The 288358-nt window shown below is 39.8% G+C and overlaps 1 pseudogene; it reads left to right on the plus strand.

Annotated features, from left to right (window-relative positions):
- Nucleotides 1-10315: 10315 nt before the first annotated feature.
- LOC123947722 lies at nt 10316-10436 on the plus strand (annotated as a pseudogene).
- The last annotated feature ends 277922 nt before the right edge of the window (nt 10437-288358 follow it).

Genomic DNA, 288358 nt, shown 5'->3' on the forward strand with positions numbered 1-288358 from the left:
CTAATGAGCATTTCAAAAAAGGTGGTTTCATTTGCATTTTTAAATTCCTGCTTCAGCAATGTATCATACTCTATCTAAAGCAATTGATATTTCCTAAAAGGGACTGATTATATGGTATGGCCATTTTGGGAATCAGATGAAAAAACTTTTTTACTATTAAAAATTTCAAACATACAGAAGACCACAAGGAGAGTGAGAATAACATTAGTGTGCTTTAGAATCACTGTGAGGGCTTGTTAAAACGGATTGCTGGGATCTACCCCCAGAGTTTCTGGTTCAGTAAGTCTTAGGTGGGATCTAAAATTTGCATTTTAACAAGTTTCCAGATGATGCGGACATGGATTGTCCAGGGACCACACTTTGAGAACCACTGGTATAATGAAGTCCCAAGTACTCATCCTCAGCTAATTATCAACACATGACCAACCTTGTTTCATTTATACTGCTCACTCATTCCCCTCCTCTCCAGTGGAAGGTTTAGAGTTTAGAGGCAAATTCCATCCATCATATACTTTCATCTATAAGCTCTTCTGAATGTATCTCTAAAACAGAGGTTGACAAAGTCCATTCTGTTGTCCGTTTTTATAAGTAAACTTTTATTGGAATACAGCACAACCATGTGTTATGTGTTGTTGATAGCAGTTCTCAGGCTACAATGACTTAGTTGAATCATTGCAACAGACTGCAGAAATACAAAGCCTAAAACACTTATCTGACCCTTTATAGACAAAAGTACTGACCTAAAAATTTAACACAATTGTCTTTTTAAAAAGGATTTATTTATTTTTAGAGAGAGAGAAAGCAGGAGTGGGAGGGACAGAGGGAGAGGGAGAAAGAATCCCAAGTAGACTCTGCGTTGAACGTGGAGCCCCACATGGGGCTCAGTCTGGGGCTCGATCTCACAACCCTGAGATCAGGACCTGAGCTGAAACAAAGAGTCCAATGCTTAACCGACTGTGCCACGCAGGCACCCCAGCACAAACATCAAGCAATATTTAGACTTCTTTGATTGTCTCATAGTTTTTTTCACTGTTGGCTCATTCCAATCAAAATGCAAATCAGGTCTACATATTGCATTGGCCGATAAGTCTTTTACAACTCATTTATAGATTACCTGTCCTTTATTTTCTCATAATTTACTTGTTGGAGAAAGGGAGTTGGTTATTTGTCTTGTAGACTTTCCTGCATTCTGGATTTTGCTGATTGCATCCTGAGAGTGTCCTTTATTTCCCATAAGTCTTTTATATTTCTTGTAAGTAAAAGTTAAGAGACTTGATCTTATTCAGATTGACATTTCTATGAGACTCCTTCATAGCAGGTGTTGGGTATTTCCATTTGCATCACATCTTTTTATGGTGTTAGGACCGACCAGTGGTAATTGCTGTTATCCACCTTATCTGTATAGTGTAGACCAACAGCCTTCTGCCTCATTGTTGGTCATTGATGTTCATTGCCTGTATCAATAGTCTCAATCTTGGTTGCTCATTAGAATCATGGGAAGAGATTTTAACTCTGCCCAGTGTCATTCCTAGGCCCCTCACCAGGTAAATTAAATCAGAATCTCTGGGGGTGGGATCCAGGCAACATTAGTATGTTTGAAGCTCCCAAAGGTGATTCCCAAGTGCAGTCAAGCTTAAGAACTGCTGGCTTAAATTCTTTATTGTGACATTCTGTTATTTTTACTATGTTTTAGCTGAGCTTTTATTTTTTTCCAGATTAACTGAGATACAATGGGCATATAACATTGCATAAGTTTGAAGTGTAAAAAAAAATTTGATATACATATCTATTGTGAAATGATTACCGAAATAAGGTTAGACACACCCATCACCTCACATAGCTACTGTTCTGTGTGTGGAAAGAGCTTTTAATATCTACCCTTTTAGCAACTTTCAAGTATATAGAACAGTATTGTTAAATATAGTTACCATACATCTCCAGAACATTTTCATCTTAGACTGGAAGTTTGACCCTTTGACCACTTTCTCCCATTCCGTCTGCCCCTTGCAACCCCAACCTGTTCTCTGTTTCTGAGTTCTTTTTTCCTTTCTTTTTTTAGATTCTATGTATATGGAGAGCATACAGTATTTGTCTTTCTCTGCCTGACTTATTTCACTTACTATAATACCCCAGTTTTTCATCTGTGTTGTTGCAAATGGCAGGATTTCTTTTTCTTCCCCACCAAGGCTGAAGACTATTCCACTGTGTGTGTGTGTGTGTGTGTGTGTGTGTGTGAGACATTCTAGTCATTCATCCACTGACAGATACTAGGTTGTTTCCACACCTTGGCTATTATGAATAATGTCGCTATGAACATAAGAGTACTGGTGTCTCTTTGAGATACTGATTTTTTTCCCTTTGGATTAATACCCAGAAATGGGATTACTGGATCATATGGTAGTTCTATTTCTAATTTCTTGAGGAATCTCCATGTTGTTTTCCATAGTGGGTGCACCAGTTAAATTCCCAGTAACACTTGTATGCAAATGTTCCCTTTTCTCCCATCTGAGTCAGCATTTGTTATCTCTTATTTTTTTGATGGTTGCCATTCTGACAGATGTGAGCTGATGCTTCATTGTGGTTTTGACTTGCCTTTCCCTGATGATAGTGTTGTTGAACAACTTTTCATGTACTTGTTAGCCCTTTATATATCTTCCTTTGAAAAATGTCAGGTCTTTTTCCCATTTGAAAAATTGGATTGCTCCTTATCTATATTTTGGGTATTAATCCCTTATCAGGTACATGATTTACAAATATTGTCTCCCATTTGGTAGGTTGCCTTTTCATTTTGTTGATGGTTTCTTCAGCTATACAGAAGCTTTTTAGTTTGATGTAGTCCCACCCATTTAGTTTTTCTTTGCTGCTTGTGCTTATGGTGTCATATCCAAAAAATCTTTGCCGAGACCAATTTCAAAGAGATTTTTCCTTGTTTTGTTTTAGGGGCTTTATGATTTCAGCCTTAAATTTCAGTCTTTATCCATTTCAAGTTAATTTTTGTAAGTGTTGTAAGAGAGGGGTCCAGTTTCATTCTTCTGTCTCTGGAAACCCATTTTTCCCAATACTGGGATTTTCTTATTAGACCTTTCATTGACAATTTGGCTACTTGCACATGGAGAGTAGGCAGGCAGAATAAATGCTTCATTATTTTTTTCTTTACCAATTTTCAGAATAACAAGTTTGGGGGACCATTATTTTTGTAGTAATGGTCGGGAGAGGGTCCACCTACTCCAAGAATCTCTTGACATGATATCTCTGGGAATTCTTTGATATGGACCTCATAATGACATGCATGCTGCACTGTCTATAGGTACAAATGAGGTCACCTAAATTCATCTTCACACTTTGATGATTCTTTGTGCCATCTCCATTTCTGTAGTACTCAGTTCCCCTGCAGGTTTTCCCCTCTAATTATTTCTAAAGTCTCCTGGTAGTATCTTGCATCCACCCATCTTTTCAACAGATATTTGTTGAATGCCTGCTATGTGCCAGGCACATGTACTCACGAACAATTCTAGTCCTTCTGGTAGTACTGTGGCTGCCTTGACAAGGAGCCTTACCATTGTCTCTCAGGTTGACGCATCTTGAAAATGCCAATGCATGTGCCAAGACTGCTATTGGCCAGTCCTTCCCACCCAGCAATCGTGGCTGTGTTAGCACAGTCCTGGGTTATGGACAGCAGTGGGGAGATTTCTCCTTCCTGTCTTGGTTTGTCATCTGAGTTCTGGAAATGTACTCCTTTGTGACCAGGTTCTCACTGAGCCTTTTAGGAAAAGCACTCCTTTATCTGTTGACATCATCATCATCATCATCATTATTTTTCTTCTGGGTCTTAGAACACCACATCATCCTTTGTCCTTGTCTCCTCCTTTCTCTCCAAACACCCATGGACTAAATCCCTTCTTCTTCTTCTTCTTTTTTTGTTTGTTTCAAGATTTTATTCAAATTCTAGTTAGCTAGCATGCAGTATAATATTAGTTTCAGGTTTAGTGATTCATCACATGCATAACAACACGCAGTGTTCATCACAAGTTCCCTTCTTCATACCCATCGCCCAACTAGCCCGTCCCCCCAACAACCTCCCCCCCAGCAACCCTCAGTTTGTTCTCTATAGTTAAGTTCTCTATAGTTAAGAATATGTTTTCTGGTTTGCCTTTTTTCTTTTCCTCCCCCATGTTCATCTGTTTCATTTCTTAATTTCCACATATGAGAGAAATCATATGATATTTGTCTTTTTCTGACTGACCTATTTCACTTAGCATAATACTCCCTAGCTCCATCCACATTGTTGCAAAAGGCAAGATTTCATTCTTTTGTGTGGCCAAGTAATAGTCCAATAGTCCAATATACCACATTTTCTTTATCCATTTATCAGTCAATAGACATTTGGGCTCCTTCTGTAACTGGCTATTGTTGATAATGCTTCCATAAACATCAGGATGCATGTGCCCTTTTGAATCAGTATTCTTGTATTCTTCAGGTAAATACCTGGCAGTGTAATTACTAGATTGTAGTGTAGTTCTATTTTTAACTTTTTGAGGACTTGTAAAACCCTTATTCTTTAACAAATTTAACAAATCAGAAACAAAACAAACAGAACAAACTTCCCATCCATTCTTCCATTTATTTATTTATTTATTGTTAGTCCATCCTTCCTATCACTTCATAAAAACAAGTCTCTGGAGGGATCACTAACTTGTCTGTTCCATAAACAGCAAGACCATTATTTCTTAAACTTGAATGAGTGAATTTATTACCCGACAGTAGCTTGCTAAAATGCAGATTCTGATGCAGCAGGACTGGGGTGGGGCAGAGGATGTCCCCGTCTTCCTTCCTTCCTTCCTTCTTTCTTTCTAGATTTTGTTTATTTATTTGACACAGAGAGAGAGATAGCCAGAGAGAGAGAGAGAGAGAGAGCATATAAGCAGGAGGAGCGGCAGGCAGAAGGAGAGGGAGAGGGAGAAGCAGGCTCCCCATGGAGCAAGGAACCCGATGTGGGGCTTGATTCCAGGACCCTGAGATCATGACCTGAGCTGAGGGCAGCTGCTTAACCGACTGAACCACCACGGACATCCCCGAGAATGTCCATTTCTAACAAGCTCCCAGGTGATGCCTTCGTTGCTGTTTTGAGTAGTGAGGAACTAGACTTTGCATTCCAGTTTTGGCCCAGCTGGATCCTCTACTAACCAATGACTGTACTATATATTACATGATACAAAAACTGGATTTTCCAATATGGGGCTATTACAGGTCGAGGAGGTAATGCAGGTTGCTCTGCCTTTGCTGTCCAGGTCCTGTTGCTCTTCATCTTTCAGGTGGATCTGCTCTGGGATGTTTCTGAAACCAGAGTTCTGATCTCTGGTGTCTGTTTATAAGGTTTCTCTCCATTGTAAGTCAGCGATTCCCAGTCCTGGCTGCACATCAGAATTCCTGGTGAAGTTGTTTTTTTTTTGTTGTTTTTTTTCTTTTTTAAAGAGTGCAAAATCTCTGGGGGTGGGACCCAAGCATTTATATTTAAAAACATCTCCCCAGGTGATGGATTCTCATGTGCAGCCAGAGTTGAGAATTAATGTTCTAAATACAAAATTTTTCATTTTGGTGTTGCTAAGATTTGTTTCCCCCAAAATGGCTCTGCAGAGAGCCCGCTGTAAATCCTTATGAACCTGAGAATTCTTACTTGGTTTGTGTAGCATTATAGTTCTGCCTTTCCTCAGTGCTGAGCTGCTGGAGGTTTGGTTATAGGTTCTGCTTTCTTTGTATACTTGCTGACCAAAGGAAGGACTGTTTATTTTCACCATCTTTCACGAGACGAACAACTTCTCTTTTTGTAGCCCGAGCTGAAAACAGGATTTTACTATTAGGCAGAAGCTTGGATACCAGGAAACATTCTGTGTTATTAAATGGCTGGTCATTTATCTTCAGATGGTTTGCATTGGGTGTTTTTCCTGATACAGGCAGTGGACAGAGTTTTTAGGCCCATCAGAACAGAGGCAGCAAAGTCTGTTGCAGGCATCAGCCAGAAGGAGGAAAAGGAGGAATGGAAAGGCCAGTTGCTATTTAGGATTTAAAAGGCTTTAAAAGGTTGCCAACTGAGAAATGAGTTGTGCTGCTGCCCAATTATCCATCCACCTTTTTTGGTCCACTGGCTCCCTGGTATCTGTGCGCTGAGAGAAAGAAATGATTCTAGGGCTGAGATTTGGAAACCAATCTTTAGAACTGTTGGCCAGATTCTAACATTAAATGTGCTCAGGTTTATCCCTTTTCAGTTTCTGGAGGCATCTCTCTGTGTACTGAGCGCTGGGTTTAAGTGTTTCTTTCTTTTTTTAAAGTGAAATAAATATATTCCTGTTTCCCCTCTTCCTCCTGGGCTGAACAAATGTATATTGCTTCCAAAACTTTTCCTTGCCAGGAGAAAAAAGGGAGAAGATATGGAGTCTGAAATTCTGCTCTATATAAACCATCAGCTTATAAAACTCTGTCAAGCAGGTCTCTGGAAGGAATAAATGTTAAAGTCATATTGGGTTTAAACCATGTGATTTGAATCCAGGCTTAATGGCTTCTGTGTTCCTGAAGAGGCGTTGTGAAGAAGACAGTTGGGATAAATCATATCGTTGTGGACCTGGACATGTAGCGCAGGCTGGGTGCCTGAGGATATTTTGCTCACATCAGGATCTAAGGGGGGTGGGACCTCGGAGGGAAGAGTGCTGGACAGCCCAGCTGAGCCAAACCTAGCCATTAGACCAGAGAGACAGAGCCATTTAGGTCTCCAAGGAGACAACACAATTTCTGGTGAGTTCCTTTGTGGGGAAATGACACACCTCTTGAAAATTCCTCACCTCATAGAATTTCCTGGTGGAAGCTTCTTTTATTTTCTTTTTCAAAACCACCAGGTTAAGAGAGGGGTGTGTGTGTGTGTGTGTGTGTGTGTGTGTGTGTGGACGCGCATGTATAGGGATATACTGGAGAAGGCTGAAGCATATAACAACTTGCAGAAGGAATTGACTTTGGGGCACTGAGGGAAGAAGGGACTGAGCATTTATTGAGCCTATCCTACATTTTGGTGCCTTGTAAGTCATTGTAGTAATCCTTATAATAACCTTTTAGCCTGTTATAGCTATGAATATTACACAGTTATTAATCATGAGGAATTTTAATTTGAAATTAAAATAGGAAGTGAACCTGATAGATGGAAAGTTTCTCTTTTTTGTTTTCTCCAGTTTCCCCTAAGGATGGCAGGAGAATGGCGATTTATTCTCTCATTTCTCTGATAAGAACCAGGTTCACTAATACAAAAACATGGGTAATTGCCTTCTTCAAAGAACAATGGAGAACCCAAGTTAGTTTTCTTAAATCATGGACTATCATAACAAATACAGTCCACAGACAAGATAACCCCTTGGTATGTGGGTGTTTGCAGGGGGTGTTTTCTCAGAGAGGTCTGAGAAAATATGGGAACATTCTGGCTTATAAAACCTCTGAATCAGGTGTGAACTGGAACATGACCTGACTCCTAATGTTGAACCTCATTCCTCCAGTAAAATCTAAGATTCTTCTTGACCAAGCATTCTTGTCTGTTTTTATTTTATTTATTTATTTTATTTTTAAAATATTTTATTTATTTATTTAGAGAGAGAGATCACAAGTAGGCAGAAAGGCAGGCACAGAGAGAGGAGGAAGCAGGTTCCCAGCTGAGCAGAAAGCCCAATGTGGGGCTTGATCCCAGGACCTGAGACCATGGCCTGAGCCAAAGGCAGAGGCTTTACCCACTGAGCCACCCAGGTGCCCCTCCTGTCTGTCTTTAAACCCCCAAAGACTCTGAGACCTAAAGGCAGGTCTAGATCCTGGGAACTATAAATACTTTTATTTCATAGAGGCAGAATTTGAGGCTCAGGAAGTGTATTAGTTTTGGGGGAATCAAAAGTTATACATGGATTTTTGAGTGTGTAAGGCCATTGGCATCTTTAACCCCCATATTTTTCAAGGGTCAACTGTACTTTGTTAGTGATTATTCTCCAAGGGAAGCAGTATGTTGTAGGTGAGAGTTGCAAGACCATTGTAGCTAGTGAAACTTAATTTCAATCTTGGCTCTGCTTTTTGCATGTTATAAAAGGGGGGCCTGGACAGAGATGCTGAATTGCAAATAATGCATCATTAAGGGAGAACTTCCAGGCATTGGGAAAGAAGACATTTCCAGGTTGAGTGTACCTTCCAGATGTATCTCAGATTCTTTTAATCATTTAATTCTCTTTGATAAGAAGGTAAGAACTCTTTGTAAAGTTTTCCCACAGAAAAGAAATCATATTTCCCTTCTGTATGTATTTAAAAAAAAAAGACTTTAAAATTTCTCCTTATGTAGAAGGCCGTCAGGTTACCTTTTTGCAAAAAGATTCAGAAGATGGAAAACAATACATCCCATAATTCCAGGGATTAAAGCAGAAAGGACAACATTTTTTTTCTTTTTTTGCACCAGAGTAAATATGTCAAGTATGGCCATATTTGCATATGTTGTATTTTAAAATCATGCTTAAAACTGCCTCATATATTCTGAATCTGGCAAGTGGAAGGCAAGGAGGTCACCTGTACAGCTGGTGTAAGTAATGGAATTCCCACTAGGCACATTTAGAAGCTCCAAAATAATGTGACAAACAGAGCACTCCATCTGTTGGTTGCCCATTGAGATGAGCACCAGATCTACAGACACTTTAGTATGGGCGGTGTATCTTGAGGGTAAACATTTATATTAAGTATCTTTAATTTTATTTGCCTTCCATCTAATTATTCTAGAAATAGTCACAATTATGAACTATACAGGAGTACACATGCTGGCGGACAAATATAATATTTCATTCTTAATTATACTACACAAAGAAAAAAATAGAAACATGTTTCAACACAAGTTGCTTTTTAAGTCTTGAATTATTAAAAACTATTTAATAAAAGCTGGGTGGCAGCCAATTCATGATATTCCAAGTGACCATGAGCAGCCACATGAAGAATATTTGAGATAAGAAAATGTAACAACCGGGGCGCCTAGGTGGCTCAGTGGGTTAAGCCGCTGCCTTCGGCTCAGGTCATGATCCCAGGGTCCTGGGATTGAGTCCCGCATCGGGCTCTCTGCTCAGCAGGGAGCCTGCTTCCCTCTCTCTCTCTGCCTGCCTCTCCATCTACTTGTGATCTCTCTCTGTCAAATAAATAAAATAAAATACTAAAAAAAAAAAAAAAGAAAATGTAACAACCATTTCTAAAACAGGTGTCCTTTTAAACACTTTGGATCATTGAAGAATAAACATAAGTAATGAAGTAAAGCTTTTTCTAGTGAATTACAAAATTTAACATATAACTGAATATAGATGATAAGATAGGTTGGATTGCTGCAAATTCTAATAGCTATCACTTCACATCAATATTTTTTGACTAATTCCAGGAGCCCTCACTAAGAGCAGCTGTTCTTAATTGATATATGTCTGTTGTGAGGTGTGTCACAAGTAATTCGTAGTTAGTAGTGGTGACCAAAGTTTTAAAATGAATTACTTACCAGAAATTAGAGGAAACTCTAAGTGATCTGTGTAATGAGGTCATCCAAGGACATGGGACTCAGGCATTTCTGTGAACCTTCAAGGATGAGACAGAGCTGGCGAAGGGGGAATTGTATATAATCTGCAACATATTTCTTCTGTGCCGAAGCCCTTATACGTAGTTCATCAGATATGATGTAGTGGGCATAATAAGGTTGGGACCTGCCAAATACTTAAGCAAAGGTTGCTTATGGTGCTAGGGACCCCTTGTGAGCTGGCATACTAGAATTACCTCTGCTTTTTGCTTAGCTTCTAATGGCTCTCCAAGATAAGATAGGATGCTTCAGGTTTAGAGAGGCCCTGTTTTTGCTATTTACCAAGTAAGCCTCCTACAACACTTGTAGAAGGATGCTCACCAAGGAGAGTGCCCAGCTTCCTAAGAATGTGTATTTTTAAAAAAAGATTTTATTTATTTATTATTTGACAGAGAAAGGGACAGCGAGAGAGGGAACACAAGCAGGGGGAGTGGGAGAGAGAGAAGCAGTCTTCCTGCTGAGCAGGGAGCCTGATACAGGGCTGGATCCTAGGACTCCGGGATCATGACCTGAGCCGAAGGCAGACACAGGAATGTATATTCTCCTGCACTATCAAATGAGAGTCCAAGAGAAGAAGTGGACATTGACAAAAGTGAAAAAAAAGGTAGGAAAAATTAAAAAAATCAAATAAAGTAGTGAAAAGTAATAATGGACTCCTTACTGAGCTCTTTACGTATTCATTAAGTGCTTTAAATATACATTAATCCTAGCTTTGCGCAGTGGCAGTATCGTAGCCAATGAGGTTTATCCGAGGCGCGATTATTGCTAATTAAATATACATTAATCCTGACCATATTCCTCTGAGGTATTATCTCCATTTTACAGATGGTGTAGTTAAGCCTCTCTGAGTGTAAGAACCTTGTTCAGGGTCCCAGCTAGTGGGTGACAGAGTCAGGTTCAAACCAGGTCTTTGTGATGCCAGTTGCCATAGTCATGTCTATTGTGTTCTATTGTTGCAATGTTAAGAGTTGCAACTCCATGGAGTTAACACTCCATGAATGCTGTTCAAAAGATATAATAAAAACTGTCATTTTCTACAAGAACAAACTTACATTTTCAAAGCCTATTACAGATTGCAAAACTTTTTACACATACTGGTTCAGTGACCACTAAAATAACTGGGGAATACCCTCTCTATGTGTAAGACTTGTGTGTTTGTGTATATGTGCTGAGAGGGAGTGAGAGGAAGGGAGAGAGTGATAGAACATCCTATTCTTGTTACTCAGTATGTGGAAACAACATAAAAAGTGTAAAAACTTGAAAGACCTTCATTTCGACTGACCTGAAGATAAATGGATAGTCTTTCCTAATAAAATAAGAAATAGTTGGGGCACCTGGGTGGCTCAGTGGATTAAGCCACTGCCTTCGGCTCAGGTCATGATCTCAGGGTCCTGGAATCGAGCCCCACATCGGGCTCTCTGCTCCGCAGGGAGCCTGCTTCCTCCTCTCTCTCTGCCTGCCTCTCTGCCTACTTGTGATCTCTCTCTCTGTCAAATAAATAAATAAAATCTTTAAAAAAAAATAAAATAAGAAATAGAACCCAACATTGACTCTTTAGGCTTGGCTCAATTCTTGGCTTTTTTCAATTCTTTTTTTTTTTTTTAAGATTTTAAAAATTTATTTAATTGACAGACAAAGAATGACAAGTAGACAGAGAGCCAGGCAGAGAGAGAGGGAGAAGCAGGATCCCTGTCAAGGAGAGAGCTCGATGTGGGTCTCTATCCCAGGACCCTGGGATCATGACCTGAGATGAAGGCAGAGGCTTAACCCACTGAGCCACCCAGGTGCCCCCACTTCTTTTCAATTCTTGATTGACTGTCCTTGGAAAGCCAGTTTGTGCTCCAATTGGTCTGAATCCAGCACCTGTGAACCTTAAGCCCCCCCCCCCCCCCCCAGGTTATATTACTCCTGACTTTTGGGTAGAAAGTGTCGATGGATTCTTCTATGTAAGGACCTGTGACCAAAGAGTCAGAAGAAATGTGAGGGGATGACAGTGAAAACTTGTTCAAAGTACCGGTTATATATTGTATGTTCACTATTTAAAAATATTAATTAGGCTTTTGTGCACTACACATTTTGGGGAACAAAAGATAAGTTACAAGCTTGACCTTCATTGGTCAAGTTGTAGAGGGATCAATTATGAAGTATTTACATGTGGAAATAACTTAAAACATTGGACCACAAGGTCAGCTTCCTTTCTTGGTGACTACCCACACTTGCATTAGCCAAGTCCAAAACTAATGACAACTTGTCATGGTTGAACGAAAATGACTGTGATCCCGGAACTGGTTCAACATCTTCTTGCTTAGAGGAGAAAATATAAAGCCATCTTGGAGAGGAGAAGGGACTTTTGTAGATAAGGCACAGTTTATGAAGTGTTCTATTAGGCTTCTGGTCCTTTCCCCTTTCTCCTTTTTGTGGGGGTATGAAGGGTCCTTTCCCTGCTCTCTCTGCATCTTTCACCAGCCTCAGGGGTCCCTGAGAGTGTCCCATTGGACTTGAAAGGCAGTTTTAGAACATGAAGCTGGTGCCTTCTTTAGGAATTCCCATGACGTTGTGGGACAGACAGATGTGTTTTACCACAACTAGGTATGAAAAAAACAGGGATGGCGAGTATCTGGGTCCTCACCACATGACGTGACAAGGATGCCTGAGTTTTCCTGTGTGCCCGGAACCCACCTGTAGAATTGAGTGGGGCAGCGGCTGGTTTGCAACCCTGCCCTTCCCCCAGGCTATAGAGTCAAAGGGAAGGAGTAGAAGGAAGCTGGGAAGAGATTTGGATGATGTTGACTGAGAGTAATTCATGAAGTGAATCAAAAGATGTTTCTGGGTTGGGCCAACTTTGGTGGATTGGACTAAATTTCATTTTTTTTTTAACTGTCAAACAAGAGTGGAAGCTTGTCAAAGAAAAGTGTGTGCAGATATAAGAATAAAGAGTTTCACATTTTCACATAGCTGATTTGTCATTGTCCAATTCATACCTTTTACAGTGGATTTGTTAAATCTACAGTGAGGCGGTTATTGAAAGCCAGGCTTTGTTGAAAAGAACATGCCTTTCGGAATTCCCAAAGCTTCCCTTTACTATTTATTTATTTATTTATTTATTTATTTATATTAACATATAATGTATTATTTGCCTGTGTACAGGTCTGTGAATCTCCAGGTTTACACACTTCACAGCACTCACCATAGCACATACCCTCCCCAATGTCCATAACACCACCGCCCTTTCCCTGTCCCCCTCCCCCTGGAAACCCTCAGTTTGTTACGTGACATTAAGAGTCTCTTATGGTTTGTCTCCCTCCTGATCCCATCTTGTTTCTTTTATTCCTTTCCTACCCCCCAAACCCTGACGTTACCTCTCAACTTCCTCATCAGGGAGATCATATGATAATTGTCTTTCTCTAATTGACATATTTTGCTAAGCATAATACCCTCTAGTTCTATCTACATTGTCACAAATGGCAAGATTTCATTTCTTTTGATGGCTGTATAGTATTCCACTATATATATATATCACATCTTCTTTATCCATTCTTCTGTTGATGGACATCTAGGTTCTTTCTATAGTCTGACTATTGTGGACATTGTTGCTATAAACATTTGGGTGCACATGACCCTCCAGATCACTACATTTGCATCTTTAGGAAAATACCCTGTAGTGTGATTGCTGGGTCGTAGGGTAGCCACAGCTTCCCTTTAAATAACAAAACTCTCAAATTTGGAGGCCTGAGCTTAGAGCTCAGGAAAAGCAGGGCATTGGGAGAGAACAAGGCAAAGGACTGGTCTGAGGGCCTTGATCCAACTTCTCCCATTACAGTTAAGAGTCTTTAGGGAATGGGGTTTAGAAGTAATCAAAGGTCTGTAGGGAAATCCTGAACAGGATTCTTGCACATCACTGGGAGTTAGGATCCAGAGGGAGTTGAGATCAGTCCCGGAAAAAAAAGATACTTTTTTTTGGTGTGTGTGTGTGTACATATTTGGGTCAGAGAGTGGTGAGACTGATCACTGCTTGCAAGCATGCAGAGGTCCTTCTGGTGAGAAGACTAGACATCCTTCACCTGGTGAACTTGGTGACTTGCTTTGGCAAATAAAATGTGAGCAGAAATGAAGGGTGTTTCTTCTAGGCAGAAATGCTAAGAAACATAACGGGACATGCTTAAAAACAAAACAAAACAAAACCCCAAACCAACAAACTACCTTTTACTATGGTGGATGCCTGTGTTGAGGTGGAGCTCATATTAGCCTGGACTCCTCAGCAGCTATGATAAGCAGATCCAGCCTGTCAATTTATGATGAGCAAGAAGTAAACGTTCTTCTAATTCAACTTTTGGTATATTTGTTACTGCAACATACCCTGCCTTTTCTGACCAATACACAGTGTGAAAATTTTATCCCCAAGACATAGTCTATACAACTCCATTTATCTGTAATTTGCTGAAGAGAGCAGCTGAATTAAATTCCAAAACAAAGGGGGACCATGTGGCCAAAGTTTCTGCAACAATTTAAGGGCCTACTTACTCCCTTTTTATGGCCCTATTATTTTCTCCTTGTATTATTGTGATTGGTGATGTATTTAACTCCTCTACTAGGCTGAAGATTCTTTGAGGACAAGAAGCAGGTCTCCTTCATTATTCCTTCCTCCTCCCCAACAAAAGTTTCACAAGTTATTTTTTAAAAAAGATTTATTTATTTATTAGAGAGAGTGAGAGGGAGAGTGCATACGTGTGTGAGTCGGGGGAGGGACAGAGGGAGATAATTTTTCAAGCGGACTCCTCTCTGAATGTGGAGCCCATCATGGGGCTCGACCCCATGACCCAATAGACCTGAGTGAAACCAAGAGTTGGTCGCTCACTCGACTGAGCCACCTGGGCACCCCAAAGTTTCACATAGTTATTAGTGAACCAACCTATTAGTACAGAAGCATAGAAACAGGAGAAAAATCAATTTCCCAGTAGAGCATGTCCAGTTGTTCAGATAGTAGTGATGTTTTCAGCATGATATGGTAAGACGTTGGTGACCTTGATACAGCAGACATATGTGTGGCATCTCATGTATAATTCCTTATAGACCCAGCTTCATTCTTTTCCAGTGTCTCCTTTCAGAGCTGTGCCTGATTTTATCACCAGTTTTATCTGAATTCATTGGGGGGAATGGGATGATTCTGCTTTTGTTTCTTGGCCAAGAATCACTTGATCCTGAAAGTCTGTGAGAAGACATGGTGAGGAACAGCATTAACAGCACACACCACAGTGGTCAAGAAAGGGAGAGAGAGGAAAGCTCATTCTTTAAAGGTCTTATAAATGAATGGTAGAAACTTGTTTAGTCTGAAACCATGAAAACAGAAGCACAGTTGATATTTTGGATGTCATGATTTCCTAAAATATAAAAAAATTCTTGTTGGATTACAGAGATACCTATCATGTAGAAAAGAGACTTTCTCTTCAGTGGTCTTGTTGAATGGAAGCTTTGACTGTACACTCTTCAGATTAGGGGAAAAATAACAAAAAATTATCATTAGCTAACATTTATTTATATTTACTACAGGCCAAATACTGTTCTATGCTCTTTACACTTATATCCTCAGAACAGCCCTAAGAATTAGGTACTATTATGATTCTTAATTCTGAGACTGGGGAAATTCAGCACGGAGAGGTTAAGTAGGTGGCTCAATGTCCCACAGTAAGGTAGTGAATTCAGAATTTAAATCTAGTTTCGCTCAGAAATTTTGCTTTTAATTCCTGTGCTATACTACTCACTATGCAGCAGAAATATTTTTGAGCCTTCTTCAGCTTTCAGCTGCCCTGAGAGCTGAAGAAGCTGGGTGCTACCTCCATCCATAGAGCATGTTAAGGAGTAGGACTCAGGTCTCCTTCAAGCTGTTTAGACTAGTGGTAGGCTGGTCAATGGTTTGCACAAGAGAATATTCGTTTTTTTTCCCCTCTAGAAAATGCAAGCCAAGAAACAGAATATGAAAAGAGTTAGGGTATGTGAAAGGCAAAAAATTACAAATTGACGATCTTTGAGCTGGACCTTTTTGTTTGGCTGAACCAAGAGTGAAAAATAAAAAAAAAAGCATGGGAAAGACAAGGGAAAAAGTCACAAAATATTGCCCATGAGAAAAAGTAGCATGTATAACGTTGCACTTAGGTATAATTACACTTGCTTGTGCGTAGGTATAAGGAGGCGCTGGTGCATAACAATATGGTCACCAAATGTTAGTGGTGGTCAGTACAGAGTAATGGCATTTCAGGTGATACATATTATTCCACATAGCTTTATGTGTCTCTTGACTATTTTAAAATGAGCACATATAATTAGGAAAAAAAACCTATTTTAATTTTAAACATTAGGATTTTATATAAATCTCTGTATTCCTAGCTACAGTTGAAATTTGAAACAGCCAGCATTGCTGGGTTTACATTTTCACATGGCAACAATGGCTGGTGCTGGGTCTCTACTCCTTTAAACATGGTGGATACTCTCTAACTTCCACGGCCTGCTGTTCTTTACACTTGACCTTATTTGCTTCTTGATATTCAGTGCTTATCGCCTGTTGGCATTTGAGGGGCTGTTCTTTAGAGAAGAGTCCCGCAGACTTGGGCTTAGCAGTCATGTTGGGTTATGGGCAATCTACAGAAGCCGTGTTAGAGGTAAATCACGCAAGCTCAGGATCTGGAGCAGCGCCATCTAACGGAACTTTCTGCGATGACAGAAACAAGTACTTGAAATGTGGCTAGGGCAACCAAGAAACTGAATTTTAAATTTTATTAATTTTAATTAAAATAGCTACATGTGGCTTGTGGCTATTGTATTGGACAGTATAGACTGAGAGAGAGAGAATGAGAGAGAGAGAGAGAGGGAGAGAGAAGCAGAGATGAGAAAATTTGCTGGAAGTGGAGATATTCTATGAGAGAGTATCTACATAGGATGTATTAATAAGTGGCCCAAAAGTCTTACGTAGCCCACCTTCAGACTGTTTTTTTTTTTTTTTTAAAGATTTCGTTTATTTATTTGAGAGAGAGATAGAGCACACAGGAGAGAGAGAGGGAGAGAGCACAAGTAGAGTGAGGGGTAGGGGAAGTCTCTCTGCTGAGCAGGGATCCCGATGCAGGGCTCGATCCTGGCATTCTGGGATCATGTTCTGAGCCAAAGGCAGACACTTTACAGACTGAGCCACCCAGGTGTCCCAGACTGTATATTAAAACAGAAGTGAGTGATGAGAAAAGGGATTGGTGCAAGAGAATCTCTTTAGAGAGAGCTGTCCACATTCTCCACATTTCTCCCCTTTTCCCCACCTGCTTCAAGTCAAGGAAAGGGGGATTCAGAAGGACTGCCCTGAGAAGTGACATGTTCTCTGAATTTGTGAGACTCAGAAATAGGTGCGTGGCTTTCTTTGGTAAATGTAAAAGGAGAAACTGGTTGGAGATGCCCCTGACCACAGAGCAAGGAGAAAGCGTTAAAATGGGAGCAGTCTGAGTTTGACAAGAGAGTATCTTTTGGGCTAGAGAGAACTCTATAGAAGATGGGGTCACTACCTAAGACGATGAGATACCTTCAATAGGGAGAGTCTTTGTGGGGCCTACTTCCAGAAACTGCTGTTGGAGCAGAGGGAGTGGAAGACCCCAAACATGCCTCCTAAAAGAAAGACACAGCAGTGTGTGCTACCCATCAGAGGGTACCAGCCTCCAAGGACAGGAACACCCATCATGTGGCCTTTTCTCCCCCTTTATCTGCCTTGTGTGCCCAGCCTGGTGAGGAGATGGAACAAGAGAGCAAAGGCAGACCTCATCTTCTCTCTCCACAAGAGATTTCCAATAGGAAAAATGGATTGCCTTTTACTTAGGTGGGGAATGCTAAGGGAAATGTTTTACTTTTGGAAGGGAGGAATCAGGAGTTCAGTTTGGGAAGGTGGGTAACAATTGGTCAGCCTAGTGGAGATGTTGAGGACACAGCTGTATAGCAATTTGGAGTTCAAGAGTGAGAGGCTACAGAAACTTGGGAGTTATCAGTATATAGATGGCATTGAGACCATGGAAATGGATGAGCTCACTTAAGGAGTGAGTCTAGATAGAGTAGAGGATGAGGGCTGAGTCCTGGAACATTCCAATGTTTAAATGCACGGAGATGGGTGGATTCAAGTAAAGTGCTTAGAATAGGGTTTGGCACATGCTGAGTGCTCAGTAACTGCTATTATCAGTCGAGAACAACTGATTTTCTAATGGAGATGGAGCTCTTGAGCTCTTAACATTGACCCGAGTCATTTGCTACAGCTACAAAGGGGGGGCCAATGTTCACCATAGGAAGACCAAGTGGCAAACTAGCTAATTAAGGTTCTTTATACATCCTTGTTTCCAAGGCTCATTACTGAAGGACTTGTCCTGTTCAAGTGTTGCATCTGGGGTGAGAGGAGATAAGGATGGCATCCAAGGAGGCCAGCTGGTCACCCAGACCCAGTCTGGGGAAGCAGAACCAGAGGGTATTCATCAACCAGGTGTGGAATCTATATTTTGGCATTGTAACCAGAGCCGAGCATGGAAACCCTGTGGCCAAAATAAGAAGAGACTGCTGGTTAAATTGAAACGCCACTTTAGTAATTTAGTAATTTATAAATTCATGAGGACTTGTCTGCATCCTAGTCACAGTGTGCACCTCTTGTCTGGATTTCCACAAGAGCTCCCAACTTGTTTCCCCACCACCACTTTCAGTCCTTTCTAGTTCTTGCTCTATAGGATGACTGGAGTGATCTTTAAGGAATATCATTTAGACCATGTCTCTCTCAATCTTGAAATCCTTCTGTGTCTGACTACTATCAGAATGAAGTCCAAATTCTAAGGAGACTGGCCCTGCCTGGTCTGAGGGTCTGAACCTTCCCTCCCACTCCAGCTTCGTCTTTGGCACCACGCCCCTCCATCCCCCTTCACCTTACTCACACTGGTGTTTTCTTGGTTGGAAATCCTCACACGCTCCAAGCCCTTCTTGCCTCCAGGTCCTCAGGCCTGTTGGTCCCTCTGTGGGTGCTGTTCCTACCCAACCCTTTGCCAGGTTACTGCACGTTTCAAATATCAATTAAACATCTCTTCTGCTCAGAAGGCCTTCCTGACCTTCTGATCAAATTATGTCCTTCTAGTTATTGTTTCTTATCCTTTCTTCATAACACTTAATAAAATGTATAATTTTATATTTTTGTTTTTTTAAAAGATTTTATTTATTTATTTATCAGAGACAGAGACAGAGGGCACAAGCACGGGGAGTAGCAGGCAGAGTCAGAGGGAGAAGCAGACTCCTTGCTGAGGAAGGAGCAGGATGCGGAGCTCGATCCCAGGACCCTGGGATCATGACCTGAGCTGAAAGCAGACGCTTAACCGACTGAGCCATTCAGCTGTCCCTATACATTTCTTTGTATGTTAATTTATTTAATATCTGCTCTCTGGCTAGACTTCTGGTCCACAGGGCAGTAGTTCACTACCATATCTCCCAGTTCTTCTTCTTCTTTTTTAAAAAATTTAATTTAATTAATTAATTTATTTGTTTATTTTTTTTAATTTTTAAATTTTTAAATAAACATATAATGTGTTTTTATCCCCAGGGGTACAGGTCTGTGAATCGCCAGGTTTACACACTTCACAGCACTCATCATAGCACATACCCTCCCCAATGTCCATATCCCCACTACTCTATCCCGTCCCCACTCCCCCCCATATCTCCCAGTTCTTGGCAGGATGTTTGGTACACAGAAGTTGCTCAATTACTGTTTGTTGAATAATGAATGCCAAGGGGACCGGAATGTTATCTCTATGGTTCAATAGTGTTTCTATTGAAAATTTACCTGGGAAGCCAAATTATACTCTGGAAGTGGTACCAGAATGGAATTGGAGCCCGGGATGTGGTTGGGTGATTCTGGCTTCTGATGTCTTTGAATCATGAGATCCTGATGCATCCATCTCCACTCTGAGGAAGTGTCTGTATGGGTCTGGTCCTTTGCTTTCTCTGAGCATCAGGCTCTTTCTTCCACTAATGTTTTCTTTCACCATGCAACTGATTGCGCTGCAAGTAGAATCGTAGTCTTCTGGTATATTTTTTGTATAAATAATTTTTTTTAAACTTTTAATTTATTTGCTTATTTATTTTTTTATTTGAAGTCTTTATCTTAATTCCAGTTAGTTAACATGCAGGGTCACATTATTTTCAGGTATATAATACAGTAATTTTAACAGTTCCCTGCTTCTGAAATTATGACTGGAATTTGGGTGTACTCACATTTCTCAGCCATTTGTTTCAGAATACTGATTAAGGTGGGTTATCTTTTCTGACAATTTATTTTAGTTATTGAACTTTTATTTTATTGGTTGATTGATTGCAATTTCATGTTCAGACTTACCTCAAAGTTTGGGGGAATCTCTTGTTGCCACGTATGCCAATGGCACAGTGGTAGAAGGCTTTAAAATACTTGCCAATTCTGGCTTCCTGATGTAAAATTCAGATTTTTTTTTTTGAATCTGTTAATAGATTCAATTAAGGCAGAAGGTCTTAACACATAAAAAGAGACCATAACAAACTTAGGAAACAAAAAGCTCAATAGAAACCTGATAATGCTTTCCTCAGTGTTTCTACCTTTCTGCTAATTACCTTTTCGGTCATATAAATAGTGTACAGCAAAAGAGCTAACTCTAATTAACGCAGAAATTAGATAGTCATTCTGGCATATGTCAAAATATAGAGCTTACAGTGTGTATTTGCTTAAAGTTGTTCCCTTTCAGGAAGTCATTGGAATACTATTCCATAGACACTGTGGAAAAAGTCTGGAAGGATCCAAACAAGAAAATGATCTTTAAAGAAAATCTTTTTTCTTCAAATTTTTATTTAAATTCTAGTTAGTCAACATGCAGTGCAATATTGGTTTCAGGAGTGGAATTCAGTGACTCGTCACTTACATACAACACCCAGTGCTCATCATAACAAGGGTCCTCTTTAATACCCATCCCCCATCTAGTGCATCCTCCACCCACTTCCCTCCATCAAACCTCAGTTTGTTCTCTATTTTTAAGAGTCTCTTATGGTTTGTTTCCTCCCCCCCTTTTTTCTTTTTTAAAAAGAAATTTAAAAAAAGGAAGTCTTAAAGCTATTGCTTCCATAATTTTATTAATGTTTTTATGGAGGACATGCGCCCCCACTAAGCCTTGCCAGACCAAGTCAGTAATGAACACTACATGGTTAAATCCTGCATGCTGCATTTGTCACGCTGAGTGAATTATGGGATGCAAAGTGACAATTGATGCAACTTTATGAAACATGCCAGAGAATTGTAGCATTTAAGCTAAGATATTTTAATGGCCCAATTTATTCAGACTGCTTGAGGATAAAAAGTGATTTCATAGGATTTGCTACTATTAATCACTGCAACCTTAGTATTTAGTAGATTGTTGGCAGGTGTTTTCAGGATTATACTAATAACAAAGGAAAACAAAAGACATGCTTTTAATAGTCAAATTATAATTAGAGACAATTAATGTAACATTTTAAATTAGAATAAAAGGGCAAGGTTAGCCTATTATAATATATTATAATTAATGTATTAAACGCAGACACAATAATCTTACTTCATTTTGCAGTTACTCATTCTGCTTACAATAAGTAATTTGGTAACTGATTCAGACTGAACTTGGGGGAAATGAAAGGCATCATGGCTTACCTGCTGGTGTCTAGGAAGAAGAGAGAATAAGCAATATTTTAAGAGACCTCTGCAAAAGGTTCATTTTAAAAAATGCCAACACTCAGGTTTATTATTATTCTCCTGGGGCACACACTTTGAAATGATATTTTCACACAAGGTGGAATCTGAAATTTGAATTCTGTCATAGCCACAAAATGCTGAAAGTCCAGGTCTCACAGGGAATAAAATTTAAATATTAAATGTCTATGTCCGAGGTGGAGATGACAAGAATAAGAACGATCCCATTTCAAGTGAAATCTCTGTCTTCTTTGTTTTTCAAACTGGGCTAAATTAGCATTTTTGTTCAGTTTGGCCTGAAAAAATACAAAGTAAATATGATAAGAAGCAAATAGTTTGGAACTATAAGATTCACATAGTCAAAATGATCCCGTTTCACTGAAGGCCTCCCTTTTCATGGAAACTTAGGGTTGTTATTTACAGTCTGTAGGGCCAAATGACTGGTCCATCAGTCAAACTGTGTGCTTAGCGCAGTGGAAAAAACTGAATTTTTTGCTTTGTAACGAATTGTTCTGGTGTCAGAGGAGTGGTCTTCTAGTCATCACCTTTTGGCCCCTTCCTTCATTTTTAGGACCTATATGTCCTATATGTCAGTCACATGTCAGTCACCAGTGCCCTGAGGAAGGCCAGCTTTAGGGGGCTACCCTTTCCTTAAATATTTCAATAAGGATAGCTAGAGCCCCCACATGTGTTAGACTATTTAGGAGCAGACAACAAATAGCCCCTTTCTTACTTAAGTTGTAAATTTGTGGAGAAAAAATAGAAGTGATTGTATATCATGTGTATATTTGGGTGGTTACAGAAATGGGTCAGAATATGATCCAGAAGAAGGGAATGCTCTGAAACAGGTCCAGTTTGCTGTAGAACGTGTTCTGCCATGTGACCCAGTAGATCCGATGCTACTTGAAGTGTCTGTGTAGACTGAGATGTATATGGAGCCTTGGCGGGCCCCGGCAGGTGAATTATATTGCATACCTCCTTTAGAATTTTGGAGCAAAGCGCTGCCATTCTTTGTAGATGGTTATTCTTCTTTTGAGAAATAGTTTTTGGCTTACTACTGGACCTTAGTTGAGACTCAACACTTGGCCATGGGCCACCAAGTGAACATGAGCTGCCTGTTATAAACCTGGTGTTGGCTGGCCCACCAAACCATAAAGTTGTCATTCGGAGTACCATGTACAGATCCTGACTGCTTAGAAAGTTGAAAGAGTAGGTGGCCCAGATATCTATGGACCTTTTCCTTGCTGTCTTGTTTCCTCTTTCCTGAATCATACATACAGCTTCCTGGGGTGTTCCCTATGACTAAGGTTGACAGAGGAAGAAAAAAATTCATGCCTTGTTTTTAGTCTGCATGATATGCTGGCCCATCCAGAAAGCAGATAGCTCACCACTACTGGCCCACTCTGAGGCAACTCTTAATTATAGTAATGAAGGGTATTGTACAGTAGTATTATACAGTACTTCAAAGAATACATCTAGTTATTCATTTTTCCTGGAAGAAGAGATGGCCCAAGATAGGGGTCTATATTAATTCATAAACAATGGCTAGTGGTTTGACTAGATGGCCAGTGACTGAAATATTCAGTGACTGAATATTTGGGTCTGTATGGTATGTGCTGGAAAACTTGTTTGTGCAAGCACACCCTGAATATCCCTGCTAATCACTCTCTCAAGAATGTAGAGATCCTGTCCTCCCTCTATATCCCCATCAGGCAGAACGTGTTGCTTGGGATTCAAGGTCAGGGGCTCTAGAGGTGGCCAACCTGGAGCATCTCCTTTGTAAGAAAGAGAGTCTGGATGGCAAGCCTTGATCTCCTTGGAATGCTGGCTGTGCAAGGAGGGAAAGGCTACAGATAGTTGCTAGGCTAAGTGGTTACACGTAATTTGCTGCACGTAGATCTCAGCAGCAGATGCTTTGTCTACTTGGCTGCTCCTGGACACCCTGTATGTAATTTCCCCCAGGAAACCTATGTCTTCATTATGGTCTTCGGGTTATTTTTTTGACCTCATTCAACCATCACCCACACTTGGTTTAGTGTCTGCTGTGTCTGTTGTGTAGACCCAGCTACACAGGGTCTACCCAAGGAGAAGAACAACTGGAAAACTGGTGACAAGTAGGTGTATGGATAGACTTTTCTGAAGGGACATAGGGCATAAAGATGTTTGTCTCATATGACTATTCATCAAAAAGCAACCCTAGTAGAGGAGGATCTTAATCATTAGATGGACAAGATGCCCTACTCTGTGGATGTCATTCAGGGTCTTTCCCCAGTCACCCCCTCCTTGCCCAGTGGGCTTGTGACAAAACGACCTTAGTGTCAGGGATGGAGGTTATAGATGGACTCATCAACATGGTCTTCTACTTATGAAGACTGATTTGTTGGCCTGCCAACAACAGAGGCCAACCCCGAACCCCTGATATGGCTTTATTTCCCAAAGGATGAGACAGCCACCTGGTGGCAGGTTGATTGCATTGGACCACATCCATCTTGGAAGAAGCAGGGCTTTGTTCTCACTAGAAGAGACACCCTAGATATGGATTTGTTTTCCTTGCCCTCAGCGCTTTTGCCAAAACGACCATCTGTGGACTTACATAATATGGTTTGCAGCAAGGTATCCCCACAGCATTGTTCCTGACCAAGGAACTCATTTAACAGCTGCTGAAGTATAGCAGTGAACTCGTACTGATGGAATTCATTGATCTTATTGTATTCCCCATCACCCTGAAATCTCTGGCTTGACAGAATGCTGGAAAAGCCTATTGAAGATTTAGTTTTCATGGCATCTGGATAGCAATACCTTGTAGAGTTATGGTAAAGCCCTCCAGGATGTGGTATATGCTCTAAATTGATGACTAATGTATGGTGCTATCTCTTGTATCACTAGGATCCATAGGTCCAGGAAAACCGTGAGAAAACGGGAGTGATTCTTTTCACTGTAGCCCATAGTGAGCCATTGTTTATTGAAGTTCTGCATGGGGTACGTGTCGTTCTCAGAGTTCAGGTGCATTTTTACTAATCTACTGGTTCATCTTGTTCCCTCAAAGCTGTAGCCAAACCCACAGCAACTCTGCTCCTGCTGGATCAACCCCTTCATCTTCTCCATGTCCTAGGCCAGATGGGTGCACAGCTCCGTGGTGAAGAGTGCCAACTCCTTCCGCAGGTCATCTGTGTTGTCTAGGTTGGAGGTGGTAAGAGAGAGATGAAGGCCTCATTTTGCCATTGTGGGTTCAGTTTGTCCTGCTTTCCCCCTTTCACGTCCAGTTTTTCTTCCAAATTGCTGGTCCTGAGGTTCTACAGAGACTTCCAGCCCACAGCTGACAAGGAGGCAATAGTCTTCCATAGAATGCCTCAACTACTCCCACAACTGTCTGAGGTGTAAGTCTTGTAGCCAATCCCATTTAGTGGTTCTGTTTGTCTGGCAAAGCCTAAGTGACAGCACCCTCTGGACATCTCTGAGGATTCCCAGGGGGAACACATCCTTTTAGTTGTTTATTGGTCTAATTTCCTGCTTCTGAGGATTTTCAGATTCACATCCTCTTCACTCCTGTATCTATTCCCTTGTCTATGCCCTGAGTCAAACAAAATATATACTACCATGTCTTCTCCTCATTTACCTCAGATACCACTCATGGAAGTAGGAAACTTCATAAAGATTTTATGGTAAAAATGGGAGCTGGGAGTTGCCCTGAAGCAGATCACTAAAAATAAAATATTAGTTTCCCCTGTTTTGAAAAGTTCGGCTCCCTGGTCTTCTGCCAACTGACATTTTTTTCTTTATTCTCTCACTTCTGTCTTTCTAATCTGCCATCCCCTCCTCGCTCCTGGCAACACAAAGCTCCTTCCATACAAAAATGTGGAACTATTCAGCTCTCTCATTGTCATGTCCTTGATCATCTATTGTGTGGGTTCCCTTTCATAACCAAAGAGACAATCAGAGAAAAGCCATTTTTCTCCTGGAGAGGAAGTTTGCTGCCAGTGAAAAAATAGGGCCCCCTGTCCTCCCTCCCCCATATCTTGAACTATCTGACATTAGATCTCACTGGAGAGGGACACCATATTCTCTGTCATCCTGTCTTGGATTTACTCTAAATCAATTTTATGAAACGAAAATCTTAAAAGAAAGATTGGCAAATGATTGTATTAGGTGATGTAGGTCCTGCTAAGAAACTGCTTTGAGAGAGCTTTGAATTACAGGCAGTTTTGGACAGCTGTGGGTTGCAACATTTTCCCTGGTGAGTTGTTCAGGGTGCCATTGTGTATAAATTTCAAGCTATACTCCTAGGAGCTTTCATTTAGGAAGTTGATATTACACTTCTTTAAGAGTAAACAGATAATCCCAGGCTGCGTCTTATGTGAAATTGTCAGCAAATTGTAGTATTGTCATTCTCCCCTTTGGAAATGTATATGTTTGCCAATTAAGAAAAAATTTTAAGGAAGCAAGAGAATAGTAGCAAGGTTGGTATTTAAGTTTGAGAAAGGGGGAAAACATAGGAGGGAGTTGAGAAAGGCAGAGGAGTTATTTTTTAATTTATCAAGAGATGATAATAAGGAACTTATTTTAGCAAAAGAATGACTTGTTTTAGCTACGCTGAGTTTATCATTATATCAAGAATCTTTATATGGTCCATAGATTTCCTGGGTATTTGAAAAAAGACTCTCCAGATTGAAAGACTAATAATATTTCATTGCCTCTTTGCTGTTTTTGTGTTATTGGTCTAGAGCCTTATGATAATTTTTAATTTAACAAACTTAAAAGAGAAGTGAAAGAAAACTGACTTAAACAATATTTATTTATTTATTTTAGAGAGAGAGACTGAGAGCGAGCTATGAGTGGGAGGGGCAGAGGGAGAGAGAGAGAGAGAATCTCACGTGGACCCCTGCTGAGCTGGGAGCCTGGCGCAGGGCTTGATCTGACAACCCTGAGATCATGACCTGAACCAAAATCAAGAATCAGATGTTTAATAAACTGGGCCATCCAGGCACCCCCAAATTGACTTCTTTTTGATTGGACATATCTAATCATAATTTTTACACTGTCAATGTGTAGATGTCTTGTCTACATCTTTCTTCCCTTACATGGAAAAGTAGGAAGAAGAGTTTAAGGGCGAGAAATCTGTGGACAACACCTTTCACAGTTGCCATGCAGGGGTACAAATGGGAGAAGCAGAGCTTGAAGGTTCAGTACCCATAACACTTTGGACATCCAGTGGACTTGATGTCTCCCATTGATAAGACAGGAGCCCCAGGATTCAACTGCTACCAGATTCTAACTTAGGAATTTGCTCATTAGAAGTTACTCTACAGCAGTGGTTTCTTAATCTTTTTTGGTTTCTGGAGGCTTTTGAGATTCTAATGAGGTTATAGATCCTTTCCAAAGATATATGTACATAAGTATATATGCAGAAAATTACAAACAATATCAGAAGATTTGTAGGCCATATGAACAGTTAAAAATCCTATTCTAAATCATTATCTTTCAGAGAATTGCAAAGGTCTTTCTATTTTTTGACACAGAGGTATCTTTTCAGGTTTGGTTCTAATATCATTCAGTTTTCCTGGGACTCAGGCAAAGAAAATGTAGATTCATACACATCACAGTTGTTTAACACAGGCTGAATGGGTTCTAAAAGGGGGGAAGCCAAAGAGAAGCCACATTTGTCTCTTACTACTGCTTCCCAGGTGCATAATGGGCACTCAGTAAGTAACTATTGAAAATTTTTGCTTTAGACTCTGATGCTATAGTAAAGTGAGGTAAGAGATCAAAGTGGGCAACGGTGTGCTTTTGGGGTTCCAGTGATGGCTAGGATATGAAACTAAGTCTCTGGTTTCTCAAAGATGCTGGACTATCCAAAAAACACGGGACTCTTTGCCTTCCTCTAGTCTTGTTGGTCATGGGACAAAACCTGGGATTGCATGGAAAATTTGAGCTGTGGGTAAGGCCGCTGGAGGACCAAAAAGACTGAAGGAGAGGTTGATACAGTGATGGTCCAAGTGTTGAGGAAGAAGGGCTAGTCCCTGGACAAGGGAGGCTTGGATGCTCCATGAAGGAGCAAAGTATCCCCAAAGTGGTTCTCATCCAGGTGGAGCCGTATGTGTCTCTAGGACTAAACTGGAAGAAAGAGATTATCTAGTTTTTAACCCTTTATGCTACTTCAGTAAAATAGGACCAGGTTAATGTTGGGTTTTCTGAGGGAGCCATTAATTTACAACCCATTTTCGGTGTCAAACTCTGAACCAAGAAATATATACAGGAGTCAGAAATTAACAAACAGCTTAAAAATTAAATTAACAAACAGTTTAAGACTTAAAACTCAGCTAGTGAAGGTGGCTTGAACCATACACCAAAATGGACTACTAAAAACTTGTCCCCCTTCCCCTCCCCACAACCCCATCCTTTCATCTCTAGGATGTGGGACCCACTTGGGGAGCATCAGAGCATCAGAACAGACAATCTGGCTTAGAATCCTAGCTTTGCCACTTACTAGCTTATTTGCTATGTGACCCTGGGCAAGTTATCTATATATAAAATGGGGATAACTGCATCTAACTCACCCAGTTATCACAAAGATCAAAATGCTTAGGACAGAGCCTGGCACAAAATAAGCTGTGATTACGATGATGACGGTTATGATTAGATGAACAAAGCAGGCACATGCCCAGCCGGGTGCATGGAAGACTGTGGCCTGCTTCAAGCCCAGACAGATAGGTCACAGGTGAGCAGTGATATGGACACATTAACCCTACCTAATGGGGTAATTTGAGCCAGGGCTTATTAGACTCTGGCTGCATATCATTGGTTAGGTTACGCTTCAGTGGAGAGGCCTGTGGGCATGGGAAATTCTGACTCTATGTGCAGAGACAGTTTACTCAGTGGTGAGCAGTGGCAGACACTTGCTCTGGGCCACTCGTGCACTGACACAGGAGGCTACAAACATTGAAATCCAATAGATGTGATTTGACAGCCTGTAGAATCCCTTGGTATAGGAAGATGGTCCACACGAGGGGCTGTGTCTGGACAGAGGACAGGTGGGAGCACGAGTAGCACTGCAGAGCGGGCGTGAGCAGGGGAGGGCACCTGTTGGTAGCACAGAGGTAATGGAAGTTCCTGTAGAAAACCAGTAAGTCAGGCAGAGCGATCTGGACCTGAGTGACAGGAATGTAGACCCTTGATACGCGCACATGTGTGCCTCAGAATCTTTGCAAATCCCCAAATTTACAAGGGCCATGATAGCATCCGATCCTTCCCCAAAAGATTTCTAGTCCATGTGCTAAAATCATCTTCCTGGATCTCTCCTGTGCCATTCCTGACTCTAAGGATTAACTGTCGTTTGGAAAAGAATTCCATTTTTAAAAAATACTGTTTTTCAGATATGAACAAATGGCATTGAGAGTGGATCCTGGGATGTTGGCTGGGTTCCTTCACCAGCGAAATAATTCAGTCCTGCATAGTAGCCTTAGAGTATGTATCATTCAAATTCAAATCTGGGTTTGGGTAATATTACAAACCACTGCAGTTCATGGGCCTTTGGGGACACTTGAGAATAGTTCAAATTGAGGACACTAAACTAGGGTTTTTTTTTTTTTGAGCTCATTCAGAGCTGTGAACCCTAGCCCCAGGTGGGGTGTCTACAGCTCAAACGTGACATTCTCAAACCACGCTCTACGTAGCTCTCTCCAAACATAGTGCCCTTCCTGTGACTCCTACTTGGATGCCTGAACTAAAACCGGAACTGCCATCCTGTACTTCTCCTTTCCAGGTTGTCTCTGTGAACTCTTTGTCATCCTCTACTGTTGTCTGGTGCCTCTGCTTTCCTTTAAAGAAAAACCTCTCTGAAGAGCTGTGTCTTCCCCACTTCTATGTTCTCGCCTCCCGTTCTCTCTTGAGCAGACTCCAGTCAGGCTGTTGTACCCATCCCTCTGGTGGAGGTCACCAAATCTTGCCCCTTGTAGCACTGACACACCCCACACCCCCTCCTTCTGAGAAACTTTCTTACTTGGCCTCCTCAACACGTCATTCTTCTAGTTCTCTCCTCCCTTCTTAGGCTCCTTTTCTCACTCTTCTGTTCTCCTTCTTGAATCTCCAAAATTTGGATGATGCCGGCCTCAGCTCTTGGTCCTCTCCTGTCTACCTTTTGCTCTCATTATGACTGATGATCAATCCAGCTATATTGTTTAAAATACTATCTCTGTCCTATATATATATATATATATATATATATACATATTTGTATATATATAAAATAAAATAAAATACCATCTACATCCCGATGACTCTAAAATTTTTCTCTCTCATTTTGATCTCTTCCCTACATTCCGGATTTGCTTTTCCAGCTGCTCATTTGACCATTTTACTTGGATATGGAATTGTCATCCTAAACTTCAGATGGCCAAAGAAAAATTCAATTTGTCCCCAGACATGCTCCTTGTCCAGTGTTTTCTGTCTCAGTAAATGACACCACCAATTCCTGCTCAGGAAAACTGTTTGGCATTTGTCATTGTGTTCCTTTATACTCTCACATCCCATTCATCAGCAGATCCTGTTTGTGCTGCATTTATTTTTTTTTATTTATTTATTTTTTTAAAGATTTTATTTATTTATTTGACAGAGAGAGATCACAAGTAGGCAGAGAGGCAGGCAGAGAGAGTGAGAGGGAAGCAGGCTCCCTTCAGAGCAGAGAGCCGGATGTGGGACTCGATCCCAGGACCCTGAGATCATGACCCGAGCCGAAGGCAGCGGCTTAAACCACTGAGCCACCCAGGCGCCCCTGTGCTGCATTTAAAATATACCCTGGAGGCTCCTGGGTGGCTCGGTTGGTTAAGCATCTGCCTTTGGCTCAGGTCATGATCTCGGGGTCCTGAGACTGAGCCCTATGTGGGACTCTCTGCTCAACGGGGAGTTGGCTTCTCCCTCTCTCTCTGCTCCTCCATCCTGCTCGTGCTCTCTCTCTCCTTCTCTCTAATATAAATCAATAAACTCTTAAAAAAATACATCATGAATATGAGCACCTCTCACATTCATGTCTTTTGCTTCATCCTGGTCGAAGCCAACACTACCTCCCTCCTAGACCACTCCTGGTATAGCCTGTAACTGACCTCCACTTTTCTTCCTATGGCTTATTCTACACACTGTAGCCAGGTCGAGCCCTTAAAATCGTAACTATGATCTTGTCATTCCCACATTTTGCTTATTGTCTACGTCCTGCACTAAATATATCCCAGCAACTAGAACGGCACACAGCACATAGTAGGGCTTTAATTAATTTGTCAAGTATAAGAAGGAAGAGCAAAATCAGGCAGTTGTCTTTATGTTCAGAGCCTCAAATATCCTGTAATGGGATTCTCTCTAATGTTATTTTCTTTCTCACTTGCATGAGGAAGGAGGTGCCCCACCTGTCCTGCCTGCCAAAGAGAATTCTGCATTCGTCTGTTTTGTTTCTTCTCTTTTGAGGAAGAAGAATCCTTGTTCCCAAGAGAAGGAAGGAGATTTAGGCAGTAAGGGAAAGAGGGAGCTGGAGGTGGAAGACAGGAGAAAAACCTCCGGATAGGTGTGTTAGGAGAGTGTGGAGAGAAGGACACTCAAGAAAACACACAATTGGGAATTTGCATTTCAGATGATTTCTTTGGGCAGATCCCCCCAAAGTGAAATTCCCATGTCAAATGAGCCCCTGTCCCAGAAACACAAGACGGTGCCCATGTGTTGTTGGTATCGTTGACATGTTACAGTTGAAGAAACAATATTTTGGAGAAGGTAAGTTGTCACACAACTGGCAAATACCTCTTCTGTCCAACTCTAAAGGAGGTGTTTTCCCTCACATGGTGCCAGGACTCAGTGTTGAGAAGTATAGAAAATGTGACAAGATCAGCCAGGGCTAGGTGTCCTAGGGATAGAGCTGGGGACTAAGTGAGGGGGCTGGATTCAGGCCTCAGGGACACGAGGAGGGCCGCAAATACCCTTCCTTCACAGGCTTGGGAACATCCAGACACTTTTCCGACCGCATTTCCCCAGGCTGTTTTCAGCTGACTTTCACGCTCTCAAATTTAACCTTGTCAGGCTTGATGATCAACAAGGTTGCAATGAGTATTCATAGAAATTGGTACAGAAGTTAATGTCCAGATCTGCATGAGACACAGGCAGAAATGAAGACAGTGACACTTACCAACCTTGACAGAAGGGACAAAAGCCTAAACTCTACAAGGAAGCGTTTGCAGTCCTCACCAGCGTGCTGCTGCTTATTTGTGGACCACACATGCACTTGAAAAACCACAGGGTCTCAGCACTGTGGAAATGACAATGACAACTTAAGGAGAGCAGTTGTCACTGTGGGAAGATGCTTAGAAACATGTCCTGCTCGTTGGCATCCTTAGGAAACCCCCAGTCCTTGGTTTTAGGTATTTTCTTCTTCTTAGATATTTTCTTTCTTTTCTTAGGTATTAGCTATTTTCTGTGTAAGTTTACAAGATATATTTCAAATTCTTCCTGGATATTTAGGGCCGATTGTTCATAAGTGGACAAATGAAAGGAGGAGAAGGAAGGCAAATTTTGCAAGCACTTTTTTCTTTTTCTGTACTTTCTGAAAAATAATAATATGGGACACACTCATAGAACCTCGAAGATGATTTCTATTTAAGGCACAGGGAAGAATAGTTAAAAAAAAAAAAGTCCTTAATGAATATTCAGTATTTCCTCACTAGAAAATTTCCAGTTTTCTGGTATTAGTTGGTTTTGGAGGCTTGGTTTTGTAGGTCATACATGGAGGGTGGTGTCTATCTGCTGTTTTGGGTTTCACCGGTGTAGGCCTGTGTGATCCCTGGATCCAATCCAGGACCACAAGGGTCCTTCTTAGGGCTTCTCCAGGTCCACCTGTAATCAGAATTGGGCTTCCACAAGAAAGGCAGCTTCTTGTGCTTTTATCTTATCTTTTGCCTGGAAATGGTTAGAAGACTATTACCCAAATTATAGGAAATACATCCGGAAAAGAGATTAGTACGGGAAAAACACTCTTCTTTTAGATTATTAGTATGGCCAATAAGAATACCTATTATTATCTATAAATGACCCTGAGCTTTGACCTTCAGGTGTGAAAACAATAGCTCAGTCTAGTTGAAATTTAATGGGAAAAATGCAGAGCAAGTATCAGGTAGGAAATGCATTTGGCTATGAGCAATTGAAAGATCTGACCAGAGTGCCTTTGTCAAATAGGTTTTATTATATTATATTGTATTATATTTATTTTATTTTATTTTATTTTATTTATTTTTCTTATAATAAGAAGCCTACAGGTGGGCAATCCCTGGCTGAGAAGCGTCCTCACACTGTATCAGAGTCCCAGCTCCTTTTATACTTCCATTTGGCCAGCCTCAGCCTCGGAATTTTTCTTCAGGCTCGGTGCCTAATGATTGTGAGCTGACTTTTCCGTCTCTGGCTGTATATACACATTGCATACTGGAAGAAGGAGGGCCCAACCTGTTTGGCTCGGAGTCTATCTTTTTGTTTGGAAAGGGATGTCCTCTTCAAAGCATTCTACATAAATTCACCAGAACTGAGTGAATTTATCACTCAGGGCCACCCTGGCTATAGGGGGGCCTTGGAAGGAGAATATTTTCAGCTAGGCCCTCTTTCATACTGAACAAACTAGGGTTATGTTAGAAAGAAAAAAAAAAAATAAGGGAATGGATGTTTGGTGAAAAAAATATATATAGTGTTGTTGTTTTGTTTTGTTTTTTTGGTTGGAGAGGTTGGGAATTAGAGTGTAAGTAAATGGTATAATGATTGAAAATCACTTAAGCCAAATACTCAGTGGGGATAAGCTGCAGAGGAGGGAAGTAGGACATTGTACGTGGGTGTTCTAATGAATGAGGAACTAACTGGGTCAGCCTGAGCAGGGGAACTTGCCCTGAAGAGCGGGTATAGCCAGTGGCTGGAATGATGGTGGAAGGCTATAGAAGCAAGGAGGGTCCCCATCAGGAAATGGCCAGGGAAGATCAGGGCAGAGAGATGATACCAGAGTTTATGGGAACACATTTTTAAGGCCAAGTCAAAAAGTCAAGGTGGCTCTGGAGGCCAGAATTTATCTTCCCAAGAGAGAGTATCTTGCCTGTCTTAAAGTGGCCACCAGTATAACTCAGATTATCTCAGGAACCTGGTCTGTTGCTCAGCAGAAATGCCCCACTGGTTGCCACTTTTTCTTTCTGGTGGTCACGTAGATTATTGCAGGAGCAATACGGCCATGGTGCTGGATTTTGAGCAAGATGACCACAATCATACAGTCCCCATCTCCTAGGAAGATTATGTTACATCTGCATTGCTTGCAGAACTTGCGTCTTGCTGGGGGGGGGGGGGGGTGGTGTTTGTCCAACTTCTAATCACTTTCACTTCTTCCCCTGTCTCCTGTGAAGAACACTAGGTCTTTGCAGTATTGCTGGCTAGTCACCAGGGGGTATACCTGTGGCCACCGAATGGCGAGGTTGCCTGGGGTCTTGGGCTGTAACTCCATTCTCCTTAGGCCCCTGTTCAGACCATCAGAGTTACAAAGAAGTACCCCAGAGTCCATTGCCATAGGAGTAGCTCGCCCTGGAGTGGGAGCTGAGGCCACAGGGATCCAGTCTGCTGATAGGCTGGCTGGGGTCTGTCCTACAGTAATGTATGGGAGCATCAGGCACTGTGCAAAGATGACCAGCAGCTCTGACTTCAAAGGCGAAGCCAGGAAGGAGAACTGAGGCACAGAGTCAGAGTTGAGGAGGAGAGTCCTGTTGTACCATATGCTTATCCTTAGGAATAAGCAGAGAAGAAGATCCAGTTTGTAGACGCCAAAGTCTAGGAAGGCCAGAGCCATGGGAGGCTGAAGCAAGGGATGTGTGCCAAGTCCCACAGTCCTGGGACAGAGTCAAGTGGCACAGATGTCAGTTTAGGTGGTGGTGGTAGTAGGTGGTGGGTCAGGAGGGAAGGTGTTGAAATGCAAAGAGCTGGTTTTTCTAATATAGAGACTTGTCTGTCTTACAATGTTGGTCTGATCCTGGCCACAGCATTGAGTGCGATGCCTGCCCATGGTCACAGGCACATGGTCAGAGGGGCTGTGCCCTTGGAATCTCTCTAAGGGAATGGTTGGAAGTTCTGTCATTAGAAAGTACTTTCTAATGTATTCAGAGTAAGGTGCTGTCCAACTTCTATAAGCGTCCCCTTTTCCGTTGTTTAAAATGGAGACATTTCCAACTTTGTGGCTCCTAGAAGAGATGTTATGAGTCTAAATGAGATTATGTAGTTCTTGGAATTCCACTGAGGAAATTGCTATGTAAATTCAATGTATTGTTATTCATGACGTGTGTGGTTGAGCTGAAAACTCTAGCTACTACCCAACCATGCAAACCTTACAATTAGGCTTCCTATACCGTGCATGGTAATTCTCATTCTTATAGTAGAAACCACAAACCAATTTTGCCTTACAGAAATGTGCTTTCATCCACAATTTCTAATACACATTTTAAAGACTGGCTGAGTTTTACTGTGAAGGTACATCTGAAAAAATTGATACCATCAAGGAAATGAATGTCGGATGTACAAGGCCATGCATGTTTTATATGCTTACCAGGAGCTGATTATGAAGATCATCAACCCAAACCATCTAACAATTTTCATTTTCACATTACTAGTTCAATTAAGAAATAATTTCCAATAATATGATTGCAAATTATTACATTCCTGAACTTACATACATCCGCTTTGTGGGCTTTATCTGATTTTTTGGAGTGGTCTTTAATTCTTTAACAGTGGCAATTTTTTCTTTGGAAATGCATTCTGGGTAATTTATGTTGTTTTGACAGTTGTTTCTTTGATATAATTTGCAATTCTGCACACAGAGTTGTAATATACTTCAGTTTAGATAAACGGCATGGAAATAGAGAGGTTATCTATGTAAAATGATTCATATTTCAAAATATGGACTTCTGTAAGTTGAAAAAAAGTGTTGCTATTAATCAAACTTTTTATGTTACTTTTTTCTTTGACTGAGATTTGTTGCATTTACTATTGTAACATATTTCCAAAACACATTAGTTAAATGGAGCTGAAAATCATGCATGCATATTTTATGGAAAAAACGTGCAGATATATTTTCAATTTTAAGCTATAAACTATGGCTTTTCTTGGATGATTGAAATATTCTGGCCCATTTAAAATGAGCTACATAATAAAAGGGATGTGCAATAATAATTTCACAATGCTTAATAATACAAAGTGCCTTATCTGAGAAATGCCTTTTAAAGGTTTTATGCATAATTCAAGCACTTCTGCTCTGTATAGAATATAAGTGAGTGATATGCAAGCAAATTCAGAAATTGAAAAATATTTAAAAAATAATTAAAAAGTCAGACTTGGAGATTTCTGCCCTGGTTTGCTCAAATTAAGAAGCATCTTTAAAGGCTTTATGCTGTTGGTGTCTAGGGGACGTAGGGCAGAATGACACAATAGAAAACATTAGGTCCAAACTTTCTCTAATGTAGGTTTTATGGCCTAAAAAAGAATTACAAAGGGTTATTGAAGTTTGTTAAATATGCTTCTTATTGTCAATTCATGTCACTGAAGAGAGTTTGCCCTTGCTTACACAGGAGAGGAGCTTTTAGATCTTCAACCAGACACCTGCCAGAAGTACCTTTAACATGCAAACTAGCCAAGGGAGTTTGCCTGCTTCTAGTCACCATCAAAGCAGAGAACCTGAAGAAAGATTACGCACATCCTCCCGGCACTGCCCCTGAGCTATCCCTAATGAAGAGGCAGGAAAACCAGGTTAGAGAATTGTACTGTGTTTACTAATGAAGGCTGGGCTATTGTTCATTTACAATCACCCAAAAGATTAAAATAATTTTGAAAGAAGCTTATGGTAGGAAAAGAGGTGTGGAAAATCAGCCCCAGGAGGAACAGATTAATTACTAATCCACAGTGGAAACCATGCTCCCTAAATATATTTTTTTTAAAACCCGATGACATGGTAAAATAATAATAGAGTTAAAAAAAAACATATTAACCAATGACTAGCTGGCCAAATGTAATAACATTCTGGAAGATCCTAATTGCTTCGGTATGAAAACTTAGTGTGCTGTCTGTAGGTTTTATCTGTCGAACATGGAATTCTGTTTGGGTGAATTTTTGTTTGTGCTTGGTGAAGGTCTTGGTTATCCTGTCTGGCTCATTCGGGTTGGACAACCTTAAGATCTTTGTTTCGACTCAGTCTCTCATGAGCAAATTTCTGAAAGGACGCAATTTATAAATTCGTTGCCTCTCAGAGATTGTTTTCTTAATAATGTAATAAAAAAAGGCATAAATAAAGCGTGAACATGGTCTAGATGCAAAGTTTTCTGAGGGCAGGTTTTTTTGGTATGTGTGAATTATTTCATTAGAGCCTTCCAGAATTTGGGCAGAACTTTGTAAACAGTGTCCTGAAGTCTTGTTTATAAGAAATGTTGGTTGCTCTGGTTGGTTGCTCTGAGGTCTATGGCCTCATTCCGTCCCTGATCTAAAATCTTTAATGGCACTCATGTCTTAATGGATCAAGCTTGAGCTTCCTACCCTGGTGATGGGGAGAAGAGATACAGACCAAAGGATAGAGAAAGGATGTATTGATTTGCATCTCTTTTCCTTCATGTTTTCTGGATATGGCCTTCTCCTTGGTCTTGACATCTTTGTTTCGAGGGGTCTACAATCATCGCTTCTTTGGAGCTGATTATGACATGCTCTATAGCTCTCAACACAAAATTGAGTAAAGAATGGAACTCAATAAACATTTGTTGATTGCTTTAACTTTAGAGAAAATGACATTGCCTCTTTTTAATATAACCTACATGGACAAAGGACTTTTCTTATATTGGAGTAATAGTTACAAAACATCTAATATGGCTTTAAGAGTCACGATTTATTAAACTTAAACTTAAAGAGTAAACATTATTTTAGCATAAGTTGTCTTTGGCCAATCATTACATAAATTAAAATGGAAGCATTTTAGCTGGAGATCATTTTATTCCTTTTACCCTGTATGGACTCACTTTTGAAATGACGAGACTTACTACACTCCTTAGCCAAGTTTAAATCAATTACTCTGAAAAAAACTCACTTGTTTAATATTGCCTTTTTGTCATGTGTTATCATCTATCTATTATCTATCTATCTATCTTTCTATCTATCTATCTATCTATCTATCTATCTATCTATCTATCTATCTCCTTAGGAGAGCATTGCATGATTAGAAATAATTGTTGGTTGATTGGTTATGAGCAGAGAGTTTGTGCTCTGAAGTTGGAGGTTAAATAAAGCCAATGCCGCAGTTCAACACAGAGTGTAGGAGAGGTTGATTTGATAGAGAGAACCCCATGCAGTGCAGTGAGGGCCAGGTGAGATGCCTGGAGGGCTTTGGACTACTCTTGGTTCCTAATCTACATAAATGACTTTGGAACTGACTGCAAACTAGTTAAATGGTTGGCTGGTGACAAAAAGATGAGGAAAATAATGTATGCATACTAGGCGGCACAAAAGATTTAGAGGGATTTGTATCAGCTTTGTAACCAGACTGACATGTGGGAAATAAAATTTATTGTTGCTAAACATTGAACATTACTCCTGAGAACTAAAGTAATGAACACAAGTGAAAATAAATAGCATTGAACTAACTAGAGCAGCAAGACTTTCAAAAGAGCACTCTGGAGAGAGGAAGGAAGGGTTTTTCTCTAACACCGTCTAGATCACACAAAGCCACAATTCACCTATGCAATAGCATTAGGCTAATTGTAACTGCCCAGATGGCAGGTCAAAGTGTTCAGTTTTACCCAATTCATTGACTCCTTGCTCCCAAATTCCGAAGAAAGCATCAGTATTTTTAAAAATAGACATATCAAGATTTCACATCCCCAAGCTTTTGAAAATACAGCAAAAATTATAATACAGTTTGGGTATTATTAGAACGGTTTCAACTCAGCATCTGTGTTGAGTGGCGAATAAATCCATTAGACCTTGAGATATTGCCTTGGCAAACATGAATGACAACAGAAAGTATTAGTTTAGGGAGTAGCCTCCCCAGGAAAGAGTAAAAAACTCTTTTATCACATGAGACATTAAAAATGGGCATAAAATCTACCAAACAAATTATTTTTCCCTCTGATGTAGTTCTGAGCATACATAGTGAAATACATTTATTTTTATATCGTCAATGTGTCCTCTCGCAGTTTACCATAAAACTACATTAAACTACACACGGATCAGTTTTGAACCTCATAGGAAAAAGAAATTCTTCAGTGTCTTCCCAACAGGCCCCCAATAGACAGATTAATTGTTTGGGACAATGTCAGTTTTGTTACTCCCCAGGGGCTGAGTCTCAAACTATCCCTCTCTTTAGGAATAAAATTGTTTGTTGTGTGTGTGTGGGGGCACTTCCAACTAAATGTATTTGTCTCTCTTCATTGAGGTCCATCCTGAACAGCTGTGATCAGTTTGTTGGTAAGCGAGCCCTGGAAAGGTGGTAGAGAGCTTTATGCGGGCCTCGTTGCCTCATCCCTTCCTGCAGTGAGGATTCCACTCTCAGCTCTGCCACGAAGTAGCTGTTGATCTGTGGGCCACCGATGAACATCATGAGGCCTCCCTTAGAACTTTGTTTAATTCTGGGCGCCCCGGGGGCTCAGCAGATCAGGTGTCTGCCTTCAGCTTGGGTGGGGTGATGATTCCGGGGTCTTGGTGATTGAGCCCCCCATCAGGCTCCTTGCTTGGGAGGAGCCTGCTTCTCCTTCTCCCTCTTCCTCTGCTACTCCCTTTGCCTGGGCTCTCTCTCTCTGTCAAATAAATAAACAAAATCTTAAAAAAAAAATAGAACTTTTCTGTAATTCATTCACCCACAAGCATTCCTTGATCCAAGAGATAAGAATGTAATGAGCAGTGGTGTCCCTAGAGGTTTATTTGTTGTCGACAGCAAGGACTGGAAAATTTTCCTTAAAGGGCCAGAGAATAAACACTTTAGATTTAGACTCTTGGAGACTCTTCCAAGAGACGAAATTGAGAGCATGATGTAGGCATTTAAATAATTGTTTAAAATGTAATTGTTAGAAAAAGTAAAAATCATTCCTAAGGCTGGCACAGAGGCAGATGCGTTGCCTACCCCGGGTCTAAAGGAGAAGCATAAACAGATGGTGATACCTCAGTGTGCAAGCTGTAGTGACAGAAATGTGAGGTAATAAATTCTCTGGAACTATTTTCATCCTTCAACCTACCAGACAATTTAGTTTCTGGTTGTGTGAGAGTCCTGTGCCCGATGGGGGAACAGGGAGAGCCATCACCCCCTTGCCTTTTCTTTTCATTCCCCTTCCACCATCTTCCTTTCTCTTTTTGTATCTTTGACTTCCAACTACCATTCCCATTTGCTTCCAGAGCTCTTTGATTGGATACAAGAAGAGGAGGCCTGGGGGGAGGGAGGAAGGGAAGGAGAAGTCCAACAAGAATTTTAATTTCCCTTGCGCCAACCTAATTACAGAGCAGATACAAATCCCTCCAAATCTTTTGTGCTGCTTTATATGCATTCATTATTTTCCTCATCTTTTTGTCACCAGCCAACCATTTAACTAGTTTACAGTCAGTTCCAGAGAAATTTATGGAGATTAGAAATCAGCGACCTAAACTGAAGTCCTAGAGACATCTTACCTGTTACCACCTTGGTAGGTGATGTGTTTTAATAAATTCACTCTATCAGAAACCTGGTGTCAGTGGCACAGCCTGTCTTATCACAAAGCTGTGAACTGCCCCAAGTATGGAGTATAGACAATCAGAATGCCTCATCTCGGTTTGTTCTGGAATCTTTTATCAGCCAGAGACCATCATTTTGGGAATCATTTAGATAGGGAGAAGGAAAATATTAAGAGCCTAAAAAAATTCATTCAGTTCTGTTGCATTTCCTTTTCTTTGATTGATTTCGTTTCCCTTGGGAAAAGATACTCTTTGAAGTTGTGCATGAATTTTTCTCTTGGAATTATTAACACATACCATTCCTGACAAGTAGTGTGCTCCCTATGGCAATTTTTGATTTTTCTCACAATTAAATGCAGTTAATATTGATGTTGTCATTATTAGTGTTTGTTGTTAATGTGACTTGAACACCAGCCATATTTTCTTTTTTGGAATATGTAGTCCTCGCATCAGATTTTTTTCTAATACATTCTGACCAGAGTTGTCTATGTATGAAAAATGGTGTGCTCATTGATTTGATGTCTGATTAGACCAGCTCTGCCAAGGCAAAAGAAAAGTGGGAGAATTGGGCTGGTGATCTGTGACTTGAGCCCAAACAATGATATAATATGCATATGTATGGCGAGCTCATCTCTCAAACTGGTAGACATTGCTGCAAGGAAGCCTTTTGATTACCATTAGATGAACTCTTATATTAAGAGAGAGATGCAGGCTTGATAAATGTTGACCCGTGACCAAAATCAAAACCAGAGTCATAGCGTGTGTGTGTGTGTGTGTGTGTGTGTGTGTGTGTGTGCGTGCGTGCGTGTGTGACAAAGGGGACCGATGTCTGCCACTTAGTCTTTCTTTCTTTCTTACTTTCTTTCTTTCTTTCTTTCTTTCTTCTTCTTCTTCTTCTTTTTTTTTTTTTTGAGAGAGAGAGAGGAAAGGGGGAAGGGTTGGGATGAGGGAGTCCAAGGGCAGAGGGATATGGAGAGAGAGAATCTTAAGGAGGCTCCTTGCCTAGCATGGAGATCATGAACTGAGTCCAAATCAAGAGTCCAGGTGCTTAACCAACTGAGCCACCCAGGGATTCCTGCCACTTAGTCTTGTCCCTGGCCAGTCCTTTATGGACTTATATCTGGGTCATAAAAGAAGAGAAGTCTTGGACTACATTTTCCATGAGAAGAAGGCAGTTCTGTGGTATTGGAATCTATGGTAGCCAATTGTGAGCAGTTCTTCCAACCCTTCTTTTTTTGCAACAAACAATCTTATTTTTTGGGAGTCTCAGCTATAGGGGCTAAAATCATGATTGATCTTAGTTATTGATGGTAATTTCACTCCTTTGGACAGAGTTTCCCTTCCCCAGTGCTCCCCAGAGCCAGTGGGACCCAATATGTGAGGAGTTCTGTTCGATGCTTTGCAAGGAGAAATCTGCAGATGGGTTTCTGAGGAAAACTCTCCAACCTTTTCCTCAGTTGATGTTGTGTGAGGAGTTGCTTGAATCCCTGGCAGTTATCTTGTGATCAGGGGTGACATGCCTAAGAATGAAAAGCTGACAGACAGGAATGGCAAAGCTTAGATGGAAAGAAATTAGATGTTTGATGGTGTTGTGGAGATGCTGCACCAAATCTGGGGCTCTAGTCTACCTCTAGACTTTTTGTCAAGTGACATAAGTAAATGCTTTTTATAGCTTAAGCCACCTCTAATCGTGTTTTCTCTTTCTTTCAGTTGCTTGAAGCCAAATGACTTTACTCCCCAAACGAGGAGGGATACTCTCATCCACTTCACCACAAAGCTTGGAGGAATTCTCTACTTCAAGGGCCCCAGCTGAAGAAGTAGCAGGGTTCACGGAGGGTGGTACTGTGGAGCCAGAGTGTGGGGGTGTGGGGGACAAAAGCTGCTGTGGGGAAAAAAGAAAGCATGGAGGAGAAAGGCCTCCTTCTTAAAAGCCTTGGTCTGGATGTGGCATACAGCACTTGTGTTGCCACTTCACAGTGAGAATGAGTTATGTGTCTGTACTCTTAAATTAATTGAACAAGGAGGCAGTTAGACTATGGTGGTTCTAATACTTGAACAGCTTACATACATACCCCAGAACCTAAGCCTGTAAACTCTTCAAGTTTAAGAGAGAAAAACCCAAGGATAACAAATCACAGAAACAGCTAACAAGGCTTTTCCAAAGAAGGAGAATGCTTCAGCTTTAGCCAATCAAATAATACCCTTGCTTTGCTTCCACCTTTTCTCTCTAAAAGTCTTTCCTCTCACTCTTGTTGGTGGAGTGCTCCTAACTGCTCTGTTCTTTGCACTGCCCTTTTGGAATCTATTTTTGCCCAAATAAACTTAAAAATTTCAAAAATTTGTCCTAGTTTATCTTTCAACACTACCTAACGGCCAAAGGAGAGAGAGATGGTTTTTCCCTGGGTGGGTAGCTGCTTCCTAGTTACAATTTTATATCTTGAAATGGGAGAATGGATTTTGATGGGCAGTCTCTGCCCCATCAAGAGCCTCCCAGAAGTACTCGTTTGGGCTGGGATTGGGATGGAGCAGATAATTTGCAGAACCCTGGTATTCTGAACTGGCTGGTGAGGTAAGCCAGTAACACTTAGGTTAACAAGACCAGCGATTTACCACTGATCTTCTAAATGTGAAAGTGGCATTTCTTCCTCTTCCTTGAAATTATATGCCTATGTGAAATTACTGAATAGTTTAGAAATAACCTTTTCTCCTGCCTATTTAGATTTGGAATGACCATCACATTGAATTTCTTTTATGATTTAACATACATCATATATCAATAGTCTAAAATGTTCATCATCATTAGCCATCAGAGAAATTAAAATCAAAACCACATTGAGATACCACCTTACACCAGTTAGAATGGCCAAAATTAACAAGACAGTAAACAACAAGTGTTGGAGAGGATGTGGAGAAAGGGGAACCCTCTTACACTGCTGGTGGGAATGCAAGTTGGTGCAGCCACTTTGGAAAACAGTGTGGAGATTCCTCAAAAAATTAAAAATAGAGCTATCCTATGACCCTGCCATTGCACTACTGGGTATTTACCCCAAGATACAGATGTAGTGAAAAGAAGGGCCATATGCACCCCAATGTTCATAGCAGCAATGGCCACAATTGCCAAACTGTGGAAAGAGCCAAGATGCCCTTCAACAGATGAATGGATAAAGAAGATATGGTTCATATATACAATGGGATATTATGCCTCCATCAGAAAGGATGAATACCAAACTTTTGTATCAACATGGGCAGGTCTGGAGGAGATTATGCCAAATGAAATAAGTCAAGTAGAGAAAGTAATTATCATGCGGTTTCACTTACTTGTAGAGCATAAGGAATAACATGGAGGATATTTGGAAAACGAAAGGAAAAGTGATTTGGGGGAAATCGGAGGGGGAGATGAAGCATGAGAGACTGTGGACTTTGAGAAACAAACAGGATTTTCGAGGGGAAGGGGGTGGGCAGATGGGTGAGCCTGATGGTGGGTATTAAGGAGGGAATGTATTGCATGGAGCACTAGGTGTGACGCATAAACAATGAATCTTGGAACACTGAAAAAATAAAACAAAATAAAAAAACAAACATTTAAATAAAAAAAAGAAATATTTAGTACTCCATGTGTTCCAGTGTTTTGGTTTATAACTAAATATATTTGTAAATAAATATATGTAAAAATAAAACCTCTCAAATACTCTTAAAAAAATAAACTGTAATACATACACCTGCCAAGTCCTTTTATTTAAGAACAAAGCATTTAAAAACATGTGGTAGTTTTTAAAAAAAATGATTTCTGATGGCATGGCTTATGACTACTTAGAAATGGAATTTTAAAATGAGCATCAGACTTAGGTTTCAAGTGCCTTGTCATAAATGCATTGCTACCCATGTAATAAAGTAATTTTCCCTTGTGTGATAAATATAGCACTAAAGAAGAACGAGCCTGATAAAATGGCTTTTATTAATTTCTGATAAAATGGCTTTTATTAATCTGCTAATGTTTTTTATTTTGTTCCAGAATTATGATTAGTTTCGAGAGTAGCTAACAGGTTATGATCAGGGTTGAATATTATTGCTATCCAGATATCTTTCGTTAATGCCTGCTGCTTATTTCAAAAACAAAATGCTTCCATTAAGAAAAATCAACGATAATGGCCAGACTTTATTATCAAGAAATTATACCTGTTATGTAAACCTTGCTAATTATCAGTGCTTGAATTCATTTGGGTGATATAACAGATAAAAGAAGCCATTTATTCGAAGAAATACTTAGTGTTTGTACCAGCCTAATAAAACAGAAATATTAAAAAAAAATTCAAGGAAGAAGAAATGTTAATGAGGAATGGAATGTGCCTAGGAATGAATTATACTGGGAGACAACATGGTGTGTGGGATTAACATCAAGTGTTTCATCTTGGAAACCTGTTGCCCTCAGCTTCCTTGGGCAGCCCATCCTCATCTTGTCCTCTTTACACCTTCCTTCTTACTTTTCCTGGATGACCTCATGCGTGCACCTGCTCTGGATTCTACTGACTTCTGAACTTCTTGTATCTTCAGCCCAGACCTCCTGCCCATGGTCCGGTCCACCCTCTGACTATCTCTGCTTAGATGTCCTAGAGGAAGCTGAGCTCTATGTGTCCAAACTAATTTTCTTATCTCTTGTGCTCTTCTTGAATGCTCCATCCTAATTTGAATATCCTACTGTCACCCTGACTCCTCCTTCACCTCATATCTAATCAACCATATCCTCTTGTTTCCAGTCAGAAATTTCTCTCAAATCTAGTTTCTACCGCTTATTTCCACTACCTTATGGTTAGTAGAAGTTGTTTTATTGACTATAACCTATGTATGTGTATATATGTTTTTTGATACCTTTCCCTCCCCACCTTCTTTCTTCTAGTCCATTTTTTACACCTCTGCATAGAATCCAGTGCTGCTCTGGCTCCCTAAGGATCTGTGTATTGGGATTGCTGTGGACACAGGCATTCCCATCTGTGTCTATTGGTCTGACTCCAAGAGTAAAGCTATTTCTGGCAACAGTGGAGGGAGACAAAAGAAGAGGAGGGATCACTTCAGTGAGTGATGTTGTCAGTCTTGATGTCTGTGTGTCAGCGTTGGTGAAGAGGCCATTCCCTCAGGGTGCAGCTTGACTGCATGAGGGCTCAGGGTGGTGCCAGAGTGTCAGGTGAGACCGCGGTCCCGAGTGTGATGTTCCCATGCAGGATGCTAGCAGCCAGGGTTGGCGGCTGGTGGTGGTCCAGGCAACTCCCTCAAGCGACTCTTTGATGGTGAACATTTGGAGCAGAAGAATGTGAAGAGACTTCTTTCTGAGTGTGACAATACTTGGAGATTCTCAGAATAGATGAGACTTTGGGGCTAGGAAGTTGGCTGTGGTTGTACAGCCCTGTGAATGGAAGTAGAGGCAATAAAATGGCAAAGATGTGGGCACTGTTGTTGCTGTGACTTTGCAGGCTGGTGAGTCCTGAGGGCATTTGGGTTACTCAGGGACAGAAATAAAGACAGCAAAAGACATATAAGCTGCAGAGGGAAACTTTTCTTTCCCCTATGGTTCTGTCATGCCCATAAGAGTGTAAAATTAATTCCTAAGTCATTCATCATATAGATGGTACATGTGTTGGGTAAACATATGTGACAATCTCTCTGTTTGGCCAGTTAGTTATCTTCAAAGCCTTTGAGACTATTACCTCTGGTTTTATTTTAATAGAAGTAAAGTATTTTGGGGGCACCTGGGTGGTTCAGTTGGTTATGCATCTGCCTTTGGCTCAGGTCATGATCTCAGGGTCTTGGGATGGAGCCCAGGTCTTGCTCCCTGCTCAGCAGAGAGCCGGCTTCTCTCTCTCCCTCTGCCTCTGCTCCTCCCCCTACTTGTGCTCTCTCTCAAATGAATAAATAAAATCTTAAAAAAAGAAGTAAAATATTTCTGTCTTCACTAACTGTATTACCTGCCTTTCCAATCATTATTTGCAAAATGTAGAAATCCTTACTATCTCAAAAATATTACTAATGGATTTCTTAAAAAATGTTTTTTTTATCAGAGACAAACTAAGCATACGTTGCAGGTTTTATTTCCCAAAGATGGCAGCAAAGAGCTCTCCAATGTCACATGCTCTTATATTATGGCTGTAACATTCTTCTCATTAAGTGGTGGGTTCTGTGTCCCCTCTTCTTGCAGCCCGGTGGACCTCGGTGACTGCTTTGACACATAGAGTATGGCAGAAATAATGCTGTGTGGCTTCCTAAGCCAGATCATAAAAATGTCATACATTTCTGCTTTACTCTATTGGGACATTTGTTCTTAGCACTCAGCCATTGCTCTATAAGGAAGCTCAATTAACCCACATGGAGAGACCACCCCAAGTGGCATATGTAGGTGTTCCAACCAACAGCCCAGCTGAGAGTCCAGCTGACTACTAGCATCAATCACCAGATGTGTGAATATAAATCCTTGCAGATGATTCCACTCCTCAGCTGTTGAGCAACTCTCCTCTTTGATGCCTCCTGGTTCAACGATGAGAGAGCAAAGACAAGCCTTCCCTGCTGTACTCTGTTCAAATTCCTGACCCACAGAATCTGTGAACATTATCAAATGACTGTTTCATGCCATTAATATTTGGGTTGTTTTGTATGCAGTAGTAGTAAAGGGGACACAATATATACTCTTTTCTGGTTTGTGGCCAACTCTGTGAGTTTTGATCTTTTTTATTTTTTATTTTTTATTTATTTACTTGACAGAAAGAGATCACAAGTAGGCAGAGAGGCAGGCAGAGAGAGAGAGAGAGAGGGAAGCAGGCCCCCTGTTGAGCAGAGAGCCGGATGTGGGACTCAATCCCAGGACCCTGAGATCATGACCCGAGCCGAAGGCAGCAGCTTAACCCACTGAGCCACCCAGGCGCCCCGAGTTTTGATCATTTTATGATGTTTTGTAAGTGAATCAATTTGAAGACATTTTCTTTACCCTCTATTGTTGAGGTCTTAATTTGAGAACTGTCTCTGTGAAATCCTTTAGTTCAACCATGCCTTAGTAGTCCGGAGAGACTGTGGGGGTAATTTCCCCAGTTGTCTTTGCACAAAGGGTCAATGAGCCTGGAGAGAAAGAACTCAACCTGAACAGAAGGACTCTTGCTTAGGAACTTGGTGCCAGGATAATAGTCTAGATTAACTTGGAGTAGAGTTAAGTATCATCACTTGATTTGCCTTCCAGCTTAGTCACTGCAGACCCAAGCTTGAATTCCAGGGAGGGAAAATCACAGTAACAAAAGCAAGGAAAAGGAGAGGAGCGACTTCAGTTGATTTTGTTTGTGCTCAGTGGGTTCCGTAGCACTGGTGGCAGCACTGTTGGCCACATAAGAAGACAACTGACCCTGACTGTTTGGCATTGAATGTCTCATTGTGGACTGTGATGGTGTTGACAGAAATCCAGGGCGAAGTGAGGGGCACATGGTGCTTGCTATGTGGAAGCTGGGAAGACTGAAGTTCATGCACTCATTCACTCATTTATTCATTCACTCACTGTGTGGTAGGAACATTTCACTGTGTATAAATTCTGTTCTCTTTTTCTATAATAACAAAATTACAGTTGGGCACATGGTTGCTAAAATATCCTACATTTATCAGCTTCCCTTGCAGTTAGGTGTTGCCATGTGGAATGTGAGAAGTGATGTGTGCCACTTGCAGCTCTGGGACTTTAGACACCTAGATATGCATCTCTAAGCTTTCTTTTTCCTTCCTAGAACCCATCGACTCAACCTCAATATACAGATGAAAACAACACTCTGGGTCTCTGAATGACTGTGGAGCAGAGTCATCACTGACATGGAATGTTCACCACTAATTTTTAGGTGAAAAATAAGATATTTTTTCAATCTTTAGATTATTGTTGAGTCTCTTTGTTTTAGCAGTGTAGTCTTGCCCTAACGATACACTCATTTATCCAACAAATATTATTTGTTATTAATTAATAAAATTATTAAGCTATATATTAGCTTCCATGATATATGATGAAATAAAATGATGAACTTAGAATTCATTGGACAAATTCATTAGACTAATTCATTAGACAAATGAAAATATAATAACAATTTGTGATATCTAAGGGCTCTAGAAGAGAGGTGCATGATGAAGTGAGAGTATGTAGCCACGGGAATTGACCTAGTTATGGAGATTAATTAAGGCCTCTCTGAGCATGTGTGCATGCGCGTGCATGCACGCACACACACAGACACACACACACACACACAGATTGAGTTGAGGTCTTTAGGAACAGTGAGAGTTTTGGGGGTAGGAATGGGAGGTAATTGGCAGAGACCATATTAGGCAGATGGGGAAGCATGTGCAAAGGCCCTGGGGTAGCAATTTGCATGATATATTTGAGGATCAGAAAGGAGACTGGTGTGGCTGACATGATGAGAAGGAGTATGGTGCAAGACTTGACTGCAGAGATAGAATGAGGTCTGGCCATCAGGGTCTTGTAGGCCAACATCTTGGTCTTTATCATAAGAGCAACTAAAGCTATTGAAGAAATACAGCAGAGGGATGACATCAGAATTGTACTTCAAAAATATTTATTTGGTAGCTCTGTGAGGAGCTGGGAGTCCAGTTAGGAGGCTACTGTAGTATAGTCCATTTTACGTGGGAACACATGTGCAACCCGTTGGGATGCCCAAGAATAATTTAGGGGTGATTTTGAGTTATGAATTACCAAACTTGTGGGTATACATGAGGCAAAGAAATTCTATCCTGTGTTTACAGCCCTTGTTTTGCCTGCAGGCTGGTAGGCCAGGGAAGCTCAGATCACAAAGACATAACTCCACTCGCTCTGTGTTGTGAGCCCCGAATTAAGATACACAGTATGACAATGGGGCAAATATTTTAGGTGCCAGGATCATCCAGGAAAATCTGGATTGTATGCTGGATAAACCTCAGTCAGATTTGGTGACTCATGTCCTTCTAGTTAAGGGGGGAATAGAAGCAACATTAGGTTATTTCGTACAACCCCAGGATAGAGCATGAACACCTCGATGGAGTGTGAAAGCTTAATGCATTATTAAGATGCTTGACCTACATGATGCCAAGCTGTTTCTGGGTACCAAGGCAACTGATACTCAGCAGGCTCTTTCATTTTTGCAGTAATATCACTGGTTGGGTCTTAGGACCTGTGCAGTTTAAGTAACGACCTTATGCCCTCAGTTTTTTGAAGCTTCACCATGCATGGCAGACTCTTGGGCTACTGCTGGAAGTTCTATTTGTCGGTGGTATTGTGCAGTGTGTTCTGTGTTCTACTGTGGTTCTTGTGCTTGCTCTTTAATGATACTTCTCAAGTTTCTTCCTTTAGGCAAGCTCATCAATGAAAAGTGTAATGATGGCAATGATTTAAATCTCAATTATAGAAGAAGAGAAATAGAAATTTACAACTATTTTCAACTCAGTCAATTAGGCACAGTTCTGAGGACCATGGGATAGTGACAAGTCCTATGATAGATGACATGAAATTATAATGTTAATGACTAGTATGGTTTATAGCTTACTTTCCCTAAAGTTATTTGTATTAGTCTCTGACTGATGTGATTAATGTGAAATAGGGAATATGAAAATTAAGATTAGAGTTGTTTGTTTTTCCTTATCTCTAATCTGCAGGGATACATAGAAGTATTATTTGGTTATTATGATTTAAAAAACCGTGTCAGTGTAATTCATGTTTTAAAAATCGCCTACTGGTAATAAGACTGGTAACTTATTGTTTTTTGAGTTTTTTTTTAGATTTTATTTTTTAAAAAATTTTTATTTTTTGTTAACATATAATGTATTATTAGCCCCAGGGGTACAGATCTGTGAATCGCCAGGTTTACACATTTCATAGCACTCACCATAGCACATACCTTCCCCAATATCTGGTAATTCATTGTTTTTAAATGTTGCATTTTTTGGATTGTAAGTGACAATGTCCATCACTAAGTCCTACTGAATTCACTTTTTATCTTTTGAACCCGTCCATTTCTCCTTAATTCTATCTTCATAATTTCTTGCTTGCACTGTTGAAGTAATCTCCTAACTTGTCTATCTATTTCCCACATACCTGAAGCTAGCTAAAATACGTTAAAGCAGAGTTCCCTGTAAGAATGCCCTCATTTCAGATACCAGCCTCAAAGTCAGAGGTCTCCAGAGCCACTTCTGACCAAGCTTTGCTGTTTTTATTGAGGCTTCATTACATAGGCAATGATTGAATGAATCATTGGGCATCATGATTGAACTCGATCTCTAGTTCCTGGAGCAGTTCCTGTGACTGAGGAATAAAACTTCATGATTGGTCCATTGGGAATCAGGTGCCCATCTCTTGGCACATGATGGAAACACCCATTAGAACCACATGGTCTGGGGTACCTAGGTGGCTTAGTTGGTTAAGCATCTGACTTTTGATTTTAACTTGAGTCATGATTCTGGGGTTGTGAGGTCGAGTCCTGTATCAGGCTCCACACTCAGCAGGGAGTCTGCTTCTCTGTCCTCCTCCTTCAGTCCCTCCCTCTGCTTAGGCTCTCTCTCTCAAATAAATAAATAAATAAATAAATAAATAAATAAATAAATCCTAAAAAAAAAAAAACCCATATGGTCTGAAAAGCATCTACCTGAATCTGCCATTTTTGGCACCTGTTTTAATAAATTTTCTTTAAAGTTCTCTATCCCTCTATTTCCTTATGTTTATGCATTTATGAAATGACACCAAGGAGACAGAGCCTCTGTTAGGTCCTCGTCTCTCTTTACCTTGTAGTTGCATCTGAATATTCTTAGCAAAGGTGAATTGCCAGTGTCTCTCACTTTTTCCCCCCCCATTTAATTGATTTTATTTTTTTTTCAGTGATCCATAATTCATTGTTTATGCACCACACCTAGTGCTCCATGCAATACGTGCCCTCCTTAATGCTCACCACCAGGCTCACCCAACACCCCATCCCCCTCCCCCAAAACCCTCAGTATGTTTCTCAGAGTCCACAGTCTCTCATGCTTCATCTCCTCCTCTGATTTCCCCCAACTCACTACTCCTCTCCATCTCCCAACATCCACTGTGTTATTCCTTATGCTCCGCAAGAAAGTGAAACCATATGATAATTGACTCTCTTTGCTTGGCTTATTTCACTTAGCATAATCTCTTCCAGTCCTGTCTATTTGATACAAAAGTTGGGTATTTATCCTTTCTGATGGAGGTGTAATACTCCATTGTATATATGGACCATATCTTCTTTATTCGTTTGTCTGTTGAAGGGCATCTTTCCTCTTTCTACAGTTTGGTAACTGGGGTCATTGCTCCTATGAACGTTGGGGTGCATATGGCCCTTCTTTTCACTACATCTGTATCTTGGGGTAACCCAATAGTGCAATGGCAGGGTCATAGGGTAGCTCTATTTTTAATTTTTTGAGGAATCTCCACACTGTTTTCCAAAGTGGCTGCACCAACTTGCATTCCCACCAGCAGTGTAAGAGGGTTCCCCTTTCTCCACATCCTCTCCAACACTTGTTGTTTACTGTCTTTTTAATTTTGGCCATTCTAACTGGTGTAAGGTGGCATCTCAATGTGGTTTTGATTAGAATTTCCCTGATGACTAGTGGTGATGAACATTTTTTCATGTGTCTATTAGCCATTTGTATGTCTTCTTTGGAAAAGTGTCTGTTCATGTCTTCTGCCCATTTTTTGATGTGATTATCTGTTTTGTGTGTGTTGAGTTTGAGGAGTTCTATATAGATCTTGGATATCAGCCCTTTGTCTGTGGTGTCATTTGTGAATATCTTCTCCCATTCCGTGGGTTGCCTCTTTGTTTTGTTGACTGTTTCCTTTGCTGTGCAGAAGCTTTTGATCTTGATGAAGTCCCAAGAGTTCCTTTTTGCTTTTATTGCCTTTGCCTTTGGAGACCATTGCTGTGGCCAATCTCGAAGAGGTTGCTGCCTATGTTCTCTGGGATTCTTTTTTTTTTTTTTTTTAAAGATTTTATTTATTTATTTGAGAGACCGAGATCACAAGTAGGCAGAGAGGCAGGCAGAGAGAGTGAGAGGGAAGCAGGCTCCCTGCAGAGCAGAGAGCCCGATGCGGGGCTCGATCCCAGAACCCTGAGATCATGACCCGAGCTGAAGGCAGCGGCTTAAACCACTGAGCCACACAGGCGCCCCATGTTCTCTGGGATTCTAATGGATTCCTGCCTCACGTTGAGGTCTTTTATACATTTCAATACACATTCAATACACATCATCTTTGTGTATGGTGTAAGAGAATGGTCGAGTTTCATTCTTCTACACATAGCTGTCCAATTTTCCCAGCACCATTTATTGAAGAGACTGTCTTTTTTCCACCATATATTTTTTCCTGCTTTGCTGAAGATTATTTGACCATAGAGTTGAGGGTCCATATCTGGGCTCTCTACTCTGTTCCACTGGTCTATGTGTCTGTTTTTGTGCTAGTACCATGCTTTCTTGGTGATCACAGCTTTGTAGTAAAGCTTGAAATCAGCAATGTGATGCACCCAGTTTTGTTTTACTTTCTCAACATTTCCTTAGCAATTCGGGGACTTTTCTGGTTTCATACAAATTTTAGGATTGTTTGTTCCTATATTTGAAAAATACTGGTGGAATTTTGATCGGGATGGCATTGAAACTGTAGTTTGCTCTAGGCAGTATAGACTTTTTAACAATGTTTATTCTTCTGATCCATGAGCATGGAATGCTCTTCCATCTTTTTGTGTCTTCTTCAATTTCTTTCATGATTATTCTGTAGTTCCTTGAGTACAGATCCTTTACCTCTTTGGTTATGCTTATTCCCAGGTATCTTGTGTTCTTGGTGCTATAGTAAATGGAATCAATTCTCTAATTTCCGTTTCTATAGTTTCATGTTAGTGTATAAGAAAGCAACTGATTTCTGTATATTGATTTTGTATCCTGCCACGTTACTGAATTGCTGTGTGAGTTCTAGTAGTTTGGGGGTGGAATCTTTTGGGTTTTCCATATAAAGTATCATGTCATCTGCAAAGAGTATTTGACTTATTCTTTGCCAATTTGAATACCTTTTATTTCTTTTTCTTGTTTGATTGCTATTGCTAGGACTTCACATTGATATGAATACATTAATAGTAGGGGATCTTAACATGCCACTCTCAGTAATAGATCATCCAAGCAGAAAATTAATAAAGAGACAAGGACATTAAATGACACATTGGACCAGATGGACTTCATAGATATATATAGAACATTCCACTCTAAAAAACCAGAACACTTATTCTTCTTGAGTGCACATGGAACTTTCTCCAGAATAGACTGCATACTGAGTCACAAATCAGGGCTCCACCGATACCAAAAGACTGAGATTATTCCCTGCATATTCTCAGACCACAATGCTTTGAAACTGGAACTCAACCACAAGAAAAAGATTGGAAGGAATTCAAACACTTGGAAGCTAAAGACCATCTTGCTTAAGAATATTTGGATTAAGGGAACCTGGGTGGCTCAGCGGGTTAAAGCCTCTGCCTTTGGCTTGGGTCATGGTCCCAGGGTCCTGGGATCGGATCCTGCATCAGGGGTCTCTGCTCAGCAGGGAGCCTGCTTTCCCCTCTCTCTCTGCCTGTTTCTCTGCCTGCCTCTCTGTGATCTCTGTCTGTCCAATAAATAAATAAAAATCTTTTTAAAAAAAGAATATTTGGATTAACCAGGAAATCAAGGAAGAATTTAAACAATTCATGGAAACCAATGAGAATGAAGACACATCAGTCCGAAAACCTATGGGATACAGCAAAGACAGTCCTAAGGGGAAAATACATAGCCATCTAAGCCTCACTCAAAAAAATTGAAAAATCCAGAATACACCAGCTCTATTTACACATTAAGAAACTAGGTAATCAACAACAAATTAGGCCAGCCCCATGCACAAGAAGGGAAATAATCAAGATTAGAGCAGAGATCAATGAGATAGAAACTAGAGATACAGAAGAACACATCAACAAATCTAGAGCTGGGTTTTTGAAAGAATCAATAAGATTGATAAACCACTGGCCAAACTAATCCAAAAGAAAAGAAAGAGGACCCAAATTAATAAAATTATGAATGAAGAGGGAGAGATCACGACTAACACCAAGGAAATAGAAACAACCATCAGAAATTATTATCAACAGTTATATGCCAATAAGTTAAGCAACCTAGATGAAATAGATGCATTCCTGGAAAACTATAAACTTCCAAAACGGAATCAGGAAGAAACTGACAACCTGAATAGACCAATATCTAGTAACGAGATTGAAGCAGTGATCAAAAACCTCCCCCAAAACAAGAGCCCAGGACCTGATGGATTCCCTGGGGAATTCTACCAAACATTTGAAGAAGAAATAATACCTATTCTCCTGAATTGGTTTCAAAAAATTGAAGCAGAAGGATAACTTCCAGATTCTTTATGAAGCCAGCATTACCCTTATCCCCAAACCAGGCAAAGACCGCACCAAAAGGTCAAATTTCAGATCAATATCCCTGATGAATATGGATGTTAAGATTCTCAACAAGATCCTAGCTAATAGGATCCAACAATACATTGAAAAGATTATCCACCATGACCAGGTGGGATTTATCCCTGGGTTGCAAGGGTGGTTCAACATTTGCAAATCAATCAATGTGATAGAACAAATCAATAAAAGATGAGAGAAGAACCACATGGTCCTCTCAATTGATGCAGAAAAAGCATTTGACAAGATATAGCATCCGTTCCTGATTAAAACGCTTCAAAGCGTAGGGATAGAGGGAACATTCCTCAACTTCATTAAATCTATCTATGAAAAACCCACAGCAAATATCATCCTCAATGGGGAAAAGCTGACAGCCTTCCCTTTGAGATCAGGAACATGACAAGGATGCCCACTCTCCCCACTGTTGTTCAACATAGTGCCAAGGTCTCTTTTAACAAGGAAGTGTCCTCAGGCCAGGATCCCCAGGAGCTCAGGGCTGGCTGGCACCTGGGAGCAGGACCCATGGAATGTGTGTTGATTGGCAGGACCCAGTAAATTTCAGAATAGAAATCTTGAGACTGATTTGGGAGGGGTTTCTGTATTTTTGGCCGTTAGTTGTTAAGAAACATATTTCTGTGTGCTGAAAACTATAGCACGGAAAGATTAGTCTTTGTATGAGGGAGAGAGGAAAGGAGAGAGAATAAGTGTGCCTATCGTACTTCTGACCCTTGTGCCCATAGCCTTCCTCTCTTTTTTGGCATGTCTCCTAACCCAGGGCTTGCCTGGGGACCTCCCAAGCCAGTTTTCTGCCCTACAAGGCAGGACACAATGCTTGTTAATTTTATTTTTTAGTCTCATATTTAATCAGCTTGGAAATTTAATCAGAAAAATGCCAGGTACACAGGATTATTAAAAAAAAAGTCTACTAATTAGGTACCCACAGGCTTGCCTCCTCAAGTTAGGTTTAAACCCTGAGGAGAAAATGACATACAGCTCTGTTCCATATGTCCAGGTATGGAAACCACCACCCATGATGAAAGCCTCTGTGAAGATACTGCTTTGGAGGGATTCAGACTGTAGAGAAGAAAAGAGGTTTTGAGAGCTCATTACTGGATCACTAAACTGGTAAGAATGATAAAGAGCTCCGTTTTCTTTTTGGTTTTATATGAGCATTGAATCCATTTTCCAGCTGTGACAAAATTACTTATAAAGGGCCAAACATTCACTCTGCTAATGACACGTGACATTTCTTGTCACCTGAGAAATAAGGATGCCTAATTTTAGGAGACGGGCGTAAAGATGGTAACAATCAGCCCACCGCATAGGCTCTTTGGGGAGCTAAACATTTAAACTGGACTCGGGTTCAAAAACTGGGAAACACATTTCAATTGTGCAATGAAGCCAGTTTGTCTGCAGTACTTCTCTTTATGCCCATGGCCTTTGGTTTATCCGTTCCCATCACAATTCAATCAAGGGTGGCCTCTTGTTTCAGGGATGGCCAGTCCATTGTCAAGCAGCCAGCCTGTTGTATTGTCCCCTCTCCTTTTCTACCCCTCTCCCCCACCAACCCTCTTCTCTGCCTTCATCGGAAGATCTTGTTAAAATGCAGATCCTTAATCAACAGGTCTGGGGTGGGGCCAGAGACTCTGCATTCTCACAAGTTCCCTGGGGATGCAATGTTGTTTGTTTTGGGGCCATACTTTGTGTAGCAAGGGATAAGCCACAGAGATAGAGGAAATTATGAGTCTAGATACATTAACTATGACGCTGGTGTGAAGGTCTGGGTATTCCTGCTGCGGAGGGTCTCAGGCAAGCTCTAGTTTTGTCCTCTGAAGTCTGTTTTTATTTTTGCCCTGCTTTCACATCAGTTCCACAGGAGAGATGTCTTTTGAACAGAATCCTTTTTCTTGAGCTAATTTGAGGGGGATTCTATTTCTTCCTTACAACCAGATATGCCGTGGTTGGGTCAGGAAGCAGATACATTGGTATTTAGAGAAAAGCCCACTGGTCTGAGCTGTATGGGGAACAAATCACCAGGCTCCTCCTCCCCTTGACTGTGGCCTGGCATCTTTCGTCTGTTGCCCCATCTCTCCATCAGGTGACACTCCAAGTCTGTGCATCTGGGGCAAGACCTTTTTCTGACACTGGTAACTTATTCATTCTTTTAGTGACAATTTCTCTAGTTAAGAGATGCAATTTCAAAACAGAAATACTTTCAAAACTGTGAGCCGAAGGAGGCAGGAAATTTAGCTGTTTGATATCACAACAATCAGAAAATATAGTAAACGAATCAATGGAATGCTAAAGAATAAATGTATTTGCGAGGTGAATGGCACATGGATTGTGATTTTACTATGGCCTGTTCTGATTTCCAATACATATCTGTCATAAATAGAAACCAGTGTGTATTCATCTTCACAGAGTGGGGAGAAGCCTGGGATGGGGTGCATATTTATATGGGACTGTTTGGGTTGTTTTATTGCTTGCCCTTGAGTGGCATCCATACTTCTGCTGGGCTCAGGGAGTGAAAAATGCACTCGGTGATGTAGATGGCCATAGAGAATGGGTTGTGCTCATCATTTGGCGTGAGGAAAGGAAAGGAACCCAGTCTTTGGGCAATAGTCAGGCAATCAAGGCGCACTTACTGAGCACCCACTTGTGTGCAAGTCTCCTTGGTAGGTGCACTGGGGATTCAAAAGTGACCAAAATGCTGTTCTTTCCCTTGAGGCTCTTGCAATCTAGGAATAATTGTTAAGAAATGGTCTCTTCTTCTCCCTCCACTTTCTATTAGCTGACAACTACACTGACCCTCTTTTCCTTAACTCACTGGAATGCATCTCTGATGATAAAGTTTCAGTCTCAGCCAGCCAGTCAATGGAGGAGGATTTTTATTTTATTTATTTATTTAAAGATTTTATTTATTTGAGAGAGAGAGAGAGAGAGCGAGCTAGAGAGACCATGAATAATGGGGAGGGGCAGAGGGAGAGGGAGAAGCCGACTCCCCACTGAGCAAGGAGCCTGAAGCAGGGCTCGATCCCAGGGCCCTGAGATCATGACCTGAGCCAAAGGCAAACACTTAACTGACTGAGCCACCCAGGGACACAGAGACAGGTATTTTTAATGGGCGTGTCCAGTGCTCCTCAACTCTTATGCTGCAGTGATAGTTCACTCTGCAGGCCAACCCTGTGTCCAGCCTTCCACAATCAGAACCACTCTTTGCTCAGATAACCATAGCCATCTCTCTGGCTCAACAACTCCTTCCATACCCCATCGACCCTTACCACCTCCCTGCAGAAATTTCTGCCTTGGTTTCTGCAAGAGGACACCTGGAGAAGCTATTTCAGGGGCCAAATGGCAACAAATGATAGAGCTTGGTGAGTTTAATGAGTCTCGCCACCCGCCAGTCACCCACACATCTTTCTCAACCCTTTTTTTGGAGGAACGATAGTATGTTATGTCAAATAAGCACATCAGTGTTTCAGGGCCAGGGGTGGTATGTCCTGAACTGTGAGTTCCCCAACCCTCCAACTGAATGTTGAAGCCCCAATACCTCACATGACTGTATTAGAGATAGTGCCTTTAAGGAAGTGATTGGGGTTGAATGAAGTTGTAAGGGTTGGAACTGGTGCCCTTGTAAGAAGAGGAAAGACACCAGAGCCCTCTTTCTAACACGTAGTGAGAAGGCTGCCATCTACAACCTAGGAAGAGAGCTCTCACTAAACCAGACCATGCTGGTACCCTGATCTTGGACTTCCAACCTCCGGAGCCAGGAGAAAAATCAACGTCTGTTGTTTAAACCACTCAGTCAACGGTGTTTTGTTAAGGCAGCCAGAGCAGACTCATATAGGGGTGGCTCAGGGAATAAAAGGCAAAGTGAGATGGACTGAGGGGAGAGCAAGATGGCTGTGCGTGTCACTGGTGCTGAGACTGGTGACTAGGATGGTTCCTGATGGAATCAGCTTCATCCTTCCCTTCAGAGAGTTTAAAACCCACAACTGGGAACCATGACTTCACTTCTTGTGGATGGTAACAAGAAAGACTGCCAGTGACGAGATGTATGTTTAATTTCAGGTGTGCTGGCAAGAATATTATCTTACTTTAAATCGCACAGAGGATACATGTCCTAGGACACAGACAGTGTCATGTAAAAATAAGTCTTTGGCCTTAGAACCATAGTCTTAAGGAAGTCAACGTTTGATTCCTGAATATTTCTTAATTTTTGATGGCCCCAGTAAACTGTACATTAAAACCACAGCTTCCCAATCTACTGATCTGATTATTTGGGTTTCTGTTTCTCAGGAGTTATTAGGAGGGAAAACAGCTATATCCAAGCTACCAGGAGATGCACAGCCACTGATAATTAGAAAGAAATAAAATCGATGACTAAATGAATGCGCAGTTTACATGCAAAGGTAACCTTTTATTCTTTCCAATTAGGATGTTATTTCTCTGTAGAGTTGACAGATGAGGCTGTGTTATAAATAGAAGTGATATTTTGTAGGGTTCTTCTAACTGAAATGTGCATGAGGTCAAATTATAATCAAGGTAATATATATAAGTAATGAGCTGAGCCCACATTCTCAGGCATTTATCCATTTAGTGGTAATAAATGAGCAGAGATGAAAAGAGAGCTTCTGGACAAATGCAGCAAAATAGTTACTTGTGTAGTTGGAACACAGCATCTTATCTCTTTGTAATGAATGCTTGCCAGTGATAATCAACCTCATTCGTTAATTGTATTCATGATATTAATGAGCTCATTAGAATAACAGTCACATCCTGTTCTGTGGTCAAAGTCTGGGGAATCACAAGTTTTGCACACCTTGTTGCTATAGATATACTTATGCATGCCAATTATGTACAAATTCAAATGCCATCTGTGTTGACTTTATACAAGGACACCCTCAAATCATTCTTTACTTTTTTTAAGGGTCTTTGAGAATTTGGTAGAGATCTTTTCTTCTCAGAGTAATGAGCTTCATATTTATGACAAAACTTCACATTTAGCTCATGTCATTGGTAAGATGATCTTTTTCTCTCCTGAATTCCACTCCCTAGCCAGACTTAGCCACGAGCCTGGAATCCAGCAGCAGGAGGAGGATTGACAGACTATTGGCAAGTCCCAGCAAGAGATGAAAGGAAAGTAAGTGAAAATCTGTCCCTTCTAGGTGAGGGGATGTGAGAAGAAATAGAGGCTTCAGAGACACTGGGGAGGGGAGTGGTGTGTTGGATAAGATCTTTAAGGAGAGGGGTTTTGTTTCATTGTAGATATGGAACTCTGGAAGGTGACTGGATTCTCCTCTTCCTCTGGGAAATTCCTGCACCAATTTATATGGTGTGGAGGAGACCTAGAAGTGTCCCAGCTGTCCCAGCAGCCCAAGAAGGTTAGGGACGAGAACTGAATGAGAGCCACAGGGACTGCCTTGAGATCCGGCATGGCAAGAGGAAGGTGACCCCTTTGGGCCATAGAGCGACCAAAAGAAAAAAAGAAAGGAGGCATCCTTTCTCAAAAGGAGGCATCAGAGCTCAAGAGAGTCAGCCAGGGAGAACCACCAGGCCATTGTGGAGCTGCAAGGGGCTGATTCATCTCAGCCCAGTAATGGGCTTCCATAGGAAACATTAGCACCCTTCCTGATGTTGATGGTTCCTCAAAGGTTACCGGTCCAGGAATAAGGCCAGTCCAGGAATTTTGCAGCAGGTAGCACCATGAGGAACTGAAGACCCACTTCCTTCCTTGAGCCATCATTTTGGGGAAGAGAAGCAGCAAATACATCTGAAAGACTGAACATTTCCTCTAAAGACTGAACAAATCATCTAAGGAGTCTTCAGGTTTTGGGATTGGCCTAAGATGGCAGGATTGAACTAAAATTCCTAGTTTTCTCTTTCTGCTTGCAAAGGGAGCAGGGAACTTGTAAGAGAGAGCTTAATAAGAAAATAATGAAGTTTCATTCTTGGGGAGATTTATAAGGATAGTGCAAGTATCCTTGCAACTCTGCTACACGTGAAATTGCTATCAGGAGATAACGTCTTTTGGTCCTGCTACCTCTACAGGTCTGTTCTGGTTGTTTATAATGACTGGTCAGTGTAACTAGAAAGGCCGCAGATTTAGAAATGGTTATGACAGTTCTGCTGCTATGAACCAAGCTCTCAGGCCCAGTTTGAACTCCTGAGATGTGGCCTTCCTCTGATTATTGCTGTGGTGCTTCCTTACCTGAACCTTATTTTCCTGATGGTGTTTGGTACTGCAATTCTATTTTCTCACATGACCTTGACCCATGCTTGTATTTCAGCTAGCTGACAGGGCCCATATGCCTGTACTGTCCTTGCTGGTGCCATCCCCATTTTATATATATGGACTCATGTTAAGTTCCATGGTCTCTGTGCTTAACCTTAACCTCTACTGCCTTCTAGCTCATAGAAGTCTCCAGCATGTTGTGCCTAGCCAGTCCCAGGTTTTCCCACCTAGCTTTGGCTAGAAAAGAAGAGAGGACACTGCTAGCTTGGCTCCATAGTGAAACCTACATGAATGCTTTTTATTTTGAAGTCAATTCTATTGATACCTATGTCATTAACTGCTCTGATGGACTTCTAAATTCAAGGCAGGTCTTCTTGAGGTTGTGGCTGTCCCAATGGCAGGTGTGTTTCTTGTGTTATCACCTGAACCCATGTGGTAATGTTGTTCTTAAAATGTTGAGTCCAACTTCAAATGAAGCCTTATTTTCCATACAACTCTCTTTGTACTCTTAGACTGTAAGTCCCGAATGTGGGGGTGTTTATTTCAGTGGCCAGACCACATCCTCCCAAAGAGGGGAAATCAAGTAGTGCTTTTACAGCAGTCTGAAGCTCTTGAGCTCAGACCCATCTGGAATCATATGTGTGGCCTTAGGCAAATCCCTTAATCTCTCAGTGTATTGACTTTTCCTTCTATAGATAGATGTGGGCCTCACATCGTTGTGAGAACTGAATGAGATACCATATATCTGGTAGACACTATCAATGCCTAGACAATACCCACTATCCCCGTCTTATTTGCCCCTACGGCCCAATTTTTCTTGAGTTCTTTCTTCCTTCATATGTTGAGTGGTAAATCCTGATCACACAAATTGTGGTAGTATTACTTGCCGGCAGTTGGTTTAAGAAGGGTTATATAACCAAATTTTAGCCAATGAGATACAAGGGAAGTCCTCTAGAGGGTTAATGGGAAAGATTTCATTTCTGCTGGATGTTGTCATGTTTGGAATGGCAATTGTCTTGTATTCAGGAAAAGAGCTAGTTTGGCAACAAAGCTAACATATCAGGGATGTCAAAGAAATAACATGGGAAGAATGGGGGTCTTTGATGACATCATTGTGAGTTAAATTAATCAATACTGAAGCTACTTTACTTTGAGACTTCTTGTTATGTAAGATTATATCTTTCCTTCATTGTATAAGCTGTTTTGAGTTGAGTTTTCTAATGCTTGCTGGCAAAGGCATCCTAACAGACACAGTGTGTGTCAATATGTGTGATCCATGTCTCTAAACTGAAGTTTTACAGCGGGGAGTCTCAGGGGGAAGACACTAAGAATGTGGGACTAACCGAGGTTATAAGGAATATTAGTTTCTTATTGCTGCTATAACAAATGATTATAAATTTAGTGGTTTAAAATAACACAGATTTAAATGCCTTCTTAGTGCAGTAGGCAGTGCGTCAGTCTCATAAAATAACACAAATTTATTATCTTATTGTTCTAAAGGTTGGAAGTTCCAGATGGCTTTCATTGGACTAAAATCAAGGTGTTAATAGGGCTCTGTTCCTTCTGGAGGTGCTAGGAGAGAATGCATTTCCTTGTCTTTTCTCACTTCTAGATGCTAAGTTCATTTCTTTGTTTGTGGCTTCTTCCTCCATCTTCAAAGTCAGCAGGGTTGCATCTTCAAATCTCGCTCTGCTTGTTGTCACATAGGGAGTCAGGCATATAGTTCCATATAGTCCCTGGAGGTCTCAATAGCAGAGGTCACTGAGAGTTCTGAGCTCCTGAGCACACACAGGATGGCCGCTGGCTCCTGATAACAATGGGAGAGAACCTGAGGTGAGCTGGATGGGCCATGATAGTGTGCGAAGGAAAAAAAATCAGAGCACTCCTGTTCATTGTTAATGTAATCTCATTTTCACCCCATAGACCAGGCTTGGGGAAAGACAGGTAATGCCTAAAAAAGATGTATATGCTATATGTAGATAATATTTACTCACAAAGAACAATATAAGTACATTGTATGTTCATATGTTAAAATTAGTATTGACACAAAAGCAATATTATATATAATAACCACTATATATATGTACATATGCCTACACATGTACATGAACAGAAATCAACTGGTGATTGTAGTTTTCACTATCAGAAAGATGATTGGCTCAGTTACATGCAGAAAAATGTTAAAACTGTAACAGTTACTAAAATGCAACCAATGGGCTAACTTAATTTGAATGTTGTCTGTTAGCAGGCTAATGTAAAGCCCCCCCATGCTTGAAAGTGTGGTAGACAACATCAGAAAATACCAAAATGCAGTCAGGGTTGTATTGTTTGTATGGATTTTTTGCTTGGTTTTTGAGCAGGAAGGGATAGAGGAAAAACAGTGAAAACTACCTTGGATACAAGAATTTATCTTGTTTATTCACAGTTAAAGCTACTATTATTATTGGCTCTAACTATTTCTCTGAATCTAAAGAGAGATAAATGATTATTTGCACAGAAGGGGTTTCCTGACAGTATTATCTGGTTTCCTTATGAAGAAGCATAATTTAATAGGACCTTTAATGTCAGTATCTACAGAATACCAAGAATGATATTTCCACGGTTAATTCAGAAAAATGTGGTTGATTTTTTTGGTTATGTTTTTGTTTCTCTCTTAGTTTCCAGGTGAAAAGTTAGTAGTTTTAATGTTTGGATGTGTTATGGAGGAAAGAGATTTATCTGGCAGAGAGAAGACCATTCTGTCACTACATTTTGGGTGTGGAAGAGAGAGGGAGACAGAGACAGAGACAGAGAAAGACAGAGAGAGAGAGAATGAGGGATTTTGTGTGTCTACGAACATGTGTGTGGGTGAATACACGATTATTTGTGACTGTAGTGGTAGTTGGGGTTTTATTGTTTAAGAATAATGGAGGAGAATGGCTTTCTCACCATACATGTAGTTTGATCTTCCAAAAGTGTGAAAAACAATGGAGGGCTGGGGATTCTGAAGGGTGAGCCTTTTGGAGCTGGTGTGACAGAACCTTATGTGGTGTGTTAGTTCTATTATCACAGATGTAGGACTTAAAACAATACAAATTTATTATCTATGCCAAAAGTCAGTGGGCTCAAAATTAGCAAGACAGGAAACAACGTGTGTTGGAGAGGATGTGGAGAAAGGGGAACCCTCTTACACTGTTGGTGGGAATGCAAGTTAGTGCAGCCACTTTGGAGAACAGTGTGGAGATTCCTCAAGAAATTAAGAATAGAGCTTCCCTATGACCCTGCAATTACACTGCTGGGTATTTACCCCAAAGATACAGATGTAGTGAAAAGAAGGGCCATCTGTACCCCAATGTTTATTGCAGCAATGGCTACGGTCGCCAAACTGTGGAAAGAACCAAGATGCCCTTCAACGGATGAATGGATAAGGAAGATGTGGTACATATACACAATGGAGAATTATGCCTCCATCAGAAAGGACGAATACTCAACTTTTGTAGCAACATGGACAGGACTGGAAGAGATTATGCTGAGCGAAATAAGTCAAGCAGAGAGAGTCAATTACCATATGGTCTCACTTATTTGTGGAGCATAACAAATAACATGGAGGACATGGGGAGATGGAGAGGAGAGGGAGTTGAGGGAAACTGGAAGGGGAGATGAGCCATGAGAGACTATGGACTCTGAAAAACAACCAGAGGGTTTTGAAGGGGCGAGGGGGTGGGAGGTTGAGGAACCAGGTGGTGGGTAATAGGGAGGGCACGTACTGCATGGAGCACTGGGTGTGATGCCAAAACAATGAACACTGTTATGCTGTAAATAAACAAATAAACGAATAATAAAAAAAACAGTCAGTGGGCTCATGTGTCTTTTAAGCTAAAATCAAGGTGTTGGCAGGGCTGCTTTCTTTTCTGGAGTCTCTAGGGGACAATCTGTTCCTTGTCATTTGGGTTGTTGGCAGAATTCATTTCCCTGTGGTTGTAGGACAGAGCTCCTTGCTTCCTCCTGGCTATCAGCTAAGGGTCATTAGCTTTTAGAGGTTGCCTGTGTTCCTTGGCTCATGGTTCCCTACCTCCATCTTCAAAGCCAGCAACGACGGGTTGAGTCCCTCTCACACTTTGAATCTCTCCTGCCTTTTCTTCAGCTTCCTCTCCTTGATGAATATTTCTGCTTTCCTCTTCTACTCTTAAAGGCTTATATGGTTATTTGGGCCTACTTAGTAATTCAGGGTAGTTGCCTTATTTTAAAGTCTGTTACTTTAACTCCATCTGTAAAGTTCCTCTTACCATGTAACGCAACATACACAGGTGTAACACCATGGCTTGAAGATCATGAGAGTCAAAATTTTGCCCAACACACTTGGGATGGTTATCCAGGTTCCTTTTTTGGGATGAGGCCTTGGGAATCTCAGTGATTGTCCTTTTGGCCAAACTTATACAGAGGGAGGGAGACTCAGTAGAGCTGGCCATTTTTGAATGGATCTCAGGGACTGTGGAAGGAGTAGCTCAGTGACAACCACCATAAACTCCTGTTCTATGAGGTCTTGAAAGTCCCCAGGGTTCTTATCTGATCCAACAGGTAAAGAATTCTTAAAAATAACTAGTATTGGACTTCTGGTCAAACTTGAAATACTGGAGTATGTAATGGTTAGGATGTTTTTAGCTACTGACAACAAAAACTTGGATTCAGCTGGAGAAATTGTAAGGAACTTTATTATTGTAGACAACATTAAGTGTTAAAGCAGGGTGGCTAAATTTTAGCTCTATGGATCAAAATGATCTAGGTTCTTCTCATCTTTTTTCTCTGCTATCTTCAGTTCATTGGTCATGTCCTCAGGTTGTTTTACCTTATGGTAGCCAGTCGCTACCCTGGTTTCACATCTAGACATGCCTATACCCAATGGATAAGAGATCATCTCTTTCTGCATCTCTTTTAAAGATGGAGGAAATGTTTTCCAGGAGCTTCCCAGCTTCCTTTATGTCTTAAGCCAGAATTACACTCTATGACCATTCCCAGTCTATTTATGGGCAAGGTGTTTCATTAGGACCACTTAGGATTCGCTCACCTGGGCAGGGGCTGGGATTGAGAAGGGTGGACATCTGGAAGAAATCAGGCCAGGAAGGGAGAGCCCTGGGGTGGGTATTAGGCAGTTCACCAACAGTGTCCAGTAGGGAGAGGGTCAGATTTAATTTGATTTAGGAAAAGGAAGAATGTGACATTTATTACAGTCCATTTCCACACAGCATTACTGATCACCCCAATCCTTACACTACCATGAGGAGGAACATGTGGTTAAAGAGTTTAAGAGATTTGCCCAAAGCCAAGCAGCAGGCAAACACAGTGTTAAGGACTTGGACCCAGGTTTTCTTTTTTTTTTTTTTTAATTTATTATTTATTTGACAGAGAGAGACACAGTGAGAGAGGGAACAGAAGCAGGGGGCAGTGGGAGAGGGAGAAGCAGGCTCCCGCCGAGCAGGGAGCCCAATGTGGGGCTCGATCCCAGCACCCTGGGATCATGACCTGAGCCGAAGGCAGACGCTTAATGACTGAGCCACCCAGGTGCCCCTGGACCCAGGTTTTCTGACTCGAATCAACTTCTCTTCTCACTACCCTGAAGTTGTATTTCAATAGTTGAGGGAATTAGTATTTATACCAAAATTACCATATTCTTCAACTGTACATTGTGATTTATGGCATGGCACATGCCTATTTCTAAAGTACTTATTATATATCAATACATCAAAAACAAGATGGATTTCTCCCATCTTATAGACCATCTATTCACATCAAGAAAGACAACTGCAGGAAGAGAATCAAGATCTTTGGGAACTTCAGTTTCATATTCAGTGACATGTTAATTTTCAATTTTCCACTTTTTATCTCAAGAAAAGTTTTTCAAAGTAAGGAAAAATGAAACTACTAAATTTAAAATTACATTTAAAAATATCATCCTCAAATGAAAACAAAACCACAGGTGAATAGATTTTCCTAAATTCTCTGCCTCCAATCATGTCTGACCGAGAAGAAAACCGGAGAAGTTATAGCAAAAAACATAATTATTTTGGAACCAGTAAGACCCAAGGAACAGAGGTTAAGTAAGAAAGACCGTTTTCAGCCAGAACAGTAATAAAGAGAAGTAGAAGGTGTAGTGTATTTTGGCAAGAACAAATAATTCTGTACGGAATCTTTAATACAGACTGTGTAATGTATAAAAGTATCCAGATCACTGAATGTTTGTGAAGAATCCATTGCACCTGGAAATTGAACCAGACTATCTCTGCATATAAAAGTAAAGAAAGCAATAAACAGGCTAAAGAAAATTACCCCTCTGCCCTGGCCCCCTACCTTATGTTAGTCTTACACGAAGCTTCTAAGGAATAGTCAACTGCACAGAAGCAACATCTGCTTGACAGATTTCCTTTTGTGCTGGAGCCCACTCTCCTGCTCTATCCCACTGAGTGTGTTTATTTGAAAGTATGAGTGGATTCCAGAGGAAGCACAGATGTATTTATTTAACTAGCAGCTTGCTTCTTTGGAATTGCTGTTCAAATGAAGGCAGCAGTTCTGGGGCTGGACACCATGGGTGGTGATGTCTACTTGGGGCAAGTGTTGAATGATGGATTAGTAAAGCTGCAGTGGTATTTGACAGAATGGAAATATTTTTGATATAACTCCCATGCACGCATGGTTCAGTTATGATCAGTACTTTGACATGATGAGGTCAGGAAGTTACTTATTAGCCAAAATACTCACCAAGGTTTTGGTAGTCTACTGTGCTTTTAAGAGCTTGTGCAGGTCTTTGGTTTTCTGTTTGAAGACCACTTTCTGAATTCATGGGTTTCTAATTGTGTATGTGACCAGGATAATGGATTTCAGTGAAAATTAAGTTTATATTTTTAAAAAGACATTTATTGATTATTTGGAAATGTATTTTACTTGTTAAGTCTCCTCTCTCCTTCCAAACAGGCAGCATCTATTAGGTTGAACATATGTAATTGCCAATATCTGACAGTTTTGACCTCAAAAAGGCAATTTCAAATGGTTTGGTCGAAAATACACTGGATTTCAATTCACTACTTTAACAAATATTTATTATGTTCCCATGGAGGCACTGTGTCATGTGAAGTTACAAGGATGAACAAGTCAGTCATGTATTCTTGTCTTCACAAAGCTTAGAGTCTAGAGGGGGTAGTAGACAGTTAAACCACAGTTTTAATAAGGGAATAACACTCACTGTACCAATTTAGAGCAAGGGGACCAAATCCAATCTAGAGAGGCCAGAAAAACCTTCTCAGGGAAATGATAGCTAAGGTGAACTTGAAGGGTGAGTTAGGTGAGTGGACGGAGAAGAGGTTCTGGGCAAAGGGAATAGCAGCATGAGGATATGGAGGTAAGAACAGGATAGGGCAGGGTGTGTGCAGAGAAACTGGGTCATTCAAGGTGGAGAAAGGATTTGTTTAGAGATGATGGTGGGAGGAAAGAAGGACACCATAGCAAAGAGAAGAATCTACCAATTCTGTAGTTAAAAAATTGACATCTTTAATAAGAAACTCCTTGGCAGCGAGTGAGGTGATCATGATGGTGCTGCACCAAAAGGACCACCTGCTGCTCTATGATGAATAGCTGGAATCTGGGAAATTGCTCAGGAGGCTGTTCTTAGAATTCAGGCAATAACAGATGGTAGCCTATACTGGGTTGGTGAACATGGGGATCAAGACCCTGAGACCCTGAGAGCTGTTTAGGACGCAAATTGGCAGGGGCTGGCAAATAGTGGGGAGAGGTGGCTGAGAGGGAGGATTGCTCCCTCCCTATGAATGTATGCCTGATTCTAAGACAAGGGAGTTTTCACGGCCACACCATCCATTTCACTTTAATAACCTACTGGGCTGTAGTATCACAGTTGGCCAGCAGGTCTGCTCTCTGACATCTTCTGAATTCTAGCTTAAAAAGCCTCCAAGACTCCAGGCTATATAATTGTTATTAATTTTTTAGCTTTAGCATTTCAAAATGGAGTTTATTTGATACTGAGGAATACTAGTAAAGGTTTTTTTCTAATTACTTAAAACTGGGTATACAAATTTCAGTTTATAGTTCAGTCCTGTGGACATGGTAAGACTTTGCTAGATTTAACTCAATTCTGTTTTGCTTAGGCAGAGCCTGGACTTCATTCAGTAAAGACAGGCAAAGGTAGAGCTGGTCCATTGTTGGAAGACTGATCCTTCAAAAAAAAAAAAAATTCTGGATTTTTCTTTCACAGACATCAACTCAACTGTATTATGGCTTTCAAGAAGGATATTTCCCCTAGATTGGGAGGAAATCTGAAGAGAACATTTACTTATCAAGTGCCTATTTTTTTTAAGACTTAATTCAGTTCTCACACCAACAATTTGTGGCAGATCCTCTTATTCCCACTTTATAGATGAAAAAATCTGGTGCAAGGGAGATTAATTGACATGCCCAAGGTCATATAGCTGCCAAATAACTGAACTGATTCAAAATATATTTGTTTCAAAATATACTTTCCTGAGGCACCTGAGTGGCTCAGTTGGTTGAGCATCTGACGCTTGGTTTCGACTCAGGTCATGATCTCAGGACCGTGAGACTGAACTTCACTTTGGGTTCCCTAGCAGCGGGCAGTCTGCTTGAGATTCTCTCTTTCTCCCCCTCTCCTTCTGCCCCTCCCTTGCTCATGCTTGCTCTCTCTCTTGCAAATAAATAAATCAATCTTTAAAAAAAAATTCTTTCCCCTTCTTTATTGTGTTGTCTCTGCTACTTTCTATACCCATAGCATGTCATCATGAACAGATACATGATGAAAAAGAAACATTTTGATGTCCAAAACAGATTTTGGAAAAATATTTTCTAACACATTCATTTACTCAGTTATGGCAGCCATCTTGTTCAAGTAAGGTTGGTAGATTTGTGTTGATAATGCCCTTGATAAATGAGTTGAAAAAAAGGGTACTAGTCCAACTTAAGACATTTTGAAGTGGTTATTTGCATGCTTTAATTGATGAAAGCTGACAATTAGCATAAGATTCTTTTTAGAAACTCATTCTCAGGGGAGATGGAATCTCATCAATCTAGCTTTTGGACAATGATAATTTGGCCAAAGAGATAAAGGAGTAATACCTATATCTATAACAGAGCTGCTGATAGGGCAACTGAATGGGTGCTTTGAGGGGGAAATCTGCTATGTTATCATCGTTGTGGCAAAGATGATCATTTGAAGGCTGTCTGCAAGGAGAACCCATCCAAAAATAATTCAGAAGCTATCATGTGGTAGCAAGGAAAAAAAAGTATTGGAGTAATTTGGGCCTCCTGAACAAAGAGTCTGGGACATGGCCAGCCAGGGACATGATAATGGTCATCAAGTCCAGAGGATCAAGAAAAGATGATGTAGTAATATTAAGCAAGACAAGAGAGGCTTTAAGAGAAAAAATCTTATTAGAAATGAAGAGGGTTGCCACATAAAGATAAAGTTTCAATTCACCATGGAGATACGAAATTCGAATCTGGTAGACACTAAGAACACACCTAAAACAGATAAAACAAGCGAAAATTGACAAAGATGTAAAAAAGCAAGAAGTGGAGCTGCCAGATATATCTGATGATTGAGTGGGAGATTTTAACTAATATCAATAGTTAACAAATAAAGCAGATTAAAAAAAAAAACCCAGAAAGAATACAGAAAATTTCAATAACACTGTTAACAATCTTTTTTTTTTTTTTAAGATTTTATTTATTTACTTGACAGAGAAAGAGAAAGTACAAGCAGGGGGAGCAGCAGAGGGAGAGAGAGAGAAGCAGGCTTTCTGCCCAGCGGGGAGCCCAATGTGGCTCTCCATCCAGGACCCTGGGATCATGACCTGAGCCAAAGGCAGATGCTTAACCAACTGAGCCACCCAGGCTCTCCCACATTTGTTAATCTTCATCCAATGAGCATAGAACACTGTACCCACAATATTAAAAAAATTTAAAAATATTTCTAAAAACTTTATGGATTAAAAAAGAAATCATATTTAAAAAACAAACACTAAACACTAAACAACAATAGAAAGCAAATAATTTGGAAGATGAGGCTAATATACTTGAGCTAAATATAGTCATATATGCATACATGAGAAAAAGAAAGGCTAAAAATTAAAAAACAAAGCATTCAACTTAAGACTTTAGAAAAATAGTAGCAAAACAAACTCCTTCAAAGAGTTGTAAGAAAAAGAGAAACAGAAAGCAGAGATACCATAGAAAAGTATCAAAAGAGACAAAATGTACATTTTTGTAAAGATTAATAAAAGTGACAAACCTCTGGGAAGAGTAATTAAAAAGGCAAAGAAGGCACAAACAGAAATTGTTTGGAATAAAAAAAGAGCATCACCACGGATGATGTAGAGATTAAAAAGAAAATTTAAGAAGATAATGAATAACATCTTGCCTATGTATATGTTAGCCAAAATGGACACATTTTTGAAAAGTACAAATTCCCAACAGTCTTATGAAAAGGTAGAAAACTTAAATGATCTTATAATAAGGATTCAAAACATTAAATAAGTAAGTGGAATATCTTCACTTAAAGGAAACATCATGTCAGATGGCTTTCCTTTGTCAGGACTTGCTGTTCTATGGAACATTCAAGTCAAACATTACTAATGATGTCCAGACTTTTCCTGGACAGAAAAAGGGAATAGTTTTAACTCATTTTATGAAGCTTGTATCTCTTACTGCCTTTGAAGGAAGCCATCTTGGGGTTCATGGGAGCCCATACAGCTGGGGATGGCTGAGATGGTGTTGCAAAGATAGTGCTTTGCCCACCAAGAGAGCACCCTGGGTGCTTTGGATGTCAACAGATCCAAGGATCTGAAGCTGTTTGCTGCTGTAAGGGGAATGTCAGCAAGACCTAGAATACAAGGAGTTGCTTCTCTCTGCTTGCCTTATAATCTCCCATGAGTACCTCTTGCTGGTGAAATCTAACAAGAAGCTGCTGTCTGACACATACTGGGTCACAAATCAGAGCTCAACCAATACCAAAAGATTGAGATTATTCCCTGCATATTCTCAGATCACAATGCTTTGAAACTGGAGCTCAACCACAAGAAAAAGTTTGGAAGGAATTCAAACACCTGGAAACTAAAGACCACTTTGCTTAAGAATGCTTGGTTCAACCAGGAAATCAAAGAAGAACTTCAACAATTCGTGGAATCCAATGAGAATGAACAAACTTCTGTCCAAAATCTATGGGATACAGCAAAGGCATTCCTAAGGGGGAAATACATAGACGTTCAAGCCTCCCTCAAAAAAATTGAAAAATCCAGGGGGTGGAGTCAAGATGGTGGAGAAGTAGCAGGCTGAGATGACATCAGGTAGCAGGAGATCAGCTAGATAGCTTATCTAAACATTGTGAACACCTACAAATCCAATGGGAAATCAAAGAAAAGAGCAACAATTCTATAAACAGAAAATCGGCCGCTTTCTGAAAGGTAGGACCTGCGGAGAAGTGAGTCCAAAGTGACGGGGACGATAGACCGCGTGGGGAGGGGCCAGCTCCCAGCAAGCCCCAGAGCAATGGAGCACATCAGGACTTTTAAAAGTCTGCTCCACAGAGGGACATTGCTCCAGAGGCTAAACCAGGGTGAAGCCCACATGGGGTCAGCGTAATCCCAGGTCCAGCAGGATCACAGAAGGATTGGGTGTGTCTGAGTGTCGCAGAGCTCACAGGTATTAGAGCGGGGAAGCCGGCTACAGCGACAAAGCTGAGGAGTGAGCTCTCAGCTCTGGGTTACCTTGAACTGGTCCCAGGCTGGGTGAGCTCAGAGCGCCGCCAGAGGCCGCGGAGAAGGAAGCGACCAAGCGCTTTTCTCCAGGCGTGAGTGACTGGGCGCTTTTCTCCAAACGTGACCCGAGGCCAGGGAAATGGGAGCAATTGGGTGCTTTTCTCTGAGGGCGCACTGAGGAACGGGACCCCGAGCTCTCGGCTCCTCCAGGCTGGAGATCGGAGGCCATTAGCATTCCCATCTTCCAGAACTCTATGGAGAGCGTTCAGGGAACAAAAGCTCCCAAAAGGGAACCTGAGCGGATTACTTAGCCCCGCTCCTGATGAGGGTGGGGCAAAGACACTTGAGAATCACTACAACAGGCCCCTCCTCCAGAAGATCAGCAAGACATCCAGCCAGCACCAAGTCCACTTACAAGGAAAACAGCAAAATTCCAGAGGAGGAGAAAGCAAAGCAAGGAATTCATGGCTTTCTCCCCATGATTCTTTAGTCTTGCAGTTAATATTTTTTTTCTTTTTTCTCCTGCTAATTTTTTTTTTAACTTTTACTCCTTCCTCTTTTAACTTTTTTAAAACTAGTTTATCTTAACAATACCTTACCAAAAAACAAACAAAAAAATAATAATCCTTTTCTGAACCTTCATTATTATAGTCATATTTTATCCTCCATTGTATCTAACTATATTTTTGTGTATACATATATTTCCTTTTTTAAATATTTTTTTTCCTTATTTGTTTTCCTTTCTTATTTTTTTTCTTGTTTATTCCCTTTCTCCCTCCCACAATTTGGGGGTCTCTTCTGATTTGGTTAAAGCACATCTCCCTGGGGTCTTTGCCACCCTTTTAAAATTTTATTTGCTCCTTTATATATTCTTATCTGGACAAAATGACAAGGTGGAAAAACTCACCACAAAAAGAAGAACAAGAAGCAGTACCAAAGGCTAGGGACCTAACCTATATGGTCATTGGTAATATGACAGATCTAGAGTTCAGAATGACGTTTCTCAAGGTTGCAGCCAGGCTCGAAAAAGGCATGGAAGATTTTAGAGAAATCCTCTTAGGAGAGATAAAAGCCCTTTCTGGAGGAATAAAGGAACTAAAATCTAACCAAATTGAAATTAAAAAAGCTATTAATGAGGTGAAATAAAAAATGGAAGCTCTTACTGCTTGGATAAATGAGGCAGAAGAAAGAATTAGTGACATAGAACCTCAAATGACAGAGAATAAAGAAGCTGAGCAAAAGAGAGACAAACAAATACTGGACCACGAGGAGAGAATTCGAGAGATAAGTGACACCATAAGACGAAACAACATTAGAATAATTGGGATTCCAGAAGAAGAAGAAAGAGAGAAGGGAGCAGAAGGTCTATTGGAGAGCATTATTGGAGAGAATTTCCCTAATATGGCAAAGGGAACAAACATCAAAATCCAGGAGATGCAAAGAACCCCCTCAAAATCAACAAGAATAGGTCCACACCCCATCACCTGATAGTAAAATTTACAAGTCTTAGCGACAAAGAGAAAATCCTGAAAGCAGCCCGGGAAAAGAAGTCTGTAAGATTCAAGGGCAAAAACATTAGATTGGCGGCAGACTTATCCACAGAGATCTGGCAGGCCAGAAAGAGCTGGCATGATATATTCAGAGCACTAAATGAGAAAAACATGCAGCCAAGAATACTCTATACAGCTAGGCTATCATTGAAAATAGAAGGAGAGATTAAAAAGCTTCCAAGACAAAAAAAACTGAAAGAATTTGCAAACACCAAACCAGCTCTACAGGAAATATTGAAAGGGGTCCTCTAGGCAAAGAGAGAGCCTAAAAGTAGTAGATCAGAAAGGTACAGAGACAATATACAGTAACAGTCACCTTACAGACTAATAATGGCACTAAATTCATATCTCTCAATAGTTACCCTGAATGTTAATGGGCTAAATGCCCCAATCAAAAGACACAGGGTATCAGAATGGATAAAAAAACAAAACCCATCAATATGCTTCCTACAAGAAAGTCATTTTAGAACCGAAGACACCCCCAGATTTAAAGTGAGGGGGTGGAAAACAATTTACCATGTTAATGGACATCAGAAGAATGCTGGGGTGGCAATCCTTATATCATATCAATTAGATTTTAAGCCAAAGACTATAATAAGAGAAGAGGAAGCACACTATATCATACTCAAAGGGTCTGTCCAACAAGAAGATCTAACAATTTTAAATACCTATGCCCCTAACGTGGGAGCAGCCAACTATGTAAACCAATTAATAACAAAATCAAAGAAACACATCAATAATAATACAATAATAGTAGGGGAATTTAACACTCCCCTCACTGAAATGGAGAGATCATCCAAGCAAAAGATCAACAGGGAAATAAAGGCCTTGAATGACACACTGGACCAGATGGACATCACAGATATATTCAGAACATTCCATCCCAAAGCAACAGAATACACATTCTTCTCTAGTGCACATGGAACATTCTCCAGAATAGACCACATCCTGGGTCATAAATCAGGTCTCAACTGGTATCAGAAGATTGGGATCATTCCCTGCATATTTTCAGACCACAATGCTCTGAAGCTAGAACTCAATCACAAGAGGAAAGCTGGAAAGAACCCAAATACATGGAGACTAAACACTATCCTTCTAAATAATGAATGGTTCAACCAGGAAATTAAAGAAGAATTGAAAAAATTCACGGAAACAAATGATAATGAAAACACAATGGTTCAAAATCTGTGGGACACAACAAAGGCAATCCTGAGAGCAAAGTATATAGCGGTACAAGACTTTCTCAAGAAACAAGAAAGGTCTCAAGTACAAAACCTAACCCTACACCTAAAGGAGCTGGAGAAAGAACAACAAAGAAAGCCTAAACCCAGCAGGAGAAGAGAAATCATAAAGATCAGAACAGAAGTCAATGAAATAGAAACCAAAAAAACAATACAACAAATCAGTGAAACTAGGAGTTAGTTCTTCAAAAGAATTAATAAGATTGATAAATCCCTGGCCAGACTTATCAAAAAGAAAAGAGAAAGGACCTAAAAAAATAAAATCATGAATGAAAGAGGAGAGATCACAACCAACACCAAAGAAATACAAACAATTATAAGAACATACTATGGGCAACTCTACACCAACAAATTTGACAATCTGGAAGAAATGGATACATTTCTAGAAGCATATAAACTATCACAACTGAACCAGGAAGAAATACAAAACATGAACAGACCTATAACCAGTAAGGAGATTGAAACAGTCATCAAAAATCTCCAAACAAATAAAGCCCAGGGCCAGACGGCTTCCCAGGGGAATTCAACCAAACATTTAAAGAAGAATTAATTCCTTTTCTCCTGAAACTGTTTCAAAAAATAGAAATGGAAGGAAAACTTCCAAACTCATTAGATGAGGCCAGCATCACTTTGATCCCAAAACTAGATAAGGATCCCACCAAAAAAGAGAATTACAGACCTATATCCTTGATGAACACAGATGCAAAAATTCTCACCACAATACTAGCCAATAGGATCCAACAGTACATTAAAAAGATTATTCACCACGACCAAGTGGGATTTATTCCAGGGCTGCAAGGTTGGTTCAACATCTGCAAATCAATCAATGTGATACAACACATTAATAAAAGAAAGCCATATATATCATTCTCAATGGAGAAAAACTGAAAGCTTTTCTGCTAAGGTCAGGAACACGGCAGGGATGTCCATTATCATCACTGCTATTCAACATAGTACTAGAAGTCCTAGCCTCAGCAATCAGAAAACAAAAAGAAATTAAAGGCATCCAAATTGGTAAAGAAGAAGTTAAACTATCACTCTTCGCAGATGATATGATACTATATGTGGAAAACCCAAAAGACTCCACTCCAAAACTGCTAGAACTTGTACAGGAATTCAGTAAAGTGTCAGGATATAAAGTCAATGCACAGAAATCAGTTGCATTTCTTTACACCAACAACAAGACAGAAGAAAGAAATTAAGGAGTCAATTCCATTTATAATTGCACCCAAAACCATAAGATACCTAGGAATCAACCTAACCAAACAGGCTAAGAATCTATACTCAGAAAACTATAAAGTACTCATGAAAGAAATTGAGGAAGACACAAAGAAATGGAAAAATGTTTCATGCTCATGGATTGGAAGAACAAATATTGTGAAAATGTCTATTCTACCTAAAGCAATCTACACATTTAATGCAATCCCTATCAAAATACCATCCATTTTTTTCAAAGAAATAGAAGAAATAATCTTAAAATTCATATGGAACCAGAAAAGACCTCGAATAGCCAAAGGATTAGTGAAGAAGAAAGCCAAAGTTGGTGGCATCACAATTCTGGACTTCAAGCTCTATTACAAAGCTGTCATCATCAAGAAAGCATGGTACTGGCACAAAAACAGACACATAGATCAATGGAACAGAATAGAGAGTCCAGAAATAGACCCTCAACTCTATGGTCAACTCATCTTCGACAAAGCAGGAAAGAATGTCCAATGGAAAAAAGACAGACTCTTCAACAAATGGTACTGGGAAAATTGGACAGCCACATGCAGAAAAATGAAATGGGACCACTTCCTTACACCACACATGAAAATAAACTCAAAATGGATGAAGGACCTCAATGTGAGAAAGGAATCCATCAAAATCCTTGAGGAGAACACAGGCAGCAACCTCTTTGACCTCAGCCGCAGCAACTTCTTCCTAGGAACATTGCCAAAGTCAAGGGAAGCAAGGGCAAAAATGAACATTGGAATTTCATAAAGATCAAAAGCTTTTGCATAACAAAGGAAACAGTTAACAAAACCAAAAGACAACTGACAGATTGGGAGAAGATATTTGCAAACGACATATCAGATAAAGGGCTAGTATCCAAAATCTATAAAGAGCTTAGCAAACTCAACACCCAAAGAACAAAGAACCCAGTCAAGAAATGGGCAGAGGACATGAACAGACATTTCTGGAAAGAAGACATCCAGATGGCCAGCAGACACATGAAAAAATGCTCCACATCTCTCGGCATCAGGGAAATAAAAATCAAAACCAAAGTGAGATACCACCTCACACCAATCAGAATGGCTGAAATTAACAAGTCAGGAAATGACAGATGCTGGCGAGGATGTGGAGAAAGGGAACCTTTCACACCTACACTGCTGGTGTGAACGCAAGCTGGTGCAGCCACTCTGGAAAACAGTGGGGAGGTTCCTCAAAAAACTTAAAATGGAGCTTCCCTATGACCCAGCGATTGCACTGCTGGGTATATATCCTAAATATACAAATGTGGTGCTCCAAAGGGGCACGTGCACCCAAATGTTTATGGCAGTAATGTCCACAATAACCAAACTATGGAAAGAACCTAGATGTCCGTCAACAGATGAATGGATAAAGATGTGGTATATATACACAATGGAATACTATGCAGCCATCAAAAGAAATGAAATCTTGCCATTTGTGATGACATGGATGGAACTAGAGGGTATTATGCTTAGAGAAGTGAGTCAGTCGGAGAAAGACAACTATCATATGCTCTCCCTGATATGAGAAAGTGGAGATGCAACATGGGGAGTTTGAGGGGGTAGGAAAAGAAAAAATGAAAGAAGATGGGATTGGGAGGGAGACAAACCTAAAAGACTCAATCTCAAAAAACAGACTGAGGGTTGCTGGGCGGAGTGGGGACGGGATAGTGTGGTGGGGATATGGACATTGGGGAGGGTATGTGCTATGATGAGTACTGTGAAATGTGTAAACCTGGCAAGTCACAGACCTGTACCCCTGGGGATAAAAACACACTATGTTTATTTAAAAACTTAAAAATAAAAATTAAAAAAAATTGGAAAAATCCAGAATACTCCAGCTGTCTTTACACCTTAAAGAACTGGAGAATCAACAGCAAATTAAGCCAACTCCACACACAAGAAGGGAAATAATTAGGATTAGAGCAGAGATCAATGAGATAGAAACTAGAGATACAGAAGAACACATCAACAAAACTAGAGCTGGGTTTTTGAAAGAGTCAATAAGATTGATAAACCACTGGCCAAACTAATCCAAAAGAAAAGAAAGAGGACCCAAATTAATAAAATTATGAATGAAGAGGGAGAGATCACGACTAACACCAAGGAAATAGAAACAACCATCAGAAATTATTATCAACAGTTATATGCCAATAAGTTAAGCAACCTAGATGAAATGGATGCATTCCTGGAAAACTATAAACTTCCAAAACGGAATCAGGAAGAAACTGACAACCTGAATAGACCAATATCTAGTAACGAGATTGAAGCAGTGATCAAAAACCTCCCCCAAAACAAGAGCCCAGGACCTGATGGATTCCCTGGGGAATTCTACCAAACATTTGAGGAAGAAATAATACCTATTCTCCTGAATTGGTTTCAAAAAATTGAAGCAGAAGGATAACTTCCAGATTCTTTATGAAGCCAGCATTACCCTTATCCCCAAACCAGGCAAAGACCGCACCAAAAGGTCAAATTTCAGATCAATATCCCTGATGAATATGGATGTTAAGATTCTCAACAAGATCCTAGCTAATAGGATCCAACAATACATTGAAAAGATTATCCACCATGACCAGGTGGGATTTTTCCCTGGGTTGCAAGGGTGGTTCAACATTTGCAAATCAATCAATGTGATAGAACAAATCAATAAAAGATGAGAGAAGAACCACATGGTCCTCTCAATCGATGCAGAAAAAGCATTTGACAAGATATAGCATCCGTTCCTGATTAAAACGCTTCAAAGCGTAGGGATAGAGGGAACATTCCTCAACTTCATTAAATCTATCTATGAAAAACCCACAGCAAATATCATCCTCAATGGGGAAAAGCTGACAGCCTTCCCTTCGAGATCAGGAACATGACAAGGATGCCCACTCTCACCACTCTTGTTCAACATAGTATTAGAAGTCCTAGCAACAGCAATCAGACAACGAGAAATAAAATGTATTCGAAGTGGCAAAGAAGAAGTCAAACTCTCTCTCTTCGCAGATGACATGATACTTTATATGGAAAACCCAAAAGACTCCACCCCCAAACTACCAGAGCTCACACAGCCATTCAATAATGTGGCAGGATACAAAATCAATGTACAGAAATCAGTGGCTTTCTTATACACTAACAATGGAAATATAGAAAGGGATATTAGAGAATTTATTCCATTTACTACAGCACCAAGAAGCTTTCAAGCTTTACTACAAAGCTGTGATCACTAAGAAAGCATGGTACTGGCACAAAAACAGACACATAGACCAGTGGAACAGAGTAGAGAGCCCAGATATGGACCCTCAACTCTACGGTCAAATATTCTTCAACAAAGCAGGAAAAAATATACAGTAGAAAAAAGACAGTCTCTTCAATAAATGGTGCTGAGAAAATTAGACAGCTATGTGTAGAAGAATGAAACTTGACCATTCTCTTACACCATACACAAAGATAAACTCAAAATGGATTAAAGACCTCAACGTGAGGCAGGAAAATCCATCAGAATCCCAGAGAACATACGCAGTAACCTCTTCGAGATTGGCCACAGCAACTTTTTCAAGATAGGTCTCCAAATGGAAAGGCAATAAAAGCAAAAAGGAACTTTTGGGACTTCATCAAGATCAAAATCTTCTGCACAGCAAAGGAAACAGTCAACAAAACAAAGAGGCAACCCACGGAATGGGGGAAGATATTCGTAAATGACACCACAGACAAAGGGCTGATATCCAAGATCTATATAGAACTCCTCAAACTCAACATGCACAAAACAGATAATCACATCAAAAAATGGGCAGAAGACATGAAGAGACACTTCTCCAATGAAGATATACAAATGGCTAACAGACACATGAAAAAATGTTCATCATCACTATCCATCAGGTAGATTCAAATCAAAACCACATTGAGATACCACCTTACACCAGTTAGAATGGCCAAAATTAACAAGACAGGAAACAATGTGTGTTGGAAAGGGGAACCCTCTTACACTGTTGGTGGGAATGCAAGTTGGTGCAGCCACTTTGGAAAACAGGGTTGAGATCCCTTAAGAAATTACAAATAGAGCTTTCTTATGACTCTGCGAATGCACTACTGGGTATTTACCCCAAAGATACAGATGTAGTGAAAAGAAGGGTTATCTGTACCCCAGTGTTCATAGCAGCAATGGCCATGGTTGCCAAACTGTGGAAAGAACTAAGATGCCCTTCAACAGATGAATGGATAAGGAAGATGTGGTCCATATATAATATGGAGTATTATGCTTCCTTCAGAAAGGATGACTACTCAACTTTTGTATCAACATGGATGGGACCAGAAGAGATTATGCTGAGTGAAATAAGTTAAGCAGAGAAAGTAATTATCATATGGTTTCACTTACTTGTAGAGCTAAGAAAGAACACGGAGGACATGGGGAGATGTAGAGGAGAAGGGAGTTGGGGGAAATTGGAGGGGGAGATGAACCATGAGAGACTGTGGACTCTGAAAATCAATCTGAGGGTTTTGGAGGGGGTGGCGGGAGGTTGAGTGAGTCTGGTGGTGAGTATTATGGAGGGCACGTATTGCATAGAGCACTGGGTGTGGTGCATAAATAGTGATTCTGGAACACTGAAAAGAAATAAAAAAAAAAAAAAAAAGAAGCCGCTGTCTGGGAAATGCCCCACATGGGCATCACAGAGCAGAGTATGAAGGGGTGGGTCTGAGCTGGGACAGGAGGTGATCAAGAGCACAACGTTGAATGAGGAATTAGTAAAAGCGTTCTATTTAGAAGAAAAGAAGGTATGCCATCACCACTTCTGTTCAATGTACTCGATATCTTATCCGGTATAACAGGCCAAGAAAAAGAAACGAGAAATATAAAAACTTGAAAGGATATAGGATGATTGTATTTACTTTCAAATTATATGATTGTTTAACCCCCATGAATCTATATACCAATCATTAGATTTAATAATAGAATCACAAAGTCGTGGGATATAAAATTATACAAAAAATCAAATGCATATCTGGGCATCAACAGCCAACAGTTAAAAAACAATCTTAGCATCTAACATTTATAATAACAAAAGTTAAAAAAGTAAAAGGTACCTAGATATAAATCTCACTAAAGGTATGTGGGACATTTGTGGTCATAGAATCATAAAACTTTATTAAAGACATAAAAATGAAGTCATATCACTTTTTTCTTTCTTTCTTTCTTTTTTTTTTTAAGAGTTTATTTATTTATTTGAGAGAGAAAGAGAGAGAGTGAGCATGGGGCAGGTAGGGGCAGAGGGCGAGAGAGAAGCAGATTCTTTCCTGAGCAGGGAGCGCCACATGAGGCTTGATCCCAGAACCTTGGGATTATGAACTGAGCAGATGCAAAAACCAGCTGAGCAACCCAGACTCCCAAAGTCATATCATTTTCAAGAACAGAAAGACTCAATATCATTAAGATACAACTTGTTCCTAAACTAATCAACAGATTCAATACAACTGCAGTAAAAAACCTTAAAAAAGCTTTTGTGAACCTTGAAAAATTTACTCTAAAACTTAAACTGAGACGCAAAGAGCCAAGAATGGTCAACACATACCTGAACAATGGGATGGTGAATTGACCCTACTATAAAACTTACTGTGCACCATATAGTATTCAGATGCTGTGGCATTGTTCATAGACAGACAAATAGGTCAGTACAACAGAAAAGAGATTCCAGAAACAGACTCGTGTACATATTGAAGGATATAATAGAAATGATGTATTTCAAAGCAGTGGTGGAGAATGGAATACTCAATAGAAAGTTCTAGGAAAATTGGCTCTCCTTAAGAGAAAAAAGTGGGTTACAACTCACACCGCACACGAAAATCAATTCTAGAAGGATTGAGGACTTACATATTTAAGGTGAAAGTTTAAAACTTTTAGAAGAAAATATTGGAGAATATCTTTATGCCCTCAGGGTTGGAAGGCTTTTAAGACAAGATAGGAAGTGCATGTATCATAACAGAAAAGACCGGTAAGTTCAACTACATTAAAAATAACTTCCATTCATCAAAAGGCACAGAAATTAACATGAAAAAATAAGCTACAACCTGGAAGAAGATAATTTCAATTTTATATAATTGACAGAGGTTTAATTTCTGGAATGCACACAGATATCCTAAAATCAATAAGAAGAAGATAAACATATGACCCAACTCATTCAGAGGTTCTGAGAGTGTCTGTGGTAGGCCCCATGGATAAATACTAGTGCAGACCCTTAGGCTTTTGAGTAGAGCTCTGCCATCCTCTCCAGATAATCGTTCCCTTAGAGAAACACTTTCTAGCAGCTAGAGGACCATAACAGATACTGAACATTGACCATAGGCCACAGAGTTCCATGTGACCTGAGATGCCCAATATGAATGCAATGAGGAAGAGGCCACACTTCTGCCATTTCTGTTACTTTTTCTTAGAAACCATGGTCCTATGGGTTCCCCCATTGCCTGCCTTCACAGCAGTGAAGGTAGAGACCTCCGTGTCTTTTCCCAAACTTTGTGGGCATGGAGAAGCAGGATGTGATGGCTCAGACAGCATCAGAGGTACTATGTTCCTTGAATCCAGCCATTGAAATGGTGGCTACACAATTCCCCATTTCCTGATTGTGGCAGCTGTGGCTCCTTTGGTGGACCAGTTTGGTTGTGTTGTTCTGGTCTTTGTTCCTGGAGGCTTAGTGCATTAATTCAGGTTGGCTGGGAAGTAGGAGTCAGATGGAATTAGATGTGGAATTAGATTGATTGGGGGAAATGCTTGTGAAGAAGCAAGAGTGAGGCTGCAGGAGTGGGCAGGGAGAGCTTCAGACCATGGTGACGTTCAGAGATCTAGATGGAAGGAGAGAGGAAGGGGTAGGAAAAATTTTAGACTACAGCATAGCTTTGAGGAAGTCTTGGCCAGGCTGATGGGGTGGCCTGGAGCAAAGACTGCTCATCAGAGCTACCCAGCACTGGGTGGGAATAGCGTGATCTAGAACACCTACTGAGCTTAGTCAGAGGCTGAGAGGAGACTGCGGAATGTGTGGCCTTGTCTGTGGACCTTGAAAGTGGCCCTTGGGGGATGTTGGCTAACTAGACTTCTCTGAGCAGGTTCTTTCTCACAAAGAGATCTGAGCAGCAAACTTTCATCACTGCCTTGCTCAGCATGGAAGATTCTCCTCCTGACTTTCCAACGTTTGTGTTTACATAGAGCATCTAAATTCTGCTTTAAATCACTCTCTGCTTAAACTGCTGATATGGTTTCTGTTATCCGGTTTTACCTTGACCAATACAACCTCCAAGATAGTAGACTATCTGGGATATGGTAGATGAGCGTTACATATTTCTTGAATGAATGAAAATCTAAGTGAAGCTGCTAAGGTTATTTTAAGAGTGGCAGATTTAATACGTAATTGCTGATTGTCGGCATTGTTGCCAACAATCCTTTCAGAAAATGTAATTGACTCATTGAACCAGGTTAAAGGGCTGATGTGAGGGCATCAAGGGTGGGCAGCAAAAGGAAATGTGGCCGCCCCAATCATCAACCTTGTGATGCTGTGTTGAGGCAGCGGGAGAGGTCATGGTCCAGGGGTTCCAGGCTTTGGCTGGCAGGGGATGGAAGTTACTCCTGGGTGCAGAGAATCAGCTGCAGCTTGAATTCCACACAGGAGCGACAAAAGGAAAAGTATACTGAGGGAGGTGGGAGCAGAGACTGATATCCGGGTTTATATGCAAACTCCATATGATCCCATATATATATAGCTTTTCCTCAGAGATGTAAAAAAAAAAACAGCCATAGGAGCCAAGTTCTTTTTTCTCTCTCCTGCTGGCATCCCAAGGGAGCTTCAGTTCTTTATTATAGCTGAACAGCTCCCTTAAATGGAAGGATTAAGGCAATCTCCCCAATTCAGTATACCCTTGGGAAAGGGTAGTATGTTTATAAAATCTCAGCTCTTTCCTGAGAACTAGGTTTATCAGACTTTGAACTCTACCCTGCAATGCCCGAAGGGCATTGAAGGTAATATGGAATTTCTGAAAGAGGTAGATGTCAAGGAAAGCAAAGGGAAAGCACACATAAAACGTCGAGACCTCTAAAACTAAAATTTAGTCAGCACTTCCTTAACAAACGCTCACCTTTTTGCTGAGAAGGACCGGAGGAAACTTAGGTGGGAGGGTGATTTGTCCTGACAATGAACACTTAAGAGCCAGAGAAGTAATGGAAGTTTCTCCTCAGCCATATATCAGGCTAATGGAGCAGAATGTTTTCTAGTGGGACATTCTTCACTTCTGCATCTGGAACCTTCCCCCTATCCTGACCTGATGAAAGAAACCAGTTTAGTACTGAGCTTCACTGAGCACGTTTCATATTTCAAGTAAAGAGACACATACTCTTCCTTGAGAAGGACAAATTTAAATCAGTGTCTAATTCTTAAACTTCTTTATTTTCTTTTCCTCCAGGTGACCTGGTGCCTCTGCGCTTTAGTTCATTATTGTGTCTAAGTAGAGCAACTGGGGACTGTATCCTCCGTACAGAAACACATAAACATTTGAGGAAATGCCATAAACATAATCCAAGACAAGAATTCTTTATCTCTCTCTCTCTCTATCTGGACTTTGAATTAGTTACTTATTTATTTAAAGTGAATAACTCTTTTATACAAGGTATCCAGTGAGTGTTAACATTTTCAAAGAACTCTTAAGTGCTACAGGATTTTTTGGTTTGTCTCATGGTTCGTTCCAATGAGTATCTAAATAAGGTCTACACTGAGATTTCTTGGTATTTAAGCCCCTTTCTATCTAGAGATTCTCACACAGCCCTCTGGGCGTCTTTCTGTCTCTGTGTCTGTCTCTCTCCGCAATTTATTTGTTGAAGAAATGAGATCATTTGTTCTGTAGTTTCCCATGGTCTGGATCTTGCTGATTACGCCCCTGTGATGTCTCTTAACCTGCTCCTCTGCTCGGTGTGTTTCCTGTAAGTTAGCTGATGAATGGAGGTTTGACCACATTCACCTCTGCTTTTTGGCAAGGCTCCCTCACGGATGGAGCTGTTTCCATCAGGAGGTGCATGGTATCGAGTTGTTTCTCTTTTTGTGATGGTAGCACGTTGGGGACCACTGGCTAGATTCATTAATTTATTGAGGTGAACCCTGACTTTTATTTCAAAATAATTATAAACTCGTTGGAAGTTATAAAAATAGTACAGAAAGTCACACGTACCCATCATCCCACTTCCCCCAGATGTATAAAGTTCTATACAACCCTAGTTCAATACCAAAACCAGGACCATGACATCGGAACAATAATAAAGTACTTTGAATGTGCTCTGGTAAGAACATTTTTCTTTTAAAAATACTGTTCGTGATTTGGTTAATCACATGTGAGTTTCATAATTTTGTTCTACCTCAAAATAAAGATTTTTCTCTGAAAGTTAATTTATGAACCTAGGTTAAAAATACATCAAAGCTAGCTTTGTTTTGGGCTGAAGATAGCGTTGGCACTGTCTGATCCTGTTCTGGGAGATTTATTTGTAATTCAATGGTATAAATTTGGATTCTGGGTGTCCAGGAAAAAAATGCCAATGGCCTGCTTTTTGTTGTTGTTGTTGTTAGATGTGAAAGAAGCAGCCTTTTAGAGGTGAAGTCACCTTTCTTTCCCTTGAAATTCAGGGACTGCATTTATATAACGACTTCATGGAAAAATAGCATATCTCACAGTTAACAGGATGACAGAAGTGTTTTCAGCGCTTTCTAATTTACAAAGTACTTTCGTGAAATAAAGGTACACTCCGGCAGGGTGTCTGAGCTTAAGAGTTGGTGGAGGGCATATCTTGCTTGGAATATGGATCCTTTTTTTTTGTGATGACAGAAGAAAACTTGGCGATTTCAGCACCTTAAAAGTACTGCTCCTAGTCGTTTAAACACCATTACTTTTTTGGACATGTCTGAGGACTCTCTCTTATCTAACTTTGAAAGTTGAAATTATTTATAACTTGCAAAGGCCGGGAGAAATTTTGGAAGTCATTTGAGCTACACTCTCATGTTATAGATGAAGGAATGAGGCCCAGGGAGGTGAAGGAATTCCCTCAAGGTCACGCAGCTAGCCGTTGGCTGGATCAGCAATGTCACACCTCTGACCAACCAGGACTTGGGGCATGTACAGAGACTGGACAACGTGGGTTACCTTCAAGCACCTGCAAGGATGCTCGGAGTTGCCTAAAGGCTGAGGCCATGATCTCCTGTTCAATGTTGTGTCTCTGGTGCTACCACAGAATCTGGCCCAGGGAAGGAACTTGTGACATCCATGAGTCATTTAATGTGACCACGATAGGATTTGTATGGGGAGTGGTGGGGGATGAGACAGAGAAGCCACCCTTTGCACACCACGTTAGGAAAGTTTGGACTCTGTGTTGGTGGGCTACATCCCTGAGGAATTTTAATCGAACGTAATCAAATGACCATTTTGGAAACATCATTTGGCAGCAGTAGAAAGACAGCTAGGGGCTGATGAGGCTGAAACAGAGATAGGGCACTGAGCGATTCTGTGGTCAGGCAGGGTGAGGATGGGACTTAAGGCAGTGACAGGGACATGGAGTTTACAGGGTTTCATTTGGGAGATGCTCTGTGGGTAGGACTGCTCAGTGACTCCCTGTAGTGGGGGAGGCTGGAGGGCTTGAAGACTGGTTTCCTGGAGTGGTAAAGTGGTTGATGGTGTTTCACTTGCTAAGATTAGGAAGGCAGCTTCCTAAGGGGGAGTATAAGATGAACTCCGGAGAGGACAGACTCAGGTCTGGAGCCCAGCGGGGAAGTGCCAGCCCCTCAGGCATGAGATAGTCTAGTTGAAGTTCACAGATTTAACTTAATGCTTTAAAAAAGCATTTTTGTCTATAAAACAGACCTCAGTGAGTCTCAGGCATCAACATGAGACTGTTCTGCTGTTCCCTTGCAGCAGTGACTAAGAGAAAAGTGCTTCTGATGGTTTCCAAAACCTACACCACAACATCCATCTCTCCTTATGCTTTGTCCACACTTGTTTGGAGGGGAGGCTGGACCCCCCAGGGGCAACACCTCTGCATTGCACACACCACTGAGCAAATCCACAGTGTGGGTTAGGGGACAGTTAGCAACCATTGGTTGCTACCCAAGTAGCCTCTCTTGGTGCTCATGGCCTCCCTTCCCATCCCCCTCTCCCTGGAGCTGCTCAGCCAACTATTTTCTCCAGCCTTGTGTAATATTTTCCCTGAGAGGAATTCTGGGGAATAAATTTTCTTTGTCTTATTACATTTTCATGCATTTAAAGCTGGTTGCTCATTTGATTGAAGTCATCTAGTATTGTTTCTGTAGTTCTTACCAAATTATAAGCTCTTTGTAGGGAAGAAGTGCAACTTACTCTTTTTTTTGGGAACTCAGTTCCTCAGTTTCATTCTTAGTTCAGTTCTTAATAAATGGAATTGAAAAGTATTTTATAGTTTCAAGTTTATAAATTTCTTTTTATAAAATGAAGTTTCCATAAGAATGAATATAAAAATTTTATAAGAGAAACAAGTGCCTTGCTCTTTCTTATTTGGTTCATTCAGAAATCTTTCTTACATTAAAAAAAATAGTGCTTAGAATACTTTATATAAAAACAATTTTGCATTTTAGATATAATCTACTTTTTCAATGATCTTTGTATTTGGGTTTTGTAACATCTTTGATTTTTACACATGGTTTTTAAAGTGAATAATAATTGTATTTCAAGCAGGTTGAATTACAAGAATGAGTGCAAGAGAATGCATTTTGTGAAATAATTCAAAAGGTAAATAAATTGGTCTCTGGGTTGGCGGGCAAGGGAAGGCTGGAGGGTGGTTCATGCTGGATGGCCTAACATTCTTAAGGAAACTGCAGTAAACAAGAGAGATAGGGGGAGGTTTGTGTTTCAAAGACGTGCAATGGGCAAACGCAACACGCGCGAGTGACTTTGTTTTCTTCTTAGGAGTGGGAAAATGGCTGGATTATAGAGAAAAAGCTTTTTTACCCTTTGAATTAAAAAACAGACAAACTTCTTTTAGTTCATATTCTCTTTCAGCATTCAGTCTCTCACTTATACAGCTTTGAGTTTTTTGATGAAAAGTAAATTTAAAAAGAAGTAATCCATAAATTAATGTGTTTGTTAGAAATTCAAACAATACAGAAGTAACTAGCATAGAGTAAATAAAGTCCTTTGAATACATCTTCCTCCCTCCATCTCGATAGTGACTGCTGTGAAAGTTTCATAGGTATTTTCTAGCCCCCTTTCTGTGTATTTTCATACATATAAATGTACCCAAATAAGCTCATATTTCTATTTTTTTTTAACATAAGTGGGAGTATTATATGTATTGTTTTGCAATTTGCTGTTCTTTTTGAATGATAGGTCTTTGAGATTTTTTTTTCTCATGTCACTATAAATGCATCTACCGTATTGTGTGTGACCTTTGCCCAGTATCCTATGATGTGGTTGGTGGACACCACAGTTGAACATGCTTTGGCAGCAACACCTGAGTTTGTCCACGGAGGGGGCAGATATCCATTGATCTCAGGGAGGGTGGGCTCTTTCTCCAACCAGTCATGGTTCTCTTGGCAGGAATTTACTTCCTATCCTCATTAATAGCTGGGGTGACCATGTGACACAGCTCTGGCTTATGATACATAAGGGATAACTGGCAGAGAAGGTTCTGGTAAATATCTTTATTCCTTGACAAAAAGCCAAAGTGTCACAAGGAGGTTTTTCTCCACCCTGACTACTCTTCTCACATCCCCAGCTTTCTGCCTTTGAATACAGTTGTGATTTCTGGAACTTGAAACCATGTTGAGACCACAGAGCCACAGGAATAAGGATCGAAAGTCAACACACAAAGTTTTATCAGTCAATTCTGCTGTCTAACAAAAGCCTTACTATCTCGGTGGATGACAACAATATTTATTTTTCTTGCTCACAGTTACATGTGCTGTCTCTGGCTCTGCTGGGCTCAGCTGAGATTGGCTGGGCTCGGCTCCAAGCTGTGTTAGGTTCAAGTCTGTTCTATGTATTTTTCTCATTCTGTGCAGTTCTCTAGGGTGGTTCTTATCAGGATAGATCACAGGAATGCAGGAGAATGAGTAGAAATATAAAGATCTCTTAAGACCTTGGCTTATAACTAGCACAGACAGTTACTTCTGCCTACATTCAATTGGCTAATGCATGTTGCAAGGCCAAGTCCAACATCAGCCCATTCTAGCGCACTGCAAGGTTCTACCGCAGAGGAAGAGAGGGATGAGCTGAGAACAACAATCCAAGGAACACACACAGATGGCAGAGCAGAGGGATGAAAAGACTCTGGGTCCTTGGTGACCATGTAAAGCAGCTGAACCAACATGTGCACTGGTTTTATCTAGATTTTTGTTATGTGATCAAAGTGAGCCCCTATTTATTTACTACTGCAGTTGAAAACATTTCAAAATGATAAAATGCAGTTGTGTTTTAATTTAGCTATTTCTTTATTGACGGGCATTGAGATTGCTTCCAATTTTCCATTCTTACAGATAATGCTACAATGAACATTTTATATACAACTTGGCCAAATGTATGTGCATTTCGATCAGGTAGATTGCTAGATACGGAATTGTTGGGCGGAAAGATATTTACATTTAAAATTTTGACAGATAACATCAAATCTCCCTCCACAAGATTTTGTCAGCTCATTCTCCATTCCCTTACTAATCCTGATATTATCACATTGAAAAAATGGTTTCAATCTGATGGATGAAATATAGTTCTGTTTCATTTGCATTATTATGGTTAGTGAAGTTGAATGTCTCATGTATTTATTGGCCATTTGTATTTCTTAATGTGTGATCTGCATGTTCATATCCTTTGCTCATTTTCTATTGTGTTTCTTTTTCTCTTAGTAATTGCTGGGAGATCATTTTTTTGTATACGTTTAATCTTTTGTTCTACATGTGTGATAAATACTTTTTTGTCATTTGTCTTTTCTTTCTGAATTAAATATTATAGAAATACAAGAGAATTTGTATGATATGTTTAAACTCTAAAGAATGACAGCATGATAGATTCCTGGGAATTGAGGACCCAGTGAAAGAACCTGTATTTTCTCATTACTTTTGAAGTCCCTGTGTGTCCTCTTCTCTCCACTTGAAGGATAACCACAGGGGCGCCTGGGTGGCTCAGTGGGTTAAGCCTCTGCCTTCAGCTCAGGTCATGATATCAGGGTCTTGGGATCAAGCCCCGCATCAGGGTCTCTGCTCAGTGGGGAGCCTGTTTCCCCCTCTCTCTCTGCCTGCCTTTCTGCCTACTTGTGATCTGTCTCTCTGTCAAATAAGTAAATAAAATTTTTTAAAAAAAAATGAAGGATAACCACAATGCTGAATCTAGAATTTATTATTTCCTTGTTTTCCTTTGTAGTTTTACTATATACATTTGTGTCCACAAATGTATCCACAAATATATCCACAAATATATTATTTAGTTTACATGTTTTTGACCTTTGTGTAAATGGAATAATATTTTAAGTATTCTTTTTTTTTTAAATATTTTATTTATTTGACAGAGAGAGAGGTCACAAGTAAGCAGAGAGACAGGCAGAGAGAGAGGGAGAAACAGGCTCCCCGCTTGAGCAGAGAGCCCGACGCGGGGCTCGATCTCAGGACCATGAGATCATGACCTGAGCCGAAGGCAGAGGCTTAAACCACTGAGCCACCCAGGCGCCCCTTAAGTATTCTTTGATGACTTCTTTCATTCAACGTATTTCTAATATTCATTCAACTTTGTTGCATGTGGCTATATTCACGGTGGCAAAGAATTCCATTCTGTAAAATAGTGTAATTTACTTATCCTTTCACCTGTTGATGGACATTTGAGTTGGTTGTAGTTCTCCCCACCGGGCAAACGGTAGTGCTCTGGATGTTCTGCCACATGTTACTTGTTTCTCATGAGCATTGGTTTCTCTAGTTTGTCTAGGAATGGAGTTGATGTATACCTTCAGCCTCCCTAGATAACACCAGCGTGATTTTCACCAATTTACAATCCTACCAGTAGATGTAAATGTTTCTGTTATTCCACATCCTTGCCAACACTTGATAATGTGATTTTTTTTTCCTAAAGATTTTATTTATTTATTAAAGAGAGAGAGTGTGAGAGCATGAGTAGGGTGGGGGGACAAGGTTGGGGGGGAATAGTGCAGAGGAAGAGGGACAAGCAGACTCCCTGCTGAGCCAGCAGCTAGAGGCAGGGCTCAGTCCCAGGACCCTGAAATGGTGACCTGAGCTGAAGGCAGATGCTTAACTGACTGAGCCACTCAGGTGCCCCCGTAATGTGATTTTTTAAACTTTTGCAAACGTGGCATGAATGGAGTAATATCTTATTATGGTTTTAATGTACATTTTCCTAATTACTAAGGAAAGTTGTATCTGCTTAGTGAACATTCATACTTTTTTGTTCATGGAATCCCTGTTCACATCTTTGCCCATTTTTCTCTTGGGTTATTTTTCTTATTCTTTGCAATAGTTCTTTTCAATGGTCTGGATATGAGCATTTTGTCACTGTCAGTTTCCTATTCTGTGCCGTGCACCTCCACTACTTTAACGGTGTTTTCTGGTGAACAGAAGTTCTGAATTTTAACGTAGCCAAATTTATTCATCTTTTACTTTATGGTTAGATATGCGAGGCTCACATGTGAGTGTGCACGTTTGTGTGTGTGTGTGTGTGTGTGTGTGTGTGTGTGTATGCTTTGCTTAAGAAATCTGTCCCTACCCTAAGTCTTCTAGATTGTCACCTAAACTTTTTATGGTTTTGCCTTTTAACATGTAAGTTTTTAATCTGTATAGAATTGAATTTTATGTGTGCAGTAAGATTCCTTACCCCCCCTTTTTATTTTTTTTTAAAATATTTTATTTACTTGGCAGAGGGAGATCAAAACTAGGCAGAGAGGCAGGCAGAGAGAGAGGAGGAAGCAGGCTCCCTGCAGAAAAGAGAGCCCGATGCAGGGCTTGATCCCAGGAGCCTGGGATCATGACCTGAGCCGAAGGCAAAGGATTTAACCCACTGAGCCACCCAGGCACTCCCCTCACCCCCTTTTTAATATAGATGATTTATGGATATGGATAAGATATGGATAATTGTCCAGCATAACGCATTGGAAGCACAGCTTTCTTCCACTGCTCTGTAATGGCAAGTCTGTCCTAAATCACGTTCCAAATATATGGGCTATTTCTGGGCTCTCCTGTTCTAGGGGTGTATTTGTCTATTTCAATGCAAATATCATAATATATTAGTTAATATAACTTTATATATGTCTTATAAAACAACTTCACCCACCTAGTTCTTCTTCTTTAGGCACATATTAGCCTTTATTTGCTCCCTTTTCTCCCATATATATTTTAGAATTAGCTTGTCAAGAATCATAAGACTTTGTGTGGAGTTTTTTTTTTTTTAATTGAAATTGACTTGAATCTATACATTAAGTTGGGAAGAACTGACATCTTTATAATAATGAATCTTGTTATATATTAACATGATGTATGTCTTTATAGTTAATGTCTAATAATAAAGTTATAATTTTTTTTCTCATGAAGATCTTTTCCTATATTTATTCTTCACATTTTTAAAAATGCCTTAAGTGATATCATTTAAAAAAGTACACTTTTTAACTCTTGGCTGTTGGTTTAGAAAGGCAGTTGATTTTACATTCAGGTCCCAAGTTAAGATTTATTATTAATTTAAAAAACCTGTTGTATATATTTGGAGAGGTTTCTATATCAATATATTATAGGTTAATAAAGTTTTATTTCTTCCTTTCCAGTACATATTCATATTATTTCTTTTTCTTGCCTTACTTACTTCACTGACTTAAGTCTCCTATCCTATCTCACTTTATCCTTTTTGCTTTTATTTTAACATTTGTTTTGTATTTCCATCTCCTTGTCTATCTTTTCCACATTCTGGCTCATTTTTTTAAGCATTATAGTCCATTGCATGCATTCTCTTTTCACTGGGTCTAATCATACAATAAATTAGTTCATTGCATTCAAAATTCAATTATTATTTTTTCATTGCTAAGCGTTTTTAAAAAAATTTTTTCAAAGTCTTTTTCCTTAGTCACGTGTTCAATCACCCCTTTATTTCTTAAACAAAGTAAACACTTGGATGTTTATTCCAATATTTGAAGTTTATAGGTTAGCTTATATGGTCTGTCCTTTCTATTGGCTCTCATTCATGGTCCCTTATGTCCTTCTGTGGTTTGGGATTTTCAACTATAAATTCATATTTCTTAGTACTCTCTTCCTGGGGTTTTTTGAGGACCATGTTGAAGGTGGGCTCTTTCAGAGAGGATTTGCATTTGATTCTGCTAGGTGTCTGGGGCATTACCAACATTTTAGGATAAAAAGGGGACCATTTTATCTTAAAGTATCTATTTAAGTTTTCTCAGCCCACCAAGTTATCATATAGTTGGGCTGCACACTTTTGAGAGAATGAGCTTATGTTAAGAATTCTCAAGGAAGATTTTGTCCCCCCTCCCTCTAGGGATAACTTTGAAGGATTTTATTGCTGCTTCCTTGGACTGGGACTGTCTGATTTCTAGTGCAGCCTGACAGTGACTATTAGCCTTTTGTGGTTCCAGCTTTAAGGAGGCAGGGGTCTCCTGCTAGACATCTCACTTGAGATGGTCCCATATGATTTTAAGGCCATAAAATGAAGTTCAGGGACTCTAGGGTTTGGCAAAAGCCCTTGGAGTAAATGTCAGTTTTGGGGCTCTGCTTCCCAAAAAGTTTTTTCTTTTTCTTGGTTTTTTGGCTTTGACGATTCTTTCTTTTCTTGAGCCTATAAGTGCATCTTTAATATTCCACCCAGAATTACTAATTGCTGTGGGGAAAACATTTTTGGCAGACAAGCAGTGTTAGTTATCCTTATTTCGGTCAGTCTTATGAGACAAGAATTTCTTTCTTTTGGGCTTGATTTATTTTCCTTGACAACTTGACAAATCTCAGCATAACATCTATACTCCCTCTGAGAAGGTACATATGATCTTCTCTGAATTATTAACTTTTTTAAAATGACTTTTAAATGTCTTGTTTTATTTTATTTTACAATATGCCTCAGTGGAACTGACCTTACTTGGGGCTATTGCAGAATGTGTATATGGCTTCTCTTTGGGCCATTTTAAATATCTAAATATATTATCTTAAATGAAAAATTTCCAGTGAAGCTTATTTATGAATAGAAATCAGTGTTTAGAAATGATAGTATATGAAACAAATCTGGGGGAAATTTTATGCGTATTTCTGTGATGGAAAAGAGCACCCTTGCTTATAATATAGATTACTCCTTTATACTTATCATCTTCCTTAGGATCGATACAGTAGTCTGGGTAGAAAGACGTAATCCCCCCTTCATTTCCATCTTTGACATAACTAATCTGGAACTGTCTGCCATCATGGTTGGACTGGACAGGACCTGAGAAGAAGAGATTTTGAGGCGATTTCAATGTCTTGAAATATCTTAGGAATAATAAAGTTAGTGGAAGGGCAGAGCTCAACTCTCAGGCCCAGTGATGAGAAATGTTGCTGACACATGGTTACCCTTGCTTTAAATTTGGTAAGTGGAGATACAGGGAGTTTGGATTTCAGTAGATATTTTGGGAACTTTCCGTTTTTCAGATTTAAAAGCCAAAACTACATAAATTTTTTAAAAATATATTTTATTTATTTATTTGACAGACACAGAGAGATTACAAGTAGGCAGAGAGGCAGGCAGAGAGAGAGGGGAAAGCAGGCTCCCCACTGAGCAGAGAGCCTGATGTGGGGCTCGATCCCAGGATCCTGGGATCATGACTTGAGCTGAAGTCAGGGACTTTAACCCACTGAGCCACCCAGGTGCCCCAAAAGTACATAAATTTTACACAACCACATATATTGGGGAAAATTTCTGCCTCCAGTATGTTTAAGGATATTATAAACGGTGGGTTAGATTCAAGGCAACTTGCTTAATAGCATCATTATCTATATAAATCATTGATCTTTCTCCTATAAAGTTACTATAACTTTTGAATGATAATTATTGAGATTGCTTCAGGTTGTATATGTGAATGTGTATATTAGATACGTATGCATGGGTATTACTTTGAGATGGTATCCATTTTGCCCTCCATATAGATTTCTGTCTTTCTTTTCTTTTCTTTTCTTTTTTTTTAAAGTAGGCTCCATGCCCAGTGTGGAGTCCAACACAGAGTTTGAACTCATGACCCCAAGATCAAGACCTGAGCTGAGATCAAGAGTTGGACACTTAACCGGCTGAGCCACCCAGGTACTCCTATTTTATTTCTTTCTTAATCTTTAAAAAAAAGATTTACTTATTTTGGAGAGAGAGAAAAAGAGAGAGAGTGGGGCAGGGGGAGGGGAGGTCCAGAGGAAGAGGGAGCAGACTCTGTGCTGAGATGGGGACCAATGCAGGGCTCAGTCTCACAATGCTGAGATCACAACCTGAGCCGAAACCAAGAGTTGGATGCTTGACTATACCACCCAGGTGCCCCTTTCTTAATCTTGATCACAACCTGGAAGACAGATTGCCTGGAACCACTTTCCATCTACCTTCCTCTGCTTCATTCATTCAAAAAATACTTGAGTGCCTCCCATAAGTCTGGAGTTGTGCTATGTGCTTATTAAAATTTATTTAGGTCAGTAAGTACTTATTGCACACTCTATATTTGCTAGATACTACCTGGATGAATAATGCTCTTTGGACCTAAGAAAATCAATTTAGTTAGAAAAATTTGCATTTTAGGAAAACTCATTTGGTAGTTTGGGATTGACAGAAAATATGGATATGATTTCTTTGACTTGTTGCTTATGAAAACCATATTTTGTGTAATTAGGGATGTTCCTTAATCCAGCTGAATAAGAAGAATGGTATTTTTTTCATTCTTTTTAAAATTTTACCTCTTTCTGAAACAGGCTAGGTTTGGTGTCTCTTTTCCATTTAGCATTTAACAAATAATTCATAAGTATGATTTCCAATGTACATAAATGACTCATGCCAAAAACAAAAGAATTTTTTCTCATGTCCTCACATTGGGAATGTGGCAGGTGTGATATTTTCCAAGATCCAATAAGAATTTGACTGGACACAAAGGAACAAGGCCCAGGTACCAAGTAAACATTCCAGATTTACTGTAAATGTAGAAAAATTCCACCAATAAAAAATAACTGTGGGGAAAACTCCTTGAACTATAGAATATGTATGTGTGAGTTCTTTTAAAAAAGGATGCAGTTATCCTTCCTTCCCTTTCCTTTTCTTTTCTTTCTTTCTTTCTTTTTTTCTTTCTTTCTTTCTTTTTTTTGGTAGAGAGAGAGAGGGTGTGAGTGAGGGGGAAGAGGGTCCAAGAGAAAGGGAGAAAGAGAATCTTAAGCAGGCATCATGTTCAGAGGGAGCCTGATGTGGGGCTCGATCTCATGACCCTGAGATGATGACCTGAGCCAAAATCAAGAGTCAGTTGCTTAAACTAACTGAGCCATCCAGGTGCCCTGGAATGCAGTTTTCTTACTTTCAGAGATACTTAATAATGTAAATGGAGCAATACAATCCTGTTGGTTAGAAATTCTAAGGAAATCTGATAAGACGATAGACCTATGATTAGGTCACCACTTATTTGTTTTAAAAAAAGAAGTTTCCAAATAGTAATAGTAATAGTAATAATAATAATTAATAATAATAATAATAATGGAGCACCTAGGTGGTTCAGTGGGTTAAAGCCTCTGCCTTCGACTCAGGTCATGATCCCAGGGTCCTGGGATTAAGCCCCGCATTGGGCTCTCTGCTTAGCAGGGAGCCTGCTTCCTCCTCTCTCTTTGCCTGCCTGTCTGTCTACTTGTGATCTCTGTCAAATAAATAAATAAAATATTAAAATAATAATAATAATAAATGATGTCATTGGTGTTTATTGTATGCCAGGAATTTTCTAAGTCTGTTGTTGACTCTAACCATCATGACAATCTGCAATGGAATGTATCCTATTGTGATCTCCATTTTCAGGTGAGAAGATTGAAGCACAGTAAAGGTAAGTCATCTGTCCACATAAGGACAGTGGTGAGGCACAATTTGAACCCAGGAGGACTGGCACGAGAGTCCATGGTCTTAAGCTTTACCTCCTGGACTTTGCCTTTTAATTACAACACTGTGAACATTCACACTTTCCATCTTGGTTTTCACAATATTTTTAGTTTATTAATTCACCAGGCACATCTTTTTTTTAATAGATTATAAAAACACCACCTGAGACATTGCCAAATATATTAAAAATTAAGAACGGTGGAGACCAGATTTACAAATGGTGAGATAAAATCATGTTTATTGATGGTGGTTTACATTCTGAAATAGTTATTTGTATGTATATATCCAAAAAGTACTATGAGAGAGAGAGAGCCTCCTATACTCATAAAACTCCACATTGAGAAACTGGATAATTCACAGTGATGTCTAATTCTCTTAGGGAATGGATTATTGTCTCCTAGTCTTTGAATGTTCATACTGATATGTAGAGTTGTGTCTCCTCATTAACCCCTTCCATTACATGGCGGTCTACAATTATGCTTTTGTTGTGCTTCTGTCCTCCCTTGGGAAGAGAAGGATGATGGATCCAGCATCAAGCTGGACCTCACTGTATAAGTAAGCAGCCTGACTGCCATGCACATCAGAATCACTTTCATGATCCATAGTGGGAACACAATGGAAATCACAGCTTAGAAATCCAATTTATCTTGCTGTGAGTAGAATTGCCTCTGATACAGATGATAATTAGTTTTGTTCCCTAACACTGTTATAGAAATATGACCTGGAAAGACTACTTGCAACCTACAAAAGCATTTGTCTACCATGAGTTCATACCAGGGAGGCAAAAATGTTAATTTCACTAATATGAAAACACATAAAAAGTCTTTCTGCAAAGAACAGTCACAAGGCGAGGGTACACCTGCTGAGGTAAAGAAGTGAAGGCTTCCCTGAAGCTTTTAGTAGCTGCTCCATTCTATTAAAGCTGCAAAATTTTGCTGATTCCTGTTTCTCAAAACCACTGGGGTTGTGGCTCACTCACATTATAGATTAAGTGGGGAGTGATGCCAGCCTTTAATGTTACCTTCAATTGTGCCAGAGCTGTGGCTGAGGTGCATGTCTGGCCTTGGCTCTCCTCTTTGGTTCTAGCATCCTTTTCCTCTTTTTCCTCCAACATCACTTGTCAAGTCAGCTCAGTACTTACCCTGTTATACAGAAAAAAACTTGAGAAGCCCCTTTGCATTCACTGTGAGAATAAGAGGGCCCCTGCTATAGAGTACTCCAGAAATTAAAAACACTGAAATTGGGTAACTTCTCTTTTCACTCACCTGCAGGCAAGCACACATCAAAAGAAAAATCTATAGTTTAACAAGGGCAGACTCGGACACCTTGCAGCTCAGCTGTACACATGTTTATCAAGCACATATAAGGGGCAAGGTGCTGCCCAGGGAGAGCACGGTACAGTGGAAAGGGCGGGAGATTGGGAGTGGGGAATCCGGGATCCACTGTTTTCCTGCTGTGTGGACTGGGCAAATACTGCTATTTCTGAATTTCAGTTTTCTCATTGGTAGATGGGAGATAATAGCTCTCCTGAAACGGTTATTGTGAGAATTAGACATTATGTATGTAGCACATCCTGAGTGCTAAATGCTGGCTATTACTATTAGACCAGATGAGATAATAAGGGGGAGACTTGGGTCCCATGTTAAGGAGCTTGTGCCAGGAGAGAGAAAATACCTGCATAAATGCCTATGCTTCAAGTGGAAGGAACAAACACCATGAAGAACCTTCAAAATGCCTTGACGAAAGTGCTATGGAGAGAGCCTGTGGATTGGGACATTAGCAACAAGCTCCTAACTGTTCTCTCCAAACCCCCACCCCCCATCTTGCCCCATTCAGTCTACTCTTCATACAACTGCTAATGCTTTCCTTTTAAATTGCAAATCTAATCTGATCATGCTTAAGATCGTCCAATGGTTTCTCATTACCTTTGGGATAAAGTGCTCGCTGGATGAACTCCTATTTAATTCTCTACCTTCATCTCTTTCCCTCCACTTTGTGTGCTAGCCCTACTAAGCCCTTTTTAGTTCTGTATCAGTCAGGGTTCTCCAGAGAAACAGAACAGAACAGAAAAAATAATATATTACTATATATAATAATAAAGTCTTCTTCTTATAAGAATTGGCTCACATGATCATGGAGGCTGAGAAGATCTACAGGGAATAAGCTGGAGACCGGGAGTGCCAGTGGTGTATTTTCAGTCTGAATCCAAAGGCCGGAGAACTAGGATAGCTGATGGTTTAAGTTCCAGTCTGAGGGCAGAAGGTCAAGGTCCCAGCTCCGTCAGACAGACTTTTGGTCTCCCGACCCCTGGCTCAGCCCCTCAGGTCTCAGCGTACAAGTGTCTCCTTCCAGAGTGGGTTAGGTTTCTGTTGTAGCGTACCCTCCAGTTGCCCCATTGTTGGATGTTTCTTTGTGAGCTGCAATTTCCTCTTTTCTTGTCTGTCACATAAAGTGCCACTTCAGAGAGAGCCAAGAAATTGTTTTTATTGCTTCCACAATATCTCCTGTGTCTAGTACAGGATCCAGTACATTGAGGTCACCCAATAGTTATTTTTTTTCCATTTTATTTATTTTTTCAGCGTAACAGTATTCATTCTTTTTGTACAACACCCAGTGCTCCATGCAAAACGTGCCCTCCCCATTACCCACCACCTGTTCCCCCAACCTCCCACCCCTGACCCTTCAAAACCTTCAGGTTGTTTTTCAGAGTCCATAGTCTCTTATGGTTCGCCTCCGCTTCCAAATTTTTTTTTTTTAATAAACATATAATGTATTTTTATCCCCAGGGGTACAGGTCTGTGAATCGCCAGGTTTACACACTTCACAGCACTCACGATAGCACTTACCCTCCCCAATGTCCATAACCCCCTCCCCCTCTCTCAATCCCACCTCCCCCCAGCAACCCCCAGTTTGTTTTGTGAGATTAAGAGTCATTTATGGTTTGTCTCCCTCCCAATCCCATCTTGTTTCATTTATTCTTCTCCTATCCCCCTACCCCCCCATGTTGCTTCTCCATGTCCTCATATCAGGGAGATCATATGATAGTTGCCTTTCTCCGATTGACTTATTTCACTAAGCATGATGCCCTCTAGTTCCATCCACGTCGTTGCAAATGGCAAGATTTCATTTCTTTTGATGGCTGCATAGTATTCCATTGTGTATATATACCACCTCTTCTTTATCCATTCATCTGTTGATGGACATCTAGGTTCTTTCCATAGTTTGGCTATTGTAGACATTGCTGCTATAAACATTCGGGTACACGTGCCCCTTCGGATCATTATGTTTGTATCTTTAGGGTAAATACCCAGTAGTGCAATTGCTGGGTCATAGGGTAGTTCTATTTTCAACATTTTGAGGAACCTCCATGCTGTTTTCCAGAGTGGTTGCACCAGCTTGCATTCCCACCAACAGTGGAGGAGGGTTCCCCTTTCTCCACATCCTCTCCAGCATCTGTCATTTCCTGACTTGTTAATTTTAGCCATTCTGACTGGTGTGAGGTGATATCTCATTGTGGTTTTGATTTGTATTTCCCTGATGCCGAGTGACGTGAAGCACTTTTTCATGTGTCTGTTGGCCATCTGGATGTCTTCTTTGCAGAAATGTCTGTTCATGTCCTCTGCCCATTTCTTGATTGGATTGTTTGTTCTTTGGGTGTTGAGTTTGCTAAGTTCCTTATAGATTTTGGATACTAGCCCTTTATCTGATATGTCGTTTGCAAATATCTTCTCCCATTCTGTCAGTTGTCTTTTGGTTTTGTTAACTGTTTCCTTTGCTATGCAAAAGCTTTTGATCTTGATGAAATCCCAATAGTTCATTTTTGCCCTTGCTTCCCTTGCCTTTGCCGTTGTTCCTAGGAAGATGTTGCTATGGCTGAGGTCGAAGAGGTTGCTGCCTGCATTCTCCTCAAGGATTTTGATGGATTCCTTTCTCACATTGAGGTCCTTCATCCATTTGGAGTCTATTTTCGTGTGTGGTGTAAGGAAGTGGTCCAATTTCATTTTTCTGCATGTGGCTGTCCAATTTTCCCAGTACCATTTATTGAAGAGGCTGTCTTTTTTCCATTGGACATTCTTTCCTGCTTTGTCGAAGATTAGTTGACCATAGAGTTGAGGGTCGATTTCTGGGCTCTCTATTCTGTTCCACTGATCTATGTGTCTGTTTTTGTGCCAGTACCATGCTGTCTTGATGATGACAGCTTTGTAATAGAGCTTGAAGTCCGGAATTGTGATGCCACCCACTTTGGCTTTCTTTTTCAATATTCCTTTGGCTATTCGAGGTCTTTTCTGGTTCCATATAAATTTTAGGATTATTTGTTCCATTTCTTTAAAAAAAATGGATGGTATTTTGATAGGGATTGCATTAAATGTGTAGATTGCTTTAGGTAGCATAGACATTTTCACAATATTTATTCTTCCAATCCAGGAGCATGGAACATTTTTCCATTTTTTTGTGTCTTCCTCAATTTCTTTCATGAGTACTTTATAATTTTCTGTGTATAGATTCTTAGTCTCTTTGGTTAGGTTTATTCCTAGGTATCTTATAGTTTTGGGTACAATTGTAAATGGGATTGACTCCTTAATTTCTCTTTCTTCAGTCTTGTTGTTGGTGTACAGAAATGCAACTGATTTCTGTGCATTGATTTTATATCCTGACACTTTACTGAATTGCTGTACAAGTTCTAGCAGTTTTGGAGTGGAGTCTTTTGGGTTTTCCACATATAGTATCATATCATCTGCGAAGAGTGATAGTTTGACTTCTTCTTTGCCGATTTGGATGCCTTTAATTTCTTTTTGTTGTCTGATTGCTGAGGCTAGGACTTCTAGTACTATGTTGAATAGCAGTGGTGATAATGCACATCCCTACCGTGTTCCTGACCTTAACGGAAAAGCTTTCAGTTTTTCTCCATTGAGAATGATATTTGCGGTGGGTTTTTCATAGATGGCTTTGATAATATTGAGGTATGTGCCCTCTATCCCCACACTTTGAAGAGTTTTGATCAGGAAGGGATGCTGTACTTTGTCAAATGCTTTTTCAGCATCTATTGAGAGTATCATATGGTTCTTGTTCTTTCTTTTATTAATGTGTTCTATCACATTGATTGATTTGCGGATGTTGAACCAACCCTGCAGCCCTGGAATAAATCCCACTTGATCGTGGTGAATAATCCTTTTAATGTACTGTTGAATCCTATTGGCTAGTATTTTGGCGAGAATTTTTGCGTCTGTGTTCATCAAAGATATTGGTCTGTAGTTCTCTTTTTTGGTGGGATCCTTGTCTGGTTTTGGGATCAAGGTGATGCTGGCCTCATAAAATGAGTTTGGAAGTTTTCCTTCCATTTCTATTTTTTGGAACAGTTTCAGGAGAATAGGAATGAGTTCTTCTTTAAATGTTTGGTAGAATTCCCCTGGGAAGCCGTCTGGCCCTGGGCTTTTGTTTGTTTGGAGATTTTTGATGACTGTTTCAATCTCCTTACTGGTTATGGGCCTGTTCAGGTTTTCTATTTCTTCCTGGTTCAGTTGTGGTAGTTTATATGTCTCTAGGAATGCATCCATTTCTTCCAGATTGTCCAATTTGTTGGCGTAGAGTTGCTCATAGTATGTTCTTATAATTGTCTGTATTTCTTTGGTGTTAGTTGTGATCTCTCCTCTTTCATTCATGATTTCATTTATTGGGGTCCTTTCTCTTTTCTTTTTGATGAGTCTGGCCAGGGGTTTATCAATCTTATTGATTCTTTCAAAGAACCAGCTCCTAGTTTCATTGATTTTTTCTATTGTTTTTTTGGTTTCTATTTCATTGATTTCTGCTCTGATCGTTATGATTTCTCTTCTCCTGCTGGGTTTAGGGTTTCTTTCTTGTTCTTTCTCCAGCTCCTTTACGTGTAGGGTTAGGTTGTGTACTTGAGACCTTTCTTGTTTCTTGAGAAAGGCTTGTACCGCTATATATTTTCCTCTCAGGACTGCCTTTGCTGTGTCCCACAGATTTTGAACTGTTGTGTTTTCATTATCATTTGTTTCCATGAATTTTTTCAATTCTTCTTTAATTTCCTGGTTGAACCATTCATTATTTAGAAGGATGCTGTTTAGTCTCCATGTATTTGGGTTCTTTCCAGCTTTCCTCTTGTGATTGAGTTCTAGCTTCAGAGCATTGTGGTCTGAAAATATGCAGGGAATGATCCCAATCTTCTGATACCAGCTGAGACCTGATTTGTGACCCAGGATGTGATCTATTCTGGAGAATGTTCCATGTGCACTAGAGAAGAATGTGTATTCTGTTGCTTTGGGATGAAATGTTCTGAATATATCTGTGATGTCCATCTGGTCCAGTGTGTCATTTAAGGCCTTTATTTCCTTGTTGATCTTTTGCTTGGATGATCTGTCCATTTCAGTGAGGGGAGTGTTAAAGTCCCCTACTATTATTGTATTATTATTGATGTGTTTCTTTGATTTTGTTATTAATTGGTTGATATAGTTGGCTGCTCCCACGTTAGGGACATAGATATTTAAAATGGTTAGATCTTCTTGTTGGACAGACCCTTTGAGTAGGATATAGTGTCCTTCCTCATCTCTTATTATAGTCTTTGGCTTGAAATCTAATTGATCTGATATAAGGATTGCCACCCCAGCTTTCTTCTGATGCCCATTAGCATGTTAAATTGTTTTCCACCCCCTCACTTTAAATCTGGAGGTGTCTTCGCGTCTAAAATGAGTTTCTTGTAGGCAACATATAGATGGGTTTTGTTTTTTTATCCATTCTGATACCCTGTGTCTTTTGATTGGGGCATTTAGCCCATTAACATTCAGGGTAACTATTGAGAGATATGAATTTAGTGCCATTATTAGCCTGTAAGGTGACTGTTACTGTATATTGTCTCTGTACCTTTCTGATCTACTCCTTTTAGGCTCTCTCTTTGCTTAGAGGACCCCTTTCCATATTTCCTGTAGAGCTGGTTTGGTGTTTGCAAATTCTTTCAGTTTTTGTTTGTCCTGGAAGCTTTTGATCTCTCCTTCCATTTTCAATGATAGCCTAGCTGGATAGAGTATTCTTGGCTGCATGTTTTTCTCGTTGAGTGCTCTGAATATATCATGCCAGCTCTTTCTGGCCTGCCAGGTCTCTGTGGATAAGTCTGCCGCCAATCTAATATTTTTACCATTGTATGTTACAGACTTCTTTTCTCGGGCTGCTTTCAGGATTTTCTCTTTGTCACTAAGACTTGTAAATTTTACTATTAGGTGACGGGGTGTGGACCTATTCTTGTTGACTTTGAGGGGGGTTCTCTGCAGCTCCTGGATTTTGATGCTTGTTCCCTTTGCCATATTAGGGAAATTCTCTCCAATGATTCTCTCCAATAGACCTTCTGCTCCCCTCTCTGTTTCTTCTTCTTCTGGAATCCCAATGATTCTAATGTTGTTTCGTCTTATGGTGTCACTTATCTCTCGAATTCTCCCCTCATGGTCCAGTAGCTGTTTGTCCCTCTTTTGCTCGGCTTCCTTATTCTCTGTCATTTGGTCTTCTATATCACTAATTCTTTCTTCTGCCTCATTTATCCTAGCAGTGAGAGCCTCCATTTTTGATTGCACCTCATTAATAGCTTTTTTGATTTCAACTTGGTTAGATTTTAGTTCTTTAATTTCTCCAGAAAGGGCTTTAATATCTCCAGAGAGGGTTTCTCTAATATCTTCCATGCTTTTTTCGAGCTCGCCTAGAACGTTCAGAATCATCATTCTGAATTCTTGATCTGACATATTACCAATGTCTGTGTTGATTAGGTCCCTAGCCTTCGGTACTGTCTCTTGTTCTTTTGTTTGTGGTGATTTTTTCCGCCTTGTCATTTTGTCCAGATAAGAGGATATGAAGGAGCAAATAAACTACTAAAAGGGTGGCAAAGACCCCAGAAAAATGCGCTGTAACAAAATCAGTAGAGACCCCTAATTGTGAGGGGGAGAAAGGGGATAAAAACAGGTTCTGAAAAATAAAAGGAAAAAAAAGAAAAAATTTAAAAAATAAAACAAATAAAAAAATATAAAAAAGAAAGAAAAAAAATATATATATTTAGATGAACTAGTCAAAAACGTTAAAAAAGAAAAGGGTAAAAGTTTTAAAAAATTTAGCAGAAGAAGAAAAAAGAAAAAAGAAAAAAAATTGAAAAAAGAAAAAAAAATTGAAGTAGCTGCAAGACTAAAGAATCATGGGGAGAAAGCCATGAGTTCCGTGCTTTGCTTTCTCCTCCTCTGGAATTGCTCTGCTGCCTTAGGAATTGAACCTGCTTTCTCCTTGATAGATGAACTTCGTCCTGGCTGGATATTTTGTTGATCTTCTGGGGGAGGGGCCTGTTGCAGTGACTCTCAAGTGTCTTTGCCCGAGGCGGGATTGCACCGCCCTTACCGGCGGCCGGACTAAGTAATCGGCTCGGGTTCGCTTTTGGGAGCTTCTGTTCCCTGAACGCTTTCCGTAGAGTTCCGGAGGACGGGAATGAAAATGGTGGCCTCCCAGTCTCCAGCCTGGAGGAGCCGAGAGCCTGGGGCCCCACTCCTCAGTGCGCCCCCAGAAGACAGCACCCAATCACTCCCGTATCCCCAGCCTCTAGCCGCGCTCCGAGCTCACCCAGCCTGCGACCAGTTCAAGGTAACCCCGAGCTGAGAGTTCAGTCCTCGGCTCTGTCTCTGCAGCCGGCTTCTCCGTTCTAATACCTGCGAGCTCTGTGACACTCCGACACCCCCGATCCTTCTGTGACCCTGCGGGGCCTGGGGCCACGCTGACCCCGTGTGGGCTTCACCCTGGTTTAGCCTCTGGAGCAATGTCCCTCAGTGGAACAGACTTTTAAAAGTCCTGATTTTGTGCTCCATTGCTCCGCCGCTTGCCGGGAGCCGGCCCCTCCCCCCGCAGTCTATCTTCCCGTCGTTTTAGATTCACTTCTCCGCCAGTCCTACCTTTCAGAAAGTGGTTGATTTTCTGTTTCTAGAGTTGCTGTTCTTCTTCTCTTCCCTCTCCCGTTGGATTTGTAGGTGTTTGCAATGTTTAGATAAGCTATCGAGCTGATCTCCTGCTACCTGATGTAGTCTCAGGCTGCTACTTCTCCGCCATCTTGACTCCTCCCCCCAATAGTTATTTTTAAATGAATGAATGAATACATTTCATGGGGGAAGTGACAGTAGGCATGGGTCTTGGAGGAAGGAAGGTCTCAGAAGAAATAGAATACCCCATTTGGGAAAAACAACAACAGAGAATACCAAAATATTCACCACGAAATGGAGACTTCTGACATTTGCAGAGAGATTCTGAAAACCAATGATCAATTCCATAGTAAAAATAATTATAGTTACATGGGTAGTCTCCAGAAGGCAAGGCACTTTGTTTTTCATCATATTTGAAGGACCTTTATCTTTTGGCTTTTTATTATTAAAAAATTCCAACACATACAGGTTGAAAACTAGTATAACGAAGCTCAATACACTTACCTTAAAAAATTATTAACATATTACTGTATTTGCTTCTTTTTTCTGGCTGGAGACTTTTTTTTTTCATGAGTTAATACTCATTTTTAAAAAATTAATTAATTAATTTATTTTCAGCATAACAGTATTCATTGTTTTTGCACAACACCCAGTGCTCCATGCAACACGTGCCCTCCCTATTACCCACCACCTGGTTCCCCCAACCTCCCACCCCCGCCCCTTCAAAACCCTCAGGTTGTTTTTCAGAGTCCATAGTCTCTTATGGTTCGCCTCTCCTTCCAATTTCCCTCAACTTCCTTCTCCTCTCCATCTCCCAATGTCCTCCATGTCATTTGTGATGCTCCACAAATAAGTGAAACCATATGATACTTGACTCTCTCTGCTTGACTTATTTCACTCAGCATAATCACTTCCAGTCCCGTCCATGTTGCAACAAAAGTTGGGTATTCATCCTCTTTTCTTTCTTTCTTTTTTTTTTTTATAAACATATAGTGTATTTTTATCCCCAGGGGTACAGATCTGTGAATCGCCAGGTTTACACACTTCACAGCACTCACGATAGCACATACCCTCCCCAATGTCCATAACCCCCTCCCTCTCTCCCAACCCCACCTCCCCCCAGCAACCCACAGTTTGTTTTGTGAGATTAAGAGTCATTTATGGTTTGTCTCCCTCCCATCCCCATCTTGTTTCATTTATTCTTCTCCTATCCCCCTACCCCCCCATGTTGCTTCTCCATGTCCTCATATCAGGGAGATCATATGATAGTTGCCTTTCTCCGATTGACTTATTTCACTAAGCATGATACCCTCTAGTTCCATCCACGTCGTTGCAAATGGCAAGATTTCATTTCTTTTGATGGCTGCATAGTATTCCATTGTGTATATATACCACCTCTTCTTTATCCATTCATCTGTTGATGGACATCTAGGTTCTTTCCATAGTTTGGCTATTGTAGACATTGCTGCTATAAACATTCGGGTACACGTGCCCCTTCGGATCATTACGTTTGTATCTTTAGGGTAAATACCCAGTAGTGCAATTGCTGGGTCATAGGGTAGTTCTATTTTCAACATTTTGAGGAACCTCTATGCTGTTTTCCAGAGTGGTTGCACCAGCTTGCATTCCCACCAACAGTGGAGGAGGGTTCCCCTTTCTCCACATCCTCTCCAGCATCTGTCATTTCCTGACTTGTTAATTTTAGCCATTCTGACTGGTGTGAGGTGATATCTCATTGTGGTTTTGATTTGTATTTCCCTGATGCCGAGTGACGTGGAGCACTTTTTCATGTGTCTGTTGGCCATCTGGATGTCTTCTTTGCAGAAATGTCTGTTCATGTCCTCTGCCCATTTCTTGATTGGATTATTTGTTCTTTGGGTGTTGAGTTTGCTAAGTTCCTTATAGATTTTGGACACTAGCCCTTTATCTGATATGTTGTTTGCAAATATCTTCTCCCAATCTGTCAGTTGTCTTTTGGTTTTGTTAACTGTTTCCTTTGCTATGCAAAAGATTTGATCTTGATGAAATCCCAATAGTTCATTTTTGCCCTTGCTTCCCTTGCCTTTGCTGATGTTCCTAGGAAGATGTTGCTGCGGCTGAGGTTGAAGAGGTTGCTGCCTGCGTTCTCCTCAAGGATTTTGATGGATTCCTTTCTCACATTGAGGTCCTTCATCCATTTTGAGTCTATTTTCGTGTGTGGTGTAAGGAAGTCTTCCCATTTCATTTTTCTGCATGTGGCTGTCCAATTTCCCCAGTACCATTTGTTGAAGAGTCTGTCTTTTCCATTGGACATTCTTTCCTGCTTTGTCGAAGATTAGTTGACCATAGAGTTGAGGGTCTATATCTGGGCTCTCTATTCTGTTCCATTGATCTATGTGTCTGTTTTTGTGCCAGTACCATGCTGTCTTGATGATGACAGCTTTGTCATAGAGCTTGAAGTCCGGAATTGTGATGCCACCCACTTTGGCTTTCTTTTTCAATATTCCTTTGGCTATTCGAGGTCTTTTCCGGTTCCATATGAATTTTAGGATCATTTGTTCCATTTCTTTGAAAAAAATGGATGGTATTTTGATAGGGATTGCATTAAATGTGTAGATTGCTTTAGGTAGCATAGACATTTTCATGATATTTATTCTTCCAATCCAGGAGCATGGAACATTTTTCCATTTCTTTGTGTCTTCCTCAATTTCTTTCATGAGTACTTTATAGTTTTCTGTATATAGATTCTTAACCTCTTTGGTTAGGTTTATTCCTAGGTATCTTATAGTTTTGGGTGCAATTGTAAATGGGATTGACTCCTTAATTTCTCTTTCTTCTGTCTTGCTTTTGGTGTAGAGAAATGCAACTGATTTCTGTGCATTGACTTTATATCCTGACACTTTACTGAATTCCTGTACAAGTTCTAGCAGTTTTGGAGTGGAGTCTTTTGGGTTTTCCACATATAGTATCATATCATCTGCGAAGAGTGATAGTTTGACTTCTTCTTTGCCGATTTGGATGCCTTTAATTTCTTTTTGTTGTCTGATTGCTGAGGCTAGGACTTCTAGTACTATGTTGAATAGCAGTGGTGATAATGGACATCCCTCTGGCTGGAGACTTTTAAAGAAAATCCCGGGCAATCTGATAATTTTTGTCCCTAAATATGTCGATATACTTATATATCTTCTAAAATAAGGACATTTTCTTCATAATCACTATGCCACTGCAATGATCAACAAAATTAGCAATATTTCCTTAATATCATTTAATAGCCAGTTCATATTTGATTTTACCATAAGTCCTTTATTGTTTTAACAATTGTTTTATTTGACTCAGAGTACAAATGAAGTACACACATTTTATTGTTACGTCTTGAGTTCTTTTTTAAGTATCCTTAACTTCTAAGTATTCTTACTCCCTTTTTTTACTCATGATATTGACTTGTTGTCAGACCATTTAGTTGTTACAGCGAATACTCCTCATTCTGATTTGTCTTCTTCCTTCTGAGTGATGGCATTTAACCTGTCCTTCTCCTTGTGTTTCCCAAAAACTTGAAGTTAGAGTTAAAGTCTTGATTAAGTTCCAGTTCAACCAACCTACCTACCTTTCTTTCTTTCTTTCCTTAAATTTTATTTATTTATTAGAGAGAGAGAGAGAGAGACCACAAGTAGGCAGAGAAGCAGACAGAGGGAGGGGGGACGAGGTTCCCTGCCAAGCAGAGAGCCTGATGCGGGGCTCGATCCTAGGACCCTGAGATCATGACCTGAGCCAAAGGCAGAGGCTTAAGCCACTGAGCCCCTTAGACCCCCAGGTTCAACATTCCCAACAAAAATACTTCCAAGGTGGATTTGGGTACTTGACATTACATCATATCAGGGGCATATACTATGCTGTCTTGCAGTTTTAGAGACTCTCAGAGTGGTCATCTAATCCTTTCATCACAAAGTTGCATTTATCCTTTATGTCCCTTAATAATCAGTGGGCTGTTACTTTGGTAACTTGTGAACATCCAGTTATCATTAGCCTTTCATGTAATTGTTTTAGCAACTTTTGATGGTTGCCTGAGTGATGATACCATGAGGGATTGCAAAATGGTGATTTTCTAATGCTGTAATTCCTGATACATTTTTAAAGTTAGAATTCCTCCAAAAAAAGAACTTTCTTTCTTCAGGTAAAGTTATTTGGTATTTTTGATATTCTAAAATGAAGTCCTTGTTTTTTAAAGACAAATTTTAAATTCATTCTCTTCAATTTTTTTTTTTTTTGGTCTTCTAAAACAGTTTCATCATGATTTTTATCTATTCAGTGTATTTCAACTAATTGCCATCGTTACTCTCTTTGATGCTCAACATGTCCCATCTTTGGCCAGTGGAGCCCCTGGAAGGGGGTTTCTGTGATCTTTTGACAAATCCCTTTAAACTTTGATGGCTTCCTTGCTTTCTAGAGCGGCAAAATGCTCCAAGCTTATCTTGCATATTTCTTGCCCCAGTCCTAGAATCAGCTTTTTTCTCCAAGGAGTCCTGGTTCCTTTAAGTGTCTTGCAGTATTCAAGTCTCAAATCTGGTCGGTAGGGATGCTCGTTACTGGGCTGTTACTGCTTCCAAGACTTTTTGGTAGGCAACGGCTAGGAAATGTGTGCTAAAAAACCTACATGAGTTCATTCTGAAATTTCCAAATCGAATTTAACTTTTTAAGGTCTTTACTTAAACAAAAATTCACACATTTGCCTCTTTTCTCTTACAGTGAACATCTTGATTCCAACAGCATACTTTTTTATAGCAGTATCATTCTGCTAAATGGTTAAAAGTAAAAATACTAATATTACTACTAACATTTAGTTACTAAATAAAATGTTTTTTGTTCTGAGAATATATCTCATTAAATAAGTATAGCCCAAATACTGTGTTTTAAAGATATTTGAGTTATTTTTTTCTGCATTGCAAATATCTTTTCAAATGATTTATGCACCGCTACTAATGAGTCTTCATTACACTTGAAAATACAAGTTACCTAAAGTTTTCATTCTAATAGACTTAGGTCCTAGGGAGGAGGGATGATAGAGATTATAGATGGATTCTAAATAAATTAGTTGGAGGAACAACAGCCAAAAAAAAAAAAAAATCTGTTTTTTTCTTCTCTCTCACTCTTCCTACCCCAGCTGTACTCAGAGGATACACACAAGCATCTCCTCTTCTCCACTTAAAAGTGGAGAAAATTATTTCTTCTTAAAAGAAATAATTAAGAGTATCAGTATTATAATCATTTTCATTATATTTTTCCAAGTTCCAAGCCTAGGGCCTGGAACATGATAAGTGCTCAATAAAATGTTTGTTGAATGATTGAATTACCCACTTAATTTTCAAATCCTTCCAACCCCAAGATGGAATGGGGAAATAAATATATACTCATGAAAATTTTATACAGGTATATGATTTAGGTAAGGAAATATTCTGATTGGAAAAGCCATCAAATCTGAAATAAGCATATACTCTCTACTATAGGAAAAGGAAAATTCACAAAAATATGCAGCTACCATAAACAGCTTTCGGTGCTAAAAGGAACCTTGGAAATCAGTCAAATCTTCATATTTTGTATTTGAGGAACCTGAGGATCAGCTATGACTATGACTTGCGCAGGGTCACTCTCCTGGGTAGGGACAGAGTCAGCTAGACTTAGATTCTAATTTCTCCATCCAGACACATATGCTACCCTGACATGGTGCTCAGTGCCAAACAGAGGACAGGGAGGAGGAACTGACTTCCATGTTTACTAAACCCACGTAATTACTTTTAGAACCCTGGGAGAAATCAGACCATTTCCTGAGATGAGAATTAAGCCTTTAAGTCATGCATTTCAGAAAACAAATGAGAAAATTCAGCAGATCAAAATAAGCCTGTTTAAACTGAGAATCAGATACAGAAGAGTCCCTCAAGAGCCCAGATAGATGCTGCGATATTAGGGGTATTTCTGCAGCAGAGTTACATAAAACTATTGGGCTGTCTGGGAGAAAGTTAGTCTTCCATCACACCAAGAGTTTGGGGAGAATGACTGGTTCTATTTTCAATTTCCCTAATTTTCATTATCTGTGTCTGGGATGGACAATCACAACCTTAATTATTTCTGTTGGAGTAAGGGTGGAGGACAAAAGTAATGATGTCACCAGAGGAAGCACACAGAGAGAATTTACCATCCTGGAGATCAGTCAACTGAAAATTTTGCTAACACATCACTCCTAGGGCGATGAGCTCAGTGGGAGCTGAGAGTAGCAATGAGTTGTGCCAGCTACCCACTGAGGGTGACAGTTTAAAAACAATGAACTGAAAAATGTCATAAATTTGAAAAACAATGAACTGCCTGGTGTCAGGGTTTAGAGATTGATGGGACTGGTGCCTAGAGAGCCAGATAGAAGGAGTGTGGAAATTCACACTATTTTAACATTCAAAACGTCCCTTGCAATGATTCATTAAGAGCCATATAGATATGAATGCATATCTGTATCTCTCTCTCTGTGTACATGTATACACACACACACACATACATTATTTATATTGTTTTCTATCATGTTTAAAATGGTCAAGAGCTGAAACTTGTTTGGAAATGTTCAGCCAAGCAAAATGGTTCCTTTTGCAATATGCAGTTTGTCTTGGTAGCTCAAACTGCTTTTAACTTTTTTCTCTATTTCTCCCTATGTAATTAGAGGTGAAGGGCAAGCAGGAGAGAGAGGTTTTACTTACTTTGGTTCTCTCCCAGTGTTATTGCATATGGCCATATGGGCTTTGCACTGCACGGCATGGATTACAATGTAAATGGTGCCCCCATCCCCCAAAGTGGTACAATGCTGCTGCCAGTCTAATGTAGCCATGTGGGGATTTGAGGTTTGAAAATGTATCAGTTAGCTATTGCTGCATAATACTCTAAAACTTTGTGGTTTAAAACAAAAACCATTTGTTATATCTTATGGGTTAAAGGACCAGCCTGGTAGTTCTGCTTATTTTGACTAGGGTTTGGCCTGCATCTATGTGGTCAGCTGGTGGGTAGGCTGGTGGTTGGTGGGTAGATCTAGGATGACTTTGACAAGGACAGTTCATCTGCCATCAGTGTGTTTCTCACATCCCTCCAGCAGGCTAGCTCAGACTTGTTCTTGTGTAAGTGCAGTTAATACGCCAGTGTTTTTTTCAAGCCCAGTCAAATTTTCTGCTTTCCCATTGGCCAAAGCAAATCTCATGGCCAAGTCCAGAGTCAATATGTGTGGTTACAGGGAGGTGTGAAACACTGGGACTCTTAATGCAGTGATCTAACAGAGTGAGTTAGGAAACAAAAGGCTCAGAAAGCCTATCATGAATGCCAAAAGTTGTTGTTCAAGTCAGTCATGTTTTACTTTGTAATTCCTACCTATACATTTATTTATCCATCCAACATTTATTGAGGAGCCAAGTAGAAAATGAAGGCATTTCATCATGTGGGAATATTGAAGAATTAATCATTTATCTTGCTTTGTTTAGGAGACTCCACATTAACCTGGACCTCACTTGTTAACTTTGATTTTGCCTTCTGTAGAATTCTCGAATTCTCATCTTCTTGATCTTTATTCTTCAATAACATCTCCACATCCTAGCTTCCAGTAGATTACCTTGATTTTGACTACGTTCATTCATGGCACATTTAGAGAGCTCTAAGGATCATGTGAGGGAGGATGGCTACAGACAATACCATGCAAATAACAACTGAATGCTTATTTTTAAGCCCTCACTTAGTAAACATTACTATCCTAAGCCCCTTTGCTTGTGTACACTCAACCTCACAACAATGATGTTATTCTTATTTTATGATTGAGGAACTGGAAGCACAGCAGGGTCAAATAACTTGCTTGAAATGACAGAACTGGTGGCAGAGCAGGGATTTGAATCCACGTGGGCAGGCACCACTGTACTAGATAAACAAGGAACATCCTTGTCCTTAGGGAATGATAACTGCTTCATTTTCTGTTCTTTTCACCTGTTACTATGACCTTTCATTGCTTCCAACATTTTCTGCTTTCATCTGTTCATAAGAAAAGTTCCTTGACTTTTCAAGGTTAACCAGTTCTATGATGTTATAATTCCTGTTTCTACTATTTCCCTCCCTTCTGTCCTCAACTCCTGTGAGACTTTGCTCTTTTCATTATCTTGACTTCTACTTTTATCTTCTATCATTTCATCTTTGCTAGCTCCCAGCAGCCAGTAAACATGTTTAGCATTAAAAAAAAAAAATCTATTTTTTTAACTTGTTACTTTCTTGAATCACAACATTAAAAAAAAAACAAAACCTAAAACCAAAACCCTTACATTTATTAGTTCACATGTTGATGGAACCTGCTCTCCTGGAGTCTCTCAAGAAAACAGCAAAGCTGGCCGCCTTGCCCCAGTAGTGCTCCTTCTTCGCTTTCCTGAATACACTTTCTTACTCCTCTTATTGTGCTTTCTTGTCTCTACAGCTGGCTTATACTCCTCCTCCTCTCATCCATCCATGGGCATTGCCCAATATTCTGTCCTGTGAACTCTTCCCTAATCTTTTTTATCTTCTCACTCGGTGATAGCATGGCCATAAGATATGTTGTCCAAACGGGGGCACTGTTTTCTGGGACAGAGGCTGGATGGGATGCCAGGACAATAGGAGTAAACCGGGACTGCAGCCTTTCCCCTCTCTCTTAGTCCCACATTTCCAAGCCCTGACTGGTGGCTTCTACTTGTATGTTTAGGGCTTCAAGCTCCATATATCCCAAATTAGACACTTTGTCTCTTTCCTTCCTTTTCTAACCAACAATTCCTGATTTCCCTCCTTTGCCAGTGGAACTGCCATCTTGAAATGACTGAGACATGAACATTTGGGGTCATTTCTGAATGTTTTCCATACACCTTAACCATGGCATTAATCTCTAATTCTATTGATTTGGCTTTTATAATGTTTTCCCTTACTCCTTCCTTTTCATTTCCAGTGCTGCAATTTTAATTCAGACCCTTACCACTTCAAGCCAGGACTATTTTGTAGCCTGATCTCAACCAACTTTTTAAACTGTATCTTCTCCTATGGTTCCCCTCTATGCATATCTGATCTAAACCTCTTCCTGTCTCTTGTCCTGCATGAATTTGTCTCTCAACAGTTGGATTATGATGTCTTTATGTGTGAAGGTATCTGATTTATCCTGCTTTTAGTTTGTTGAATTTCTTGGACATGATTTATATTTTCTCATCAAATTTGGGAAGTTTTCAGCTATTATTTCTTCAAATATTCTTTCTGCTCCTTTGTCTCCTTCTGAGAATCGTATTATATGTGTACTGATATGTTTGATGATATCCCATAAATCTCTGAGGCTCTGTCCAATTTTTTTTATTCCTTTAAATTTTTGTCCCTCAAACTGGATAATTTCAACTGAGCTATACTTAAAGTCACTGATTCTTTCTTCTGTTGATGCAAATATGTTGTGAAGCCCCCTCTGGTGATTTTTTTTTTCATTTTAGTTATACTTTTCAACTCAAGAATTTCTATTTGGTTCTTTTAATAATTTCTATCTCTTTATTAATATTTTCTATTTAGTGAGACATTATTCTCTTGCTTTTCTATAGTTCTTCAGACTTAGGTTCCTTTAGTTCTTTGAACATCAATGTAATAGCTTATTTATTTATTTATTTATTATAATAGTTAAAGTCCTTGTTTGGTAAGATCAACATCCAGTTTTCTCCGGGAAAGCTGGTACTGACTTTTTCCCCCCAACTCAGCATGAACATTACTTACCTGTTTCTTTGCATGTCTTATTATCTTTGTTAAAATTGGAACATGTAAAATAATATAATCTGGGAATTCTGGAAGTCAGATTCCATTCTCTGCTCACTCTTACTCAGACTTGCTACCTTAGCCTTCATTTCCTGCATGTCCAGAGCTTCATGGTTGGTCAGAGGAGAGAAAAACGCAAAACCTTGCATATGGCCTTCAAGATAACAGAAATAGGTCACACCTTTTCAGCCTCTCCTATGAATATCTCATTCCCCAGCTTTCCTTTTAAGTTTCTGATCATCCTCTTATTTGTCCTGTTATTGCTGCCTTAGTTGTATTGTTGTAATATTAAACAAATGCTGCTGATTGTTTTTGACCAATACCCCAAGAGGAGAAAGCTGTTTTCACTGAATGAACTCTGAGTCAGATCAAATAAAGATGAACCTTGGAAGTGACAGTTCTCTGGGAACTGCCAGATAGATCAAATAGTGGGATACAGCTTTAAGGAAGCCTAAGTCCATTCTACCTCCTCCAGTGATTGGTAGGTTGCTGGCTTTTGTGGTTATTGAGGTTCAAAGCTGTTGGTTTTCAAGATTGTTTGTATAGCTTTGGAGAGGGGGATGGGAGTAGGACAATTTAAAACACCACAGAGCTCCCTGTTATTTGTGCAGATTCTTTTTTGGAATAAATACCCCTTGAATTGTTACAAACCTTGGGCTAATTTCTAAAGTTCTGAAAAAAAAAAGATTTTGACAATTTTTGCTAGTATTTTCTTTGCTTTTATGGGAGGAGTAGATTTTTGGAATTCCTTTATCTGTTCTTCTGGAAGTCAGAATCTCTACATGGAGTGCTTTGAGTTTCAGTTTCCATATAATGAAATCCTATTCATCAATTCTGAACTTCTAAACCTTTCCTTGACCATAGCAGCTGAAAGAGATTTTTCCTTTTTAAAATTTCTACAGTACATTGCACATTCCACTTATACCATTGACCTGAAACTTTAATGTTCATATAAATAATTGCCAGAGATCTAGGTTTTGGAGAGCTAGAGAAAGACTCAAGGATCTGTGTTTTAAACAAGTACTGGGGAATTGGGGTGCTAGTGGCCCATGGACCAAATTTTAATACACACCAATATAAATGGTATATATAGTACTAATCACATACTAATTTATATTACACATAAGTATATGTGAATATATATACTTATCTTTTGTTTATTTCTTTATTTTTCATATCTACATCTTCTCTATTAAAATAAAAATGCTTTGCATACAGGAACAATGTCCCTGCACCTTCTGAATCCCCAAGAGCTTCAATATTATAGGTAGCTCTCTAAAAGTTTGCTGAATGAATTAATAAATAAGAGCATTGTTTTCATGGGCAATAACTTCTCAATTCCAAACTATGACTGACCAACTAAAACTTTGGGAATTTGGAAACTCACTGGTAAATTGAAAATTACTAGCAATTACTTCCTTAATTAGGAAAGCAGTTAATTTTATAGAGATTTGAACTCAGAAAAATTACTTCAATTGTTTTCACGAATTGTTTTCTTGAAAAGTCAAACTCTAGCAAAATGCATAAATGAAAGAACTTACATCTTAGATGCTTTGGAAGAAAGGAGGGGGAACAATGAGGTGCAAAAAGATATATGTACTATAAGGTATTAATTTCTTTTTCACTGGAAATGATTTTAGGTGAAATGTCAGCAGTTTTGTCATCATTCATCTTTTTAGTCTCAAAACTGATAATTTAGAGATTTTTTTTTAAACTTTCTCTGCCATATGGCCATCTGCCTTGTGTGCATACAACAGGCGTAGGTTGCCAGGACTGGTGAGTCTGGCTCAGACACAGATGATGATGTTACCCATAATCTCAGATGGTCTCTGTGGTCCTGTGGTGTGAGGTGGTTTCCTGGTTGGTGAATTAACATTTTCTTACCATAGAAACTATGAATGTGAAAGGAGTCTTGTGGGAGAGAAAGTTACAGTAGGATGTCAGACCATATGGGCACCATTCCAGTTCTCTGCCAGAAAAGAAATAGATTAAGTTGTGAACTCAGCAAGTCTCCAGTAAATCTAGTTAATTGTCGTGCTCCAAGTGAAAGGAGCTCATTAGAAGTTGGTTAGGTGATCACAGGTTCTCTCTCTCTCTGTGCCTTGTGTCAATAGATATTAGTTTTGACGTGTTTAATAAGATAGCAGTAGAAAAAAAATGCTAATGTTTCTGACCTGCATTTATACCAAATATGTTTATTTGAAATAGTGGATCTCAACAGCAACATTTGGCAAATGGAGGGTGACATCATGAAAAGTGTCTTTAATTAATTATAAAAAGTTTTATTTAGGTATAGTTGATATACAATAAAATGCTTGCTTTAGAAGTGTGCAGTATGATGTTTTGATGTACGATTATACCAATAAACCATCACTGCAGTCAAGATAATGAGCATATCTACCTCCCTTCCAATGTCCCTGTGCTGTTTTGTAACCTTTCCCAAACACACCTTTTTGCCCTCCTGCTCTAGGAAGTCAATGATCTGCTTTCTGTCAGTACAGATTAGGTTGTGATTTCTAGAATTCTACATAAATGGAATCATATAGTGGACATTATGGGTTTTTTTGGGGGGGATCCTGGGTTTTTCATTCAGTGTAATTATTTTAAGATTTGTTCACATAGTAGAATTTATCAATAGTTCATTCCTCTTTATTCCTGAATAGTATTTCATTGTATGGATATACTACAGTTTGCTTATCCAGTCACTTGCTTGTGGAAATATGGCTTGTTTCTAGTCTTTGACAATTACAAATAAAACTTCTAAGAATGTTCATGTACCCACTGTGCACTTTCATATCTCTTGGGTAAGTACCTAGGAGTAGAATGGTGGGATCATAGGGTACATATATGTTTAAATTTTAAGAAATTGTCAAACTGTTTTCTTAAGTGGTTGTACCATTTTACATTCCCAGTAGCTGTGTAAGAGGATTATAGTTCCTCCATATCCTTATGAATACTTGATATAGTCTGCCTTTAAAATTTTAGCCATACAATATGTAATATAATGCTATTATATTATAATGATGTTTTCTTTTTCTTTTTTAATAAAGATTTTATTTATTTATTTGACAGAGAGAAAGAGAGAGAGAGAGAGAGAGCACAAGCAGGGGGAGCAGCAGGCAGAGGGAGAAGCACTGAGTAGGGAACGTCTCTGAGCAGGGAGAAGCACTGAGCACGAGCACTCCCAATGAGCAGGGAGCCCTATGTGGAGCTTGATCCCAGGACCCGAGGATCATGACCTGAGCTGAAGACAGATGCTTAACCAACTGAGACACCCAGGTGCTCCATTTTATTTGACATCTGTGTATCTTGTTTACTGAAGTGTCTCTTCAAACATTTTGGCCATTTTTAGAAATTAGGTTATTTATGTTCTTATACTGAGTTTTGAGCGTTCTCTGTATATTCTGAATACAAGTCTTTTATCCAATATCTGCTTTGCAAATATTTCTTTCTGACCTGTGGCTTGTCTTTCATTCTCTTTACAGTACCTTTCAAAGAAAATGAGCTTTAATTTTTTTTTGAGGTTTAATTTTTTAAATGAAATCCAGTTTATTTTGATTTTGATTAAAAAATATATTCTTATTGGATACAGAATTAGGTTGACAATTTTTTGCTCTCAATTATTTATTTATTTAGAGAGCACATGATGGGGGAAGGGGCAGTGAGAGAGGGAGAAAGAGAATCCTAAGCCAGCTCCATGCCCAGTGTGGAGCTGTATTTGGACTTGACCTTGAGTCTGAGATCAAGACCTGAGCTGAAATTAAGAGTTGGATGGTTAACTGATTGAGCCACCCCGGCACTCCTCTTCTCTCAGTATTTTAGATGTTGCTCCAGTGACTTCTTGCTTATATCACTTCTAAAGGGAAATCTGCTGTCATCTTTATTTTTGTTTCCCTCTGTGTTATATCTCTTTTTTTCTCTGCCTTATTTCAAGATTTTTCTCTTTATTATCAGCTTTGAGCAACTTTTTATTTATTTATTTATTTTTTTTTTATTTTTTTTTAAAAAGATTTTATTTATTTATCTGACAGAGGGAGAGAGTGATCACAAGGAGGCAGAGAGGCAGGTAGAGAGAGAGGGGGAAGCAGGCTCCCTGCTGAGCAGAGAGCCCGATGTGGGGCTCGATCCCAGGACCCTGAGATCATGCCCTGAGCTGAAGGCAGAGGCTTAATCCACTGAGCCACCCAGTCGCCCCAGCTTTGAGCAACTTGAACATAATGTATCTTGATACAGTTTTCTTCATTTTTTAAAAAATATTCAGGATTCATTGAGCTTTTTGGATCTGTGAGTTGGTATTTTCAACAGATTTGGAAAAATTTGCCCATTATTTCTTCAAATATTTTTTCTGCACCTTGTCCTCCACTGAAGGACTCCATTCGAAGTTTTCGCTTGGCTCACTGATGTAATCATTTAAAAAAAATCCAGTTTTCTCTCCATGTTTCATTTCGGTCAGTTCCTCTTTCATTATTTTCAAATTCACTAAATCTTTTTTCTGCAATGTTTATATTCATGCAGAAGTTCAGTTTGGGTTTTTTATATTTCCACATCTCTATTTAACATTTTGAACACATGGAATACAGGTGTTATAACTGTTTTGGTGTCTTATCTGCTAATTCTAACGTCTGTGTCAAATCTGACTTGGTTTTTCTCCTTATTTTTGTTTTATCTTCTTTTTTCCTAGTTTTTTGCATGTCTGGTAATTTTCTGATTGAATAGAAGACATTGTGATTTTTACCTGTTACATGCTGGATATTTTCGTATTCCTGTTCATATTCTTGAGCTTTGTTCATGGACACCATCAAGTTACTTGAAAACACGAGAATTTTTTGGGTCTTTTAAAGGGCCAGAGCAACATTTAGTTGAGGACTAATTATCCCCAACTGTTGCTGCAAGTCACTTCTGTGTCCTCTACCCACTGATCTGTGAATCGTGAGGTCTTCCAGTCTTGTTAGTGGGAACAGGGGGCACTATTATCTTTAATTTTTTCAGGTGGTCTTTCCCTGGCCTCCCAGGTAGTTTCTTCAGATAAATGCGCTGATCATCACACATGTGCCCTGATCATTACAAAATGGGGGACCCTTTCAGATACCTGGAGTTGTATCTTGGTGCTTCTCTCTTTTCTCCAATGTTCTGCTCTGTGAACTCTAGCTGTCTTGGTCTCCTCAGACTCCCAGCTCTGTCCCTTTTCTCATGCTGCCTGTTGGGCATTGTCAGGATTCCTCCTTTTTGTGTTGTGTCATGGAAACTATTTCAAAGCAGTAAGCTGGAAAAATTGTAGGGTTCAATTCATTTGTTTTCTGTCTTTTAAGAATCATCATTCTTTGTTGCTTACGTACTATGCTTGAAAACCATTATTTCATATACTTGCTTGTTTGTTTTGTTAACTGGGAAGATAACTCTAGTTCTTCTTACCCAATTTTGGCTAGCAGTGGCATTCTCTGAGGAGTGTTTTAAACACCAACTTGCTTTGTTAGTATTGTGATCAAACCTGAAGACCAGGTTATACGTGGCTCCTAAATATACCTTTTCTTCTCTCAAAAAAATATTCTATTAATTTGCCACTTTTATCATTTGACATCCATGATTATACTGATATTTTCTTGCCTTCATTAAATCAATTGCTTTTTAGCAGGGTGACAATTGAATGCATTCTATATTTAATTGGAAAGATATTGTGGTTATTCTGAGAAGGAGAAAATTACTTTCCATTTGGAAGAACATCAATGTTTCATTCTTATTTAATATGTGGGAGTAAAAGTCTATTCAGTGTGCTGGCCTGACTTGAAAGAGTTCACCTGTCATCAGGTAGTGAACAATTATCCACTGGTTTAAATAAACCCCAAATTTGTGTGACTTTGTCTTTCTTGGATATTTCCTTCTGTTTCTGAGCAGATGAACTAATTTTATCAGATGTTTGTATTGTTATAATGATATAAGAGTAGAAGCAGCAGAGCAGGACTCAGAAGAGCTGATTTGTATACCCACTTCTGCCACTTATTAACTGTTTAATTTTGGACAAGTCCCTGGACTTGTCTGGGTTTCATGTGCTTTTTAAAAATTTATTATTATTTATTTATATGACAGAGAGAGACACAGCAAGAGAGGAAACACCAGCAGGGGGAGTGGGAAAGGGAGAAGCAGGCTTCCCACTGAATGGGGAGCCTGATGTGGGGATCGAATCATGGACCCTGGGGAGCCAAAGGCAGATGCCCAATGACTGAGCCACCAAGGAACCCCTAGGTTTCATGTTCTTAATCTGTAAAATGAAGTTGATCACTAATTTCTAACATCCCTCCCTGTGCAAACATTCTTTGACATGCCAACGGATATTTGAGTCCATGGTTCAGAGTACAGATTTTGAAGGATACATGACAAAAAAGGTAAGTATTTTGAAAATGCCATGAATGTGCACTAGTTCCTTGGAGGAAGCTGAAGATGATGGTCGTATGAAACTGTGAGACAAACTGAGTGATAAAGACAGGTAAACTAACCAAACAAAAAACCTCACCACCAAAGTCAACCTTCTTAAATTAAATTTAATAATTTAAATTCTTAAAAATAAGAATTAAATAGTTTAAAAATAAACTTAAGTTAAATTTTTGATAAAAAGACTAACTGGAAAGAGGGGTTATTTAGAATGCCAGAACTCATGTGCAAACTGTTCATCTGTTAATATCACTGACATTGATGAGGTTCCCCTCCCTTCTTTTTACTTTTTTTTTGAGCTGTAACATACCTACAATAAAGTGTGTGAAGCACACTAGTTTAAGTATACAGTTTGAGAGATTTTTACATATGTAAATACCCACATGACCATCATCCTAATCAGGAAATGAAACATTTCTATCACTGCGCAAAATTCCTTTTTACCTCTTTCCAGTCAATTCATAGTCCTCCCTTTGGCCTACTCCTACCAGAAGTAATCACTATTGTGATTCCTCTCACTATTAATCTTGAACTTTACAGCCTTTCAATCATATGGTGCATAATCTTTTGGGTCTGGTTTTGCTCACTGGACATAATCCATGCTGTTGTCTGTATTGGTAGTATGTTTTTTCCAGAGACTTACCTGCAGCGCTTCTCAGAACCTTGCTATGCTGATATGCATGCAGTTCTACATGAGGGGAGCACTGTATGAGGCTTTTCCAAACTTGTTTGGCTATAGGACTGCGTTTTCTTGGAACATCTCTTGGGATTGGTGCTCCACAGAATACATGCTAACAGATGCTGTGTTACAGATACCTGACAAGGTAGACCTTAGATTGTTTTCTAGAACATGTCAGCAAAATCCCATCAAGTCAGGACCCAGGACACTTCCTTTTCCTCCTTCCTTTCCTAATTTCTTCCTCTGATCATTTTTCAAGTTCTTGCCAAACAAATTCTGAGTGCTTGATATGTACCATGACAATTAAAGAGAAGTAAGACATTTGTTTGGTCTTGGTCTCGGTTTATTCATCTGTGAAGTGAGAAGATTGGATTGTGATTGCTATTGTCTCTTCCAGCTCTTTAATTCTATGCTTTTTTTTATTTTGAATGCATGATCCCTGACCCTATGATACTAACTGTCCAGCTTAGGGCACGAAGGTAATGTAAATGACACAACTAGAAGGCAATTCAAAGTAGCACATATCTCTGTGCTAAATTGTGTGGTGCAGATTAGAGGGGCTTTGCCAGCACAGAGAGGGGGAAGCAATGAGGCTGGAGCACTTCTACTCTCCGTGTTTTTTCTTGCTACATTAGGTGCTCAACAGAGCCCCTAAAACAATGATTTAAGCAGAATGTATTTGGCTATAGAGATATAAAATGCATCTACGACATGCAAAGACTTTGTTCCATGTCCACTTAAGCTCACTTAACAGTGCAGAGGATTAGTTACAATGTGAGATTAATGAACACACCTCTGTCAGTGCAAGCATTTAATACTTACTTAAACAGTCATTAGGTCACTAATGTCTTTTGCAGAACTGGAAGACTTGAACTAAAAGATGTTTGGGGCTGAAGGCATGAATGGGATCCTAGAATGCTAGACCTAGAAGAGCCGCAAGGGCTCCCCGAGGTCAGGAGCCAGAAAACCTTCACCAAATAGGGTCAGATAGGTCAGATAGTCAATATATTAGGCTTTGCCAGCCATGATATCACCACTGCAGCTACTTGTAGCCCAAAAGCAGCCATAGATAATATGTAGAGAATCAGACCTGGCTGTGTTCCAGTAACTTTACATACAAAAACAGAAGGCCAGCTGGATTTTTGGCCTGAGGGCTGTGATTGCCAAACCTTGATCTGGACGAAGACCAGAGTGGTCAATGTTGATCAAGATCACACAGTGATATGGACCGAATCTTGTCTCTCCCTGCCACATTCATATGTGGAAGCCTTAACCCCCGAATGGGACTGTATTTGGAGATAAGACCTATAAGGAGGTAATTAAGGTTAAAGGAGATGATAGAATGGGGCCCAAATATACAATGAGTGTCCTAACAAGAAGAGATGCCAGGGAGTCTGATCTCTCTCTCTCTGTGTACCATATGAAGACACAGCAAAAAGGAGGCAGTGAAATAACAGAAAATAGATGTATATTGGTCTCTGCCCCCAGTTCCTGGCACAGAGCTTCTAAAATTCCTTGGAATTTCCTGGGTGATAAGAGCATATTTTGTTTTAATGAGGTGTCTCTCAGTGGGCTCCTAGATAGGGGCTAGTCACCAGAAAGACCAAGCCATGATTAGAAGCTTGGAACTTTCAGCATCTCTTCAATGCTCCCCCTCGCCCCCCACCCCACCATTCTCTGGAGAAGGGCTGGAAATTGAGCTAATAATTGGTGATGCATAAAGCATGAAACCTCCATAAAAATCCCAAAAGTATAGGGTTCAGAGAGCTTCTGGATTGGCAAACACATCCACATGCCTGGAGGGTAGAACAGAAGGTCTTCTGACCCTTCCAGACCTCACCTGTGTATCTCTCCAGCTAAATCTTTGTTTGTTTCCTTTAAAATATCCTTTGTCAATAAATTGGCAGTGGTAATTAAACTGTTTCTCTGGGTTCTGTGAGCCACTCTAGCAAATTACCAAACCTAATGAGGGGATCATGGAAGCCTTCGATTTATAGCCAAGTCAGGTAGAAGTTGTGGGTAACATGGGGAGCTTATGATTGGAATCTGAAGTGGGAGGCAGTCTTGTGGGACTGAGTCATTATCCTGTGGAGTTTGCACTAACCCCAGTTAGTGTCAGAATTGAACTGAATTGAATTGAATGGTAAGATAATCCAGCTGGGCTCAGAGAATTGGTCAGGGTGGGGAAAAACCCCACATATCTGGTGTCAAAAGTGTTGTGAGTGTGAGACTAAAGGAAAAGAGCAGTGAGATTTGCCTTGACTCTGGTCATCTACAAGCCAGGAAGAGGGTTCTCACCAACACCTGCCCATGCTGGCAACCTGATCTTGGGTGTCCAGGCTCCAGAGCTGTGAGAAAATAAACTTCTGTTGTGTAAGCCACCCAGTCTATAGCATGTTGTTATGACAATGTGAGTTGACGGACACACACAGCAAGTTTGGAGTAGAATGAGGGCTGGTGTTCAGATCTCCTTCTTCTTCTTCTTACACGATTTGTTTATTTATGAGAGAGAGGGAGCAAGCACAAATTGGGGGAGGCACAGAGGGAGGAGAGATAATGTCAAGCAGACTCCCCTCTGAGTGGGGAACCCAATGTAGGGCTTGATCCCACAACCCGGAAATCATGATCTGAACCAAAACCAAGGGTTGGATGTTTAACTATCTGAGCTACCCAGGTGCCCGTGGTGTTTAGATCTTCTGATGGCATTCCAAACAGCTTTGAGTAGAAGAATGAACATATTGGATTAAGTTTGAAAAGGAAAGGTCTTGATTTTGTTTTTCCATTTCTCCTTTGTATACTTTGGTTCAATGTACAGGTTACTGGATTGAAGAATTAGATCTTTATTTTGGAAAACTCTTTTTTGGAAGTGTCAAGTAGGATATAAAATAAAACCTGTTGGGGGCTGAAGAAAGGCATGGACAAACGTTGGGGATTTGGACCACATTTCTTAACTTTGCTACCATCTTCTTTGGGGAATGAATCTCTTCCTTCTCTGGCTACTTCCATTATTCATGTGGTTCTCATACCTTGTCTTTACTACATGCCTGGTTTCATCTCTAAATCTTCTTGAGGGTACAAGTGACATTTTGTCACTTTATATTAATCACTTTATATTTTATATTTTGTCACTTTATATTAATCACATCTAGCTTGTGCTGTGAATTGCATGTGAATGGAATTGAACAGTCATGGGTATTACAATGTATTCACTCAATTAACAAACATTTGTTGAGCATCTATTAGGTGTCAGCTCTGTATTAGATGCTGAAGGTAATGATAACCTCATGGAGTTCATAGACTGGTAGCGAAGACTCATCCAATGATCCAGTCATTCTGTTTAATGTACCTTTACAAATTCTGATTAATGATATAAAGGAAAGGTAGAGATGTAATGAAGCCACAACATAGGAAACCCAAGAAGGCTTTCCTAAGGAAGTGATGTTTGTATTGAGATCTAAAAAATGAATAGGCATTAACCAGGTGAGGGAAAGATATGGGGTAGAATAACATGGGCAGATACCTTGAAATTAAAGGAAGCCTGGTGCATTTGAGGAAGTGATAAGGGGCCAGGATGACTGGAGCACAGATATACAAATGAGAAGGAAATGCCAAGGGCCTGACCACTCAGAGCCTTGTAGGCTGGGTAGTGGTTGTCTTAAGCATAATGAGAAACCACTGCAGCATCTTTAAGATCATTCAGGGTGCAGTGTATTACAGGAGGACAAAAATATCATGAGAGACTGGTCCAGATATGCTTCTCCAGGAGGGTGGTTTGAATCAGTGGGGACTGGAGAAAGCAGATGGAATCTACTTTTAGGAGGTCTTGGTGAGGACTGAATTATAGGGGTAAGGGAATACAAGAGGTTAGATAAGTCCCCAATACCTGGCTTATTAAACTGTAGAAATAAGGGTGCTATTCCTTGTGTGGGGAATACTAGAAGATAGAGAAGGACAGGTGGGAGTGGGTTTTTGCTTGAGTTTGAGGCACCCATGGACAGGTTGAATAGGCAGCTGGGTATGTGAACCTTGGTTGGGTTCTTCCTTAACCACAATTGAAATTTGTGACATCTCCAAAAGGCAAAGGGAAAACAAAGGATTTTGGGTGAAAACGAATATGGAAAGATAAACTCACCTGTCTTTGGTTTATATTCCTTGGGAGATGTCCTGGAGCTATGTTTGATAGGCAATTCTTGGCTGAGGTTGGCTTGAAGCAAAATGATACAGATCAGGACCATCATTCCTCAAGTCTGGTAGATCAGATGGTAGCTTCTTCAGGCAGTGATACTACAGCCTTCAGTTTTCCCCCCATTCATATTTAAAATAAAATCTGAACTCTCTCCTTGTATCTTGCATGATTTGGCCTTAATCTATATGTCATCTGGCACTCCTCTCCCTATATTCTAGCCAGGCTGGCTCCCTACTTGTTCCTCTCACAAATAAGGACTTGCTCTGCCTCAGACCATTTGAACTTGCAGTTCTTTTCTTGGTGTGCTCCTCCTTTGCTCTGTTGATGGCAACCCCTTCTCTGAGGGGTTTAAACTTCAATACCTTCTCCTCCTTGTTCACTCAGTCTAAGTACTCACCCCATCCTTTTCTATTCCATTACCCCTATTTTATTTTCTTCACTGATCTTACACTGGCCAAAACTAGGTTTATGAATTTACTCATCTATCTCTCCCTGTTGAATCGAAGTTTTATGAGATAGAAAGGAGGTCTGTCTTGTTCAGTGCCTTATCACCAGCACCTAAGTGTGTGTTAAGACTTAACAGTCTCTTAAGTTGGAGATGTTCAATAAATTTCTGTTTAGGGAATGAGTCCCACTAGGCATTGGGAAAACACAGATAAATATTGAGGAGGAATCCCGAGGTCTGCAAATGTCAGACTTTGGAAAGAGGTTGGTGCTTTGGAGAAGGGTAGGGTGTGGGGACAAGTTTTGTATAGAGATCCTAAATGGCTCTGAAAAGTCCAGTAGAAACATTTTTAACCCTCCTCAACCTCAATGACTTAGTATATTAACCCAAATTCCCCTGCCCTAATAAACTTGTGTTCTAGAAGCCTGCTGTCTAGTACACCTGGGTACTATTATTGCCAACAGGTAAATTGTACAGGTAAATTCCCTCTTTGAGAAAGAAAAATATAAAATCAGAAGCAAAGAGTCTCCTTTAAAAATGGAATCATCTTCTTCATCAAAGGAAAACCAGTAAACAGTCAACTTGGATCTAAAGTTGTTTAGTTTCTAGGTGCTGTTAAATTGGATTTGTGATCTAATAAACCAAATGAAGGGCTTTGGATAACTGAATAATCAACTGAGATGAATATTTTTGAGCAGATTAAAATTGATTATACTCTCTGTTCCTACCATAAGGGATAGATTGCTTCACCGGATTTTTCTGCAGTACATTATAAATAGGTAGGGATTATCTTGCTGTCAAATTGTCTTGTTACAAGACTAAATTTTGATGCTTGTAAAGCCCATTTTAATCATTGCAGAAAATCATGAAACATTAGAAGATAACTATAAGTTATACATTTTACTCAATTAATTTAGATAATCTGAACCTAAAATGAACTTTTAAGCAACAATGTAGAAAATAAACCAAAAAAGTGAAGAGTGAGTTATCTAAATCCTTATTAGCATCAGTCAGTGAAGCTTCTTGCCTCTAGTATTAGCTATGGTCCTACCCCAGATGGTACTTGGAAGGCCAAACTTTGCCTCTTCGATTCTCTGACTCATTTGCCTATATGCTTAAACTCTTGATCAACCTTCTTGTGATTGAGATATTCTTTTAAAATTGTCATTATCTTTTTGAATGTGAAAGTTACATAAATGAATTGTAGAAAACCCTGCAAAATACAAAGAAGGTTAAAAATTGCTGTATCATATCATCAAGGAAAAAAAAGTTAATATTTTGGGGTATTTTTACCCAGTCTAAGTTGTTTGATTTTTAGGAAATTTGTCTAATAATGTGTTATTTCCTACTTTTTTTGCACTTACTATCAGATCATGAATATTTATGTGTGACATGAATTTTTTTTGTGGAAATCATTTTAATGAACCCATAAATATCCCATTGTATAGATTAACATTCCCCTACTTTCAGACAAATTGTTTCGTCTCTTCCCTTCCTTCCTCCTTCCCTTGCTTCCTTGACTTTTTTGTAAACCTCAATTCAGCTTCTAACCTTTTTCAAGATGTCACGTTGAGTTATAAACCTAAACCATAACTTGAAAATCCTTAGGAGTGCTTTTAATTAGAAGCAATTTATTCATAAGTAATCATGGAAAAATGAAAAAATGTGGAGCTGGGGAAGACAACTGGGTAAGCATTACCAAATTCCAAACGTTCATCTTTAGTGAAGGTGTAAGGTTTAGTTTAAGGATCGACGTTACGCGGAGCAAGGTTTCATTGTCATACAGACTAGTTTCCATTCGGACTATAAAGTGCATCCATCCAGCTCTCTTAGTAAAGATGCATTTACAGAAGTTTCTTTGTTTGCGGTTTCACATCTGAGCTGCTCTTGGCACTTGTCTCCCTTCCTGCTGGGCAGAAAAGTGCGGCACAGACTTCTGCTCTACCCCGGTGGCCCAGTGGTTCTGTTCCCTTTTCACAGATTATGTTGTGCACCAAGTTCTGGTAGCCCACGTGATTCTTAGCTTCCTTTTGTTCTTCATCATGCAACCATTTTTGGCAAGATTCTTTCAAGACCACCAGCAATATTTTTCCTAGGGATGTCAAACAGTGGGGCATCAGAATCAAGAACTGTTACCTTTTCGCAATCAACCCAATCCTGGGTGTGTTTGACTGAATCTTGCTTCACTCTTCTGGCTAAGCAGATTGTCGCCTACGGGATCAATCCACCTCATTCTCCTAGGGATGAGTTATAAAAGTGAGCAACAAAATCTTGCCATGGTAGAGAAAGTAATGCAGTGACAACAGAGATATTTGTGTAGAAAACACATGGCAGACCCAGTGCAAACCGTGTTAGGGTCCTGGACTCCAAGTTCAGGATGAGGCTGGAAGAAATCCTCAAAGTTCCCTTATGAAGAACTTTTCATGGGACTCCTGGGTGGCTCAGTTGGTTAAGTGTCTGCCTTTGGCTCAGGTCATAATCCCAGGGTCTGGGTCTTGTGTCCCACATCAGGCTCCCTGCTCAGCGGGGAGCCTGCTTTTCCCTCTCCTGCTCCCCCTGCTTGTGTTCCTTCTCTCTGACAAATAAATAAATCTTAAAAAAAAAAAAAGAACTTTTCTTCCATGCTCAACAAGAAGTAACAAAGGATAAGACGTGATCACCTCTTGGTCTTCTTTACCGTTTTTTTTTTAAAGATTTTATTTATTTATTTTAGAGACCAGGAGTGAGAAAGCACAAGCAGGGGGCAGCAGCAGAGTGAGAAGCAGGCTCCGCACTAATCCGGGAGCCAATGTGGGGCTCAATTCCAGGACCCCGAGATCAGGACCGGAGCTGAAGACAGACACTCAACCAACTGAGCCACCCTGACATCCTGGTCTTCTTTATGTCTTTTCTCAGGGGAGATGCATTTTCCAGAGAAGGAGGCATAATAACAGTGGCAGAAATTGCCCTATGAAGCAAAATAGTGGAGGTCCAGGCAATGAGCGACTCAGTGTGCTTGTGGCCTGGAGTGGAGAACCAGTCAGGTGTGGGGCTAAGAAGGAGGCTTCCAATTGTTTTTAATCAATAATTATTATGAACATCTTTGTTAATTTCGAGTTCTAGAAGTATTTAAGAAGACACAAAAACTCAGCCTATTTTTCCTATGAAAACTCAGGTTTTTTTTTGTTTTTTTTTTCCTGTTTCTTTTTTTCAGCTGTGTTGGTGGGAGTCACACAGGACAGTCAGTCCTCAGGAATAGAGTTGGCGAGGTCAGGCCAGTGGCCAGAGTTCCAAGAGCCCATGACAATGGCACTGAGGCCCAGGCTGTGTCTCCACATCAGCAGTGACATCTTGGCTGAAGGCTCTGCTTATGGCTGACGTTTCCCTTTAGCAAACATTGTGCCCAGCTCAGCATTTCAGGTCTCATTTGCCAACATGGCTGCCAGTTGAGCAAGAAGTGGCAGAATCACAGAGACAGACAGACGCTGGCGGAGCACATCAGGAGTGAGCGCGAGTGGGGTGTGTGCAGATCTCGGGTGGTGACAGCCTTGCAGGACCGGGTTTGTGTACTGATGGAAGTCCTTGCTGACCACGTTATTATTCATGGCAACAATCTCGGGTAGTTAATTATTTAGTACATTTTTTCCCTCTAGTGGATGTAATGGAACAAAGAATCTTTATACAAGGACTATACAAATGTTGTCCTTCTACCGTATACAACGGAAGGCACTTTTGCCAGTTAAAGATAATTGCTATCGTTAAATATTGATAGAGCATTAAAAAAAAATTTTTTTCCCCTAGAAGTAAAAATAAAGGGAGCAACTGTGGGAAATGTAATCAATCCTTCCTGGACTTTTCATCCAATGAATAACAGGTCTCAAGGAGGAAAAAATTTATTTGGAGGGAGGATGCTTTCCTTTTGAATAGCAGATCTCCCAGATGCTAATTATTGCCTGAGACATGAAAGAAAGGAGACTTTTTACAAGGTTCCAAGCTGGAGTATAACCGTCTGTGTACTCCAACTGAGGGCACGCTGCCCAGAGAAGAGCCCAGAAAGAAAACGTAAGTTGGCTGCTGTAACGAGAGCAAGGTGAATTAAGGAGGCGAAGGTCTCTGACATCACTGTGGAGAATGAGGTCTTAGGCTTGAACAGCCAAGTTGGAAACAGCGGCGGGCCCTGGACAGAACAGAGCAAAGCAAAGTGTGAGCCAGAGTCAACTTTGACTACAGCACTCCCAGGAACAGAGAGGTCAAATCACAGAGTCCCGCCTGCAGAAACATACTTGCCCTGCCCTCTTCCGCCTGTCCCAGCTTAATCTGAAAGGTCTCCATTTTTATAAAAATAAAATGAGTTTATTCATTCACTTTCTCTTTTCAAAAGAGACTTGAAGAGGTTACTAGAACACCAAGCATGAGGTTGAAGGAAGGAAAAGCAACTCCAAAGGGTAATGTGAAATCTCAAGCTGGAGATTGTGCACGTGGAAGAGGCAGATTTGCCTCTTTGCCTTGGTGATGGCATGCTATGGTCGTGGTGGGGGCAGGTGGCTGTGTACCAGATGATGACTCTGTGTGCATGTGTGTGTGTGTGTGCGTGTAAGTGTCGTTCATGGTAACCTCCTACCACTGGGTCAGTCTGCAGCCACTGTTCAAGACTTCGCAGATTTGGAGAGATGTGGATTTCATTCATCCAACAGGATGGGGAAATTTAAGAGCATCTCTTAACATTTAGATGCTCCTTGAACACCCCCCCCCCCACCCCCTGCCCCGGCCCACTCTGTTTTGGTTGTGAATATTTCAGCAGATATTTAGAATCTTTGGTGCCCACAGGTGAAACCATGCACACACACACAAACTTCTTCCTCCTTCTGATTGTGTTCTTAAGTCATGGAGCTCCCAGACCCCATGAGGGACAATCCGGGGATGTCTCTCCATTGGTTTTGCCCAGGCAGTTTTGGGATTTCTTGGGGCATCTTTTTTCCAGCTCTCAAAAATGTCTTAGGTACATCTTGATGAGATGAGACCCAGCAGAAAAAGGAAACTTATGTTGGGATTGAAAAAAAGGCCAATACTTGAAATAAATTGAGTAACTTAGAATTGGATGGCTGCAAAGGAGAGTTTAGGACTATGTGGAGTGGTGTGATGGTGTGAAAAGTTCATGTGCCTCACACAGATGTGCAAAGCAAATGGAGTTGCTTTGTTTCCTAAAACTGATGTGGTCTTCCTTACCACACCATGCTCAGCTAGGGGGTGGTAGTTAGAAGAGATACGAAAACTATCTTTAAACTTGTCCTTCACCCCCTAAGATGCCATGGTGCCCAAATAGACCAAGATACGAGGCAAGTGTCACCTCATGCTAGCCCGACAGACAGGACAGACAGAGCTCTGGGGTGTCAGACCTCTGCAATGTCCATCAGCTCCTTGCTGGTCTTCCTCGTGCAGTGGCTGATCACATCTGTTCCCTGTACTGGGGTTGGAAGTGGCCTATCTGACCGTTGGGAAGTTAGCACCCAATTCTTGGTTTTGCCTGTGATCATGAAGCTCCAGAATGCTTGATCATTTTGTCAGGATTGCAAACCCCACAGGCTCTTTCCCATCTCCGAATCCCTGCGTCAGAACAGGCGGCAGGACCCGGATCTCTTGCATCCTTTTGCCCAGGCCTTGAGAAGCCAGGAGGATAAGGTAGGACTCCTCTGTTCAGCCCCCTCCCTCTACTAGGGCTGCACTTTGTTCACATACTGCTTAGGGTAAGGCCTGCCTGCAGCACCCCCGGCATCCCAAGCTATGTCCAGGAAGTAAGCATGCCAGTCTCACATTCTACTGAAAGTTCTTATGTCTCTAGATGTTTCTGTCGTGCTTCCTGTGCTGAGTCCCACTTCAGAGGGCACATGTGAGGTCATGGGAATTTGAGCTCTCTTTTTCCCAATGGGATTTGGAAGAGGAAGGTTTTTCCTTTTCTCTTCCTGTCTGGTGGGACTATCTTCAACATCATATTTCTCTCCATTTTCATCTCAGTAAATTCCTGATATGGAATTTAGTTTCTGTCAGTGCCTTGAACCATACATAAAGGACAGCTCCATAAAAACTTTTCTAATTATACATGTGTCTGGAGACATGCCCCTTTTGTCTCTGGGGAGCCCCTTTTGTCCTCACTGTTGAGTGGAGCCCCTTTTGTGCTCACTGTTGTGGAGTCTTCTGTTGGACCCGATGTTGGGGAATGGAGGCAGATGGTGATTGATCACATACGGCTTATGGTTTACAGTTAAAACATTAAAATCATGAAAAAAATATTAAAATCATGTACATTAGAACTGAAAGCTTTCCCTTTGCAAACTGAGCAGCCAGTTTCTGTGCTAGAAACCATTATTAACACTTCTTGTTTTCAGAACTTGGGATGCTGTAAAGGTCCTGAAAAAAAATGGCACTTTGGCTGGAAGTGTTCATGCTTGGTTTCAACACATTCACAGAACATTCACAGGAAATAATTGCAGGTTCACACAATATCCTCTGTGGGTACAATTCAGATCAGCTCTCAAGAGCACTCAAGAATGAAGGCTCCCAGCCATTTATACAAAGAATCATTAAAATAATAATAAAAGGACCCAGTGTGATTGAGGGGAGTGGAAAATAATGAGATATTAAGGCACAGGTTTTTATCTTTCTTGGGATCAAAAGCTGCTGGGCACACCAGTGGATTTGAGCTTCTATTTTATGAGAACTACTCTTAGGTTATAAGGATTCGAGTCATGTTAGTTTTGTTTGCTGAGTCCTGGTCTTCATAAAATTTTATTTTGTGGGGGGAATCATAGATGATAAGAAAGTGAAGGAGCACAGAATGGAGCTTACTCCTTATAAGAAAAAGGTGCTAAATATTTGAGACTTTACCCATCCGAAATGGGGATGAATGTACCTTTATGCAGCTGGTTGTGTTTCTTGAGAACCCTGTAAGTACTGAACCTTGCTGTAAATGCTGTGAAGGCTGAATGGGAAAATGCCAGATGGGAGACTTACTTTAAGATTCACATAAGCTGTGTTGGGAGGTAGAACATGCTTATGTAGAAGGACAACTTCATAAAACTAAATGCAACCTGACATAAAATAAGGTGTGCCCAGCCTAAGAAATAGAAAGCTGAAAATCTGAACCTGGAAGACTAAACTCATAAAGTATATCTAACAGCTACATGTGTAACTAATGATCAAATAGACAATAAATTAAAGTTGTAAATATATATTCAGTTTAACAGAAATTATAGCCCACCTCTGTTTTGTACCTGACTGTTTACAGAGCATTTTCATATACTTACATTTGCATTTTTCACTACTCTACTTATTAACCCATTTTTCTGGGAGGCAAACATCAGGTGATTATTAGAGCCTTGTACAATCGCTAAACCATCGAATCACCACCACTGTTCTTTACCATGAGATCAGTGCCTAACGTATCATGGGCACTCAATTTTTTTTTTAAGCAACTTAAAACATGGCATAATAAAATTTGAGGGACAAAAGAAGAAAGAACAGGAGTGCTGGAAAGAGCATGGGTGGGGAGTCAGGACATCTGTGTTCTAGCACCAATTCTGCCATTAAATGTCTGTGCGATGTTAGGAAGTCAATTTCTCTCTGTAAGCCTCTGGGTCCTTGTCTGTGAATCAATAATGTCTAAGGTCGTTTCCATCTCTGAGCTCCCCTGTATGGTTGCTTTACTTCTGATGCTGGCTGAGATTTACTATGAGTTAGCTCTAGTTCCAGACCCATGATCATGTTCAACCCATACGGAATTTCGAGGTACACTCTTATCCCATCTTACAGATGAAGAATCTAGCAAACAGAGAGGCTCAGTAGCTTGCTCAAGATTACAGAGGCAGTAAGTGGGAGAGTTTGGAACATAACTCCAAAGCCCCCCACAGTGGTGGAAGATGAGCGTGTGTGTGTGTGTGTGTGTGTGTGTGTGTGTGTTCCTCTGGGTTTGCAATATTCTCCAGGGCGCTGGAGAGGGTCTTGAATACTAAAGAGCTGAGGAATACCAGTTTGAGTCCTGTGAGCAGACACAAGGTATAGCTTTTGGGTAGATAAATTTGTTGAAAGCAGATGCCAATTGAAGTCTTTGTGTAGATCGTCAAAAATGAAAGCATTTTGATGGCTGCATAGTATTCTATTGTGTATATATACCACATCTTCTTTATCCATTCATCTGTTGATGGACATCTAGGTTCTTTCCATAGTTTGGCTATTGTAGACATTGCTGCTATAAACATTCGGGTACACGTGCCCCTTCGGATCACTATGTTTGTATCTTTAGGGTAAATACCCAGTAGTGCAATTGCTGGGTCATAGGGTAGTTCTATTTTCAACATTTTGAGGAACCTCCATGCTGTTTTCCAGAGTTGCCATTTGCGATGATGTGGATGGAACTAGAGGGTATCATGCTTAGTGAAATAAGTCAATTGGAGAAAGAGAACTATCATATGATCTCCCTGATATGAAGACGTGGAGATGCAACATGGGGGGTTATGGGGATAGGAGAAGAATAAATGAAACAAGATGGGATTGGGAGGAGACAAACCATAAATGACTCTTAATCTCACAAAACAAACTGGGGGTTGCTGGGGGGAGGTGGGGTTGGGAGAGGGGGAGGGGTTATGGATATTGGGGAGGGTATGTGCTATCGTGAGTGCTGTGAAGTGTGTAAACCTGGTGATTCACAGACCTGTACCCCTGGGGATAAAAATACATTATATGTTTATTAAAAAAAAAAAAAAAGGATGAATACCCAACTTTTGTAGCAACATGGATGGTACTGGAAGTGATTATGCTGAGTGAAATAAGTCAAGCAGAGAGAGTTAAGTATCATATAGTCTCACTTATTTGTGGAGCATAACAAATAACATGGAGGACATTGGGAGATGGAGAGGAGAAGGCAGTTGGGGGAAATTGGAAGGGGAGGCGAACCATGAGAGACTATGGACTCTGAGAAACAACCTGAGGGTTTTGAAGGAGCGGGGGTGGGAGGTTGAGGGAACCAGGTGGTGGGTAATAGGGAGGGCACCTGTTGCATGGAGCATTGGGTGTTGTGCAAAAACAATGAATACTGTTACGCTGAAAAAATAAATAAATAAATAAATAAATAAATAAATAAATAAATAAGTGTAGGTGAAAAAAAAATGAAAGCATTTTCTTTTCTTACTGAGCAACTCGGCACACGCCACACAGCTCTTTATTCCTAGATCTCAAAGCACTTACCAATCACCTTGACTTCAGAAAATGCTTGTTCATTGCCGCCTGCAATCACATTTCCCTGATTGCCTCCTCAAGTTAAAATATTTTTCTCCACTCCCATAAAAAAGAGACTAAAAATAATGGGCAATATTATTAGAGGCAATTCATAATCAGAGAATTGATTTAAGATCCATTATGACAGGCAAGCAAAAGTGAAATTCTAATGAAGTCTTTTGAACAACCCTTCTTCCTCTTTGATTCCTCAAGAGACTGATAGTTTGTCATTTCTGAAAGGGTTTATATTTTGCACTGTCATTATGCTAGGTATAATGCTGTATATTCTTTCCTATGAGGCGATGTCTCAAATAGAACATACCTGAGCTTTTCCATCTCCCAAGGAAAAATGCTTATAGATTTACTTCTTAAAGTACACAGTTCTTATAAAATAGTAATCCTCACACTTTTTTTCTTTATCAAGGAATAGTTTGCATACAGTAAGCTACATAGATCTTAAGTTCAATGACTCCTGATAAATATATTTACCTGGGTTACTATCATTCAAACTGAGATACAAAACATTTTTATAGCATCCTTGAAAGTTTCCATGTGTCTCTTTTTCATCAAATCCTCCCATTCAGGACAACAGCTGCAGATATGCTTTTTTTAAATGCCCGTTCTTCAACTTCATATAAATGGAATAATTAGTCGACATATTGTTTTGAAATTCATATGTATGTATTCATAGTTTTTTCCTTTTCAGTGCTGAATAATATTCATACTCATGGTATGAATATACTACAATTTGTTTAACAACCCTCAAACTTTTGCATCCTGGTCCTACCTAAAAAAATTTTCTAAGAGATTTGTTAACATTTCATTTTATATGTATATAAAACATATACATATATGTAAATATACATATATATGTGCACGTGTGGATATACATATGTAAAATTTTGGGGTAGAGCATTCTTGATATCCAGGAATTGATTTATTTTGGGGGAAGCTTGACTTTGAGTCTACTCAGATCCTGGAAGACATCCCTTTAGCTAGACAGGTTACTTTTTCATTAATTGATTATTAATAAATTTATCAGGTAATTTGTTTAAGCCCAAGATATCCAAGTCCTAATTGTTGGAGATGCAAAGATATGTGATCCCTACATAATCCAGTGGGAGCTCACAGTCAAGTGAAGAAGACAGACGGGGAAACAAAGCAGTGCAGCATCAGGAAGATTCTGCAGTAGCTCATGTGTTGTAGAGAACATGCACCTCTGTCTGTGAAGATCATGAAGCGCTTTCTGGAGGAGGACACATTTAAGTTGGATTATAAAGCTCCGTGTCTGGCCTCTAGACATGGGAGTCTGGTAGGTAGCAGGAATGTGGGCCATTGCAGGGAGTGGGACTATGCAGGTGACCTGCATGGTTGAATGGCTTGTGCATTCCTCAAGAGATATGCAAGGGTCAGACTGGGAGAGGTTTTGTAAGTTCTTTGGACTTATGGTTATAGAAATGGTGATTTTATCAAAGGATAGCAATACCACAAATTCCATTTGGTTGCATTGGTAAAAAGAACCCTTTACAATTAAACTAATAAATGATCACCACATCATATTGGATTAACCAAGGTGTCAAGAAACTTTATGTCTTGTCCTTCAAGGAGGTTTCCCTCAGTTGTCCCTTCCTACTCACTTGGTATTAGCAGAGTGTATGACTGGAGGATCCCTGTCTCTATCCCTTACTGACAGCACCACTATTTTTCTTTCCTCCTTATTTTCTCCATAGCAATAGCTCCTTTTCTCATGCCAACTAAGAAAAACCCAAAATCTTTTCCCACTTTCTTTTTCCATATTCTTGTGCTCAGTCATCAAATCTGGCCAGTCTCCCACCCTTTGGACCCCAGAAGGAGTGCCCATTTTCTAGGCTTACCAGGACACTCAGGAGTTGAAACTCTGTAGCGGTTTACCAGGGACTATAAATAAAACCCCACACTTTAGTAGCAAAGTTGTGACCCCAATCCCTCTTGGGTTCTTCTGGTGACACCTTCCCTTCTGCTTTTGCTTGCCCTGTCCCTAGTGCTTTGGCTGTCAGTTTGAAAGAGTGCTAAAGAATGACCTCCTAAATGGGTATCCTTACTGCATTTCCAAGATGACCATTCTGCAGCCTGATATAAAACCTGGAACCCTGAGTCAGGTCAGTGAGGCATAGATGGTGCTGTCTTGTTCTCTGTCTTCAGTGAAGATCCAACAAAGGGAAATGACTCAAATTGCAGTGGAAAGTATTAGGTGAATAACATCGAGGGCCATGTAGTCTTCTGCCCAAGAACAAGTACTTTCCCAAGGTAATCCCGGAGCTCACAAATACATTTGAAAGATAATAGCAGGGCAGTCATTTACGCATTTATTAATCACATTTATTTCCTAAGCTCCTGTTGTATGTCAAGCACTTTTCTAAAATTTGGGGAAGGAGAAATCAGTAAGACTTGATTCTTTCCCTCATAAAGCTCTCAGTCTAGTTGGAGATGTAGATACAGGTACACACACATGTACAAGATGTTGAGCCTTATTAGAGAGTCATAAACAGGGTAACTGAGAAGCAGCAGATGGAGCACAAAATCACTTGGGAAGATTAGGCAAAGTCTCCTAGAAATGGTGTTGCTGGGTTGACTCTCGAGACAGGTAGGAGTTGACTTGGTGGACCTCAGGGCAAAACCCCTCAATCCTTCTGACCGACACACATATGGGAGTACTGAGGCCTAGGGTGGAAGAAGTGTCATTAAATGTGGGGGACGATGCTCTGATTTCTCTTAAGATCATATAAATCTTTCACCTTTTACTAAAGGTGGGGGATGGAGAGAAGACACAACTTTTTTCCCTTATATACCTGTGACTGACATCAGTCCAGGTTAAGAGTAAATAAAGTAGGTTAACTGTGTTGGCAGAAATGACAGGCTTTTTTTTTTTTTTTTCCCCAAGATAAAAAATCACAGTGATGCAGAATCTATATGGTGCCAACTTCTGGTAAGAAGAATTTTGGGGGATGCCCATGCTTGGGGGGCGTGCCACCCATGAGTGCCATTGTTCTTCACTAGGGCTGGTCTCCAGGTTCTGAGGGCCATTGCACATGATTGTATGGGATCATTGACCATGATTTCGGAGGGAAATGCTAGCAAGAAATTTTCTAGTCTTTCAAGTTTTTTTTCTTGCTAGTGTTTATTCATTTATTATTATTTTTTTTGGTTTTATTGAGAGATGATTGGCATATGCTCCCTTCCCCCCATTTTAGAGTTGAAGAAACTGAGTGCCACTGTTAAGCTCGCACTGATGGTCTGTTTCCTTGGTCAACAGTCTGCACTCACTTTAACAGTAATAAACTAAGCATTTTGTCTGTGATGTTTCTATAGAATGAGGGAGGGCAGAAAGGGGGCCAGATTTGATTACCAGTGCTTAGGAGAAGGTTGAGGTGGGTAAATCTGGCAGGGGACACACATAGACATGAGTAATACACAGGAACATGCTTAGTGTGGGTAGGTGGGCTGTAAAGTCAGATCCCTGCTCTGAGCTGGAGGGTGAGGAGAGGTAGTTTTCTGAGGTCTTGACCAATCCTTTTGTCTGGCTTATAGTCTTTATCTCCAGATAGGAAACTTACCTCTGGAGCCCTAACCCAGTCTGGCTTCAGACTACTGCAGCCTCCCCTGTCCAGGAGTCCCAGAGAGCTTTTGCTGAGTTACCTGGGGTGGTAATCTTTAACCTCCCTGATGGGAAGATGCTTCTTCTGAGCTCACTTTCTATGGGAGTAACAATATTGGGTTGATAGTACAGACCATGTAAAATTAGATCTAGAGAAAAAGAGGAAGCTATGTGTCCATAAATGTGGACTGTCAAGGTACATCTGAGAAAGGCCTGGTTTCCTTTCTGTTTGATCTGCTACACATGCTCTCTTCTCCCTCCCTTCATTCTCTACCACCCCAAAATGGTATTTTAACAACAAGAGTTGTATAGAAAACCAAGGTATAACAGTGAATTAAACAAATAGAAACTTATTTCTCTTTCTGGAAAAGTCTGGGTGGATGGCTCAAGGATAAGAGACTCCATGGTGTCAGGGACCCAGGCTCCTTCTCTCTTTCTGCTTGATGATGTTTAACCATAACCTCACGGTCCAAGATGGTAGCCTTGTGTTCTAGGTTGCAGGAGAAAGGGACAAAGAAGAGGCAAAGGGTGCACTTACATGTTTCCTCTTCAGGATGTTTAATGCCTGCTTTCCATTGGTTGTAATGTAATTATATACCCACAGGTATTTGCAAAGGAGTCTTGGAAACGTAGTATTTATTCCAAGTAGTCAGGCATCTAGGTAAAAACTGGGAAGCCTTATAGCATTCTCTGTCACATATATATTATTTTACTTGATCCTTACAGTGACTCATCCAGGGAGGCATTGTTGACCTCTTTTTTAAACAAGGGAAGTAAACATCAAAAAGGCCACATGTTTTAACAGAACTGGACCCCAGTCTTATACAGTGTGTGTCCCAATATGTTACTTTGTCCCTAATGCTTACCAAATGCTTTACATGTAATAAGTACACAGTAAATGACAATTATTTCTATTTCTGTAACCACACATAGTAAAAAATAGAGCTCTGCTCTCTCTTTGGGTTATTTTTAAGGCCTCCTTTTAGTTTCCAGGGTCACAGTTTTCTGCACTATGCACCCTTTCTTGTACTACAGGATGATTTCGGCCCTTTGACAAGACCCTTTCTCTCCCAGGGAGAAGAGTCTACCTAAATATTTGAGTTGCTCAGATTTGCATTGCTTTACAAAGTGAACCAAGCCAATGGTGTATGAAGGGCAATGAATACACCCAATTCTTTTTTTTTTTTTTTTTTTTTATTTGTTTATTTACAGCATAACAGTGTTCATTGTTTTGGCATCACACCCAGTGCTCCATGCAGTACGTGCCCTCCCTATTACCCACCACCTGGTTCCTCAACCTCCCACTCCCCCCCACCCCCCTGCTGCCCCTTCATAACCCTCTGGTTGTTTTTCAGAGTCCATAGTCTCTCATGGTTCATCTCCCCTTCCAGTTTCCCTCAACTCCCTCTCCTCTCCATCTCCCCATGTCCTCCATGTTATTTGTTATGCTCCACAAATAAGTGAGACCATATGATACTTGACTCTCTCTGCTTGACTTATTTCGCTCAGCATAATTTCTTCCAGTCCCGTCCATGTTGCTACAAAAGTTGGGTATTCGTCCTTTCTGATGGAGGCATAATACTCCATTGTGTATATGGACCACATCTTCCTTATCCATTCATCCGTTGAAGGGCATCTTGGTTCTTTCCACAGTTTGGCGACCGTAGCCATTGCTGCAATAAACATTGGGTACAGATGGCCCTTCTTTTCACTACATCTGTATCTTTGGGGTAAATACCCAGCAGTGCAATTGCAGGGTCATAGGGAAGCTCTATTTTTAATTTCTTCAGGAATCTCCACACTGTTCTCCAAAGTGACTGCACTAACTTGCATTCCCACCAACAGTGTAAGAGAGTTCCCCTTTCCCCACATCCTCTCCAACACACGTTGTTTCCTGTCTTGCTAATTTTGGCCATTCTAACTGGTGTTAGATGGTATCTCAATGTTGTTTTAATTTGAATCTCCCTGATGGCTAGTGATGATGAACATTTTTTCATGTGTCTGATAGCCATTTGTATGTCTTCATTGGAGAAGTGTCTGTTCATATCTTCTGCCCATTTTTTGATATGATTATCTGTTTTGTGTGTGTTGAGTTTGAGAAGTTCTTTATAGATCCTGGATATCAACCTTTTGTCTGTACTGTCATTTGCAAATATCTTCTCCCATTCCGTGGGTTGCCTCTTTGTTTTGTTGACTGTTTCCTTTGCTGTGCAGAAGCTTTTGATCTTGATGAAGTCCCAAAAGTTCATTTTTGCTTTTGTTTCCTTGGCCTTTGGAGACATATCTTGAAAGAAGTTGCTGTGGCTGATATTGAAGAGGTTACTGCCTATGTTCTCCTCTAGGATTCTGATAGATTCCTGTCTCACGTTGAGGTCTTTTATCCATTTCGAGTTTATCTTTGAATACACCCAATTCTTAATCACTGGATGGGTTTTCTCATTTTGGTCTTGTTAGTCAATTCAGTGCAGTACAATTAAATCAGGAAAGGGGGGCATTCAGCTAAATGGCTTCCTTCTCAGCCTCCAGCCTTTCTCTTCTGTACTGTAACATTGTTGGGTGAGAGATTTTCTTTTCTTTTGCCTGAGGTAGCCCATGTGCAGTGGCTTAATTGATTTGCACGAGTTCTGTTTTGATAGGGCCAAAGGTTATGAGATTATATTAGGAAAAGGGTTAATATAGGTGGTTGAATTATTGAATTAATTGACTGATTAACTCATGTAAATTTGGCCCCAGAGGTGGTTCTCAGCAACCGGGTGTTATGTGAACTTAGCTATCTCCTTCCTTTGTTTTGTAAAATCACCTTCTCCTGTGCCTGAAATGTACCATGGACACCAAATTAAATATTAATTCTTTGCAATTCAAATGCATCATCTTACCCTTGTTAATCTTCCTGTAGCCAGTTAGATATTATCTGACTAAAAGAAAGGTCTTGGAGTCTATACATATTTAAAAAGCCATTTTATTATGGTCATAACATTTTTCTCACCAGGAGGTTTTCTTCCTTCTTTATTTCCCCTTTAGGTCTTCCTGAAGAAAATACAAGTCCAGAGTGTTTAGTACAAAAATGTACATGAACATACAAACAGAATATCTATTTATTGAATTGAATAATTTATTGCTACATTCCTAAACACTTTGTAAAATCTCAAATGGTAAAGCTGCTTCCGAAGCCTTGGTCCTTGCTTTACACAGAGGCTGTGGAAAATGTGAAGCCCGCAGCATGGTCTCTGTGAGAGGCGTTGTAGGTGCTGTTTGGGACCCTAGCCTCAGCATCAGTCTGTCTGCTTCTGAATCTCACTTGCAAGTCATGTCGCTTTAGACAGTCTACTTAATTTCTTTATGACTCAAATTACTATCTGTCAATTAGGACTGGCAGTAATAATATGCAACTTGTAGGGTTTTGAGGATCAAAAAGAAACACGTATTCTATTTAGACAGTGCCTGACATATCGCAAGTCCCACATTAGGTGCCTGCTACAATCATTTGGTCCTTTCGTCTAAGGCATTGTTTTTACTCGACATGAACACTAATAAAAGACACACAACATCCCCTCGAAGGCCGGAAAGATACATAGCACCACTCCAAGTGGCCCGATGCAATTGCTGATTGGGCCATTCATCTGCCAGGATTGGGACCATGTGAGTGGAGGCCAGAATGGAGCTGTCATGAGCAAGGGCTTTCAGGGGTTAGATCTTGGCTCTGCTACTTGTAAACAAGGAGACCTTGGGCAGGTCACTTACTCCTGAGCCATGAATGCTTCATCAGCAAAGGATCATTAGGGGATGGATTAGAAGAGGCAAAAGTATAGAAAGCACTTTGCACAGTACCTGGTCTTAGGCAAGGGCTCAATGAAGGGTAGCTTTTTATAGTTGTGATTAAATTCCGGAGGAGGCAATGCAAAAGCTTAGATTAGGAGGAGGTAGAGCATTTTCTCCCTTTATGTCTTTCTTTTCTTTGTCTATAAGGTAAAAAAAAAAAATCTTTTGCTTAAATAATGTCTCAAAAATCTACTCGTGTTAACTGCATGTTGACTAGTTAAATTCAATTATTCAGGGTAGGTGGGAAACCTTTTGACAAATTAGACCAAATTACAGCTGAAGTGTATGAACATGAACATTCCAATTCACAGCGTGTCTAGAAGTTTCACTGTAGGGCTGTGTCTATGCACATGCAATTAAAAAACCTACATTCTTCTAAATCACCATTTTGATGGAATTTCTAAACTTTTCAAACAGTTGTTTCTCTGTCATGTTACAAGCTAGGGTACAAATTAAGCTATGTACACATTTAAATGCAGAAGTCACTATTGTTGATAATTTGCCTCCAATTTTGTGCTATACACTTGTAACAATTGTGAGGTAGGAGCGTAATTGCACGTACAGTGTTGAGCACAGCTGCCTTGTAGTTGTAACAATCACTGTTTGCTCTTAGAGCTACCTTATATTTTGCATAATGCATCACATCAGCAAATATTTGTTGTCTTTTATATGCAAAGTAACATGATACACTAGGAGGGAAACTTAAAGCAATGCCATGAAAATTTGCCTTAAATAAATGGCTTTTTATTTTAACCCAGTTCAAATAATTACCTAATAGTGAAAGGAACGCTTTCTGATGACACGTGATGTGAAAAGTGCTGGGGGGAGTAACTGAGCTCCAGCAGCCTGGGCATGCAGCTCCAGGCCTCTCCTCTCCTTTTGCTTCCCTGAATATCATTCATTTCTGCCCCAGAAGGTACATTAGCTTTGTGGAGAAACCATCTGGTCACTGGCAATGGCTCCCTCTGGGTCGCTGGTCATTTGAAACAGACATTGGTGGCATGATTTTGCTCAGTCCATTTGGACTGTTCAATAAATATCAACTAATGATCAGAAGATTCATTGAAGGGGCACCTGGGTGGCTCAGTGTGTTGAGTGTCCAACACTTGATTTCAGCTCAGGTCGTGATCTCAGGGTTGTGAGATCAAGCCCGGAGCGCAGTCAGGGCTGCTCTCCGCAGGGAGTCTCCTTGATATTTTCTTTTTCTCTTTACTTCTGCCACTCTCCCCCACCGTGTGTGTGTGAGCTGTCTCTTTCTAAAATAAATAAATCCTTGAAAAAAAGAAGACTCATCAAAGAGTTCCCAGGTTTCAATGCTGACTTCACTATAAATCTTTTTATTTTCAAAAATATTTACATGAAAATTATGAAAATAGAACAGATTAAAAAGATCTATCATGAAAAAATTAGAAAATATTAGAACCATAATATGGTATTATTAAAAAGATAATAAAACCCATAATCATGAATTGACTTATATATACTATTAATATCATGACGTATATCTCGCTGTAAAGACTTTAAGGAAAATAGGGTCTGGGGACCGAGGAAACCTGGGGTGGTAGCCTATTATTTCAAGTGAGAAGTGCCGAGTGCTAAGGACGAATTGATCTCCCATTCCAGCCCTTTTTATACCCAGATTCCCTTTTCTTCACCCCACTTTGCCTCCCACTCAGACATTTTAAGTTTAAATCTAACTTGCTATCATAAGGATAGTAGTAATAATCATTACCATTTATTGTTAGCTAACCAAGGGCCATGCTAGTTTCTCTCTCTCTCTTTTAAAGGTTTTATTTTAAAGTAATCTTTACACTGAACCTGTGGCTCAAACCTACAACCTTGAGATCAAGAGAGGCATGCTTCACTGACTGAGCCGGCCAGGCGCCCCAGTTTTTCTAACACTCCATCCTCACAACTGCTACCCGGGGCAGGTGCCCTCATTTCACAGACTGAAAAAAGATGAGATGCAGGGAATTGATCAGCTTGTTCAAAGTCATGTGTGAAGTAGTGGAGTGGGAAATCGAACTCCTGTCTGACATCGAAGGCCTTCTACCTGGAACATCGCTTCTGTTCAGAAACACCACACTCGCGCCCGACAGACCGATTTACTATTCTCCAAATGCTCCATCAGGATTCTGTGTCCTACCATTCCATCCGACCCAGTTAAATTCCATCTTCGTACATTTATCTAGCTGTTCATTCACTTAACATTAATCACACACCTCTATATGCCAGGCCCAGAACTAGGCGCTACTGTGGATCCTTTCCCAGCCTGTGCTGATTGCTCCCTGATTCTCAGAGCTTTTTTGTATTTTTTGTCTCTCAACTAGATTGTAAACCATTGGTTCTCAATATATAATATATATAATGTAAAAAAGTACATATATAATATATGTGGCATATTATTTATACATTTTATATTAATATGTATTATATTGCATTATAAGTATAGATAGTCTATTATATAATATACATAATAAAATATACATTATATATATAATGAAATTATAATGAGTTGCAACTGGCATTTGGTGACTAGAGGCCTGGAATATTAAATATCATACAATGTATGCATACAGTCCTGCCCAATGGAGAATTATGCCACTGAAAAAGACATTACTGCCCTCTTCCAGAAACACTGTGGCAAAGAGATTGAGGGCAAACATCTTCCTTTCAATGAACCCTCTGTGTCTTCGTCAACTCTGGTATGCTACTCATACAAAATGTTGGTTGTCCGTGATGATAAGGTTCTCTTGATTAATCAAAAAGTTTTAGCAAGATTTTCAGGGAAAGAAATTCATTCATGGAGAAGGGGAGTGTGATGATTTCCAAGATTTATTTAGATGAAAGAAAACTACGTTTTTCTGAAATAAATAGAAAGTTTCTTCCCACTCATATATAAAACCCTGAGACTACAGGGATGTAGAAACTCTTTCTTTGATTCATAAAACAATATCCACAAATATTTCTATGTATCTTTTAAAGAAGGTAGGAGAGTTGAGCACTGTGCCTGAGGTGATGTTTTTTGTTTTGTAATCACCAGGCTGTGAGCCAGGGTCACCACCCTTCTAAGATTTCTTGATTTCCAACAGATTAACAAGATGCCTTGATAAAAGGTAATTGAGAAACGATATCTTCATCTGTAGTGGACATTTGTTATTATGATTTGGTCATCTAGTATCTAATTTCCTCCTTCTTCCCAGGGAATTCCTCATCAGGTGTAGCTCTGGTGGGAGGTGGGATTTCCATCGTGCTTCCTCTTGGCTGCCAGGGCATGAGCACAGGATTTAGGTTTGGGCAGTCAGGTACTGTGACCCAGGAACCTGTTTTTCAAGTGCGTGCCTCAAAGATGAAAGGACAACTAGAGTTTACTCATGGCAGAAGGAAGCAGTGTCTTCTCTTGATGGTGACAGAATTCTGCAGCAGGCTAGGTAGGTGACTACCTAGCCACTATTCTTGTTCAGACATGATGTCTCTCCTGTTTCTTGATCCTCTAGGGTTTCTGGCTGTCTTAGTCCATTCAGGCTGCTATACCAAGACACCATAGTCCAAGACACTTATAAACCACACACATTTATTTCTCACAGTTCTGGAAGTTGGAAGTCCAAGGTCAGGGTGCTAGCATGGTTGGGTCAGGGCTCTTTCCTGGGTGGTAGACTTCTGGTTGTATCCTCACATGGTGGAATCCTTTTTTTTTTTTTATAAATCCTTTTTTTTAAAAAAGATTTTATTTATTTTATTTATTTATTTATTTATCTGAGAGAGAGAGGGAGAGAGAGGGAGAGAGACAATGAGTGAGGCTGCAGAGGGGGAAGCAATCCCCACTAAGCTGGGAACCCTATGTGGGGCTCCATCCCAGGACCCTGAGATCATGACCCGAACTGAAGGCAGATGCCTAACCGACTGAGCCACCCAGGTGCTCCTGTGGATCTTTTTAATAAGAACATTAACCTCATTTATGCAGGGCTCTACCTTCATGATTTAAGTACCACCTATAGCCCCCACCTCCTAATATCATCACCTTTGGGATTACAATTTCAATATGTGAATTTTAGGGGGATAAAACCATGCAAACCATAACACTGGGCTACTCTTGCAGAGGCCACTCAATTCTGCAATATTGATCCTGTTTTTTTTTTTTTTTTTTCTTTTTAGAAACAGACCCCTCTACACCCCAAATTTGAGCTTGACATTGAGCTGGATGGTTAGAAACTACTTTACTTTCTGGCTTCCCTTGAAGCTTGGGGTGACTTTGTGACTAATTCTAGCCAGTTGGCAGGAAGTGGGAGGGATGTAAGCAACTTTCAGTCCACAGTTTTAGAAAAGAAGCTGTGTATTCTTCTTCTTCTTCTTCTTTTTTTTAAGATTTTATTTATTTATTTGACGGAAAGAGATCACAAGTAGGCAGAGAGGCAGGCAGAGAGAGAGAGAAGGAAGCAGGATCCCTGCAGAGCAGAGAGTCCGATGTGGGGCTCAATCCCAGGACCCTGGGATCATGACCTGAGCTGAAGGCAGAGGCTTTAACCCACTGAGCCACCCAGGTGCCCCCAGAAGCTGTGTACTCTTTACTTCCTCTTTCTCCTTGCCTTGGCTGGAGCCTTGATGTGGTGCTGGGATGCAACCATGCAGATAAAGATAAAGCTTAGAGAATGGAGCACCAGGTAGAAGGGCTTCCACCCCTTGCTCCTTTCTCCCTAATACGAGAAATACACGGATCTATTTTAGTTAAGTTGCCGTTGCTTGGCCTCTTTTAAAGAAGCAAGATCCATATCGTAATTAGCATAGTATCTACCCATTTTCTAAGCCTGGTCCTCCAACCTCTATCACCCTGGGACCCTCAAGAACTTTCCAACAGTTTCCTTTTTATTTAGAATGGTCAGAATCTATCTCTGCTTTTCTGCAACAGTTAATAGGAGTATTTTAGATAAATACACCTAAAAATTTGGAATCGACTGATCTCAGGACATTGAGAGCAATGAAGTCTCACTATGCAAATCTGGAGAATCATCTAGTTTTCTTACTAGGAGGCTATTTGCCTACAAAGACAGCAGCATTAGGACTTGGTAAAAAAGCTGAGGATATTGGAATATTTTAACTCCTTAAGCTTTAGTAAGTTCTTACAAAAAGAGCTATGCTTACCCTGAGATTGAAAAGGAAGAAGGAAACCCCACCCCCTCCAAGACTTTGCAGAGAGGTCTTTTATGTAGTCAGTTATAAATCCCAAGTGGTTGAAGGTCTAGCAGGGCTTGAAAAATGTTTTCCAAGCTACTGTTAGTGCAAGCAAAAGCGAAGAGGTAAAGACTCTACTGAAAATAAGGTTGGAGCTGAAAGAAGCCCGATTCATCCAGCCTCCTTCCAGGCTCCTGCCATGTAATCTCTGCTGGAGAGCAGAAACTGTTAACAGCTCTCATGAAGATACAGCTGAGATGGAGTCTTCCTTGCATGGTCGGCTTGGCCCAAGGTGAAGACCAGTAAATCAAAGCTATAGCAGATCGTTAGGAGAAAACTATTTCTAGTTTTCGACTTTAGATACCTGCCCTGGTTACCAGTCACATTGATTGGTTCAGGATAGGCACAGGATTCACACCAATGAGCATTAAGACGTTTCTGGCATTTTCTGGAAAGGGAGCTTTCATTAGGTTCTGTGGGTGGTACCTGGAAGGCTGACCTTTGACCCTGAACTTGCATAAGGAAGCATGTAGGCCTGAGAGTTACCTGTGCCTATGAGAAAGCCAAACCTGAAAAGAAATTGGATGTTTCCTGCTGTGGTTGAATGGTATCTCAAGCTTGGCTTAAAGCTCTCTTTATCTCTGGATTTCTTAGTTACATAAACCAAATAATCTACTTTGTTATTCAATCCAGGCCAAACTAAGTATTCTCTCAGTTGCAATAAAGTATCATGAGTGGTATATATTTTTTCTCAGTCATCTCATTTAGAAGTCTGGCCTTTAGGGGCACCTGGGTGGATCAGTCGATTAAGCTTCTGAGTCTTGATCTCAGCTTAGGTCTTGATCTCAGGGTCATGAGCTCAAGTCCCACATTGGACTCCACTTAAAAAAAAAAAAAAAAAAAGAAGAAGCTTGACCTTTTAACATTTGAAAGAACCTGCAAGGTTTATACCAGTATTACCAAAACTCGTATATGGCAAGTCTTGTCAGTGAGAGATTCTTCTAAGTGCTGCCTATCCAACACCAGGTCCAACCTTCTCCTAAGAATTCAATATCATCTTGGTTAAGATCTGAATGGTTCTTGCAGATAGTTCTAAAGCCCCAGGCACAGTTCTCCCATGTTTCTAGTTATCCCAGTCAATTCTGTCAATAAAATTCCCATTGAAGGTGCTTTCTGGTACAGAGAGCTTCCCAAAGATTTGCCTTCAAACTTTCTACATGTGGTGAGACCTTCTGTCGTCATTTCTTCCAGAAGTCCCTCGTAAGATCACCATAACAATCCCCATATTTAATGTTCCTCTTCCTTGGATTGGGAGCTAACAAGTTGTTCTTATGTAAGTCACCAAAACGAGTATGTACTTTCCTCAGAAGATGAAGGCTATAATAGGATATTTACACTTGAACAACTGCTGTGAAAAACATTGTTCCAACAGTGGTGCCAGATTGCTCCTTAATGGGGTTGGTCAAGATCACAAGATCACAAGAGATCTGCTTATTTGAAAATCCTCCAATAAGGTATTTGGACTATGGCTGAATTTCACCATTTACACCCAAAGATATTATCAGGTACAATTGGGTAATTTTCTTGTTCAGGCAGTCATCTGCCTAAAGGCCAAACCCTCTTTGTTTGTTTACCAGGTCAGAGTTTCTAATCTGCCTTCTTGTTATGAAAAAAGAATCCTTCACAAACAGGACTCAGACAATGCCATGGAGGCTTATGCTGAGTGGAGAATTAAAGACAGAATAATTCTTGGCTCACCTCTAGGTCTTTTGGTCAGTTCTAAAATTTCTATCTCATTGCTTATTTTAAAAAATATATAAAATCAGGTCTAACCTAAGGAAGGGAATCACCACAAATTGTGGCAAAATCTTGTTAAAAATAGTGAAAATCGTCTGGCTGTGGAGGTGTTGGTCTTCCTAATCCTAAGAAATGAAGAATACACCCCTGATGGTGTTTACTGGCCTTCTGGGACTCTACAAAGTTAGTGTTTATCCAGTGGTTTAAAAATGACCCTATGAGAATACACTTTGGAGTAAGTCATCCTGTATGCAGAAAGAAAATGCATTTTGCTTTGACGTCTCTTCTTCTGCTCAGAAATTATGATCTGTGCCCTAGGCTATCAAACATCAGTGCACAAAATTATTCACAAAGGGTTTATGGTTCAAGTGGTAAATCTAGGCATTTGCAAAATGTTGACCCAAGTGAGTCAGCACAGAAAGCTTGATCTTTCAGTTTGATGAAAATGTAATTTTATGGATGTCAAGTTGAAGTTCAAAAGTGACATATCGTGTCACACAGATAAATAGTTTTGCCAAAAGCAATGCCATAATTCATAAGCCCTTGTCTGGCCAATAGTAACTATCAGGCTGATTAAGTGAAGTGCTTACTAATAAATGCAGTCTTCGTTCCATATTATACATTAGTTTTTTTCTGACTAATGATTGCCCTATTTAAGAACAGAAATTAGTGCTGCAAGTCAATATCCCATATAAAAATGTACATATGTGCTTCTTCTAACCTCACAAAGATTAATTTTAGAACAATACCAAACACTAGAGTCGGAGTTTCTGATACGATTTTCCTCCTTGGGTCCTCACACACCAGTTGGATAATAATGCTGGGGGCAAAAAGAAAATGTAAATGATATAATTAAAAAAACACAAATGGCTGTTTCTCTCAACATTACAGCGCCGATGGGGAAACAGACTTGTACATAAATAACCTTCTTTTGGCTCTGGCCCTGTCTGCTCTCCATCAGATTTGCAGTCCTGACACGTCTAGGCTCTCAGGCTAAGCAGCCGCTCCAGTCAAGCGGGGCCTCGGGGCCGCTCTGGAAGTCCCATGCTTTCCATCCTGTGGGCCCTGCCAACTATGCAAGCCTGTTAGGCTCCGCATGGCCTTCTCTCCTGTTTTACTTTGGGAAATTCTTTTCCCCTCTCAACACTTGGGGTGGGTCCTTCGAAAACATCTCTTACCTTGCCAGGTAGAACCGTTTTTCTTTTGCAACTGGATGACACTGTCGACTCCCTCATCCCTTTGAATTAGGGGATTGCCTCCTCCACGATGCTCTCCTAGGACAGGATTCAGCATTTTGGTTTCCTGTTTATGGTGTCCAGCACGGTGGCTGACACATTCTAAGTAGTGAATGGACGGCCCGTGCTTACAGAGAGTGACAGATTAGAAAGGCGAGTGGAAGGGCGTTCTAGGGAAGCAAGATTCTGAGAAGCTATCTCCCTTCAGGCTCCCATTCAAAATTTCACTTGCTCAAAAATCTTTCCCAGAACAGGCTGCCGGTGCCCAAATTTGACATCAATCATTCCTCTTTGTCATTCATTCTCTTAGTTGTCAGAGGCGCTCTTTGTATCAGATGATTTTGTCCCTGTGCTACACTACTTTGTATTTTTAATGCCATCTTATTAATTTTGCCTGCCTAGGTAAATTCTTAGGCAGTCTTGATAAAAATTTTGCCTTTTAAAACAGAAGTCTCTATTCTACTTTTTTTTTTTCCCTAATGCTCCTTCTTCATGTTATGTACAGTGCCCCGCGCATAAGGGAACTGAATTCACACTTGAAGAGATAAAATTAAAGAGATTATCTGAGTGCAGTGAAGTTCCATTTTTGATTTGCTTCTCTCATTTCATTATTCAGCAAGAAATCAAAATGGTAGTTGACATACCTTTAATTCAAAAAAGTTGATTTAGATTCAAAAAGTTAGTATGGTCATTATATTGAATTTATAAGGAAAGCTACTCTCAATTTCCGTGAGAAGTAAAGGTCAAACCATAAATAATTAAGTGTATTAATATTGGCTATTCCTGTCAGTCATGAAACAGAGTATATGTTGTCTGTGGAAAGAACTTTCGACCACAAATCACTCTTTTCAGACATCCTTGACAAATTGATAGAACATTTTTGAAAAGCAGAATTGCCGATCTTTTCCTAATTTGGCACTGTTCTTGAAATGATACAGGTGACTTCCTTAATTCCTAAATGATTTGACCTTTGAAGGTGTATAGTAGCTGGCAAGCAAAGGAGAGGCTGCTGTGATGTCATCATCAGGAAAATTCGTTTTCTTTAAATTCAGCCAATTTGATATGACTACATTTTCCTGGCATACTGAAAAGGTGTATCTTATGCATTAATTGGCAGATGCGGTACAAATCTGAGGCTTTCTTAAAAATAACAGTACAGACCCTTCTGGAATACCAAACCCACATTGACTTTGTACTCACCACTTTGTGTCTCAGTAGACATTGACAGCAGAGTAAGTTTTACCTCACTGACCTCATACTTCTCTTGTGTAATTCTTGCCCTCTGACCTTGTTTTCCAACCTCGAAGGCTCACAAAAATACTTTTCTGGTAACAGTTCAAATAGATTATCTGGATGCATTTTCACTTTAAGGGAGTATTTCTATATACTGTCTTTACTGATGAGCTCCACTACCCGGGCTGCAGATAGTCCTGAGGGTCACTGAGCTCTAGGCTGGGATATATTGGTGAGGGTTATAGCACATGCTTAACTTGGGAACAGATCTAGCTTCTTGCTAGTTTCACTTACCTCCTGCATGAATGTTATTTCATACTTTATATCAAGAATGCGGATCTACTTAGGAAGACCTCTCAGTTGCAAGTGTTCTCTCGGCAATCTGCTTTTTGCTCTCACTTAAACAAATGTTACATTTTGGTTGATGATCAACATGTTGACCTTGCCTCATTTTTATTTCCAAAGAATATTATGGAGATTTAACTTTTCTCCTTGCAAAATTTTTCTTCAAACAATATCATTTGAAAAGTCTAATGTATAGATTTTATCTAACAAAGCAGTCTGTTAGGGTATAGATAGCATAAGCAGTAGAACTAAAACAACCCCATTGGTCATGTTCTTCTTCTTCTTCTTTTTTTTTTTTTTAAGATTTTATTTATTTATTTGACAGACAAAGATTACAGGTAGGCAGAGAGGCAGGCAGAGAGAGAGGAAGGGAAGTAGGCTCCCTGCTGAGCAGAGAGCCCGATGCGGGGCTTGATCCCAGGACCCTGGGATCATGACCTGAACCGAAGGCAGAGGCTTTAACCCACTGAGCCACCCAGGCGCCCCTGGTCATGTTTTTTTGAGGGGGATTTTTGTAGGTGGTTTTAATTCTGTCTTGAGCCAGCATCATTTTTTTCTGACATGTACCCTTTTTTTGTGTATTTTGGTAACTTGCTGTTTCCCACAAAATAGGGAATCACTTGGTTTCATTCCAGCATTGTATTTTGTATTATTTACTTCATCCCAATTCAGGGCTCTCTAGTCTAATCCAACAAACAAGCCCTTTTGATCAGATGGGAAATAGTGTGCTGCTGCGAAGTCATTGCCTCTCCTCATCTATAGGTCTCTCCCAGGGTTGCCTCTAAATTCAACCCGCCTCAAGTCTTCAATGACCTACTGCAGACACTACCAGCAAGATGGCAGTCATGAAGCAGATTACACCTAGTGGGAATATCATGATATTACAAATCACTCAAATCTATCTATTTCTAAAGAAAATGGTAAGTGATTTTTCTCACTATCCCTCTGCATTCAAAACAAAATCAAGGTCAAATGAAATGAAAGGAAATGTATGCATAGGCACCAAAAACTCCAGTGAACCAACACTTACGTAAGACAAAGGAACTTGTGTGTTCACCTTTAATACCCATCATCAAAAAGTGTCCACTTGGATTTGGCACCTTTGAGAGCAAGTTCAAAGAGCATGGTTTTTGTCATTTTGGAGGGTTTTTAACATGTAAACAGATGTGTGTTTTAAAGATTTGCCAAAAATTAGTGTGCCTGGGTGGTTCAGTTGGTTAGGCGACTGCCTTAGGCTCAGGTCATGATCCTGGAGTCCCAGGATAGAGTCCCACATTGGGCTCCCAGCTCCATGGGGAATCTGCTTCTCCCTCTGACCTTCTCTCCTCTCATGCTCTCTCTCTCTCAAATAAATAAATAAATAAGATCTTTAAAAAAATAAAGATTTGCCAAAAATTAAATAGTGAGCATTGAACAAATAGAGAAATAAGTATTCATATTTATAAATAATGACCAATGATGGACTGAAAACATTAACAAGTGCTTCAGAATAATTTTTTTCTAGAGTTTGGTTTTAGGTTTCTGTTTGTTCACTTGAACTGGCACATGATTAGAAATTCATCATGCTAACTGTTGACCAGCTTTATTTGTATTTAACATAGGTTCAGGTAAAACCTATCACAAGCCAGGCACTATTTGTAGCCCATTATAAATAGTAACTCACTGAATCTTTGTATTGGCTCTAGAGGCAGGCACTGCTGTTATTCCTCTTCCCTTACCTGGGAAAACTGAGACAAAGTGGTTTGGCAAGTTGCATGGGTCATTCACCTAGTCGAGGCAGAGCCAAGATTAAACCCAGATGCTCTGGGGCTCAGGAGACCAGCACTTAACCACTATGGTATGTTACTTTCTGAGATTTCAGGGGCATTTCCAAAAGATGAGTCCCAAAGCTGATGTGGGCCATTGTATTTATCATGGACATCAGTGTCAATGACATGGGAATGTGGAAATACCATGTGGAATACCATGCTGATTTTGCTGTTTTCTTATCATTGAAAAAAATCCATTTTATTCTTATCTGGATGTGATTCATATTTGAATTCAATTTATTATATAAACTATTTGAGACATCGATGATCTTAAGTATTGACATAAAATATGAGTCAAATAAAATTCTTATTAGTTCAAACACTTTTTGACACAGATAATAATGATGAAAATAAAGATTACTATTGGCAATAATCATTGGCCTGGGTACTCACAAGTTCTATGATTAGAGGCAAGACCTTCCAACTCCCCATGTGGCTTTTGGAGAGATGATCTCTAAACTGTCCTTTCCAGAACTAATACCACACGGTGTGTAATTCTACTGTCAAATATTAATTTGCAAATCACTTTTCCATACTGCTAAGCATAACAGATAGTCTTCAGTGGCTACGAATGTATAGAATCCCTGTCCATTCCTCTCCACATATTTTTATAATTTATAAATACACACAAATACACACACATACACCCCTCACTCTTTAATGGTTTCCAAGCATTTTTAGAATAAAGTTGAAGCTCCTTGGCTTGGCATACAAGGTCCACTCTGATCTACCCTTTCCTACCACCCTGGACTCTTCTCTTGACACACCTCCTTCTCTATGCCCTAAAAATGACTTATTTTTCCATCAAAATGGGTATTTTTATCCAGGTCTCTGGCCTTGTGGATTCTCTTTTCCTAGAAACATTTCCCCATTTTGTTCCACCCAGTAAAGTAGATCTCAGGAGTCAGTCAACTTCTTTGGGAAAACTTCTTTGACTTTCCTTTCCCTTCCTACCAACTGAGTCAATCAGAAGCCCATCCTCTATACCCCCATAGGACCTTGTGTACCCCTTTCACTGTACCTGCCACATTCTGTGGTGATCATTGGCTCTCTCGCTTGTCTCCCCCATTGAACTGTGGTAGGAAGACAGACCAAATATTTTAGCTGTGTCTCCGTGTTTGGCAAAGTGATGCTCCTTAATGCATGTTGGCTGGCTAGAAGAACAAATGAAATATGATGCTCATATTTATTTTTATAGACTGTGGTTAGATATGACAATCAACTGTCTTTAGCTTTAGTTCAGGGATTATTGTGGAGTTGGAATTTCTAGAATAGATTCAATGTTGAGAGAGAGAGAGAGAAAGGAAGAAATGGTGACAGTGGCTTGGGGCCCAATAGACTGTAAAAGGAAATGGAAAAGGAAATTCACTGTAAAAGGAAATGAAAGAGTTTAAGGAGCAATCAGTGACTTTTTGTTGACTGGAAGCTATTGTTCATTTTTTTTTTTTTTCCAGGCCAGGCATTGTGGAGGACACTGACCAAGAGCACATATGGTTCCATTCCTCCAGAAGTTCTCAAACATGGGAAAGTGATAATTTTAGGTTGAAGCATATTAATATTGATAATTCCATCTACTTCAACCTACTTAAGGTACATTAAGAGGCTAGATCCAGAATGCTTTGGCCATGAATGTTCACAGGAGAATGACAACTTCTTCAGTTGGTAGAACCAGAAAGGTGTTCATGGGGGAGACAGACCTTGAGATGAATTTGAACAAATAGGTGGTACTTCAAAGGGAGAAATAGCATCAACAATAGCAGGGTGAGCCAGTTTTACAGAAGTGAGAACTACTATCACATGTTCTGGAAATAACAACAATCCATTCTGGATGGATCCTAGGGGTGAGAGGGGTTATGGATGAGGACTTTGAACGTCAATAGCTGGGAATATGGAGCCCTTGATGATTTCTGAGTAGAGGAGAGATTTTTGATTGGAACTTCATTGTAGGAATAATGTGACATGGGTTTGAGAATAGGTCAGTAGGCCCTATGGAATTCCTGCCTTGCTCATTCCTCTTAGCTGGGCACCCGAACAAGACACATAGTTACTGAGCCTCTGTTACTTGGATACTGTGTTAGTCTGTGGGATACAAAGAACAGAGAAATAGTATCTCTGTGCTCTAGAGTCTTAAATGGATGCCCACCAAGTCTGTTTTCCAACGCACGTTTTTCTCTGGTCTCCTCCCCGCTCACCCCCAATCAGTTAGATGGGTATTTACATGGTGTTCTGGGGAGTTGTGCTCTGGGAAGCTATTTGCACAGTGCTCCCTTGTGTTCTGCAATGCGCTGCTAGTGTTCCCAAGCCTTGAGAGAAGCAGTCACCTCTTGTTCTGAAGCCACCCCTGTTGGGCTGATCTTGACACTGACACAGAGGTAAATATTGGGCGATGGAAAGAGTCCCAAACTAGGTGTGAGATGGTATGCCCTCAGCCTGAACCCACCACTGACTGGAACTGTGACCTCCCATCAGTGCTTTAATCTTGTCAAGACTCCATTTTCTCATTCTTCAAATGGAGATAATACCAGGGGCTCTGCGGACATTACTGAGCTGTAGTGGGATAATTGCAATGTGTGTAGGTATTCATGTTTTGACCATTACAAAGTCCTGTTCACTTTTATTGGCTCTTTTATATTTATCCCTGGAGAAGATTGTATAGAACTTATCTGCTATGTTTTGACATAAAGAATATTGCTTAATTTTAAGACTTAAAAAATATCTAGTAAGCTAACCAGGAAAGCTTAAATTTGCCTCCAATGTCAGGCACTCAGACTAAAAAAACAAAAACAAAAACAAAAAACAAAAACAAAAACAAAATTAAAGATTTAAATCAAAACCATCCCAAAGCTTAACCCTGTAACAGTAAATAGGACTTTAGTGATAAGGCCACTGTAGCCATTTTTTTCCTGCACAGAATTTGCTAAAAACCATTTCCTCTTTTTAACCCAAAGAGACAGCCCTGGTCCCTGGGGATTCATTAGCTTGGTGTTCCACAGGCATTGTCTTTCTTGTTATTTGTTTGTAGCATGAAGGCACAACAGATGGGGAGGGTGCAGCCTCACCTTTGTGGTTAATACTTACAATCTTATTAAAGGCTCAAGAAATACATGATCAGCTAACTCCTTCTATCACTAAAAACTGATTTACCAACATCACATCAAATATTTACCTTGCCCTAAGCTACCAGTAATTACAGGCTGATATTGTTCAGGCTCAAGCAAACACAGAGTAATGAATTTCTGCTAATTATTAGGCACTGATGAAAAATGTGGTTTGCCCATTCCCAGTGTTATCCTGGGCATCTCATCTTTCTGCACGAGGTAAAACTTCAGTTGATACGAATATATTCAGTGCTGCTGGAAAGTGCTTCAGTGGGGTCAGCCAGAAGTAATTCCCCGCGTGTCTGGGAAAGTGATTAAAATGGCTTAAAATTAAGATTTTGCTTTGCTATTTATTTCTATGCAAATATGCCACATTTTTCAACTGACATGGGTGTCTTAATTAAAATGGGCTAAAGTTTTAGAATAACAAGAGATTTTTAAATTTCGCTGAACCTCACACTCTAAAAAATAATGATTCAGGCCTCAGCTGCAAATGAAAGTAATCTTTCTCCTTGTTGTAGATCACTGGGCTTTTTAAAAAGTTACACCGTGGCCCGTTACTGAATCGTGCATTTCCTGACAGAAATATTTCTCGAATATCTCAGACACCTTCCTTTACTTTGCGGTTCAAAGACAGGGAGGAGAGCAAGGGTCCTGTCTGCCTCTCCCTGAGTCAGATGATGCCTTCATATGTTTCTTCTACAGCTGGTACCAACATGGGGCCTCCGGAGATGACTGATGTTTTCATGTCCTAACTTGGAGGGAGATAGCAAAGAGTACAGACACTGGGCTCAGACCCTCTGAGTTCCTTTTTTTCTTCAGATTCCTTGTTTCTGTTTCTCTTAACTCTCCAGTTTAATCAGATATCATGGAGTGTACAAAAGGTCCATGAGAGAATGTTTAATACCCTATAATTCTTTCAGACCCAATCTGAGAAGTTATTTATGAGCCCAGCTCACTGAAGGTGGTCACAACCTAATAGGTAGCATGGGTTCTCTCATTCCAGCTTCTCCTCTCCTGTTTGGAAGTTGTGTGCTCTATGCCTGTTTCCTTGGTGGCTGTCCTAGCTATGTTAGCTTGTATTGGTAAACTCTGAAGTTCTATAGAGAGCATTTGTAGTATGTCAAAACGCTTTTAGTAACTTAATCCAAGGCAGGGGTAATATGAAAGTTCTGGGAATTAAAAACAAAAGTTCTGGGAGTTGCAACATCAGTAAAGAAGATATTTCAAGGCCAGGGTTATTATTTTTTTTTAAAATTGCACAGCGAGAACTCCCAGTGACATGGTTTCCATCCTCAGTTTTCTCTTCTTCCTCTGCACACACCCCCTACGTGAACTTGGTGAACATCCCATGATTTAACTATCCCTTACATAGGCCAACACTTTGTAAACTTCTCCAAATACTTTCCAATACTTCTCTGGTCCAGACTGCCCATGAGATGGGGATCCTTTTGTCTACTGGATGTTGCTGCTTCCATGTCAGTCTGTCTAGAACTGTGTCCCTTCCTCACCCCTGCCTCCTTTGCACCAATCACCAACCTGCCCGTATCCTAAATTCTTAATCTTGCTTATTGCGTTACCATCCAGCTAGCTGCTAGAGTCAGAAACCAGAGAACTACCCTTGACTACTAAACATGTCTCATTTCTCCAATTTCTGCTTTCCCTTTCTAATTACTTCTCGGTTCTGTCCCCCATGTCACCAGCGTTCCCTCCCTGCATCCCCACCTGGTCCTGCTTGATGCCCGTGTTTTACCTACCTTGCTTGGGTGAATTGTCTCCTAACTCCTGTCCCTGAATTTCCTTCCTCCAATCCTTTCATCACTTCCTTCCACCCTCTATCTTTACGCCTCTTGCCTAATTAAGATTCTTCCATGATTGTCCATTGCCTATACATAGAGTTAGGACTTCTAACCACGATGCAGGGGACATCAGCTTCTGTCCTCCTCGCCTCCAGGATCCATTCACTCCTTTAGTATCAGTAGCATCATTACTGATTCTACCTTTATTTAAAATTGGAGACAGAGTGGAACCTGAGGCCAAAGGACAAACCAGTAACACCAAATTTGTTTTTATTTAATATTTTGACACTTGGCTCATCATAGATTTCTTTGTTTTCATTTTGAATTTTAGAAGATTGCATTAAAATATTATTTAATCTGAATTACTGAGGTTTTGGGTTCCCGCTTAAATTTTGTTTCTTCCTCCCCTTACCCTAGTCTGGGCCCTGGGGTGTGATTCTGGAACTGATGCTGGAAATTTCCATGTGGAGTCTAAGAATGAAGCCGACCCATCAGAAGGCTGAGGAGAACCTGATCCTTCATGACCACATTTGAACCCTGAATCTGGCTGTGCCTGAAGCCTACATGCAGATCTTTCAGTTTTGTGAAACAATAAATTCCCCTTCCTTTGCCTTAGGCCAGTTGGAATTCTGTCTTTGTTCAAGAGCAGCAGGAAAGTCCTTGAATGATCAATGGGGAATCTGCGGCTTCCTATGACATGGCCCCACCTTGTACCTCTCCAGCCTCACCCACTCTCTGATTATCCTAGCACCCTGTGCCTCTGTTGCACTGTACAACCTACTGGTCCCTGAACACACTGCCTTTTTGTGCTGTGTTCCTCTGTGCACGGGGTCCTCTGGTCCTGGAACCACCCCCTTCCCGTCTATCCTTTAAATTTCCAAATATATGAAATAAGAATTCATCCACTTGTCACACTGTTAAATTCCCTACTCAGTCTATTCTGCTTTGCAGACTTAGAATTTTTATCCCCAAACGATGTCCTAGAAAAATATAATGCAACTTAACTGTGGAAATTAAAAACTTGGAGCCAAGTTGGTAAGTAGTGCCAAATTCTAGATGTTTCTTTAGAGAGATCCTGAGTGCCTTTTTTCTCTTTCCCTTAATACACACTGGCCCGATAATGGAAATTTCTTCTTATAAAATAAATATGGCATTTAATAACATAGATGGTGAATGCTAGTTCTTTTTTTTTTTATCTTAACCAGACCTAAAAGCCTTATAATTATGAAAAAAATGAACAAAGGAAATAGTTAAGCAGACCCTAGCTTTTTGAGATTTGAGTGCCTCTTCCATGGTATTTCAAATTAAACACAGGCTGTAAACTCCCGGGGACAGCGTTTTCCCCTTGCAGCTTCTACTTTACACTGCCTGCTCTCCGGCATCAGGACATAACACCGCCTCAGCTGCTCGACGGAGAAAAGAGTCATCTCTTACAAGGTTAGAGCCCAATGTACCATCCCAAATATAATGAATCCACCTTCTTCTCTACAGTTCTACGTTTTACACTTGGATTTCTTAAGCTATAGAAAGAAAGGTAATGAGAACATAAAAAATAAAAGCAAGCCTGACACTTGAAGGTCATCTCAGTGTCCTCAGGGACTGAAGTTGAGAAGCAGAGTTTCTGCCAAGTGTTGCACAAACGCAATCATTCAGGCCCTCAGGTCCCTGGTGTGGCCCCACAGGTGTCCTGGACTAGCTCTGTGAAGACCCTCCTCTTTCCCAGAGCCTCCTATCATCACCTTGGGTAATGAACGTGAGGGAAGGCAGGACCCACCAAGACTTCATGACCTAGGAATTGGCTCTGGGAGAGGTGGGGTGGGGAGAAGGGACAGGGTTCACCTTGGGGCTATTTTTCTTGGGTGTGTGTGTATGTGCTCTTTGAATGTTGTGTATACAGTGTGTGTTCCTCTTTGTGGTATGTGCATTGAGTATGTGTGGAGTATGTGTGGTATGTATGTAATATGTGGGACATATATGCACACAGCATTGTACTGTCTGTGTACATTCTATACATGTTTGTGTGTGTTATATATGGCTGTCCATATATACTATGTGCTGTGTGTATATGGTGTGCCTGGTGTTTTTGTGTGGTGTATGTATAGTGTCAGGGCTACATATGTGTTGTCTATGTGTTATATGTGCAGTTTGTGTGTAGTATAAATGTGTTGTATGTGTGCTGTGGGTGGGGTGTCTGTGTTGTTTGAATATTGTTTATGTGATGTGTGTGTTTGTGTGGTGTGTTTGGTGTGTGTGTTGTATGTATGGTGTGTAAGCGGCATGTGGGTGTTCTCTGTGTGCAGTATATGTTGTGTGTGTATTTGTTCTGCATGTGTTATGTGTGTTATATGTTTGTGGCTTTAGAGAATATTTTGAAGTGGCCACTTTCCAGATCCCGCCTTGTTTCCCTGTTTCCTTGCCACTTACAGGATCCCCCTTTGAACCCACCCTGTCGTGCTGTCTTCCTCATGTACTTAGCTCCCCCTCTGAGGCTCCCTGCTTTCCTAAAAGAGGCCCATGATCCAAAAACGACCTCGCCCACCCGTCTAAGGTAACCAGTCCTATCAGTCCCCGAGACCCAAGAACCATGTTGCTAATGCACTGATGTTTCTAGTAGGGTAGCATTTGCTCTGGTTTTTGATCTCTTTATCAGGTCAAGAATGTGGATCTTGGATTATATGGATGGATGTTGGATTATATAAAATAATTTTTCTGCATTTTTAAGATGGTCACATAGTATTTCTCTTTTAATTCATTAATGTTATAAACTATACTTACAGATTTTCCAATATTAAACTATGCTTGTATATTGGGAAAACTTTAAGTGGGTAATAGTATGTTGGGGTATATGTTGAAAATATTGCTCTATTGTCTTGTGTCCAATTTTCCCTGTTCCTTTTTATGTTGGTTGCTCTTTTTTCCTCTAAGATTTAGAATTTTCTCTGTGCTCCTGACATTCTTAAATTGCATGGAGTGCGAGGTTTTTCTTATCTCTGCTCTATGGTAACTTCTGGCACCTTCAATCTATAGCTTTTCCTTTTTTTTAATGCCAGAAAACGTATTTTCTTCAAATACATTTTTCAAATATTTCTAACCACCTTAAAATTCCTGTTCTTGAGATTTCAACCATATACAGATACAGAGAGATTGCTATTTTCATATTTTCTTTTGTCCAGATTCCTAATGCCTGGCTATTTGCACTTATACATCTAGCCTCCATTTTTGTGAGCTTCTACTTGATATTTTTTACTTCTTTGTCTTTTCCTTCTCCCTTTTGGAAGGTCTTCACAGAGATCTTTCAGATCTCTGACATGTCCCCTGGATGTTTTCATTCTGCCACTTATCTTCTATTTCTTTCTTTATTTCACCACTGTCTTTTTTATCTTTCATATTTGTTTTGTGTTGTGGTTTCTCTTCACCCTTAAAATAGCTGCTTATTTAACACTTTCGTCCCTCAGCTGTTCCTTGGTTCAGCTTCAGTGTCTAACTCCAAGCGGCCTTGCTCAGAATTAAGGAAAGGCCCCAGATCAGTTTTTTAAGGACCCTCCTACGTTAAGAAATGAAGAAATCGCAAAATAAGACTAAGGAAATTGGGCTACATGTCAAAAGTTTACTTTTGATAAATGAACACTTTTAATGTAACAAATACACTGATTATACTTTAAGCTTAATTTGGAGACCGCATAGCCGATCTAAATCTGGACCCCTTTCTGGATGTGATCTAGCCCTTCTATTTTCATCTATGTGAGCCCTGCCCCAGTCTGGTAGAGTCTGGTGTTGGGCCACAAGATTAAGTCATTTGGCTCTCCCTTTTTACTGAGTCTCAGTTGGTCATACTTAAAACAACAACAACAAACAAACAAACCCGGGACCCTTTTTTGAATTTATTCTGCTCCTTTCTCTTTAGGGAGCCTGCAGATTTTCCTGGAAGTATAAAAGAAGGCAATTTGAAATTGAGTGTGCCCTTCTCCTGTCAAAGTTCTTTAATTACTGGCAAACAATAGCTCCAAACCAAGATTGCTTCCTGAACTTTCTCTTCCCTCCAGTGAGTTCTTTTGGCTCATGGAAAGCAACCAGGAGATTATTTCTTGATCGCTTTTAGGTCAGAGTCTGGGTTCAGCACCAGTCCTGTCTAAGGGGTCATTGTCTCTCCCAGGGAGTGAATGAGACCTCATGCCAATAAACACATTAAGACTCAAGGACTTTCCTGGGTTTTCAGTGTATCCTGAACCTAGGCCCATGCACAGCCAGTTTGTAATTTCTGAATCTTGTGCTTTATACCAATAAGGAAATTGAGGTTCAGAGAGGTCATGACAGAAGAAGTGGCAAAACCCATGAGCTGGAACCTGGATCCTGAAATATTGGATTTTTTTTTCAATCAGATTTTTCTGTGTGCGAGAAAAGATCACTCAAAGAATTATGTTGGAAGGCCCATCTAGTATTCCCAAGCAGATGAGAAAAAGTACAAACTACTCCATATTCTTAGAACTGCTGACTATTAAAATTGTGTCTTATTGATTTGCTGATAGAAAAAACTCAGGAAAATTTCAGGAAGGAAAAAGGATTTTCCTTAGCTCTTACCATTTCTACAATTCCAAGTCTAAAAACTTAATGAGCAAGCAACTTACATACGACTTGTTTTATATTCTTATATTTAAACAATGATTTTATACCTGTCCTATGTATTTGTAAGACTTTATCCTAAATTTCTAGTTCTATCTTAAAGATATCTCTTCCTCTACCCACTACAGTTCCAGAACTTACTCTTCCTTCTTCTCCTTTGTCAAAACCTTTCTTCTACTGACTATCTGATATAATGTGATAAAATAAACTTAAGCTTACTTTCCCTTGTTCCACAAGTTGTTTCCCTTTGGTCTAATGGGTTCCTAATGAGTTAAGTATCTATGAAATTGTGAGAAAGGACTTGTGTGTATGAACAATAGGTGGGCATAGTGGCTTGATTTATAGACAGAGGGTTTTAGGAGAGGACTTGAAGAAGGATTTCTCGATCCTGGTACTACTGACATTTGAACCAGATGCTCTTTTGTTGTGGGGGACTGTTCTTTGCACTGTAGGATATTTACCATAATCCCTGGCCTCTTCTCAATAGACCAATAGATGCTAGTAGCAGTCTCCCTCACCCCCTAATTTATGACAATAAAAAATATCACAAATGTCCTTGCAGGTGTTTGTGAATGTGTGTGCACACACAAAATCACCCCAGTTTGAGAACCACTCCCTTAAAGTTTTTTTTGGAACAACAAAACAAAAATGGCAGCATCGAAAATCCAGAGAGACAGAATTAGTATGTTATTGAGAACATCCCATGTGGCAGGTGCTGTATTCAGAAGATATCTCTGTGTGTGTTTGGGTGTGCAGGCAAGTATGTGGAATTTCAATGGTTCTCAAAGTGTGGTTCCTGGTTCAGCAGTTTGAGCATATTCTAGACCTCACCTGCTGAATCAGAAACAGGGTGGAGCGGAGGAGTGGGGCTTGGGCAATTTGAGTTTTAGCAAATCCTCCGGGTGATTCTGTTGTTTGATTCCATTTGAGAGTTGAGAACTTGTGTGTACATATATATTCTTGTACTTTATACTTATTCATATATATACATATATATAAATATATAATTTTGTTTCATGTTCATGTCTAGTGTAAGTGGTATTTAGTGTACTTTAGAGATGTTGAAACTGAGACTTGGTTTAAGTGTTTTGTCTCAGATTACCAGGTAGATAACCAACTTGTCCTCAGTAACATTGCTAATACCAGAATTTATACTTAGGGGTGATGGAGAAGTCCAACAAAGAGCAATCTTCTTTCTGCCTGAGTTTTGGTTAAATGAAGAATAAAAGAAAGGAAGCACTGGGGGCCAAACAATCACCCTGATTACCTAAAAAGGCAGAGTTAAAATACATGGCTTGGTGTGAGAGCCAAAGATGTCTGATGACTGAGCCCGGAATTGGAAGGAGTGGCTCCTGTAGTATGGCAGCCGTGGGAAGACAGCAGAGAACGCCGACTTACTTTTGGATCCCCATTCCCACCAAGAAACAGGACAGAGCTGAGCAGAACATGCCCTGTTAAATCTCCTCAAATTACCAGCCAGATCCATCACTCCAGCTCCCCAGGGCAGAGTGAGTATAGGGCAGAGAGAGTCTGCATTAACTCTCGAGCTCCCTTCCTCTGGACGGAATGATCAGGAATGAGACAAGTGTGTGGCCACCAGCCACCCTGCTCTGCCATAGGCTCTTAACATTTGCGTGGTATTCACTCAGTTTTTCTTCTCTAGCTTTGTTAAATATCTCTCTCTGTTTCTGTTGTGTCAATTGATCTTTCCTGTTAAATGTCATACAGTAGCGTTAAACTCATACCAACTAATTGGGGTGTGTGTGTGTGTGCAGTATTGTCAAAAATCTATGGGAAACATCTTGGGCTCTCTGTTTCCCTTCTGACTGTGCATTTCTTTGTGAGTCACTTAAACTTTATGAGCATTCGTTTTCTTCTTCTTCTTCTTCTTCTTCTTCTTCTTCTTTACCTTGAAATGAAGGGCCAGTAACAATAAGACTGCAACGTTTTCCATGAGAATCAAATTAAGCAAATGATAATATTAACACAGTTACCTGTCCTGTGTACACCTCTCCATTTCTGAATGATCGCTATGCTGAGAATAACCACGGTCCTATGATTAAACGCATGGTAAAAACTCTACAGGGGTGTTCTAGCTTCATTGTTCATGGGGTGTGGTTGTTTTCTTACAATATGAAACAATTCAATGGAACAAAGCAAACCCATTGTGGGGGGTGGGTGGGTAGGATACACACAGGAATGTGAGCTGCATCCAGCAAGGAAGCAGATTAACTCAGTACCTTTGAAGACACTTGGAGATGACAGATAAAGGTGTTCTGTGGGTGAGGCCTACGGGGTGGAGGGTTTGGGGTGCTGGTTGCGGGGATGTGTCCTCCTGTTCTGAAAGCCCAGACACTCATTGTTAATGATGAAGTTTACAAACCTTACTACATTTCATCACCCCACATGGGAGGAATTATTATACACAGTTTACCCATGTATAAAACAAGGCTTAGGGAAGTTAAAGCTTGCTTAAAATCACACATTGCTTTATAAAGGCAGGACTGGCATTTGAACCCAGGCCTGTGTGACTTACATCTTGTCATCTTTAGCACTGGGCCCTACCTCCTATCTCTCTTATGAGTACTGGGAGGTCATCAGGGCCCAGTGACTGACTCATACTAATTAAAATGCACATGGGGCTGATTCAGGTGCTGAAATGTCAATGTACTAATTTGCAGTGAGAGAGAACTTCACAGGAACCAGTATGAGCTGTCTTATTAGGGCCACCGGAGCAGATCAGCTTTCTCTATTCATTACCAAATCAGTAGGTAGGTCAAAATGAAAGGAATTTAGTTATCTCAGGAAAAATCCTTTCTCAATGTCTTTCCTGAGCCTCCCTACCCCCAGAGGTAGCTTGACTTCGGCCCCATTTACTCCTGGTGTGCTGGCTGGGGCATCCTAGTCAGGTCAGCTTCTCCTTTTCTTTTTCCATGGGATGGTTCTGCATATTTTCTGTTGTCTCTCTCTTCTTTCTTCTCTCTCTGTCTGTCTGTCTCTGGATTTTAGGTATTCCACACCTTTCACATGATAATAAACTTAGCTTTGAAGTCCTCAGATTACTTAATTTGAGGAAGTTCTTCATCTATAATGACTGATGACTTCTCCGGTTAAAAATAGATTTCATTGTCAGACTCTCAAGAGGGAGATCTTATTTCTCCTATTTCCAAGTTTTTGGAATTGGCTTTCTGCAGCCGTCCAGGATCAATAAAAGATTAATGAATAAAATGTAAATACAGTTATATAACTCAATTAAGAAAGCATATACACTGTGATAAAAATGTCTTGTAAATATTCATTCTAGTTTGACAGATAATAATGTCCTGTAAATATTAATTCTAGTTGTGAACAAAGGCATATGTAAGGAAAAAAAAATCCAAACATTTCTGTAAGGGCATATTCAACCAGAGCAGCTCCACCTCGGTTGAACAGCCATTTTGTTGTTTATGCAGTAAAACTTGAATTGACCCTGCAGCACCTTCCCCCACCAAACCAGTTCCAGGTAACTGCCCCAATACAAGGTGGGTTAGGTCAAGTGGAGATAACTGGCCCAAATGCAGGGGTGGGTCAGGTGAGGTGGAGACATTTGATCCGTGGGGGCGCATACTGTCTCCTAGCTACCAAGGTGACTAGTTTCCATAGCTACTATGGGGTGAATTGTAATTCAATTAGCCACCTGTGTGTGGCCAGGCCCAACCACCGGGCCTTTGCTTTATAAAAGTTAGTCTGGAAAGTAGGGAGGGGTTGTCCTCTCTGTAAGGGGCGGCCCTGACTGATCTGTTTGACAGTTGGTTTGATTCTTTTTTTTTTTTTTAAAGGTTTTATTTATTTGACAGAGAACACAAGCAGGCAGAGAGGCAGGCAGAGAGAGAGAGAGAGAGGAAGGGTGGCAGGCTCCCCGCTGAGCAGAGAGCTGGATGCAGGGCTTGATCCCACAACCCTGGGATCATGACCTGAGCTGAAGGCAGAGGCTTTAACCCACTGAGCCACCCAGGTGCCCCAGTTGGTTTGATTCTTGATGCGTGGCGCCAAATAAAGCTTTGCTTGACTTTTGCTTTGTATCAGTCTTGCTCCTTTGACCATGGACCCATTATTGGGGGACCCAACACTGGGGACCCAACAATTTCTTGAGCTTCTTTAGCACTGATAATTTTGCCAGTTGCTGTGGTATATTTCTATGAAAGGTTTACAGCTGGTGTTTGTTCTGACTGGTGGGGGACGATGTTATACTGGATGTAAAATAGTTTGAGTATCATCTTTGGCTTCTACCAGCCTCTGGGCACTGTTCTGGGTGCTGTCACATGTTACTCAATTGAAGTTCAGAGTATTTAATTCTATTTTCTCTCACAGCCCTGACAGCTCAAGCTCTGGTACTTTCGAAAGTTTATCCATCTGCTCAAGATCGAAAGTCGTTTGAAAGTCAAAAGTCAGACATCCAATGTGTGCCTGCATGCCATGTTTGTGTGCATGTTTATAGGAATACAAAATCCATGATAGGCTTAAAGGAAACGTAAAGATTGACGGGACCTCCAGAGAACATCTGTACCATCTCTCTGCCTATAGAAAGGAAAAGTTTGATATGTCTTATTATTACATGGTGACCCATCTGTGACGTAATGAGAAATATATATTTGATCTTTACCTCTAGGTCCTCATACAGAGCTCTTAAAATCCTTGTGATTGACTGAATGACAGGAGTGATAGGAGCATTTTACACAGAGATCTAAATCCCTTGGAAGTTCCTGGGTGATTGGAAGGTGACCCTTGGTGGACTCCTGGATAGCTTCAGGGTGGGAGTTGGTTACCCAAGAGTAAGTCATGATTAGAAACTTGGAACTTTCAGCTCACTCCTCATCCTATGGGGAGGATGTAGGCCGGGAGATTGAGTTTAATAATTGATCATGGCTGTGTGATGAAACTCCCATAAAAAATGCCTAATCTGTAGGAGTAGGAGAGTTTCCAGGCTGGTGAAAATATCCATGTTCTGGTGCACCCCAACTCCATGGGAACAGTCCCGCATGTAAGACTTTTCCCGACTTCACCCTATTGTACCTCTGCATTCGACTGTTCATTTGTATACTTTGCAATATCATTTATAATAAACCAGTAAACATAAGTGATGTATTTCCCTGAGTTTTGTGAGCCAGGAGAGCAAGTTACTGAAACTGAAGAGGGGCGTGGGTACCTGTGATTTGGAGACAAATCAGACAGAAGTGTGGGTAACCTAAGAATCACTCCCTGAGATTGGCATCTGAAGTTAAGGGCACCTCTGGGACTGAGCCATTAACCTGTGTGGTCTGCAGTAACTCAGGATAGTCAGTGTCTGAGTTTAATTAAATAGGACACAGAGTTGGTGTCTGCAGAGAACTGGAGAATTGCTTGGTGTGGAATTTGTGTCAGAAGTGTTGCGAGTAGAGAAACAGTTTTCTTTTATCACTTGAGGTTCAAAATGCTTGAGAGACTGACACCCCACTTGGAGACCCATTAAGAAGCATTTCTTTATATCCAAACTCATCTCTCTTGCTGAGCTCTTTTATTTTAAGTGCGTTCAAAATATATAGTAGAATTTACATTTTGGGTCCTAAGTCCTGGAAACAAGATTGACATTTGATTGCACAAGAATTTTCTCCATCAATTTACAATGCAAAACCTATCATCTAACTAAATATGGTATTCAAAAGAAGAAATCAGATTTTTAGAGATGGTAGGGATGGCTTGTACCATGTGGTGGAATTGCTTGACAACCTCCCTATTTTCTCTGGAGACAAAACAGTTTTTCTACCAGCAAGAAAGTTTCAGAGGGGATGGTAATAGCCATGACTGTATTTCAAATTATAGTTGATGCAGTTTTTTTTCCTTAAATGGAATTTAAGGTATACATTTGTTGATTTAAATTGTCCTCCTCATATTATCTGAATTAAATGGTTAGCTTTTTAAAACACAGGAGACAGATGCAGTGTAGGAAGCCTTAATGGGAAATCACAACGTGGAGGAAACAATGTCAGTTGAACTGGTATGTGAGCTAGTCAGTCACAGACAAACACCTCTTCTTCAGTGCAGTTCACTGAATTGAAGAGGGTAGCTAGAGGTAATAATTCAAGAGGTTCTTACCAACATTTTAATCAATTTATAAAGGTAATATATGAACACTCCAGAAATTAAAACACTGAAAAAGTGCATACAGTAAAATAGAAAATGATCACTAGTTTACCTTTACTCCTCCACTTGTGAGGGTAATGACTATTAATTGTTTGGTATATATCATCCCAGTCCATTTTGCATGACCTTGTAAATTATATGCATATGTATTGGTATGTATGTATCTATGTATGCATATTTTATTTGTATCACAATGAAATTTTTCTATATAAATTATTTAATATATTCTCATTTATATTAAATGTGCTATAAACATATGTGGGGTGGTTTTCAAGATGTTGGACATCAGAAAACAAAGGACAGAGATCTTTGAAAGACAAGAAACAAATAAGGTGAGTTATGTGATTGCCACAGCTTATTGCCCTTTGCTTCTGTTCAAATCTTTAGCCCCTCTGCTATGCTAAAGATATATATATATATTGGGGCGCCCGAGTGGCTCAGTGGGTTAAGCCGCTGCCTTCGGCTCAGGTCATGATCCCAGAGTCCTGGGATCGAGTCCCACATCAGGCTCTCTGCTCAGCCGGGGAGCCTGCTTCTCCCCTTCTCCCTCTCTCTCTGCCTACTTGTGATCTCTGTCTGTCAAATAAATAAATAAAATCTTTAAAAAAAAAGATATATATATATATATATGCACATACAGAATATACATACATATACACATATAGAATACAGGTATATATTATACGAATACAGAATACAGGTAGAATACACCTGTATTCTCTCTATATATACAGACCTGTACTCTGAAAACAATAAGACATTGATGAGAGAAACTGAATATGACACAGACAAATGACACAGAATGGGAGAAAAATATTGTTAAGATGTCCTACTACCCGGGCACCTGGGTAGCTCAGTGGGTTAAGCCGCTGCCTTCAGCTCAGGTCATGATCTCAGGGTCCTGGGATGGAGTCCCACATCGGACTCTGCTCGGCGGAGAGCCTGCTTCCCTTGCCTCTGCCTGCCTCTCTCGTGATTTCTCTCTGTCAAATAAATAAATAAAAAATCTTAAAAAAAAAAAAAAAGATGTCCTACTACCCAAAGCATTCTACATATTTAATGGAACCCTTATCAAAATACCAATGGCATTTTTCACAGAACTAGAATGAACAATCCTAAAACTTATATGGAACTACAAAAGACCTCGAATAGCCAAAGCAATCTTGAAAAAGAACAAAATAGGAGATATTACAATTTCACATTTCAGTTATGCTACAAAGATGTAGTAAGCCAAACAATATGGTACTGGTACAAAAATAGACACATAGATCAACAGAACAGGATAGAGAGCCCAGAAATAAATCCATGGTTATATGGTCAGTTAATCTTTAACAAAAGAGACAAAAATATGCAATGGGGAAAGACAGTCTCTTCAATAAATGTTGTTGGTAAAGCTGGAAAGCTACAAGCAAAAACTGAAACTGGACCACTTTCTTACATCACACACAAAAATAAACTCAAAATAGATTAAAGACCTAAATGTGAGACCCAACAATAAAAATCCTAAAAGGGAGCACAGGCAGTAATATTTACCAAGTAACATTTTCCTAGCTATGTCTCCTAAGGCAAGGGAAACAAAAGCAAAAACAAACTCTCAGGACTCCAACAAAATGAAAAGCTTCTACACAGCAAAGGAGACAATCAACAAAACCAGAAGACAACCACTGAATGGGAGAAGATATTCACAGATTATATGTCTGATAAAGGGTTAGTATCCAAAATATATAAAATTTGTATGAAACCCAGCACCCCCAAAATGAATAATCCAACTAAAAAAATGGGCAGAAGATATTAATAGACATTTTCTCAAAGAAGACATACAGATGGCCAATGGACACATGAAAAGATGCTCAACATAACTGATAATCAGGGAAATACAAATCAAAACCACAATGAGATATCACCTCACATCTCTTAGGATGGCTAAAATAAAAAAAAACACAAGAAAAAATTAGCATTGACAAGGATGTGGAGAAAAAGGAACTCTTGTGCACTGTTGGAGGGAATGCAAACTGGTGCAGCTACTGTGAAAGACAGTATGGAGATTCCTCAAAAAGTTAAAAATAGAACTACCCTATAATCCAGTAATTGTGCTTCTGAGTATTTGCCCCAAATTGACAAAACACTAACAGAGCGAGATACACACACCCCTATGTTTATTACAGCGTTGTTTACAATAGCCAAACCACAAAAGCGGACCAAGTGTCCCTCGATGGATAAATGGGTAGAGAAGATGCAGTATATACATACAATGGACTACTATTTAGCCACAAAAAGAATAAAATATTGCCATTTGCAATGACATGGATAGATCTAGAGCATGTGAGGCTAAACGAAGAGAGTCAGAGAAAGACAAATATCATTTTCACTCATTTCACAGCCTTCACTCATATGTGGAATGTAAGAAACAAAACAAATGAGCAAAGGGAAAAAAAAAGAGAGACAAATCAAGAAACAGACTCTTAACTAGGGAGAACAAACAGGGTCACCAGAGCAGAGGTGGCAAGGTAATGGGTGAAATAGGTGAAGGGGAGTAAGGGTACAGTTATCATCATGAGCACTGAGTAATGTATAGAATTGTTGAGTCCCTATATTTTACACCTGAAACTAATAGAACAGTGTATGTTAATTATAGTGTAATTAAAATAAAAAAACTTAAATTAAAAAAATAAAGTCTACAGTTCATGGTTTTTAGTATAGTAACAGAATTGTGCAATCACCGACACGATGAAGTAGAGAAAGGAGAAGCTAACTTGCCGGTATATTCTGTCTCTGTGAACATACCTATTCTGGATATTTCATACAAATGGAATTATGCCCTATTGGGCCTTTCTTAATTCTTGATTTGGTCTAAATTGATTATTTCACTTAATGTAATGTTTTCAAAGTTTATTCATGTTGTAATATGTATCAGTACTTCATTCATCACATTTTACTTATCTATTCATTAGTTCATGGACATTGGGCTGTTTTCACTTTTTGGTTATTATGAATAATGCTGCTATGAACATTGAGGTACACCTTTTTGGGTGGATGTGTTTTCATTTCTTCTAAGGATATGCCTGGAAGAAGAATTTTTCACTTGGTTACTTTATGCTTAACTTTTTGAGGAACTGCCAGACCATTCCCTAAAGTACGTGCACCATTTTACCTTCCCATCAGCAGTGTAGAAGGGTCTCAGTGTCTCCATAACCTCTTATACTCACGCTAGTTATTCTCTGTCAATTTTGTTACAGCCGTTCTTGTAGTTATAAAGTGGCATCTCTTGAGGGAACTTTGTGACTTTTCACTCAAACAGATACATGTCTGCTGCATACCTAATATACGCCACACACTGTGTTGTAAAAGATTAAAAAAACAAATGCATCAGGAATCCACCTTTCTACAGGGATGACAAGCACATGGCCTTTGTGCTGGGTCTTCCTGTCCTGTTTTCAGTTCTTGCTCAGGAGCCTTTTCTTTTTTTTTTCGCTTTTTCCGCCTCTTTCATTCATAGCGAAATACAATCTTTATTGTGACTGAGGAGCATGAACACTGCTAATGAAATATCTGCATTAAGGGGCATCTGGGTGGCTCAGTCCGTTAAGTATGAGATTCTTGATTTCAGCTCAGGTCACGGTCTCAGGGTCATGAGCTAGAATCCTGCATTAGGACTCTGCAGTCCCCAGGGAGTCTGCTCGGGATTCTCTCCCCCTCTTCCTCTGCCCCTCTCTGAGGCATGCTGTCGTTCTCTCTCTCTCTCTTTCTCAAATAAATACATAAATCTTAAAGAAAAAATCTGCATTAAGCAAAAAGGGAATCTTCACACTCTTAAGTGAAATGAAAAATAATTAGACCCCGCGAGTACTCAGATTCTCATCTGAATAGCCACAACACATTTCTGTCTGCTTTCGGGGATGACATTCCTTTCTCCATTTTTCTGTCAAACTCCCGCTCATTCTTTTATGAGCAAGGGCTCATCTTCCTCTGCAAGGGCTGTCTTGATCTCCCCAGGAAGCTGTGCTCCTTTAGTGCCTAGGGCATATCTCTAACCTTCTCATTCTCTTTGTTTTCTTGTCCCTTCCTGGCTCCTCTAGTTTTTTGGAGACAGGCACTCAATCTCATGGTACCCAGTATATTCTTATTAAATGACTACTTCCTCAAACTGCTTTTCTTTAAGCATCAACATTCGAAATAACTAAAAATTGACCATTTACTTTGAATGGATTGCCTTTATCTTTTTCTATATTGTTAATTGCAAGAGTTGCGAAAGTATTGCTGTTTTCCATATTATCTATGACACTGCAGTTTTATCACACTTAAATACATGTCTAAGAGTTGTTTTGGCACCAACCTATCATTTCTAATATTGTTTCCATAGTTTAAATTCTAACAAAGATTTTGAACATACCTCAGTTGTAAATACAGAGGTCCTTCACAGTTAAATCAAGTATTGAGCATAGTATCCTTTTAGTAGAGAAAGGAGAAGTTAATTTGCCGGTACCTGTGGTCCTTTTGTACCAAGAGTGAAACGGTGCACTGGAAATGGCATTTTACCTGGCAAATTTCAATCTGCAATCATTGTCCTATAGAGCATTTCTGGGAATAGAGGTGACCTTGGGCAAGTCACCCGGGCTCCTGGATTCCATCTCCCTCATCTGTAAAATGAAAGAGCTGGAAGAGGTGATTTCAAAGGACTCTTCCAGCTTTAACAGGCTACAGTATATAAAAGACAAAGTCACCATGTTAACTTGTGATCCTTCATTCCAGGTTGGAGATCTTTTGTCTTAATAATTGATTCTTCCTTCCTCAAATGGACTCATAAAAACACTGCCCAAGGCAAACTCTGACTCTAGCAGACTTGAGGTCAGAGCCTGCTACAGAGAACTGGAGGTGTTGGAGATCTTCCATTTTTGCCCTGGAGCTGGTTCCTCCAAGTTTATCCTTGAAGTCATTGGACTGCTGACAGGAGTCATTAAATCCAGGTATACATGTCACCCGGTCTGCTTTTCCATAGTTAAAGTCAATACTTCTTTTCCAGGAATGGACTATGTTGATATATTTATCTCATCCAAGAAAGGGCATTTTAGGGCTGTTAATGAAATAAGTTACAAGTTGGTAGCCACAGTTTGGGGCTCTGCAGAAGACAGAAGTACTGTATATCAAATGAGGTGTCGGCTGTCCAGGTGCCTCTGAGACCACTGGCATTTCCAGGACCTGTCAGAAACTTTCCTTTAACATTGTGACCTCAGGATTAAGGGCTTTTGAGATGTTTATAGCTGCCTTCTGTTTTCCTCTGTTGGAAGGTGAAGGCTCATTTGCATTAAGGTGGTTTTCTCTGTTGTAGCTGTGTTTTGTTAAACTGCTAATTGTACTCAATTTCTTCCCTGAGGAAGGTCCTGGACTTTGTCTTGGCAGATGACAGTTAATTTGTCAAAATGTTTGGATGCTTCATGTAAACAAGACTAAGGCTCTGTCTATACGCAGATACATTTTCCAGAAAAAGATGGCACCCAGTCAAACACTAGGCTCTGGAGAAATACAGGCTAGCCGCCATTTGCATTTTGGTTCTTTGACTTATCTGTTGAGTAGCCTGAAGCCAAATTTTTGAATTTTCACAGGTGGCCATTCTTGGAGCATTTTAATTTCTCTAGAGTCTTCAGCTTTGAGCATTTTTTTAAAAAAGATTTTATTTGTTTATTTCACAGACAGAGATCACAAGTAGGCAGAGAGGCAGGCAGAGAGACGAGGAAACAGGCTCCCTGCTGAGCAGAGAGCCCGATGCGGGCTCGATCCCAGGACCCTGGGATCATGACCTGAGCCGAAGGCAGAGGCTTAACCCACTGAGCCACCCAGGCGCCCCCAGCTTTGAGCACTTTTGAAGAAGTCAAAGCACAGTGGGGAGTTTGGGAGGCTGTGGGCTAAATGTGTTCCCATCCAGAGCCCCATCCAGAGCCAGGCCTCTCAGGCCCAGGGGCGGGTTCAAGTTCCACAGTCATTGTTTGTTTTATTTTTATTTTTTTATTTTTTATTTTTTTAAAGATTTTATTTATTTATTTGACAGAGATCACAAGTAGGCAGAGAGGCAGGTAGAGAGAGAGAGGGAAGCAGGCTTCCTGCTGAGCAGAGAGTCAGATGCGGGGCTCCATCCCAGGACCCTAGGATCATGACCTGAGCTGAAGGCAGAGGCTTTAACCCACTGAGCCACCCAGGTGCCCCTCCTTGTTTGTTTTAAACAGATTTGTTACCCCCCACTCCTCCAGGTGAACTGTCCAGCCCTGCCCTGCCCCATGCAGCTTCTGCCCCTGTGGCTGCTGATCTCCCCACCTCTCCCTAGGGAAATGGGCACTTGGATCTTGCCAGTGCTCCCCAGGGTCACTCTGTATCCTGGATGTCTCAGACCCATGGCATCTTTTAGATGTTCCAAATAATAAAACAGGATAAGTATGAGCTGTGTTTTCACAATAGCACTCTAACCAAGAGTATTTGATTTGATCTGTGTATGTGATCAGAGTTCATCTTTTCTGGTATGTATACATCTGATTTTCACATCCTGAGAATCTTACCTCAGTTTACGTGACTTTTTCTAGTCCTGCCCTTTGGCTGCCAAATCCCCACAAAAGTAGTTCTTACTCCTTTCTTCCTTTTCCTTCCCATGGAATTGATGGCTTGATTTCTAATACTTTCCCAGAATAGCATTCAGGTGCCCCATGGTTCAGGGTAGCATTCTTCCATACAAGAAAACAACAAACAATTTGAGAGTGAAGTTTTTCTGACGCACACGTGCATGCACACATACATACACACACTGGGGTAGGGAGGGTTTGTGTCTTCCATTCTCTGAATGCATTAAAGTTTTGTTTAGCTGACCTGTAGCAATATAAGGTTATAGGCCATAATGCAAGTCCTCTATAGGGCTCACTGGGCTAGATTCTTTATCCTGTATCATCCCATTCTTCTCTGCAACAACCCTGTAAGGCAGGTACTACTAGCATTCCCATTTTACAGATAAGAAAACTGAGGATCAGAAAGGTTGTAACTTGCTTAGTCTCATACAGCCAGTAAATGTATATCTGTGGCATCTGTTTCACTCCAAATCTGTGTGTTTGATTACTATGTTCACTGCCTATGCATCTGTTGAATCTCCCAGGAACCTTGATTTCCCTTTTTCTCACCAGTTAACCTTCACTTTCTGCAGGAGGACCTGAGTAGGGGGACACAAGATGACTGGTGTACAGACTTTTCCTTCTTATCCTCAAGCTCCACTGATCTCTTTGGGCAGATCTCCTGCTGCTAACACTTCTGCTGCCCCTCCAATTTCTCTTTTCATTATGTGGCTTGTTTTACTTTGAATATGTCACCAATTCAGTCTTCTAAGGGGGATAGGGAGTGAGAAAATGACTTTTCGAGTGTTGAATCAAATTTCAGATGTTGGCAACAGCCTGAAAAGAGGAGAAAAAAGAGTGTGGGGGTTGGTTGGTCATTGGATTTATGAAGACAAATCACACTTTGTAGCTTAATTTTAGATCTTTCCACTCTGTGGAAACATGTCTTTCAGAGGTTACCAGTTGCAGAATCCTTACCACCGTGTGCCAGGCCCTCCTCCGCATGGTCCAATCAACCATATTTCAATGTACGGCCCAAGAAACAAGTGTCAATTCTGAAAGATACCCACCTTTTTTGCCATTGTTGGTGCCCCACCTCCACCCAGTGACACGTGACCTGCCTAACTAATCCCAAATGTCACTTATGGGGTCTTCATGGTTGCCTTGAATATTTCTGTATTTTGTTTTATGCCATGTATGATGTTTTATCTACAATTGCAGTGATTAATGTACTTGCCTCATCTCCCTAATGAGACTGAGCTGTTGGGAAGTCAGGATGATTTCTGAGTCAACTCCAAATCTCCAGTGCATATTACAAAGCCTTGGACTGGCCATCTGCTCCAGGGATTGGAAACAGGGACTGAACTAGGAAAAGCCACGTTATAACACATGTGTGAATGTGCCCTTTACTCTGGGTTCACGCCTCTTCATTCTCTGTGTCACCTCTTTCTGCTGTTAAAAGAACAGGAATTCAGGGAATAGAAATGATGCTCCTAGTGTGTTTCTACATTTTGGTGTCTGGTTTACTTTCCCAGGAAAGGTGGAACTATATATCACCTTCCACAGACACTTCTTTTATTTTTAATATTGCTTTTACTGTTTTTTTTTTTTCAGTAGATATTTGTTCTGGAAAATACCCTAGAGCTCATCATGTAATATATAGTTGGATGAAGAAGAACAATAAGTCTCTTTATGACTCTTTCATTCTATGCTAAAGTAGATAATTTGTAAATTTTACCCATGGCTTCAGGACTAGGTTCAAATCTCCTAGGATCTTTGTGGGCTATTTGAAAAAGACATAGAAGACCTCCTCTGTCTTCCTATTGCCCCCTTCTTGGTGTTGGATGACCTCCATCCTCACAGACTTGTTGATGAGAGAGGCTTAATTTAGGGAAGGCCACATCATACAGTGAAAAGATCATGGCCTTTACACTAAATGTAAACTCTAGTTGAGCCACTTAAGAATGTCAGTCTGATCCTCAGTTTTTAAATCTGTAAAATGGACAGTAACATACTCACTGCATGTAGTTATGCAATGAGATGATGTGTTAAAAGTGACTGACAGGGGATGCCTGGGTGGTTCAGTGGGAAAAAATCCGACTTCAGCTCAGGTCATGATCTCAAGGTCCTGGAATGGATCCCGGTTGTTGCATTGGGCTCCCTGCTAAGTGGGGAGTCTGCTTGTTCCTCTCCCTCTTCTCCTCCTCCCACTGGCACTTGTGTGCTCTCTCCCTTTCTCTCTCTCTCGAGTAAATAAATAAAATCTTAAAAAAAAAAGTGACCAACAAAGTCAAGTTAGTGCTCAATTCATATAAATTCTCTTCCTCCTATTTAGAGCTAATATTACTCATTATCTAAAACACAAGAAATTCATCTGCTACATTTAAATAGTGACATTTACATGGCCCATCAAAATGCTGAGAAGGATTTATGAGAATATAACATAAACTTTTTTTAAAATCCAAGTTTATCTTATAAAGGTAGTGTTTAAATCTTTTGTAAATTTTTCTATGGGCCAACATAAACCAATGAATGTTCTATTCTCCCCTGGAGAAAGTGGTAGATATCATGAGTTGCTTGTCCTTTGCATAGATTACAACTTTAAATATTATGATTGTTTATTTTTAAAAGAATTAGCCTTTTATTTACTCATTTTTCAGCGTAATATTGTCAATTAATACCAGTAACCATTAAGAAGCATAATAGTAGGAATCAAATCTTGAAAAAATTTAGAAAGAATAAAAGAAAAAAACTAATTTAAATATCTGGCTAGTGTGAAAATAAATGATGAGCCGATGCATAGAGTTCCTTTTTTTAGATGCTTTGGAAGGTGAATCCTATACACATTAATAATATAATAGATTATAGTTGAGGGAAACCTAATTTCCTAGAGCTAAGCCAAATCAGAAACACTGAAAAAAAAAATTATTTTAGTGTCCAGAGAATAGTGTAACACGGAAATAGTATTAATTATTTTCATTTGATAACTACATATGTTTTCTAAGTCTGAAGTGAACTTTAAAAGAAAAATATAGAAAACAGTCTGCCTTAACTCTTTCATTTGAAAGATCTGGCAGTTCACTAATGAAAGAGAAAATAATGGAACTGGCATGAAAGCTAAGTGAAAACAATAGAACTGGGGAGAAAAGCAACAGTGAGAAGATTCATTTCCTAATTATGAGGAAGCAGCCTCATTTTAGTGTTGGCAAAAATTATTTGCTATTAGTTCCAGGCTAAAGTAATTTTGTCTAGAACTGTACAATGTTAGGACGCTGGAAAACCATTCTTTGCTGAAGTGTTCAGACCTGGAGACCTCTGCTAAGATGAGCTAAATGCCCTGTCTGGAGAAATCCAGGGAACTGGGATCGGGGGCAACTGTGGTCTGTCTGTCCAGCCAACCTGCACCCAGAATTTAGATAACATAAACACGCTATGGAAGTTTTGAAGGGGGGGAATGGTGCTCTCTCTTTTTTTTTTTTTTTTTTTAGGATTTTATTTATTTATTGGACAGAGAGAAATCACAAGTAGGCAGAGAGGCAGGCAGAAAGAGAGGGGGAAGCAGGCTCCCTGCCGAGCAGAGAGCCCAATGTGGGGCTCAATCCCAGGACCCTGAGATCATGACCTGAGCCGAAGGCAGAGGCTTAACACACTGAGCCACCCAGGTGCCTCAAAGTGGTGTTCTTTAATGAGAGTCTTCACAGAGGAAATGAGATAGGAATTGGGTCTTGAATGATGGGTACTATTTAGTGAAGATGTTTTGGTGGGAAGGCTTTTCTTGGAGAGGCAGCAAAATCACCAAAAGTCAGAAGATGGGGAAACACTTGGATATTGGGAATAAAATATATTTAGTAATGAGAAAGCCATAATTTCTTTTTTTTATGGTTTCCCACCTCATTTATTCTTTTGTTATTAATTTTATTTTTTATTTTTGGAACACCATAATTTCTTAAATAAGAAGCTTATAGGTTTGAATTTGTGAGTTGAGTGCTAAAAGGTATGTAGTGACAAAAACCTTGAAGTCATTGGGTTGAGGTGGTGGGAACAAGAGCCCTGAAATAGACTCATGGAAAGCAGAGGGTCCTCTGTTTTGTACCTGCACACCCGAGGACTCCGGATTCTGTTCTCATGCCGCAGAGCTGCAATTTCAGGCAGTTGTAAAGTTGGGTAAGATTATCTTCAGTTAAGTCCATGTCCCTGTTCTTTCCAGAGCCTTCCTGTTTTTTTCTCCCTCCCTTGTCAGATACCCACTGCTCTGTGATGGCGGTCCAGACCCTCTCTCTGGCTTGTCTTGTCTTACACTGTCCTCATGAGCAATAGCACAGGTTGGAGGTTTAATCATGGGCTTTAACTCACTGACTCCTGGAGAGGAAACCTGTGGGCATTCCCACCCCTCAAGGGACACTGTTTTCTAGCTAGTCATGCATTGACTAGCTAGGGGATAGTTGGGGATTCCCCTGGGAGAAAGTCGTGGTCACAGTGGGTGCTGCATGTTTCTCTATGTCACGGGATAGAGGCTGTTCATTCCTTGGGGGTGAAGTTAACCTGGATGCAGATTTTTTTTTTGTGCCTCTCACAAGCAATTCTCTGAGCCTTATGGTGGGAGGGAAAAGCGAAGAACCTAGAAATGGAATTCGTCACCTTGAATATCCAATTATAATTGATAACTGGAGTGCACTGTGTGTTTGAGACCTATTTGATATTTGGGAGATTTTGGAATATAAATGTTTTCCAGCTCTTTGTCTTGACAGACCGAGATGATTAATAGTATGTGATGTCTAAGGAGATAAAATGAGCAAGGCTAGGACACATGTAGTTTTTCTGACAGGGGAGTTTTAAAAGGCATTAGAGAAGCATGAATATATTTCTTTAACGGACAGCCTGGTTTTTTGTCTTTCACTGTGATTGACAAATAAGAGACCTCCCAATCTGCTCTCCAGAGCACTCTCTGGGGAGTCAACCCACCCAGCTCCACAGTGGCTGTGGCTCAAGTTAGAATCTGGCTTACTTTTTACATTGAGAGGGGCTTTTGCATCAGTTATTTCACTGTGAAAACTGATAAACTGTGTTTGGAAGAGATTTCCTTCATTCTCTTTAAATGTCTTTTCTCCTTAAAAGCTAAGCTTGCTATTTTAAAAAGAGATGATTTTCGGGTCACCTGAGTGGCTCAGTGGGTTAAAGCCTCTGCCTTCGGCTCAGGTCATGATCCCAGAGTCCTGGGATTGAGCCCCGCATTGGGCTCTCTGCTCCGCGGGGAGCCTGCTTCCTCCTCTCTCTCTCTGCCTGCCTCTCTGCCTAGTTGTGATTTCTTTCTGTCAAATAAATAAAATATTTAAAAAAAAAAAGAGAGATGATTTTCGGGCCCCGTGAAAGAGATTCTGATGTTTGCAATTCTAGGAGTATTTCGCTGGGGAGTAAAATCTCTCATCTTGCAAAGAAACCTCATTAACCAAGGTAACAATCTTGGTGGAAAGTTTTTGAGGCACCAGCTGGGTTCGTGATTATTAGCAAACAAGTTTCTTGCCAGGCCTCCGTCATTTTAGGTAAAACTGAAAAGAAAGAGAAGCAGCACCTGCTAATTTGCGGGTTCTCCCAGTTATAACCTGAGCTCTCGTTCTTAGACTTGGGAGAACACTCTGACATCCTGTTTCAGTTTGTTGCTTCAGAGTGGGCTAAATGGGATTCCTGAGGACCAGTATTCGTAATGTTTCTTGATGGTATTAGTTATTTCCCACCCACCTCTGAAAAAAAAAAAAAAAGAACACTTTTGCGATATATTCCGAGGGAGACTATAAAACTCCTATGAAAAGTTTTACATATTCAATTCACTCACCAAAAAAAAATCTGGTGGTGCTTCTATTTTGCTAGGTCCTGTGTTAAGTGCTAGGGCTGGGGAAGAAGAGGAACTGGACACAGGTCTGCCTTCAAATTACTTAGAGGATGGCAGGGGACATAGGACATGCAAATGGCGGATCGCTCTCTACTCTATCCTGCACTGAGTTGGGCTGAAGGCCGTCGCTCAGTCAATGCTTTTTGGCTGAGAGTTAACTAGAAGAGATAGGAGACATCATCCTGTCCAATTCATCGTTATCACCGCTGAGGAAAGGTATTCAGAAAGGCTAAGCCATATGCCCAAGGCAACACAACTAATTAGAAGCCAAGCCAGAGACATCTGATTCCATGTCTGAGGAGTTTCTGCCTTCTCAAGATGCTGCAGTTTTCGGATTTCACTGCATTCAAACACACACTCCAGATTCATAACTGGTCTTCACTCACTGACCTCCCTTGAGGACTTTGCTATGTCCAGAATTAAGTTAGTAGTTGGGAACTCTGGACTGAGTTGGTACAGAGAGATCAAACTTGGCTTTTGTACTTTACTAAGTCTTATGTCAAATATGTAACAATTTCTCCTTTCATTTTTTCCCCCATTTACTTTGCATCCTACACCGTTGTCTGCAGACATGGAATTGGTAAAAAGATGGAAGATGTCAGTTTCAGGGCCTGCCAGCACTGCTACTGATGTTAGTTATTTTTCAGGATGCAAAAATATGAAGGAGGCAGGGAGAGTGTAGAGAGAGGAGGAGGAAGCATCTCAGGGATGTAAGTAATTGTGATCACTTCTACATATCTTTTTGCCTTTAACTAAAAATCAGATTGAAATTATTTCTGGTTTGAAATCAGTCTTTTTCATTGAGCACTGAATGCCAATTTCTCTAATTACAACCTATTTTTTCCTACAGGCATCATAGTCAGTCTGAAGCTAGACTAATGTGTGTAAAAGAGAATTCTGACAACTGACATACCAGACCCATTTGGGACGATATATTTTCTGTGTGTGACTGTTTCCCCCAGTGTAACACAAGACCTGTATGTTGAAAATACGTAGAAGGCAGCTCCAAAGCACATTGTAAAACCAGAAAGGAGAAAAAAAAAATCAATACTCTTAGCTACAGCATTACACAGAATTTCTATTCATAGATAAGGAAAAAAAAATCTCCCCTGGATTTCATCTTTTGTTAAGATAAATAACTAGCTTTGTTTGGAAATCAATTTTTCCCTTTTCAAAAAATTTTTATTGGGATATAATTGACACAGAACTCTGTATTGGTTTCAGGTGTACAACACAGTGATTCAATATTTGTATACACTTCAAAATGGTCGTCAAAAATCCGATTATCCTCTGTCCCCATACAAAGTTAACTTTTAGGATTTACTCTCTTGGCAATGTTCAAGTACACTGTACAATTTCATTAACTGTAGTTGCCATGCTGTAACTTATATCCCCAGGACTTAATTTATTTTATAACTGAACACTTGCAACTCTTGAGTCCCTTGACCCATTTTGCTCACTCCCAACCCCCTTCTCCTCTAGCAACCACAATTCGGTCCTTTTCATCTGTGATATTTGTTTTATTTGCTCATTTATTTTGTTTTTTAGAGTCCACATGTAAGGGAAATCATATGGCATTTGTCTTTCGATGTCTGACTTAGTTCATTTAGCAAAATTCACTTAAGTTCCATGCGTGTTGTTGCAAATGGCAAGAGTTCATTCTTTTTTTATGGGTGAGTAGTATTCCATTGTACACACAACTGCGTTTTTATCCATTCATTCTTTGAAGGACATTGTAGGTTGTTTCCATATCTTGGCTATTGTAAATAATGCTGCGATGAATACAGGGATACATATATTTTAGAAGTAGTGTTTTTGTTTTCCTTGGATATATAGTAGAGTGGGATTGAGGGACCATATGGTAGGCCTATTTTTAATTTTTTGAGGAACCTTCATACAATTTTCCACAGTGGCAGCACCAACATACAGTCCCATCAACAGTGCAGTCCCCTTTTCTCTGAATCCTTACCAAAACTTGTTATTATTGTCTTTTTTTTTTATTATTGTCTTTTTGATAATAGCTATTCTAATGGGTGTGAGGTGGTATCTCATTATGATTCTGATTTGCGTTTCCCTGATGATCAATGATGTTGGGCATCTTTTCATTTGCCTATTGGCCTTCCGTATGTCTTTTTGGGAAAAATGTCTATTCAGATCTTCTACCCACTTAAAATCAGATAGTTTTCTTGTTATTGAGTTTTGTGAGTTCTTTATATATTTTGGAAATTAACCCTTTATCAGATACACGATTTGCAAGTATTTTTTTCCATTCGGTAGGTTGCCTTTTCATTTTGTTGGTTTCCTTGACTATGCAAAAGCTTTTTAGTTTGATGTAGTCCCATTTTTATTTTCACTTTTGTTGCCTTTGTTTTTGGACTCAGATTCAAACGTCGATTGGCAAGACTTAGGCCAAGGAGCTTACTGCTCACGTTTTCTAGAAGTTTTATTGTTCCATCTTTTACATTCAAGTGTTTGATCTATGTTGAGTTAATTTTTGTGTATGGTGTAAGATAATGGCCGAGTTTCATTTTCTGGAATGTAGCTGTCTAGTTTTCCCAACACTGTTTATTGAATATTTCATCCTTTCTCCACTGTATATTTTTGCCTCCTTTGCAGTAAATTGACTGACCATATATGTGTGGGTTTATGTTTGGGTTCTGTATTCTGTTCCATTGATCTGTATGTCTGTTTTTATGCCAGTGGCATCCTGTTCTGATTACTATGGCTTTGCAATATAATTTGATATCAAGGAGAATAATGCCTCCCTATTTGTTCTTTCTCAGGATTGCTTTGGCTCTTCAGGGTCTTTTGTGGTTCTATACGAATTTTAAGATTGTTTATCCTATTCCTGTGAAGAACATAAAGCAGTGCTCCAGATGAGTAGATCAGCTCCTTTCTGGAATGTTTTGTTGAGCCATAGTGAGGCCAGGAGAGAGTATAAGTGTCGCGGCCGGCATGACAAATCGACCATGAATGTGAGGGTAAGAGGATGGTGAAAAGAAGTTAAAGAGACAAAGAGATGGGGGCAGGAGGAGCACTAAGGAGGATGTCCAACAGTGCAGAATTTATTCAGGGCAGCGAGGCATTATATAGCCAACAGAAATAATTACAAAGACGTATCCATCATTAGCTAATTGTGAAAGAATTTGTTACATGTGCATAAAACCCTCCAGGCTTCCCCTTTAACTACTTCTCAAGGTCTAAATGCAGATCTTCCAAGGCCAGTGGTCTTTGTCTTCAGATAATAATTACAAAGAAGTAACAACAGACCTGAGAGTGTTTTTTGAGCTGTGCTGGAACAGCAAGGACCAGTTAAGAATTTATGACCCCCCCCAAATCGCTCTCATCTAACTAGCAAACATGTGGGAAGTCACACAGGCGAGCGCACAACACAGAGCACAGACCCTTTCTCAGTGCAACTCAACTTCTCCGTCCTAAGCCTCTTGTTAGGCTATTCGGACTTTAAAGGAGACACAAGTCAGGGCCTGGTTTGGTCCTCATCTCAAGCCTTATCGTGGCCTCCCACATATAAGGTTGGTGTTTCCCTATGTTTCCTGACAGTGTCTCCCTGGCATCTGGATGGGCAGCAAACCCGAAGTCTGACCCCCAGGCTAAAGCTCTAGCATAAGTAAATATGCCCCCTCTTTTTTTCTTTTCCACATGAAGACTGGGGCTGTGTTTCATTCTGCTGACTGTGCAGAGCCCTGGGGTGGTCGCCTGCCATGAACTGTTTTTCTGATTGTCAGAGTCCTGTGGCGCCTAGGAATATAAACCCCATTGTCTACCTGGGCCAGGTGATCAAGAGGCAACCCTGTTGTGCATTGTACTCCACTGCCGGCTCTTGTGAGGCAGAGGGAGAGTGAGTGGGGAGGAGCGCACTTGCAGGCTTCAGCAAGGCAGTGGGAGAGCACCTCTTCTGCGTGCACCTGCAGGTCTTAGCAAAGCAGTGGGAGGGTGGGCACCTGTGCTGGCAGGAGAGAGCAGGTAGAAGGAGAAGGCGAAACTGGTGTCGGCCAGTGCCTCCGTTTCCAGAGAGAGTTCCAACTGTCTCCTGCCCCTTGAGCAGATGCTTTAAGATTACCATGAGGGGCGCCTGGGTGGCTCAGTGGGTTAAAGCCTCTGCCTTCGGCTCAGGTCATGATCCCAGAATCCTGGGATCGAGCCCCACATCGGGCTCTCTGCTACGCAAGGAGCCTGCTTCCTCCTCTCTCTCTGCCTGCCTCTCTGCCTAGTTGTGATTTCTCTCTGTCAAATAAATAAAATATTAAAAAAAAAGAGATTAGCAAATGAATCGCCTTCATACTTCATCTGGGTGTCTTTCGAACTGCTCTTTTTGTGCTGGGTCCCAGAATGAGTGAGACCACTGTGAGCCCTTTAAAAGGAAACTCTCCATTCCCTACAGCCCTTTGTTCTCTTGGACATCAGCACCTCTGTTTTTTTAAGGCAGACATTTTGGGGGCCTTGACTCTCTGGTGTAGGTCCCAAGGGTTGGGGTGCTTGATCGTGGGGCACAAAGCCTTCACCCTCCAGCAGAAGCTCCAGGCTTGGGAGATCCCTCCTTATTGTGTGGCGCTTTATCAACAATATCTGTGTCTCTTCTGCTCGTCTCGATGTGTACCTCTTATCCTTTGTTGTTCAGCTAGTTTCTAGTCCTTTCTCAGAGGGAATTACTCCAAATGTAGCTTGGGATTTGGTCTGTCTATGGGAGGAAGTGAGTTCAGACTACACCATCATTTTGGACCCCACTCGCTTCAATTTTCCCCTTGACATTTAATCTCTTGAGCTTTTAAAACTGTTTCCAAAGTGACAAAACAGGAGCTAAAATAATTAATACCATCAATAAATTGCAATTATCTTGTGCAGTGGGTTTTATTTTGTTTCTGTTTTTGTTTTTAAATCAATTCTCCAGTGCTGTCCCGGGTAGAGTGAGAGGCAGAACTTAAATGAACACATTAAATTCAACACAACCTTGCTATTTGAGAAGTTATCATAAGAACTACTTTTCTTTCGTTGTCCAAAGAAAGTGGCTATCTAAATAGAGGAAAAGGGTGTCCAGAGAATATTGTCGAATTATTGGCTAAACAGGCCAATGTTTAACTCCAGTTGTCCTCTCTCTTAACTCAAGTTGTCCTCACAGGGAAGAGTATTGATTTGAGTGCCTGTGGTGTAGAAGAGACATGTATGTCTTTGTGCAGCTTTCAATCCACTTCTGTTCTTCCGTTTTTCCCACTTTCCTTCTTTCCTCCTGTTCTGGTTTTTGTTTTGTTTGTTTTTGTTTTTGTTTTTGCGAGGTGTGACCTGGTTTAGTAGAGTGACCGTACTGTGCCAGGAAGGAGAACACAGGGAACCACTCATGGCTTTTCCTGTTCTTGGCCTTTTAGCCTTGAGAGGGACCTAGCAAAGTGGCTTCTAAAATCAGTCACAAATTTAGAGAAACCTAGCTTTCAGTATATTTCTGTTACTGAGTTCTACCAAGGCAAATGCCCAAGACATCTTTGCATATTTGATATTGCATATTTGGCAATTTGGTGAGATGAGTCTTTTAAATAATTACATTTTGCTTTTGGTTGGATCATTCTTGTGACTGTCTTCCAAAATTCGTAGAATTTGGAGCACAATCCCATGGACGACCAAACTCTATCTTAGGCCTCCCTTAGAAGGTTTGCGGAGAGGTCTTCTAATAGGACAGAGAAGCATAAGACTATTAGGGGGCACACTCACTGCACACCACACCTGTATACACTAGTGAATCCCATGGCAGGAAGAGAGGGGGCACCTTCACCTCCAGGACGAGCTAGCTCATCAGCAATTCCCAAATAGCTTGGTGCTCCCTGCCAAAATTTCATGGAGACAAAGGAGCCCACAATAAGAAGCACTTAAGATGATATAAATGTCTTACATTGGGAAGGAAAAAAGTCAGTGCTCATGTTTTCTCTTTTCCTTCGCATGAGGAGTTGTTGTTGGGAACATTTTCTCTGTTGGCTATTACAGAAAACGTGCTGAGTGGACTGCAAACTTTTCAAGGGTGTGAAAAGCTTGGCGTGACATTTTAAATTTCTTTGTTGCCCCCCAAATTAAAAAAAAAACAACCCAATCCTGCAAAATTAAAATTAATCATTTAAATTTCTTTAGAAAATAATATTTGATCAACTAGTCTACCTCAGCTCAACCTGTAATATTGTAAGTGATTTATCATATGTTTGTGATTATCATATGTTTGATATATAATGGAGAGGGTGTCGCCAAAGTAAGGATGAAATTTCTCTAAGGTCTTAAAATTCTCTGTGTACATGTGTGTGGAGGGGGTGGGGAGTGAAGGAGGAATGATGGTGGCATAGCATATAATAGGGAGGGGATGAGCTTTAGGTGGAGGGAAAACCTCTTGAAAACTATGGCCAAAATTAAAGAGCCACGGCGTTAAATATGATATTTTCTGAGAAACTCATATGCAATCTCCCAAAGTGTTTCTAAAGACTAGATTGCCTCCTTTTGAGTAAAGACGGCAACTTCCTTTGGAAATGATGTAGGGATTAAAGACAAGTTGTGATGTGCAACTTGAATACGTTTCAGAGTTGGCAGTCATCATTCCCAGAGCAAGGAATTAGAAATTCTATTCTTAATGATCATAATGAGCACATGTGCAGATGTGCTTTTCTTCGAGGAAAACCTGATATACTGAAATTGGAATTCACAAAACAGTTATGCTAAGGAGTTGCTTTACTAAAGGATTCTTGGCTTTATGAAAGGGGTTTCTTTGCAAATTAGGTCATTTTAAAGGCATGCACATGCTTGAAGCATTTTTTAGAAACCACTGGCTATCGGCTGGGTGGGGGGGGAAATGAGTCAAGATTCGTAAAGCCTAAACTCACCATGTCCTTTTTAGTGCATTTGGGCTGCTATTACAAAATGCCCTAGATGGTGGTTTATAAATGGCAGCAATCTATTACAGTCTGGAGGTTAGAGGTCTGAGATCAGGGTGCCAGCATGGTCTAGTTCTGAACCCACTTCCTGGTTCGCGGTGGTGTCTTTCCGCTGTGTTCTCATATGGCAGAAGGGGCCAGGGAGCTCGGTGAGGTCTCTTTCACAAGGCCCTGATCCCAATCATGAGGGCTCTGCCTTCAAGACATAATCCCCTCCTAAAGGCCCCTCATGGGTCATTTTGGGGATTAGGATTTCAACATATGAATTTTGGGAGGACACAAACATTCAGATCATAGCAGTGACTAAAACTCAATCCATTACAATCTCCAACCAAATCCACCATCATCCTTCCTCATAGCCTCTACTCGACCCTGCCTCGCCTGCTTTTGTGCACTCGGTCACCTGGGCTCCAAGACCCGTCCATCTTCCAGTTCTGTTCTTCTCACTTTGCAGGTACCAGTTAATCCTATTATCTGTGCCCCGTGTGTGTGTGTGTGTGTGTGTGTGTGTGTATATGTGTGTGTGTGTGTGTGTGTGTGTGTCTGAAGTCTTGGAAGGAGATCTTTCTGTTGTTACCTGTCTTTTTGCAATTCTTTTTCCTATGAAAGGATTTTTGCAGTGAGTCAGCTGCTCTGGACATTATCTGTGGGTCATCTTGTAGTTAATCCTTATGGCTCTCTTGTAAAATAGATTTTCCAGGTTAGGAACAAAGGCAGAGAGATTAGGGAGGGTAAAGGTAGGGATGTGTGAAGAGATAATACACTGGCGTTCCCTGAGCCCGGGTCAGGAGTCTGGTGTTCTGCTGGGTGCATCAGCTGTATCCCATGTATTTTTTACATCAGCTCTAGAGGTAGGAATTATAATGCACTTAGACGGGGCACCTGGGTTAGACGGGGCACCTGGGTGGCTCAGTGGGTTAAAGCCTTTACCTTTGGCTCGGGTCATGATCTCAGGGTCCTGGGATAGAGCCCTGCATGGGGGCTGTCTGCTCAGCAGGGAGCCTGCTTCCCCCTTCCTCTATCTCTGCCTGCCTCTCTGCCTACTTGTGATCTCTCTCTGTCAAATAAATAAATAAAATCTTTAAAACAAACAAACAAATACAACGCACTTAGACCCCCGAGGAGGAAACTGAGGCTCAGGGGTTAAAACTTGTGCTCAAGCTCACACAAGCAGTAGGTGGGACGTCAGACTTGGGAGCCAGACTGGATTCCTCCCATCATTATACCTTTCTTCCTTCACTGCATTTCCTGGCAAGGACGGAAATGCTTAAAATTGAAGTCTTTTGATTGCTATTCTAGTTTTCCAAAGCCTTTCTGTTAGTATATCTTTTTAACAAGTTTCCCTAGCTGCAGAAATTATAGAAAACATGATTATAATTAGTAGTAGTTCCAACAATAGAGGCCTCCAAGGCATTCTGAAGTGACTGCTTGCTTTCCTTTTTAAAAACATTTTTTATTTCTTTGCTAAGGAATCTTGGTTCTCTAAAAAGGGCCCCAACTGCTCCTCCAGAAATTGCAATTTCTTACAGTAAACAGAATGTCTATGGATTTTCAGTGGGATTTTAAAATACCAAGTTAAACAGAGGCAAGCACAGCCCAAAGCGAGTAGCCTGGAAGTTTCTTAACAAGATCCTGGTACTGAACACTGGTCTAAAAATACTCAGATTCATAACTTTAGGCCTCAAAACTTTATTAATGGTGGAATTTACATAGCATAAATATAGACGCAAAGTAGGTACATCCCAGGAAGCAGGTTAACTCATAATAAGTGATCAAAAATTGATTATTTAATTATTTGTTTAGAGACCTGTGTGAAATGGGTTAAAGAGGGCACACATACAGAAGACTTTTTTTTTTTTTTTTTTTTTGGCTTAATTAAACAACAGGAATTTATTTCTTACAGTTCTGGAAGTTGGGAGTCCAAGATCAGGGTGCCAGCATGGTTTTCTTGGTGAAGTCTGTCTTCCTGGTTTATAGAATGACCGGTTTCTTGTTTTCTCACACAGTGGAGAGAGCAAGCAAGTTCTCTCTGGGTGTCTTATTTTTCTTTCTTTTTATGAAAACTGAAGTCTAATTGACACACAAAGTCCTATTAGTTCCAGGTGCACAGCACAGCAGAAGACTCGTGATTGTTTAGAAAAACTGGAGGTAAGGGACGATTTGCCCCTCTTGGGTCAGTCAAGAATCCGGATCTGGGGAGTCCTGAGGTCGGTGCTATCTTGGCCATTAACTCACCACGGAAAGGTGGCTGAGTATCTTAAAAACGCTGATTCTCTATTTCCTGTGGGTAGACCGAAGGGTTAGACTAACTCTCTGGGGCCCTTCTAGCCTGCATTCCAATATACGCCAAGGTTCATATTTGTTGCGACAGTTCTCTTCAGCTCATAAAGAGAAAGATAATAATTCACTTCTTTCCATATTCATGAAGATTAATGTCATAACAGCGCCCAGTCTTCACATTCGCTCTCTTTATGAATTGCAACCCCCGAACTTGTGCTGTGCTGGATTCATGGAAAAACAAATGATTTTCATGCATAATGAGGCTCTTATCTGGCTAATCTGTCTTGTCTAAACTAAGTCCCCAAGGTATAGCAATCATTCTTAACTACACATTTGTTTAGATTTTCTGACATGCAACTGTAGTTATTTAAAAAAGAGGCTTATGCTTTTATAATTCTGGAATAAGACATTGATTTGTTATTATTACTTTTATGGCTTTCCCGGAAATGATTCCATCTATTTGCAAAACCACGGTTGAACCAAATCACCTTAAATAATATAAATAGGTATCGTGAATAAGGTAAAAATTCAACTGCCCCTTACGATACGCCTTATTTTCTGGAAAATTTATGTTTATGTGCCAGTTAAGATATGAGGTCCAAATGTATTTCATAACCCCAGAAAAGAGCTAAGGAATTGCTGTGGCTAGGAGGGCAAATGGCAAAACATGAGCTCTGACAAAGAAGTGCAACTTGCTCTCTCTCTCCCCTCATTCTGGTCTCCATGCTGGCTCCTTGTAGCTCTCGGTGGGAGAGGAAATGAAAGCCCTCAAGCCCCAGGCAGTCCTGTGGAGGCTGCTTCACAGGACATTTCTAAGGAGAATATGTTCCTGAGCTATGAAATTGGATCCATAACAAAACAAGGAGGAAACAAAAGCTAGAGATTTACAGGGCAAATGAAAGTGTGTAAAAATTCAGAGAGAGACAACACTTTGTGGAGTTGAATGAAGCAAGAAGTAGAAGATTGGGCCAGGTGGAAATTTTTCAGTACAACTTGGCCATATTCAATGTTTAAAATAGATTGATCTCTTTAAACAGAAAACCAAAAACGAAAGATTCTCTTTGGGAAGATGAGCCATTCGCAATTCCATTCCTGGAAGGCCAAAGCTGGGTCTCTTGGGGGAGATGCTGGTTGGGTTTTCCATCACCAGCCCCTCTGGCCTGCTCCCTCAGGAGGTCTTCCTTCTCATCCTAGACCCTTTCACATTCTCCCTACTTCTCTGTGTTTCAGTGTCATCCTCCACGAACATTACTAATATTTTACAGTTCATCAAAGATTTCTTCATTTTGCCTTGCATTAAGATTCTGACTACACGTTAGCCATGCTACCTTAAAGAGAATGTATTATACCTTAATTGGTTTCTTACGAATCTGGCCTGCAGTGTGAAATCTGTGGAAAAAACATAAAAGTCCCTTGGAACTGAGCTCAAGAGTCTTCTTTGCTGAAGACTTTTGACTTCTCCAGAAAGAGGAATAGTAACAGTTAACATTAATTGGGAAGTTTATCGGGTGTCTGGCACCATCATTTAATTGCACTAAGTAATGTAATCCTTACAATGGCTTTATCAGAGTACTATACTATTATTGTTCCCATTTTACAGATGGGGAAGCCGAGGCACATAGCCGGTGAGGGGTAGGGCCTGGTTTCACTGGTTTAGACTTCCCTCTCCTCTGCCACCTGGCTGTTAGACTTAACTCTTGGCTGTGGCCCTCTGTCAGCCTAACCCATTCTTAGAAACTTCTCCGTTTTGATGACCTAGGGGACTGAACTAATTTATTCATGGATCCCACGTGTATTTAGATTTTTGTATCAGATTACTCTCTTGGCTTGGTGATACAGCCTTCTCCATAGTTAAAAGTAAAAGCAATGCCATTTTTTCCTCTCTTTTCCCTCAGTTCCTTATGATTTCCTGGCCCCAACTATGTAAGGAGGCAAATTCAGGTAGGATGCAATGATCCCAACTCCTAGGGTGAAAGCTGGCAAGAGCACAGTTTCAGAGTTGAGCTGAAGACTTAGAGTTGAGGATAGGCTGTAGCTCTAGAAACTACCTACCTGACCGAATGCTCCATGATGATAGGGACTGTTTCAGTTTTGTTCACCTCTAGATTCCCAGCACCAACATGGTACTTGGCACCTACTAAGTGCTCAATAAATATGTATTGAATGATGACATGAATTAATGACTGAATAGGAGAAGGCAGTGGTATCGGGCAGAATATGGAGGGTGGGCACATGAAAGCAGGGCCACTCAGAAGTTTAGGTTCCATTCCTTACACACCGCATGCTGGATCTGCTGGAAAAGATCCACAAGAGCCACGACGATTCCTACCGATGGTAGAGCTGAGGACCTGTTAGACTCCCTGCTTCCTCTGTGGTCTGACTTGCTATTGGGAACCCACCGCTTTGTGGGTAGATTCAACAATGAGGCAGAAAAGATAAATTCAGGAGGACTGGTCCCAATTTCTGAGTCTGCCCTAACTGAAAAAAGTGATGTGAGGAAGGTCTCCTCCAGCTGTTTTTCCACCTTCCCTTCAGCTTGTTTCTAGACAAGGCCACCACTTGTTTCAGTGTTCCATGCAAGCCCGGATTCTGCACGCACACAGCGGTGTAGGCTCTGAGACCCTTTCTGTCATAACTCACTCAACAAGACACTGTTTCCTGAGATACTTCAGCATTTTCCTTAACTAGCTGCTATCTGTGCTGTTCAAAACTCTCACTGCTTCCAACCTGTGGCTTCACATTCTCGCCCAGGGACCACGTCCTATCTCATATTTGCATCTGTGATGGGTAACACAGCACCTGGCATAGAATTTGCACTCCAGAAATGTCCACTGAATGAAAATGAGTGCCCGAGTGAGACACATGAGCTGGGCGTGCCCTGATAGGGTCAAGGGGGAAAAGTGCTCAGGAGTATGGGGCTCTGAGGCAAAGTTTCTGCAGGCAAACATCTATCAGAGTTTTCAAATCTGTTCTCTAGTTTACATTTTCTAAATTGAGTTCTCAGGACTTTTCATTTCTTCTACATCATTTTAACGGACATCTTATTTTGTGCTTGAATAAGGCAGACATTTAAGGTTTTGGCAAGCATTGAATTTTTAACTACGAATTTTTAAAGGAATAGTTGGGGTTTTACGTCTCACCTCAAGAAAAATAAAAATCTTGAGAGAAAAATCTTGGGTGAATAAGTAGAATTGGTTATCTTGGTTCTTTCAAAAATAAAAACATTACAGATTTTTATTGAACCATATTCCCTTGATGTATAATGGTGAAATTAGTACATTAAATCTTAGCTTGTGTTATCACTATACATTTTTTCTCTGTTAATTCAGCCTGGATAATGAATTTGAATGATTAAATTGCATGCCTGAATATGAAGCCTAGTCTTAAATATGAAAAATACTGAGGGATAGGAATAGCAAGGTAATTGAAATGCTCTTCCCAAAACTACACATCTAATTTTAATTTTTTTTTTTTAAAGCATTTCACACAAAGCTTTTTAGCAAGTAGCAGGTGAGCAGAATGGATTGACTGGAGCGTTGGCTTCTCTAGTCCTTGTTCACTTTCCCACAGAAGTCCCGACCTGCGGGGAATGGCCAAGTGCCCAGCAGCAGGAGGCATAAAGAGAAGCAGAGATTCTGCTTAATTCACAAATTGCCCAGTCAGCTCCTGGAATAATCGAGAGTCAACTGTAACAAATCTGGTTTCCATCTCAGGCACGAATAATGCTGGGCATCAGCTCTTGTTTTTTTTTTTTTTTTCTTTCTCCTGTCTCAAAACCATTCCAGACCATAAGATTCCTTTTCTATTACTTTAAAAATAATCATATAAAGAATAAACCTTTATCTTTTTTGAAGCCAAATACCTTGCATTTCATCTAGAGAGATAAAAATCTTAAGAGCAGTTCAGCAAACTGTATTTGTTCAAATACAACATTTTTTAAAAATTTCAGTATGACACCTGGGATGAGTATATTTAATCTCTTTTTCTGACTTTTTTTTTAATGTCTGAGAAATGAAAGAACTAGTTCTGATTCATTACTTGCAAATGCATTGGAGATGCATTTACTGCTCTGTCAGGAAAAAGTTATATAAAGTAATGGGTATTTGCAATTGTATGCTTCCTTTACCTTCCATGGAGGAAAGATCTTTTGTTCTCTTGGCCTGAGACAGGGCTTCTATTGTGCTGAATGAGGTGTGGGTGGGGGGCAGAAGCCAAGAATAGGCCAGATTACTTTATATATTAGAAAAGAGAAGAGAGGCGAGGACAAGGATTTTTTTTTTTTTTTAAGATTTTATTTATTTATTTGACAGACAGAGATCCCAAGTAGGCAGAGAGGCAGGCAGAGAGAGGGGAGGAAGCAGGATCCAGGCTGAGCAGAGAGCCCGATGCGGGGCGCGATCCCAGGACCCGGAGACCATGACCTGAGCCAAAGGCAGAGGCTTAACCCACTGAGCCACCCAGGGGGTGTGGGGTGGGGGGTGGGGTGGTGGTGGTGGAGAGAATGTGAATGAATAGAATAAATGCGGGGAGGCGGAGAACATAGGGAGAAGTGAGAACGGACTTTGGGTGTGCCACAGTGCTCAGGCTGGGCTCCAGGAAGCCGACTCCAGGAAGCCTGGTTTTATGCAGGTTACACCCCTGAACACAAGGCTCAGTGTTCAGGAGTGTGACAAGTCTCATAACAAAATATATACAAAATCTTCACGACTTTCTTTCCTCTTTTTGTTGTTTCTGTAATATATTTTTGCATTATCTTTCATTCTCTCGAGTATAACAAAAACAACGGTGACAGACATGTTGTTTTTATAATATACAATTCTGTTGAGAATGAAATTTAATTTTTAAAGTCTGGAATTGAAGTGGCTCCTCTCAGGAACTCTTAAGTATAATTTTCTCTTTAACATATTTTGTGTATTTATACATTTTTAGAAGTTGAGAAAGCTTCACTGAGAAAATCAACTAAGTCATGGTCTATACACTGAGAATGTTATTACACATTAATATTAATATGACTTTGATAATATATCAAAACAAATGTCTTTTTTTTTTTTTAAATAGAAGCCACTTTTCTTTTTGTGCTGGTTCTGAAAATGATTTTAAAATTCTATATCTTTATTTTAATATATTAATTAAATATAATATATTTATATATAATATAAATTAATATATTAATTAAATATATAATATTAATATATATTAATAATTTTAAATCCTTCTTGTCATTAATTTTTATTCATTAGATATGCTGGTGCCTCACTTTTCACTCCTTTTTGTAGGTTTTCCATGCAGTAAAGTCACTTTCCTCTAGTGCACAGCACAGGGTTCTGCATTAGAAGGTGCTCATGTATTGAATAGATGTAGACTAGCAGAGTTTCCCAATTAGTTTTAGGGGATGGTAGGTATGATGGCTTCTTAATGTGTTCACTTGGTTGGGCTGAACTATTCAATCAAACACTAATTTAGGTGTTACAATGAAAGGATTTTGCCAGGGAAAGTCCCTAATCAGTTGACTTTAAGTTAATCAAAAGATGATCTTGGGTGGGCCTGACCTAATCAGGCATGCACTTTGAAAGAGGCCTTCCCTGGGCTTAGGGACTCCAACAACTTCTAGGTCTGGTTTTGCTCTTCCTCTCCCTCAGTTTTTCGGGTTGCAGCCTGCTTACAGTTTTCCATTCTTTTTTTTTTTTAAGATTTTATTTATTTATTTGACAGACAGAGACTTCAAGTAGGCAGAGAGGCAGGCAGAGAGAGAGGAGGAAGCAGGCTCCCCGCTGAGCAGAAAGCCCGATGTGGGGCTCGATCCCAGGACCCTGGGGTCATGACTTGAGCTGAAGGCAGAGGCTTTAACCCACTGAGCCACCCAGGTGCCCCACAGTTTTCTATTCTTAACAGCCTGTGGACAATAAGCTTGTGCCTGTGGGGCTCCAGCCTGCTCATACTCTTTCTCCCTGTGGACAGTAGCTTTAGCCTGTGCCCATGGCTAACAGTTTGCTCATTTCTCCTTTTTCTGAATGTTGGTCCTACAGATTTCGGACTTGGCCAAAAGAGTCTCAGAATCCTCATGGTCTAACATGGACCCTACTCCAGATATGAGGAGCTCTTTTAAAGGCATTTGGTGATCTGTATTTCTGCTTGTTTTTGTCTTAGGAATCTGGTGCTTGGAGTTCCTCTAAGCTGGTAGCACCCTAGGCAAGAAGCAGGACCACAGTGGGGCCCAAATGGAAAAGAGGAAAAGGCTGGCTGTCACCCAGACTGGTACCAAAAGCAAGAGAACGTCTGAGGTACATAGCTGGCCTGGTCCAGTCCAGCAGGGCTGGAAGTAGTAAAGTTCAGGGAGGAGACCATTTTCTTGGAATGTCCTCTTGCATGTGTCTCTGGGAAAATAGGGAGGCAGACTGGCCATGGCGCTGAAGCAAGTGGCTGCCACGTGGTAGCCATGAGAGAGAGATGGTCTTGTATGTGGGGGCTCGGAATCCTCTTTGTCTTTTGGACACATGACTGAAAGAATGGTGTCCTAGTTCTGACTGATGGACGGAGATGATAGGAAAGCCTCTTCAAAGGTGTCCTATTTCACTCAGCCCTAATCCTAGCGTTTGTGTTGTAAAAGCAAAGTAAATAGAGAAATAAGAAAGTAGAGAATTACACAGACTTCTTTTGGGGACCTATTTAGTTTAGCTTGTGGTAAAGAATAATTCTGAAGAACATTATGCCAGAGAGATTTAAGAGAGATTAAGGAGATTATTAAAATGTTCTTTCTTGGGGTACCTGGGTGACTCAGTCCGTTAAGCTCCTAACTCTTAAAAAAAAAAAAAAAAAAAAAAGGGCGCCTGGGTGGCTCAGTGGTTTAAGCTGCTGCCTTCGGCTCAGGTCATGATCTCAGGGTCCTGGGATCGAGTCCCGCATCGGGCTCTCTGCTCTGCAGGGAGCCTGCTTCCCTCTCACTCTCTCTGCCTGCCTCTCTGCCTACTTGTGATCTCTCTCTGTCAAATAAATAAATAAAATCTTTAAAAAAAAAAAAAAAAAAGCACCTGACTCTCAATTTTGGCTCAGATCATAATCTCAGGGTTGTGAGATCAAGTTCTGTGTTGGGGTTCTCCACTCCAGGCTGTGGAGGCTGCTTAGGATTCTCTCTCCCTCTCCGCCTCTCCTTCCCCTGCCCCTTGCACCCTCTCTTTCTCTCAAAAAAAAAAAAAAAATGTTCTTTCTTGGATATAGCAGACATTTGTAACACTTCTAAATCACTCTCAAGAAAACAAAAGAATGTGTTACTAGGGCCTGTTGTATGAAATGCAGAGAGCAGGATATTCTCATATATTTACCCCTGAAAATACCAAATGACGGAACAATCGTATTATGTACCCCCAAATTATAGTTTATCATAAAAGGCTCACATGCTCCATTACCTTACAAGAGACATTTTATTTGAATTACAATGCATATCTAAACCCAGTGAATGATTGGTAGGAGGTATAGTCTTTTGTAACACAAGGGGCTGCTGACTGGAATTACAGTTCCCATTAACGGGAGTGTAAGTGAAATAATTTTGTTGCAACAGTCATATCCTAAGGGCAAATGGGTCATAGGGAGTGATTAAATTGAAAACATGAACCCAGTAATAATCACTATATATGTATCCCCTGTGGATGACCTCACTTTTTTTTGCTCAGGATTTCGGCTTTCTCAGACATTTACCATTGTATCAAGATATACTGATAACAATAACAGGGTGATTGAACGTGCCATTAGATTTTTCACTCGAAAAGTATTCTGAGCACAAGACAACATATTGATATTCTTTTCTAAATTGAAATATTATACAGAGGGCAAAAGGATTAGATAGATGTAGCAAATAATTTGATGGCAAGAAAAATATCATAGATCAGCAACAATGAGCTTTTGCAGTAAAACCACAAGTACAGTAATGATAAAAACAATGCTTTTCAAACTTATAGGGCATATATTTGAATCAGAACAGCTCTTCACACAGAAAATAATGGAAACATTATGAATGTTTACTTAAAGTAGTTATTCTGACCCAGTAATCCTGAACAATTCGCAAAAATGGGAATTTATGTTTTAGCTCATAAAAAAGGAGGTTTTACTTCGGGAAATTATGTATGTCTTCAGAGCAATATGACTCTCTGAAGGCTGCTTATTTCTAATGTATTCTTGGAGTTCCCTTGCCTTGAACCACAATGGCACTCTGAATTTTTAATCTGAGGATTTATGTCACCGAGACTACTCTGTATGCCCTCCTTGCAGCTGGTAGAGGGGGAGTACCTTGCCTGACAGATGTGGGCTGGCTGATTAGTGAAGGTTTCACGGGTGTTAACAGTGCACTACGATTCATGTGCTTTTTAGGGTCACCCTAAGTGTGGAAGGAGGAACAAGAATAGGATCTGAGCATGACTGGAGAGACAGAGAGCCAGAGGCAAGCACAGAGCAGCTTAGTGGGAAGAGATGCCCATTCAGGTACGCAGAGAAACAAAAAAACATGAGGTGTGTCACAGCTGAGCCACGGCGATGGAGAAGAGAGAGAAGGGAGCCTTCTCAGGAGGAGATGGTGGCATTATGAAAGTCCAGAAACTTCCATTAGGCCAACAAGGAAGCTGTGGGCACCTTTGCAGAAGGGTGTGTTTCTGTGTGTTTATTACATGGACGTTTACTACAGGAAACCTTGATCCTTTACTTTGAATAATTTTACTGTCCCAAACAGGTTACTACCCCCTGTTACTTGAAAGATGCCCGAGGTTTTAATCCAAGTTTTGTTGACCTTTGGAAGAAGAATCTGGAGTGAGAGAAGTGAGTGAGAAGTGGTGGTAGAGTCCCGACCGAGAGGTGTGTGGGCCTGTGGGACAGTGCGCTGACTTCACCCTCTTCCTTCACACTTGGACTTCAAGTTGTGTCCAGTCGATCCTGTATCTCGAGTCTTCTGACACAGCCCCCTACAAGGCCGGTCGCACTCGCTAGGGCCATTCACATTTGGCTGTTTGGGAAAGCACCCCCCTTTACACCTTACGCGGTTCTTACAGTAGAACGGATAGCATCTCCTCCCTCACTCCCACCCCCCAATTCTCTCTGTAACGTAGAAGGGATGAGTTGTTTAATTTGAACGGCTGAATGAACGCCTGCATGGGTGGCTTACCTTCTCCTGCCTGCTCACAGCAGTAAGCCGCTTTCAAACTTCTGTTCTGAGTTCTGGTCCCTACTCTTTTCCTCAGGGGATCTCGTCTTCCTCCCTGGGTTGAACTTGATGGCATGCCCTAGATCTTACTCTTCAGAACTTTTCTCTCTCTCTTGAACTTCAGATCTGAATTTCCACCTGGTTTGTTGTATGTCCTAAAAGTTTTTTAAACTCAGTGTGTCCATATGGAATTCATCCCTTTCCCTAGGTCTGACTTTCCTCCTCCTTTGTTCTGGATCTTAAACTTCCTGATCCTACCTTCCCTTTTATTCACACAACCTACACATTTTGTTGTTATGGCCCTTACTTCTTGTATCCAGTTAGTTAAGAAACCACATTCATTTGCCTGTTCAAGATTTTTTGACTCATTCCTTTTTTGCCATTCCCAAGGATATTGCCTTAGTTCAGAACCTCATTATCGCTATGTTGTCACTTGAATTATTTCCGAAAACACTCATGGCCATGTCATTCCCCACCTGAAAGGCTTAGCAGAGATCCGTTAGGAAAGAACTTGTTTCTGGCCCCCTGACTCTCTGAAAGAGCCAAAAGAGCCCCGTGTCTAAGGGTGAGTCACACCTTGCATTTAAAGGTGTTCTACCACATGTACAACTGAAAAACTCTTCTAAAAATTCAATATATTCTGGAGATGGAGGTGCTTCTGACTTGATTCAGCCATGACCTAATTGTCTTGGTGAGAGCTATTAATACATTGGAAGGAATTCCTTCAGGTCCTCTCCTTCCCGTAATGAATTTTTTAAGGCAACATTCAAAATCAAGGTCAGCTCACAAAGGCATCATTTGTCATGGCACAAATAGAGGTTTTAAGCCAATCTGATTTCTGAAGTTTAAATTTTTTTTTCGTGTAAAACTAGCTATAGTTAATTTCATTTAAAAAGTCACAATACACACAATACAAAGAGATCTAATGACATTTCTTTTTCCTATAGCTGTATCCATAGATGTTTGGAGTGGGGGTCATAAAGCACTGGACACAACAGAAGGGGTATTTTTAGACCACTGAAGAGCTGTCTTCTTCTGCCTTTATAAGATATATAATATTTTTACTTCTTTTCTCCATTGCCACCTTGGTGCCCTTTGCTTTACTGAAATTTTCTCTTCTATTGGTCTTTCCAGCTCAGACTAGCTTTCAAAACATGTTTATTTCAGTGAATTAAAATATTGAATTGTATTGACTAGGACTTCTCAGTTAAGCAAATGTTGTCTTACAATTTAAAGGATGTGGTACACATACATACGATATATTTCTATAGTTTAGCTTTGGACCTAACCCTCAGACTGACAGGTATTAAAAATGCTTTGTGCCAGGGGCGCCTGGGTGGCTCAGTGGGTTAAAGCCCCTGCCTTTGGCTCAGGCCAGGATCCCAGGGTCCTAGGATTGAGTCCCGCATCAGGCTCTCTGCTCAGCGGGGAGCCCGCTCAGCGGGGAGCCTGCTTCCTCCTCTCTCTCTGCCTGCCTCTCTGCCTACTTGTGATCTCTGTCTGTCAAATAAATAAATAAAATCTTAAAAAAAATGCTTTGTGCCTAGTAAAGAGTAGGCATAGTTTTTTTGTTTTTTCTGATGTGTGTAAGTGTATGTGTATTATTTAATGAGAGGAGTTTGGGTTTTAATAAAATACTTGTCTTTCTTTAATAATTGAAAACAAACTTGGGGTAGTAAGGGAACCTGGTTTTTATTTATTTATTTATTTTTTTGAAGATTTTATTTATTTATTTGGCAGAGAGAAAGCGCGCGAGAGCGTGAGTGAGCATGAGTAGGGGGAGGAACAGAGGGAGAAGGGGAAGCAGACTTCCTGCTGAGCCAGGAGCCTGACACTGGACCCCAGGGCCCTGGAATCAGGACCCAAGCCAAAGGCAGACTTAACTGACTAAGCCACTCAGGCACCCTGGAACCAGTTTTTAATAAACAAGAAGTTGTTGGGGTCTGACCAGAGAGAGGTAAATTCCTTGTTACCGGATTTGGTTTCAGGTGCATGAAGCACAGAAACAGGAATGTCTGCAGTTTCCTATGGCCCTTGAGGGTCTCTAGAATGGGATTCACCTAGTCTAGGTGAACACCAGGCCACCATCTCTGACCTTAGTTAAGCTTGTAAAATTGCATTTGCTTAATCCAAGGCATGATTCATGAGTATTGATGCCTGAAGTCCCAGAAGATTACACACTTTATAAACAGAATTATAGATATATCCCACTTTAAACGTGTCATATCAAAATCTGGTTTTGCAAACCAAAAAAAGGTAAGAGTTAATAATTTGCTTTCCAAAAAAAATGCACCAAATTATTATTTTAAATACCAACTCCCCTGGCATACTTCAAATGTGCTTGATTTACGCAATCGCAACTACCCAGAGCTAGGACTTTGCATAGTAGCACACATGAATTTGTTGTAAACTTGCTTCTGTGTAGTAATGGTCTGACTGAAGGGCATCTATGGATGAGCCTTCAGACTCCATTCGGCCAACAGTTTAAACCAAGTTTCAGAAACCTGTGGTTTCTGTAGAGGCATCATTTCTGTGGTTTCGACAGAACTAAAAGCTGGAGTTAAGATTCTGTCAGCTAGATTTCTCTCCGTTTCTTTCTGACACACAAGAAGGAAATATTATTTATTCTCTTCCCTTAATCTTTTAGTAAAAAGGGGTAAAAACAAATGATCTCTTTCCTTGGTCCACTCTCTGGTGAAGATTCACTAAAGGAGACAGAATAGAAAAAAATAAAAAATTAAGAATTAAAAAAATTTAAGGATATACAACAGAGACATATAAATTAATGTGCTTGAGAGCTATACTCCCCCCACTATCTGGTTTATTGAGATATAATTAACAAACAACATTGTATAACTTTCAGATTTACAATGAGTTGATTTGATACACTCATATATTGCATACTGATTACCACCATAACATTAGGTAATACCTCTATCAGTCACAGAATTCATATGTATGTATGTGGTGAGAACATTTAATTTCTATTCTCTTAACAACTCTCAAGTATATAATACAGTATTATTAACTATAATTACCATGCTATGCATTGGATCCTCAGAACTTATTCATCTGATGACTGGGAGTTTGTACTCCTTGACCAACATTTCCCCATTTCCCCCAACCCCTAACTCTTGGTAACACCACTCTGTCTGTTTCTAAGAGCCTGGCTTTTTTTAGATTCCATATGTAAGTGAGATAATGAAGTACTTGTCTTTCTCTGTCTGACATTTCACTTAGCATGTTTTCAAGTTCCAATCATGTCACGAATGGCGGAATTTCCTTCCTTTTTTATGGCTGAATAATATTTAATGGTGTGTGTGTAGTAGTAGCAACATTCAGACTACATAGTATGAATGGTCCCATATTTATGCATGAGGCAATAGAGACACAGAAATATTAAGTAATATGTTGAAAGATACACAGCAAGTGACGTGACATCTCTGGATGGGAACCATGACAGTTTGCTGTGGAATCTATGTGTGTGTGTGTTTATTTACTTATTTCGAGTATTACACACAATTTTGTATTAACTTCAGGGGTACGACAGGTTGATTCAACAGTTGTAGTACTGTTGTAGTACTGTTACTCAGTACTCGCCACCGTAAGTATGATTACCGTCTGTCGCCATACAACATTATTACAGTATTATTGACTATATTCCCTATGCTGTACATTTTACCTCTGTGACTTATTTACTTTATACCTGGAAGTTTGTACCTCTGAATCTGAATCTCCTTGTGGAATCTCTGTTCTAAAGCACTACACTAAGCAGTGAAAGTTTATTCCCTGCTCGGGCCACCTAGCCTATTCAGCTCTCCAAGGCAATTTTCTTTTTCTTTTTTTTTCCTTTCTTTTCTTTTGTCTTAAAATTTTTTTCTTTCAATTAGATTAGCCAACATATAGTACATCATCAGTTTCAGATGTAGTGTTCAGTGATTCCTCAGTGGTGTATAACACCCAGTGCTCATCACGTCAAGCACCCTACTTAATGCACATCACCCAGTTACCCCATTCCCCACTCACTTCCCCTTCTGCCACCCTCAATTTCTTTCCTGGAGTCAAGAGTCTCTCATTGTTTGTTTCCCTCTCTGATTTCTTCTCATTCGGTTTTCCCTCCCTTCCCCTATGATCCTTTGCCCTTTCTTTCCTGGAGTCAAGAGTCTCTCATTGTTTGTTTCCCTCTCTGATTTCTTCTCATTCGGTTTTCCCTCCCTTCCCCTATGATCCTTTGCCCTATTCCTTATATTCCACATATGAGTGAAACTATATGATGATTGTCTTTCTCTGATTGACTTATTTCACTGAGCATAATCCCCTCCAGTTCCATCCATGTCGATGTAAATGGTAGGTACTCATCCTTTCTGAAGGCTGAGTAATATTCCATTGTGTGTGTATGTGTATGTCTGTATGTATATATGTGTATGTGTATAGATACATATATGTATACGTATATGTATATGTATATCTTTTTTTACCCATTTATCTGTCGTAGGACATCTTGGCTCCTTCCAGTACGGCTACTGTGGACGTTGCAGCTATGAACATTCGGGAGCAGGTGCCCCTTCTTTTAACTACATCTGTATCCTCGTGAATCCAAGGCAATTTTCTGTCAACAATCTCGGTTATAAACTTCAGACCTTCCTATATGCAAACATATGTATTACTAACAAAATCAGACCATGCTATACATTTTAAATTTTTTATTTTGGCAATTGCTTTTATCATCTCCAAGAACCCTTTCCTGTTCTTGATTGTTCCTTTGTCTTCATAATCTGTTGAGAATACTAATGTCTATGAGGATACTAATTACACTTTTGCTAATAATAAATAATAAAGTTCTTTTGTTCCTTAAGTTATGTTTCTCTTCTGGGACATTTGAGCCAATGTTCTTTTGGTGTCTTTTGATACCTGCTAATGTCTGATGAGCAGGATTCATTAGTATAGGCAGCAAGCTAGATTTCCTTCATGATTGTATTCATTCTTCTATTTCACTTGTCTTTTCCATGGGTAATTTTAGATTTATATATAAATTTTATTATCTTCTGGTTTTCTAATTCGATTATGCTTTTATCCTTTAATCCCTTTCTTCTGCTTTCCTCAGGTTTATTTTGTTCTTTTATTCTAGCTTTGGAGTTAGCCACCTTGGCATCCAGGCAAAGCATAGGTGAAGTTATTTGGTTTCTTCCTGGTGCAACTATTTTTCTTAAAGATTGTGAAGAAAAATATTTAAGTCATTGAGTCTAGCAAGGGATATGTGGAGCATTCGAAATTTAGAACTATGTTAATGATAGAAGATGGTCTTAAAGGGGATGGAGAGGTGAGTGGGGAGGGGCGGCTTTGGGTTGTGTCTATCTCTGGAAGTGCTAGCTCTTGTTCCTCTTCTCTGCCTCAATGGACTTCTTTGATTCATATGTGGGAGCATTTGAGGCCCCAGCATTAAACTCCCAGAGTGGAAGGGTCTGGATCTGCTGAGCAGTGTGTGTGAAATGGGATGGGGACTCTGTTCTCTAGCTTCTTGGGGTTTGCAGAAGCTCCCACCGCAGCAGCTAGGACTAGGGGATCCATCGTCTCTCCTTTGCTGAGCTTGCTTCTACTTCTGAGACAAAAAGCATTCCCTGCTTTCCCCTAATGAGGCTCTTTCCAGAATCCTACCCTGGTGTAACCAAACTGCATTTGCTTGTGAGATAAATATGGGTGTTCTTTCTTCTGTTACTATTTGTCTTTGTTTCAGAGCCCCTTTTACTGAGGTTGAAGCCTGAGATTTGAGGGGAAAGTTTCAGAAGCAGCATGCATATAGGGAACATCTGCCTCTGCAGAACAAGTTCCTACTTAAAAGCTCCTTCCTGTAGGTTGTCAGACTTGTCCTCTGAAGGACTCTTTCTCCAAAGAGTGAAGCACAGAGACCCTTTCCACTGGCGCCCAAAGCACTCAATAGAATATCTGCATGTATTTCAGTATAAAATCATATTTCAGTTTTCTGATCTTTGCATAAAATATTTAATGAGGGTGTGTCACGTGGTTTCTTACCTCCATCAAAGTGAGTATCCTGATTCAAGAGGGAGAGAAAACTACCAGTTCTTTATATAATAATTTCTACTTTCATTTGGCCTTTTCAACAAATAAACATTTGTTGTTTATTTATTCAACAAATAAAGATCTTCCGGGATTCACTGAGGTGGGGCCTAAAGCGACTGGGTACATTTAGGAGGGAAGGAAACTAACACTCACCCCGTGCCCACTGGATGCCAAGTGCTATCCTAGTGGCTTCATAGACATTCACAAGATAGCTCCGTCTCTACAAACTCAACAAGTGTGCAGATGGATGGTGTTAATGGCCCAATTCTTCACATTTTGCCCTGCAACTGTGTTGCACTCTCCCACCCGACTCCGTTCCAGGCCATGTGACTTGTTTTGGGCGGTTAAAGATGAGCAGATGTGATATAAACAGGGGCTTGAAAAACTCTTGTGTGAATGGGTTTGTTTGCTCCTAGCTACTTTTGCATTGTCCTGAGAATGAGCCCAGGTTAGAGGACTGGAGGACGGGAGACACACGAAGCAGGCCAGAATTGCGTGAATTGTACAAACGGAGGCCATTCTAGATCAGCCCACAGCAAACCAAGCCCAGGCAGAACCAGCTTGTGGAAGTGAAGAGGCCAGCCATATATCAGGCACATGATTATGCTCAGCTAAGCCTGATTGAACTCAGCCTAAGTCAACAGAACCCTGCAGAACTATGAGCTAAATAAATGATTCTTAATATTTGCCATTGAGGTTTTATGGGTTATTTGTGATGAGGCATTCCTGAGGCGAGAGGTAACAGATATTGCAAGTTTCGTGTTCCTAATCACCTTTTTCTGGATGATAAAAATGATGCTCAGAAAGCTTAATTAATGTACCTAAAGTCACATAAGTAAGTGCCGGGGCCAGGATTTGATCCAAGCCTTCCTGAATCCCCTGAGTTGCACTGAATGGGGAAGATGAGAGCCGGGAAACATGACATGATACGTTTATAATCTTTAAAATAACATGTTTAGGCTTCTCCTGCCCCCAGTGCCGAGCCTTTAAAAACATGGTCAAATATGAAAAGCAACGATGAAATCTATGAAAAGTAGATTAGTTTCGAGGAAAGTAAAGCCATTACAAATGTATTTCTTGCATTTGCTAAATTTGTTTTACATATTTTAAGCTGAAATTGCTCCTCACTCTAGTACTCATCCTTTCCTATTTGTATGCTATATGCCAAGAAGACTACGTAAAAACATAAAAGGAACTCTTACCTTTCTTAGGCAGAGAAATAAAAGTATTATGCAGTTTTCTCTGTTGGTATAAATGAGCAGATAAAGCATAAGTAGGAGATTCAGCATATCTCCATTTCCCCGACACAAAAAATAGTGCGTTTGACCACTTTTTTTGTGTTTCAGTACATTTTTTGTTAACAATCTTTTATTATATAAAAAAAAACCCCCATCTCTACTCCTTCCAGAAGTTTTAAAATCATTTCACAGCTGAGTGGAACCCTAAACAGAGCTATCTTAGTGTAATGAAGCAGAAAACGATTGCTTCTTAACAAGACTGGTATATGGTGACAAACAGCTCATAAAAATCCCATCTGCCACAAAGTGCCTCTATTTTAGTTGCCTTAGAATCTAAATAGTATATTTCCTATTCCCTTTCAGAAACAACAGAGAAATACAAAGCCTTCACCACTATCAGATCGTCCTCTGACAAGAAAAACACTTGGTGTTAATGACCGGAGGTGGCTCATTCGTAGGACCACACCTGCTGGTGATGTGCTTTCGGCTTACTGGCAGGGATTCTGACTGTCCTTTTCCACACGCTGTTATAGGGTCCAAAGGGGTCACACAGTAATGAAAGCCCGAGTGCTGATCAGCTTTGGGTATTGTTTAATAAAAATAAGGCAACTCCATAGTTTGCAAAGGCAAAGAGATGGGACCATGTATAGAGTCTGAAAACTGCATTTGGTGAGGGTAGACGCTGCCTTCAACATACTCTTATGGTTTTGGATGACAATTATATATATACTAGCTGCTTTATTTGGGCAGCTCTTTTGAGGTGTTTTCCTATTCCCTGCTAACCAACATATTTATCTCAACCAAACAGCCTTCAGTTTTTGAAACATTTAAGCTCAAATATCTTGATAAAATTAAAACTCCAGTGGTTTTGTATAAAATGTGACCATTTACCTTTGTACAGAAATAACGGTACTAGAAATTTCGACAACTTTCAAAATACCACATATCTACAGGTAATGCAGTAGGACTTTTAAAATGCAAATATATTACTTTGTGAGAGAAATAAACCAACTCCTTCAGTTGAAATCTGTTTACTAACATATTCAAAGACATTTGCTTTTATTTATTTATTTATTTTAAAAAAATTTTATTTTTTCAGTGGTCCAAGATTCATTGTTTATGCATCACATCCAGTGCTCCATGCAACATGCGCCCTCCTTAATACCATTTGCTTTTAAAAGCAGCAGGGACATTTCCTTGGAAACAAGAACTGATATTTAAACACATTTCATTTTCAAGTGGAATGCGGAGGAATTTTCTGGTCTGAGGGTACAACCGACTTTCATGAATTAGCTGTGACTCAGCTCCATCTCAATATCAAATAGAGTTTTATTTTAAAGGATACAGCACACTGAATGATTACTTTGCCACTCTTTCTTGTATTATCTTACTTCCCCTTACAGAGAATCTCCGAGGTGGGCACTATTGTGTCTCTGTAATGCAAAGAGAGTTACACAAACTACGAGAGGTTGAGGGCACACAGAGATCACACAGCTGCTCAATGGTGGAACCAAGGTTTGATTCCAGAGCTCTTTTTACTGTGTTGTGTTGCCTCATGGAGCAGCACAGGGATGAGTAGAAAGAGCAGTGAGTTAGGAGTCAGGAAGCCTGGGTTCTTGACTTGGCTCTGGGAATAGTTGTGTAACTTGGGGCATGCCACTGCAGGCTGATGAGAGGATTGGAGTCAATGCTGCTGAGGCTCCATGAAGCCCATAATTTTGTAATGTAGAAGGACATTCTAGAAATGCATTCATGAAAGCATGCAGAATGAAGGGAAGAAGTTCACTAATGTGTGTTCTGTACATCAATTAAGAGGCTCCAGTTCTTTCCTGCTTAGAATAGAACTCTAACGCTTCCAAATCCCAACAGTTTGTTTACTCATTCTCCTATTGATGGACATTTGGGTTGCTTTGGGGTTTTGGCTATTCTGAATAGAAGTGTGGAAATATGTTGTGGACATGTGTACCAATTTCTGTTGGGCTTATACCTGGGTATGATATTTATTCATTCAATAAATATTTATTGAGCAACTACCCTGTGCCAGACACTGTTTTAGCATTGGCAACAAAATGGTGACAAAGCAAAAAAGATACCTGGTCTCATGAAGTTGGTCAACCAAGGAAGCAGATGATAAAAAAGCATGATGAAGGAAAAAAACTCATGGTGATTTGAAAAAGTGTGGGTGGGCATTGTGAGGAGGTGGTGGAAGGCAGCTACTTAACACAGGGTGGTCAAGGAAGGCCTCTTGGAGCTTCAATCTGATACCAGTTCTGTTCAACTCCAAAGTCCGGGCCTTTTACTATGGGCGCCACAGTCTTGTTAATGTGTTTTTATGTTCTCTAAACTTAGAAAGTTGTATTACACACTTTATATTTTTTTTAGGTGGAAAAATATATTTGGAAATAACTTTGATTTTATGGAGTAATCAGAGTGTTGAATAAAATGACAACTGGTAAAAGAAGGGATTATAAAATGCAAAGAGTTACTAAAATTGCCTTTTTTTTTTTTTTTTACAAAGGGTTTAGTTACTTAATAGTTAAAGGAAGTCAAAGCTGTAAAACATGAACATTTCAATTCTGTTTAGTATAGTACACATTTTGATATAGAATATTGAATTAGGTTTGCTACAATAATTAGACTCTAACTTCTAAAAAAATGTTATGCACTCTGGAAAAGAGAAAGAGAAGTGAATTGATGGCCATGGTCTGAATATAGATGAGGAGGGTGCTCATTAGAAAGAAATGGGCAAGGGTAAAAGATGATTATTTTTCCAAGAACCACCATATGTTCTCCAAAATGTATCCAGCTATTCCATGTGATGTTTCTTATTTTCTCAAAAACAAAACAAAACAAAAAAAAAACATAAAACAAAAACCCCAAAAAACCCTCAAACAAACAAACAAACAAAAAACCCCAAACCAATCAGGAGAGGAATTTATTTTGATCCGTGGAGCCCAAATTCTCACTAAATATTTTCTCTTTTGCTATGAGAATCTCTCTCTCTCTCTCTCTCTCTTTTTTTTTTTTTTTGTAGTTGTTTGTTTGCAGGTTTTAGCTGTAATAGTTCCTGTCTTGGAGAAAAGACTGAGCAGCTGCTAGTCTCTATAATTTTTAATGATATAATGGAAAAGGATACACAATGTGCTGTGTCTCTTGATGTGTTCCAACCTCAGACTTTATTCCAATTCTCTAAAATGGAAAGTATAGTAGGCCAAGACAGTTAAAAAATGAGGTGTAAGTAAATACCTATGCTAATCACAGCAGTTCATGTGGCAATAGCACCAGCTGCTGAGAGGGCCCTCTTTTCATCTTTTGTTTCGGGGAATTTCTGGGAAATATCTTTCCAGATTTTCTTTCCAGTCACTTCTCTGCCCCCCTCCCCTGACTTCCCCTTTCTTCCCTTTTTGGTGTGTGAAGCCACTTTGTTCTAATTTCCTTTATAATGAAAATGGGAGCATACAATATTAAAACCATTCTTTTTAAAGAAATGAGAGATATCAGATTTTCCTCCCAATTTCTTTCTTCTGTCTGCTGGCTTCCATTCTAGTCTGATTCTATGTTTCATCTGCCATTTGAAATGACAGGTAGGTTTGGAAATGCGAACTCTTTTTCAGATGCTGTCATTCTGTATCTTTATGGGTTTCTTTGGTCGTATAAAGATAAAAAGACAACCATAGTTCATTTTCTACACTTTAAATTTAATGTGTTAGAAGTGAAAGAAGCATAACATCATACTACATCTTTTGTTGGCTGCAAGTGTTATTAATTGCCTGACTATAGTGCAATACGTTTATGCTATATTTCTGCATAAGGTACATGAATGAGGCAGAAAAATATTTAAGTAGTTAAAAATGAGACTTATTTTATAAGACTGTGGTTATGGCTTTCTTGCATCCTATAAATGGCCAGAGTTTCCCATCTGCGGTAGTGGAGATATAAACTGACAGCAGGTGTTTCAGGATTTGAGGAAAAAGATGAAAAACAGATCACACTGAATTAATAAAATCAATTCTTGGCTTTGACACTTCTCCGGCAGGAAGGAAACAGCACCAAATGACTAACAACATTCTGACACACACAAAATAAGGTGCACAGTGCTGCTAGATTCTCACTTCTTTGGGACTTCCTGGCCTCTGGCTAAGACACCCAGCACAAATTGTTTCACTTGGCATGAATTTAGGGTGAAGTCCCTGCTAACTCAGAGGTAGATGGCAATGAAAAGGCCACTAGAAGGCTGTTCTTAAAGATTTGTTTGGGCTTCATACTTAGGCAGTGTTTATCTTGAGAGAAAAAAATTCTGCCTAGACATACTTTTTTTGTAAATTAAAAAAAAATTATTTGAGAGAGAGTGTGAGCTAGAGAGAAAGTACATGGGGGGAGGGGTGGAAGGAGAGAGAGAGAGAGAATTGCAAGGAGACTCCCTGTGGAGCCTGGGGTGGGGGTTCGAACCCACGACCTTGACATCATGACCTGAGCTGAAATTAAGAGTCGGTAGCTTAACTGACTGAGCCACCCAGGTGCCCCTTTCTGGACATACTTAGTAACTTTAGGCAGTTTGAAATAGAATTAAATCATCAAGTGGAAATAAGGTCTTCTTACTTTCTATTTTTGCTCTCTTAGTGTTCTGAGTAAGGTTTTTTGTTTGTTCGTTTGTTTGTTTTTTTTAACTCCCCCTTTACTTACAATGGAATATGCCTTATACTTTTCTTCCCTCATACCATCCCTTTCCTTTCCAGAATGAAGGGCAAGTAAGCAATGAGCTCAGAATTCCAATGTGGGTGACTCTCATGGGAGTGTAAGTTGAAGAAAGGAGGTGTCCTTTCCCAAGAGCCCCACTAAGTAGTAGGTGCACTGCATAAGTAGACACAAGTAGTGTGTCACACAAAACACAAGTAGCGTGCTCAGCTGGTAAGTGTCACGTGATATCAACTTTAGTTGGCCAAAACGCTAAAGCTGACGGAGATGTTTTGTTTTTGTTTTCTTTCCTCAGATGAAGACGTGATCTAGCATGTGTGATGCTACTAAAGATAGGCCACATCTGTAAGAGGTGGCACGGTGGAGATGGAGATGTGACAAGGTTGTTTGGATACAAGCAACAGGCATTGAATCTGTTAAGAAGAACATTCGTTGGAAGGATGTGGAGGAGCAGGAATGCTGGTTAGGTTCTGAGCAGGAAAAGGGCGGAGGGCACTCCAGGAATTCATGGAGTAGGGACTCCTCTTTGGGCTCATCAGTGTGTTGTTGCTAGAATAAATGGGGGCTCCAGGGTCAAGCTCTGGGGGGGGGGCAGATAATTGGATCACGATGGTCATGCTTCCTCCCACTCTTCCTCCATGGTTAGTGCCAGCTGGGTCCCTTAATTAATGATCCTATCCCACTGTACCCAAGGCAGGAGAAGAAATTCCCTGAAAGAATACCAGGGTGTTATTACTAAAAGAAAGGGGGAATTCATGCTCATCTGCATAGCCTTGTTTACTGTACTGTGTAACATGCTATTATTTTTATGCCATATTTCCTGTGGTTTTAACTCATGTAGTTTGCCAGGAGGAGGGGAGAGCATGGGGAGAGAATGAGATAATACTCTTACCATGGCATATTATATAACCCAGTGCGGTAGAAGCAGCACATGGACCCTGGGCATAAATGATTAAACTCTCAAACCTTTGGTCTGTTGCAATCAGCAAAGACATTGAGTTTTAATCCATAGGAAGTATCATGGCATTGACTTTTTGCCTAACCAAGAAATCTATCTTAGTCGGCATCTATCTTTTAAGATTTTATTTTTACTGGATGGAGAGGTTAATATAACCTCCCTCCTTGTCCAGGAGTGGGACAGAACACAAAGGTAATTAAACGGGAGACCCCAGAGAGCAGAGCCACAGCCTCACAAACCAAGGAGATCCAAGTTCCCAGCAAGGAGCGGTCATTGGTGTCAGGACTATCTTGGAGCACTTATGGGACGGGAGGAGAGCTTCTTTAACAATATTGTTGATGAATACCATGTACTTACAATTACTGATGGAAACATAAATTTTGTGCAGATAATCTCTCTAAGTCTTATTTTCCTCATTGAAGAAATTGTGATGATGAAAGAATCCCTATCCTGTGGGTACACTGGGAGATCAGGTGTGTAAGTGGTTGGCACTGCTCCTGCTCACAGTGAGAGCTCACGTTAGCTTCTTCTGGTTTAGCTCACGTTAGCTTCTGGTTTATACAGAGGCAAGAGGTTACTAATGTATAGGGCAAAATGACAGGAGAGTACATTTTGAATAAAAGTTTTGGCTGTAGAGCAGGAGATGCTTAGATTATTGGTAATGCACATCATGCATGTAGTAAAGGAACTGTAAACACATAAACATGAATTCATGGTCAGCACTTTGTGACCTCTGTGATTGACTGGTGTGATTTGTCTGCCTCAAATTCCAATGGAATCTTAGGTTGCAGTCGTGTAATCATGGTGTCTGGACTATAAGAAGATATTCTCTCCATTGTCCTTGAGTCTCATGAGATGATGTCTGTGGCATTCTTTTCTTTTCTTTTTTTAAAAAAGATTTTAGCTATTTATTTGAGAGTGAGAGAGCACGTGCACATGAGTATGAGTGGGGAGGAGTGTACGTGGGGAGGAGCAGAGGGGGAGGGAGAGGGACAAGCAGATTCTGCACCATGGGCAGAGCCCCATGCAGGAGATCCAGGATGGGGAGATCATGACCTGAGCAGAAACCAGGAGTCAGACACTTAACCAAATGAGCCACCCAAGGATGCCCTGATGTCTGTGGAATTCTGAGGAGTTCTGGGGTGTGGAACACATTTTAAGAAGGTCACTGACAGTATAGATTGACAGAACTGGTGAGGTTTCTTGCTATTCATGCTAAATTAGAAATGTTTGAAGGAACTGGGGATGAGTTAGAGCGTATGAGACTGAGAAGAGATGTGATTGCTGTCTTTAAAAGTTGAAGGAGAGAGATTTGCCTGGGTGCAGAAGTTAGAAATAACAGGGAAGCAGATTATGGCTTAGAACGAGGAGGCTAACCATTAGAGGTCCTCTCAGTTTCCATGGTCCTTTCTATACCCTGAACTAGGCTCCCATTCCCTGAAGATTCACATAGTCTGGGACATATTGATCAGAGATGCCGAGGAGTGTATTTTTACCTGGAGTTGGGGTTGTTAAGCAGATTTTTACCTCGGTAGGCTGTTTCAGCTTTTTTACTCCAAAATTTAATGAACATTCTACAAAGACAAAAAGAAAAAGGTAGCAGTAGTGAAGCTAGGGAATCCCTAGTGCTTCTTAAGATAAGTGGATTTCTGCAAAAGTGGACCTGTTTCCACTGGTTCTCCGGAAGCGGTGTCTTGTATCCAGCTGTACAAAGATGAGACAGGACAATTGGAGGCTCTAAGCAAAGTAAAGCAAAGCAGAATAAAGCAAAATAAAGACTCAGGTGAAAAAATGGCTACTGCATGCCTTGACTGCCAGGCTTCCTCTGTTACTGTAGACTTCTGAAGTTAAGAGCATTCACGATGTTAGGCTCAGGTTTCTCGACACTGAGTGGATCAGACCTGGAAGGGAACTTGTGAGGTCATCATATCTAGCCTATTCCCTAGTTTCTTAACATTCATAAGGCATATCTTGTGTTTCAAACTGGCTACCAGAAGACTTGGGAGAGTGCACAGTCTGTGTTCTTAACCACCACTTCATCCTACCTGGAGAAGAGAAAGGGAAGGTGTTGAGGAGCCATAGTCTTTAGTGTCAGGAGGCATGACCATCTGGAGACCAGTTCTGGAGACCATGGGCAAACTGCTCCTACAAAGTCTTGGGTTACTCATCTCTCAAATGGGTGCAGTAACAGTACCCACTTCCTACGTTCCTTATAAGGACTGATTAAGATTTACATAATAGAGTGTTTAGCGTAGTGTCTAGCACATTGCAAGCCGTCAGTGAATGCTTGTTCAAGTGAGCTTTTACCCATTTCACCTGCTCTGTCTTGGGAAGAATGACACAGATGGTCAACAATTTTAAAACAATCTCAGATCTTATTACTGTTATTAACCACCTTTTAATCATTTGGGGGAAATGAATTCAGAATCCGGCAATCTTTTTTTATCTGAACTATTTACTACATATTAGTTCATTTTCTTGCCTTCTTAGAGCTCTTCCAAGACTTTGACATCTTTATGAAATTCTAGCATTTTCAAATGGTAAGATGTTAAGCAGTATTTCTTGGCAGACTTTCCTAAAGTGTACTTTATGTTCACAGTTAAGCCACATAAAATAATAATTGAGAATTAGTTATAAGTTATTGAAGCTACAATAGTTATAAATAGCTACCCTGATAATTAGTTATGTAAACCTGAAAATGAAGTGCCCTGAGAACTTCATATATCCTTAAACACTTATACTACAAGCATGGAGGGAAAGCACTGAATTTCTTAATAACTACTGAAAAATTTATATCAGAGAGACCTGTCTTTATAAGACTGATAGAATAGGGGTCCAGTGGATTCTAATTACATTTATGTTAAAGAATTCCTTACTTCCTCTCAGTAATGTAAATTAGTTCTTGTAAATATTATACAACAGCCGTTCTTTAGCCCTTAAATTTATTATGTACTTAATTATTACAGAAGAACATATTTTACAACCAGATGGGAATTTCAGTAACTGTTGTGGATTGCATATTTTTAAAAATTTGATTATTATAATGCTGTAATTTCTAACCTTCCATCAAAAAGAATAAAACAATACTCATGCCTAATTGAAACATCTATAATCAAGCAATGTGAGGAATTAAAGATAAAAATCAACTGTGTTATGAAATTTCATGCCCAAAGTTACTTTCCCTAGGTCATTAATATTTATAACTAAACTGTCCTTTGATGTGCATTAATAATGTACTTTGGGATTACACAAAGAATAATTTATAAATATTCTGGAAAAGAGAAAGATGCCATAATTAAATCACAGTGATTAACATGGGTATTGGGTTATTATTTGAATGAATTCTTACTATGCAGGTTGTTACGATGTTGACTTTTCCTTGATATTTGGGAGGTTGAGACTTAGCAAATGAAAGATGTATGAAAGTAATCCTTTAGAAAAACAGCTTTTTCTAAAACCTGTGCTCACAGTGAACGTAGATTTGTTATTGAGGAAACAGAACAGACAACCAAGTTATATATTCATTTGTTAAATATTTTTAATATTTAAGTTGTCTTTTATGAAGTATAATATTAATTTTTTAGTGAGAGTTCCAAAATATTAGTCCAATCAAGTTTCACAGATGTTATGATTTTTAACCACTTTTTAAAATGCAAATTTAAAAACCAGATTTGCCTCATCTATTAAGAAATTGAAATAACTTACTTAAATATTTAATCTTTATGATGTTTGGGAGTCCTTTAATCTTTAGGCAAAGCAATTTTGTTTATTAATAATTTAATTTTTATTCTAGACTTGAAAGCCTTCATTGTGCTGTTCATCTGCTATTATATAGAAATGGTATCAGACCATTGGTATGTATTATTAACATTCAAACTGTAAACCTTAGCTGGAATTTTAATATCTAGGTATTAATTTTGCCATTTCTGTGATGTATATATCTATATATCTGTATTGATGAGGTGATTTATCACTAGTAGTCTCGGTGGCCCCAGAGCAGATTTTCTTCCTCTTCTCCCTTTTTCAGAAAAATGGCACTAACAACTGCCCCAGTCACCTGATTTGATGCCCTGCCTCCCTCCTCATTCCACCTCCTGCCACAAAATACATTTTTCTACTACCTTAGCATGTCTTGAAAAAATCCATTTCTTTCCATCTTCCCTGCCACTATCTTAACCAGACCCATCATGATCTCACAGGGTTTCAGCAAAGATCTTCCTTTCTCTGGTTTTGATCCCTTTCAATCTGTTCTTATCATAGCAGGAATGTTTCTAAAATATAAACCTTATCACAGTGTTTTATCTACTTCTCATTTTGAGTATCTTCAGCATCCTGTGATGACTTAACCAGTGCTCTGGCCTCCTCTCACTCTGTTCCATCTCATCCCTGGTGAATATTTCCTTCTCTCCAACTCAAGGATGCATTCTCTACACTGCTCCAGTTTTAAAATAAAAATTTTATTTATTTTATTTTATTTTTAAAGATTTTGTTTACTTATTTGAAAGAAAGAGAAAGAACGCAAGTAGGTAGAGCAACAAGCAGAGGGAAAGGTAGAAGTAGGCTCTCCACTGAGCAGGGAGCCTGACATGGGGCTCAAATCCCCGGACCCTGGGATCATGACCTGAGCAGAAGGCAGATGCTTAACTGACTGAGCTAACCAGGTGCCCCTAAAATCAAAATTTTAAAATAGATTCATGCATCCCATTCTTCTGAGCAATGTCTTATATGTCCTCTTCAGTCAACCGTGGAAACAATTCTTCGAACACGCTGAGAGATTTAATCCATTTTCTTTCTATCCCTTCATCCTCTTTGTCTTCATTGCCCTGTTCCTCATTTACTTGGAATCCATGATGATTTTAATCATATAATTTTATATATACTTGAATAGGTATATTATCCCCTGGCAAATCAACACACTTGGAAGGTCGATTGTTCTCTATTGCTATGTGTATGTCTATACAGCTGAGGGTTGCTACATGACAGGTGGTTTGGAAAAAATGTAACTTCCATGATCACCATCTTCAGTGCAGCTCCACACTGGCACACCATTCCACCTCTTCTTGCTAGTAAGCATATTCTTTCATTTGCCACATGGACTCAAATCTTCTCATTTCTTGAACTTCCCCTGAAGATCTTGCCTTAAATTCATTGAGAAAACAAAAATACTTCCATGTCTGTATAATTTTCTCCTTATTTCCTGAAATATTGGAAGTTGGTTTTCCCTTTCAAGGACTTATTTTTCCACATGTGCTGTGAGCCCTTTCTCCTCTAGTCCTATCAGACTCTGCCCTTTAGGTTATTTCTTCTCTTTGCTGTGCTTTCCCTCTCATTTGGTTTATTTTCATTAGTTTATATATATACTCAACAATATCCCATTTTAAATAAGCCTCCCTGGACCCCACATACAGCTTTAGCTGCAAACTATTTTATTTGCTTTTCATAGCCAGACTTCTCCAAAGAGCTGTCCATATGTGCTCTCTCCAATTTCTTATCTTTCATTTACTACTTTAAAAAATCTCAACAAAGTCACCTGGGTAGCTCAGATGGTTAAGCATCTGCCTTCATCTCAGGTCAGATCTTAGGGTCCTGGGATCAAGTCCCACATCAGACTCCCTGCTCCCTGGAGAGCCTGCTTCTCCCTCTGCCTCTGTCTCTCTATTTGTCTCTCATGAATAAATAAATGAAATCTTTAAAAAAAAAATCTCAACAAAACCCAATAATTGTTAATGTTTATTTCTTGAGTGCCAGTACAACGTGCCAGGCATTGTTCTAGTGTTTACATGCCTTAGCTTATTTAAACTCAAAGAGCCCTGTTAGGTAGGAAATATTATCAACTAAGATTTACAAATGAAGAAACTGGGACACAAAGAATGTCATCATCAAGACTTGAACTCGGGCAGTCTAGCCCTGAATCTGCCCTTTGAATCATGATATATTACTGCCTCTCTAGAAATAGAACATATGTACAAAACCTCTGCCCAGTCCCAAACATATCCTTCCATTCCCAGAGGTCATAATTTTTATTATTTTGGTGGACACCCTTTCAACTTATGTTTTGGTTCTTCCAGGCTTATGCATCCTGCTGTAAGTGATACATAAAGCTTTTCATGTGTTTTCAATATTTATATAAATAAACATAAATTTACTGTAGTCATCCTTCAGCCTCTTGCTTTTGTCACTCAATATTATATTTTGGAGGTCTATTCATGATGACATATAGTTCTAGATAATTTAGTTCAGCTCTTCTGTAGTATTCCACTTTATTCATTCTCTAATTTTTGGACATTTAAGTAGTTTGCAGTTTTTATGGCATCATAAATATGCACCAGTGAACACTATATTAAGTATTTATAACACTGTCCAGATCATTGTCCTCCCTATCATCAGTTCTTTAGACTTAATTAACACCTCTTTAGATTTTTGTTACCTGGTCAATTCATGTATCTGTATACCTGAAAAATATATATATTTGCTCTCTGCAGATTAAAGACTTTTTATAGATCTATTAGTTCAAGTAGTTTTATGTGCTGTTTTAATCTTCTATAGTTGTTTTTTACACCTTTCTGCTGGATATATTACTTTCTATGAGCAATATTTTACAAGACCAGTGCTCTAACCCCTGAGCTATGGAGCCTTCACCCTCTACGAGCAATATTTTAAAAGGATGTGATGTTAGATACTTATTAGTTCAGGGTTTTCCCCTTTAATTACTATAATATTCCTTATTATCTTTATTAGTGCTTTTGTCTGTATCAATATTAACATTAGCAATCCAACAAGAAGATATAACAATTATAAATATTTATGCACCCACCATTGGAGCACCCAAATATATAAAACAATAACAAACTTAAAGGAACTAATTGATAATAATATAATAATAGTAGGGAATTTTGACACCCCACTTACATCAATGGAGAGTTCATCTAATCAGAAAATCAACAAGGAAACAATAGTTTTGAATGACACATTGGACCAAATGGGTGTCACAGATATATTCACAACATTCCACCCTAAAACAACAGAATACACATTATTTTCAACTGCACATGGAACATTCTCCAAAATAGATCACATATTAGATCACAAAACAAGCCTCAACAAATACAAAAGGATTGAAGTCATACCATGCACCCTTTCTGATCACAATGCTATGAAATCAGAAGTCAATTGCAAGAAAAAAATCTGGAAAGACCACAAAACATGGAGGTTCTACAACATGCTATTAAACAATGAATGGGTCAGCCAGGAAATCAAAGAATAAATAAAAAAAAATTATATGGAAACAAATGAAAATGAAAACACATTCATCCAAAACCTTTGGAATGCAGCAAAGTTAGTCCTAAGAGGAAAGTATATAGCAATACAGGCCTACCTGTAGGTAGAAGCAAGAAAAATTTCAAATAAACATTCTAACCTTATACCTAAAGGAACTAGAAGAAGAAAAACAAACGAAGCCTAAAGCCAGCAGAAGGAAGTAAATAATAAAGATTAAAGCAGAAATAAATGATATAAGAACTAAAAAACCAATAGAACAGATTAATGAAATCAGGAACTTGTTCTTTGAAGAAATTAATAAAATTGATAACCACCTAGCCAGACTTATCAAAAATAATAGAGAAAAGACCCAAATAAATAAAATGATGAATGAGAGAGTAGAAAAAACAACCAACACCATAGAAATACAACCAATTATAAGAGATTATTATGAAAAACTATATGCCAACAACTTGGACAACATGGAAGAAATAGATAAATTCCTAGAAATGTATAAATTACCAAAACTGAAACAGAAAGAAATAGAAAACTTGAACAGACTGATAAACTGCAAAGAAATTGAGTCTGTAATAAAAAATCTCCCAACAAACAAAAGTCCAGGACCACAGGTTTCACGATGAAATGCTCCCAAACTTTTAAAGAAGCATTAATACCTATTCTTCTCAAACTATTCCAAAAAATAGAAAAGGAAGGAAACTTCAAATTCATTCTATGAGGCCAGAATTATGCTGATAATAAAACCATATAAAAACTCCACTATAAAAGAAAACTATAGGCCCATATTCCCAGTGAACACAGATGCAAAATTTCTCAATAAAATATTAACAAACCAAATGCAGTAATACATTAAAAAAATCATTCACCATGATAAAGTGGGATTTATACCTGGGTTGCAAGGATGGTTCAATATTCGTAAATCAATCAGCATGATATACCACATTAATAAAAGAAAAGATAAGAACCATATGATCTTCTCATTAGATGCAGAAAAAGCATTTGACAAGGTACAACATCCTTTCATGATAAAAACCCCCAACAAGGTAGGTTTAACATAACATAACAAAGGCCCTAGGGGCGCCTGGGTGGCTTAGATGGTTAAGCTCTGCCTTCAGCTTGGGTCAAGATCCCAGGGTCCTGGGATCAAGTCCTGCATCAGGCTCCCTGCTCAGTAAGAAACTGTTTCTCCCTCTGCCTCTTTCTGTCTCTCATGAAAAAATTAAAAAAAAAAAAACCTTAAAAAAAAAACCCAAGAATTAACAAAGACCCTATATGAATAACCCATAGCTAATATCATCATAAACTAGGAAAAACTGAAACCTTTTTCTCTATGGTCAGGAATAAGACAGGAATGTCCACTCTCACCACTGTTATTTTACATAGTAGTGGAAGTCCTAACTATAGCAATCAGACAAAAAGAAATAAAAGCCATTCAAATTGGTCAGGAAGAAGTAAAACTTTCATTATTTGCAGATGACATGATAAACATCTATATATATGTAACTATATAACTACAACTATAACTATATAAAACCTGAAAGATTCCACCAAGAAACTGTTATAATTGACATATGAATTCAGTAAAGTCTCAGGATACAGATGTCAAAATACAGATACAAAATCAGCATACAGAAATCTGTTGAATTTCTATATACAAATAATGAAGTGGCAGAAATCAAAATTAAGGACTCAATCCCATTTACAATTGTACCAAAAATAATAAGATACCTAGGAATAAACCTAACCAAAGAGGTGAAAGACCTGTATTCTGAAAATTTTAAACACTGATGAAAGAAATTGAAGATGACACAAAAAAATGAAAGACACTCCATGCTGATGCATTGGAAGAACAGATATTGTTAAAATGTCTATATTACCCAAAGCAGTCTAAACATTTAATGCAATTCCTCTCAAAACACCAACAACTCAGGGGTGCCTGGGTGGCTCAGTGGGTTAAAGCCTCTGCCTTTGGCTCGGGTCATGATCTCAGGGTCCTGGGATCAAGCCCCACATAGGGCTCTCTGCTCAGCAGGGAGCCTGCTTCCTCCTCTCTCTCTCTCTGCCTGCCTCTCTGCCTACTTGTGATCTCTGTCTGTATCAAATACATAAATAAAATCTTTAAAAAACAAAAAACAAAAAACACCAACAGCTCATCACAACAAATGCACTCCTTTGTACATAAGTGTTGAATCAATAAATTGTACACCTGAAGCTAATATTATATGGTGTATTAACTAATTGGAATTCAAGTAAAAACTAAAACAAGAAAAAAAAAAAACAACAACAAAAAAACTCGAACAACAAAAGAAACAAAAAACAAAAGACCCCCAACTGGAAAGTCCAGCAAGAGTATTTTGCTGAGGGTATTTTCCCCAAAACAGCAAGAGTATTTTCCACAGAGCTAGAATAAATAATCCTAAAGTTTGTGTGGAACCACAAAAACCCCCAAATAGCCAAAGAACTTTGAAAAAGAAAAACAGGGGCGCCTGGGTGGCTCAGTGGGTTAAAGCCTCTGCCTTCGGCTCAGGTCATGATCCCAGAGTCCTGGGATCAAGCCCCACATCAGGCTCTCTGCTCAGCAGAGAGCCTGCTTCCCGCCCCCCCCCCCCACCCCGTCTGCTTCTCTGCCTACTTGTGATCTCTGTCAAATAAATAAATAAATAAAATCTTTAAAAAAAAAAAAAAGAAAAGAAAAGTTAGAGTCATCAAAATTCCAAATTTCAAGTTATATTACAAAACTAGAGTAATCAAAACGGTATGGTACTGGCACAAAAATAGACACATAGGTCAATAGAACGGAATAAAAAAACGCGTAAATGAACCCACAACGATATGGTCAATTGACCTTCAACAAAGCAGGGAAGACTATCCAAATGGGAAAAAAAGACAGTCTCTTCAACAAATGGTGTTGGGAAAACTGGACAGCAACATGCAGAAGAATGAAACTGGACCACTTCCCTACACCGTACACAAAAATAAATTCAAAATTGATGAAAGACCTAAATGTGAGAGAGGAAACCATCAAAATCCTAGAGGAGAACACAAGCAGTAACCTTTTAGGCATTGGCCACAGCAAATTCTTACTAGATGTGTCTCTTGATGGAAAGGAAACAAAAGCAAAAAACACTATTGGGACTTCATCAAAATATAAAGCTTCTTCACAGTGAAGGAAACAATCAACAAAACTAAAAGGTAACCTATGGAATGGGAGAAGATATTTGCAAATGACATATCTGATAAAAGGTTAGTATCCAAAATATAACTTATAAAACTCAACATCCCCAAAATGAACAGTCCAATTAAAAAATGGGCAGGAGATCTGAATAAACATTTTCCCAAAGAAGACATAGATAACCAACAGACACATGAAAAGATGCTCAACATCACTGATCATTATGGAAATGCAATCAAAACTATAATGAGCATCACCTCACACCCTTCAGAATAGCTAAAATAAAAAACCAAGAAACAAAAGGTGTTGGTGAGGATGTGAAGAAAAGGGAACCCCTTTGCACTGTTGGTGGGAATGCAAAGGGGTGCAACCACTAAGGGAAACAGTATAGAGGTTCCTCAAAAAGTAAAAATTGAAACCCTACAAACCAGCAACTACGCTTTGAGGTATTTATCCTAAGAGTGCAAAATTATAATTAAAAAGGATACATGTACCCAAATGTTTATAGCAATATTATCTACAACTGCCAAACTATGGAAACAGCCCAAGTGTCCATCAACTAATGACTAGATAAAGATGTGGTATGTATTTAGATATACAATAGAATACTACTCAGCCATAAAAAGAATGAAATCTTGCCATTTGCAATGACATGGATGGAGCTAGTGAGTACTATGCTGAGTTAAATAAGTTAGAGAAAGACGAATATCATATGATTTCACTCATATGTGTAATTTAAACAAAAGAGGCAAAGGGAAAAAAGAGAGAGAGGTACTCTCTCTCTCTGCCTCTCTGACTACTTGTAATTTCTTTCTCTGAGTCAAATAAATAAGTAAAATCTTTTAAGAAAAAGAGAGAGGTAAATATTTGTGTAATAAGCATTATCCTCAGATGAATAATACAATTTAAAAAATGCTTATTTCATAATATAGTTACTTAATGGTATTGTGTACAGTAAATGATTTACTAAAATAAATTCCTCTCTTCATGGATTCATTAGCTGGGAATAAGAATGGAAGAGGGGAGAAAAAAGTACAAGAAGAGGGGAGCAAAGACAGATAATTTATAATATCAAAATATGAATTCTGACGTATAACGGTGAATTCTCAGATTGCAGGTCTCAGTTTAAATGTCTTGCTTTAGCACATTGTTTTTAGGGTTGAGACATCCATAACCAACATTTAGCTGCATTAATAAAGATTAGTCTCTATCAACTAAGTAAAACATGAAAGCAAATTACCTATGACTAGAAGGTTTCCTACCACCCATCTGCACTCTGCATCCCCATCTCCATCTCTATGCCACTGTAGTTGTCTCTGGGTGGTGGTGGCATGTCAAGATAACTGGGGAAGGGCCTCTGCCACCCATGGCAAAGGATCTGACAGCAGTTGTGAGGGTTGGTGATGACGATTGGAAAAATCAGCACAGCACAGATTTACCAAGCAATGGTAGGCCTGGGGTGATGTTCTTGATGAGCTGAAGTGGGAATAAAAATTCTATTCTTACCTTATAGTTACATAGTGCTTTATAATTTGAAGGTCCTCTCTTATTTGCTACTTACTTGAAAGTCACAGTAACATTTTGATGTAAGTGACTTGCCTCAATCACACAGTTGTGAATGGTGGTGTAGGGATTATGTTATATCTTACTGTTTTCTTCATATATATATATTTTTTTTCTTGAGAGAGTTCATCTTTTAAATCTGTGCTGGTAGTCTCTATTCAAATTGACTGTAGTTTGTTAAAAGATCTTGAAAGAAAAATAGAAAGAAAGTCATTTTACAGAGCTTCATTGTAGGGGAATGAGGTATTCTGCCTAAACTCATTATCCAAATAAAGGCTTTAAAAAAATCATTTTTAACAGAAATTTTCCAAACCTGTATTTTACAGGTTCCTGGTTAATTTATTCTTTTGTCTGTGGGGACACAGTGCTCAGTGAATAGAAGGTACTCGGTAAAAATGTATTGAATTATCATCATAAACAACATATTGTAAAATAAGGTCTCCCTGCTGAAGCTTGGGAGCCTCTTTGCTAAATGACTCTAAGCTATCGTGCTTTCATTCACGTAGTTATTTTTTTGCTTTCCCTTATTGCGCTCTTACACTTTTGAATTTAGAGCAATATCCCTTGATCTTCTGCTAATTTGCTATTTCTAATCTTTTGTGCTCTAGAAAACCACATGTTTAAGTTCTTTTAAGTAAATCTGTAATATGAGTGAATGAGATCTAAGTGAGAACCCAAGTGTCTTTTCTAAGGTGACAGGGCATAGGTTCTATGATAATCGTAAGAAAAGTTTCCCTGCTTCTAGAGTCTCAAGTTGTTGAATCCACCTCTCCAAAATGGGCAAAGAAGTGTATCTAAAATGGAGGTCTGCTCATGTTACCTTTTTTACTAAACACCTTTCATTGTGTCCTGTGATGTTTAGTCAGAGTTCAGCTCCTTCATTTGCCATGGAATGACTGTGATGACCTTCCTTTTCCTCCTCTTTATCGTCTTCATCTGCTCCCCTAAACCCATCCTATGCTTCCATCAAGCTAAATTATATGCATTCCTTCCAGCAGTGTCTTGTCAGATCTTAGAGCCATCTCTTCCATATATGGTATTTCTTGAGTCAGAGACATTCCTCTTTTGGTCCTTGAGAATCTAACTACTACTCACTATCGATTCTCAGCTCAAGCATCATTTTATTGGGACATATGAGCATGCAATTTTCTTTACCCCCATATTCCATACTGCAGGATGAGGTGGGAGCCCTTTTGATCTTGCTAAGTTATCCCATCACTGATAATATCGCATTGAATATCATCTCTGTGAACAAGGACTGGGTCTTCAATTTCAATGCCTTATGCTGTGCCTGCCACAAAGGAGGTGATCATTAATGTTTGCTGAATGACTGAATCCTTCAAATTGGAGAGCCATGTAGCATGAAATGATGTATAGCAGAGCGGAAAGTAAATCAACATAAAAATACAGGGTTGCTGCCATATTATCACTGTTCTAATTGATCAGGTACTTTTCTCATGTAAGGCTCTGCTGAGACTGGTTCACTGACTCTGTATTAGCTATGTATTCATTTATTATCAATAAAATTTTTGATATTTTTAAATGAATTTTGATCAGTCTAATCTAAACAATTATTTACTTTTGCTATTTCTTTGAGTAGTTCTTGTTATTCCTCCTAGCCTTATGTATTATTTTAACTTATTTCTTCTATTTTTACTGTGCTTGTTTTTCCTAATACCGAAAGAGAGAGCTTAGGACGTGGTGACTTAATAAAAGTCTTATTCAAATTAGATCTTGGTATTCAGGCTCCTTGATGGATGCTTAATATGCTGGGTCTTGTTTCTCCTCTGGGGCTAAAGTTATAGGACCAGAACGTGAGATAAACTTAACCCTAAATTATGTGCTGTCTCTATATTTTAATCAGAAGTCTAAAATCCCTGCAGACTTTGCTTCTGCAAGTCACTGATTCTGAACTCTGTCGCTGTGTCTGATTGCTCATGTAATATTAAACCTTAGTTGAGCCTTAATTTCAGGAAATATGAACCAAATTCTGTAAATGAGGATTTCAAGAACTGCTGAACTATGGAAAGTAGTTTCTGTGCAGTTGCTGAAATATGCAAATAATGAGCAGTTTCTGATGTTTTTTTGAATTCACTTGTCATATTTAAAAAATGGATGGGAATTATTAGTGGTCAGTATACTATACCACGCATTCCACTTTATTTCATGATATCTCCATTTGGATGACTGCTAAGCATCTCAAACATAATGCCAAAACTCTTCATTTGTACTCTTTCCCCCCCCAACCTATTCTCCCCAAATCTTACATTTTAATAGACTCATAACCTGTTACCAGTTACTCAAGCCTTGAACTTAGAAGTCATGTTCAATTTCATCCTTTTCCTCTTCTCCCCTAAACAATCCTTCAGCAAGTTCTATTTCAATCCCTGAAATTATATTCTGAGTCTTTGTCTTTCTTTCCAGCTCCTCTGCCACAACCTTGGAGTAAGTAAGTCATCATCACTTCTCTCCTGACCACTACTCAACCATCCTCTAACTGTTCTTCCTGTTTCCCAGGCAGTTTGGCTCCGGAGTTTGTGCTTCTAACCACTGTAGTTGGCCACAACTTGTCTGTTTCTCACTATCTTAGAATATGATCCAAACTCCTTAATGTAACTATTGGCCTTGGCAACCTGGAGCTCATTGGAAACCTCTGGGAGGAATTGTAGTGAAGTTGGGCAAGTGAACAGCAGACCACTGAGGGTGGAGGAGTGAGTGGCAGTTAGAAGCTGTGGGTAGGCAGTCATTACTTTTGGGAATTTGGTATGAAGAGGAGGACAGAAGTAGGGGGAAACATGAGAGGTCATAAGGGATAAAGGAAGTGTTTTGCTTTTATTTATTTATTTATTTATTTATTTATTTATTTATTATTTTTGAGAGATAAAGGAGACTTGAGCAAAGGGAAGCAGACAGAATAGGATGGCTTGAAGTATACGGTGAAAGACCGGACTGAATGATGCTTCTGAAGAAGAGGTGGGTAGTTTAGTCTCAAACGCTGTACTACCTATCTGTTGCTGTGTAACAAATTACCCTGAAACTTAGTAGCTTGAAATGATAAATATTTATTACCTCACACAATTTCTGAGGGTCAGGAATCTGGGAGATGCTTAGCTGGGTTGTTGTGGCTCAGAGTCTCTTGGGAGGTTGCAGTCAAGCTATATGCCAGAGCTACAACCTCTGAAGGCTTGACTGGAGCTGGAAAAGCTGCCCTCAAATGGTTGGCAAGAAGCAGAAGTTCCTCATCCCCTGAGCCTTCCCACACCGCTGCTTATGTCAAGGTGTCACCCAGAGTAAGTAATCCAAGAGAGAGCGTGGAAGGAGAAACTCAAGACTGAAGTTGCAGTGTCTTCCTTCATAACCTCATGTTGGAGTAATACTCTCATTTACCATCCTTTCATCTGTTCACACAGATTAATTCTGGTCTAGTATTGGGGGAGACTACACAGGAGTATGAATAGCATGCTGCAGGGATCTCTGGGGTCCAGCTTAGAGGCTGACTACTACAGAACTCAAAAAGAATATCTTTGCTCATAAAAAAGGAGTATGAAAGAAAGTGGAGGAAGCTGAAAGAAGCTGACTTACAGCTTCAGTTTTTTCAGTGAAGTGAGAGGCAAAGTCATTTTCTGAGTTGGAGACGGGGAGAGGAGTTTGGAGAGGGAGGTTGAGGTGTGTAATCACTATTCAGGAGAATGGCAAAGGCAGCCCTTTCTGCATGGAATGGTCTGGTAGGATTGAGTACTCAGTGGAGATGGTAAGTTAAAACCAGGCAGAACCAGTAAGCTTGGACCTATCATTTTTCTCCCTCAGGTGGAGTGAAGCAGAAATGGCAACAGTGGATCATTGGTGTGATCCAGCATGGGGCTTTTGTGAAAAGGATGTGGCAAAAGGAGACAGGATAGTTGTGAACAATGTTGGCGGAATGATCGAGATAATTCATCATGGAGCTGGAATGGAGGACCTGAAGACAAGGGAAGCTGAAAGATGTGAGAATATGGAGGGGTCAAGGAACTTAAGATTTTGATATGGTTGAAGTGAAGGTAAACCTAGAAGGAGAAAAGGGGGGCTGGATACAGGAGATGAGGGTTAGAGATGACTTTGGAGGTTAGTACCTTCCATATAATGGATATGGCAAAAAATTGTTAGGAAAATGAACTAGATTTATAAAAACCTAGATTTGTATATTACATACAAAATGGAATTATTGGTTAGTCAACATGTATTTGTTGAGCACTTACTATGTGTCCACAAATGTACGAGGTTCTGTGGGTAATAAAATCAATTAAAGCACACTTCTTCCACCAAAGGCTCTACCACATGACTCTTTATTTACCAAAGGATTATTCACTTATGCTAGAATTCATCACAGTTTTTATGAAATAATAAAGATCTTATTTGGGCATATTATGATAGAATTGGAAATATATAAATAGGTGTTGTATACCAATTAAAACAAATGTCCTGTGTAAAAGAAATATGGATTCTCTCTCAGTGTTCCTAGTTTAGAAAATACTTCAGAAAATTACCCTTTTATAATTGGTAGCAAGAGTACAGAACAGTGGTTCTCACAGTGTGGTCCCTGACTAGTAGTACGAACATTGCCAGGAAAACTTATCAGAAATGCAGATTCTAGGGTCCTTCCTGAGATGTCCCATACCAGAAACTCTTGGAATAGGGTCTCGCAATCTGTGTTCTAATAATCTCTTGGGGTGATTTTGATACTCTCTAAGGTTTGCAAACTAGCATAGAAGAGATACATAACATTATATATATATATATATATATATATTTTTATTTATTTATTTATTTTTTTTTTAGAAAGGGAGGGGAAAAGGTAGAGGAGGAGGGTGAGAGCATCTTAAGCAGGCTCCATACTGGGCATAAAGCCCCAATGTGGGACTTGATCTCACAACTCTGAGATCATAACCTGAGTGGAAATCAAGAGTCAGATACTTAATCAACTGAGCCACCCAGGTGCCCCATAGCACAGAAGATATTAAAGCAATAATAATAATTAAAAAAGTTAAAATTAAAATTTAGTAAGAAGACTCTTCCTCTTTGGAATTTAGTTTCACTTCAGTAATTACTGACAAAAGCTTTTTCACTTTGTCACAGCTCACTGAAAGCACTACTGTTTTTTTTGAAAATTAACATATAATGTATTATATGTTTCAGGGGGTACAGGTCTGTGATTCATCAGTCTTACACAATTCACAGCATAATCTCTTCCAGTCCCGTCCATGTTGCTACAAAAGTTGGGTATTCATCCTTTCTGATGGAGGCATAATACTCCATCGTGTATATGGACCATATCTTCCTTATCCATTCATCCATTGAAGGGCATCTTGGTTCTTTCCACAGTTTGGCAACCGTGGTCATTGCTGCTATAAACATTGGGGTAGAAATGGCCCTTCTTTTCACTACATCTGTATCTTTGGGGCAAATACCCAGTAGTGCAATTGGAGGGTCATAGGGAAGCTCTATTTTTAATTTCTTGAGGAATCTCTACACTGTTCTCCAAAGTGGCTGCACCAACTTGCACTCCCACACACATTGTTTAAGTGTAAGAGGGTTCCCCTTTCTCCACATCCTCTCCAACACATGTTGTTTCCTGTCTTGCTAATTTTGGCCATTCTAACTGGTGTAAGGTGGTATGTCAATGTGGTTTTAATTTCTTCAGCTATTTCTTTTTGAGAGTTACATCAATAAAATCTGAAGATTATTTGGTAAGGTCACCAGTTGGATTTTTTCTACTATGGAAGTTCTGTTATGGGTACATTTTATAATATTCTTTTACTGTAATTAAATAAATGTTTATTGAGCGCCTACTATTTTCATGAACTCTATTGGGTGGTAAGATGGATTAAAAAAATGAAGAGGGACATCACCAATATGGTGACAGAGAAGACTCCTGGATCTCCCTCCTCCTGGTGTATACTACCAGTTCAACTACCTTTGAGAGAAATACTGACTATTTGAGTGACTCCTACATGTCGAATGCCTGAGAAAATACCAAATTGAAATGGGTAGGAATGTCCTCCCATAAACCCACCCCCAGCACAGTGCCTTATAATCAGGAGGGAATCTTTGACCCTCAGCCTCCCACTGAGGAGCAAGGAGTTTGGACCACTCATGGAGTTCCACAGCTTTCATGTACAGACTATTTTATAGGTTTTCCCTATAGTGCTTTGAATTTGTTATTATTCATTCTTACATGTAAAATATTCTTAGTCACGAGGACTTACCCTTAACTTTTTTTCTTCAAGTGTATTACTCGGAGATGTTTCCTCTCAACCAGCTTGGCAAAGTGCATAATTAGAATTGCATCACAACTTGTGTGGGATTTGTATTTGTTGAATGTCAACTGTTCACATTTCTGATCATGCAGAATTACATTTGGGTTTTCACAGATGATATTGCCTGGGTGGCTCAGTGGGTTAAAGCTCTGCCTTCGGCTCAGGTCATGATCCCAGGGTCCTGGGATTGAGCCCCGCATTGGGCTCTCTGCTCAGCAGGGAGCCTGCTTCCCCCTCCCCTCTGCTGGCCTCTCTGCCTACTTGTGATCTCTGTCAAATAAATAAATAAAATCTTCAAAAGATCCTAGCCTTGAATGGATGTGATAGATATTCTGTATTGCATGTAAATTAGTGTATAAAATCACATATAATAAAGGTGGTTATAAGCATGTTCCTGTTGCTTTGCTGAGAATAGTGTTACTTCATGGAATGGATGTGATAGGCATTCTGTAGTACATGAAGAGAAGTGTTTAAAAAGAGGTAAGAAGGTGGTTATCAGAATACTAACTGCTTGCTATGTAGAAAACAGTGTTATTTCAGGGAATGGATGTGACAGCCATTGTGTAATGCATTTATAGAGTGATTTAAAAACACACATAATAAAGACAGTTATAAGGGAAAAAAAGACTATACTCCTGTGTATGTGCTTGGTTTCAATGCTCCTCCCTCCTCCACCATGTTAATATTATCTCAATATAGCCCAATTTTCTTGAACTTACTCTAAATATTTTGCAGAGCTTTTTAATTTTTTGAAAATTTGCATGATTAGTAAGACCTATGGGACCTCAAATGGAAATGGCAAGTGCATTGCTTCAGGAAAGCTAGCAAAAGCCACATCCATCCCTTTATCACCAAAGAAAATGAACCTTATTCTAGGAAAGGGCTGAGCAGCCATTGTCAGTGGTGAGGTGAGAAAGAAATGAACTATAGAATTAGAATTTAAAATTCATAGCATGAATCAGAATATTAGAGAATAACTTACTCATTGACCCTTCTGATGTTTTACAAGGAGAAGCATTCAATTTGCATTTCATTAAATACCAGGAATCAGATAGGATTTCTATTTTTCCTAATTAAAAAAACTCTTACTAAATAAACTTTGAGTTATCAATTTAGGAAATTCTAGTACATTCTCCAAATTTATAATGTAATATATAATAAGTTTCTTATTTACAAGTGCTCTAAGAAGTAATTGTAAAGGATCAGTAAATGTAAAACTAGTTTGGTGGAAAAGTTGTTCGGCCTTCATTACTGGCAATAGAATACTGTATCCTATCTCTAGTTCATGAACAAGGTGGATTCATGAGGCACATTTCTTATTTAAATAGACACATTAAAAAAAGCCATATTGCCTATGGTGTGTAAGTGGAATATTAATATCCTTATTGTGGTTTCTGCCTATTTTTTCTTTTTTGTTTCCTTCTTTAAAAAAAAAGATGATAGTACACCTAAAACTAATATTATACTGCATGTTAATTATACTTGAATTTAAAAGAATAAATAAAAATAAAAAAAGAAAATCTAGGAATTGTAGAATTTTTTCTAAATAATTAGGTGACAAAACATTGCTATTCTTGTAATTTTAAGGTTTGTGTCTGTGTTGATAATTTTTTATTGTTAATAAGCTGATATACTGAAAAATATAATTTTATATTTAAGTTGATAGAATTTAGATACATTTGAAAATTTTAATAATGATATTTATTTTTTATTATTATATTTATGTTGCTAGTTATATTATTTGCCATATTTGGGGATTTCTTTCACTGAAACTTACTTATTCTGTGTAACTTAGCATAATTCATTATTAATTGACAGTAATATAATAAATAAATCCAGTTCATATTACTCAAAGGCCAAGAATTACTTCTTACTCATTTGGGTATCAGATGGTAGATAGACATTTAAACAATATTCTTTAAGAGAAAACACCCTGGTTTTGTTGAACAACTTAAAGGACATCTTATAGTAGGACTTATAAGTCTGCATTTCTTCTAGGCTATAAAGTCCTGTTTTTATATTTCATTCAGTGTTTCTATAGTTCACAGTAAAAGGGTTGGTTCAAATGACCAAATTCTCTATTACTAGAACTGAATGTGACCTTTCCTTCTTTGTTTTTAAAAAAGGTTTATAATTTTCCAAGTAATCATCATTACAAACAATGTAAATACACATAGAAAGAATAGAAGATCTCTCATAAACTCACTCTTTGATTGTATGTATATTTCCTTCCAGTCTGTTCTCCATAATTTTTTTACATTATATTACTTATATCATATTGCATTTTGAATGTATATTTTTGTATTTTTTTAAAACTTGACACATGCATATGCATTTTCGTGCTCTTATGCAGTATACCTGTTACCATTTTGCTAACTACATGACCTACTCACTGGATATACTTCAGTTTATAGAACCACTGTCTTTTGTCATGTAGGTTGTATTCAGTTTTCACTATTGTAAGTAAAACATTAGTAAACATATTTGCGCTCAAATTATCTTGTTTCAAAATTAGGATTATTAATTTAGGATGCATTCCTAGAAGATGATCTGCAGGGTGAGGATCTGCATATTTTTAAGGCTCCTGAGACGTATTACCACATTACTTGCCCTAAGACAAGTTGGGTTCTTACTTTATTTTCATGTTCTCAGTCCTTCGCCATGTGGATTTTGGGTCAAACTTTTTCTATTTTTTTTTTGGGCCAAACTTTTTCTTAATATTTGTGTTAAGATAAACATTGTTTTTAGGATAGTATAAAATAATTGAGAATGATATTGAAAGACTACTTAATTATTAACCACACTGAATGGTTAATACAGGGAGTGTGACTATAATTGAATGGTTTTCCTTAGTAAGAAAGGAATTAATTAGATGTTACAACTTCTTGCAGTGATAGTTTAATGATGACCCTCTTGATTCCATATTGTATACTACATTTTATTCACATCTAGTATAATTGACTTCAATTTTGGCAAGGACCAGAATTCTAAGTTTTTTTTAGAAAGTTATCATCATGTTTTTATATTTCCTTATTTTTGGCCATTTTGCTTGACTCATTTGAAGAAAGGACTTAAATAGGAGGTCTGCTCTGTCTTTCTTAGCCAGGAGATAGTAAAGAAATGAGTTCCTCTTTTATCCTTAGTCTCCCCCTTTGTAAAACAGAGATCATCTGACTTATGCTGTGTTTACGGACACCTGCTGTTGCTCAGGGGTGGCCAAGTCACCAAATCTTCTTCTGACCGTGTTTAAGGCATAAAAAAACTCTTTAAATATCTTCTAAGCCACAATAACAAAAATACTGTTAGCTTTTCCTTTACAGTAGTATCATGAAATTGAAGTATCTTAAGTATTGTGAAAATATTGCGAGCTCTTAGGGTGAGGGACAAAATTTCATAAAAAATAAAGATAAGGAAAGCTGTTTGAAAATGCCATCTTAGAATAAATGCAGATTCAAGGATACCAATTATTAAAAGGAAGAATATGAAGTTATTATGCAGAATTTAATGGCAGTAACTAAAAGTCACGACATTTTTGTTTGATGTGCTGGGCCTAATTTATATGTAAATATAGGCCTTGTAGTATTACTTAGACATTTAAGGACTGTCTTAATGGCTTTTTCTGGGAAACCAATGTATATCTCTGCTTGAACACTATGCTTGAAAGTGCTCTGTAAAACATATTTTAATATGTATTTTTTGAAAGATAAAAAGATGCTATGGTTGAAATAGATCTTAAAAATGTTGAGGTGTATAATTTAATCAGCTTTCAGTCAAGTTACTTTTGTACAAACTCTGGCGATTTGTAGGAGAGTTGGGAGATGGACAAAAAGCAGAGTTTTATCCTAATCTCGGGGAGTTCTAAAGCCTTTTGCCTGCCTATGAGTACATGATTCTATATCCTAAATTCAAAGCCTCTTGGGGGTGTACTGAAGACATTCAACTGAATTCTGACCAATTTAATACAAGAAAGTAGAAAAGTAGAGTAATAGAGCTTTTCAGCTCTGATCACCTGAGCAGACCCTCATATGACCCAAAATGTAAAGATTCAGACTGATCATGTAGTATGGACATTTCACTTAGTTCAGTGTTCCTAAACCATTTTCATTGTGTGATAAACCTATGGGCTTGCTAGTGTTCTAATGCTTTTGTTACTCATTACAGCTAGTCATCAGTCCACCCCGCCATCTGCAAAAGCTTCTGCTATGCTCAGTAGTAAGCGGCATGACTACGAAAGGGGTATTTGGGATAACCAACATTTGTCATTCAGCTGAGGGTCGTTCGCTACAGGTTTTTAACAAGCCTAGAACAAGAAAAACTTTGTTTGGGGTGCAGAGATTGGCAATCATGGATCTCAGTAATACAATTCTGTCATGATGGACCACTAATTTTTGCATTTTTAAGAAATAGGGTACAATATTAACCACAGAATTTTTTTTTCCCGTAGCAACCATATCATGAACAAGGGCATCAATATACATTGAAAGAGGCTGCATATAAAGTTGAAATTAAATCCGTCTTTGTAGAGTCAAGAAATCTAAACTCGGACTTAAAAATGACCCCTGTGTTTTACACATCACTCAGATAGAAAGGAGCAAGTTCCAGAAGTTAGGGGGATAAAGCCAGGCATTTCAAAAATAAAGTTTGATTAGAAATATAAAAAGCCAGATGGACATTATAACACTAGATGGCCATAATTAACACTAAGGCCTTCTGCAGTGACTTCTAAGGACTGTTCTTTTTATCTGTAAGCCGCAGGCTGCAGGCAGACAGCTTTGGAATGCAGATCTAATCTTACACGCATTTGCAATCTTGGGGATAGTTGAGGTTCTCTCATTACTCCTGTCAAATGTGGGTTAACCAGAATTATACTTGTTGTCAGGCTCCCACAGGACACCTCTCCTCCTTTTTACTAGAGTTGGAATTTTTGCAGAAAATTGGAAATTGCCAATGAAATTCTTGTCTCTGCTTGATGTCCATACAAGTGGGTAGCAGTTTTAAAAATTCCAAATGTAGCAAGCAGATGATTGAAGGATTATTATTACTGAAAGATTATTTCATTTTAGAAAAGTTTTACAATGGTGTTCCAGCAACTTATCGCAGAGACTTAAGACTAACGTGTTAGGAATAATTCACCTCAGAAGGTCTCTTGGAGATTAAAACACAACATATTTGACATTAACTGGAAGGATCAAGTTAAACGTGTGCCTAATTTTCCAGAAGATCATTTATTTATAAAATAGAGCCCCCCTGTAGGAAAGGCGGGGCATAACTAACCAAATGATGGCATCTCGTTATATCTTCCTTGGCCAGGATTTCCAGGGAGATCATGATTATTATACTAAGGTCTTGTTAGATATTGTTTAGGTTCAAATTCTGCTTTCAGCCTGAATTATTATTATTTTTTAAAGATTTTATTTATTTATTTGACAGAGATCACAAGTAGGCAGAGAGGCAGGCAGAGAGAGAGAGAGGAGGAAGCAGGCTCCCCGCTGAGAAGAGAGCCAGATGCGGGTTCGGATCACAGGATCCTGCCACCATGACCTGAGCAGAAGGCAGAGGATTTAACCCACTGAGCCACCCAGACAGCCCAAGCCTGAATTATTTTATTAATCATTTTATTAATTACTTTAAATTGGCTTTGTGTGAAAAGATGGTAGATGGAGTTTTGTTGGTTTGGTTGCCCATGACAGCTTTTGGTTTGAAAAAAATCTAACAATTCTCAAGTAATTTTTCTTGACAGTTCCAAGTTGGGGAAGACTTTTTGATAAATCTTAAATGGTAATCAAATGCATAAATCTTTTTAAAAATGTTGATTTATTTATTTTCAAAAGAAAGAGAGCATGGAATGGGGAGAAGCAGAGGGAGAGGGAGAGAGAATCTTAAGAAGACTCCACTCTGACTATGAACTTAGGCGGGGCTCAGTCTCATGATCCCAAGATCAGGGCCCTGAGATCATGACCTGAGCCAAAACCAAGATTTGGATGCTTCACCTACTGCACCTCTCAAATGCATAAATCCTTAAACCTAATGAGTATTTGCTTTTTCTTCAGGGCTTCATTACCTCACCCATTTGAGCACAAATAATGATCAATTTTATTTACTTATTTATTTATGTATTTGTTTATTTATTCATTTATTTATTTTGGAGGGAGGGAGGGAGGGAAGTGGCTAAGTGAAATAATTTTGAGCTTCAGTTTTGTTCAAGATGAGCAAATGCCAAAAATCTTAAAATCAATATCTCATTCTCTTCATGAAAATACAGACAGAAATATTCTTAAACCAATACAAAAATAAATAGCCCTGTGCCTTTCTGTTTCCCTCACAAATATTGAAATTAAGTATGAATTGTTTTTTGATTTGAACAAATTCTCTTTACTACTATGAATACCTCATCTTTCTGTTCTTCCTTCCTTTACTTTCAGCTAAGAATAGCCAAATAGACTTTGCCTACTTGGTTCTGAGAAGTCACTGCTTATAGGAAAAAGTACAGAAAAGTTCATATAGAGGCCTTTTTAAAAAAAAATTTTTATTTATTTGACAGAGAGAGGGAACACAAGCAGAGGGAGTGCTCTTCCTATAGAGCAGGGAGCCTGATGTGGGACTCGATCCTAGGACCCTGGGATCATGACCTGAGCTGAAGGCAGATGTTTAACAACTGAGCCACCTAGGCGCCCCATTATATAGAGGTCTCAACCTTCCCAGGATACATGGCATAGAGAAGACAAAAACTTCTTTATTGTTCAATGTAGACTTTCCTCATTTTCAAACTAATTTTCTCCATTTTTACTAATGCTTTTATGTGCAGGTCACTGTATTACTCAGAATGCAAAGTTGAACTCTTCTCCATCTTGGTTAGACCCGTCAGTGACCATGGGTCCAGTCCAGTGAGAATAGGATGTCACAGAACCAAGCACACCACTGGGCCATGGAGCTGAGTATTGTTTTAGAAACTTCCACGGATGGAGTGCTGTTTTCAAAGTTGTACTCTGAGACACTCAGACTAGGACTCTGTCTTAGTATTTCCAGAGATGAGCCTGGTTTGCATGTTCATAATCTTAAATAATGGACTAGAGTTAAATATCGATGCATAGTGTTGTGGGGCATCAGGGCAGCAGCGATGTTAAATATCGCTTCTGGAAAAATGTATTTACACACATGCTGACAGTTCATTTCCAGGTGGGAGCCTCACGTCTGCCCCGTACCCGGCAACTTCAATCTTACTACTGTGAAATTTTAGACAGCTTGTCTGGAGAGGCTCTGCCAGACCTATTAATATTTATACATTCCATTCACACTCCAGTCAGAGCATATAAGTTGCAGATCTTTCTGATTTGGAAGCTATTAAGATTCATGACCCCTTTAGCTATTTACTTGGTGCGGTCCAGGAGCCTTTGCAATCAGCTTACACTTAAGAAGAAAGCACAAATCATTACTGTTCAAATATTGTCCTGTATTGTGACCATTTGTAGTCCATCAAACGGGGTGTTAAGAGCTTTAATGCATTCATTTATCTCAGAGACACAGGTTATCAGATGAGGCATTCTTCTCTTGGGGAGATAGAATAGAAGTATTGCTTGCACCCAAAATTACTTTTTTAATTCCAAATTAGTGACTCTGACTGAAGCTGCATATGTGATTAAGAAGTAATATCTAATCAATTTTTCTCCTTGAGAGAAGACATTGATTGAACAAATGATGGAGGCAGTGTACCAAATAGAACAGAACAAAGATAATCAAATATTTAGGTATACATTAGCCCTGTCTCTGAAGAAGTTCTATTCTCTTAACATATTAAGACATATGAGTCTCTGGGTTACAAAGGATTGTGCACCTGGAGATGGTCTAATACCAAATTTATTTTAGGGATTATTTGATATATTTTTTCAGTGTCTTCAAAACATTTAATCCTATTCTATCAAAATAGTCTGATTCTATAGAGAGAAAAAATGAGAACATTAGAAGAAAATGAGGATTGGGGTGGAGACTGATATTCATTCAGTGCTTACTATGGGTTAAGTATTTGGCATTTATTAATTACTTTGAACCTTACAACAGCCCTTGAGGTTGGTATTATTATCCTCCCTTACTGACTAGAAACTGAATCATAGAGAGGTCAATGCTTGCTTAAGATCAAGTAGCTAGTAAATAGACTTTTAACACAGGTTCATTTGTGGTATTTCCAATAGCTCATTCTTGAGGTGTTAGTTCATCTACATTTCTCATAGAAATATCATGTTCTGGCCCTCAAAAGACCATATTGGAGTTAGACGGACTACCTCTATGAAATGTTTCAAATACAAAAATGTGAGTCTTATGAATTGCCAAAGTAACCCAGGCCTGCTGATTTGCTTCAAGCTCTGTCTTGTGTTTCCTAACCTTCCAAAAAGAAAAAAAAAAAATCAAAGACAGCTCATTTATTAAGAATCACCATCACCTTTGCCGTCTCCACCCCCACCATGATCTCTACCACCCGGCTTTCAACGCTCACCTTGCAACTTATAGGGCAAGTCATTATCTTCGAATAGACCAAAGCAGTTTTTATTTTCTATCCCTGTTTTGCCAAACAAAAATATATCATAGATTTTGGAATCAAAGCTAAAACATTTTGCACACATCTTAGAAAGCATTTATAAACACAACCTTTTGGAAGATTTTTATACATGTCCATATTTCAAAATACTATTATATAAAATAAAAATCAGTTGCTAAATTGGCATTATTTTTGCTTGCTTTGAAGATGAGTCAGATTTGAGTATGTAATTTCTTTAGCCCTGAATTACTTTTGTGTTGATAGAAGAAATGGTTGTGTGATATCCTGCTTTTGTGTGAATGATTCACCACTTGGGGTATGTGGCTCCACAGTGGCTGAGCTAGGTTTTCTTGAGCAAGATCTGAGGAGAAATCAATTCTCCTTGTGCAATGAACACAAGGTCTTAGTCCTCTCAACTACTGAAACAGGACACTGTGGTAACTCAGAGTTAAATTTATTTAGTGTTTAGTTAGTTTTATAACATGTTGAAATGGGTGAAATGAACTTGAGGGACACAGTCTCCAGAAAACAAAAGAATTCTTTTTTTATGTTTTTATATATATATGAATATATAAATGTGTGTGTGTATATATATATACACATGTTTATATATATTATTGAATATATATGATATACATAATATATATCCATGTTTATACATGTAATACATGTTTATATATATTATTGAATATATGATATATAATATATATGTATTTCTATTTAAAAATGGATAGATATATAAAAGAACAACAACAAAAGAAGGCATGAAAATCATTACATACCAAAATTGGAATGGGTTTTAATGCAGTACCTTTGGGAAAAAGAGAAATTTTTGATTTTTTGATGCTTTTCAAGATTACTCTCATTTATCTATCTGGTTTTCTGCAGAGTGGGCAGAAGAGGAGGACTGACAAGATATAACAAACTCCTATTGCCTTGAATTTATTTATATTCTTTCTCTGGTGTCACCTTGTTTGATGAGAGGTAGCTACTTGATGAGGACAAGCTTTATTCTTGAGAACCACTCTCTCTCCTTCAGGCATTAGGTTTAAACACTCAAGATCCATTTCATTCAAGTCCTGGCATTCACAGCCTGTGAGGTCACTTCAAGAAAATTCAGGCTTTGTTGTGATCAAGAAATACAGCTGAGGTTTTGTGTACTGCTTGGTACAAACCTAGTCTGGTTATGCCTAAGCTTTTTTGTCAGTTTCCTTTCTGTAGGCGGTTAAAGAAGGTGAATATTTAATCTCTGTTTAATCCTTAGAGTACCTGCCAAAAAAGGATTTCATATCTTAGTCAAAATAGCTTTTCCTTGCATATTTTCACCAGAAAAAGGTTTAAGTGGGGTTTTGAAATATCTTCAGTCATCTCTTTATCCACCTTAGTTATTCTCATCTCGATGGTGCCATTTGTACCTTACTAGACATGTTCAGAGACAGAAGCATACTAATTGGAAATTTAAAAGTAAAAGAGAGATGAGACAGACTTATTCCTCAATTGGATTATACTTATGTCTTGAAAAGCTAATAGTACTTCAGAAACACTAAAATTAAGACAAATATCAAATATACTATTAATCATTATTATAATATTATTAATTTCTGCCATCCAGCTACCATTCAATAAAAGCATTTTTCAACTCTAGCCTTTCTGAGACCAGAACCCAGCTTTTTCTTAATCACTGTGTTATACTGTTTCCTTGACTCTACCCTCCATTATCACTACCCTTTCCTCCAGGCAGGCGGTGCCTTCTTCTCCCTACATTTCCCCATCAAGACACATCTATTCCCATTGATAGCTCTTTGTGTATGTGATGGTCTCACTCCCTGGGCTGTCAGCCCTTTGAGAATAGGCTCAGTGTCTTATAGGTTACTGTATCTAAATCATTAATTTATAGTTTCCATTAGCTTGGTACATGGTTATCTCTTCATAAATATTTATTGAGTGCCTGATTATTGTCCTGAATGATTGCTCTCTATTTTATCATTTTATGTTTTAATGCACATTTTTTGCAGTATAAACCCTCATAAATAGAATCAGCATCTTTAATAATTTCCAGGCTTCACACAGAAAGAGAAAAGGTAAAGAAGCCCATTTTTGAAAAGGACTTTTGAGGACCCTTGTCCCCCACCATCATGAAAAACAGAAAGAATAGCTCATTGTAAGCATTAGATCAAACCTGTGGTTTGATACTTACTGCTGAAAAGGACTCCAGTTTGGGGTGGAAATATTTTTGATACCCAGGTTGGTGTTGTGCCAATTATAGTGGGATCAGATGAACAGTTTTTATTGAATTTCTTTTTAAGAAATCCACACATCCCTTTCAGTACAGGTTCCCTGTGGTATTTAAATCAATAGTCCTGTTAGACACCATGTGATATTAATCTACGAAAAAAAAATCAGTGCCCTGAACACACTGATTTCTATTTGCACCTCTGTTACAACAAATTAAGTTGTTAGTAATTACTGAGTGATTACTTGACTTGCTGAAGGTCACATGGCTGGAAAGAAGAAGATTCAATGCCAGAGCCGAGGCCTTTGGACCCCTAGCCAGTGCACTTTTCATTATTCAAATTGTCTTTAGGCTGGAAATACTGGGGTCATGTTTTCTGCTTTACCTACTTCAGTGAGTGGTTATAACTCATGAGGTTAAGATACACAAATGAGTGGTATTAATATTGTCTATAAAAAGCTTTCCTCTCCACAGGCTCAAGTGAGAAACTCTGGCATCTTTAAGTTTCCTGATCAACCTCATTCCAGGAAAATTCTGCATTAAAAAAATCCCCAACCTCCAAATTATGAAAGTAAAAATCAGGAGAACTTACATCCTGCTGACATTTACAAATAGACCAACTTTTGGAAAATTCAGTGTTAAAAGCAAAGAAGATACTGAAGAGAGATATTTATAAAGTTCAAATTTTTAGGATTAACTTTTTTTTTTTTTTAATCAGCTTGCCTCTTTCTAGAATGGTAAGTCTTTGTTTTTCTCTTGGGCTCAACTTTTTTTTCCTTCCCAACTCCAGAAATCCTTACTGAAAGAAAATTCCTTGCAAAGTTGTTTCATGATTGAGAGATTTCTAAAAAAAATGTGCTGTAGGAACCAGTAATTGTGATTTGATAAGTGCTTTCTTTTATCTGCTGTAATAGAAATATTACATAATATAAAGACATTATTACACAATATAAACATAAAAAAACATAATCATAATATAATACTTTTTAAATATTCATCTTTCCCCTGGAACAAAAACTATTTTCTCACATCTACCTCACAGCTAGGCCAGTGTGGCCAAGTGTCTAGGTGCTGGCTAATGAGATGCAAGGAATAGTGCTGTGTGTGACTTCTGAAACTCATTCTTAAAGGGAAGCATGTACTGCTTCTTCCCAACCCTCTCCTTCTTCTACCTGCTTAGAATGTGGGCTGGAGATGAACTACTGTGAACCATGTAAATGAGGACCAATGCTTAGGTAAGGCCAGTGGAACAGTGGGAAAGAGGTGGTCTTGGTCTTTTGATGACTTTACAAAACTTGGCTGCCCTACAAGCTCTCTACCGCTTGGCTCTGGAAAGAAAAGAACTCTTGCTTTTATTTAAGACACTGTTATTTTTGGCTGATGAAATATGTAGCTGAGCTTATATATCTTGTAATACAAAGACAAAGAAGGTGGGAGAATGTTTTCAGATCAGAAATTAGTTTGGACAATGCTTGAAATAAAATAATGATAAAGCAGAGTCAGAAAATTCTCTTGTCCATAGACCAAATAGTCTATGGTGGCTAAACTTATAATAATAGCTGAAATATCTGCTGATGAACCAAAGCAAAGAGAAATAGAGTTCACAGCTTTATAAATCAAGGCTTATTTTATTATAGATCAGCACAGAAAACATTAAGTATTCAAGTCTTTTATGATTGTTACATTTGGATCTCAGATGTACATTTTAAGAAATTGACATTAATGATAAAGCAATCCATCAATACAATGCCAATCAATGATCCAATTTACCTTCTTCTTTTTTTTTTTTTTAGAGAGAGATAGAGAGGGAGGGAGAGCATGTGCAAATGGGGTGTGGGTGGGACAGAGGGAGAGAGAGATTCTTAAGCAGGCTCCAAGCCCAGCATGGAGCCCAATGCAGGGCGATCTCATGACCTTGAGATCATGACCTGAGCTGAAATCAAGAGTCATATGTTTAACTGACTGAGTCACCCAGGTGCCTCAGCTATCCAATTTATCTTGCTTTTTAGGAAACAATGCTTGCTGATAATGGGGAACACTACTTTCTCAAAATGAAAACTTTACAAGGAAGATCTGATCTGTTAATAGTTTAAAAAGTTGTTAATTCAATCTCAAAGACATTGTTGTAAATATAAGATTTATTATTCCAATTAATAGATATTCATGCATCATTTTGAGGAATCTTGAAAAAGGTTTAGGGAATGAAAATGATCTGAGGATATAAGGAGCCAGAGTGGGCAAGCCTGAATCTCAGAGAAGGAGGGAGAGCCTAAGTGAGATGATGAGTCATGAGTCAGATGCTCAGAAAAAGAGGAAACACGAAAGCAGACTTATTGAGAGATGGTGACAACCTGAGAGCTTCCTGGAGCATTGTTTACAGGGCCAACTAAATTGGATCTTGTCGGGTTGTATCGATCATATAGACCATGGGACATGTGGTTACCAAAGTAAATATTTAGTTCCTTTAGTTCAGTTTAGTCTGTATGATGGTCTGGAAAGTAAAATAAACATCCTCACTTTGGTAAACACATGTGTACTCCCCCCGCCACACTCCCACTCACCTTTGATAAATGTCTGTCGATATCTACTGAGCACCAGATACTGTGCCTGTCTATTTCTGTATGCATTATCAGTGCAAATCCACAAGTGGTTTATTGCCTTCTGTTTATAGGTGAAGAAATAGCAACCATTTCTGAATGCCCTCTGTGTGCAAAGTTCTTCAAATACCTTATCCCATGGAGGGTTTACCTCTGAGGTAGTATTCACACCCGTTTTACAGATGTATGAAAGCTGAGTGCAGAGGAAGTTAAACAAGGTTCCCAAGGGTGCAGAAAGGACTTCCCTGCAGAATGTTGTGTTCTAAGCTGATGTCTCCTCACAGTCCTGCTCTTGCTCCCTCCCCAGTCCACCACAAACTCACCATCCAACATACATAGGTTCAGGAGGTTAAGGAAACAGCCTGCTTCAGAATCACCTGACAGCTTAACACAGGATTCTGACTTTGTCCTCTATTTTTAAAGACTGTGTTGACTATGGCGTACTATTTGAAAACAAGATTCCATTATTAGTTTCAAACATATCTCAAGATAGAGAATGAAAATAAGCAGTAAATACCTTGGTAGACTTTGCATGATGAATTAAGCCTTTGGGAACAATTTCTTATAATAACGTTTATTCTGAACTACGGATTGCACGTAGAATTGGTGTCTAATAATAAACACACTCTATAAAAATAAATGAGATAAAAAAATAAACGAAAACAATGAAATATGCATTTAACTCTTGTCCACGTTTTGAGCACCAGCGGTGCATGTGTAAATACTGATCTACATATTTCAATGAAATTACACTATTGGTTTATTTTTTATTTAATTTAGTATAATGAGAATTGAATGTATATTTCATAAATCACATTACCTAAATGTGCCAAGCTAGGGTCCTGAATGACTCACCAACTTAGTTTCTAAGGTGCCCAGCGAACAACCTTGTAGACTTGCTGTTATTAAGTGAGTGAATGAATGAAGGAAAGAGGAGAAGGATTCAACTTTTAGAATAATGGCTTGTTTTTCTTGCTACATTTAATTATATAGGTGAAGTAAAGGAGATATTTGAGAAACTATCTAAAAAATAAATCCTTCTCCTTTCATTTTTTTCATAATATTTATGTTATTAAAATAAAAAATGAGGGGCGCCTGGGTGGCTCAGTGGGTTGGAGCCTCTGCCTTTCACTCGGGACATGGTCCCAGGGTCCTGGGATCAAGCCCCGCATCGGGCTCTCTGCTTGGCGGGGGGCCTGCTTCCTCCTCTCTCTCTCTCTGCCTGCCTCTCTCCCTACTTGTGATCTCTATCTGTCGAATAAATAAATAAAATCTTAAAAAAAAATAAAAAATGATTTCAACTCTAGCTTTTATGGAAGAAAATGTTTCCTGAGGTTCTGCTTTGGTTTTATTTAACCATTCTAACAGTTACCTCAAGTCTTTACTTTGTGTCAATTTCCCAGATAATTCTGAATATTCCTCTCCCTCGGTCATGTAGTCACGTTGGCCATGATGAGGAAAGGTGGCATGAGTAAAAGAATACAGAGTCACAACCATAAGAGACTCTTAAGCTCACAAAACAAACTGAGGGTTGCCGGGGGTAGGAGGGTAGGGAGAGGGTGGTTGGGTTATGGACATTCGGCAAGGTATGTACTATGGTGAGTGCTGTGAAGTGTAAACCTGGCAATTCACAGACCTGTACCCCTGAGGCTAATAATACATTATATGTTAATAAAAAATTAAAAAATTTTAAAAAAAGAATATAGAGTCACTGTTCGCTTCATACTTCAGTGAATACATTATTAAGCATTCTTTTTTTAAACCTATGTTAAAAGCTGCAATATAAGACCTCTGGTGACCTTTTCCCACCATGAATCACATTTGGCAAAGCCAAAAAATCATGATGATCAACACTATGCTCTGATATGAAAAATTCTTAAGGATTCCAGTCATGGGCACATCTCAGAACAGAAATGGTCCAACATACTATTGTCAACTTACCAAATATTCCTAAGAAGTGTCCAAATTTGTTATGCTGGAAAATTACACCATGAAGAACAAATTCATTTTTTCCCCTTTCTGTGGTCCCTAGTTGATTTAACCAAGAGACTCTTGCCAGCAATTTCTTGATAAAGGGCTGCATTGACTCCACACCCAGGCTCTACCTCTTTGAGAGCGTCCTCCTGGTAGATTTATGCAGAAAATGCAGGCATGCTTTTAGGTGAAATAGCAGACACACTCAGCAGAAACCCAGTGAATTTTTGAGCTAACTGCTACTGGCCTGACTTAAGTAAGGTAAATAGGACACACGGTAGGTACTCTCCTACTCCAAAAATCTTGTTTGCTTTTCTGAAAAATGTCAAAGCCATGCTTTCACAATTATTTTAAGCCTCAGCCATGTGTCTTAAAACCTTGGCAGGGTGTCTCAAAACACAGGAGGGATTGTAATAAATTTTTTCTTTTTAAATAATATTATTTCAGGTGCTATGTTAATGACTTTCCAGTAGCAAAATCCCAAGCAATGAATAAAACTGTGGAAATGTTATTTGTACTCTGTCCCCTTTTGGGTGAAAAAATAGAACGTATGTCAATGGAAGAAAGTAATAGCTCAAACCTTTATGTGTTGGACGTACCCTTAAGATGAACCTGGGTGAATCATGTCCTTGAATCCCCTCCCCTTGAGTGTAGATGGAGTCTCTGACTTCCTTCTAACTTCTAACCAGTAGAATGTGGCAAAGGTGATGGGATGTCACACCTGTGATTGTGTTTTGTTTTATAAGACACTGTCTTAACAGACTGGAAGGATAAATTCTCCTGCTGATCTTGAAGAAGCGAATACATGTGAACTTTGTGTCAAGAGGGCCATGTGGCAGGGAGCTGTGGGGGGCTTTTGGTTCTGAGGGTGCCTCCAGTTGACAACTACTAAGGAACCAGGGCTCTTTGGCACACAGGTGCAAGGAAATGAATACAGCAGTAGGCAGAGGGAGAAGCAGGCTCCCCACTGAGCAGGGGGCCCGATGTGGACTTGATCCCAGTTATTGTTAACTACATGAACTTGAGCCTCTAGATGAATGTACAGCCTGGCCAGCACCTTAACTGTAGCTTTGTTAGATGTTGACTAGAGAACCCAGTTATGCTGTGTCCAGACTCCCAATCCACAATGGTGTGAGATAATAAATGTATGTTTCAAGCTACTAAGTTTGTATAATTTATTATGCAGCAGGAAAAAATCAATACAATGTATTGCAGGTCAAAAAATTAAGGATGTATCTACAGCACATTAGTTTGATGACATTAGTAAAAAGGTTTTTTAATGTTCTCTTTTTTGTTTTTATTTTTTAAAAGATTTTACTTATTAAAGAGAGAGAGGGCACAAGCAGGGGGAGCAATAGGCAGAGGGAGAAGCAGGCTCCCTACGGCGCAGAGAGCCGGATGCGGACTTGATCTCAGGACCTTGGGATCATGATCTGAGATGAAGACAGATGCTTCTGTGTCTTGGGAAGAATTAAATGTCCCAGGAACCAACTGAGATTTTCCTATCAAATAAACATTTTACGGTCATGTAGTCATAGTCCAAGTCTACTCATTTGGATGTCAAATAGATATTTAGAGTAGCTTAAATAATGAATTGTTATCAAAGTATTTATGATACTCAAAGAAAGGTAAGGAACCCATAAGCAGCTAAGTCTAAGGGAGGCAGAATTTTATTGAGAAAGGATGGCGTTTAGGGATGAGCAGAGATTGTGATGGGAAAGCAGAAATGGACAATTTAATGCTCTCACTTGGTCCCGAAGCAATTCTTTTCTCCACCTAACATTCACTATTCTGGAAGACATGCACAGATGGTTCGAGTCATAGGGATCCTCCTGGGGCAATTAAGACTTGTTATTTGCAATGCAGGGATCAGTATAAAAATACAGAGGAATAGAAGTAGTAAGAGTATCAGATATAGAATTACTACATGCTTTATATAAGAGAAAGGAGAAATTGAATTAATACACAGCAGTGGTTAAGATGGCTGATTTTAGGTAAGCTGGGATTGAACCATGAGAGAATTTTTTAAAAGTACTTTATGTTATAATTTTAAGACAGTTAAAGTATCAGCTAAACATTTTAAGACTTTGGAAAAGATTACACTAGTGTAATTCATAACACTAATGGGAATTTTATTATCCATTATGAAATTATTTGACACCATTACCAATCTAAAGGAAGGAAAAGGTTACTTCTGAAATATAATTAACCTGTTTTCAATTGGGAAGAATAGGAAGTTAAAAATAGAGTTATGATCCTCATCTGTATCATTGGGCAGATTCACCTCATGAATGAATGGAAATTCATAGAACAATGGAAGCTGCCACATTACTAATTTTCTAGTAGTTCTTATCAAATATGGATGGTATGAAGTTCTCTTTTAATATAGTAAACATAATAGAATCTAGAATACATGTGTAACTTTAAAATTATTTTGAATAAACTGCATTAAGGGTATTCAGGTTGGATTGACTATTTGACAAACCCGTATTGGGTACAATGACAGTAGATAATAAGAGAGTGGATAAGTTGGTTGTTTCCCACCCTTTTTCTGCAGAACCTGAAATTTGGAGCTGCCTAAAACATCTTTAATTTCTATTCTAAGGACCATAAAGATTTTTTCAAAATCCAAGATATTCAATGGTGCTTCTGCCTTTATTGTTCAAGTTCACAACCTTGAAGGTGGCATGCAAGGTCCATCATCATCTGTTCCCTATACCAGCTTCTCTGGCTTCTGCTCCCTCCCAGCTACACTGACTGACCATTGGTCATCCCTTGGGTCATTTTTAATCTTCTGTTTCCAGGCCTTGGTTGTAATGCAATATTTTCTCCATACTATTTTTTTGGAAAGCATAGCTCAACTATTGACTCCTGTAGAAAGTCTGCTCAGGAGTTCAGTCTAATTTAAACCAGTTTGTTCTGTCTTCACGTCTCTTTGTTGCAGCTGTAAGTAATGACTATAAGTAATGACTGGTGATTATCTGCTTTCTTTACTAGACTGTGATTTCCCTGAGGGCAAGATTACTCATTCAATTTTATATCCCCAAGACTAGTACTATTTATTCAGAACTTTCTGTGTGTCAGATGCTATCCTAAAAGATTAATATTAGCTCCTTTAATCCTTAAAATACCCTTGTGAGGTAGGTACTAATTTAATCTCCATTGTATCAATGAGGAAATAGGCCCAGAAAGGTTAAGTAACTCATTCAATGCCGCATAGCTAGTAACAGATGGATTCGGAATATGAACTCCCCATCTGACTTCAGAGCTCGTATTCTTAACTACATGCTGTACTGCCTTATCAGTGCTTGGCATATAATGCATCAAATGCGTGATGGTAGAATGAATGACAGAGTGATAGAGGCAGGCGACACTGGGGCAGTGAGCCCTGAGTATGGGCAGGGCACATGATCAGAGAGCAGTTGTATGAGGTTCAATTAGAATACGGACAGAAAAGGGAGACTGGGGGCACCTGGGTGGCTCAGTGGGTTAAGCCTCTGCCTTCAGCTCAGGTCATGATCTCAGGATCCTGGGATCAAGCCCCACCTTGGGCTCTCTGCACAGCAGGAAGCCTGCTTCCCCTCCTCTCTCTACCTGCCTCTCTGCCTACTTGTGATCTCTCTCTCTGTCAAATAAATAAATAAAATCTTAAAAAAAAAAAAAGAAAAGGGAGATTACATGGGAAGACCATTTTAATTTCTACCAAGCCATGGCTTAGCATCCTGTAGTTCATCAGGAACTGTCCTTGGGCTTAGAAAACCCTCTGATATGTAGAAGAACATGAATGAAAGATAGTTGGAAGAGAGGAGAGCATGTGAAGTCAGGAAACCATTGGTTTTTCAAATACAGAAAGTTTTTACTGCTGTACACACATGGAAGCATTTAGTCATGCAACAAGAAAATTTTAGACACCTTTTTAATATCCTGGACTTTTTTAAGTCCTGTGGGAAATGTGCAAAAAAGTAGAGGCAGTGCCCAAGTTTGACTACAATGTGTTACAGTGTATGAAGAAAATAACATTTTCACATTGAAAAAAACATGTTGTAATTGGGTATGTGTTTCATATTCAGCTCTGAGCACCAAGGAATTATAAACATTATTAGCAATATGATAACGCTACAGCTACTAAAAACATTTATAATCATTTAAAATAATAAAATTGTGATCCAAATGCTATAAAAATGGGCATAAATGTACCATATACTTTGATTGTAGTTGTACATTAGAATGTAGTATCAAGTATACACATAATACTTAAAAGTATAATTTGATTTTATCATAAATTTGATTGAAAACTAATATGCCAACTTTAATTAACATTAAACATTTAAGTAGCAATAATTTTTTTATGCCTCCTAGTAGTTTAGAAGGGCTTTGCAGGAATGATTTGGATGGCCCACGTTCTCAAAAGCCCAACCTAATGAATTTCTACCAATGTCTTTTTTTTTTCCTTCTCGAATTTTGCTGAAGCAAGCACAGGCATTGAAAATAATTTTACTCGTTTAAATTGTCCTCAGGATACTATAGCAATTACTGAAATGTTGTTGAAGATTTTATGGTAATAAAACAGGTTTGTCCCACTGCAAAGCATTTAAGAAAAAGTTAGGGTTAACCTTCATATACTCCTCTTCACCCTCTCTCATTGCTTCCATTTATTCAAAGTAGTAAGTTCATTTGCTCTGATCAGAAGCAACTAAGGTAATCAACACACAGTGAGAGCTCAGTTCCTTTACCTGACATTTCACTAACAACAATCAAAGTGTTAAAGGAAGCTTTGAGCTTCTATCCCGAACTGCAGATCTTGGTTTGCGTATGGTCTGTTGGCTATCCCCACCTGGGGATACATATTATCACCATCTAATAGCACAAGCATATTAGTGAAAACTATAATCATTATTTTTTCTCTGAGACCTTATTTTCTTCTCATCTATTCATTCAGCAAATGTCCATCAAAGGTCGAGTGGATGAGTGAGTGAAATTAAAAAAAAAATTTTTGCTAGGTCATCAGCATAGGCTTAAAAATATCTATTGTACACACATCAGCCAGTGTTCAAGGAAGGCAACAGAAACCAATCGGCATCTTAGCCTGAAAGGGATTTTCTGAAAGAAATTAGGTGCTTCCAAATCATCAGAAGGCTTGGAGACAGGGGTTGCCTCGACTTTTTGGATCAAGGTCACAGGTCTTGAGGTCAGAAAACCACTGCCACAGCCATTATTACTGCCTTTATAAATTCCCTACAGCTGGAAACTGGTGGGCTACAGACACTCATGCTGGTTGGATCCTGTTTCTTCCCAATCACAACTGAAAAAATCGGAATTCCATGTCTTTTTTTACCTTCCAAATCTCCTACAAGTGTATCTTACTGGCAGAACCTAAATTATATAGAGAATCATAGCTGCAAGGTAGTCTGGGAGTTGCAGTTTCCAGCCACTAGGGCCCAAAATTCAGGGCTTAGCTTGAAAGAGATGGGAAGTTGATGAGTGTCATATACAGTGTCTAGCATAGAGCATGCCTCAGAATTTCTAAAATGGGCAGGAGACTGAGTCCCATTGCTGATGAATGAGTAAGAGCAAGTGATCAGGGGGAAGTGAGGTGAGAAATTGAGAATTCTTATAAAAACTTGCTCTGCTCTCATGGTCCTTCAGAATATAAGCTAATTCCTCATTAATAATTATGAACCCTGTGCTGTAGAGTTATGTGCAATAGATGTTGAGAAAAGACAGAGACAGGTTGGTGTTGGAGTGGTCTGAAAAAGTTCTGGGCCCAGAGAATGAGTGAAATCTGTGCATTAACATGGCTGGAAGGAAGGAAGATGGAATTTCAGGGCCAGGGCATGGCCCAGTCAGGAAGTATTGTTTCAAATTTAGGCCACTTGAACTCACATTCACAGATAATGGGTGGATCTTATCAGTGTGTCCCAAGTTTCAGGGTCCAGCTGCAACATTTTAAGAGATTTAATTTCTTGTCTGTCTTTGAATATTTTCAGTCTTTTGTTTTTTAATTTTTAATTTTTTAATTACTTTTCAGTGTACTAGAATTCATTGTTTAGGTACCACACCCAGTGCTCCATGCAATACGTGTCCTCCACAATACCCACCACCTGGCTGGCCCAACTTCCCACCCCTCCCTCTTCAAAACCCTCAGATTGTTTTTCAGAGTCAATAGTCTCTCATGATTCATCTCCCCCTCCAATTTCCCTCAACTCCCTTCTCCTCTCCATCTCCCCATGTCTTCCTTGTTATTTCTTATGTTCCACAAATAAGTGAAACCATATGATAATTAACTCTCTCTGCTTGACTTATTTCACTCAGCATAATCTCTTCCAGTCCCATCCATATTGATACAAAAGTTGGGTATCATCCTTTCTGATGGAGGCATAATACTTTTCAGTCTTTTCTAAACCAACTGCAAATGGATCGTGATCTGTTTTTATGTAAATCAATTCACATATTAGATATTTGTTAGTCTCTAATTATTTATTGCTATGTAACTAAATACCCAAATACTCAATATATTAAAAGAGCAAACATGTATTATCTCACATAGTTTCTAAGGGTTGGGACTCCAGGAGCAGCTTAGCTGGGTGAACTGGCTCTGGGTTTCTCATGAAGCTATGCTCAAGCTGACCAGGTTGCCATCTTCTGATGGGCTAGTGAATTTACTTCTAAGCTCGTTCATGTGTGGGTTGGTAGGAGGTCTGTCTCAGTTTTTTACCATATGAACCCTTTCTCAAGAAGATCATGACTGGGCTGCTGGCCATATTAAGTAAGTGATCTAAGAGAGTGGAGCAAGACAAAGCAACCAAGATGGAAGTTTCAGTGTCTTCTAGAACCTAATTTTGAAAGTTATGTGCCATCACATATGCACATACGCATTTGTTGGTTGTGCAGATCAACCCTAGCACAATGTGGGAAGGGACTACATCAGGATTGGGGTTCCTTGGAGGCCATCTTGGAGATTGGCTACCACAGTCTCCATAACCCCCAAACATATTAACAATGATATATTGGTAGTGTTTCAGGAGAGAAGAGTTAGAATAACTCATTCAAGAATCACACACTCATAGAAAATCTGAGATCCTGTGCTATTCCTATGATTCTATTATTCTAGGAATTTTATAATTACAACCAGAGGCATTCACTGGTGTTTCAAGTCCTTATCTGTGGGTTAATAAAATGTAAATATATGTTTTAAAATCTCCAAATGTTATTTCTGATATCTCTATGTACAAGCTAAGAATATTACAATTGAACAAAAATGGAAACTGTATAATATAGGTAAATTGCTAAAACTTGAAAATGTGTTTCAAACGTAGTTGGTGTATTTTGTTATTCTGGCAGATGATAGCATATACATGTACTTTTTTGAATGAGACTTCTTTTCTTTCTTTCTTTCTTTTTAAGATTTAATTTACTTATTTGAGAGAGAGAGCATGATGGAGAGAGGGAGAAGTAGACTCCCTGCTGAGCAGGGATCCTGAAGCAGGGCTTGATGCCACGACTCTGAGACCATGACCCAAACTGAAGGCAGATGTTTAACTGACTCAGCCACCCATGTGCCCCTGAATGAGACTTTTTGCTGGATACACTGCATTATCTGGGTAAATGATTTTTTTTTTTGCTTCATTGTAGGCCATTAGTAGGACTATTATATTTGTTATAAGGGGTTATACTGATGTCCCATATCTGGAATTTAAACATCCAGAATTTATAAAGAAAGAACAAATTCAGTATATGTTTTCTGAAGACTTAGAGTTTTACATATGCAAGAGTAAGAAATAAGATAGGTTAGGTCTAAGGTTTAGAGCCAAGGTCAATAAACTATAGCCTATGGGCTAAACCTAGACTATCACTTGTGTTTGTAAATAATGTTTTATTGGAACACAGCTACACTCATTTATTTTCATATGTATCATCCTTTTCATGCTACAATGGCAAAGTCAAGTGGTTGTAACAAAGTTTATGGCTCATAAAGCCCAAAATGTTTACTACCTGGCTCTTTACAGAATGTTTGCTAACCTTGGCTCTTAAGTTCATTTTGAAGTCCTAAATAAATTTAAAAAAAAATCAGAGTAAGTCAGAAAAATACATTTTATTTATATATAGTACTGTATCTTGGGTGATATTGATACGAAAGGGACCCAACTGCACGTGCCTATTTATATTTTTAATTAACTGAGAATGGCATTGTAGAGGGAGTTTCAGGATACTTATTTGGCAGGTGGGGAGTAGGTAGAAAAAAATTTATTCCTTTTAGGAAGGGAGAAGCCTCACAACTTTGTTAGGTAGGTAGAATTCACTTTTATTTATTTACAGTTAAAGAGTGATTTGTTACCGTCACTGTCGCCAACCAAGCAAAGGGAATTATTGTGTCCAGAACAGACATCTTCTGACTCCAAGTCCAGGAGAAGTTTCTTGCCTTTTATACAATAAGGCCATTCCCTGAGCTGTGTGGTGCGCTGTGTCTACTCCATATGGCAACCTCAGATTTTGCAAACATCAATAGGAAACAGGAGTTCTCATATTGGTTTATTGGCTCCTGAATAATATCTTAGTCTGGTGCAGAGAGATTCTCCTCCTTACAATTTAATCACAGGTGGATTTAAGGAGATTTTTGGAAGAGAGGCTAAAGCAAGAGACTGAACGATTTCTGGATTATCAAATTCCTGAAGGGAGGTGAATGCATGACCTGGGTGACTCAGGAAAGTTCTTTTAGATCTTAAAATGCTAGGGTAGCAATAATGCATCTTAAATTTTAGTTAAAAAAAAAACCCCATAGGATTTTGTATTGAGGAAACTAAGCCTATTGGCAACTTTTTATAACAATGCAAAAAACAATACGCTGAAAGTTCCCAGTGTCATAGCAATGAAACGTTGAGAATATTTCACAAATCTACTGTGAGGAAAGGCTTGAATTAAATTTTATAATAATTCTACCAGAAAATTCCTTACTTCATTTTCTTTTTAAAGAGCCTCCTTCAAAAAAGAAAAAAAAAAGTCTCCTTCCAGTTTCTTTAGTGGCTAATGGAGGAAAAACTTAAAATCTCCATTTCTAAGAAACACTATAATGGAGGTAATATCCTCTTCCAATTACTCATTTGGATATGAAGAAATGAAGACATTTCTGCAAGAGCAAAAACACCAAAGGACTAAAGTTCATAGGAGTAGGGCCCTTTAAATCAAAGGGTGTGAAGAAATAATCAAGTTCTAAGTACGGAGAGACACCATGGAAGCTGAATCAGCAGGTGGAGAAGCTCTGTCTTAAAGACTGACATTTGTGTACCTAGCCTGAACGTCTTCCACCCACTACTAGACCTGCATAACCAGATCCTTAGATCCGGCATCTCCGTTTGGGTATTTGAGAAGCAGCTCAAGTTAAACATGTCCCAAACTGGACTTGTGATTGTCCATTCTAGTTCACCATACCAGCTATTCCTGTTCAAAACCTTGAAGTCTTTGATTCCTTTCTGTTATGCCTTACATCCAATTATTCTGCCAATCTTACTGGCTTTATCCACAAAGATGTCTACAACCCATCAATCTCTTCATCACCACTGCTACCTCCCTGGTCTGAGCCACCATCATCTGCTTCCTGTCTGGTCTTCTGCCTCTAGCCCGACCCTGACCTTCCTGCTCAGTTTATTCTCATCAGAGTGGCTGGAATAATCTTTTTTTTAAATTTTTAATTATTTTTATTTTTAATTTTTTAAAGATTTTATTTATTTTTTTGAGGGGGGGTGGCAGAGAGAGAGAACTTGAGCATGGGGGAGGCAGTGGCGCAGAGAGGCAGAGAGAGAAGCAGACTCTTCACTGAGCAGGCACCCCTTTCCTTCCTTCCTTCCTTCCTTCCTTCCTTCCTTCCTTCCTTCCTTCCTTCCTTTCTAAGATTCTATCTATTCATCTGACAGACAGAGATCACAAAAAGGCAGAGAGGCAGACAGAGAAAGGAGGGAAGCAGGATACCCGCTGAGCAGAGAGCCCAAAGAGGGGCTGGATCCCGGGGCCCTGAGATCAGGACCTGAGCTGGAGGCAGAGGCTTTAACCCACTGATCCACCCAGGCACCCCTAAGGAGCCATTTCAGTAAGGCTTTCCTTGGACATTTTATTTTTAAAATTGCAGCTGGCCCACTTTCCCAAGTCCCTATCTCTCTACTCTTGCCTTACTTTTGTCCGTAGTATCTACCACCTTCTAACATATATTTACTCACTTTTCTAGTCTGTTCATTCACTACTGTATCTGCAACACTCAAAACAGTGCCTGGTTCAGGTAGATACTCAGTTAAGTATTTGGTGAGCAAATGAATAAATGACTGTTATTGTTTCTTGATTTGGTTGGGGGAAATTCTGAGGTTGGATTTTTATCATTTCCCTTCCTTGCCAAATCTGGAGAGTTCATTTTGAGACTAGAAAAGTCATTTCTGCCATTATGGGGGTTCTCACTCCAGTTTATATAAAGAGCTTAGGAGGACTACCCTGTCTCATTTGCTATGAGAAAAGCAAATGTTTCTTTGGGATTTGTTGACCAAGTACCCAAGTGAGAGGAAAACAACCCACAGGGAGCTGTTTTTTCCTTCTGACACTCCCTCATAGCAGGACCTTCCCTGACTTGGGTGGACTCCACCAAGGGTCTCAGGGTGATGATGATAGCCCTGAGAAGCTTGTTAATAGCTAGAATGGGAGACAGAATGCCTCTGAAATGAAGATAATCCTAACCAGGAAAGTAGGGACTTTATGGAGAGAATGGATCCACGAGTGTTAGGCATTTGCACTGCCCAGTGTATGAAGAAGGTAGGTAGGCAGGAGACACACTCTACCTTCCGCCTCTTCCTTCCCTGATCACTCACAGAGTTTTTCCATGAGCTTTATAATTGCCTGCTTCTATCTCCCTCACTTAGCATATTACTCAGTAGAACTGGAAGTCACACATTGACGGCTTTGTGATCCTACAGGTGTTGCTGGGAATTAGGAGCCTGGCCCTATCATTATATCTGTAACTTGCCTCCATAGAGTTGGCAATATTTTGAAAAACTTAAATTTTGGGGGAAGATATTTTATAGCCTGACTTTAAATTTGTGATGAATTCTCTTATTCCAAATACAAAAGATCCCACAAATCTTGCTGAAAATTTTGGCATGCTCTATTTTTTACTGGGGGATACAAAAGAGGCAACAGATCATATTAAAGCCAATAAGAAATAGACTGTTCATTAAAGGGACTTTGCACAATCATTGTACTTGAACCCTATCAAATGATTATCATGTAAGAAACCAATATGGTGTTTGGAAATACAAAAGCCAAATTGGGCATGCTGTAGAATTCTGATGAAATGGAACAAATGAACATTTTGAAAAATGAGGTTTTTTTTTTTATCCAATAGAGTGCATTTATGTTGCTTTTTCTGCTGTGATCATAGGCTAAGTGTCATGGAATAAATATTCTAAGAGCATCTCTTCTTCAAAATAGTTGCTTCTTCTCCCCTGGCTTTAGCTTTGGGGAACATACATATAATAATGACAAATCTTTTTTGGTGGTTGGCTTTAGCCCTGGACACCTTCAGTCATTGACCCGTTAGTCTGCTCTTGGACAAGATGAAGGGACCTGACAGGTATGGTTTAGTGGAGGGTGTCATGCCAAGATCTGAGGGTATCACATGAGAACTTCATTGGCGACGTGGTTTTACAATTCCTTCCACTTCCTAAGGTTCTAGCTCTAGCTCTGCCTCTAATTCGTGGTAGGATCCTAGACAAATCACTTCCCCTTACTAGCCTTCATTTTCCAGAGTGGGCTGGATTCATTTTCTCTCTTGTCCTTTGCGTTGTGGAGTGCCAGACAATCACTTAGCTGCCCAATGATAAGGACAGTTCACCTTTTATTCATCATAATAACATGAACACAATACCTTTGATTTGTGTAGGGCTTTATTAGATTTTAATATCCACAGGACCTCTGCATATCTGTTTAGCTGAGAATTACCCATCACTTCTCTGAAGAAAGCTCCCTTCTAGGGGAGTGGTGTTTAGGAAAGCTTTATAAATGGCGTGATCCCCAAGCAAGTGCTTGTTAAGACATTTATAGAGAGTAAGGAAGAAAGGAAGGCACAGGGAAAAGGCAAAATGTTTTACTTCAACAAATCATGAAAATCAGTTTGTTTACATGCTTCTTTACATTCCTAACACTTTAAAAATCTTTGTTGCTTAAACTGTAATTTCACAGTCAATTAATCTACCACATATTGTATGCTGTTTTCTGTATGCTGCTGTTTTAGGGACCCCGAGCCCAGAAACTGCAAGTTCTTTCTCTATTTTTTTGGTTGATTAGAATGTGACTGCTGCGAGAGGGCACCACCTGATTTGTAGGGGAAAAAAACCACATTAAAAATGGACTCTAGAAAGATCAAGCATTCCTTGACAGTGAGCTTCAGGTTAAACAGGGAAGTCGATTCCGGGCTGTCAGAATCTGGGATTTGGACTTTCGGAAGCTGGTCCTGATTGCTTTCCTTGATGCTTTTGTTTCATTGTGACATAATGAATGGATTATGGACATAATAGAATGGATGAATTCCAGAGGAAACAACATTAAAGTGTCACATGATTTTCATAAAAATCAATGGGGACATAAACAAGGGGCACTTGGAGGAGTTGATGTGCTTCTGAAAGAGAAAAGAGGAAGGGTACCAGACTTCACATGTGGCTTCTCGGGTTCAAGTCCCAACTCTGCTGGTGGGTGGAGTGACCTTGAGGGATTTACTTCACCATCCCCTTGCTGGGTCTCAGCACTGACAGGTGAGTTGATAGGACGGCTTGATTGCTACGGCCTCCATGCTTCAAATATACTTATCTTTTGATGCAAGTCTTCGAATAAGTCCTAGCTGTCACCAAAGGAGTATGCGAGAGGAGCCATGAACACACACATACTTCCAAATATTTCAAAATGTGTATGACACACACACACACACACAGGCATTGTAAGTAACCATGGTCTCTAACCAGGTTTTCTTCTGGGGCTGTGGACCGGGACGCGTCTAACATCAATCCACTGTGTTGTCAGCACTCATGTCTTCTCTAATCATTTTGGCTGAAAAAAAATACTTCAGGGGTCATCATCCAGTGTCCTAGTTTATGTCTGAATGAGACTGTAAACTTCACAGGACAGGAATTCTGTCTTTTGTGCTTTATGTTCTATAAAGCACCATATACATTTACACAGCTCTATAAATTAGAAGAATAAAAATAAGTGCAGATCCGACACATTCATTCATTTAATATTTAGCAGATTTTAGTGATGCCTTCGGTATTTTACCCTCAGATGTTTTACAGTGTTTGGAGTTTTTATGGTAGTCTCTCGGAGGCAGACTTTAAGTTTGAATTTTGCCTTTTGGAGAGGCATCAATTCTGAATGTCCCTTCTGGGGCCCATTCTTTAGCCATGGAAAGACTCACAGCTGACTTACCTCAGGAGCCTCTTTAAGGCCATTTTCTGTTGCATTAGTCGGCTCCCTTTGGTTGACATCCAGCACTTTTCATTGCTATGTATACTTTTCCTATTTTATACAATTTATGGGCAGCTCTTTCAGATGAATCTTCCTAAAACACTGACTTCATCATGTTATTTTCGGGCTTACAGACTCACAATGTTTCCAAAATTAACTCTCAGCCTCTCAACTTGGAACTCAGGGTCTTCCATCAGCAGAGAAACATGTTCTAGCATCTCCCAATTACCAAGCAAGCAACTAAGCTGGCAAACTAATGAAAACAACAAAAGGCTTTCCTTGAAGTCCTGTGTCCTCTATCATTACTTTATCTCTATTTCTTTCACAGCAAAACTTCTTGGGATAATTGTCTATGCTCAGCCCACTCTCCGGCCCTCTACTCACTTGGCAACCCATTCCAGTCTGGCTCTTGAGTTCACTGCTCTACTGAAACCACCCTTCTCATGCTTCCTAATGATCTCCATGTTACCACATCCGTGGCCCCTCCTCTGTCCTCTGTACATGAACTCTCGGCAGTGTTCAGCATGTTCTTCTGTTTGTTTTTCTGACTACCCCCCTGCAATCTCCTTTGCTACCTCCTCTACTGGACTTCAGAATGTTGGACAGTTTCCAGGCTCAGCCTGGAGCCCTCTTTTTTTCCTGTACTTTTTACCCAACTAGTTTTATTTATTTATTTATTTATTTATTTATTTTTAAAAGATTTTATTTATTTATTTGACAGAGAGAGATCACAAGTAGACAGAGAGGCAGGCAGAGAGAGAGGAAGGGAAGCAGGCTCCTGCTGAGCAGAGAGCCCGATGCGGGACTCGATCCCAGGACCCTGAGATCATGACCTGAGCCGAAGGCAGCGGCTTAACCCACTGAGCCACCCAGGCACCCCCCAACTAGTTTTATTTAATCCCATGGCTTTAAATAACATCTACAGGCAGATAATGATCTTTTAGATCTCTAACTAATTACCGGGACTCCAGACAGACTTACCTGTCTTCTTTCAGTTTGAGTTTGGGTATTGTGGCCCACACAGCTGGTTACTTTCCCAGTATCCACTTTCCCCAGTAGAACCTTGATATTGTTTGGGGTAGCAAAGTGCACAGCTAAGGACTACATTTTTTGGACTCCGTTGTAGCGATAGGTGGTCATGGGAGATGCCAGTTAAAGTCTTCTGGAGATTTCTGGGTAATTTTCAATCTTGATCAAAACAGGCATCATCCATTATTTTGCTTCCTTCTTATTCCTGCCTGAAACATGGACCAGAAATTGGAGAGGGAACACACATATTGTCATCATAGGGTGACCATAAGAATAAAAGTCATTTAGTTTTTGGTATGTGATCAGGAAAGGACAGGGGGCTTTGAGGAGCTCCACCAGCCCCAAACTGCCAATCCCTTCCCTGGCATCTTGCTATATGACAAAAATAAACACCTCAGTGATTAGGCCCTTGCTATCAAATTCCTTAGGTAATTCCTACCCTTGAGTGATACAAACATACAAGCATAAAAAATAACATGTCCAATAAGGAACTCTTGGTTTTCCTCCTACCCTCGACCAAATTCTTTTATTTTTTCAAGTCTTCCCCAATTCAGTAAGAGGTTTTGCCACTCTCCAAATTGCTCTAGTAAAAAGTCTCGCTATCAATCTTAGTTCTTCTCTTTTCCTCCTCTGTCCTTTTGTCTCACAATCACTAGCGGGTCCTATAGGTCCTTCTTCCAAAATATATCTCTAGGCATTTTGCTTCTTTCATTCTTGCTGCTGTCTCCTTGGTCCCAGCCTGTGCCACTGCCCAGGACTCTCCCAACTGTCTCCCTACTTCTGTTCTTGCATCTTCCTCCACAGTGCATTCCTTTCAGGGCTACCACAGTGATCTCTGGAAAAATATAAATTACCTCATCTGATTTGCCATCTGAATCCCCTACCCAATCTAAAATAGTTCACTGACTTTCTATTTATGAAAATAAAAGATAAGTCCTTCACCATGGTGGAAAAGAGTTGACTGGATCAGTCCCGACCTGCTTTTCCAACTTCACCCACACGTTCTCCCCCTTCTCACTGTACACCTGCCACATCTGCCTTCTCTCTGTCTTTGCATATAAACATGATCTGTTATTCTCCCAAGAACATGCTCTCTTGCAGTTCCCTCACCTGATGTCTGCAGGTTGACCCAGTATAATTTAGGTCTGAGCTCAAACATCATCTCCTCAGAAAGACTTCCCTCAACATCCAAGCAAAAGTGGGCAGCCTCGGTCTCTGACTTTCAATACCAGTCTTTTTACTTTCTTCCGAATCAAATCAGGTCTATCTCAAGGCTTGCCATATCCAGGAAACCTTTCTTTAATTACTGCATTCCACAAAGATTTTTTTGTTTCTCGATGCCATTGTGCTTCCTGAGTCATCTTTTCCAGAATGTGACCAGACACCGTCTTTGCTGTTCACAGGTTGTTTTGGTATGCATGCCTCATTTTCCTAAGCAGAGTGTAAGCTTTTTGAAAATGGAAGGTATTGAATTTCCTTGAAGAATTTCAGTGCTTGGCTCATGGCTGGGGCTTAAAAATATATATTAATTTAATGATGCTCAGATTTTCAGTAAATGGTGACTTCATATTAATCATCTGCTTTTGTCTTTACACTATAGGGATCTGGGCAGAAATAGTTCCCTGCTTGCTTATGAAAAGCATCTCCTAATGATTTAATTTTATCTTTTTTCTCTGTGGCTAAAATCAAGGTAAGATCCTAGTATATTAGAAAATAAAGTATGTTTTGTAATAATTTTCTTTCAGTTGGATTTGGAACCAAACGTGATGTTAGTTATGGTGTTGACTGACATTGCTGTCTTCCACCAATATGCATACCTGATGTGTAAGGCAGGGTTGGACGTGAGACAGTGATCTTTAGTTTAAAGAATCTTTATTGCAATGTAGGAAAAATGTGCATTTGTTTCTATTCAAAATGATGCTGTGGATGATTTTCAGCAGGACCTGAAGCGCTGGTTGATTTTTCCAGAAGTGATTAGTGATTATGGATTTTCACAGATCCACTCATACTTCTTTCCTGGTATCCATGGCAACATAAATGATACATCTTTGAGAGGCTTAATTGGGGCAATCAAAGGAGCTTTTCTTGATGCAAAGCAAGCTGGTTTATTTGAGGTTCAAATCCCCACCGCAGGTCTCATTAGGACCAGTCATTATCAGGCTGAATGAACCAAACCAGGAAATGAACAATTATTCTGTGAGGGTATCCTATTCCTACTTTTATTTGAGATTTTGTAAGAGAAGTAATAACTTGCTTAAATTTAGTCAAGATTCAATAAACCTAGAACTAACCGTCTCTTCTCAATTTATTTATTTCTTGGGTCAGTTGGGTCAGCAATCTCACAAAGGTACTCTGTTCAACCTTATTTAGATTGATCTTTGCTTTAAATTCAGAAAGGTTCAGCTGAAATTTAAATCAAATCTATAATGAAAGGGTTGAATCGTTAATAATATGAAAGATCAAAACCTAGAGAAATGTATATTTAAATTAGGGTTATCACAGAACACTCTCCGGTAGAGTTACCGTAGTTTAAGGGGATTATAAAATTCTCCATATGTTTACAAGGAGGATATAATGAGCAATAATCTCAAAACAGGCACTCAGGAAACATTAAGTAAATTTAATACCCTTCCTTACTAGTAAAAAGAAAGAAAAGCTTCTACATAACAATTTGAAAATTATGAAGAGAATATGTCCATGGTAAATATTGTAAATCAGTAGAAATTGCTCTAAGATGATATTATGGTTATATTTCTTATAGGAAAGATGTCTTTTTCAAAGCATTCTGATTCCACATTTTTCCATTTTTATTCTAATTGAGGTCGTATGAGAAATACGGTTTCCTCTGTGGGACGCATCCATTGGTTTGGCATCCTCTCTAATCCAGTGCATTTTGTGTGTCTAGGCAATATTCCGTGTGTATCAGTGAAAAGGTCATCGGCTGCTAATAGCTCTCTGTTAAACTTCTGTTGGTGTTTATGCTTAGGTAGAAGACTGGAGGACAATGTATATGTATGTGCTGGTGTTGATAGTTTTCCCGAACAGATGGCAAAACGATAAACTAAAAACGTATGTACTGCATTGTAAACATTTTCTCCTGAGTGATTTGGCAGACTGACAATTTTCTGACAAGACAAGTGAGGGTACTCAGAGCCTTAGGAGAAATTTAACTCTTGAAAATAAGGGAATGAACAGGAGGTTATTTGCATGTTTAACTCTCAAAATCAAAAAGTGAGTTCTTTCGACAAAGAGATGTTATTTTTGAACTCAGCTGTGGAGGACTGATAATCTGTATCAGTTTAGAGGTTGGTATCTTCTGTCAGCCTCCTACTCACGTTTCTTTGAGGATTTTGTTACACGGCTTATTTTAAATTCTGTCCTGTCTCCAAAAATCCTGAGTACTTTAACACAGGGACTATTTTGGGTGATGCCCAAAGTATGTCTTTCCCAAAAGACCTTTCTGAGGTAGACTCAGGATGATCTGGAGATACCCAAAACCTGAGTCTCATTTTTGGAACAACAACTTCACCATGAAGCAAAGGAAGGGACAGGTTCAGAAGAATGATTTCTCTGAACAATCAGTCAAAGCAGGGAGCATCATTCTTTGAGGGTGGACTTGCTCCTGGGTCCTGCCTCCTGAAGGGAATCTGGGAACCTGGAGACTGTACCAATTATGAACTCTTTTGCAAGGTATCCCTCTGGAAGACACTGAACACTCTGTAATCACCTCTAGGTCATCATTGCTTTCCCTTGGGGCAACCTCTGCCATCTCCTGGGAAGTTCTGTCTCTCCACGAAGAATGTCCCTTGGGATGAGTGGCTTACCTGTGCACCAGGCTCTCATAATACCACCTTGCATCACATGGACCATAGGGTTCTGTGACATAGGCATAAGAATAACCAAGATGGAGATTAATCCCAAGTAAACAAAATGATGGTCAAGAGGAGGCCAAGATAGGAGGTCAACAAACATGTGGCAGATTCTCACCAGAAATGTAGTGAGAAGGACGTATCTCTCCTAGTCCTCTGGCACTCACAACAGCTAGTGGGAAATTGGGGCTATTTCCTGTGGCTACTTCCAGTTGGAGAATAAAATGACTTTAAAAAAAAGCATTTATAGACTATATTTTATACAGCAATTTTAGTTTTAAAGAAGATAAGCAGAAAGTACAGAGTTTCCACATACCTGCCTCCCTGCCCACAGGAGTTTCTTCTATTACTGACATCTTGAGTTGGTGTGCCATGTTTGTTACAATTGTGAACCATTATTGATACACTCTTATTAACTAAGACCTATGGTTTACATTAAAGCTCACTCTTTGTCTTATAAAGTTCCCTAGATTTTTCCAAATGCATAATGTCATGTATCCACCATTATATTATCACAAACAGAACAGTTTCAGTGTCCTAAAAATCCACCGTGCTCCAGCTACTTAATGTTCTTCTGCCTCAGTCTACTACTCCTTGGAAACTTGATTTTTTTTTTTTAAACTGTCTCTATGGTTTGGCCTTTTCCAGAATATTATATAGTTGGAATCATACAGCATGTAGCCTTTTCAGATCGACTTTTCTCACTTAGCAATACGCATTTAAGTGTGCTCCATTTCTTTTTGTGGTTTGATGGCCCAATTCCTTTTATTGTTGACTAATATTCAATTGTATGTAGGTCTGGAAGGTTATTTATCCATTCACCAATTGGTGGTTGACCAGTTGCTTCTAATTTTTAGTAGTTAGGAATAAAGCTGCCATTAAAATATCAGTGTGTAGATTTTTTTTTGGTGGATGAAAGGTTTCTGCTCATTCAGATAAATGGAATGTGATTACTGGATAGTAGCATAAAAGTATGTTTAACTTTATAAGAAACAGCCAAATTGTCTTCCAAAGTAGCCCAATAATTTTGCATTCTCAACAGCAATGAATGAAAGTTCCTGTTGCTCCACATCTTCATCAACATTTGGTGTTGACAATGTTTTGGATTTTAGCCATTCTAATAGGTTTGCAGTGGTGCCTCCTTGTTTGAAATCACAATTAATTTGCAATGTAATGTCAAACATCTTTTCATATGCTTATTTACCATTTGCATGTCCTCTTTGGTCAGATGTCTACTGAGATCTTTTGATTACTGTTTAATTGGGGTTTGTTTTCTTATTGGGATTTTGAGAGTTCCTCATATATTTTGGATATAGGCCTTTATCAGAGGTGTCCTTGCCAAATATTTCCTCCTAGTGCATATGTTTCTCCTCATCTATGGCTTATATTTTTATTCTCTTAATGGTGTCTTTGGAGCAGAAGTTTTTAATTTGGAAAATTGATTAATTGATGGATGGATTTTTGCAAGGAGTTTTGGAATTTGAGAAGTTCTGGAGTAGTTGTGGTTGGTGAGGGAAGTAAAGGAAAGAAAGAAAGGGAATTTTGAAGGAGTGTTGCTGTGACCTACATACTTCCTTCAGAATATTGTAGGAGGCAAGTAAAGAGCTCGCATTAGTTGCAACTGACTTTGTGTTATTGGATTCTACTTCTTGAGCACCTGAACTACATGGTTACAGCTCTTCAGTACTCTGTGACCCTGGGTACTGTGGGTATTAAATGAGTAACATATGGGAGGGCATATGGCAAATGGTAGGGGTGCTCTAAATGCTGCTAGTTTGCTTCTGAATAAGAGTATTGTGGGTGTGTGTGGCTGCCTGAGACTAGGTCCGGCACAACCAAATTCCATCTCAAGAGGCAGCGTTGCTCTTCTTCCTCTTACTCCACCTTTTCCACCCCTCTGCTTTGGGAGGGAGAGGGTTTATCCTCCCTGCAACTTTCCAAAGGCTGGCTTAGCATCTTGACTCTCAGTATCCTCGTTTTCAGTCTTCACATGTTCCACTTAGAAGAGAAAATTGTGGTTTGGGGAGTCTGAACGAGTTTAGGTCATTTAATTGCCATATAATGAATTTAAAGCTACATAGTCTACATCTGTGATCACCAAGACAGAATATCGATCGAAGCGCACTATAGTTCTTTGTATGATAAAAGCATTTTCTTTTTCCAAGTGAATAGATGAAACGGGATTGCAAAGGGTAAGATTTTCTCACTTTAGAAGACAGCCCACATAGAACAAACAATTTGGTTTCTATCTTGCTTTTCCACTTATTGGCCAAGAATTACCCTCTTTGAGCCCTTTGGTCTGAAAATGAGGTCAATGACACCCATAACTGCAAGGCTGTGATAAGTAAGTGAGATGAGCACATAAGTCTCCTGACATGGTGACTGGGACATGGATGGCACTGGGTACCTGTTCTTGTCACCTCCTTCCCTTTGTATTACAGAAAGGATTTCTTCTAAACCCTATGCTGGAACCATCTACTCCCCATCCTTTGGGAAAACCATGCTGTCTCTTGCCTGTGTAATTTTGTTGCTGTTATTAACTCTCTGTGTGATATATCTTCCTTTTCCTTTTCAGCTGTCCATGTATTTGATGGTTTCCTGATTGCTTTTCTAGAGGACTGGTTATTTTCACCCTTCTGATCTACTTAGCTTGGCATGTCAGTGTCTTGTCTTGTATTGTTCATATGCATGTATTTTAATCACCTCTGTCATATCCCTCCCGCATAACTTCTTTGGCTGGGTCCTTCACCATGTGTGTCTAACCTTGGCAGTTTGAATATAGTAGAGGACTACTGAACAATTGATATTTTGATTAAAAATCATCTCTATGAGTTTTTTAAAGCCCAATGACCTTCTTTAACTTACAATGCTTTGCTGATCTTATTTGGATTCCCCTGAAAAATTTTTGTTCTTTTTAAAATATTTTTAATTCTTGGGAGTGCCTGGGTGGCTCAGAAGGTGGAGTGACTGATTCTTGATTTCAGGTCAGTTCATGAGTTCAGGGTACTGGCATGGAGCCCTGTGCTTGGCTCTGTGTGCTCTGTGAACCTACTTGCTCTCTCCCTATGCTTCTTTTTCTGCTCCTGCTCTTTCTCTCTTTCTTTTTCTAAAATAAATAGATAAATTCTTTTTTTTTTTAAAATAAAATATTTTAATTCCCTTGAAGTTAGAAAATAAAAAAGTGATACAAATTATAACACATCACAAAGAATGTTTATGAATATTTTTTAATAACATAGGTTATCATGTTAAAAGTAGATCAGCATGTAAAATTATGCATATAGCATGATTGCAACTACATAAACTATTACCTAAAAACGATGAAACTGATAATAACTAAGAAAATAGGACCCAGGCACGAATATTGAATTTTTTTTGGAATCCAAAATACTATCATTTGCTTTTGATCCCATTTGTAGAAAGAGACTGTTTTTTGGCCCACAAAAAACTATAGTCAACTATTCACTGTGCATGGAGAACGATTCTTCTTCTCCCCACTAGGGGTCACTGTGGTTCTTTAGCTATGTTTTTTCCATTTGTCATCCCTATTGGGGGGAAAAAGCATTCTGTCATGGTTATTATTTTTAGCAAAGTTAAGAGAAATGTTAAAATGATAGCCTCCTTTTTAAAATACAAAGAAATATTTTCCAGAGCAATTGTACTTCTTTTTCAGATTCTGTATTCTAGGCCATAACTATCAGAAACATTTCTATTTCACATTGGCGACCCAAATTTAATTTATTAGTGTGAAACATTACCACTATACCATTTATTTTGCTATTAAAATAGAATTGCACCCAATCCTTTCTATGGTGTAAGAATAATAGAGGACTAACCCCTTCTATTTCTGGTTTGCTTTAAAAAAAAAAAAAAAAAGGAAGATTGTTTCCTAGCAGTAGAGAGATATGGCTTCTAGAAAACTCATTACTAATGAAGTATTAAAATCAATTAATGATACATGAGGTGTGCACATATAAGGACAATTTCTAAGGTGAATGCAGGAGGTCCAACAAATTCTGTTGATATACTGCTGTGTCTTTAAAAGAATTTTTCACTGCTAAATTCAGCAGGGATAGAGACTATGTTTTTTCTGTTTGAAAAAGATCAAATATGAAGAATTAGAAAAAGGAAAAATAGCTCCCAGTATTAATAAGATGCACGTTGAGTATAACATCATCTGAAATGCCTAAGCGACGTAAGAATCAAGGTCCTTAGCTTTTCTACTTGAGTCTTAAATTCATTTGACTATAAACCAGGAAGCTCTAAATTTTATATTGCTTTGAAAACTTCATCTTTTTCTCTGCCTTTTTTTTTAAAGCCATTTGCAGCCTTGAAAAGTGGCTCATGATCACCTCACAAGACCATGTTTATTTTTCACAACTTGGTTCTCTGGGTATTCTTATTCCTTTAGCATTTTTGTCAGATTCACAGACATCTCCCCCAACTCAGATTGTTTCTTGATCAGTCTCAGGGTTGATTTTCCATGATCTAACATGGACCCTAAAGTTAGCAGGATTAGAGAGATGAAGGTTTGCATAGCATACCGGAAACCTACTGACCACTCCAATAATCTACAAGATCTGCACGATTTCTGCTCCCATCTTCTGACTAAAATGAACAGCTCCATCTTCCTAACTGCAGAAAGCTCTGCAGAGGCTATAAGCAGCAGGCAGGGCTGCAGGTAGTGGGGAGTCCCGCTGAGCGTCTTTCTTTCATTTCTTGCAAACCCAATCTCCGTCCTTGCTTTGGGAAGCCACTTTCACAATTGGGTCTCTCTAAAGCCATGTGATTAACGACTGTCTGGACATGATTAATGACGTATAATTGACTAGCTAAGATTTGGGCGGGGGGCGGGTGCGGAGCATTTTCGTTTATTCCTTCACAGAATGCATTCAGCTCCTGTCTATAGTCCAGAATCCTCCAAAGCTGTTTAGAAATATCATTTTCTTTGGGCTTTCCCTAGTTGGGGTTTCCATCGTTTAGTTCAGTGTTTCTCAAACTTCTAAATTCTCCACTTGGAAATACAGGCTTTTGACAGGGGACAGAGTCTCTCATGGTGGGTTTGGAGTCAGAAAAAATTGGATTCAAGCTCTAGTTTTCCCAATTCCAAGCTGTATGACCTTGAAGCCCCATAACCTGATTAAATTACTCTTGGGATCCTTTTCTTTAAAATGAGTAGTAACAATGATAAGTGGGATAACGTGTGTAAAATGATTAGCATTCTATCTGGTACATGGTAAGAATTTAACATGTGATAGGAACTACTACTACTACTACTAGTAGTAGTAATAGCAGTAGTAGAAGTAATAGAAGTTTCTGTTAGAGTGCTTGCCATGCCACCATGATGAAGGTGCGTTTTGACTGGGGAAGTGGGCTGAGGTTAAAGCTGGGTTGGTTCCCTGACAACATGTGCTGTAGTGGACGGATTCACTCAGTGACTCCTTGAGTACTGCGATGAGCCAGGCACCAAGCCAGGTTTTAGGTTCCTTGGGTGAGCAGGCTGCTGTCCCTGCTCTCCTGAAGCTGACATTGAGGGGAGACAGGTGGTCATCCAGAAACCTGGGGAGAGCAGAAAGTGCCAGGCAGGAAATCTAGCAGGGTAATGGGACCTGGTGGCTGGGACTGTGGGCTTGGGGTCCTTAGATGGGGTGGTCAGGGAAGCCTCCTTGAGGAAGTGGCCTTTGAACTGACCTCTTATGATGGTAATAGCCAGCCAGGGGAAGACTGGAGGTTGGGGGGCACTCTAGACCAAGGGAGCAAAGCACAAGGCTTTGAGAGGAGAACACTTGTCCTGTTTCAGGTGCATAAGGTTGGTGTTGCTTGAACCAGAGTCAGGTTGTGTAGGGCCTCATAAACATGGTGAATAGAGGTGTGTGTGTGGGGTGGGGGGTACTGTGGTGGTGGTGGTGGACACGCCTCTGATGATAACAAAGGAAGGAGAGAGAATGGAACAGGAGTATTCGAGGTGCTTCACCTGGGCTTCCTGTATTCAAACAGGAGCACTTTGCTTTCCTCTGAGTGTGCCTCTCCCTCCTGGGGAAGCCTGTTGCCAACGTTCTTCCAGCCACAGATGGACTTTCATTGCTTGCACACTCTTTTCATTCCCTTCCCTTTCCTTCACCAGCCACTTTCCGAATTGGGCTTAGCCCAGCTCCTCAGCGTTCCTCCCATGCACCCTTGTTTGACGCCCTTCTCTGCCACCTTGGATTAGACTCATTTCTCAGTTCAAGCCGCAGCTGTGAGCTGGCCTCGTGGGCTTCCCCCTCACCTGGTCCCTCGGTCACACACACACTGCTACACAGCAACATCAGCAGCCTCTGCCTCCACGCCCAGGCCCGAGTAAGCTGCCTTTCTGTCCCCATGCCTCCTAATGGCTCTTGCTTGTCAGGCAAATACATGATAGAAACTTTGTCCTGCATCCTCCAGACCCCACTCCTGTTCTCAGCCATACCCTCCACTTCACAGGTTTGTATTCTTTTTAGTTCAACTAAACCTCAGACGCCTGATTCCATGATGATGCTTCGAGCTCTTTTTTTGGTCCTAATGCTCCTTGTTACTCTTGCAGATGGGGCTTTTCTCAAATCTTCCTGTTGTTCAAGGCCAACCTCATAAGTCAGATTTATGAAGCTTTCTCTGACTCCCCAGCCCCCCCCACCCCCAACCGAACTGGGAGGACCCCTGCCTCTGAACTCGAGAGGTGCTTTGCTTATGCCTTTCCCATGGTGCTTCTGTCCTCAACTTCTGGTATTTCCTTGCACACATTTCACAGTGTGTTTTCACTGCCGACTCCTCCTGATTTGGAAGTGACATTCATTCAAGCTGGTTTCCTTCATGGGCTCAGCAACTATCTAGTACATTTCTTTTTCTTTTTTCTTCTCTTTTCTTTTTTACCAAGATAAGCTATAAGAAATAAATAATAAATGTCAGAGGAGCATTCCCAAAAGGAGCTAAAAAAGGGAAGCACTCACGTCTCATCGGAGTGGTCGATGGAGTAGCTTCAGGAACAGGGTGTGGCAGAGGTGATTCGTGGAAAAGAATTGTATTGGCAGAGTCTCGGACCTTGCTAGAACGCAGTGCAAAGAAAGGAGCGCAGGCTTTCCTTCTTATTGAATGGGAGGGGGTAAAATTCCAGCTGTTATTTAATAGTTTGATCTTATTAACTTATTAATCATGAGATGATTAAGGGGATTGAAGAAAATAGCATATGTAAATGAGCCAGTATTAGCTAACTTTGAGTGCTTAGCTTATCTAATCCTCACAATGACTCAATGAGATCATCACCCTTCCTTTTAGCCTGAGTGTGACTGAGATAACCCATGCCCTTGTGCCTGGTCTGTGAAAAGTGGCTAACAAATGACAGCGATTATTTTCTTGTTGTTATTTATTAAAAGGCAACTAGTGATTCACATGCAAATGTGGTCTCAAGGAAACTGATCAGCGTTTTTCCTCTAGCATTATGGTGAAGCTGTAGAATGAATGTGGAGCATCAGCTTGCATGTGTATAGGTAGGAATAATGGGGCACGGGTTAGGTTTAAATTCTAGTTCTCATAGATGTTTTGGTGACAGAATGAGCAAGAAAATCCACTGAGTCCACCTTTGCTGTGTTGGCTAATTTCATCCTTCATCGACAACTCGGGGAATACATGATTGGAAATGTTTGTACTTATAACTTGTGTGTTATCAAGAAACGTTTGGCTATTAGACAGTTGATTCCAAAAATGAACGAGATATTCTGTTTTGGAAGAACATGGGCTAATTCTATTGGTGCCAAAGGCTAGTGTAAACTTTCTAGAGCCAAGACGCTAGCAAAACCCCACAGCTAATCTTTGAAAAATGAGTTTTGTCACCTTATGAACTGGTGTATTTGAACTTCTAATTATTCCAAATAAAAATAAAAACCGACTGGTTCCCACATATCAGTGTGGTTTCTTGTCACAATTGCATTGGACCAAATATTTTGTTTATGCCTGGAGAAAAATAAAAATGTAGATAGCTTATTTTGTGGTAGATGTAAGTTATCTGGCATTAAGTTTTCTTAAAAATTATGAAAGTGGGCAGAACCATATCGGGGTCTAGAAACTAGAAGTCACAGAAAAATTTATGATTAAAAAGTCCATCTTAAACTTTGAACTTCTCTCCTTCCATTTTAGGCTGTTCTCCTAGGCCCTGGAGGTTTGGGTTTGATCTTTTCTTCTTTCCTTTAAGTGAACCATTTTAGAAATAATAGATTTAGGTGTTAAGCCATTCTTTTTTTTTTTTTTTTTTTAAGATTTTATTTATTTATTTGACAGAGAGAGAGATCACAAGCAGGCAGAGACAGAGACGGGGAAGCAGGCTCCAGGCCCGATTTGGGACTCGATCCCAGGACTCTGGGATCATAACCTGAGCCAAAGGCAGAGGCTTTAACCCACTGAGCCACCCAGGCACTCCTAGGTGTTAAGACATTCTTAGCTATTAACACCTTAGCTTGCAACAACCTTATCAGGAAGGGAGAAGCAGAGACCCAGAGGCTTGCATGGAGAGAATGTGGGGATTGGTCAGCCCGTGAGCAGAGGGCTCTTCTGTGGAGAGCTCTCAGTGCCTGGAGGCTGACAGCCAGTTGGGAGGATTGGAGAAAAGGGACATAAGTAAAAGAACAGCCAGAGACTCAGGACTGACTTTGCCAGTTTCCCTGTGTTCTTCATATCATCCTTGAGTCAGGACAGGCTCTCACACAACTGTAGGGTGAATCAGACTCATTTCATCTCCCCTCACTCTTCTTCCTTCCCCTCCTCAGCATGTCCTCTTCCCACCACCATGATCTCATGGGGCTGGTTGCTCCATTATTTGACATATTCTTAGGGCATCTTTCTGGCCAGAGGGCCAACCTCCTAATTTTCTACATCTTACCAAACTAAGCTGTGAGGGCCAGTTTCATGGGTGTGTGACCGGAGCTGATGCGCAGGGCTCTGCATTTGGAACTCAGAAGGGCCCCGCATTTGGTTTTAATGCTCTGCTGTCACCATCTCAGAATCCTTAATTTTCATTTTCATTTTTCTTTTTTTTTTTTTTTAAGATTTTATTTATTTATTTGACAGCCAGAGATCACAAGTAGGCAGAGAGGCAGACAGAGAGAGAGAAAGAGAGAGGAGGAAGCAGGCTCCCCACTGAGCAGAGAGTCTGATGTGAGGCTTGATCCCAGAATCCTGGGATCATGACCTGGGCCGAAGGCCGAGGCTTTAACCCACTGAGCCACCCAGACGCCCCTTCATTTTTCATTTTCATTTCAATCCTCCTCTACATTTTCATTTCCTACTGGACCCTACAAATCATGTTGCTGGTCTTGTAAGGTGTGCTGATACACTTATGACTTAATGAATCGTAAGGCTATTTGATTTTAAAAGAGAGGGTAGGAAGCATGAAGGATGGAGATGGCTGGGGGACAGAGAAATTTATATGAGCCTGGGGGCTTTCTTTGGGTCTTCAAGACATGACTTGTACCGTGGATTTGTCCCACTTGCAGGTTACACCAATCCTGTCTTTAGAGAGTAATTTATTCCTTACCTCTATTTTGAATCTCCATGTTCCCTCTTAAAAACCCATTCCTTTTTGTCCTATTCTCCCTGCAGCTGCTGACAACTAGCCATTATCTCCTCTGTACTTAAAGGCCATTGTAGTTACCTCGCAACACTTTTCTAGGCTAAGAGATCCCAATTCTTTTATCCATCAGCTTGAATGCTTTTTTTTTTTTAATTGATGCTTCCTCAAAGAAGAACAGCTAGCTAGTTCAGGTAGCATTGTTCAAATCAGGGCACAATTAATTTCACACCTAGCTACAATATTGCCAAGAAAAGGAACAAAGACAGAGATGGCACCAGTGAAAATCACTTTTTGGAATTAAGCTAAAATTAGCTAAACGTTTTGTAATTACAAAGTAATTTGAAAATCAAGTAGTTAGACTAAAACATTGATCAAGAAAAGGATGATAGGAAAGGAAAGAACAGGAAAATTCATTGAAAATAACCTCCCTTGCAGACCAGAGGGATTTTTCTGAGAGAAAGTAGATTGCGGCTAATAGAAATACCAAAGCCTATTATTTAGGCAAAGGCTTTGAGAACAGAAAATTCAGCCTTGCGAAGACAAGAGGACTAAGTCCTACCCAGCGAAGGATACATCTATGCCTGTGTGTGAACAATTTCCATACACATATCCACAAGGAGATGTAAAGAGACCTATTACATTTTATGTTCCAATTACAGTGTTCAAATACTGAATACAAACAGGCGTCATGATTGGGTAAGCAAAAAGAGTAAGAACAACAAAGCACTAACAAAACAAATAGTGGCTTGATTTGGTGTAATATCATGTATTCCTCAGTAATTCACTTCAGAGAGACAATGATTTAATTTCTACAAAACAGTGGCCTGAACGCATTCAAGGCAGATGCATCAGAAAACCTTTATTTTTTTTTCCAAAAAAGGATAGTTTCATTTTTATGTGTCTTGGAAGTTGATAGTACCATGGTGATTGAGGGAAATAAAAAAAGATCTTTCTTAATATTGTCAACCAAGCCCCTTCTGGAGATGCCGACATGGGGGCCCTGCTGTCAGGTGGAGTGAGGATTGTGCACTCAGCAGGGCCAGATGTGGAAAGCCTATTACTTGCCAAATCCTACGTGACGATTCCTGGACATTCCCTACCTCTTCTGTATCTTGACTTTTTTTTGTACGCGAAAATCGTCGAAAATACTGAGCTACCTGAGCATTGTGAAAATAAAATAAATTAATGGACGAGGAAGTGCTTTGAAAAGTTAAAACACACACACACACACACACACACACACACACACCCCACACACATTTTGTTGTTATTTCTTTTTAAACCAACATGGGGCTGGAACTCACAACCCTGAGATGAAGACCTGGATGCTCAACTGACTGAGCCACCCAGGCACTCCAAAAATATATTGTTTTTATACATTTAAAATAGTCCATCAATAATATGAAGATTAAAGAAAACATCAACCACTTTATTGGAGGATAGGCATTTACTGTCTCTGCGTTATGGAGAAACAAATGGGAACTGGACTGGTGTTTGCCCCGGGAGAGCTTCCAGTCTACTTGAAGAACAGAAGTAGTATTGACAGTGGCAAGCTCTGACATTTGCGTTGCATTTTATATAACTGAAACTTGAGAAGGGCACATCACAAACTCTGCCTGGATTTGAATCCTAGTTTATGGATTGGACAATTGAGGTGTAAGGGGGTCAAATATCACACTTTGGTATTTGTATCTGTAGCCCAAGATGCAAATAGCACCTCATAGGGCTGTTGTAAGGATTAAGTGGAACATGGACATACCTAAAGCTAATGGCTGGCACAGCTTCCATAGTTGTTCCTTATTACTGCTACATGTATGGCTATGTATTTCCCAAACTTATTTGACTTCACAAGGTTGTTTTTGGTTTTTTGGTGAGGGACCATCCTAGAGGATGGTTGTAAGCAAGGAGTACATTAGAAATCCAGTTAATGGAAGGAACACTTGGGCCTGGGTCATTAGGAAAGTCTTCATGGAAGCGAGGAGATTTGAACTGGTGCTTTAAGGAGTATAGGGTTTGACCAGGTGGAAGAAATGCAGAAACCACAGTTGGGGAGAGAGGAGGGGGAACACCCCAGTTTGACTTAAGGAGTGTGGGAAAGAAAGCTGGAAAAATAGGACCAGGAGATGACTGAATTCCTGCACAGGGAGCTTAGATTTTATCTCATGGGGAGATGGAAACCATTAGTGGGGATTTTTAGAAAGAATGACATGGTGTTTATCTCCACAGTAAAGGGATGTTAAATATATTGAAAGTGCCTGGAGATAGGGACACTGGCTGGGAAGTTATTGAAGAGATGCAGGATCCAGACTGTATCAGTGGGATGGAAATATGTGAGGGATTAGAAGAAAAAAGCAAGACAGACTGGTGGTTGACTGTGGGATTTGATGAGGGGGCAATAATGATTCTCAGGTGTCACGTTGTAGTAATTTGGAGAATCATGGCCCTTAACATTGTTTTATTTCTCAGTGACTCATTTACCAAGTACTTCCTGAGTGCTTATTATGTTTAGGATATGTTTAGGTGCTGAGATTGTTTTTTGTTTGTTTGTTTGTTAAAAATAGTGAGGCATTTTCAACATTTTGAGGAACCTCCATTCTGTTTTCCAGAGTGGTTGCACCAGCTTGCATTACCACCAACAGTGTAGGAGGGTTCCCCTTTCTCCGCATCCTCGCCAGCATCTGTCATTTCCTGACTTGTTAATTTTAGCCATTCTGACTGGTGTGAGGTGATATCTCATTGTGGTTTTGATTTGTATTTCCCTGATGCCGAGTGACGTGGAGCACTTTTTCATGTGTCTGTTGGCCATCTGGATGTCTTCTTTGCAGAAATGTCTGTTCATGTCCTCTGCCCATTTCTTGATTGGATTGTTTGTTCTTTGGGTGTTGAGTTTGCTAAGTTCCTTATAGATTTTGGATACTAGCCCTTTATCTGATATGTCGTTTGCAAATATCTTCTCCCATTCTGTCAGTTGTCTTTTGGTTTTGTTAACTGTTTCCTTTGCTGTGCAAAAGCTTTTGATCTTAATGAAATCCCAAGAGTTCATTTTTGCCCTTGCTTCCCTTGCCTTTACCCTATGACCCAGCAATTGCACTACTGGGTATTTACCCTAAAGATACAAACATAGTGATCCAAAGGGGCACGTGTACCCGAATGTTTATAGCAGCAATGTCTACAATAGCCAAGCTATGGAAAGAACCTAGATGTCCATCAACAGATGAATGGATCAAGAAGATGTGGTATATATACACAATGGAATACTATGCAGCCATCAAAAGAAATGAAATCTTGCCATTTGCGACGACGTGGATGGAACTAGAGCGTATCATGCTTAGTGAAATAAGTCAATCGGAGAAAGACAACTATCATATGATCTCCCTGATATGAGGACATGGAGAAGCAACATGGGGGGTTAGGGGGATAGGAGAAGAATAAATGAAACAAGATGGGATTGGGAGGGAGACAAACCATAAATGACTCTTAATCTCACAAAACAAACTGGGGGTTGCTGGGGGGAGGTGGGATTGGGAGAGGGGGAGGGGTTATGGACATTGGGGAGGGTATGTGCTATCGTGAGTGCTGTGAAGTGTGTAAACCTGGCGATTCACAGACCTGTACCCCTGGAGATAAAAATACATTATATGTTTATTAAAAAAAAAAATTTGGAAGGGGAGGCGAACCATAAGAGACTATGGACTCTGAAAAACAACCTGAGGGTTTTGAAGGGTCAGGGGTGGAAGGTTGGGGGAACAGGTGGTGGATAATAGGGAGGGCACGTTTTGCATGGAGCACTGGGTGTTGTGCAAAAACAATGAATACTGTTACGCTGAAAAAATAAATAAAATGGAAAAAAAAAAGGAAAAAAAAATAGTGAGGCATGGTCTCTATTCTCAAAGTGTTCACAGACTTGTTCTGTTTGCAGTACCTGTAATTGTGTGTATTGAGTGTTATAACAAAGGCATGAAAATAGGAGACGATGACCTGGGAGGAATGGAGGAAGAGGTAGCATTTCAGCAGGGTCTTGCCCATGGTTGGCGATTCAATAGGGTAGAGGAGAGTACTGCTCAGAAATAAAGAAATCAAGAAAGAAAGTTGGCAGAGTTCAGGGAGGGCATGAATTCTATTTTAGACTATTTTATTTAGACTAAGTACAAAGTGATAATGGAACACCAGAGTGGAAGTGACTAACAGGGGCCCGGAAAGAAGGAACTGGGAGAGAATCTTATTTGTAACAAAACTGCCAGATCATTAATTGGCTGAAACTTGAAAACTTCTTGTGACAGAGCTCTCCTCACCTCACAATACAGCTCATTGTATTGTCCAACAATTCCAGTGAGAGAGTTTGAACTGGGTTCCTAAGTGACTTGCAAGCTATTAGAGATGTTCAAAGAAGGGATCACTTGATGAAAGGGCTGTTGATTAAAGGAAGATTCTGTGAGTCTTGCACAGGATGGATCTGAGAGGAGAGCTGGCACCTAGGACACAGGCAGGGAAGCCAACTCCCATCATCCCACATTTTTCTAACTCTGCATTGAGTTAGAGTCTTCCTTGTTGTTACTTTCATTTATGTGTCTCATTTAACCTAACTGGAGCAAAACAGGATAAATCTACTCTTTCTGCCACATGCCATATTCCCCATCCTGTCAAGATCTTTCAGTTTTAAAAAGAATTTTTTTCCTGGTTCCTTAGGCATCATGGGACACCATTGGAGACTTCCATCATCTTGGTCCATTCAGTCAGGCATTGGTCAAAGCTTATGTGTAAACATTTTATTGGGGAGTATGATCTAGGGAGGAGAAGTGGGGGATGGAGGAGAGAAACAGAAGGAAGGAGAGTCAATAAAAGGTGCATTCTTAGGTTAACCACTACTTGGGTAGACAGGTTTCTCCATCTGGTGGTGGGGTCCAAGGAGCCATACAAATTGTGTCTCAGGACTGTCTGTCCAAGGGAAGCATTTGCCCATTGGCACCCATCCTCCACTGGTTAGAAGTTTGCCCAGTGGGGCACTAACTCCTTCTTTTCAGGTTGCACATGCTTGTGAAGGAGGATTCCCCTCTCTCCCAGTAAACTACCTCCTTCTCAAGAGAAGCTCCGAGAAGGAAGTGAAAGGCAGTACCCTGGATCTGAGGCAAACACTAACAGGTCCACCAGTGGGAAGTGGATCTGGTGTGGCAGTGGCTGGAATTACAGACAGTTGGGTCCAAGGGAATCCGAAATGGGGCACAAGGATCATCTGAGGCATCTGTTATCCATGAGGCTGTCTGCTAGGCTCTTGATGTGCTCCAGCCTCTCCACATACCATTCCAGACCTGGTGCTCAGAATTAATAAGCCCTCCAAATACAGTATGAAGATTTTAGGGCAGAGAGGAATTAAAGAGTGGGGTTCTGGAAAAATTATTTAAGGTGAACATATTGCAAATGCTTGATACATACGCTCTCCTTAATTCTCCAAACACGCATTGCTGCTGGTGACATTCGCAACAAACACCCAGGATATGGCAGACACTGTGCTAGGTGGTGGAGCGTGGGAGCGCTCTGGTGACTAAGGTATAATTTTGACCTTAAGGAGGGTGCAGCCTAGTTGGGGAGGCCGAAGAAGTAGCTGAATAATTATAATAAGGTGGTGTGGGCTATAATGGATGCAGAAATGGACCAGAGAGGAGGATAATTAAATTTCCATCAGGTGGAAGGGTCAGAGAAGGCTTCAGAGGATTTTGAGGTGATCTGGTTCCTAATCACGTGTGCCATGATGGTTCCACCACACCCAGACTGAGGCACAGCCTGGACTGTTGGCAAAATTGAACAGTCTTAGGATTCCTGGTTTCAAGTCAACTGTGAAACCATGGACACTCCTTATGTTAGAGACTACATTTATTCAATGCATTTCATCTTAAACAAATATTCCTACCTTAAAAATTGCAGGCTCTTACTTATGTGTGTACAAGTATCCCCCACTTTTCAAAAGTTTGTATTATACCACTTCACTTTTATGAAAGACCTATATTAAGACCTGTTTTTGCTAACTGAAAGAAATCTGAAGAGGATTTTTGCTTTTACAAAAAAACAAAAAAGGCAAAACGTGAAAATAGCATTCAGTGTTAGTTTTGCAGCAAGCCATTACAGAGGCACAGCCAAGCTCTTTCCTAGGGAACTATGCTCAGCATCTCATCATCCCACCACCATACCTTTGAACTTGTCTCTGAGCATCTATGCTTTATCTCAACTTATTTTGTTTATCTGTTAGCAAGATATGTCCTAAAGTATCAGAGAAGCCTAAGAGGTGTTATTTTTTGGGTCTGTGACCACTAAACATTTTCCGTGTAAATTAGTAGTAATTGTTTCTTTGCTTTACTTCAGCTTAGGAAACTCTCTTAGGAACACTCTTCTTTTGGATAGAAGGGGAAACTCATATTTGAGTATTTTGAGCCACTATTCCATCTCTCAGGAACCATATCTTTCCCATATGAATCACTGTTTTATATTTTCTAGTGTACTAAAAGAGACTTTGATTGTAAAAGGTTAAATTGAAGATGAAGTAGGGTACTTTTTCCTCTTCTCCCCTTGGCAAGAACACCGCAGAGCCTTTGTAAACAAAAGCCAGAATCCAGACAGTCGAGGGGTGGTTTTGGCTAAAAAAAAGTACACTTTTTTTTTTAAAACATGATGAATTGAAGAAAAACTCAGGAAAATAAGGAGCAGGTGATGACCACAGCCTGGAGAGCAGAAGCCTGGGACAAAGACCGAGAGCACCTCCTAATCAGAGTGCTTGTCATGTGGTCTCACACATCATGTCAGTCCTTGGACAGAGGGTGGCTCTGAAGCTCCTGTCTTCTGCCCCCCAGTCCCTGGCCTCCAAAATAACATATGGGAAGGATTTAGAGGCAAGGGAAAAGCCCAGAAATCAAATGTGCAGAGAAATTATGTGTCTAACAGCTGGAATTCATGAAGTTTCATATTAAGTGGAGGATTGATAGCAAGAAATCCAAAACACCCTTTCCCAAAAGGCAGACACATTAATAGCTCGAGGACAAAAAAGGCTTCTCAAGATTCTTGGCTACTCTTTAAATAATAACTGCAATGCTTATGTTTGTTTCTATAAGGGATGGCCACGGCTATATTTGTCATAAATTTAGAATTGTTGAATCAAAGATGAATGTGGTGAGATGCATTAACCAAGTGCCAAAAAGGAATTTTAGATTGGAGCTCATGCTCGTTTTCCTTTGGAGACTTTCTTCTTGAGGTGTTAGTATCAAGTAAATAAGATTATTTATGAATATTTTTGTCTACATTATCTTATTTGATCCTCCCCTCTACCTGCCAAGAAATGGGTATTTTATAATTCCCTTCTCTGCTTAAGATGAAATTGATGCTCTAGAAGGTTAATTTGCCCAAGATCCCATGGTGGCAGACAGGAACTTAAACCCAGGGCTTCTGCTCCCAGCAACCTCGGGTGTATCCATTGCATTGGTCCCTGAACCTGGTAAGTTTCCAGATTAGCTCTGGAGCTTTTGAAATGTACTGATTCCCAGAGTGGGCTCCAGAATCTATACCCTTAAAAATCTCTGAAGTGCTTCTGATTATCAACCTGATTTGAGACTACATTGTGAAGATAAATGAAACATCATTCTCTCACCAATCAGTACAAATTAATCTTTACTCGGGGAATGCAGGTGAGTGGGTATTTTGAAGGTCAGCAGAGCCACACCTGGGAAGAATTAGAATCCACCCGACCATGCAACTCAAAATAATTTGAGATTAGCTAGTTCAGTGTGATTATCAGCAAGCATATGATGAGGGGAAGCTAGATCATAACAACATAAAGTGATATTTCTCAACATTTCCAAGGAACTGATGTAACTGTAAAAGTGCTGAGACACACCAGGGGGTTGCCAGTTATCAAATATGCAGAGCCACAGGTTGGGAACAATTGGATAAAACCCAAATTGGAGGAGCTGGATAGATTGCCATCAAAATACACAATATGCTACTCTTTCAGTTTCTGGGCCAAGTTGAGAAGTACAATGAACATGGAAAAGCCATGAGAGTAGCCAAGTTAATTCTTAGTGACCTTGGACCACCACTTATCTTTTTTGCGCCTCAGTTTTCCCATACACAAATGGAGGGTGATAGATACTTTCATCATATTTAGAGGCTTGAAGGCAATAACAATATAAAGTAATTAGTCCAGTGCTGTAAATAGCAAGGATCATATAAGCTGCATTGCTATTTCTGTCTCTTGCATCCAAGCGATCCTAAAGTTTAGTCAGTGAAGGATATAAATACTTTAAGGCAAACCAGTTTTCAAATGAAGAAAAATTCATTTTTTGTAAAAAGCCAGGAATGTACACAATGCATGAGGTCCCATCTTGATCAAGTCCTACTTCCAACTTCCAGATGCATGTGGACAGGGGGCAAGCATTTGAACAACGGAAACCACCTGCAGAGGGGTGCAAGAGGAAAGTGCACCCAAGAATTTGGAAGCCAGGGCATTTAAGTGCCTTCTATACCTTGCAGGCTGCATCCAAGACTTGAAAGTCACTTTTGAGAATGACTTTAAATGGAGTGAGGATTGTAACCTGATTACATATATTAACATATCTAATGAGAGAACTTATCATTTAGAACTGCAGTTGGCCAGCTGTGGAAGAACAGAAAAATGGAAAAGTCAGAAAGGCAAATGTTGTCAAGTGCCCTCCTAGAACTACAGAGGGGAGAAGGAGGCTTAGCTCAGGGACTTAGAATATTTCTTTCCCATTGGCAAGACCTTACGCACAGTGGGATGTCTGTCTCTGGCTTTCTGAGCCAAATGTCACTATATAGATGAAGTGTGTAGCTAGTTTATTTTGTATGAATTCTACACATCTCTTGAAATCATCTGATTATTATTTAGTTCCCCTTATACTTTGTTTGTAGAGAAAAAGCACATACCAGACTGAGGTGGCTAATGATACTCTGTGCTTAAATTTATTATTAAAAAATAATCAGTTGGTGTTCTGGTTTATACCTCAGTCTTCTGTGAACTTAGCAAGTGTGAGTCAGCCTCCCTGAGTCTGATGATCCCTAGAAACTGAGTTTCGGAATGTGCAAACTTCCTTCTAGGAACTTGGGCAATAATGAGCTGAGCAAGACAGTGTGTGCCATCTGACAGCGTCTGCTGCCAGCAACTCTGCTGGTCTCCCTGGGGTCCTGTGACTTTGCTACGCACCCTCTACTCACCACCAGGGAAAGAGCGAAGTCCTGGGACAGAAGCCATACCTTACTTTTTATGCGAATGGGAAGAGTTTTGCCTCGGACTGAATCATGAATCAGCTTTAGGCGAAAACGGCTTTCAGAGAAGATAAACATTCCTTTCCCTTTGCTGACTAGGAGTCTCTGGACTTTTTGAGATATCTACTTAAAAGCTCCAATTGCTGTAACGATAATTTCAAAGTACCACAAGCTCTGCGAACACCTCATTTCCTCATAATTTGATAGTTCCCAGTTGTCTGGCCATTTCTTTGCTATGCCACCTCTCCTGAGCTCTGGTGTAATCCCGTGTCACATGTCAACCCCAGGGACAGAAACATCCAAACACCTGGAGCCATCTGCTTACGGAGACCTGGAGTTACACTTACTCCTGAGGGCAGGGGAAGTGGGAGGGGAGAGTGCATTTTTGTGTCTCTTTGCAGTATAACTACCACTGCTTGCTAAGTGGCCCCAGGCCTCCAGTCTTGCCTCCCTTCTAGTCCCCTCAAATAGCCAGAACAGTCTTTTCTAAGTACGTTGTCACACTCAACCTTGAAATTCTTCAGTGACTGCCTGTTGCTCCCAGTTCAAGTCCCACTTCTGGCATGTTTTAACAGGCCCTGTGGGCTTTGTCCTTTGTGGGCTGCTCCAGCCTCTTTTCTCACACTCATCCCTCTCATTCTAATGAGATCTACTGATCGACTTTATTGAATATATTCTATGTATCCACTAGCCTCTTGTGCCTGACACTATTCTAGGTGCTTGGAATATATTGGTGAACCAAACAAGGGAAGAACTATTTACCTGGTTGGATATTAGCATCTTACTTACTTATCTCATCTCTCCAAAATTGCAAGATCCCTGAAGACAGGGTGTATATGTTGTTTACCACTGTATTCCTGAAACCTAGAAGAATACTTTGGTGTATAGTTAGCCCTCAACAAGCAAAGTAAGCAGCCCATAGAGAAAGAACAGCAAACTTTGCAAAGGAATCATGTTCTGTAAGTATTTTAGAATTTTGCATCCCTCTGCCCTCTGTCATAGATGTTCAGTTCTGTTGTAACACAAGTAGCCAGAAACAATGTAAGTGAATAAGTGTGGACATGTCCCAGTCAAACTTAAAAGATCCCTAAAGTTCCAGGGGTGCCTGAGTGGCTCAGTGGATTAAAGCCTCTGCCTTTGGCTCAGGTCATGATCTCAGGGTCCTTGGATTGAGCCCCATATCGGGCTCACTGCTTAGCAGGGAACCTGCATCCCCCTCTCTGCCTACTTGTGATCGCTGTCTGTCAAGTAAATAAATAAAATCTTAAAAAAAAAAAAGAAGATCCCTAAAGTTCCTTCCAAGTCCAAAATTCTTTAAATATTTTATCTGTTTTGTTTATTGTTATACTCCCAGGATTTAGGACCATATGGAACATGGCAAATGCATAATATTATATACTTGTTGAATGAAGAAATTAAGGTAGATTTGAGGCTGACTTTGGGTTTAATTCCAAGCCTATCTGCCTTCAAAATCCATAGCCTTCATAAGGCATATCCTTCTGTTGTTTAATTGAATATAGACATTAGGTGATGAGGGAGCAGGAGGCTGGCTGAGGACAAAGCAAAAGCTGGTACCTTGCACCCCCTCTCCATCTGCTCCCCTCTGTA

This window comes from Meles meles, chromosome 7 (assembly GCF_922984935.1).
Source record: "Meles meles chromosome 7, mMelMel3.1 paternal haplotype, whole genome shotgun sequence".
Classification (NCBI taxonomy): domain Eukaryota; kingdom Metazoa; phylum Chordata; class Mammalia; order Carnivora; family Mustelidae; genus Meles; species Meles meles.